General features: G+C 43.4%; 2 protein-coding genes across 4 annotated transcripts; one reads left to right on the plus strand and one right to left on the minus strand.

Moving 5' to 3' along the window:
* Window positions 1-45989: 45989 nt before the first annotated feature.
* On the plus strand, window positions 45990-148952 carry MKLN1 (muskelin 1). The gene is made up of 19 exons (XM_065743779.1): window positions 45990-46093; window positions 60692-60761; window positions 68599-68741; window positions 70124-70212; window positions 75875-75984; window positions 80049-80241; window positions 88069-88146; window positions 89313-89378; window positions 96642-96754; window positions 110606-110818; window positions 112526-112747; window positions 114835-114964; window positions 124377-124524; window positions 125278-125392; window positions 130136-130275; window positions 132358-132460; window positions 140167-140221; window positions 141975-142597; window positions 148498-148952. The coding sequence occupies exons 1-18, from the start codon at window positions 46002-46004 to the stop codon at window positions 142094-142096; spliced, it is 2202 nt and encodes a 733-aa protein (XP_065599851.1). The 5' UTR covers window positions 45990-46001; the 3' UTR covers window positions 142097-142597; window positions 148498-148952.
* Window positions 148953-150680: 1728 nt separating this feature from the next.
* On the minus strand, window positions 150681-191914 carry PODXL (podocalyxin like). Of its 3 annotated transcripts, none has more exons than XM_065743781.1 (9): window positions 191784-191914; window positions 164245-165123; window positions 162254-162408; window positions 161288-161353; window positions 157111-157261; window positions 156133-156194; window positions 155848-156015; window positions 154751-154807; window positions 150681-153509 (listed from the first exon to the last, which is right to left on the minus strand). In XM_065743781.1, the coding sequence occupies exons 1-9, from the start codon at window positions 191827-191829 to the stop codon at window positions 153315-153317; spliced, it is 1779 nt and encodes a 592-aa protein (XP_065599853.1). In that variant the 5' UTR covers window positions 191830-191914; the 3' UTR covers window positions 150681-153314. The 3 variants fall into 3 exon arrangements, with proteins under 3 accessions (XP_065599853.1, XP_065599852.1, XP_065599854.1); XM_065743780.1 differs by having other exon boundaries at window positions 162254-162414; XM_065743782.1 differs by lacking the exon at window positions 154751-154807.
* Window positions 191915-288358: the final 96444 nt, after the last annotated feature.

Raw genomic sequence — 288358 nt, forward strand, 5'->3', positions numbered from 1 at the left:
CAGCATCACGCTTCCTGTGGAAACACACAGAAGAAAAGGCTTTGGGGTGACTGCATTGTGGTCTTTCACTATTTTAAGGGAGCATATAAAAAAGTGAAGAGTGACTTTTTGCATGGGCAGACTATGATAGGATAAGGGGAACCGTTTCTAAAACTGAAACGGGATATTTAAATTAGATATTAGGAGGACATTTTTCATTCGGGGTGGTGAGACACAAGAAGAGGCTGCCCAGAGAAGTTGTGGATGGCCCATCCCCAGGGGCTTTCAAAGCCAGGTTAGATATGGCTGTTGTGTGCAGGGGGTTTGAAAGAGATGATCTACAGTTCCCTTGCAACCCAAGTCATTCCACGATTCCATGGTTCTACAGTGAGTGCAACCAGCCAATTCTCTGCCTGGTTTAACAGCATCAAAACAGACAGAGCTTTCTGCATGTCCCTCTCCAGGACTTGATCTCCACACACTGTGGTGGTTTTTTGTGTTCTTTTTACCCCTTTTCACAACTTTGTTTTACAAATGCAAGCTGGGCATTGTTCCCCACCAGGCACGAAGAGAAGGACATCTCCTTTTTGCCAGGTTAGCTTCGACTGTTTTAGCAAATATCACACTGGGAGATCATGTTGAGTTACTCCTCTATGATTTCATGGAATCATAGAAGAGCTTGAGTTCAAAGGGACCTTAAAGATGGTCTGGTTCCAGTCCTGTGCCATGGGCAAGGACACCTCCCACTATATCAGGTTGCTCAAACCTCCATCCAGCCTGGTTTTGAACACCTCCAGAGATGTGGCATCCACAGCTTCTCAGGGCAATGTGTTCCACTACCTCACTGCCTTCATAGTGAAGAATTTCTTCCCATTCTCTAATCTAAATCTAGCCTCTTTTATTTTAAGGACATTACTCCTTACCCTAGCACTGCAGATCCTTGTAAAAAATCTCTCTCCATCTTCTGTACAAATCCCCTTCAGATTCTGGAAGGCCTCTGTAACATCTCCCTGGAGCCTTGTCTTCCCTAGGTTGATCAATCCTAACTCTCTCAGCCTGTGTTCACAAGAGAGAGAGCGGTGCTCTATCTTCATGTTCCAGTTAATTTTTTTTATTTGTTTCCACAGTTTATAATCTCAGAGTATAATCCTTCAGCAGACAATGATTTGCCTTCCCCTATAGATGGAGAGTTTTCCACGGCCTGTTGTTGAACAAGCACAGCTTGCATGGGGAGCACAGATCAGACTATTTTCATCAGTCCAGCAGCGATTTTGTGTTTCCTGTCTGTCAGTTCTTCTGATCCCTGTGAAACTTCACCTTCACAATTACATTTGGTACTGAATTCCCAGCTGAGATGGACTCTGAGTTCTTTCAGATAGACAGTTTCTAATCCATTTTACAAACATTTCTTTGTTAATTTGGAGTGCCAGTTTTTTAATGAAAATGTACCACAAATGAGTGTGGAGCACGGGACATGATGACAAAAGTCTAAACATGGTGTAGAGTCATAATTCCCTGTACCATACAAATCTGTAATCTCACTCAGGATTGGTTAACCAGGCCTATTTGAAAATTCTGTTTTTCTATGAAATCCAGCTTGATTGACATTGATTGCATTCTTCTCATTTAATTCCATATGGAATGAATCATATGTAGACATTTCTACTCTTTTGCATGGGACTGATATTGTGTCTACAGTTATCTGTGCTGTCCTATTTGGCTTTTTATCAACATGCTATCCTTTTCCCGTCCTTCAGGAGCTCATCCATATACCAAAGCTTGCAATAAGTTCAACACAAGCAGTCCAAAGGCCTATGGGGGCAGCTCTTAAGGGCCCCTTGATGTAACTTTCTTAGATGACTGCTCTAAAAATACTGGTCTGTAGTAGACATCCAATATCATCCTTAGTTCTACCAGATGAGATCCATCTCACCTAATTTTAGCTGCCGAGCAGTCAGGTATTTAGCTTGAGCCAAGTGTCTAGCCTCTCCCTCTCCAGTCAGTGGGGGGAAGCACTTCTAGAAAGCAACTCATCCCATCCATCTCTGGAGTGACCAAATCAGAATCAGCCTCCAGAAGAGCTGTCTCTCTCCATTGACTCCTCAGAAAGGAAAACAGTGAGCTGTGTTGGGTACTGGAGCCTGACAGCTGGTTTGACAAACAAACCCTACCTTAGGAAAACAGCAGTTCTGTTAACCTCATGATACACACATTGCACTGCTTCCTTCTAGATGAAGGAAAAGAATGTGTACTAACACTCCTGCCCCTTCTTCCTGTAATACCTGCATTGCAGGGACTCTTTTTTGCTCATCAAACATCTAAAGTTGTTCTTCATATTTTCTGTACCTTCATCAGCCCAACAATAATTGTGTTGCCTCTCAACAGCTGCAGCTTCCCTGATCACTCTCTACACAACACATTTTCCACCTAGCACCTATATCCTCTTTCTCTCTTGCTTTTTCTTCATTAGATACACCTTTTTTATTACTTCTTACTGTTTCCATCTTGCTGTTCACCCAAGATGAATACCACACCAGCCCTAAGAACCTCTTCCTTGCAGCAGTCCCATCTCCATCCAGGGGGTTTGATCTCAAAATTTCATCCCATTCCCTTCCACAGCTTTGGGAAACGAGTTCCTGCTGTGCTGCCAGCTGCTGTTCTCTCCTAGCTCCCATCAGTGCCACCGTAGGCGACGTTCATGTGAACAGCCACCAGCTTTTATTTGTCACAGTGAGGTTTGAACCCATTGCCTCATGTTTGAGGCAAGACCGTTTGCGGCAGAAATAATCTCCTTTAGTTTTTAGAAAGCTTGATGTTGGTGCTGGCTGCCTGAAACTAGTTGCATGCCTGACTCACACCGACATTCCCCTTAACAACAGCTGTATTTTTTGGACCACATTATGAACATGGATTCACCAAAAGGCTCATTTTCCCCAGTTCTGTAACTCTGTGACCCATGTTGATTCGCAGATGCTACAAATATTCTCTCTTCAGCTTGATTACAGCCAGGTAGAGTGACTTGTTCTTAAAACTGAGAGGATATAAAGGGCATTTGGGCTAACATGTCTTAAGACCAAGGATGCAATCCCAATTTTGCCTAGCAAAACCTTGACCAAAACACTTTGTCTCCCTCTGTCTCCCTCTTCCCCACAAAAGAAAATCGCTAACACTGCTTTACAAAAAGTTCTGAATTTCTTGGATGCAAGGATCTGCACAAGCACGGACAGTTACTGCTGCAGACTCACACTCTTAAGAGCTGCTTTCAGCATGGAGAACATCCAGATCCACTTCTAAATAAACTGGCTCACATGATTATCTCTGCAATGAGCTGGGACTAACAGAAAACACACTGTAACTACCAGAGTTGAGAAGATATATTAGTACCAGAGCTCTCTCAGAAGAACTGTGGAGTCAGATTTACAAATAAAGATAAGAAGTGGCCTGAAAAAATCAGACATCGAGTCCAAATCTGAATTCTCCTAGGACTCATATGTATTCATTTCTCCTCCTACTCCACTTCTTATGCCAAAGTAGATGAGCTGGCTACCACTAATGGCACCGTCCGGAACATTTCCCATGCTGCAGCACTGAGACTCGTTAAAGGAAATCACCTGTGTGATGGCATTACTTTGCACTTTCATACAGCACCTTAAAAGGGAATTCCAACGCTGTCTATCGGCACAGACTGATGATGCTCTCCCCATACTGCAAACACAAAGCAGAGTGAGGAGGTGAAAGCAGTCTCTGGTTCCTTGCTGTGAGGACCATAGAATCACAGAATGGCTTCAGAACAGATCATCATTCAGTTCCAGCTCTCCTGCCACGGGCAGGGTTGCCCACCACTAGATCAAGGACAAGATCAGGCGGCCCACAGCCCCATCCAGCCTGGCCTTGAAGACCTCCAGAGATAAATCATCTAGCTTGGGAAAGACCTTAAGGATCGAGCCCAGCGATCAACCTAACCAACTGCATCCCATCACCAAGCCGTGTCCCTCAGTGCCTTTCCGCCTTCTTCCATGCCCCAATCTGCCCAGAAGTTCTCAGCAGAGAATCTGCACAGCTGAAGGGCACTCACTGGGGTTATAAAAGTGGGAGGAGCAGCATGATCCCTCCCTGCTATTCCACCTTCCCTCCTCGCCTCCAGGGTTCAGTGGGAGGGAGGTAGGCAGACCGCTCAGCAGCAGGGCAAGGGTTGAACAGCTCCATCTCTGCCACAGTACCTGCCTTCCCTCAGTTCTCACTGCACCTCACCAAGCACGTGGGGATAGAGCACAAGCAGACTCCCTGCTCCTGACCCTATTGGGGCCGGCAGGCTCCTTCCCTCCCACCCAGAATCAGAGGAAATGCTTGTGCCTTGTGCAGGAAATGGTGCAGCTGAGCCAATCCTCCCCTTCCCTCCCTTAAATTATTTAATGTCCTACAGGAGCAGATGACCCCTGCTAAGCAGGCTGTCAGGAGAGCAGCAGCCTTTGATGCAGTAATTGGAAATTTCCATTCTTTTCTCGCAGCCTTGAAAAACAGAAGAGTCTAATAGACTGGGAAATCTCCATGCTGAGCTAGGAAATTTCCACGGTGGAAATTTTTAATATATGCTCTGGCTTTAAACCATGCAGGTTGATGAGGCTTCGGGGTTTGCATCTCCTGTTGTGTTTGGGGGCTGTGGTTTGGTTTGTTTCTGTTTGTTTGTTTGCTTTGCAATTTACTTAAAAGAACCGATGAATAGCTGTGGGAAGGGCTGGAAAATCAGCCAGACCAGAAATAGTGCATTTGCAGGAGAAACACGTGCGAGAATCACGAGGCACCTGTAACATTCCTGGTCGAGTCAGAGCTAATGAGGATTTGTGTTTTAACGAGACGATTCCTGACAGTGATGTGGCAGAGGATGGCAAGGAGAAGCTCTGCAGCACAGTTTTGAAAGGTTGGAGCTCTCGATGTTCCTCCTCCCCCCCCAAAAAAAACCAACCCATGAACCCAGAGGGTGAATGTGCCTTTGCCCACTCAAACACTTTGCCCTCTGCACAAGAAGAAGGTAAATAGTGCAGAAAGAGCACTTAAGAGGAGTCTGTGTGAGCCTTTGGTCTGAGTGCCCATCAGTTCTCGCTGGCGCTTCACACAGAGAGTTCTCAGGGACAGAAAATATAGGAGGGAATTGTCAGCTGTGCTGTAAAAATTATGATCAGGAGCTGGTAGGAATGAGGGTGGGAGGACAGCAGAGGAAACACATTGGAAGCAGAGCTACCGCCTTTCCTGCCGGTGCCACCGAGACGCTGCACAGCCGCCCAATGGCTTCTGCAAACCTGTGCAGCCTCTAAAACACTGCCAGAATCCAACCCAGCTCCCTGCCTGTGCCTCAGGGAAGGCTGCTTCTGTCAGTGCCTAGCATCAAAAAGCAGTGTGGACTTTATGCTCCGAAGTAACAACCAGCAAAAAAAAAAAAAAACGCTGCCAAAATACAGACCCCTTGGCTTTGAAAACCAGCTTTCATCCAATGGAAATGACTGCAGAAGTGGTCTGCCTTCGGGCTTAGTTCCCATTGGACCAGGCTGCAGGTTGCAGGTGAATTAGAGTTAGACTCGATGAACCTTGTGGGTGCCTTCCAGCTCAAGATACGCTACAATTCTGTGATCACATAAGCAGAAATAAGGGACTTGTGGAGACGGAGCCATTGCGGCTTAGCTTTCTTTACCAGCCAGCTGCTCGTGAATAGCAGGGATGGGGAGGCTGGGATCCAGCCTGATCCGCATCAGAGACTCTGTCCTTGGTCCAGAGCTTGCTCCTGACCCAAAGAACTGGGAATTGCTCTGGAGAGACAATGTAACCCAAAGGCAATGAGCGTTTCTCAGCTGCCTAGTTTCTAATGCAACAGAAGAGCTCTTCTCCCTTTGACCATACATCCCCATGTGCCTTCAGGACATCCCAGCCTGTCCCCAGTGTGCCAGAGCTCGACAGAGGCACTGACCCATGATGAGCAGTCAGTGGCCCTGTTAGTTCCTCATGCCCAAGGACACAAAAACATAAAACACACTTGGGGCACAGCAAAGAGCTTTGCCTCTCTTCCAGATGGAGCAGCATGTTGTACTTCTGAGGGACCAAAATACCAAAGGGACCATTTGGCTGTGCTCCTAGGGGGACTGATAAAATAGGAGTAAGTCGTTGCCAGGTGGCACTGGGTGAGAAGAAATGGGACTGGTCCTTGCAAATGTGAGCCCTTTTGTCATGGGGTCAACTCATGAGGTTGTCCTGAAGACTCTTGCATGCCCACCCCTTAAGCTCTAACTACAATTGAACCACGACACCAACTCAAGTTCTCTCTCATGGGGAAAGAGCTAAACCATTGAGCATCTGCCTGGAACACGTTGACTACAGATGACAAGATCAGAGCTAAATCCTCTTCTGCATTTGCAGTTAATGCAGAGAAGCATCTAAAAATCCTCCTCTGCAGCTGTAGTTAATGCAGAGAAGCATTTACCTCTAGGGCACAATTTGTCTCCCCTGAAAGCAGACATCATACTTAACCGTAAGTAAAATCACTGAGCTTAGAGTCTGGCTCTACAACACAAGTGGGTGGATCCAAGCCTCGCAGACTACTGAAGTGGGTGACTTTGGCAAGACAGATGGCTTTGTCACTGAAATCTCATATTCATTTATCTGTCCTTAAATCTGAGTCCATCTGCTGTCTCCTGTGTTGCACACAGAAGATAGAAGAGGCCATTGAGGTAAGGTCAGTCCTTTTGCTTGGGATCTGTACAGCTCCTTGCACACCTGAGCCCTGGTTTGTTCCTTCAGCCCCAGAGGTGCAGGAAGAATATCAACAATGCACTGTTTCTTTCTGCATTCAACTGTTCACCCAAGATAGGGGCTTTAAAAGAAGTAAATAAATAAAATGGCACTAAGCTTTGCCCATGGTTTTTTTTTTTTCATTTTCAAGGATTTCTTTATTATTTCCTCTTTGCTACTGCTGCCAAAGAGTCATCGAATTTGATTTGTTTCCTCCATCCTGGAGGCGAGCCAAAGTCAGGAGGAGGTCTTCAAAATGAGAACTGTCTTTGAGCTGTCCAAAAATGCTGCCCTGGAGCCTGGCACGTGGCTCAGCTGCAATGCTGGGACAGAAGCAGGAGGATTGCCTGCTCTGCAGCTCAGCCCATGGGCAGCCAGCTGAACCCAAAAAGGTCTCCTGTGGGAAGAGACTCACACCCAACCTTCCCACACAGAAGTCCTGAAATCATAGAATTATTTAGTTTGGAAAAGGTCATCAAGTCCAGCAGTTAACCTAGCACCACCAAGCCTACCACTAAACCATGTCCCTAAGAACCACACCTCCACATCCTTTAAATACGTCCAAGGATGGGGTCTGTACTGATTCTCTGGGCAGAGTGTTCCAATCCTTCACAACCCTTTCAGTGAATACATTTTTCTTAATATCCAACCTAAATCTCCCCTGGCACAACTTGAGGCCACTTCCTCCTGTCCCATTGCTTGTTGCTTGGGAGAAGAGACCAACCCTCACTCAGTACAACCTCCTTTGAGGCGGACATAGAGAGCAATGAGGTCTCTCCTGATCCTCCTTTTCTCTAGGGTAAATAGCCCCAGTGCATTACTGCTTTGTGCACCCTACAGATGCAGAGGACGGACGGCTACATGTGATGGCATAGCAGTCAGGCTGACTTTATCTTCCTCCTGAGTGCTGTTATTCCCGAAAAGGATTTATTGGGATGGGTTGTTTGATTTAATATGCTGTGGAACTGCTCTACGGATCACAAAATCAAAAGGTGATGAAAGACCTTCAGCAAAATGTAGGCAAATGCTGCCAGCAGCATTTTGCCCATATTTCCTCACGCGTTCCAAGAGATTTGCTAGATTTGTGTTTGGGTGGGTGTGGTTTTTTTAGCTCATTAAGAGTTTTACTGGTCTAGGTCAAGTTTTACTGGCATTTAGAAACTGTATGCCAAATTTACAACCGAAATGTTCACAGCTGAGGGATTTGCATCGAAGCTGAAGCTGTTTAAATAATCAGTCCATCGCAGAGCAGCTGTATGCTCTGGTTGGGCAAAACACACCCATCCAAACATGATCTGCTCTGGTACAGTGCCCATGGCTGAAGTGTGCAGGACACCATCATCAACTGTAGCACTTCTCCCAACCTCTGGAAGAGTGCTCACATTATTCAGCCTATAGGATTTATTCCAGCCATTTTCCCAAGTGAATTTTCCCTGTTCCCTGTTGGTCTGGCTGCCCATGGACTCTGGGGTTTACACTTTCGAGCACTGTGCTTCAGGTTCATGTTTTATGTACGGGTCTCCTCATCTTCTCTCACAGCTTGTGAACCTGTTGGCCAACTTCAGCTGAATTCGATAGAGAGCTACTGAAATCTCTGGAAATTTAATGAAAAGAGGCAGGTGGGGGAAGGGGAGCAGCAGGGAAGGGCAAGGCTGCAGACTGATGGCAGTCCTATGGGAATCGATGCGGCCGTGAGATCTCGCAAGGGCATCACCTGCAAGCAAAGCTTCAGTCTCTTACCCTATGAGACTCCAGAGAACCCAGTCACAGATTTCATCCTTTCTGGAGACCTCATCCCTCTCTACAACAACTGCTGTTTTTTTAATCCAGAAGTTGTTGTTTTAAGAACGTGGTGCAGCATCAGGAGGAAAACGCAGCGAGGGGCACCATTACCAGGCAGAGCAGAGCAGAAAGCGCTGCCTCCTGTTGTGATGCTCTGCAGTGCTGAACATTGGAGGAAGAAAACACTAAACAGAAACAGGTTGTGACATTGGCTCGTGGCCTGAGCACAGGCCTGGGAGCTTGGAAATCCCAAGATCAAATCATGTCCCTGATAACAACTCCTTTTATTGCCTACAAGCACTTGGGCTTTTTGGCTACCTTCGCTAAAAGAAAAGGAAATAATAGATCCTGTCTCCTAGGATCATTCCTGTCCAGCACTATATAATCACTAGATGTGCACAGAGGATGAAATGTACCCCACAGTGAAATAAAAGGCACCAGCCATCACTCCTGAAGGCATTCAAAGCTTCTCCCTACCTTTGACAGCTGCCATGCTACAGCAGAGATTGTTCTGCTCAGCACCAGCCTCAGAATCCAAATTTAGATCTTGTCCTATGACAGGAATCATTTACATGACAAAATCTGCCTTTCTCCAGATCTCACTCATTAAGTCCTGCCTCCCACACAGTGTAGCAGCATCACGCTGGTGGAGTCTGGAGCGTGACAGGAAACCCACCATGGGGACAGCAGCAGGTCCATGAGCAGGATGGATGCTCTCACTGGGACACAGCTGGGTGCTCAGCACTTTGGAGACACCCCAGGCAGCCAGGTGAGAGCTCAGTCCAACCATGGACCTTCTGGTGGGTCTGGAGCTCAGGAGTGAGTGGGGAGGGCTGCCCTTGGAGCACTTCAGGTGGGATACTAGGAAAAATTGCTCCCCTGAAAGAGTGGTTAGGCATGGCAACAGGCTGCCCAGGGAGGAGATGGAGTCACTGTTCCTGGAGGTGTTCAAGAAGTATGTAGACTTGGTACCTAGGGACATGGTTTAGTGAGCAGTATGGAATGAGAGAACAGAATTTTTGGCAGCTGCTGAGGTCTCTGCTGAGCATCTGGACTGGAAAGACCCACTGTGCAGCCACTGCCTTTCTCCAGTGGATGATCAAAGGCCATGCCCATGGCAGATGTTGGAACTCAATGATCTCTGAGATCCCTTCCAACCCAAACCATTCTACAGTTCTATGATTCTATGTGATCACACAAATTAATATGAATGCAACCTTGGTGATTGTTTTAGGAAATTCCACATATCCTTCAAGTCATTCTAGAAAAAACACTTTCTTAAGTATTCCTCCTGGGGTCATTCAGGATATCTCTGCTAGTTGCAGAATGGTTTCAAAGCTTTTTTTCTTTAATAGCTGCCATCTTCCCTGCTGGGAAGGGATTACAGAGGAGCTCTTTCCTCCCATAGTAGGCTCTGTGGTACTCCCCACCTCAATAGCATTCAGAAAAGCCAGACCTCACTTCAGATCTTTCATGCTGCAATGATCCCTCTGCTGAGGCACTCAGCACCATCCTAAAGCCTAATTGCTGCCTGCTCTGTGTCTGCATGGCTCGGATGGCATGTTCTGCATGCTGACACTCAGCTCCTTGGCAGGGATCAGAGGGTTTGACTTGTCATCGAGAACAGGAATGTGAGGATAGGGTGGCTTCAGTAAAATGTAAGAGGAAGGAAAGACATCACTGGGATTTCCAAGTGCTACAGCTTGCCTGGCTCCAAAGAGTGTCAGTGAGATGAGCTGGTATCTGGTTAGCTGCTGGTGGCATCCCTGCTAGATCTGGACATGATTCCACATTGCCTATATTCTTCCGGACAAAGGCAACATAGTTAATTGCTGCAAGGAAGCAGCACCAGGAATCATTTGCCAGTGATGCAGTTGGAAGTGCTCTTGCTGGGAAGCTGCTCCTCCTGCAGCTTCCACGCCCCAGGACATATCATCTTTCAGATGAGTCACAAGCTCCATGCCCTCTAGCCCAGCACCAGCTTTGGGAATGATGCTCCTGTGCTTCACAAGGACACTGTTCATCCCCGTTGCCCAGTCAGGCTGTGAGCTGGGGCTGTGCCCACATCTTCACCCATCCTTCCATTCACTCCATATGCACCGTGCTGAGAACCATATGAAGCTGCACCATGGGGAGAGGGCACATGATGGCTAGCAGCAAAGTGGAACCATAGAATCATGGAATATTCTGAGTTGGAGGGGTCCCACAAGGATCGAGTCCATGTCCTGTCTCCACACAGGATCACCTAAAACCCAAATCCAGCATCTGAGAGCATCGTCCAAACGTCTCTTTAGCTCCAGCATCTCAGGGCCTTGACCAGTGCCATGAGGAGCCTGTTCCATGCCCACCAACCTCTGGTGAAGATACTTCTCATGGAACCATACCTGGAGCACTTTGGATGGAGGTGCTCTCTAGCATGCTTTCATCAGTGAGATCATATCTTCATTAAGGTTGGACAAGACCTCTAAGATTATCTAGTGCAACCACCAACCCATCACCACCATTCCCACTAAACCATGCCCCTCAGTGCCACATCTCCATATTTCTTGAACACCTCCATGGACAGTCACTCTCCACCTCCTTGGGCAGCCTGTGCCAATACCTTGCCATTCTTTCTAGGAAGAACTTCTTCCTAATATCAAACCTGAGCCTCCACTGACACAGCTTCAGACCTCTTGATCCATCAGTGGATCCATCCCTCCTCCAAAAGACTCTGCCATGATAACCATGGGTTTGCATGGACTTGTAGTGTATTTATACTATGGAGGATGCCCTTGAACTTCTCTCCTGTCAACGGGCACCTATTTCAGTGCCATCAGGTCTCCCCCACTGTCACACAGAGCAGCACTATGGGCAGCTGCCTGGGCTTCCATCAGCACAAAGCTCCTGCCAAAGGAAACCTATTGTCCTGGGCAGGGCACATTCATTTTTCTCTGCAGGAAAAGAGGTCCTTTCACTTAGCTTTTTCTTCTGATTTCTACTAAAGTGATCATAATTCAGAGTCCGTTTCTGTGTTGGATGCCAACCACATAACACTCTTAATCTCAGTAATTGTAGTTTATTGAGGTTCTTGGAAACTGGCAGAAATGCCTTTTGAAAGAATAATAATAATAAAAAAATCATCCCAAACTCCGAATCGGTGAGGAAATTCCCCCAGTGGATCACAGCTGAAAACAAACATGTTTTTGTGCTTCCAGAAAATCAGCAAGACTGACAGTGCCATTGTTTGTGAAAAGGGGATTTCCACATTTCAGGGAAAACCTTGGAAGCCATCACAGCAGCTGACCCCAGAAGAGTAGGAGATGTGAACAGGCAGGTTAAAAATCATGGCATTTTTTAAAATGACAATATCAATTTGGGTGATTTCTTTCCTTTTTTTTTTTTTTTCTTTTTTTTCTCTTCTCCTGTGCCTGCTTCCTGAACCTTTAGGGGCCACATTGCCTCACTTTCCCTCTCAGATGAGGACTGCCAATGCACTGTTCCATTTTTCCCCTAATATAAACGCTCCTTACCACGTAGCCATGAGATACAAGAAATTCTTGCATCAAAGATGGCATGAAACATCACATTTTATAATAAAATTGCGCGAGTCAGCAATGCTAACGCCTACAAAGAGGAACAAATATGCAATCTGGAAGAAAACAAACGTGATTTGTGAATCCTTGATATTGTCCTTGGAATGAGGCTGTGCATGAGGACAATTGCACTTTTCTTTGGTTCTCTATATTTGGAGGAAATTAGTTTATCTATGCTGTGTAGGATGTGACTATCCATGCCCACCTCTGCCAGTCTCCTAGTAAATGTCTCCCTGCTCTGCTCATGGGCTGCCAGGAGTTGGTTTCACTCCAAATGTAGTCCCACAAATGCAATCTCCAGTGAAGAGGTGGGGAGCAAGGGGAAATAGTTTAAAACTAAAAGATGGGAGAGTTGGATTAGATGCTAGAAATGGTTTATTCACAGAGTGGTGAGGCACTGAAACAGGCTGCTCAGAGAAGCTGTGTGTGCCCCATCCCTGGAAGTGTCCGAGCCCAGGTTGGATGGGACTTCGGGCAGTTTGATCCAGTGGGTGATGTTCCCTCCAATGGGGCTAGAAATAGATGGACTTTAAGGTTCTTCATCGCCCAAACCATTCTATGTATCTATATTTGCATGTGGGATGAGTTACTGCTTTTCCAGCATTCCCATGTAACCTCCATGGTGGTTACATAGGATTGTACTCCTCTTCCAGCTGGAAGACCTCACAGAGACCCTCTATGTGTTGACATAGAGGGGACACAGGATCATTGAGTCTAATCATCGGTTTAATACTACCAAGTCCATGACTAAGTCACATCCCCCTGTGCCACATCCACACAGATCTTAAATACTTCCAGGGATAGGGACTCCACCACTGCCCTGAGCATCCTATTCCAATGCCTGACCATCCTCCATGAAGAAATCCTTTCTGATATCCAATCTAAATCTACCCTGATGCAGCTTGAGGCTGTTTCCTACTTGAGGACATTTCAAGCTTGAGGCCAAAATCTGCCCAGAGATACATTTGCATTTCCTGAAGTCCTCGGAAGGCAGGGGAGCTCAGGAGGAGCTTAAGGGCTCAATGCTTTGCAGGGCTCTACCCAAGACTAAAAGCCATGCAGGGACAAAGCAAGTGGGGGAAAAGTCTATTGGCCAAAGACAGAGCCATGGACAGTCAAAGGAGAAGGAGAAATGGGAAGGAAGGAGCTGGAAATCCCTGCCTTGGCTTGCTGGCTTTCATCTGTGTGTAAGGATACACGCAATCACCCTGAATGCTACAGCGAGCTGTTCCAGTGCCAGTTGATTGCCCTGCCTGATACCATTTGGGAGATTACTATATCCCATGCCTGGGCTGCCTGCCAGGAAAGCATGACTGAGAGGGTAATAAGGAGTGACCATTACAGGGAATGCAACGGCATCACTGCTGATGGGAATGTTAGCTCATCCCCTCTGAGCAAGCACTGCGTGGTCACCTTGACATCACAGTGGTGACCTGGCATGGAGAGCAAAGGTAAGATCACACTATTCCTGCTGCTGTGACAAATATTTGGATGTGATAGGATAAGTGTTTGGCAGCTCACCGCAGGATGGAAGTAATGAGTGTGGTTGGTTTGAGACTGGAGGTATGAAACTTCTGCCCTACCCTGGTCTGTATGGTGTGTCTGAGGGCCCAACACTCCTCTGGGGTGTAAGGAAAGAGAAATCACTGTTATTGATACTCAGTAATGACAGACTATGTTCACCTTCCTTGATCCTTAAGTTTTAGTATTACTTTACAGAAATGATATAAATAACAGAGGAGCTCACATCCAGGTACATTTGAGATAGAACTCCCTCACTGGCCAAAGACGAGCAAGCACAAGGTGGGAAAACCCTGGCTTAGAAATAACCATGCAACTTGCAGTGATGCAGCTTGTGTGGGTGCATCCAGATAGCCTCTCACTACCCACTCCCATGCTATTATTTGCAGAGAGCAGCTGCCTCACTCAGTGCTCAGAACGTGCTCTGTTAATGAGCAGCTAATCAGCATTTCTCTCTGCTGAACCCTACAGAGCTGGACAATGGACCCAACATCCCACAGCAGCCCAAGGAGTAGAAAGAGTCCTGCTCTGACTCCAAGTGGAGGATGTTCAGCGTGTTTTGAGTCCTCCAGGGGTTTCACTCCCATCTTTTTGGGGCTTAGTCTTCTTCTGTTGTTTGAGAAATCACATCTGAGCCCAGGCCAATTGAAGTTTGGAAAATGATTTCACATGGGCACATCTTCACTGGAACCCAAAGGATAACGATGGTTGGACTACACGACCTTAGTGTTTCTTCACTGATCTTAATGGTTCTATGACAATCCTACTCCAAAGCTCAAATCTGTAGATATTTTCTGAAAAGAGAGGAAAAAACTCTCATATTTCCCCACTGTTGTTCTTAGAAATGGCTGAATGATTTTGGCTGAAAGTTATGCAGAAGTAGTACAAAACACTCAGTGTAGAATTTTTGCCTGATTTATTCAGAGTTTGCAACATTAAAAGAAGGAAATGCATCATCCAGTGAGAAGTCTTGGGTGATTTACTGACCCATCCTGAAGTGCTGCCTAGAAGTTAAAAGCCATACATCTCCATCCCTCAATAACATTAACTGCTCCAAAGGGGAGAGCAGCTTACCTCAGCTTACTGGCAAATAGAAGAGGGAACACTTCAAAAGATCTGATTTCCAGATTAGACCCAGGAATATTCCCTTGTTCTTCCCCAAAAGCTCCTTTAAACCAAAAACCTATCAAAGATGTCAGAAAACCAACATTCAGCTTCTTTAAAAGTCTCTGAAGAGTTCAAGAGATTAAAAAACTACAGAAATATCAATAAATCATGACCACGTGTCCCATCCCTGGAGACACTCAAGGTCAGACTGTATGGGGCTCTGAGCAACCTGATCGAGCTGTAGGTGTCCCTGTTCAGTGCAGAGGGGATGGACTAGATGATCTCTAAGGATCTCTTCCAGCTTGAATGATTCTATGATTCCATGAGATGAAGGACAATGAGGAAATAGCGAACTTAGAAATACCTCCTACTGACAGAAACATTTTGTGTCTTTCTGTGCTCCTTATGATCCTGCCAGTGCAGGGTCTCAGCTCAGAGAGTGAGGCTTTCATCAGTACTTTAGCTAAGAAAATAAAATCTGAACAAAAAGGGCAGCTGATGTTATTACAGCTTGCCTGAATGAAGCCATTGGATCCTGCCACGTCATCAGTGACTCTAGAACTTTGTAATACAGGCCATCATCGTGCAGGATCACTTCCTGGCACATCAGATGTGGTCCATGAGAGTCCTTCCGGACTCCTTTGTGCAACTCTTCCTCTGTGTGGTATGGAAATGGAGAGCAGACATTGCTGTGACACAGAAGACATCTGAACCAAATTGAAATATGCCAATAGAACATCTGCAAAAAAAAAAAAATCATTTTTGTGATCTTCCACTGCTCAGTGAAGGTTGGCCAATGTCATCCACATCATGCCAGAGGCAGAAACCAAAGTCCTGAAGGATATTCAAGATGGATGAGATGTATTTGTGGCAAAACATAACTGAAGCCATGAGCCTTGCTCTCTGGTGAGACAGGGTGGGAATGGCTCATGAGAATCTCTTTTTAATTTATGGTACCTCCTCAACAGATTTTTGAACATAATTACTTGTTCATAAGTTGCTCCAAAAGTAATGTCTTTTTTTTTCTTTTTATTTCTATGGAAACTACAATAGATACAAGGAGCAGAAAACACTCTTTGTCCCTGCCTATAGCAGAGGGGTTGAAACTAGATGATATTAAAGGTCTATTCCAACCCAAGCCATTCTATGACTCTATAATACAGCAAATTCTCAGCCACAAAACACTGTTTTTCAACAGTCAACACCATTATCTCTGCATTTTTGTCAACGATCAACAGGAGCCTACATGCTTGCACCACCCACCACCTCACTCACTGTGCTGCCATCCACTGTTTGGTCTCCATGAACACTCAACAAAGGTAAATGACTGATATTTTTTCTGCATGGAGGAATTCAATTCCACACCTTTGCTTCAAAACCACTTCCATGTTGGATGCCATTCTGTCAGATCGTCCCTCTGCTGCACACACAGCAACAAAATGTAATGGAATGTTGGCAGGAAGGTTCATCCTCTACTGTTGTAATACCAACATCCACCCCTGATGTTGTGGGCCAACATAATAAAACAGGAGGCACTATTTTCAGAGCATCCCTCATAATAATGTCTAAGTGGAGATACATCCATTTTCAGCAATGAAAAGTTGCTGTAGAGATTAACTTGGTGATATCCCCCAAACTCAGCAGATAATACATAGCCATATTACCCAGGGATTCTTTTTTGAATCTTTTGCCTCAAGTACATTTTCCCAATGCTTTTATTTCATTTTTAGAGTTGTATTTTATTTTTTCAGGGAGCTTATAAAGGGATTTTATTATGCCTTACATCCTTTTGTGTTGTTGGAAATGCATTTGAGTTAGAAAAACAGAACAACACTTCCAACAACAAAAGAAGTCACAATAAAACAAACAAAATGAAACGCCACACTTTAAGATGTGGGGACTGCTAAGGGATTTGATTTAGTAGTTGGGTAGGGATAGTGATAGGAGGATGGTTGGACTAGATGATCTTGTAGGTCCTTTCCAACCTAATGAACCTATGAACCTATGAACCTATATGTTATATCCCTCCAATGGCTGCCAAGCTTATGGCCCTTTGTTTTTAGCACAATTAGGATCATTTGTGCAAAGGACAGATCTCACAGGGTGGGCTGTGGAGTGTCTCATGGAAGTACCTTTATAATTCACAGGAAACATAGATCATAGCATTATAAATGCCAACCATGATAGTGGAGCTTGATTTAAATCACAGAATCATAGGATGGCTCAGGTTGGAAAGGATCTCAAAGACCGTCAAGCTCCAACCCCCATGCTGGGGACAGGGTTGCCAATCACCATATAACTCACTAGATGAGGTTATCCAGGACCTGATCCAACCTGGTCTTGAACACCTCCAGGGATGGGCTTTGCTTGATTTTTTGTTTGATACAAACATTAAAGTTTGTATCAAAAACAACAGGCCGATCTGTAGATGCAACTATATTTCTCCATTAGAGAGTCACTAAAGGGAGCAGATGGTGATGAGGATGACTGTAGACGTTTGCTGTTGACACCTAAAGCTGGAGCAGATGAATGTTGCTCCTTTGCTTTGGGTCTGGCCAAATCCCTCTGGGATGGAGGAAGGATATTGCTTTCTTATTGCGCAAAAGAAAAGGTCAACTGTCGGGCTGAGAGGATGCTGACCAACCGCGTCACCGCCTGGTGCTGCTCCAGGCTTTGCCCCTGCACTCTTTGCCAAAACTCATCCACCACTGACTTGCAATGACTGCCCAGAACGATTTTGTTTTGTTAACAGTCCGGATGCTGAACTTTGTCCCGGTCTAGCTGCAAAGACAGAACGGCAGTAACGTCCTTCCGTCAGTGCGGTTCCATTGCCTGGGGATCCCACCAAGATGTGCTTGGAAAGCTGGCACCCCCATGCCATAGTGCTGGGCTTCCAGTGCCTGGGCTCAAGAACCCCGATGCATTGCTCAGGATCTGTGGGGCGACCTTCAGCGACCTCGGCTCTGCGGATGTGGCTCCTGATGGTTAGTCAGCACTACACCTGGAACACGCGCTTGGATGCCTGGAGGCAAAAGCCGCCCAACTTGGTATCTGTTTCTCCTGGATGAAGACCAAGGCTCAAAATCTGGCAGCTGGACAACTCATGCAGAAAGTCAAAGTGAATAGCTGCTCTGTTGAGGGAGCTGAAGAATGTATTTATCTCAGCTCAGAGCAGAGCCCTCCAGGCAGGTGTTTGTTGGATGTGCCATAGACCAATGTCCTTGATGGGCTTGCTGAGGAGGGCATAGGTATAATACAAGCTGCAACTTGACATGAAATCTGGCTGTAATCATCCTGCATCCAACTGTGCTATTATATACTTCTAAGAGAAAGATGTTACTGAAGTGACTCACGGGTGCTCAAGGTATTTTGTGTAAGTTGTCAACACCATTTTTCTGCTGTTGTGGTTTAACCTGGCAGGCACCACACACACATTCATTGCTCCCCAGTGGGATGGGAGAGAGAATTGGAAAAAAGGTAAAAACTAATGGGTTGAGGTAATAGCAGTTTAATAGGGCAGAAAGTGAAGGAATAATAACAATAATAAAAGAATATACAAAACGAGCAATGTACAGTGCCATTGCTCACCACCTGCTGACTGATATCCATCCAGTCGACGAGCAATAGCAGCCCTCCCCACAGTTTTATTGCTCAGAATGATGCTATATCGTATGGGATGTCTCTTTGGTGAGTTTGGGTCAGCTGTCCTGGTTGTCTCCTCCCAGCTCCTTGTGCACCTCCAGCTCCTTGCTGGCCGGGCAGCCTGCGAACCTGAAAGACCTTGAGTTCATGTAAGCACTGCTCGGGATAACACTGGTGTGTTATCAATATTATTCTCATCCTAAATACAAAACACAGCACTTTGCCAGCTACAGGGGAGAAAACAAACTCCATCTCAGAAAAACTCAGGACATCTGCTGTGCAAGAATATGGCTGGCAAATTGTGTGAAGTCCAATATAATTCAGGATCTGGAGGAAGGCAGAGTCATGCAGGGGATGGAGCAATGATTCAGACTTTTTGTACACGTGGCATATTTGGGTGAACTCACACAGTGGACAGCACCTTAGAATTCACCACTGACATCCAACGGGGCAATACTCAGCCTAGTCCAGAAATTGTGGTCAACCCTGCATGAGATGAATTCCAAAACAGGCAGGTCACGGAAGCATCATCTCTCCCAGGCAAAGATCAGAGACAAGGCCGTGAGTAGAGGCTGCAAAGTCAAGCAGCTCCACAGCTGCTGGGCCTACAGCAGGTCCTCCAAGACTACTGATGTGCCTTGGCACCCTCTGTGAAAACAAATTGGCTCAGAAAGGACCAAGCAGATGTTGGTTTGAAGGAGGACTTCTCTGGGCTTAGTTCAACCCGTGTTTGCAGCCCCTATTCTCCTGCAGAGCTACGTGCCCTTGTGCTTTGTCTTCATGATGCACACTTGTTTTCTATTCAAAGCATGGCCAAGGATGTAACGCTCTCCTCTGGGTGTCCCTCCTTGCCACACAGTGTTCTAACACTTACCTCATGTTGTTTGCCCATCTCCCAGGGTGTGCACAGTTTTTGATCATCTCTCTGGAGAAGACACTGCATCCCATCCAAAGTCAATGCTATTCCATGGTGGTTACAGCTTCTAGTGCCAGGAGAGCTCAATTTTAGTCTGGATCAAGCACATTCCTGCATGAGGGAAGATCTGATATTTCCTAGAGTAGGAACAAACCAATTTCTTCCACCTGCTCCTGGTTGCTGAATTGTACCGATGCTCTGTGCCCATTTCTACCTGGCAAGCTGTGACTGATGCTATTAGTCTGTCTTTGCCTCAGTTTCCCATGTGCACAACAATTTTCTTGTCTCTGAAGGGCAGTGTCAAGATAATTACATTAAAAGTTCAGATGGCATTCAGGTTCTGGAGTACTAGGAGCGATAGAAGTGACTTAAATAGATGGTTTGAAGTCCATTAAAGAAAAATCTTTGTTTGGAGGGTAGAGACAGGAAAGATATAGCAGGTCACCCAGCCCTCTTCCCTGGCAATGCAGAGTTTTGTGCACTTTTTCTGGTGCTCCGTCTTGTCAGCGTGCTGCTGTGAGCAACTCCCAGCACTTCTACCAGGAGAAAATTCAGCACTTAAACTAAACATGCACTGTCTTTGTTTCACCCCTCTGTTCTCATTTATCCCCCTGGCTGTTCATTGCAAAGCTCACGTCTAAGCTAATAACCAAGGATTTCTCGCAAACAGATCATGTCATGCTAAAGGGATGACTGTGCTAATGCCTGTTTGGCCTGGAAGTATTTCCTGGGTAAATTTAATGGTCCCAGGTGCCTGTACTGACTCAGAATCAATTCATGGCACCTTTAACTCATGCAAGACCCCTATCTTTCATCACAGCACCTCTGCTGCTTGCACATGGTGTGCACCCAGCACCAGGCAGAAGCTCCCAACTCAGCCCGCTCAATCTCATTTGCCTTCTCCTTTTATTTTCTGTCTCCACGCACATAAACCCACCAGCTCTTCATGCTTTATAAAGTGTCGTTTTATTCAAAGCATTCAGAAGGTGGTTTTGTCGGTGTCCCTGGGGGTTTCTGGCTGAGGCAGCTGGGACGAGGCTCTGCACATCACCGGCTGCTGCCAACTGTGCTGCACTGCCTTTTGAGGAAGTTCCTTTGCTTTCGTTTTACCTACGTGCATTGGAGACCAGTGGATGAAAGCAAACTGGGTTATTTTTGTAGCTTTTCAATCTTCTAGAATTAATAAGCACCCCAGCACTGCCCTAGCAATGCATTCACTCAAGATGCAGTAAAACATGCACGCAGGCAAAACTTGTCGTTGCGAGGAAACCTTTCTCCAAGCCCCATCTACACACGTACTTCTGCCAGTTACTACTTTGTATAAGCTCTGGCTAGGATTGCCACCAAAACAGCCAAATCACTGTGGGCTACGCTGGGATATATGTGGTGATGGAGGCATGCGGATGTTAGGGATTAGCTGAGCTCTTCCTCCTCCTTCTTAAACCGGGTAAAAGAAGCATGCTGTCTTCGAAAGGTATGGCTGGCCCTAAAGACACTTTGCTTTCAGTTCTCCTCCATCCTGATCTTGGGAAGGGTGCTGCTGGCTGAATGCAGATAGATTTGACAGCAGTCACAGGTCACAGGAGCAGAGGTGCAGGGGATTTGAGTCCAGTATCACAGGGCGTGCTCCATGTCACAGGCTCAGTTCCCTTACTGGAGCCATGAATGTCTCCAGAGGGATTTTGGTGCAAGGAGTATCACTCTGTTCTTGAAGATCCCTTTTAGCCACGCTGCTGTTTTGCAAGCATCTAGCTGGCATGGGATCATTTTATTTCAATCAAAACCATCTCACAGCGGGCTGGACTTCAATGTGCAGTCCTAGAAATGCTGATGCTTTTATCACCAGAAAGCTTTATTTTGATTCACTCTCCTTCAGTAGTGCTTTTGAGAAAAATCCTTGGCACTCTTTGACCATTAAAATGGCAATAATTTTTAAAAACAATTTGTCTTATCACCATTTCCTTTGAACTCACTGATAATACAGTGCATTTACCTCCATTCAGCCCCTCCATTTCCTCTCCCCTTGCAAAGCACTCAGGACCACAGCTCCTGGCAATGACAGCATCTGGGGCTGGATAAAGCCATGGACTGCTTTGAGCTGGTTTTTTCTTGGTTTTTTTGTTTTTTTTTTCTGACACTACTAAGGTATCTTGGGAGGCCCAGTCAAGGTTTGCTCTCTTTCTTTATAGAAGTTAATCTGATTCTAGCAAACAGGCATCCACAAAGGAGCAAGAACACAATGATATGCACTAAACCAGGACAAGACCACGTCCCCCGTCATGTTGTTTGAGATTCTCTTGGTTCACATCCTATTCCCTGACTTTGGTCTGGGCTGCCCACTGCTCAGGATGAAGGATTTGCATGCACTTTCACAATTTATAGCCGGTACTGCAGGTCTTGGTTGATAGCTGGCTGGTAGAATTAACTTTAACTGGTGGGAAAGTGTCAGACAGAACTGATAATTGGTTAATTAACGCTTGCACGTTGAAGAGTTTAAAAGTACACAGATGCAGTCAAGTTAGTATTTGCACAATGCATCCCTTGGAATAATCCCATTGCAGTGTTGCAATAAAGCTTGAGTAATCTGCAAACTTACTGAAGGTACACTCAATTATGTTGGAAAAGACCTTCAAGATCACGAAGTCCAACCATCAGCCTGACTTACCAAGTCCCACCACCAAACCATGTCTCTTAGTGCCATGTCCACATGTCTCTTGAATACCTCCAAGGATGGGGACTCCACACTGCCCTGAGCAGTCTGTTCCAGTCCTCGAGCAACCTCTCTGTGAAGAAATTCTTCCTACTATCCAATCTAAGACTCCTTTGGTGCAGTTTGAGGCTATTTCCTTATGTCCTATCACTCATCACCCAAGAAGAGAATCTGACACCTTGCTGCACCCTCCTGTCAGGAGGACGTAGAGAGTGATGCCCCCTCTTTTCCAGATTAAACAGTCCCAGTTCCCTTCACCACCCTCCACCACCTAACTCTTCTTTTCTAGTCCCTCCACCAGTGTCACTGCTCTTCTCGGAACACACTTAAGCAACTCAATATCTTTCTTACAGTCTGGGGCCCCAAACTAAATACATTTTGAGGTGCAGTCTCACCAGTGCCATGTACGAGGGGATGACCATAGCCCATTCTTCACTCATCCCCGTGCCTGTGCTCTGCATGCTCATGGCACTGAGGAATGTTGTTTGTGGGCATGATGGGGATGGGTTGACGACTGGACTAGATGATCTTAGAGATCTTTTCCAAGCTTAATGATTCTATGACTTTCCCACCATCACCCATAATCATCCAGTCCTGTGGAGCACCTCCAACCCATACAGAATGAACTCTGTGGCTCAAGTGTGAGTTATGAGACATTACCTGCTCTCTTGCAGCATCCCCTAGAAGCGCACATGGCCACTCCATCCACACCCATCTCCCTTTCCCAGTATCTCAAGGAGGAAAGGGATGGCTTTTCAGTTTGGTTTAGCAAGAAACTTCCTGTCCAAGAGTCTTTAGGACTTGGTGTGGCTTGAAACAGCATGTGCTGCTCTGCCACATCCTGGGGAAGCCGGGAACTGAGTTTCAGAGTTGGCCCCAGCGTCAGCTTCCTGCCGGAGGTGAAGGAAATAAAAGCACATCCAAAACATGAAGGCCCAAGGTTGCCAGAAAAACTGTCCCCGTATTTGGACCACAATAATCAGGAGGGGAAAAAAAAGATCTTTCCCTGTGTTTTACCCAGCCCTGACCCAGGAATGCCCGAGGAGGGTTTTTTAGGTACTTCAAGACAACCAGCACTCCTGATGAACAGAGAGGAGCTGCTCTTCCAGCCCCTATTTTCAAGAAGGTTTGAAGCAGCGTGTGTTTTTACCACAATTTTTCTCTTCCCGAGGCACAGTGGTGATGATGTGTGTGTTTGAAGCAGGCTGATGTTTTATAGTGCTCAGTGAGCACATTCTGTGGGGCTGACCATCCTCAAAAGCTTGTCCCAGCAGCACTGGTCATCAATTCAGTGCATGGAGAAGGGGAAGAAGGCCAGGGCTGTATTGCCTCACTTCCAAGCAAACAGATAAATGTTTGATGCAGAAGAAGGGCTGCAGAAGTGCAGTGGGCACGGCTGCAGCATGCCCAAATGGCATGGAGATGGCCACACAGCCTCGTGGTGAAGGCCACTGAATTCCACCACGCAATCCTCAATACAAATCCTGGTGCAAATCCAGACCCAATCCGGGGTCACATTCAAACTCTCCGCCCCTACCAGCCCTCTGCGTCCCCTCCAGCCCTTGCAGAGTGCGTTTCTATTTTGCAGCCTAACCTTTGTCTGGCCGAGGCAGTGAGTCATCTCGCTCATTAGCTGAACTTTGAATATCTCTTTATCCGCTGGATCCCTTTCAAGCTTGTTCCCTGGCAGCGGAAGCACCGGCTTCTCCTTTGCTCTGCTCTGCTCTGGATTGCTGCGTTGCTTTTGCAGCAGCATCTCCTCCCCTCCCACCTAGGGGATGCTAATAAAATCAGAGGGGAGCAGGGATTATTTTCAGCCCACGCACGCCTTCCCGTGCAGTATGGCTTAATGCCCAGGGGGCACTCGGTGCATTTAGCAAGCCCCAGGCTTCTGGCCAGCATTCAGTCCTCTCTTCAGCTTCATTGCAGCCACAGGTTGTGTTCGCAAAGCTACGAGGATGCACTGCAGCCACTTGCAGACAAGGATCCTGATTGCCAGCAGATGCCCGTTGCCAACAGAGACTTGAGCTGTGGCTGCCTTGCTGTCCCCTGCAGAGAACCTAAATCCTTTGTTAGTTTCCTTTTCTGCTTTCTGTCCATGCACAGACCTCCCAGTGAAAATAGCACAGGCAGGGGTTTGCCACGTGGGAATTTTGGCTCCTCTTCGGCTACGCTGGGGAGAAACAATGTAGGATCAAAGCTCTTGTAAAAGGTTTTAATGGAGTGATGTAGAGGACCTCAAACCACTGCTCCTGACGTGCTTGGCTGCGTTGGAATGGGTGAAGACTTGAATAACCTCTTGTCTGCTCAAAAGGCAAATGGAAGTTGCTGCTTTGGCAGGAGAAGCCCCTTCTGCACCCTCGCAAGGGTGCACAGCAGATGACTTTTCCTGGGCAAGACATCACCTTCCTCCCAGTACCTGTTTCCTTTCTAGCCACTGCCACCAATGATTTTTTCCAGTCTCATAATTCGTTGATCATCTTCCCAAATCACGTGACATCTCCTTCAGCATCTCACCGCTGCTGCTCCTGCTTGCATGCACACCGGTAATTTGTGCCTGTGCGAGCGCTTCCCCGCAAGGAACTGATGATTCACGGCCCCAGCCAAGGGAATCAATACCGCATGACTAAGGGAGTGCTGCAGAGGGCTGCTGGAGAGCTGCTGCTTCCATGACTCTGTCCTGAGTGGAGATTTGCTGAGCACTTTTACGAATTCATCTTGCAGGGTCTTTGCCAGGCTTTCAGCAATCCTTTTGTTCATTTTTTTCGTTCATTTATTCCTTTAGTATTTTTTCCCACACTTCTTCATGCTATTTTGGGTTTTCTTCCAGATATCAGAAGTTCATAGAAACAGAATCATAAGATCTGGATGAGGTCATCCTGTCCAACCATCAACCCATCCCCATCGTGCCCACTAACCACATCCCTCAGGGCCACGTCTACCCTCTTCCTGAACACCTCCAGGGACGGTGACTCCACCACCTCCCTGGGCAGCCTGTTCCAACACCTCACCACTCTTTCTGAGAATAAATTGTTTTTCTAATATCCAACCTGAATCTCCCCTGGCACAGCTTAAAGCCATTACCAAGTTGTGCCGGCCTGTGAATTTTGAGGCAGTTCAGTGAGCACACGAATCCACGCTTGCCCGAACAAACAGAAAGATGGAGGTTATTAATCACTGCTACAGGGCCACATGGAGATTGCTTGTCCAGAGAAATACTGTGGGGCAGAAGACTTCTTGAGAGTTTGGCCATGAGACCTCCTGTAGCCCACCTCACGTAAGCACTCTGCAGGTTGGAGATGGGCACCCCTGTGATGTAACGCTGTTCCTCGCTGCTTCATGATGCCTGCAAAACCCTTTTAGGAACAACGTGTGAGTCTCAGGCTACTAAAGGATGTCCCTAGTGCCAACAGTGCCAAGCAGCTCCACTCTTCATGTCTTCAGGAGCAGTTCTCCATTGGCTGTGCTGGACCTCAGCTGCTCCCCATACATCTTGTCCTCCAGATCCTTCCTTGCCTTTGCAGTCCTCCTCTGGATGCTCTCTAATAGCTCTCTGTCCTTATGTTGTGGTGCCCAGAGCGCAAAGAGTGCTTGAGGTGAGGCTGCACCAGAGCAGACCAGAGCAGGGGGAAGAGGAAGACCAGAAAGGAAAAGGCACCTCCCTGCACCCATGCCAGGAGGATGCAGCACACAATTCCCGGCCCAGAAGTTGTGGTTTCCTCAGAAGCCCCAGAGGCTCCATCTGACAGCTGTAATGGCAAGGAGATAAAACATCTCTCATCTGTCTTGCAGTGATTGCGACCCTTGCGGTAGCAAGTGAGAAAAAGAGCTTCTGAGATGTATGAGTGAAGAAGGACCAAGAGAGCTTTAGCTTAGATGCTGAATTTTGACTCTGTCTCATCTTGTCTCTGCTCCAGATGGTCCAAGTTATCCCCCCCCCCCCAAAAAAAAAGCTACTTCAACAGCCTGAGTGCACAGCTTTTTCCTGCATCCCTTCAGAGGGCCTTAAACATCTCTGCTAATTTACCCTCAGCCTTACTACAAGTATCATTTTTCTTATCTCCATCAACGGTGCATGGGGCTGCCTCCAGGGGGCAAGCCAGGATGCCCAAATTAGCTACAGGGAGGATGTGCAGGGGACTATGCAAGTCTGGGAGCAACAAAACAACCCTGCAGAGACTGAATTCCTCTGCTCTGTTCAGCCTGATGGAGCCACGGTGCTAGGTGGGTGCATGGAATGAAGGCATCCCACTACCTGGGCATCTCCTGCTGTACTCCACCTTGGGTACTTAAGCAGGGATGAAGCATGAGGCTCGTATATACGTGGGTTTTGACAGCTTCCAGGGCCTCCCCATGGACTCCATTACACTGGGGATGGAGATGTCACTGGTGAGGGTCCTCCTTGGGGCTGCTCACCGCTGTGGGTCCCCAGCACAAAGTGCCTGTGAGGCTCCTCCTCCTGGTAGGTTCCCAAATCCCAGTCAGATGACAGGGTTATTTACTGAGGCTGGCAGGAAGGAAAGGCCATAAATTCCCTGGATATAATGGCTGAGTCAGAGAAGGAACCGGACGCGTCCAATTCTAGAGGCTTAAAGGGAGGGGACAGGATTAGCTGGGGCTCCTGCTTTCCTCCCATCTCAACAAGTCCCTTCGGTGGACGAGGAGGCACATAAGGCCTAGTGGCTCCTGGCCACTCCGTAGCTGCCTTCCCTGGGCTTTCCCTGCCCACCAGGGAGAGAGCAGTGTGCTTTGGTCTTCTGCCCTGTTTGGAGATCACAGCTCGGTTGTGAGGCCTTGCAGACAGTTTGTCCTTCCACCCTGGGAATCACTGCTTCTTTGGCAGGAAGGCAAATGGTTCAGCCTTTGGGGCCGAACGACACAGCATTATCCCCCCCCGGGGTGTTTGCAACCCCTTGGATTTTTAGAGATTGCACGTTCCTAAAATTAGCCCTGACATGCTGCAAAAGCAACATCGACACATTTCATTAAGGAAAAAAAAAAAAAAAGCAAAAAGCAAAAAAATGCCATAAGGAGACATTTGGATTCATTCACATGTATTTCTTTTTCCTCTGTTTGTTTGGTTCTTTGGGAGCAAATTCTCCAGCAGACTTCAAGCAACCACAAACCAAACCGGATAAATATTGTCTCTTTGGAAGGCTTCAGCCTGCTCCTGCCCCTTGCAGTGTACAGCCGCCATGGCTGACTCACACAGACCACGTCCTCAGTAATAGGATAGGTCACCCTGTCCTATGAAACACTCATGGGTGACAACTTCATTAACTGGCCTCGCCCAAGAGCTGAACTCACTTGGGAACATTGTCTTCTGTGGCCCTGCAAAGGACATCTCAGGGGTGAGTCCTTCTGAGAAGGACTTCCATTGTGTGACAACGGAGGTTCCTATGATTTCCAATCTCCCTAGATAATTTTAGTTATCTTTTCATCTCCAGGTCTTCCTTCACCCTTCATCCTCAGCAGAAGCTGAGATAGTTAACGGACAAAGTTCTCCCCCTCACACTGTGGCTCCTCCCTCTGTGTAGGGTAATGCTGTTCTCATCACCAGCCCGATTTCCTCACACCATCGAGCTTTATCTGTGAGAAAAGATCGGGAATTATCAAACCAGCCCCAGAAACACCTTGTGTCTTTCTAGAACCATAAAATCACCGCATATCCTGAGTTGGAAGGGTCCCATAAAGAACATCAAGTCCAACTCCCGGCTCCACACAGGACCACCCCAAATCCAAACCCTATGTCTGAGAGCGTTGTCCAAATGCTCCTTGAGCTCTGGCAGCTTTGAGCTGTGCCTACTGCCCTGAGGGGCCTGTTCCATGCCCACCACCTTCTGAAGGACGTTTTTCCTTAGTCTGACCATCCCAACACAGCTCCATGCTGTTCCCTCAGGCCAGCGTGATGGGAGAAGACACAGAGGCCCCCAAGCTCTGTCCTACCCTGCTTCCTTTCTCCTGATAGCGAGAAGAGCCCAGGTCAGTGCTCCAGGGACCTGACTTATACTACTCAGAAAACTCACGGATGTTACTCAAGACTTCACGGATGAAAGGTCTTGAGAAACAGCCACGAATCGCCCAAGTAGCATAAGGAGAAGGAGGTCAGGGAGCACTCCATGTGCCAGAGGAGCATGTCGGCAAGCACAGACCTGGGAGGTTTCTCATGAAACCATTTTCATCTGTATTAGCAGATAAGAGCACTGAAGGCCACGTGGAGGTGGGACACACGTTCAGATGCACACCACTCCATCACTCAAGTGAACTCAAGTGATTTTCTTTGCATATGGGGAAAGTGGGCACTAGAGTGCACGTGTTTGCTCCAGAAATGCATCTCTGAATATCACACAAGTTAACAATGAGGAGGGCTGGACCTGTGGAAAGACCTGTGAAAGGTACCCAGCGGTACATTCAGAGGGTTACAAAGAGACTGAGTGGGCTAGGTGGTGAGTAATGAAAATGTCACTCAGTGAGATGAGATTTTTCACTGCATGAAATGCCTCTTCATATCACATGGAAGTTTCCAGGTGTTTGGAATAGAAGTAGGTCTGAACCACAGGAAAGTCCTGATTACTTACTTATCTGCTTCTAATTCACTGTCCTCTGTGAATTCCAATTCATACTGGTGTTGTCCTCCCGGGTCATCAGCAAAGATGTTAATGAAACTTGATCCTGAATCCTGACTCTTGTCCTACCCCAGCAGACACGCCTCGCTCAACGCAGCATGCTCTTGTTTGGGATTAGTTACTGCATTACAATGTGTTTTCAGTTTGCACAAACTGTGTGTTCAGACCATCACATTTTTTTCTAATTTCTTATTTCCTAAGACAAAGAAGCAGAATACATTAATCAAAACAAAAACACATGTTCATAAATGTGTGCTCCCTTCATCCACTGGCTCTGTCATTCTCTGACATTATTCCTCTTCTCACCAAAAAAGCTGGAAAAGAAGAAAACCTGGCAGTTTTCTGTGCCCATCATTCTTCAAGTCTAACTCTTGTCTCCTGGTAATTTTACTCAGCATCTGGCTGCTGCAGTTTCTCCCTGTTGACACTATTGTGTGGACAGAACCAAGCTCTAAACATTTCATCATGCCTTTTTCTTAAATATTTGTTCCATGATATTTATAGGCTGGTGATTGCCAGAATTATATTCTACTTTTTTCTGCTCTAAATCACCACCATGTTTCCTTTCTTCTGCCTCTCAGGACCATGTTGTTTGAAACTTTATAAAATAGTCAATTAAGGATCAAAATGTTCATTAATTAATCGTGCCATTAACAACAGAGGATGAATACCAGAGGATGTCTGCAGCCTACACAGACTGATTTCTTTAATCTAACATTTCTAGGGGATGGGATTTTAAGGAGGGCTCTGAGTATAGGACCCTTTGGTTTTCTCATGGTTTCATTTCCCCCCCCTTGTATGCTTCCCTGATACAACTTTGGGTGTAAAAGCCCTTCTTATATTTCTCTATGAAACACAACTAGTTTTGCTGCACGGCTCGCCGACCTCCTCCCAGCAATCCTTAACTGTCTCAAACCACTCCTGCTTGGCTACCTTGGTTATTCTCCAGCCACAGGCAGATGTTCTTTCCACAGAGGGCTGTGTCAGCTGGAAATGTCACCGTGCCCCAGCTACCCATTACTGGCCTTAGCTCTGCACCACTCTGTCGATGGAGAGCTCACCCCAATGAGCGATGCTGCTTTGTGCTGCAGGGGATGGAGCAGCTGGAGGGTGGGGAGCAATGTCTGGAGGGGGAAGCATGTCCAGTGGCACAGCTGGATCCAGGAGTGCACATCTGTCCACAGCTCCCCATCCCTGAGGAACCTCTTGCAATTCAGCTTTGGACAACATTTATGGCCACTCTCCTGCTCTCCTGACCTGCAGCCAAGGGAAGAGACTTATTTGGGATTTTCCAGCCTCATTATCCCCTTTATATGCCCTTCTTGATGCTCCTTCAGGCACACATTTCAAAAATCCCTGTTTTGCTATCTAGCCTTTAGCAATCCTCTCCATGGTCCTGCTATGTGTCCAAGGTTTCCCATCCGTTTCCAATCTGCAAGGAGCAGTTTAGGAAGGTCTTCCAGAGTGTAACTCATCACATGGGTGCATGGAGTGCACTCATGCACTGGGACGGGGTGCTGAGCTGGAAAGAAGCAGAGAGGGAGTGGAAGATTGGCTGGAGAAATATAAAAATCTCAGTGCAGTGTTGAAACAGCAAGATAGCACGTGCCAGTAGTTTCTGGGAGGCTGGGGTGGTCCCTCAGCTCTACAGGCTAAGCCACCCAGTGTTGATGCTGTAACAAACGGTGCCAATTAGGTTCCATGATGTCCCATGGTGGGCTCCTTTTCAAAGCATCATGCCATCCACTGGCAGCTCAAGCTCATGCAGCTGTAACCAGCCGTGATGGCTTCATCACCATCCGTGCTTGCTGTGCTCCAGGACATGCATGAATCAATCCTTTCCAAAGGTTTGTCACCTCAAGCTGCCTCAATGTGAGATGCTGGCGAGGGCTGTCCCCAGTGTTAACAGGGAGGCTCCTGGCTGTGGTTCAGATGTCCCTGTGTTTGCCATTTTACGACATACTTTGCTTCAGTGTTTCTGCACTCACCATCCAGATGCACGTCTGTGGAAAGGAGTAGTTCAAGTGCTGATGTATTCTGGGGGTCCTGTCACATACATGCAGCCCACAGAAAGAGCAAACACCAGAAGGAACATCCCATTTTGCCTCGCTCACCTTTGTGATTAACAGCAGGACCTGTGATCACTTAGTATTAGGCTGCAGCTTTGCAAAGGGAAGCAATCATTATAATCACATGGGCACAAATGTCATTGCTGTTCAAAGCCAATAGGTGTGGCAGTGCCAACCCGTGTGCTGCCAACGTTGCCTTCTCATGGATTTTATCTTTTGGGCCCTTCCACTTCTCCACGGAATGGATTTCTTTGAAAGCATCTGAGAAATTGGGTCCGATTTTCTTAAAACAAAAATGTGATTTTGACAGCAAAGAGCCCAGTGGATAGTAGTGCAGGACATGACAAAACTCATGCAAAGCCCTTGAAGGTCTTACTGTTTTATCTGCTTATGATAGAGCTGGAGGAGACTAAGCAGGGAGAGAAGGGCAGGGACTTAGCTGATGCTGGGGTTGGCAGGGACAAGCTAATCGTGCCTCGGGTTGCATCTCTAGAGAAGAAGGTGGGGGAACCAACAGAAAATGACACAAAAATGATCTGAGGGATGGAACACCTCCCCTGTGAGGACAGGCTGAGAGAGCTGGGGCTGCTCAGCATGGACAAGAGAAGAATCCTGGGAGACCTGAGTGCAGCCTTTCAGTATCTAAAGGAGGGCTACAAGAAAGAAGGGGACAGACCCTTCAACAGAATCCGTTGTGAAAGGACAAGGGGAAATGGTTTCAAACTAAAAGAGGGGAGATTTAGGAAGTGTTTTACAAGTTTTACAAAAAAAGGTCACAATGGGACACATTGCCCAGAGATGTAGTTGATGCCCCATCCCTGGAAACTTTCAAGGCAAGGCTGGATCAGGCTCTGAGCAATTTATCCAGCTGCAGATATTCCTGTTCATTTCAGGGGAGTTGGACTAGATGACCTTTAACGGTCCCTTCCAACTCAAAGGAATCTATGGTTCTATGACCCGGCCAATGGGTGGGAAAAAGAAAACAGTTAGGCAGAACAATCCCCAGAAAAGTGCTGCATTTTCCTTCGATCTCCAAAGACTTTCCCCTGCCACCCTGGGCAAGCCACCAACTTAACTTGTGAGTCACAAATAAAGTCACCTCTTACCTTAGCAGTGTGAAGGCACAAGGCAGAAGACTGCCAAAACCACGTGGCATGCACCTGCTGATCCAAATTTCTAAGCCTGCTTCTTTTTAGCAGCATTCAGCAACGTGTTCACAGTTGATGTTTATTTGGGAAGAATTACTTCGCAGCAAAAGCTCTCTGAGTGGTGTTTTGACATCTGTCTCTCCTCCAAGAGGTTTGCATCTGAGATGCAGATGTGCCGGGTACAACAGCGTGAATTGTCGAAGTGGGTTCAGACCAAGCACGTTTGATGCAGAGAGAGCTTGATGTACAACACTAATATTCTCGTAGCTGTGACTACGCTGTAATTTGTACTGAAATTGCTGGTAAATTTTCATGGCACGGTACTGAATCAAGGCCCACAGATGGCACTGAGCAGGAAGATGATTGGTGATTTTGCAGGAGCAAACCAAAGGTGGGTGGAAATGCATCTTGGGGACTGCCTTGGTAGCACTTCAACGCCTTCTCAAGCTTTACCACGAGGTGAAAACATACCTGGCATTTTGCAGCTGTAAATATGGTCCTTCCAGCCACATACAACACTTCCAGCTGCACAGATGCTACTTATCTTTGTGTTCTCCTGGAACAAAACCTCTCTTTATTTTTCTCACTTCCAAAATAAACTTCCTTTTCTGTACTCCCACAGAGAATCACCACTGGGAAGAAAAGCTGTGCAGAGTTTTCCATCCAGCAGATTGCCTCTCCACTCCTTCCACCCTGAGAACCTGAAAGCAGAGCAGGGCTACTGTTTACAGAAAAGCGGAGAGCGTTTAGTAGCTGTCGTTTCTAAATACATCCATTTCTGATTGAAAGAAGCTGAGCTAGTCACACTGGAACAGCTAATTAAAATGTAAACAGCATCGCTTTTAATTGCTAGCGCTAAAAATTGTCATTATTTATTTTAAAAGTCGAGGTGCATTAGAATATGTGTTTAATTGCAAAAAGGAGGAAGAGATGAATCTTAAACGTGCTTTGGAGATGCTGCAGGCTGAGCTCTGGCTGGTTGTTTCCAGGAGAAAATGTAGTGCATTATTTTCCTCTGCAAGGCCTTTGCTGCTGTCACACAGTTTGGTTTTTCTCTCTTTTAAAGCATCTGTTTGTTTGTTTGGCCTTTCTTTTTCAAAAACTTATTTTGCATCTTCTGCAATTCTCACTCGTGGAGGAGTCTGGAAATCAGTCCAGAGCTTCATGATCAGTCATTACAGGATGTTTTTCTGTTCATGCTGGTAAATGGCTCGATTCTGCATAATTAGTTAAAGATGTGAAGTGCCGACGAAGTGCTAAGTAATGTTACATAAGTGTAATGTATGGCAGACACACTGTGCCACAAAAAGCGTAATGGTATTTTGCACTTAACTAGCACCTTTTAACCCAGGTTGGCAGAACTCTTCACTATCACTGCTGGAGGCTGTCAGCACCCTTACAAATGAGGTTATTGTTTTAATATGCATTTACAGCTGAGAAAACGGAGGCAGTGAGCAGTTGAGTGTCTCGTGGCTTGGCAAGCCAGCAGCTGAGCAGTGCAGAGAAGCCACGCATCCTGAGTGCCACCACCAGCTTGGTGATGGACAATCATATCATACAATCATAGAATCACAGAATCATACAGTCATAGAGCCATAGAGTGGCTTGGGTTGGAAGAGACCTCAAGGATAATCAAGCTCCAACTCCCCTGCCACAGGCAGGGTTGCCAGCTGTTGGATCACATATTAGATCAGATTGCCCAGGTCCCTATACAGCCTGGTCTTAAACATCTACAGGCACAGGGCATCCACAGCCTGTCTGGGCAGCACCTCACCATGCACTTAGTAGAAAAAACTTCCCCCGACATCTAATCTAAATCTCCCTTCCTTCAGTTTAAAACTTGTCCTATCACTACCTACTCATAAAAAGTTGACCTCCCTCATAGTAACAAACTGTTCTGGAAGGTTGTAATTTCCCTGCAGCCTTCTCTTTCGCAGACTGAACAAGCACACTTCCTTCAGCCTGTCTTCACAGGAAAAGTGCTCAAGTCCTTGGATCATCTTCATGGCCCTCCTCTGGACCCTCTCCACCACCTCCACATCTTTTCTGTGTTGGGGGACCCACATCTGGACACAGTACAGCAGCTGGGGCCTCACAAGGGCAGAGCAGAGGGGGACAATCACCTCACTGTCCCTACTGGCCAGGATACCATTGGTCTTCCAGGCTGCAGTCACACACTCCTGGCTCATGTTGAGTTTTTCATCTACCAGGACCCCTATGCCCTTCACAGCAGGGCTGCTCTCAAGGAGTTTTTGTTTTTTTTTTCCCCAGTTTGTATACGTACCTGGGATTACCTTGACCCAAGTGCAAAACATTGCACTATGCTTTGTTGAACCTGGAGGTCACAGCCTGAGGCCAATTTGGGGGCAATGGTAAAAGGGAGGATATTTTGGATGGCTCTGTAGACATTGCAGCTCAGCATTTGGAGGTAGGCTGAGATGAGTGGCCTGTGTTGCTCAAGGAAGACTTCCAGTAAGGATGTGGAAGTAGCAAGGGATGGAGAACCCAGCTTTTCCTTCTTCACAGTGAACTGTTTGTTAGAAAGAGAAATTTCCTCTGAATGTTGCAGGCTTCTGCTTCCAATCATGTATTTTTGTAGGGTTCTTACATGGATGAGGAGGCTGAAGGGAGACCTTGTGGTGGCCCCACAGCTCCTCACAGGGAGTGAAGGGTCAGTGCTGAGCTCTGCTCCCTGGTGACAGTGACAAAGCCCAAGGGAATAGCATGGATGGAGTTGTGTAAGGGGAGGGTCAAGGTGGGAGTTAGGAAAAGGTTCTTCACCAGAGGGCAGTGGGCATGGAACAGGTTCCCCAAGGTGGTGGTCATGGCACCAAGACGTTGGGGCTCAAGGAGCATATGGATGATGCTTTCAGACACAAGGTTTGAACTTTAGGTGGTCCTGTGTGGAGCCAGGAGTTGGATTCAGTGATCCTTGTGGGTCCATTCCAACTCAGAATATTCTCTGATTCCACGTTTGAAGAGCGAGAGGAAGAGCAGCTTCATGTCTCACTGCTGGCTTTGTCATTTCCAGTCCCGTGGATACACACAGATCCAAGCTGCCCATTAACTCAAGGACTTTCCACCTGTCAAACCCAAGTGGCCACAGAGCAAGCCAGCCTAGCTGGGACATGGCTCATACAATCATGGAATCACTAAAAGAGCTCCAAGATCATCTAGTCCAACCACTCACCCACCACCAATATTTCCCCATTACACCATTTCCCCTAGTACAATATCTAGAAGTTTCCTGAACACCTCTAGGGACTCAACCACCTCCCTAGGCAACCTGTTCCAGAGCTTGGCCCACTCTTTTGGTTAAGCCATGAGAGGCCATTGTTCATCAGCCTTTGTTCCTAAAATCACCATCCAGGTTATAGAGCTTGTTTATCTTGATGAGGTACTCATCCAGACCCTGGCACACCCTGGAAGGCCTTGGGCTTGATGAGGGTTATTCCTGCTGCACAGGCATCCCTGCTCTGTCCCTTCCCTTACTGGTGAATAAAGCTCTCACAGCCTCTCCCTCCCTCTCCAAGGTAATATCTCCTGCCCTTAAATTGTTTGATTTTCTTTTAGCTGTGCCTCCTTTGGATTTTTGACATCCCCTAAAAATTTTTATTTCATACCATATTTGTATGTTTAACAAGAATAATTCCAAACTCCAAAAACAAACTGTGCCCTGACTGGCGTTACATAGCATTTGTGATAATTGGATTCTCAGAAAGCCAAGCACTTTCTGAGATTTAATGAGATTCAAACTTTAATTACTGCATCCCTTTCTCAGGCATGCAGTGGAAGCAGGGAGGAAAATGACCATAATCAGGTCTTCAGCATGTTGCAAGAGGTGGCCTCGATGGATAGAGCTTTGATCCCTTAATGAGGGGGCATTCTTGCCATGCACAGTTGGAAAGCCAGTTTCTCTTGCATCATGGCCTACATTTACATCCTTAGGATTTCAGCCACAAACCACTGCACTCTCAGAAGACTTCACTGGTGGAAAGCCAGCAGAGATGGCTCCTGGCTACCACAGTGCAGAGCAACAGACAGAGACAAGAATGTACTGGGGGTGGGAGTGGACTTCAAGGTCCTGATGATGAGTGAAGATGCAGAGTGATCCTTGGACAGGGTCAAGGGGCCCTGCCACTGTGAGCTTGAAGACCCTTGCACGGCTCTTCTTTTGTACACCACAAATACCAGGCAGATTTTGCCCGTAAGGCTTGATGACTCACTTGCTGGCTTTCTCACTTCCCCGCCTCCATCCTGGAGGATGCGGTGTTTTGCTGAGTGTTATCTGCACTGAGGTTGGCGGAATGCAGCGGTTTTGTGTCTGCAGAAAGAAGGCTCCAATGGAGGGATGGGGTCATTAACACTTCAACTTTATCCAGGAGGTATAAAGATATAATACGGCCATCTGAGAGGACTTTTAAATTGTGATGTTCAGTCGGTGAGATGTTTAGACTCGAGCCAAATTAATTTTACAAGTGTTTTGTTGAGACAGTGCATCAAATTCTTCACAAATGAGACAAAATATTGCCTCCACTGTATTCTCACAACCACTCATTTTGTAGACGGATAAAAAATCTCTCCATCCACGTGTCTTTCATAGCCCTGTGGATAAACAACCATTATTCCCTCATCCTTTTGATAGTCAGAGATTTATGTCACGTTGTGCCTTTTCCTTTACTGTATTTGGGACCAAAGTCAGTGTTGCCAGGTAAAAATTTCCATTTCTCTGCCTTCCATTTCCTGACCTCTTTCCCAAGAACCCAGCTATCTCCCTGGTTTTCCATCCCTTATAAAAGGTCACCACTGTTGCTTCTTTTCCTCTTCCAGCAATCTGGAGGACATACTATTCCTGCTTAAAACATCTAATCGTTTTCTTGGAATTATCTTCATCTTTAGCTGTTTTTGCTTTGCCCACACAGGGAGACGTGACTGCTTCTTGCAGGCAGCATGGGAAGCCAAGGTCTAAGCGGGCAGGAGCTGTGGGTGGTTTGAATCAGTCTTGACACGACACCCATCACAGCAGTCTCTGTGAGCAGGCTTGGCACCTCCAGTCTACCCATGCCCCAAACCTCCATTGGTTCCTGATGTCATCCAGCCACTTTCTGAGTTGTGCATTTTGAGGCTACCCCCTTTGGCCTTGCCCAGATGACTTCAGGCAGAAGAGGAATACATCTCCTCACTCTTGTACTCCAGAGATAGACCTGTCTCTCTAGTACTTCCCAGGCTGGCATTTTTACCAAACTTTTTACCTCTCTGAAACTGCTCTGTAGTATCAATCAGTGTTTTGTTGTTATTCTTCACACAACCTTTCCTTTTCCCTTGCAAATCTGTCTTGACTCACACTTTCTGCTTGCTTTGTCCTTTTCCATTTCCACAAGAAGTTATTTATTTTTATCCTTGGAGCTGCATATTCCTGGGGAGGGGCAGGGGTGCAAGCCAGTTGTTGCTGAGAGCTTTAAAAGAATGCAGGAAAAGTGGGAACTTGGGAACCGTGAGCAAAGCCCTTAATGGGCTACACAAAGGGCCACATCCATAACCAGCATGCTCTTAGGCTCCTTCAGTTTTGAGGTTTGCAATGCTTCTTTTGACAAAAAGGGAATTTGCCTTCCCCCTGCACATGCTGAGCAGATACTATCAGGACTGGGTATTTTGAGGTGCCCATGCTGAAGGACATGGTGACTTGAGTCACGCTCCTATCCCTCTTCTCCTCATTCTCAGATATGTGGAGAGGTCCCTGAGCCCCTCAGTCAGCGTATGCATGTGGCAGCAGGTTGGCAAAGTAGCAGGGATGGCATTCAGGCAGCCCACAAACCTCTGAGCTCTGGCTGCCAAATCCACATGGATGACTGCTCATAAGCATGAATCTGTCCCAAGCCTTCAGCAGTCACAGGGCTTTTGTCTCCCTCCTCTTCCCAAGAAGCAGATTGCAAAATCACCAAGCCACAGAAACAAGCAGTATCTGAATGGGCTCAGGAACCAGACCATGCCCATATGCAGCTCCTGGGAAACAGCTTCCTATGGAGTGGGAGAAGCTGAGCGTGCTGAGAAGTGAAGCCACCTGCTGGGTATGTAGCTATCCTGTCTTCGCAGAGAACAGAAATGCTTCTCTATAACACGCTGAAAACTCTTGAATCTATGGAAAAAAAAAAAAAAAAAGAGCCACCTCTCAATATCAGCAGTTGCATTTTGCTTCTGGGTGACCATGGCTCCATCTCAACCCTCCTTACACCATTTCCCCCAGCCTGGCAGACCCCTGGCTTCAGAAGCATCTGTCCCTGCTCCCATAGTTGCAGACCCAGTGAAGAAGGCACAGGAACAGCTGTGATGGCCCCAACCTCTGCACCACCCTTCAGCAAATAGCTTCAATCTCCCACCTTCTCATGGTCGCCCTTAAGGTCAGGATCTGGACAGGACTGATGAGGCCCTTTGGGTGGATTACCTGCTGGAGCAACATCCAGAGAAGAAAAATGCAACTCAAGACCTCCTTGAATGCCCTGTCTTGAGAGATGATCCTTATTCTTTCATCAAATATTTTTTTGGTTTGGAAAATTCATCTCCATTCATGGAAGCAGTGAGTCCTGCTTATTTTCCACTTGAGGCTGAGCATTGAAGAGGGTCTTGAGTAGAACATCCAACCATGGCTGGGAGGGTGATCTCGATAAATACGCACATCCTTCCCCAAGCCCTACCCTTCCCAGAACTCCTGCCAGTGTTTCCACCTACTTAGTACAAATACAGGAACAGACACAACAGGAAGTGGTTCTCTGGGATAAAGCAGGCTTTTGAGGACTTCAGAAGAAGAGACTGGGCACAAACTCTCCCTCGGGAGCACTGGGATGGGGCAGTGTTGGGCATGTGAGTGTTTCATGGCAGGCGACTCATCACAGCAGCGTATCTGCCGATTTTCCAATCATCGGGGATGGCAAACAAAAGGATGCTCTGCTTTCCCAGGGGTCAAATATCACTCCCGACAGAGAGCTTGCAAAGATGGAGGAATGCAAATGGCAGAGAGGATCGCTTCTCCACCGTCTGTTTCTTCCCACTGTCCTCTTGCCTGCAGAGACACCTGCACAAGGTGCAGAGCTGCTGAGAGAGTCTGCGGCTGGCTTACTGATATTGGGAAGAAGAAAAGGGAGCTAGCATCTTCTCCATGTGTCCTTGGAGGCTTGGCCACTTGACAGGAAACAGGGAGAGCCCAGCAACCTCTCTGGAAAATGCCATCTTTTTTCCATAGATCAAAGCATAGGACTGTTTCCAGGATGAGAAAATAAATAGAAAGCATGAGAAATGTCAGCTCATTTAGAAAAGAGGCAGGAGAATGTGCTTCCCTGGCATGGCCAGGAAGCCAAGGAGTTGGGCTCACAGAGGTGGAAAGAAAGATCACAGCAACGTTTCCAGGACTGCCCAGAGACAGAGATGAGGGTTTAATTATTCTCAGATACAACAGAAAGAGGTTAAAAACATTTGTTTGTGAATCCAGAGAATAATTATGAGTGAGTCACGGAAAGTGTTGTTTCCAGCTATGGTAAAAACAAGCCAGTGCTGAAGGGTCTGCTGGTCATTTGAAAGCACTGGGAGCTTCAGCCCAAGATTCCTCCCTTAATTGCACCACTTTCGGGCACTCGCTCTAAATTAAGCAGACAGGAGCACAAGGGAGCTAATGCAGTGCTCTGAAAGGCAAACTATTAAGCAAAGTGTCTCTCAGATGTTTAACTTCAAGGAGGCACAATTGAAATCTCATCAATTATGATCAACAGACATGAGAAGGGTTTAAAGTTCATCCGTAACGTAATTTGCAGAATAATAGAAATTAAAGATGCAAAATCTCTTTTAGGTTGAGTCTACTTCAGTCCCCAGGGAGAGCTAGATGGCTTTCTGTATCACGCTTCCCAACAGTGCTGCATGCATGCAACAAATGCAACCCAAGGAAACTTTCCCTGATGCACTTTTATGACTCAGAGGATGTTGCTATAGAATAATTAAGCTTACAGACACGAGTCCTCTCTGAGCTGCCCCAGGCATGTTCCCTGCCTTTGTCATCATTTTCAGTTTTCTCTTTCCAAAGCACACCAAGCTATTCTCACAGCTCTTCTCCTGGACTGCAAACAGCTCTCTGCTGTCCTTGGCATCCTCCTCCTTGAAACTTTTTCGCCCAAGTCCCCTGCCCTCAGCAGTCGATGGGAACAATGCGCTTAAGGGAAGACCGTGACATTCCCGATTGAAAAACAAGACTGAGTCCTTCACTTCCCACTGTGCTGCTGACAGTAATGCTACTTAGCACTCTTACCCTATGACGCATTACCCAAACATTAGCTAATTATCCTGCCTGACTCCTTAGAAAGTAGGCAATTAAGCAGTTAGCTCCATTCTCCAGATAGGGAAACCTGGGCAGAAAACAGGGTTAACAGGGGAAAGGCCAGCCCTATGGTGTAGAGTGGTGAGTATCTCTGCTGACAAGGAGTGATGTTGATGTGGAACTTATGTTGCCTAAGAAACATAAGAAACAATACCTCAGTACAGGGATTCATCCACACCCAAACTGTGTCCCATTGTGGTAGGCTGTCATCTTCCGGTAGAAGCACCCAAGGAGTTCACTTTTTCCATACTGCTGAAGAGAAGAGGAGGATCTGGTTGGTACGGGTACCCTGAGCAGTTTGTGCAGGTCCTCTCCAAACCATAGACAGCAAAGTTGCTGAGATCAGTGCTCAAGAACTCCTGAATCCTGGAAACATTCAGCTGGTGTCACTGCAGCTGACAATGAGAAGCATTTTGGAGCACCCGATGCCAAAGCACCCCAACTCTCATGGTGCAAAAAGCAGGGTACAGTACAAACTCCACCCTTCCACCCAGCTGGAGACCTGTTCTCCACCAGCCATGAATTGTGGTTATGTTTGGAGGGCCACAAATACTGAAACAAACTATTTTTAATGCACAGTGTAGATGTTTAACAGAGAGGTCTTTAAAATAAAGCACCAGAAGGAGTCCAAGCCTAATAACAAGAGCTCTAGCCATTGTGACTAACTACTCCATAAAATGTGTAATTATGGCACTATAGCAACTATTGAATTCCAAGGCACATTTTGCATCTGAAACACAGGACGGAGCATCCTCTCTGGGTGATTCAGAGCAATAATCACAATGCCCAGGCACTTTGCTTGGAAGGAGGAGAGGCACCAAAGTGTGAGATGAGCAGAGTGCACTGGGTGCACAAGCATGTCACCGTGAGAGCACCTGCACAGGATGCACGCACATGCCAGGGGAAGAATAAGTATTTTTAGCTGGGATTATCTTGTCTGCCTCCTAAGAGCACTGGCTGCCTTTGTGGAGAGGAGCACAATGCAGCTGTATCACACCAGAGTCGAGAGCACAGCGGTGACATTTGAGAGGCGCCTTTTACTGAAGCTCACTGAGTGCAAGTGTTATTTGTGCCCACCTAAGCAGATTTTCCTGCCCTCGAGCACCCTGTTTCAGTTCGTGCAGGGCCAAGTGCACAAGGGCACCAAGATCCTCTTTCCCCAGCGCAGTTCAGTGCCACTCACATCCCCTTAAATAGCACTTTCTGGCTCAGATACACTCTTCTCCATTGTCTGGGGCATGTTTGCAGCTGGAGACTGATGAATGAAGCTGAGTTACTGACCTTGATATAAAAAAAACAAAACAAAAAAAAACCCATAAAAGTGTGTTTGTGCTTTGTAAAACAAGCCTTTTAAAGCTGGCATCTATGCAAAGAAAAATGCCAATATGCATATGGAAGCTCTGGTATTTAAGGTCCCTTTCAACAATCCAGACTGCCAGTGAGCTTTCACTGCTTTAAGCTTTTAACCAATGAACAGGTGCTCTAAGAGCTGGTGAAGAGGTCTCAGACAGGTATTTAACTGAATGGCCTAGGAGCAGATGCTTGGATCAGAGTCTACACAATTAGGCCTATTTCCTTATGCTGAAAGAAATACTGTTTCACTGTGTTATAAGGAGGTACAGATGATCCCCTTGCTCCAAATGGATGAGGGCAAAGGAAAAATTAAGTAACCTGTCTTTTGAGGCCTGCTCTCACCCCTCTTTTTATATGGAAATTCATTAAGGATCTGCAGCAAATGCATTGCAAACAGCTTCACCACTATTTTTCCCCATGCACATTATTGAAATGAGATAATAATTAGTGAGGCCACTTTGGGGAACTTTCTGGAATTGCTCTGGTACACAGGCTGACAGTATTTTTCTTTGAAGATCCTATGGGAGGTCTTGGAAGATACTCTCCAGCCTGAGAGGTGTGCAAGCAGGCAGGTTTATTTCCCTAGCACAGAGCACTGAGTTAAAGTCAGGGCTTCTTTTTGCACAGGGAGCTCACTTAGGTGAGCAAGTATTGCGAAAATCCAGCGTGACAATACCCAGTGAGGCCAGTGCTCTGATTCTGCTCAGAAAACAATAGGTGTTTACACAACTTCAACCCACTGGAGGTTTTTGCCTTGCTGAGCAACGAGACCCCAAATGTTACAGCTCTGCCTCATGTCCTTGGCTCTGTCCCGCTTTGGAAGGAAACATGCTGTGGCCTGCACTGCCAATGATATTTCCTCTCACTTGTCTTTAAAGGTCTTTTTTTCCAACAGCTGATCGGCTCTGCAGCTCCGCAGAGTACGTGAGATCCGGCTGGCCCACAGTCTAGCTGGTATGGCCGCGTGCCATGTTGTTGTTTGTATTGCTTTCATTCTTCTGGCGTTACTTGGCTCTTCCAGGCAACTTGTTTTCATCCTGAACTATGTGCTCATTACATATCCAAACACCCACGCAGGTTTTGCATGAGGAAACTCGAAACACACACGGAGCAGAGGAGCAAATCTGCAGAGGGGGGCAATGAGATATTTGTCTGATTCAGATAGAAACAATTGTCAGATCTCTGAGCTGTCTGTGGTTGGGTTTCATAGCCACTGATGACAACTGTGTTAATGCTGTATGCATCCTCCTGGGGAAGAGATGCAGGGGACATCTCCTGTGATCACCTTCAACAACCTCAGCTGCTGTTCCCGTATGAATCCTGGTTGTGTCCCAAATGCTGAAGGGACCCATTTTTACTACTCTGTTACCTCACTGCAGCCAATTGCTACCTGCAGGGATCTACCAGCCCCCAGCCAGCTTAGGTCCTGCAGATACCTAAATGGACTGGAGGATTTCAGCAAGGGCCCAAGCGATGGGATAGAAACATGCCTGCTTTGCATGTTGTGCCCCAAGTGTCCTCTTTTTGGGTTCTTCCACAGTGCAGAGGGTCTGAGTGACTACCAGAGGTGATACAAGGCAGCATCAGTGCCCCTGGACTGCCCAGTTGCATAGATCTGATGTTGTATTCATGCAGTAAACACAGGGCTTAGCAGAGCAGGGCTCAGATACTCAAGTTTTCTGAGTCTCTCCCATTTTTACAGCCCCACCGCTGCTGCAGTTGAGCTCTGGCAGATGCAGTGAGCTCAGCTGGAGGCTTGCAAGCTGTCCAAATCTGCAGCACGCCACGCTCCTCCCTGCCATGCCAGGCCTGCTCTAAGCGTGGAAAAACCCTCTCCCAGCTACTGCCAGGATCTGTGCAGCACCAGGCAGGCTGAGCCCAAGAAGCTGGGAGACTCAGTTTGTAGCTTGGGATTGGTTTGCTTTCTCGCATCCTTCCCTGCTTCCTGTGCTGCAGATGAATAAAGATTTTCCAGGGCTGTCAGTACTGCGTATTTCACTGGCATTTGTTTCTGTAGGTCCAAAATGTGCTAAAAATAAGCTGGCGTGGCGTTCACATCTTGATTCATGTGGTAACAGGACACCGGGCAGAGAAACTCCTGGGGCTATGTGCTCTGTGCAGCAGTGAGTAGCGAGCTGATGGCGTTCCCTCTGCCTCCTCCCTGCTGCCAGCATGGAGCTGGCAAACACTGCTCGTTGCAACCTCCAAAATTTTGTATTTAGAGGTTACAGTTTTATGTGGCACCACTCTTCTCTGGCTGCTTGTTAGTGAGGCTCCAAATGCCAAGGTAGAATATTTTCTCCTGGAGGAGCGAGTATATTATTAGCAAGATCCTCAGTAAACTATTTCCTTTAATACTCCTGTGGTAAATGGCAGAAAAAAAAACAAAACACAAAACCAACAAACAACCCAAATGAAATCTTAAGTGCCATATTAAGACCTCAAACTTCAAAAAAATCTTGTTAGTGCAGCAGCAAAGGTAAAGCTGTGGAGGTTGGTACCTCGCGTGCTGTGAGCTAGAAGCACCGTTCCCTCAGGTCCTGAAAAAGGGTCTCAAGACAAAGTGCTTGCTGCTCCTCCTCACTTTTGAGATCCCCAGCTGACTTTCAGCCTCCAAGGCTGCTGCAAAAATGTTTCACCCCCAGCCAGATTCTGTTGCAGCATTCTCCCTTGCTTTCCTAAAATCAATGGAGAGAAAAAAATCCTTGTGTTAATTTAATCTAGCCAGGCATTTTGCTGTCCTGCCTGGTAATATCTCTCCAATCTGTCATTTCCAACTGACAGCTGTTTATTTGTTGTCACTTTATTGGCATTTTTTTTTCTTGTTATTTTAGTTCTGTTTTTGTCCCTGGTCTTGAAATATCTCCTTTCTCAAGCATCTCAAAACTGCTCCAGGGATTCTTCAAGTCTTCACTTTTCTGAGGGTTCTGAGTGAAACAATCTCATTTCTACAAAATAAACAAACAAAAATGCATATGTCAACCTCAGTCAGAGAAACTCATAAATAAATCTCCATCTTACATGCCTGGAAATTGCATGGGTGTTTGAGATTTCTGATCCATTTACGTGGCAGGAAAGAGCACTGAAAAACATCATGGCATGAAACAGAGATCCCACTGTGAGCATCCCTCTAAACTAGAGACTGCAATGTAAACCTGAAGAGATCTTGGCACTGCTGGAGAACTGTTCAGCAGCGTTGAGAGCAACAGATTAAGTGATTAATACATGTTATTCAGTAGAATTCACAGGAAAAAAAATAACAAGAAAAAAAGAAGATATTAAATATGACAACTTGCAAGACATGGGAATCCACTTGGGTTCCTTCCCACAGTCTGGACCTCCAGGTAACCTTTTCATGAAGGACTCAGATGAGCTGTGGTACAGACCAGAAAATAACCCACCAGAAGAAGGCCAATAACCTCAGTAATTATAGAACCCTCCACTCAATTTCCAGTTGCTTTCAAATTGCTGGTCCAGCATTAAATCTGGGCACCGCTCAATTAGCTCATTTTCATTTCACTCATTACTTACTCTTGTTTATATATTTACCATTATTTATGGTGACTTCAATTGCTCTAAATCCTTTTTTGGAAAACGACAACAACAACAGCATGTTGAAATTGACAGAACTGTCAAAACAAGCTGCTTCTGATTCTTACAAAGTACAGAGCTAGATGGTGAAATATAAATAATAAAATGGAGTAAGAAAGAAGAACTGTGCTACTCACAACAGGGATCAGCGCAGGAGCTGGATGAGGTCACATCATGTTGGGGTTTTGCTACAGCCCCTTCCCTACGTGGCTCACAGAGCATCCCCTTGACCCTACAACCCACTGCAGCCCCTCAGGGCATCTCCCTATAGCCCCATGGGATGGATCCCACAGTCCTCACACAGCCTTGCAGACACAAGCCACATCCTACCCCAGATCCCACACTGTCCATTACCCACTGCAGCCCCACAGGGCTCCCCAGTGCCACAGCCCACCACAGCCCCATAGGCATAGCCCCACACCACTACAACCCCAAGTTACACCCCACTTCAGGTCCAACAGCCCCAGCGCTCCTCCTGCGGCTCACTACAGCCCTACAGGGCCCCCACAACACAGGCTCACACCTTTAAAACCCCAAATTACACCCACGCGGCCCTCAAAGCTCCACAAACCCACTGCAGCCCCCACACAGCCTCACCCTATAGCCCACACACACAAATTGCACGGCACCCCAAGCAGCCCTACACCTCCTAACAACCCCCTCCAATCACAAATAACCCTCTAAAATACACTAAGTTCCCGTCCTTACCCCTCAACATCCCACCACAGCACTACCCACCTCACACGCCCCACAGCCCCCTATCCCGCCACGCACGCGGCCCCTTTAAGAGCGCGGCCCCTTTAAGAACGCGGCCCCGCCCCTCCCGCGGTCGCTGCTGACAACAAGATGGCGGTGGCGGGGCCGGCAGGCCCTGAGAGTCGGGTACTGGGTTACACCCTGCACCGCTGGAGCAGCTTTTCCTCCACCTATCTCCCCGAGTGAGTCCGGTCTTGTGCTGGGCGCCCTGTGGGAGAAGGGGGAGGAGGCGGGAAGCGGCGCGGAGTGGGTGCCGGGCCTGGTTGGGAGAGTGAGGAGGGTTAGGCCTGGAGTAGGCCTCGTGTAGGCCTGAGGTGGGGGAGGGGGGGATGTGAGGGGGTGGAGGGGTTTTGAGGGTGAGGTATGTGGGGACGCGGTGCTCAAATGGGTTTTTCTTGGAGGGGGGGTTGTCTGTGGGAGCGTCACAGTGAGGCGGGTTTCGGGGGGGGGGTGTTAAGTTTGGGGATTTAAGAATAGAATGGTCGGAGTGGGAATGGGTCTGTGTGGGTAGGGGGAGTTATGGGCTTTTCTGGGATTTTTTTTCTCTGGAAGGGGGAAGATGGGCAGTTTTGGGGGGATGTGTGCTTGGAGGGGAGTGGTGTCTTGCGGGGGAATGTGCCCTTGGGAGGGCACAGCAATTTTGAGAGGCTCTGTGTGGAGGGGTGGTAGCCCAGAGGTTTGGGGGGAGCTGAGTGTGGAGGGGTGGCAGCCCTGAGGTTTTGGGGGTGGGGGGCTGTGTATGAAAGTACTTTGGTCCAAAGGTTTTGGTGGACTGTATGAAAGTGGTGGTCTTAAGGTCTTATGAGGGCTGCATTTGTTTGGGTGTCTCTGATCCACATATGTTTATATATAAGGAGCAGAAGGCAAAGGGATGGGGCCAGACTCTTCTCTGCAGTGTGTGGTGCTAGGATGAGGGGAAATGGGATCTTTCACATAGGAAGTTCTGCATAAATGTGTGTAGTAGAACTTCTTCACAGTGAGGGTGATGGAGCACTGGCACAGGCTGCCCAGAGAGGTTGATGAGTCTCCTTCTCTGGTGCCATTCAGGACCCACCTGGATGCCTGCCTTTGCAACCTGGGCTAGGGAGCTGCTTTGGCAGGGGGGTTGGACTAGGTGATCTCTAGAGGTTTCTTCTGACCTCTACAATGCTGTGATTCTGTGTGAGTGGTGGCCCAAAGGTGCTGGGGGCACAGGGACTGTGAGTGTGGGGAGAGGTGTTCAGCAGCATTCAGGAATATTGCATGTATGGAACTGAGGTGGTCAACACCCGGGGGGGACGACTGCGTGTGAGGGGGTACGGTGGGCCAAAGGCTGTGTGGTGATGGATTATCAGCAGTTTTGGGGGACTGGATGTATGAGAATGACAGTTTTGAGAGGAAATGTATGTGGGGAAGGGTTTCCATTAGCTTTTGTGAAGTTGTGTGCGTGTGGAAGCATTTGCCCATAGGTGCTGGGGGGCTGCATCTGTGGGGAAGGATGGTCGGGTTTTGCGTGTGTGAGGAGGGATATTCAGCAGGGTTTGGGGAAGGCTGTGTATATGAGAGGGGGTGTTTACTGTGCTTGAGGATGTCCAGTGTGGATGAAGTCTGCAGGAAAGTGGTGGTCAGAAGCTTTGGGAGACTGTGTATTTGGGGAGGGATAGTTAGTAGAGTTTGGGGTTGCTGTGTGTGGGAGTGGTACTCAGCTACTCAGCATGTCTTTGGGGGGTTGTCCTATGGGCTGGAGGGGTGGTCAGCCGTTTAGGAGTTGCAGGAGCAGGAGGTGGTCTACAGGTTTAGGGTGGCTTTGTGCATGGTGGGGGGGTCAGCCAGGTGGGAAAAGGGGTGAGCACCTGCCCTGGGGGGTATAGGAGGGGGAGGGGTTGATGTGCAGGTCTCGTGAGATGCTGAACCTGTTTGGAGATGCTTTCAACCTGTCTTTGATGCTGAACCTGATGCTGTTTGGAGCAGGTAGGGGGGATGCACTGAGCACCAGTCTTGGGGAAGGTTGAGAACAGTCATCTGCTTTGGATAAGGGAGATGGCCTGGGGAGGAGATGCAGCCTTTCCCCCCAATTTTGGGTTCAGCATCATGCAGTGGAGAGAGCGATGCGGGGAGAAGGATAAGTCAACTCCCCTTGCACAAACACTGTCCTGCAGGTTTGAGGCATGTCAGCTGCCTGTGGCAATGTATTTATTGGCAGCGTGGCTTCCTCTGCTGCCCCTGACCCCTGAAGCCTTGTTGGCTGGCAGTGTGGTAAATGCTGTGCAATGGTCACTCGTGATTTATGTGTGGTTTTGGGGGAAGGGGGTCAGCTGGTGCCAGCTTGTTTCAATTTTGTTTTGACTTTGAGCTCTGTGAGCAAGCAGTTGTGTTTTAGAGTAATCAGGATGTGCTGAAAGTGAAGTTTATAATGAATATAGTGTGGTGGTGTATGTGTTTTTTCACCATTCTGTCATGGTAGCTCCAGTGCTGGAGGGCAGTTAGGAGATACCTCAGTCATGCAGGCTTAGAGTTTTGTCTAATGATTGATGGCTATGAATTCAACAGTCACTGATTAAAGTAACTTTGTCAACCAGTCTGAACGAGTGACGATTGCTGTATTTGTTCATTATGGATCATCTCCACTTGCTAAAATGAGGTAGAACTTTAACAAAAGTTTTTCTGGCTAAAGTCACAGTGGTTGTATCTTTAAGTACGCTTGCTTGGTTAGGTATTAAGAAAAGCTGGATTTTTTTCTGATTATTTTTTGTGTTAATTAAATAATCCATTTACCCTTTTTTCCCCTTAAAAAGACTATAAGGCATTGTTTTCAGGTCTGTGATCGTTCTTGCTGTTGGAAATTGTGGCCTCTGAGTGGAAGGGTGATAGTCCATTATTGATTTCACTGACGCAATTTAAAAGGATGATACTCTTTCTACTTGGTATTGATATGCCTTTCCAGGGCTCCCATTAGTTTTGTTTTGTTTTTTGCTGCAGACTCTTGTCAGGAATTAATGTTCATGTGGCATCTTCAGTGCTGCCCGAAGTCCTTAATGTCATTGCAATTCATGACACAGTTCTGTTTCCTTTAACAGGGCTTCTTGTTGTAGAAACGCATGACCTTGCATTTGGCTGTTTTAAGACAGAGTTCAAGTGTCCCTATTGTTAAAAACAGCTGGAATGGCTTTTGAGCAGTGTTCAGCAATCCCTGAGATGAGGTTATGGACCCTGCTGTGAGGTGCACTGGTCCTTATGCATAGGTGCCTTCTTCTCATCAGCACTGATGATATCAGGCAAAGGGGTGTGGTGAAAGTGGCCCTTAAGAAAGCTTGGTTTTTGCTTGCTGTCTGCTCATGTTTGATTCTCAAGTTCAGGGGGAGAGCTTAAATGTGATCTGAAATGGAAAGGGAGGGCTCTGACCTGTGACTGAAGATAAGATTTTTAGAAGATGAAAACTTATGAAGAAAATCATGCAGGAGAGTGGATATTTGGAGATAGAGATGGCAGGCTTTAAAGTTGATGGTAAAAGAACATAATGTACTGTAGGAGAGTTGTGCAGATAAAGCTGAAAATGGTCGTCTTATTTAATGTGCAGATCAGAATTGTGCTGTTTGGGGAGGATCCTGGGAATTCTAGTTAGACCTTAGCTGAAATAAGTTTGTAAGCATAGCTAAGAAGAAACCACTTTAACCTTGAACTGTACGATTCTTCAGCCATGGTCTGTGTGGGAATATGATACTTCATTAAATAATGTTGCTTGTAATTGGGAGGATGCTTACTGCTACTGTGGCAAGTAAAGTGCTTGTGGCAGGGAAACAACGTAGCTTACCCATGTTCTGTGTCAGCTAAGTGTGATTTAAACATGCTTCTTAAGTAGTTGTGTGGTTTTAAATGTAGAAACTAAAGGTACAAGATGCAAAAATTTTCATCATCTCTTCCGTGGAAGAGCTCTGGTGTCTGGTGGCTTACCTTGCATCTGCTCATCTGAAGCTGAGCTGGTACTGAAACTCATCAGAACACTGAAATCACTTAACTGTTCTTCTTCATTAAAAAACAAAAAGGAAAAAGTGATTTTTTCAGAGGCTTTTCTATCCTACTTTAGGATCAGTAATATATTGGAAGATACCGCTTTTCTTTAAGGTGCAGAAAGTTCATTTCAGTAAATACTTCATTTGTACTGTTGGTGGTACTCAGGGACTGTTTGCCTGTGTTACCAGTGCTACATTCATCATGCATTTGCAAAGACCTTTCCAAAGGTCAAATGACAGTTGTCCTTCTCGAATCTGCAAAAGAATGGTTTTATTTATTTATTTCCAATCTGCTAGTGGCTGCACTGACCCAGAAATTTCTTCAGAACTCAGTGGGTAGCAGTGGAAAAGTTGGTCTGGTGTCTATTTCAGCTTGTGTCTTGCAGCAGGTTGTGCCTTTGGGAATGCTGGTTCAAGAGCAAATTTGTCCTTGATATAACTTATTTCCAGAGGTGCTGGTCTTCTGCTGAGAGGCTTCAGCCTGTTGAAAATGTTCATCCCAGCAAGTTGGGTGAGGCTTCCTCATCAGACCCTTCCTTGCCTGCTTGTACTTTGTCCTGGAAGGAGCAATGGGGGAGGAGTTCCTGGTGTCTCACCAGGGACTGGCCTAAGGGCTTCCCCACCGCTGACTACATGCAAACAACAGCAACGAGTCAGAAGGAGCCCTGGAGTATTTTTCCCTCTCCCTCCTCTGGTTTTTGCAGAAATTGATGGGCTCAATTGCTTTTATGTTTTTGTTTTTTTTGACAGGGAGGGTTTAAACAATGTCTAGATGGTAATATGAGCCCTGCTCAATCAAAAGCTGTTCCTTTGTTTTTTGAGAAAAGCACCTTATCCTTATCTTTTTAGTGTTTGCTCTGTTTTAAGCTCTCTGTTAAGGTGACTAAGAGGTAAATGTTACTGTGCTCTCCTCAATAGCAATTACATGCCCTTCTTTACTGAAAAGTGCCTTATTACTGTACCCTGGGACAGTGGTTGCATCAGATTCCTGACTCGTGATGTCTTGCAGTTGGCAAATGCGCTCAGGTCCTTCTGGCATGTTTAAACTGGGATTTCTGCATCATGGCATTGAGCAAGAAGCATTTTTTTAACATCTTTTACTGTGTTAGGCTAGTTGTGCACCTTGACCGGGCATCTTCATGCCATTTCTGTTGCTCAGGTCTTCCTGTATGATACCTCTTCAGAGGCATTGCATTCTTGTACTAGTAAGAATGTAAGATCATTTTCCTTTTTTGCTGGCTTTCTGTGTTTCCATCAGACTGGGCAAAGTGAAGTAAATGATACTTGCAGTGTAAAGTGTAGGTGACTGGTAGCCTTCCAAGGTAAGAATACTTTTTAACTAAGGGTATGACAGCGTTCCTGCTCAATTTAACCAACCATCCACTGCTTTCTTGTCTTTACTCTGGAACAAAGACATGCTGTGCAAATTCAAGATATTCCAGTGCTTTACTAAGAAGCACTGGGAATGTGTATAGCAAACTTTTTGGGTAAAGTCTATAAAGATTTGGAAACAAAACATCAAACCCTTCCTCTGTAAATATTCTGGATTTCAGCAACCCTGTTCTTTGACATTTCTGTAGCAAGAAATAAAAAACCCTGATGTATTTGTGGCTAGTGAAACAGGATTCTGAGTTTCTCCTGCCACATGAAACTGGTGATTCAGAATCTGTTTCTTTTAGGTTCATAAATCTTGTTATAGATGCATCTAAGTCCTGAAGGATCTCACCCTTGAATTAAGGTCAGTCATGACTAACATGAAGGTTTGCTTTCCCTGTTCTGTACGCTGGCTTGCTGAGCTCTGTTTCCATAACTAGGTGCAGACATCTTCTGTTGAGGTCTCACCAAGTTAAGAACTGTGTGGACTGCAGACAAGCAGAGCGTGCTTAGAGCTTTTCTGGCAGGGTGAACCAAGCTCATCATCCATACACTGGAAACTTCAATGATACTGCTTGTTTTCCTGGTTTCTTAAATAGCTTTGGCTGTGCAGAATGATAACTTCCACTTTAGCTGTAGGATCCCAGCTTTTTTTTTTTCCCCACAAGCCTGAGTCTTTTTCCTAACTTTAATCGTCAGCTCTTAGTTTTACTTGAACATTCTAATTTAGCCAATTCACTCTCTTGGTTCAGTCACTTCATCCATAGATATTGGAAGATGAACAGGTACACCTGCTGGCTGTCTGTAATTATGTGCTCACGTTGCATTTGCAGTACAGATCAATACTTGTATCTGCAAAGAGGAGGAGTGCACGCACTGACGAAGGAAGTGAGCTGGCTGATTCTGCTCTCCTCAGTGGTTTTGCTATAGGAACGTTCTCAGTTCTGCTTCTTTTCTGTGTCCTGTTAAAAGCAGGATTTTTTTTCCACTGGTTTCTGTGGATTTTCTGTCTGTTTCTAGACTTCTTCCCCTAATAGGCATTTCCTCACTTCTGTAGCCTAGAATTTTTCTCTGGATGCTGAAATAGAGTACTTTAAAGCCCAAATGTGTCTGGAGGAAATCACTGCCTACAGATTGAATTAAGCTTAACTTGGTAAAAAGATGGAGTAGTGAGAGAGAGGTCAGAGGAGGTGAGAGAGCGAGGATGATTGCAAAACATTGAATATTGTTCATGCCTTACATCAGAAACCCGTTACCTTGTTAAAGAAATTTCTTCCGGAGTGAAAGCACAAGTGCTGTGGAATGAGAAGGAAATTCTTTATGCTTTGATTAAAATAGAGCCATTATTTAGGAGGTTGGCTGGTGTCATTCACTGGTAGAACAGTGAACATAAACTGTTAATTGCTGGCGTTACCTGTAGTGCTTTGAAATTCAGCCTCTTCTGGGTTGGCATTTTTGGGGAACATTAAGAATGTAAAACGTTCTTAGGAGTTCTTAACATCAGATTATGGATCATTTGTTCTGTATATGGTTTTATATCCTGCAAGCTAAACGAAAGCTTTCTAGGTTGTGATTACTAATGACTCACTTAAGGAGTAAAATACTATTTCAAGCATGTTTTCCTTTAGTAACTGTTGTTATTGCTGAGACAGCATGTGCAGTCTGTTTTTCTTAATGGCAAAGAATATAGTTTCTCATTCTCCACGTTCATCTTCTTAACGAATCAGTGTTAAAATGCAGTGTTGCTTTTAGCACTACAATTGATTTTATGATGCAATCAAGACTTTTCTTTTGAGGTTCAGTGGTATATTCAGTCAGTAGTTAAGTGAAGGTCCCATCTAAACTTCCAAAACAAGCCAGTTCTTCATTTGTTGTAATTGCATGCAAATATAAACCTCTTAAAGAGAATGTATTATTATTATTTACTACAGCCTGCAGAATTTGGTATGAACAGTGGTTTGTAAGTTTAAATTGATCTGAATTGAATAATACAACAGCTACTTGGGGGGGGGGGAAGGTGGTGGTGAATGTTCTGTGGTTTGTTACCTTATGTAGTTACAGTTTTAGTTATTACTTAACACTCAGCATGCATAATCTTTGTGAAGTTGTTTCTTGCTTCAGTTTAAATCAAGAAGCACGACTGTTTGAGTTGAGGATAGCAGCCTGCGTGGCTGAATTTAAATTGCAAAAACAAGTGCTTTAATAAAGCTTGCTGCTATGTGGGTATGTGCTACAGTGCCTGAAAAATGGGGCAGTATTGACAATGAATAAAAATGGTGCGTCGTGTGTGATGGATTTTGGGTTTCCACTGCTGGGTTCTCAGTGCTGCTGCCGAGCTGCAAGAGGCAGCCTGTGGTGGAAGAAAATAAATTGGGATTTGTTGAATTGACCTCTGAGTAAGGAACTGCTGAATGAGCTCCCACCCTCCTCTTCCTGATGGGGTGCTCTTGCTTTCACTTTCTGTCTTGTAAAAAAACAAACCTGCCTTCTGCTACAGGCTGTGGAGCCTGCCAAATGTGGAAGTAATACTGCCTTGGGAACTTGTATGCTTTAGCATGAATTCATTTATATTGCTCCAAAATAAAGAATTATTCTGGAATGTAGCACTAGGGGCAAACGGTTCTGATTTGTAGCACGGTTCCCCTAATAGCCAGATCGTAACAGGCTGATATTTCTTCATCTTCCTGGGCCAGTATTTTATTTTCTCAATTCCCTGAGTTGCATTATATGTGAGATAACCTTGATTTTTGAAAGGGAAACTAATGCAGGGAGTGTGTTTCCACCTGGAATAAGGAGGAGCTGTTTTTGCACAATTTAGGTTCAGCAAGGAAATATCAAGTTCAATTCTTGGCAATAGTTTGGACACGAGGGGCTTCAGTCTCTTCTGCTGAACACAGTCTTCCTGAAATTCTTTCCCAGGCATCGTTTTTTGGGTGAGCTTTTTACGGAGTGTGAAGTTGCTGTGTTGATGAGTATTAAAGATGTGTTTATGGCGCTGTGGATTTATATCTTTACATGTAATCAGTCTGTTTTATTGCATTCCTCCTTGGAGTGGAAATACCAAGTGTTGTGGCACATAGGAGCACGGTTGCAACGCTGTGAAATCATGGAAGATCTAATCCTGCTGCTTGGCCTGCCCGACATTTTTCCATCTGTGCGTTAGTTAAATAAAATCACTACTGAGAAGTTTGTGGTCCTTCCAGAATCCAGCACAGGGGATTCACACAGAAGTGTGCTGGACGTAGCGGGGGGAATGTAGTGTTAGTGTGCTATGCTGCCAATACACAGGAAGATTTGGAAAGTGTACATTCTGTGTCTTTTCTGGTAAATGCTGGCAGTGGATATTTATGTTCAAAGTACCATCCAAACTCCTTTTTCTCAGGAAGAAGTGAGTGTGGTTTTTTATTAAATAAATTAAGAACAGAACTTTGTAGTAAATTGGCATTGCCTGTTGATGTTTTGATCTCCAGTGAATTTTAACTATGATATTTCATCTCTTGATTGCAGATCCAGTGAGCTGAAGAACCTAACCTCCTGATCTTTCTTTAATATCACTGGGGAGAGTTTATGCTTTTTTTGGTCTTTTTCTCAAGCCTGGGATTTATTTCTGTTCTGAGGATCTCCAGGAATATCACCTAGGTTGCATGCACTCAATTTTGTTTCCTGTAGAGGTTCACAGATCGGTTGAAAAGTTGGATTTCAAACATCCTTGAGTGTTAGGCGTGTAGAAATGAACTCCTGAGTCTGAGAGTAAATAGTCCAAATAGTCTTATGTGCTCTAATATCGGCTCGCTAGTTGATCAGTTGAAGCAGTCTCTTTGTGAATAATCAATCATATAATTGATTCAGACCTTATGATCATGAAGACCAACTGTCAGTCTGACCCATGTCAGTGCCATGTACACATATCTCCTAAATGCCTCCAGGGATGGGGGCTCGTCCAGTGCTGCAGGTAGCCTGCTCAAATGCCTGGCCACTATTCTTGATGTGAAGAATAGATTTTGTCCTGATATCCAATCTAAGCCTCTCTGATGCAATTTGGGATTGTTTTTGAAAGTCTGAAGTTTATTTTTTTAGTAGACATTACGTACATGGGGAAGTTCTGTTATTTCAGTGATACAACAGCATCTGTTGTCAGATTTAAAACCAAAGCTAGCTGGGACAGAGAACAAACCTTTAACTTTTAAGCTTCAAGGTCCTTCATCGCTTACGTTGATCAAGGGTATGATCTGTAAATGCTGGGCAGCATTAAGCAGATAGTCAGTGATGTCTGAAGTTGACATGATTACCATTATATGTGAATAAGCCCAACCTTTATTTTTCTCCCATTTGTTTTTCTGCTGTCCTGTGACTGACAGGACCAACCTGGAGCTGGGGATCCCTCCTGCTGCTAGGGATTTGGGTTGCTCATTTGCTGTGATGTATCTGTGATTTTGGGTTATTGAGTGTCACTGGGATAAAAGTTGTTCATCAACGCTCTGATAACTCATTGGGAATTCACTGCAATGCTGCAGCTGTAGTCACTATTGATAACATTTAATTCCTGGCATGTCAGGAGGAGGCACTGTGGAATCAGAAATGCTTTGTTTAAAGGAGGTTTGGTTGGACATGGGGTGAAGAGGAGTGCTTTCTAGATCTGTGACAGTCTCATTTTGTATTTGCGTTTCTTTTTTGCTGAGAGCCTTTGCCTGCTTTTGGGTTGGTAATATGTAGAGATGGCATAAAAAGAAAAAAAAAAGTAAACAGATCATTGAAATATATAATTGAGAGAAACTGATTTGAATGAGCTTATTTGTTGGCCAGAGCCAGGTGAGACCTGTTTTGTTGTCCAGCACAGTCAGCTGTGATCCGGTGAGCACGTTTCTGTGAGGTGATCTCTAAGTTAGCAGTTTCTATATGCTGTACTTAACTATTTCATTTGACAGAAGCAAATTTATAGGAAGTTGGATGTGTTTGTGAAACTGCTGCTGAGGAGGAAGAAGCAAATCTGAGCATTAAGTTGGCAGATCTCACAACAATACAGCGTTTCAAATGGAACATTTACGCAGTAATTACCCCCTGCATCTTTTGTCTTGCTGCACAAGAGGCCTTCCCTCTTGGTGTTGCAACCAAGACATCTTTGTGTTTTCATGCATTTATGTCATTTTAAGGAGTGAACTTTTACAACAGAAAGGAGAAAAACTTTAGGATAGATAGAAAGCTTTTGTTTATTCTGATCTGTTTTATGGGAGAGCTGTAGGTACATATTGCTTTGGGAACGCTGCAGCCAAGGTAGTTTGAAATCTGCATTAATTACAGTGAGTTTCTGGGACTTGGAGTGAGTCATATAGAGAAGATATTATTTAGGTCTTTATAGATACATGGGTTAGTGTTTTGGTGGATTGTTTGTTTTGGATGCATGTTTTTTGTGTGTGTGTGTGTGCCCTGCCCTCCCCCCAGTTGGTTAAGCATCTCCATCACAGCTTTGTGCTGGATGGTTTGGTGGTTCTCCATGTCTGAAATAGTTGGCCTACCACATCTTAGTCCTCTGTTGAAGTGGACTCTGAGGGAATGAGTCCATGTTTGTAGTTGCTTTATTCCTGCTACTTTATCTTAAGGTGGTTCTAGGAAAAAAATAATGATTAAAAAATTGCGACGTGGGCAACCCTGAAAGAGAGGAGCTGCTTTGGCAGGGGCTTGGACAGGATGATCTCTAGAGGTCCCTTCTAACCCCTACAATTCCGTGACTCTGTGAAGGTACTTCTTACCCAGCATTTACAGATCACACTCTTAATGAAAGTAAGTGATGATGGACGTTAAAGCCTAAAAGTTAAAGTTACTACTGTCTTCCTAGCACTGCACATTCCTTTTGATGTTCCGTGGTGTGCTGCCTCAGGGGTTTTCTAGCAGAGCTACGTCTGAGCTCCCAAGTCCTCTTGGAGATGTGTGCATGCTCTTTTCTGCACAGCTGCTCTCTGGAGAGCAATTCCGAATGTGCCAAGCAGGGCTAGTGTTTTGGTTTTGTTTATTCTTAAGGACTTGTTCCTAAAGTCATTGCTTTCTTTAATAGCAGCCTTTACGAAAACATTTAGGTTAAATGCAAATTGTATCAGCCTAAAAGCTAATCTGCAGTGTGTTTTGCTAAGTCATCTCACTCCTCCCTTTCTGCCCCCCCTTCTGCAAAAGCTAAGAAAAACTCTCCTGTGATTGTCACGTCAGAAGCCACAGAGCTTTTTGCACAGTGAAGTCCTCTGGAAATACCAAGCTTGGGGACAGCTCTGTAATCCCAGTGGAAATCAACCAGCAGTTCGTACAGCGGACACAGCAGCAGCTGGGTTGGTAAATGGAAAAGTTATCTACTTCCAGCAGTTGCAAGAGCAATGTCTGCATGGGTAATAAAAAGAAACTTCCATTTTGTTCTGCCAAGAGTGCTTTCTATGCGAAGCAGCCAGAACGATCCGCTTCTCTTACTTGGCAAAGGGATTGCCTACAGTAAAAGCTGAGGTGCAGACAGCAGTGCAGGAAGCTTGTTTGCACACTTGAGGCACACGCTAGGACTGCTTTTGGGCATGTTCTTTCTGGTGGTGCAAATAAGGCTTTTGGGTGCAGTGTATAAGAGTACCACAAAGCAGCTGAGGTACTCGAGCAGCTTGTAGGGGAATGATATTGGGAGCTTGCACCAGTGTGAACTGGTGAACTTCTGTCATCTTTTTTCCTTTTGTGCTGGCACTAATGGTAAGCTGGAGAGCTGTTGTGACTGAAGGAGTTATTTATGCTACTCTTTTTTTTTTTGTTGTAGTTGCTGGTGTAGGAAGGAGGAGGATCAAGCACAAGTGGGTGGAATAGTCACTCTTGGCAGTATTGTAGATTTATGCTAGGCTAGATCTTGTATCTACAGTTTGATTGCAAATTCTCAGACCACATTTAATGAGTTCCTTTTTTACTTTCCATAGGAAAAATGTCCCTAAAGTTACTTGCAATTGTATTTGCAATTCCTTGGGCTGCTACCATTAATTTCACATGAAAGCTGTGTAGAAAGTCGTCACGTTAGTGTAATTTCCATTTCTGAAGTTCCTCAGAGGTGTTAATTGAGGTGCTGTATCTGAGATGCCCACCTCTGGCTGCTGTGAGATTTCAACGGGGTCCACAAAAAAGGGCTTTGCATGGCAAGAGGAGATGGATTTGTCACTAGGAGATGTGTTTGTTTTCTGCTGCTTCAGGACTGCTGGAATGCTTGAATTCCTCCAAGTTTCTGAGCCTGTAATTTTTCCTAAACTATTATGGTAAATTAACTTTGCGGGTACTGAATTCTGTCCTCAGCATTTGTTTAATCTCATTAAACTTATTAAGCAGCCCGTGTACTTTTAAACTTCTTTATAACTCTCTTGGTGACGCTGTCTTTTCCCTTTTAAATTTCTTTTTAGCCTTAATTTTGTGTGAGCTGCCCATTCCTTTCTTCTTTGCACAGGGTTTTTTCTCTCATCTGGTTGTACTGAATGAGCTCCTCATTGGTTGTGGTGAACTGATCTTTGACCTGGAGAAGCAAACAAATCTACTTCTAAAAATACGATCTTTGGGATCTGTCCCAGTTATAAAATGCCTCCTTCCAGCAGGGCATTATCTGACCATGTAACAGTGCCAATCCCTGCAAGTGTTGCTCAATGTATGAAGGGCTTATGTCTGATGTTAAAACAAACATAATATAGTTATAAATAAATATATATTTTCTCTAGGGTGAACTGTTTCTTTGTGCAGGGTTAAAGCTTCCAAAGGAGAAAAGCAATACAGCGTTAACTTTTTTTTCTGCCTGCCTTTGTGTCCCTTATGTATTATAGAACAAGATTCTAATCTTCAAATGTAACTTCTCTTTCTCTAGTTATAGAAAGGTATTAAGATGTTGCTGAATGCCAGGAAAAATGACCCATGGCATGGCATAGGACACTGTGGGTATGAGTCTCAACAGCAAGCGCATTTAGGTCTTTAGTGGTGACATAACTTCACATCTGGCAACTTCTGTTAGAAATCTGTGTATCTTAACAGCATCCAAAATCTTTCTCTCTGTTCAGTTGGTTCGTTTTTGTCCCTGTTGTAATTAAAAAAGTCAGTAGCTGTGTTTTCTTCTGGAGTTGAGCCTCTTTATGCTGCAAACTTGGAGAGCTGACTGACTAATTGTGCAGACTGCTGCCTTGACCTTTTCTGTTTTGATGGGTTAGAGCAAGAGGGTAGTGTGTGGCTGTAAGCTGTTCAGATGCATTTTCTGCACTGGGCACATGTCCATAAATCAGCGGATGTTGCTGTGTTGCTAAATGACATGCTGTGATAGAAATGAGCTAAAGGGAGAGGGAGTTCAAGTTATGTTCCCATGCCATACAATATCTCCTGTAAAGCCCGTAGATGTCCAGCTGCTCTTCTGTGTTTGGAGGGGTCACCCTAGTTTAGCTCCTTGACATGTCCCTCATGGTGCAGGACTGCTTGGATACCATTGATTTTGGTACAGTGATTTTGGTTTGCTCTATGTGGAAAGAGTGAGTGAATCTGTTAATGCTCAACCTCTAATTTAACCTCATTCCCTTCTGAGCTTTCATACCAGTGTTCTTTTCCTCCTACACAGCAGATGGAGATAGCATGAGCTTTTTCATGACAGTGTCCTTTCTGCATAAGTTTTAGGAGCTGGCAAGATTGTTAGTTGGACTTGCCCTGTTCAGCAGGTGTCATTACCTTCCCATGGGGAATGGTACAACTATGTATTTTAGTGTGTGTATATGTATGTGTATATATATGTGCATTTTCTTTTGAGCTCATCTGGGTGGTGAATTGCCTTACTACACAGGAAAGAGGAAGAGAGGTCCTTCATGAGGATTATCATTATGAAATGGTTTCATTTTAGCCAACACACTATTCTGAATTTGTTAATGACCTAAATTCTGTACAATTTCAAGCTGTATGAAAGCAATTAAGATATTATTTTGTTGGTTGAAGTGTTGAACATCTGATTCTTGTGTGTTGCTCTAGGTTGTGGCTCATGTAAAAAATGTTTGAATTTGGTGAGAGTTAGATGGTCATCTTCTGTGCCCCATCAAAACTTAAGCAGTTTAGCAGCTTACTCTGTTCCAGCATAGGCCACCTAGAAAGGCAGAGATTATGAACAATGAAACAGTTAGCAAGTCAAAGTTTTTAACCTCATTGAAAAATACTTACCTTACTAATAGTGGTGAATGAGGCTTGTAGATTTATTTTAATGGGACCTGTAAAATAGCAAAGTAGAATTTTTGGACACTATATACATATTAAATTCTGCTCAGAGGACAACTTTAGTCTCTGCTGAGAATTTTTGTTAAGTTGTTTGAGTGTTATTCGTTTGTATGTTGCACAGCTCTTACTGGAGATGCAACTGCTGTGTTTTATTTTACTTATGACTTCTGTCTTTTCATTTTTTAGGAACATTTTGGTGGACAAGCCCAATGATCAGTCCTCAAGATGGTCTTCTGAAAGCAACTATCCTCCCCAGGTAAGCATCTGAATCTCTGCAGATTTGCAGCTGTGTTGTACTGTGTAATGTACAGTTATATTTTTATTTTAAGCATAGGCTGCTACTGTTTAGAATGGTGGACTTATGAATGAAATGAGCAGATAATTTATAATATAAATACCTAATGTACCAATAACACACATTTCCAGCAATGTCTTTCAAGGAATGCTTTTTGTAAGGGGAGGAGATTTGCATTTTGTCCTTGAAAATCACTGTCATACAGGAAATAATGTAACCTTATGGTTAGATTAAGCTGCTAATGAGGCATGTGGGTCCCCCTTTGTCAGCGCTATTGGAAACTGTTGTAGACTGCTGGCCATGAATCCTAGATCTAAGGAGCTTGTGTTTGTTTCCTTTAATAGCACATTTAGAATCTTTTTGAGGCATGAAAGTCACTTCGTCTGCTGGTTTACCACCTTATTAAAACAATTTGGATTGATTCTTAGCTTCTAATTTGCCTTTTTATTATTAAATTGTTTATCTGGAAAAATGTATGTATCCTCTAACTTACTATTTTTCCTTCAATGAAAGCATTTTTCCTTCAATAGATCTGGCATAAAGAGAATGATACCTTGTTACAGTGGTACTGTTTGCTCAGCTTCTCCTGTATCTGTTCCCCTGGGTTTTTGAAGTCCTTTTGTTGAAGTACTGATGCACAACAGAGTATCTTCCATGCAAAGTTATTCTACTTATCTGTGCATACAATAAGTACATGTAATTCAGATATCCCTCACATGAGTGGAGTCTCTGGACTTTTTCTGTAGGCAAATCTTGCTTCTGTGCTGTGAAGGTATGTTGAAGTCTGTACAATTGGCAGCTCTCTATCACAGTGGAGTGATCTCATCTAACTGAAAGGCTTTCAGCCTAATTTTCTTGATAGTATTAGATACTGTTGTCTGTGAGAGTGACTGTTTTCTAATAGAGGAGAGAGAGCTGTGTTGTCAATACTGTTAGTGTTTTGTAAATTTACTTGTGATGACTGGTAATTTTTCACACGCTTTTATCCCTTTGATGCCTCTGCATCTTCTGCTCATTTTTTTAAATATATGTACTTCTTGTTAAACAGCATCGGAGTTTCATCCATAGCTTGAAGTAGTTTTAATCTGTCTAGTATATATTGATTGCAGAGTAATGTTTTGACCATGTATTGCATCTCAAACTGCCATCCTTTACCTTGTTTTGTTCAGAAAGCACGTGTTTGTTTGTTTGCTTTTCCTTAGAGCTCTCTTAAGGGTTCACAAGACAAGGTTGGTTGTGAGTGTAGCTTTAGACTGGGTTTATCATGTGAGGTGCTCTTAATTTTCCCTTTTTATTTTTGGGGCAATCATGAATATTTTGTTCAGTTTTCAGACTGATTCTGAAGTGGGAATGTGTTTCTTGTGGTTGGATGCTTTACAGTATTCCCATCCAGTGGTTAAAGCTGACAAGCAGCTATACGAGTTCATAGAATCTTTTGAGGTGAAAGGGTCCTTTAAAGGTCATCTAATTTAACTTCCCTGTGATGAACAGGGACACCTACAGGTAGGTCAAGTTGCTCAGAGCCTAGTCTAGCCTGACCATAAATATGTTGAGAAATGGGATATCAACCACCTCGATGGGCAACAGTGCTTCCACTACTCTTATAAAAAGCTTTTTCCTTGTCTCAAATCTAAATCTCCTCTCTTTTAGTTTGAAACCATTTCCTATTACAACAGAGCCTGCTAAAGAGTCTGTTCTCTTCCTTCTCACAGCCCCATTTAGATACTGGAAAGCTGCTCTCAGATCTCCCTGGAACCTTCTCTTGTCCATGCTGAGCAGCCCCAGCTCTCTCAACCTGTTCTTATAGGGGAGATGTTCCATCCCACGGGTCATTTTTCTGGCCCTCTTCTGGATGCACTCCAGCAGGTCTGTGCCTCTCCTGTGCAGAGGACTCCACATCTGGATGCTGTACTCTAGGCGAAGCCTCACCAGCGTGGAGTAGAGGAGCACCATCACCTCCCTGGCCCTGCTGGCCACGCTGCTTTTGGTGCAGCCCAGGATATGAATGGATTTCTGGGCTGTGGGAGCACAGAGCTGGCTCATGTCCAGCTTCCCACCCACCAGCACCTCCAGGTCCTTTTTGCCAGGGCTGTGCTCAGTCCTCTTGTTCCCCCAGCTCGTATTAATAGTGCGGGTTGATGTGACCAAAGTTTTATCAAGAACATGGAATAATCACAGTCACTTCAACAAGTTCCTGTGGTTTTTATTTAAGAGTTTTTTCCATCTTTTTTTACGTGTATTGAACATGGAATGAATGAAGATGTTATTGTGCATCTTCTCCATCCAGCCCTGGAGAACTGGGCGTTGCCCTGCATGCCAAGCAAGTTAATTTAAACCAAACTTTTGACTGGAGGATTAAGTGTGTGTAGGAGGTATGCAGATAGTGGCAACTGAGATTAGTAAAACAGTGTCTCAGCTTTATTCGTTTTCTTTAAAGACAAAAATGCCAAGAAAAACTGTCTGTCCAACTGGAAAAGTCAGTCCCATGAGATTCCTCTTGCTTGAATCTCAGCATGAAACAACAAGAAAACAAAATGCTGAGTGGTTGCTCATTTGTTCAGTAAACCCAATCCTGAACACTGTGTAAGAGAGAAAAAGTCTTTGCGATGTTTCTAATCTTCTCATGCTTCTTATCTAAGAGTTTAATTACTTGTTTAAAGCATATTTGCTGACGTTAACTTAAGTGTTGTAAAAATAACTGGGAAGAAGGATCAGGGAATTAATGCTTGCAGAATAGGCCTCTACAGTGAAGGGTGTAGCTTTTACTATTGCTGTGAACATGAATCACAGAGATGTAGGGGTTGGAAGGGACCTTTGGAGATCATCTAGTCCATCCCTCCTGCCAAAGCAGCTCCCAGCCCAGGTTGCACAGGTAGGTATCCAGGTGGGTCTTGAACATCTCCAGAGAAGGAGACTCCACCACTTCTCCTGGCAGAGTAAACTGTTCCAAGTTACATTGTCTCATACTCAGTCAAAGAGCTTCAGATTTGGTTATGTTTTGCTCAAAACAGATTGTTCTCATGCTTCTGGCCATGAAATATTGCCACATTTGATGCAGGTAAAAGTTATATTCAAACTATATCTCCTCATTTTTATAGACTGATCAAGTTGTAAAGGTAGAATCTTAGCTTGGATAGCTTCAGTTGAAATAACAGTCAACTAAATAACAAGCATAGTATGGAGAGAGGCTGAGGGAAATCGGTTGCTTTCTGATTATTTCTTATTCCAGAAATAAAATGTATGCATCCACGTGATTTTTAATCCCCAAAACAAATGTTGAGTATCCTATGGAAAATGAAGCTGTTGAAGCATTTTATGGTTTTTGTGTTGGCATTATTTCGTTTAAAAATTGGTTGCTAGTACAGTGATGCTGTTGTTAAAATGTGTGGGTGGCCATAACAGTCCGGGACAGGAAATGCTGTGAAGCTTGGTAAAATAAAGCGTTCCTTGTTTCAAGCTTTATTAGCTCAAACAAGGGCTAAGGCACAGCACAAGGACTGATGCAATTCAGGCTCATTGGCACATGCTTGGGGGGTATTTTAATAAGATGCAACCCTAATTGCTGATTTGTCTCATCAGTGTGTCTCACCTTAGTGTAAGAATTTACTAATTTGCTAGTGGTGAAAATATGAGTGAGTCCCTAAGTATTGAGTTATTCCCTTTCCCAGCTGAGTGGAAAAAAAGTATCTGCTGACACCTTTCTTTCAGAGCATTCCTCTTGCTAGGATAAGCATGAGCCAAAAGATCATATGTGAACCTTGGGGTTCAGACAGCACCTCAGAGCAGATCTGTGCTCTGCAGCGAGTGTAGTGAAGTGCATACAGAAAGCCTTTAAAAAGGAAAGGAAATGAAAGTGGAAGTATAGATATTTCAAATGCTGTTCTCTGGCTTTATGTAATAGTCTTTCTAGCTGCGTGGGTATGGTAGAGTTAAATCATTCTTGTGGCCATGAAAGCCACGAGTTATGAATGAATGCCAGTGAAAGGAAATATATATGACAGCTGTTTTTCTGTTTATTAAACTAGCTATCTTTCTTAGGTCTTGAAATAGAATGACCCAGAAATTATATATTCAATAACAAACCTGTTATGTAGTAACCTATTCAGGCAGAAGAGGGCTGATAGTTCTATTTTTGAACTAGTCCTAGGTTCATATGGGAAGTGTGAAGCGGGAAGGCTGGTAGTGCTGAAGTCTGTGGCTGTGTTATAAATGTGCATCCTGATGGTTCCAGTGGTGGTCCGGCTCAGGAGGCTGTGTGCAGGACACTGCATTCCCCCCCCAGTGTGATTAATAACGTACAGAGCAAAAAAAAACCCAACATAAAATAAAAATTACAAAAGCAGTCGTGTTTGTGTAGTGGCCAGTGTCAGATCTTGTTGAGTATTTTGATTATTTTTTGCTTTTATTTTCAGATGCAAAATAAGTTTCATCACTCCCTAATAAGCATGTGCAGTGGTTGATGTGCAGAAACAAAGAGAAAAATAAGCCAGCATAATATAATCTGAGCCCGTGCACAGGCAACTTGTGTAGTGCAGTTTGGAATCAGTTTCATTTTCTTTAATACAGAGGTACAGATTCTGAGCTCTTAAAGAGCATGTGTGGAGTGTTAGTGGTGCTGATGCTCTCCAAACAACGGTTTTCAGTTTTGCATCTGAGAAGAGCAATTTTCCGCTCCTGATTTCTGTCCTGCTGTAGATCATACCAGCAACTAATATAAAACACATTAATAAAATTTATACTCAGTCGTGTGATGCAGGAGCATGCATATGGTTGTCATCAGATGGTAGCACAGACCAGAGCTTCAAAAAAGATTGGAACTGATTGCAGCTCCCAGTGTGACAGGACTGGATTTGTGTCCCTGGGTGCACGTAGGCAGCTGTCGAGGTGCTGTGCTCTGCTCTTCATGCATCTTCACTTACTGATGTGCTTAATCATAGAGCAGAAGTCTCGCTCTTCTAATGTGCTGTGTAGCATCCTGTTTTGTAAGTGTGTTAATTTGGAGCTCAACAATTAGGCTGAGCTTTTTGTGCAGCGACTCCAATCAGTGTCAGTATGCTATGCCTTTAATGCGGGAATATTTCAGCTCATAGCAGCATGACTGGAAAGTGTTATGTAACATACATAAACGTCTGTCTGAAACCTCATAGACCTGTTCTCTTCAGATGTCTTTTTAATGTGATAAAAATGTATGCAAGATCAAATCTCTGAAGGCTATAGAGAATAGTCTGACTGGTAACACTCCACTAACATCCCTGCTGCCACCAGTTTGAAGCAATAGGGGAGGTGTGTGTATATACATATATACACACATTCAAGTGTGTGAGAACTGTACCCACAGTGCCTTCTGTGTCTGTCTGTATGTATATATATGAAATCTGCATATATTAGAACCTACATCTGTATTTTGTGTGTATTTACATGCATGTATATTTTTATACGAGGGATGCTCTGGAAGTAATGCCTCCTGTTTTATTATTCCTGTGTGGCATGCAGGCTCTTGCTTGTTTCTGGCAGAAGTGCATAATGAATGGCAGTGACCGCTGAGAAAATAGCATTTTGTAGCTGAGAATGTGCTCAATTGAATAATGCTATTTTACCTTCTGTCTCTCCTGTGTTTTCCATGAAAATAAGCAGGAGGCATTACTTTCGGAGCAAGCAGCGTATATAAAAATAATCTACAAAAAGCATAGCTAGGTTCCATAGAAGGTTTCAGGCTTTGAGGAACACTTGTCATCTGGTTTCATACCAGTCTTCAGCTTTTGTGTTGGTGTCCTTTAATCTGTGTGTGACTCAGCAGGTGCTGGGATGTGTGGGAGCAGGAAGGAGGGCTGTCTGCAGCCTTCAAAAAGAAGCACTGGCCGTGTGGAGCAATTGCTGTGCCTTACACTGCTTCAGACATCCTTTTGGAAAGGATTTATCCACATTTCTGGATTCCTTAGTATTTTTTTTTTTTATAGAGTAAGGATGAAGTTTATGCCAAGCTTTTGTGTATCTTGCAGAGCACCTGGGAAAGTGTTCCTCCCTGCCCCAAGCAGGAGGTTTGTGATTCCAGCGAGATGAAGAATTGCAGTTGCTGATGCTAGCAGTGCTAGTGTCACTCGCTCAGCTGTGGGAGAAATCTGCAGGGAGGATCTGATGGTGTAGGAGGAGTTCTTAGATGTTGTTGTGTTCTCCTTGGGAATTTTGGCAGCTGGCTGTGCTGTGTATCAAGTACTGCCATGCTACAGGACTGTCCCCTTACTCATCCCTTCCTTCTTGATGTCTTACAAATTTTGTTTTCTGTATAAAACTGTTTTTTTTTCTTCCCAAATTTTAGGAATTACTTTGAGACAGAAGTATAGCTTTCTGCCAGTTAGCTGAGGTTATGTCCTGACATCTAAATGAGTGGCACAAAACTAAGAAGTTTTCATTGAAATACTTAAAAAAATTTTTTTTGGAAAAGGACCAAAGCATTCTTCTGTTGTATCTTAGCACTGCTGATACAGACTTATTTTCTTCATTGCTGGAAACATCCTTGGCTGTAATTCCTCTCTATCCTAAATAGGTCCCCATCTGCATTATTCAAGATAACCGCTGCTTGTGCAGTTGTTTTCCTAAGGTTAAGCTCTTGGTAAATCATGGAATCATCAAGGCTGGAAAACACCACTAAGATCATCTGGTCCAACCATCTCCAGGAGCTCCTCATGTCTGCAGCGCATGCTCTCCTACTTAGCCAAGCCAACTGTCCTGCCTCCTTTGCAGTAATAACCAATACTTGAGATCACCTGTTCATCCTGATGCTCTATAGAACAACATCACTACTGCTCTTGTGTTCCAAATTAATTGCTTTATAAAGCTATGGCAGGACAGAGATGGGATTCCCTAAAGAGATGGGAAGAGCTTGTTCTGTTCCTCACTCGAGACATGCTCTTCTTGGGTATGATTGTCCCTCTTGTGAGACTGTAGGAGCAGTCACATGAGTGCAAGTAAGGTGTGGCTAAGTGTTGTTGAAAATGTACTCTGTGAAGCAGGATGTCTCCTGAGTCTCTCTGCTGCTTACTTTGTAATGGAAAGTTAAATAAACTTGGTGCTCAGTGATCCCTAATGAATGATGGAAAAATTCTATGTATGCTATTCAAGCAGAGTAGATGTTTTGCTCCAGCGGTGTTGGGAAGCTGGTAGCTGTGGTCTGAAGACAAATAATCTTATGACTTGATCCCTCCACTGTTGAAGGATATCTGTTAGTAGGAGCAAACGTTTATAAGGTAGAATATTTTCATCATTTCATGTGCAAGGTCCCTTTACTGTCAGTTAAGTGATTAGGTTTTATTTGGGATGCTTAATAAGCAGTTGGTTCCTATGTTAGCCACAAAATCAAGCTTAGTCTGTGTTCAGTGGTTAAATAGTGTCAGCCTGGAGAGGAAAAGTGTTTGGTGTTCTCTTAGCATGTGGAACATACTGTATTTATCTAATTGTGCATTCAGTTTAGGTTTCATTTCAGGCTGTAGTGGGTGTCTGAATCATCAAACTTGTTAGCTCCATCTTTATTTGCTAGATTTTGGGAAATCTTGCATTGAACTTGAAGGAATGTCTGTAAGCCTTGAATAGTAATGCTAGGAATAGGCATTTCAACCCAGTCGTTTTTTCCTGGATAGACTTTAAAATAGTAATATTCCTAAAAAGCTTTTCCTTATTTCCAGGAACTCGGGAGAAAATATAATAATGGGGGGGGGGGGGGCTCACCTTAGTTCTCATTTTTCAGAGTATTTGAAGGTAGCTTTTGCTTTAATATTGAAATTCGCTATTATCTCTTCCACAGTATTTGATTCTGAAGCTTGAAAGACCTGCCATAGTCCAGAGTATCACATTTGGCAAATATGAAAAAACGCACGTCTGCAATTTAAAGAAGTTTAAAGTCTTCGGTGGGATGAATGAGGAAAACATGACGGATCTCTTATCCAGGTAAGATGTGATTTCATCAGCTATGGTAATCATAAAGGCTGGACCAAAATGCTCTTCCCATTCACTGCCAAACAGATAGGTGGTTAATAGTGTAAAAGAGCTGTGATCCTAAAGTTAGCTGCCCTTGTGTTTTATGGTCAGGTCAGAGAGCAACAAACCCAACTCTTGCTCCAGGAAACCTTTCTTATCTTGCTGTAACTGCAGAATTTGTGGAGAGTGAGCTCCTGGAGGCTTGAAAGACCTGAGAGCAAGGTGCAACATTAGATTTGTGATTTCTTTCTTCCTTGTGCCTGAGGCACAATATAAATGATTCCCCAGGTGTGGATAACTTAAAGAAGCTTTTAAAAGCACAAGTAGCCTACCTATGTCAAGAACCTCACTGCAGCTGTAAGGATCTGAACCAGTCAGCTGCTCTGTCTTGCTTCAAATAGAATAAATTAGATAAGCAAATAGAAAAGCTGTTTTTTTAATTTAGTTTGATTTCTAGTTCTACTGGTAAGGATTAATGAAAGAGCATTTGGGCTGTTCAAGCCTTACCTTGCGATTCTGAGAAACTGCTACTGTAAATTTGCAAGGGCCTTTTAAGGCCTCTTCTGTTTCAGAAAGGGGAATGATTTAAATATCTAGGAGGACAAGATGAGTAGCAAGAACAAATCTATTTTTGGAGGCCTACAGAAGGAAATTCCACCTCCAGGGAACGTATTGGTGTATGTCATCTTTAGTCAAGTAAAGTAGCTATGGAGAAACATGGGGCATTCTTCATTTGCCATGTGTCCTTCAAAATCATATGGAAACTAGCCACAGTCCTCCCTGTCCCCTCCCTCTCTTTAGGTAGGCCACTCTTGCAATTTAGCTTTGCTGCTGGAATTCTCTGGGTAAAAGGTTATAATACTGTAGTAATTATTGATATCTAGCATTGCTTCACTTGTAGCAAAGTTCAGTTAAAAATCTGTATTTTTGGGACCTGTAGCTCCATCTTCAGTACAGACTTTAGATTTTTGATAAGTTATACCAAATTTATAAAGTGTTGCTCATAAATGGATCACAAAACACTTTAGCAGAGTGATAATTCTGGGAGTTGGGTTGTCTCCATCTCAGCAGGAAAGCACAATTCAAATTGCTTGCTGAAGTCACAGGGATGTTAGTGCAGGCAAGCAGCGTTGCTTGGCTGTCCAAGTTCCACCCCAATATCACTAACCAGTACTGCCTCCCATGGAGTTAAGATGGTGGATAGCAGTCCAAGCATTGGTCCAGCATGCATACTTATGATTTATAGTAATATGAAACGAGCATCGCATTTCAGGCATGACCTAGATTGAATTTATTAGCTAGTTCTAACATACAAGGTAAGATTTAGTAACCTTATTTATTTTTTCCCACAGTGGCTTAAAGAATGATTATAACAAAGAAACATTCACCTTGAAGCATAAAATTGATGAACAGATGTTCCCCTGTCGATTCATTAAGATAGGTAAATGCATTTTTTCGGCATTCTGAGTAGAAAATAATCTCTTCTTGAGCTTGTGCCACTCTTGGCACTTGTGACTTCATTGTACCAGGAGAAGCATCCAAAGTAGCTGTTCCATTTCATGATCTTTTAGGCTGGTTAGTTTGGAACGCAGTGAAGTCCTATTACTAAGAAATAATAGCTACATAACATAAATCCTAGGGACTGAAGGCAAAATACTGTAATTTTCAGAAATGCAGTTGTTGAGCCAACTAATTACTGGAGAAGCTGCTTACTGTCCTACTATAAATCGCTGTGCAGAGATTTAAAAACAAAACAAAACAGAAAGCAAAAATTAAGCTGAATATAAGTAACAGCTCCTGTACTGACAACTGTAGAATTTGAAAAAGTTTCTTCTTTTTTCCCAAACTCTCATTCAACATAAAGCAACAGCAGAAGCCTTTGTTTTGTTTTTGTCATCTTGCTACTCTAATCTTGAAGTCTCATTTCTGGCTAAAGATGCTATCCAGGAGCAAGGAAGAGTTACGCTCTGTGATTTCTATTGTAGTTTCTCCAATGAAGCTTGCTTAAGGGGGGTGCAACTGGTGTCTGATTACTGTGGCTTTTGATGGGAGAGGGGCTGTTTCTTTTTTCTTGCTTGCTTCATACATGAAAGAAAGTGTCTTAGGGTCGCCATTATTGATACTGGTTGGATTTAGTGCATTAATTTAGAGCCTTTTACCTTTATGTAGCTAAACAGATTTATCCTCCCCCTTCCTACCTGCCAAGACAGTAAAAGCATTACTGTTTTTATGCTGTTTAAGGTGAAAGACCAAGGAGGTAGCTGCTGAAAAGTGGAATGAGATCCTTGTTGGCTAACTCAGGAAGTCAAGAGTGTTTTCAAGTACTGCGTAGTTCCTTTGCCAGGACTTCAGTGGTAGCAGCTCCCTTGGGGCCTTCACAGCATTCTGAATCACCTCTCACGTTGATCTGAGAAAGTGAAATGATCAGTTTAGGAACTGAGTGATCGTTGGTATGATGTAAATTACAGTGTTTCCCATTGGTAGGAAAGTGGAGAAATTAGTTGGCTTTTATTTTTTATTTTTTTGGCTACTTCTTTTGGAAGAATCAGGAAACCTGAAGTGCAGCAAGGAAGTAGTTACTAGGGAAGTGAAGTGCTAATGAATTCTACACAGGGCTCTTCTCTGACTTGATGTGAGTTGTGTTACTATTATAGGTAGCTTGCGTTGTTGGGATTGCGTCCTTACACAGTAGTAGGTATCCTGTGTTGGAAAAAGACATGTTTCATTGTCACTTGTTCACCAGTTATGGTTTGATGTTAATTTTTCTTTTTAGCTATATTCATATCCTTTTATTTCTTGAAGCATCTTCTATGAAGAAATTTGTGCTAGCTCAGAAATTAAAATGATCTTTGGACCAGCACCTATTAATTTCCAGTCGTTGCTAGTGTCATTTTGTTTATAAAGTATTTTTTTCTACTGTGAAACAACTGCAAAATAATGTTATGAAATTCTGTTATTTTTCAGGTTCACAGTGTGAATATGTTTTCAGTTTGGCTAGGAGCTTGGAAATTTTAACGTAGTAACTCAAAATTTGAAATACTGTGCTGTGTTCTTTGTAATGCTGCCAGTAAACAGGAGGCCAAATTCTGCCCTTTTGGACTTGCAGAGAATGACACTTGAGAAGTTACTGTTATCAGTGAAGCTTGCGTACTTGGAGAAGGCATTACTTGGTTCAGCAGCCACTTGCTTAAGGCATTTGCCTTTTGTAACTCTAAAGGCAGCTGGGTCTGTACTCAGCTGCTAACAGCACAACAGCAAGGGTCATTTATTTGTAGGGGGAAACAGGAGAAATATGGCAGGAATGTATCTGTGAGAGGCAGGGGTAAATCTTCCTAAAGCTCCAGTTTCCCATATTTCACACTAGTAGGAAGCAGAAATGAGTTCCTTCTCTCAACTTGTGTCAGGAAGAGACTTGTGTTTCTTTTAGTTTAATTAGTTTGGCTTCAGCTCCTTAGCACTGAGATGCCCAGTTGTGGGCTTCTGACCTACTTGACGAGTAATTTCTCTGTTTCATGTAGCACCTCATTAGAAGAGCTTAGGAAAGAGAAGACATTAATCTGGAAAAAATAGTGAGGAATAAGCTTTTTAATGTGTGTGAACTTTTTGACTCTTTTTCTTGTGGTTTCTCCAGGCTGAGATTTTTTTTTTGTGTGTGTGTGCTGTGTCCTTGAAAGCAGAAGGTGTTGTAAAGGATCTTTGCTGTGAAAGAGTTTGAGGACGTGCCGGGTGTAGTTCTCATGCCAGTTTGTTACTAGCATGGGAATTACTGACTGCATGGAGGTTTTTGTGTATTAGAAATGAGCAGTGCTTTCTTCACGGATGTTTTCTACATTAATTGCATAGACTGCATCTGTACCTGCACTTTTCTAAACATATGTTGTTTGTGTGACTACTGTGCGTAGATGAGACACAGAAATTAGCTTGAGACATCTTATAAATGATTGTACTGCTTAGCATCTAAGCTACTGTTTTCTGTAGTACACAGGATTGCAATCTTTGTCAAGATGTAGCTTATGATTATTGAAAAATATCCCCTAAAATTGTTCTTGTGCAGATAAAAACCTGCTTAAGTGACCTAAATACTAACCTTCTGTTTCTGTTAAAGAGATATTGATTTTTATTTTATTTTTTTTCCTCTCTGTGGGACACCTCTTGCTGTGTGGTGACAGTTCAGCTGGTCTGAACAGTTGTTTGTGTTTCAGGATAGATTGTTGTGAGACACACAGGCAAAAAAGCCAAGCTGAAATAGCTTTATGGTAAAAATTGAAGAAATACTGTAGTGTTAGGTTTCAGGTTTGTCAGCTTTGGTAGCATTTTTCTGTCTCAAAAGAGGAGCGTGTGTGTGTGTGGATAGGGGGAGGAAAAACACAATATGGAAAGCAGAATGAGGTGAGGTGTGGTTCCTGCAACTACGGTGTAGGATAAATCAGTAAGGTTGGAAAAGACCACTTCAATTATCTAGTCTAACCATTGGTCCATCACCACCATACCCACTAACCCATGAGTGACCTCTTTCCCAGGAGCAAAAGTCAGGTTAGTCTGAAGTTCTGCTTTTGTAGAATGATAGAATCACCAAGGTTGGAAAGTACCTCCAAGATCATCCAGTCTAACCTATCACCAGTAGTTCTCACTAAAAGCTTTCTTTCCTTTCCTAATAATGCAAAGTAAGTTAAAAAGATCAGGTTTCTATGCCTATCTTATGCTAGGGAAGCATTTACTTTGTGTTCCCTATGCATTTTCACTTCTGTGTATTTCTTAAAGTTTGAATGAAGCGTGGAAATCTTGATGTTAAAATCAGTTTTTCTGGGGATCAGAACAGTGAACAAGACTCTTGAAAGCTCTGAGTCAACTGAGGAGGGGTGTTAGTAAGCTGATAGTTCTGCATTTCTTGTGATTGATAGCTACGTAGCATCCTTACGTACGCTGCTATATTTATTTAGGACTGTAGTTGGCTACCAAGGTAAGAGGGTGGATTGTTGATTGTGCCAGGAGAAGTTGGTGCAGAGCTGTTTAAAGAAATATAGAGATGGACTCCTGATTTTTTTTTTTTCATATTTTCTATTTTTCCTGGAAGGGGGTGGTAAAGCTGTAATATTTAAGTTTGGTTTTTCACCTCATTAACTCAACCTTAAGAAACTGGCCATGATGGCTCACCATCAGGAAATTTATGGTCTCAATCCATTTGAGGTGGTCTGTGGCTTGGTTGAGCGTTTCAGTCGAAGAAGCTGATGAACAGATTGTGATTCTTTATAGCTGAATGAATGCCAAATTTAGCTTCAGCCTGAGTGTTCAGGTCTGAGGACATACAGGTTCATAGGTTCATTAGGTTGGAAAGGACCTATAAGATCACCTTATGAAAGGTGTTACCCATTCCTGAGGTATCTGTTGGTCTGTCATCTTAGTATGAGGAATGCCTGGGTTGCTCATGATCTCCAGCATTTGGAAGTTTGTTGTCCTCCCAGGGAATGTGAGAAAACAATCACGGAGCAACTATTGATACCTTCTTATGTTTCTGTGCAGAGAGTGCAATATCTTTTCATATAGAACATGCATCAGTTATTTCATCAGTCTCTCTGGTTACAACTTGAAACTTACGGATATGTTTGTACTTAAAAGTACTAAGGTTTTATGATATTAAGATAAAATTCCTGGATTAGCTTTTCTTCTACATAAAAGCAGTTTATTTGGCGGAGTGTTTGTAGTGTAGAGGACAGGTGGTTTTCCTTACTTGTCTCCCCATACACAAACTTACCAGGAATTGCTCTGAGAACATCTCTGACTGGGACAATCAAGTGGAAAGAAACTATCTGAAACTATTTTATAATCAGTAAATAATTATATATTCAGAATATCTTTGATTCTTTTCTAAAAATCAGTTCTCCTGATGTCTGTTCCCAGAAGCTGTTATAAATCCTTAGCAATGGGTTTGTAGAAACACCTTCTAAAATTTTAGAGTGCCACGCATTTAAACGTAGGCTCTGTGCCCAAACACATTGCACAAAGTAATGGATCTGACTTGAAGTACAGTTAAGCAAGTAAGAACCTTTAGCAGAGTGGCAACTTTAAACCAAATTTCAGGTTTCACTTCTTCAGAGAGTATGTTAGAAAAGCCTTAGTTCAAGCAGTTACTAATGTCATGGTACTTCCTAGTGGTTTGAAAGATGACTAGCAATTTCTCTGTGGGAAGAACAGTTTCTATGGAAGGGGGGAAGCAGAAGACTCTGTGCTGTTGCTGGTAACTAATCATTCATCTCTAATGCTATCTTTCCTGTTGATCAGATTTGGCCAAGCAGAAAGGATGCAGGAGAGGAAACCATTTGATTTTACTGAAAGTTTAAGTGTTGATGTAAAAAAAACTTTGTGGGGGTTGGAATTGTTCTGAAGCAAAACCAGCTCTTAATCTGAAGGCTGAGTTTGATAGATCACTGCAAGAAGGTAGATGTTACAACAAAGTGGTAGAGAAGCCCTAAGTGAGATGCTGGATGCTGCACTGTTTTTCACACGTCACTAAGTATGCTTGTCCCGATACACAAATAAAACAGTATCGGCTAAAAAAGCTGCGTATGTTTAAGCTTTTTTTTTTCTTCAAAGAGAAAAAAATTAGATACAGCTTTTAAATTGGAAGCTGACAGTTTTCCCTCCCTTCCTCCTCCACAACTTGCAGACGTTACTAATTTTATAAAATTCAGAATACACGAGCTTCTTGTCTTCACCGTCAGGGAAAATAATTCTTGCTGACAAAAGTGAAAATAAACGCACTGTGAGAAGCAAATACGAGCTCTAATGTGCTTGTGATTTCCATCTGTGTCAAGACTTTTTGCCTCCTAATTGTTTTAAATGATAGTATTTTTTGCTCTTAAGGCAAGCTTCTGCTTTGTAATGGTCTTCTGTGTTAGTGTTGTTTAGCACAGGTTGCTTTAAATGGCAGCTTTATGTGTGATAATTTTTCCTGAACTTTCATAAACTAAAACCTACATAAAATCATACTGAATTTTATTTAACTTTCAAGTGTTCTGTTGAAGTAGTACTATGTACAACCTGTTAAGACTTGTGTAATGTTTGGTATTTATGCATCCTCTTTCTCCTTTTCCTTTCTTCTCCAGTTCCGCTTTTATCCTGGGGACCTAGCTTCAATTTTAGTATCTGGTATGTTGAACTTAATGGCATTGATGATCCAGATGTGGTCCAACCGTGCCTCAACTGGTACAGCAAGGTAGGCCTGCTTTTTAGGTGCCTGTTTGCTTGAGCATTTGTCATCTCAGAGGCTTGTGAAGCTTCTCGTACTGGAATTATGTGACCTTTTCATTCCTTGAATATCAGCTATTGAAACAACAAACACGCGTAGTTAAAACACAAACCACATGGCTGACTTTGTCTCTGAGTCTTTTAGTATCTGCAGCTTCTATAAAAGAAAACAACCAAAACCTGCTAGGTGGCATCACAAGAAAAACTTGAAGGAACGTGAAGTCAAAAGAGGACAGTGTGATTAAAATAATGTTTGTATTGGCAAAGAAATAAGTCTTAAAAGATTCCACTTCTGCCTCGGCTTGCTTTTTGATTAGACTTTCTTTCACCATACAGTTCAGCTCTTCTGCAGAGCTATATGTGAGTCTGGAGGCATCTGGGTTAACTATGTAGCTTTTGTTACAGGGTATGGGTTTGTTTAAAGTGAATCCTCTTTAGTATCTTAACTTGCTGCAGATCTTTGCGCTTCTGATGTTTCCCTCCTAATATCATTTTGTTGAATGTTCTGAAATTGAGGGGAGCTGACACTGTCGGACTGTGAGAGGAAATGATTTATGCCATTTGTCACTTTGATGGACAGAAAGTTTAAGGGTTTCTAAACGTTATTTGTATAAGCTGTACATAATTGAGTACAGCAGATGCCTGTTCTGTGGGAGAATGAATTTAAAACCTGAATTTATTTTAATGCTATTTTTAATGCATATATCTTCTCTGTAATACCACGTGAATTTCATTAATTGCTCCATAAGAAATCCTTCCTGGTTGAATAAGACTGAGCAGTGGAGCATCATATCCCTGCTTCAAAAATGAAGAAGGCAAAAAGGCGAAGGCTGTAGATGGTAATACTGGGACTCCTGCAGTGTATGGTGCTGCCAGTTGAATGAGAGACCATCTAGCTCGTAAGTCCATAGAATGGCCTGTGTTGAAAAGCACCTCAGAGGTCGTTTACTTTCAACCCCTCTGCCGTGGGCAGGATTGCCAACCACTAGAGCAGGCTGCCTGGAGCTACATCTAGCCTTGTCTTGAATGCCTCCAGGGATGGGGGCATCCACAATCTCTGGGCAACCTGTTCCAGTGCATCACCACCCTCTGAGTGAAAACCTTCCTCCTAATATCTAACCTAAGTCTCCCCTGACTTAGTTAAAACAATTTCCCCTTGTCCTATCACTGTCAACCCATGTAAACAGTTGTTGCCCCTCCTGTTGATATGCTCTCTTCAAGTACTGGAAAGCCACAATGAGGTTTCCCTGGAGCCTTCTCCAAGGTGAATAAGCCCAGTTCCCTCAACCTTTCCTCATAGGACAGGTGCTCCAGCCCTCTGATCATCTTAGTGACCCTCCTCTGGACCCAGTCCAAGAGTTCCACATTTTTCTTGTGCCAGGGGCCTCAGGCTTTATATTTGCAGCAACATCACAGACTTTCCTGAGGATTTCAGAGCAGCACTAATAGTCACAGAAGTTGTCTGCAGCTGCTTTAATTGTGAAGTGTTATTTTGGTCATTAGGCTGCTAATTGCTGATGTCCAGTGAACAGAAACTGCTGATGGTTTTCTGTGCTTCTTTCTCCTAGCTCTGCATACAGTGGTGTCTGGCATTTTTCACTAGTTGCAGCTTGGAGGTTACAATTTTTATTTAAAGATTTTTTTGGTTTTTTTGGTCAAGAACAATCTGATGACGTTGATGTCTGTTTTGTTCTGTCTCATCCCACAGAATCCACACTTCTCGTGGTCTGCATGTATGTAGTGACAGCTTCTTCAAGGGGTGCCAGCATTGTTCTTCTAAAGCTTAGAGCCCTAAAGCAACAAGAGAGAGACTTAGTCATGGCTGCTTGGACCAATTGCTAAGTTTTTGGTGATCACTGTGTGTCAGTGTTCTCTTCTCCCACGGTCTGGAGAGGATGCTGTTACCAAAGCCATGTAGGAGGGTATATGCTGATCTTTTTTTGGGAAAGGCAGCAAAGTTATCTGTTTCTTCTGTTTGAGGTAGTTGTTGGTATTATCCTGCATCTTCTCAAAGGTCTGAAAGATTTGAAAGTCTAATGATGGTTCCCTACTGCCTGAGATGTCAGACAAGAAGGTTCTCCACGAAGTTGCCCATCCTTTTTGTTCTGTGTTTTTCAACCATCAATCTTTTTTTCCTGGGGGTATAGAATTAGATGTGACAGATAATGACAGGAAAAAAAACAGTTGTTGTCCTCAGTTGGCTCTTTGCTCCTTTTTCCTTACTGTTTAGCTCACCTGACAGCCTCCTGCAAGTGTTACCACTTCAGTTTTCTGCAGAGTAAGCATACTTTGGCATCTAAAAAGCAGCAGTTTATGAATGGCTATCACTATTGTTTTTCATAATGAGCAGTGTAAAGTATTTTTAATTCTAACTATATTTCACAATGTTAACATCTTAGTCTCACACTGTAGTTCAGATTTTAACCAAAGTAGCTATTTACAGATTCAGATCAAAGCCATTCTTTGATTTCTCATCTTTTTAAACTTATAGGTTCATAGGTTCATAAGGTTGGAAAGGACCTACAAGATCATCTAGTCCAACCATTCTCCTATCACTATCCCTACCCAACTACTAAATCAAATCCCTTAGCACCTCATCTAAACGCTTCTTGAACAGCGCTAGGGAAAACTTGCATGACAGCATGTAAAAAGGAGTCTTTCTATACTCTTTAAGATTCTTTTTAGCATAAAATATTTTTATACTTAGCTTCTGTAATACTACTGTGGTGTCAGTCAAGTACTGACTTCTCTGTTACATCGTGGCCAACCTGCCAATAGTCTTTACATGTTTTTGTAGACCAAGTTTATCGATCATGAGAGGCTCAGTGTAAGTACACAAAGTACACACTCAGTCTAATGGCCAGGTTACAGAAGATGAAGATGCAGAAGCTTGGTTTTAGAGACCTACATCTATCCTTTTGCTTGCTATCCTTTTCAGCAATGAAGAATCTAGGATGATGACTAATGCAAGCGAACATTTGCTTAAAGTCAGTGTCTTAAGTGTCTCTTTAAAAGAAAATAAAAATAATATATCCAGTTGTGCTCCAAAGCTGTTTTAGCTTTAATACTCATTTGTCAGTGTGTTGCATTCTTATTGGTACACGTCCTTGGCCTTTTTCATGTGGTCTGGGAACTGATTTTCTAAAAATGCATAGTTCTGGTTCTTTGCAGCTGTCTAATACTGATGGATTAAGAACTAAAAATACAGCACATGGCTGTGTTTCTTTTTAAGCTGTGTTTCAGTTTGAGATTCTTGCTGTAGAGCTGTTATTTCGGAAGCACTCATTTGTTCTGAATTGAGTTTTCAGGATTTCAGAAAGACTGTGTTCACTTAATTTCATACACTGAACTTTCAGCAGTGGCATCAAGTTAAGAATAAAATATTTCTATTCTGATCACTCTTAGAGATGCTTAAGTTGGATTTTTTTTACCACACTGAATTACTTGTTAGGGATATTCTGATGGTAAAATTTTGACGTGTGTAAATTCTTGCTGTCGTTGATTCAAAATCCTTGCAAACTTGCAGGATTAGTGGTTAGCTGTACGTTCTGCTTTCCCATTACAGGAGTGGCGGTCATTACAAGTATTTATATTCTAATGTTTTTTTTTCTTCTGCTTCTAGAAAAGCTGTGACCTACTTACTCTTCTAAATTATTTTGTTACATAAGAGTCATACAATCAAATTATATAATGCTGATAGCAACGGCTTTTTCCTGCCCTGTATACTGTGTAGGCCTCAAACAGCAGGACCAAGCAGATGGGGGGAAGTTATGGTCACTTTGGAGAGCTGGGACACTGCAGTCTCTTCTTGTATGCCTATTAGATTGCATTCATGATATCAAGCTATATAATTCCTATTCTGTTGAAAAGTAAATGTCTGCACGGCTTCTAAGGCCTTTGATAGTGTTCCTCTGTAAGCTCATAAGCAATTTATGCGCAGATCCCATTTCCAGATTGTTGGCATCTATTAATGAATCAGTGCTAGTAGAAGAAAAATCTGCATGTCTCATAGATTTTCTTGTGTTCCAGTAGTACCGTGAACAGGAAGCCATTCGCCTTTGCCTAAAGCATTTTCGTCAGCACAACTACACTGAAGCTTTTGAGTCTCTGCAGAAGAAAACCAGGATTGCTCTGGAGCACCCTATGTTGACAGACCTGCATGACAAGCTAGTGTTAAAGGGAGACTTTGATGCTTGTGAAGAACTGATAGAAAAAGCTGTGAATGGTAAGAATCAGATGCAGTTGGGGATGTTAAAAACAAAAAGACATTAAAGTGTTACTGCTTTCATTAATGTACATAACAGTGGAATTGTCTGCTCCATGTGCTATTTCATAGTGTGGTGTCCTGTCGAGTTCTGGATTTTTGTGTGATGAAAGCTAAAAATTAATTTATGAAATAACTTACCACAACTACACTTGGAGCCTCTCTTTCCCTTGAAAATGACAACGTGATTAGTTTAAAAATGGGTAAAGATAGGTTCTTTGTGCAAGTAGTTGGCAAACTTGGAGGTGAGCATAGCTATCACAAGTCACTGGAGTGATGAGCATAGAAAAGCAGCAAGCAAAACAAGCACAGAACTTGTGTGTTCTCAGTAGTGATCTTTATCATGATTTCTGGTTAGGACTTACCACTGGGTTGGTATTTCAGCAGAACTTCAGCTGTATTTGAGAATGCTGTCTTTGTTTGTGAAGAAAATACTCCCTGGAGGATGTCTTAAGAGAAATCATGATTGGAAGCAGAGGCCATCTTCACTTACCGGTTTCTTTCTAACTACTATTAATTTTTTACTTGGAAACTTTCAACTTAGAAGCACAGTGTGTAAACAGCTTTCGTTTCTTAAGATGGAGGAGATTTGCTTTCTGTTGGTTGAATGAGATACAAGAACTGAGCTTTTGCAGTCAAGTGCCTCCAAAGATCTGTGCAGTGGTTTTGGATTGCAGTTTGATTAACAGAGGTACTCTTACCTGTGGGTGTCGTGCTTTTTGACTATGTGCTATTGCTATTCATGGAAAATCTGTACTGGCATAAGAGATCCTTGTGTCTGTGGAGGTAGAGACTAAGTGGACCAATTTAATGTGTGTCTGGCACCAAAGGATTGTGTTGGTGGTTTTGTGTTTGTTTTAAATTCTGAGCTAATCAGCCATTTTGAAATATCTATTAGAATAAGTAGCAGCATATGTGATTGATCACCTCTTGCTTGGTAAAACCAGTGAAGTTGCAAGTGGTTCTTAGGATACGATAGGTTTAAAATCAACGTTTGTCTTCCATGGAAATCACAATGCTTTCATGAGGAAGTTGTTCAACAGAGCACAATTTTAGGGAGCTTATTGACACAGGCTGTCAAAAAAAACCCCGTGGTAAATGGCTTTCTGTGAGTTCTGACAAAAGACTTCTGAACTGTATAAGCAGAACAGCTTGACTCTGCCTTGTGCTGAGCTCCCTGAGCAGCTACAAGCATTGAGCCTGAGAAATGACTGTGTTCATCCTTGTCCTTCTGGGTGCTGCATGTCTTCCTGAGATGTAGTAGTGTTGTTGACTGGGAAGGGAGCATAAACAGCTTCCTGCATTGCAGAGGCATTCTTCAACTGGCAGCTTCGTGCTGAATCCAAGAGCACGTGAGGGCTGCAGGAGGAAAGAGCAGCGGGGAGCTGTGGCTGGCTCTTATTCTATCTTTTCAGTGTTACTCAAAGAAGAGAATGTCAGAGGGAGCTTATGAGCCCACCAAACTGAGGCAGGGGGATGCTGTATGCTGATGATTATGGTCTTGCCAAGGGACCAGTCTGCTGCCTTGGCTGTGGATTCATCTCATCAGTGCCTAGAGGCTTTCCTCTTTCCACCTCATTGCAGACTGTAGTAGAAGCTGTTTCTTGAATGTGATTTCACTAGAGATCTAGAATGTGCTGAACAAGGACCCTCAAAAACTGACCTTTTTTTCCACAGGCACCAATGAGTTGGATGTTTGTGGCTTTGTTTTGCCCTGTCACATATTAGCTCATTTCACCACTTAACCATGTAGCATACTGAATTTATTGCATCCAGCAGTTTTACCCTGGGACTTTAACTGAGGAGGTGCCTTCCCAATGTATTGAGAGCAGAACTGCTGTCTGCAGTGCTCAACTTCTCCAGGTGTTGAAGTACACACAGAAGACTTTCCTGGTAGAGAATTCCAAGTCTTGTATTGCACTGGCAGGTTGGCCATTGGATGTGAATAATCTTCCTTCCCTTGTTCCTGTAACCGTGTCCCTTTTTAGAGACTGGGGAACTTTGCATCACTTAAGCAACCCAGAAAAATAGTGTGGTTTGTTTTATCTGTCTTTGTTGTTGTTGTTGTTCCAGCAAGTACAGAAACAAATATTTATAGTAACGTGCTATGGGTAACTTAGCAGGAGAGTCTCCAAGCAGCAGAGTTAAGTTTCCTCACTGCTTCTGAGGGACAGAATAATATGCATGGGCTGTGTTTATATTACTTCCTTTTAATCTAGCACCTGGCTGGCTGAAGTTAAATGTCAGTGTATGCATCTCCCCTTGCTCTGTTGCTTATCCTTAATGATTTTGCTTGTGTTTGAATGCATTAACCTGCTTCTCCATCCTTTTTGCTGTCTTCAGCTTTTGTACCCATTTAAAGCTCTATCACCTCCCAGCACCCTTCAGTGAGAAGTGATATCTATCTCAAGACACTGCATCCCACATTTTCTGTAAGCTGGCAGAACTTTAACTGGGTCAATCCCTACTCAGGACAGTGTGTGCCCTGGCCCCTTGTTTGGTGCTTGTACTACCACATGGTAAACTAGGTCAGGGAGAGGGCAGGAACTGAAAGAGTTTGTCCACAATTATACCAGGTGACTGTCACAAGGCAAGTAGTTGTACACGTTTGGTATCTCACATCTGTATCCTTCCCTTTCTTGGTAGGATGGGAATAGATGTTTTCAGTCTTCAGTGCTTTCTCCTACAGTATTTTCTCCCTGTGGTCCTCCACAGTTACATGTCCTTGCTCTGTTCTGGGTGTCTATGAAGCTTTTCTGTTTGAAAAAGGCTTGTTTGCACCCAGCACCTTACTTTCTTAGTGTCTTGGTTGTGCAGTCTCCTTAGTTTGGTACTGAATTTTGAAAGTATGGGTTTTATAACTGAACTGTCCACTGCATTTTTCCTGTCAAATAGATGCTGGTTAACTTTAGTCCCATGTATGATGAGTTAGTGTAGTTGAAATGTAGAGTTAATCGAGATTCTTAAATTATCCCTGTTATGGAACAGTTTGCTCTTTGAACAGACTGGACACGAGTATGTGAACTGCTGACCTCTTGCTGATCTGAGACTTCATAGCCTTAAAGGAACCAACAGAGTGCTCGAGGTTGACAGTGGCACTGCTTGCTCCACGCAGTCTGAGATTTGATTTGTAGAGGCTCATATTTGCAGTGGTAGGTATTTAAAAAGTGAAATGTGATACATCTTTTGCAGGCTATTTCCATAGGCTTAGTCATGTAGAAAAAGTGTAGGTGGTCAAGAATTAGTGCTAGCAGAGCTAAACTCTTTTTCTTTTGCATTGCTAATGGTGAACGCTGTCTTCCACCTCACATCACCAGATGATTTCTTTTGAGAGCTTAGTGGCAGGCAGCCACACTTTTCCCGCAGATTCTTTTGACTTGTGCATTAGACTTAGAAAATGGGCAAATGGAAACTCTGGCAGCTGCCTGACTTCCTCTCAAAAATAAAAGGTTCCTTAAATCTCAGCTGGTTCACAGACTTGGTTCAAATGCTTCACATTTGGATTCATTCCTATAGCTTTCAACCAGCCTATATTATGGAAGAAAAAAATCTGCTTAGTATTCCTACAGAGAGCATGAGGGGTACAAATTACTTAGTGAACTGGTTGTAACTACTGGAGGCATAGAAGGCTGCTTGAAATGGATTGAAGATCTGCTAGGTTTGCTGCATATTAGTATTCCAGGGACCCATTTGTTCCTTCTGGCTAGTCTTCTATCTGTATGCAACGTGTAGTCTATCTGCTGGCACATAGTTTATCTGCTGACACATTGGCCCCATACAGTGACTTAGACGGTGATTTACAGCCTGAAGGCTCAAATGTAACACAAAACTTGGGGTATACAGGAACATCTGTATTCTCCTGGGAGCTACTGATTAACACAATTTAATTTTAACTTCAAATACTTTGGGGTTCATGTTTGAGAAAGTATGGACTGGTTTGCTGCTCTGTGTTATACTGGCATTCATGGAGGAAAGACACAGGCTTGCAGTCCAAAGCCTATGGTAGGTAGATAACAGAATTGTGAAATTGACCCTCCTGGACACCTGCCTGTGCAACCTGGCCTAGAGAGCTGCTTTGGCAGGGGGGTTGGACTGGATGATCTCTAGAGGACCCTTCCAACCCCTTCAATTCTGTGTTTCTGTAATCGTAGGGGTTGGAAAGAACCTCTGGAGACCATAGAGTCCAACCCCCTTGCTAGAGCAAGTTCATTACAGAAGGCTGCAAATGGTATGGTTTGATGGCAGGATGGTATGGTTTGTGTGGAAGCAGGTATCTCGTAGGAGAGCAAACATAACATCCGGATTTGCTTCTATTATTAAGAGGAAAGTTAAGAGGATGTCACAGTTGTGCAGCTTGAAAACTCATGTTTTCTTACTGCTTTCACATCTTAAGGAAATTACATGGTGGCTGGACTCTTGTTTGATGTCATCTTTTTCTGTTTCAGATTTTGCTTGGAAGCATTTTCTGACTATAAAAACTGTTTTTACTGTACAAATTATATACATATACCTAAAACCCCTAGAACCCTCAACAAAACAAAACCACAAACTCCAGAAGTCATGGACAAAATGTCGTTTTGAAGTTTTTCGTGCCGTTAATTGTGAAGTGAGTGTATTTCAGTACCTCTGCCTGGAGGTGTGTGTTGTATAAAATTAAACTTAATGCAGCTTTTACTTGTTTCTGATCAGCTTCACAAAGTTAAATGTTTTGGTCTGCAGTGTTTGTTCTAATGTCTTGGGTAATGTGTAATTGACAGACAAAATCAAACCTTCAGCTATTGGATGAAATTTACTGAGCTTTAACTGTTGTGAAGTTCATGTTGTTACATCCAAAACGCATCACAACTTGTTGTGAAATGTTTGTAAATAGATCAGAGTAAAAAATACCATCTTTGGCTGCAGTTCTACAGGGTAAACGTGGGCAATGAGATGAGAGACCTCAGGGCCTAAGGGAACTGCTTCCTTTAAAAGCTCGCACTTAATGCTTTTTCTACAGTGAGCTTGAAATTTATTTTAAACTACCGATTCATTGGAAACAGCTGACAAACATACGTAGGCCTGGATCTGATCTTCAGTGCCTTGCAGAAACTTCGGAGAGTTTTTGGTCAGCGGCTCCATCCTGGCAAGAGACACAAGGAGTATGCTAGAAGTCTGGCATCAGATGCAGAATCCACCTAGAAATCCCTTTTTTTTTTCTTTCCCTCTTTTCCCTGTGGTGTCAGGCAGGTGGTGATTCAGCTCCCAAAACAAGCTGCTTCTGGTTTGCGGTGCAAGTAGAATGAATGTGGAACTGCTCCCAGCAGAAAGAAACATTTCTGGGAAGCAAGCTGGAGTATTTCCAAACCAATGTCCCATGGAAGACAAGAAGCATTATTAAAAGAGGCTGAAAGCGCAGCAGGGGAGAAGTATCATATCTTGACAAGTGCAGCCTGTGGGTGTTGAGCATGGGAGAGAGGTTAAATCACCCTTTCAGATCATATGTGGTGTAATTCACCCTCTTGAGCTATTTATGTCCAATTATCTATTGGCTGCCATAGGAATAAATACAGTTTTGTGTTTGGTCTTGAAGACCAGAAAATGACCAAGAGGCTGAATTTCTATCTAGGCTTGTGGCTAGAAAAATCTGCCTCAGTATGCAACTGGTACAGTGCATACATTTGTTCTGTTGGAAGTTGGCTTTTCTAAATCAGAATTCATGAAATCTCAATCCTTTTGTGTTTTATTCCACCTCTATCAATTCTGATGTAATCTGAGGAAGAGCCCTAGTCTTAACCAAAACAAACCATTCTGCATATGGTGAACTGACTTTTGACTTTCCTCAGTTACCCAATGCTAGGAGGTATTTTTGATTTTAAGACAGGTGAGAGTGAAATCTGCCCTTGCTTTAACAGAACAATAAATCCGAAAAGCTTGCAGAGTTGATAAAAGCTGAAAGCAGTGTAGTATTTTAAGATTGAATTCAGTACCTTTCGTGAACTCCTGAGTGCTTTTAGTTTTCCTATTAGATGGTTTCTAAATCGTGTATTTATTTTCTCCCAGGAAGTCCTTGTTGGTTTGGGTTTTTATTAAAACCTGGATTTCAGTCATGACAAGATACAGGGTGCCAGGAAATGCTCTAAAATATCCTCTGAATGTTGTGTCATGCTTACCAAAGATTCTTATTTTATTGTATTGTAACTAAATAGGTGCATGTGTGGTAAAGAATGATCTTTTTTTTTCTTCTTTTTTGGTCTCTGTGCCCACCAAGGGATTTGTATAAATAAATTGAGGCGTTCACAGTCTGTTACGTTCTTACCTCAAAGCCACAATTACTGGGGTTGGAAGAACTGAAAAGTATTATGTAGAACTTAGTTATTTCATTTTTCCTTTCTCTGCTGAGGAACATGAAAGTGATTCCTGGGCTAGTTTGCTGGGTCTGATTCTAGTGAGGAGCAAAGCTATTAGGAACACGATGTAGGATTTCTGGATGTATCCTGCTCTTGACTGAGCAGCCTCTATGTGCAATGTTCTGTTTTATTGCAAAGCCATGTAAATCTGTCATTGGAATTCTCAGTCTGCTCGTGTTAGTTATTATAGCACTAGTGGCGTAAAACTGGCCATCTGAACTCGTATTTCTTTTTCAAGTACTGTATAAATGAAGCACAAACGCTTGTAACAAATATCTTATGTCTTGAGATGGTGGGATATAGACAGGTCAGTGCTAAGGGAAGCAGTGGTCATGAGACTGGCCTCCAGCAGTCAAGTAGTTTGCTATACACACAGGAAGTTCGGGAGTTTTTCTTAATGAAGTCATTTGAAGACTGGTAGAAACAAACTTCCCCCAGTGCTTGCTTGCTAAAGCTCTCCTCAGACAACTGAAGGAGAAGGGCTTCAAAAAATTAAATATTTGTCTGGTAAACTCATGACACGTGAAGAACACAATTAAGAACTGACATCTTGATGTTGAGCCAGCTACATCTGGTAGGTGTATGGAGGGAGAGAAGAATGCAAATGGAATGTGGCTAGAGTGCTGCAAGTTACTGCTTCTTGCAGAAGTGCTGCAGTTGGCATATCTGGCCAGTGACCTAATGTTCTTCTGTTTTTCTTCTTGCTAAAGTCTCTGAAGAGAATGTAATCTATTTTATTTTTTTTTTCATCCAGTGCTCAGTTGTCCCATGCTGTTGCTTTTAATCTGCTTTTCTTTCTTAGGTGAAGCTCCAGTGATACTACCTGACCTGGTTTTGAATTAACGTGTGTTAAAATGGTTGGATTTTGCGTGCACTGGAAACTTCTCTTTTGCTTAACTAAGGGGGTGGGAATCTATTCCTAGCTAAATGCAATTGGCATGACCTGAAAGGCAGACTTTGTAATTCCTTATTGATCTAGTAATGAGTACTCTTCTTATTGCAGTGCTACCACGTTCAGTTCATTAGCAAATTTAACAAATTAACTGATGTGTGTAGAGAATTTATTTAAAATGAAGACATCGTAGAGTCATCTAGTCTAACCATCAACTCATCACTGCCATGCCCACTAGCTCGTGTCCCTGAGTACCTGTAAAGGACCAACAAAAAGTACTTTCTGACTTCCTGGGGTGTGCTTGGTTTGTCTCAAACACTTGCAGTGCAAGGCCGTCACCATGACAACCTGTCAGAGGTTATCAGGGAGGTACTGTTCTCTCACAGGATAGTCCTGCTTTGCTGATAAATGGGCATCCAGTATACTAGATTGCTTTAGGAGGTTTTTTTTCTTCTTTTGCTATAATGGATGTATAAACCTTTTATACAGCAAGTATTTTTTGTTTTCCAGATGGCTTATTCAATCAGTATATCAGTCAACAAGAATACAAACCACGCTGGGGACAGATTATCCCTAAAAGTACCAAAGGTAAGGATTTTTCTTAAGCTATAGCCCTCATACTGCTCATTCTTCCATGCTCCTTTCTGGATATGGAACAGGACACTGATGCAAGAAGGCCTTCTGTAGGACAGCTGTTCTGGGGAATGGTATCTGTGGAAAAATTTGCTGTTTGTCTGCAAATCAATGAAATGTAACTTGGTCTCTGGCTGAGTAAGGAATCATCAAGGAGCACTAGCTGTCACTTCAAGGATAACTAATCATATCACAAGTAAAACTCAGACTGTAAGTTACCTGTAGGACTGGGTTTAATGCATGGAGTCATCTTAAAGGGAAATGTGCAGCTGATAGTGGCAAATAGATGCTTTATCTTAACATGGAGTATTTCAGATTTGATGTGTATCTTTTGAAATCTTCATCTCTTGCACAGTAAATCTTAACTTCTGGATCTATCCCCACATGATGAGGCTCATGTAACAGCAACACTGACTACAAAGGATAAAAGCTACTGTCATGCAGCAGCTGTAGTATTCAAAGTGCCAATCACCAAACATAGAGCCCCATCCCTAAACCTCTTGGGAAGGGTTACAGATGAATAAAAACAGATGTATCTTCCAGTAGAATGTGTTATCTTTCTAATATTGCTTCCCTGTCCTGAACATTTAAGAAATCTGAAGTGCTTGAAAAACTACTTTAATTGGACAGCTGGAATTCCCTTATGTGAGAACAAATAATTGGTGCAAAGCTAACTGTTATATCCATACCATTAGCCCTTTGCTTCCCTCCCTTGGGTACAGAGCTGTGTCGTGTGAGTGTCTGTTCTCACTTGTCTGCCTTCAGGCAGCATTGGGTGAGAGATGAAGGGAGAGAAGATGATTTTCTGTGTTCCCACTACTGGAAAGCTTCAAAGATAGCTCAGACCTCATTTGTGAGGACCTGCATGCTTTAGGAACTCTGAGGATCATTTGGAAGGCTCCTAGAATTGCAGTGGAGTACTGTAACTACTTCAGTTATTTATTGGATCAGTCAGCAGATAACTGTACAGTTTTACATTGAATTTTACAATGTATGGAAGAATACTAACTGAGGAAAGTGTTAAAGTTTAAAAATGAGTTAAGTTGCCCTGCTTTTGTATAGTACTTTAAGGTCTTATAACAGATGACATTCTCTCATTCCTCTTTTCATTTTTTTTAAAGGTGATGGGGAAGACAGCCGACCAGGGATGAGAGGAGGCCACCAGATGGTTATAGATGTTCAAACAGGTGAGTAGTTACAGGTTTTCTTAACTAATTCAAATACTTTTACTGAGATTTTTCATGTAAGTATTGTAAATACATCCTTTCGAGAATGCTGTCATTTTAATTTTTGGAGAAAAATTGTACTTTTTAATAATTGCATTAAATAATCTGCTTTGTTTGCCTGGGGCTATATTCCTATTGCTTTCACTACCCACTTTTTCCTTGCTAATACCCCTTCAGGCCTTTAATTTCTTGCTACTTTGCTAATAAACCAAGAACAATTGGTTTAAATAATTTGTCTTTCTTCCCCCTTTTGAGCAGATGCTTATACAAGAGAAGAGAAATTAAGAGATGATTATTTCCCTTCCCGCCTGTGTATCATCTGCTTTGGGATAGCACTAGAGCAGTAAATCAGACATGCTGGAATATTCCTTGTATTTTGGTTAGAGTGGCTTCTAACTTCTGCTATTTTTGTGCAGGAAGTTCCATTTAAATATAATTTACTTGATGCTTTTTATGAAAATACTTTCAATAGCAGTTTAAAAAATGGTTTGACCTCTATTTTGAAGAGAAGAAAGGAAGGTATAGGTAACAATTTTTATTAACTCTGTACTCTGTAATTTACTGTAGCCTTGTCTTGCTTGTGTTTAATCAAATTTCAGTGGTGCGTCATTCCTGATTAAAGTGACTATTCACTTAAGCTTCCCTGCCTGCATCTTTGCTAAACAAATAATTTGTATGAGTAACGGAGCTTTTCTTAGGAAAGGAGAAACAAGATCGGGGTTGTCAGTAGCAAAGAGGAACACAGGGTGGCAATGAGGGAGTTGGCAAAAAACTGCCATAGCTGTCTCTGTTGTGGTCATATGGAGAGGGTTTGAAGCATGTGACAGGATAGTACCTTCAAGAACAATTTGCTAAGTCATAGTGAGCAAGCAAAAATGAAGCAATTGCTGCAGTCTTTGGCTTTTACTCAGAATGTACTTTTTTCTCTAGAGGAAGCACTCGAGTTATTTTGTATATGAAAGCAAACTTTTTTTGGTTCAAGAGATTCATTAGAATAAAATGCTGCTGGAGGGTTGCTGGTGTCTGCCTACAAAAGAAGCTGTGAACGCTCCCTAGTGGTCTTAGTGAGTAAGTAGCAGTTTCTGTTTCACAAACACGCTGAAGAAATGCCAAGCACGTCAGTCTGGCAGTGATAGTCTTTTAGAGACGGTAACATGAGTCTTCGCTTCCACTTCTGTTGGTTTTCTTAAGTCTTATTAAGCATATCATCTCTGCATTTCATTTGGGTTATCACTCTGCTTCAATGAAGCAGTATAAAGCACTGGTTTTCTTTTTTTTTTTTCACCCTCCCTCTCTTAATTGCTTAAAACTGGTTGGAAAGCATCTACAGAGAAAGAGTCTGAAGGTGCAAGAAGTGGGTTCCTGTGTCATGTTAATCCCCTTTAGCTGCAGCTCTCCAGTGGTGGCAGGATATGTTCCTTCAGAAAGTTTTTCTGTGGAGTATTTAGGAAGTTTGGGAAGTTGCCCTTACTTTTGCTTCCAGACCCATTGAAGCTTGTAAAAGCTTGTATGTTTTTCAGATTAAAAGCTTTGCCATGTAATTTAGCTTACGAACAGGCCAGGGGAAGTTCTTGGTGCTGTTTGTATTCTTAAAACCAGCTGCTGCTGACTGCTTGAGTTTTCTTTTGAACATAGGTAGCATTTAATGAGTCTGTGGGAGTTTGGCCAGTTAGGTCAGGATGTGTTTTACAGACTGGAATTGGTCTCCCTGGCCAGCCATGAGCAAGTTGAGTATTAACAGAGAAAGGAGCAGCAGCACGCTCGCAGACATCATCCATTCCTTACCCACACACTTGTTGACCTGTTTTCCCAACGAGTTTTGGAGGCTAAAGAATAAACTTTTTTGCATCCTTCCTTAGATGAGTAAAGTGCTTATCAACAATTAATATTTTCCTCAACTCTAATGTTTTGGAAGCAAACTTGAGTACCAAAGTCAGTCTTACTTGAATAATCAGAACTTTCGTACTACATACAAATAGTAAATTTTGGAAGCAAACTGTGATCTCTGATGCCCAGATCTGCTGTAGCTGTGGATGTATTTGCAGCTGGTTCTGCTTTTTGCTTCACCTCAAGGAAATGTTAACCAATTGCTGCTGATTATAATACTAAATGTTTGTTTATACTAAGTTTTGTGTAACACAGATGCATGTGTTAATGTCAGGATAGAAGATATGGGCTGGTAAGCAGTTGAGCTGGATCTGGAGTTCCTGATAGTGATTCAGACTGCTGAGTCTCTTGTTTATGCTCTCAGTTTTAGGTAGATTTTAGTTTAACTTGTTCCAAACTGTCATTTAGCATGTTTTATCTTCCAATTAGAATAGGCTGAAGGTAACTAAAAGAGCAATTATGGCATCTCTATTGGCATTCAGTAACTCGTAGTGGTGTAGTTCACTTCTGTCTGATGCTCATGCATTTAATGCTCGCTGCAGATGTCTTGGCAGTGTTCTCTGTGCTTTGAAAAACTTTATAGCATATTGAAATGAAGGCACGGGCATTTTGGGGTGTAGAGCTTATCTTCCACGTTAAAAATTTGGTAATCATAGATTCTCACAGTTTTTTCCAGACTTCTATTTGTATTAGTGCTCTGACTGGAGTGATTCTGGGTGGCAGAATTAGGAAGCTGTTGTGGGAATGCATATAAAGAAACATTTACTATGAGGCGTTCCTCGTTAGAGTTGGAAACTGCTGCAACCCCAAAGGTACACAGGTATTCTTTGTTAAGTGAGCTGAACATCACTCGTGAAAACCTTCTACAATTTATATAGATCCTGATGAAATATTCAAGCACTGAGTGGGGGCTTGTATGTAATATTGTCTCCCAGTTGCATTAAGTGCTGATAGAATGATTGTCCCAGTGCAGTTTTGGAAGAGAGCATGTAGGCATCTGTTTAGCACTGGTTCCTCGATTAACATAGCTTTGATTATGACCCCTCAGGACTTTCTGTAGTTCAGTTACGACACGTTTTGAAACAACAGTGCTGGAAGAAAGTGAGAGCAGCTAAGCACAGTGCCACATTCATGTTTGAAGTTTTTAATCTACATTTTGAGAGGTGTCCTGTGTCTGGCTTCTGATTCCTTGTCTTTGCTCTTACAGAGCAGGTACAGTTTGATGCGAATTATAGCGTAATCATTAAAGCTGTATAACTTACTTTGGTAACAGAAAGATGTTTTTTAGGATTTGAAAAGAAAATGAACCACTGTTATTTTATTTAAAAGACTGCTTGGTAATATATCCTAATTTTTTTCAGGGTTCATGGTTATTCCATTTAGATAACGCTTCCTTATGTTTTCTGTCTGGCCTGTGTTAGCTTTGTTTCTCCTAACTGTGGCAACTGGACTGTATTATAAAGGAAAATATTAGTGCAACGATCTTTATCAATGTTTGTGCTACCTCTGTTCAGTCTCTGAAGTGAAATTAATTTGTTATTTTGGGTGTTTGTTATTTTGCATTTCCTTTTGTGGGAAGGAATTATTTCATTCTGTTAGATAAGTGGAAAGAGATCTGTAGGTTTGGAACAGTGGGTGATTCAAAACAATGGGCACAATGCACCATAGTATACATAGATATGATGAAGCATCTCAAAGGAAACGTGAAGCTATGAAAAAGATGAGGTGAGAGCAGCAGACATGGGGAAGGATGCTGTTTTGCCTGGGGAAAACATTGCTATCTGTAAGATATTTTATTTAAGGACAGGACTTGTGTACAAGATGAAGAGATCTCTGAAACAAAACACATATGGCTTCTGAGCTCTGAAATACAAACAGCTGCTGCATCCTGGAGGTTACTCAACTTCATGGCGCTTTCACATTTGAGAAGACAACTTTGTGTGCATTGTATGCCTACCCAGACTAGCTAGAGCCTGAAAAAATTGTAGCCAGCTGCCATCTGCACTGAATAGTCATTCAGAAACTGAGTGGTGTTCAGGAAAATTCAACATCTGGCTGTATACTTGTGCTTAGCGTGCTTCTTTACAAGAACCCGATGCAGCTTGCAGACAACTGAAGAAAAATATGGTTTCTGCAAGAGGTGTGGAGAAAATAGACATTCATTTTGGGGGATAGGACGAGGAGAGATGGGCATGAATTGCAGTAAGGGCAGTTGCAGTTAGCTACACAGAGGAAAAAAAAAGCACAAAAACAGTAAGAGAAGGTCCAGATATTATGAAGAATCCATCCTTACAGTTATTCAAAGCACATCTGTGCATAACCTGCTTTGTTGCTGAAATATGCTCTACTGTGAGGGTTAGAAAGAGGACAGTGGCAGATTCTAGAAGTCTTGCATCCAAAATTATTTCATTTATTAGATAAATAAATCACCAGAGTTGGAGTGTGTTCATTGCCCTGATAAAACAGAGATTATACAGTAGGCCAGACTTTCTTCATCAGCCTGCCCGTAGCAATTTGCCATGTTTACATCCTGTTAGGAAAACTTGTGTCCAAATCCCATCCAAGATTTTACCATGCAGTGAAGAGACAGAGTTGAGATAAGTTAGAAAAGCTGACTTTGTGAGCACGTCTAAGCCTAGATTGAAGCTCCCACAGGGTTTTGGGGATGTAACAGGGTCTGGAGAAGGCTGCTGTATGTACTCTTCTGAGAAATGGGGCTTGCAGAGGGGTTGTCAGGACATATGTTAGCTTTTTCAGTGTATGTTTTCTGATAGCTCGTTGATGAGTGTGCTGTCACCTTTGAGTCTTTTGGAGAGCAAATAAGAGAAGAATTGAGATGTTACAAGATCACTTTTGAATGAACAAGCAGTTTAGAAATCTTTGTAGAACATATTTAATTAAAAAGTATTGAATTTTTGTTCAACAGTAAATGTGAAGGAGATAAGGATAAGATGCTAGAGGAGGAATTTGATGTCCAGAACGTAGCTGGTAGGGTAGACGTAACTGCTTTTATGTTTTCCTCGTTGCCTTGCAGGTAGATTTGAAAAATTCTTCCAGTCTGTCCCCAATGCAGAACAGAATTCTGCTCTAATAAAGCAATATTGATATTCCTGTGTGACATACAGCTATGATGCGAAGAAAGAAGAATCCTTCCTCTGCCAGAGAACCATGTCCTGCTTGCATGTTGACTTCCCTAGCACTATTAAAGTAGAAATAATTATACCAATGTGAGACTGCTGTTTTCCCCTCAAGCTTCACACTCCAGCTGCCTGAAAGCTTTTAGTCTGTTCCCTGTGCCTGACCTCCTCTTAGGGCATCTTAGGGCATATACTGATGCGTTGTTTAGATGCTGTGGCAATACCAGGGAATGCTGAAACTGTACTCTGAGTCTATCTTAGCGGATGCTTTCCTTGAAAAAGTATCCCTTCTTGTGAAATCTGAATTGAAAAATAGGTTGGAAGGTGTGATTTCCAGTTGTGAAAGAATGAAGTTCAACTTACGTTTTGAAAAAAAAAAAAAAAAACACCAAAAGAAGCAAACAAAACCCCAACCACAAATGCTTCCCCCCTCAACTGATTTTTCCTTCTAATTTGGGAGAACAGCTGTGAGCTTCGGAACTGTTAAAAATGATTTTCCTGAGATTACCAGTAGAAGATGAATTTAATGCTGTTGTTACTTCTGTAATAAGATTAAAAATGAGAGTCATTCTGGGTCTAGGTAGTGATGGAGTCTTTCTTTCATCTGGACTACAGTTTTCTATCAAGATAAAGAAGAAATTCGGTATACAGTCTGTGTATGCTCACATTATTGCAGTTGCTTATGGAATCTGGGGATGCTCACAGTTCACACTGTGAACCCCTTCTTGATACTTATACACCACTTAGTTCTGTGAGCTTGATTTGAGTAATTTTTAAAATCTGAGTTTTCATCGAATTCATTCAGATTTGCTATTAAATTTCATCTGAGACAACAAAGCCTTTACAGGCAGGCATGACGTTTTGGCAAGCCCCCAGTAGGATATTTAGCCAGTGCCAAATCTTTTATTTTTCTCAGCTATCAATGAAGCTGTTGTGGTAATGTGGGTTTTGTGAGCTGTGAGAATTTATGCGCACAAAGGGACCTGCTCTTAGCAGGGAACACTGGGAGCCCTGAGTCCAGGAGGAAGGGTAATTAAAGTTAATGAACCAGGGTAACCTTTCCATGGTGATGACCACTATCCTGATGGTAGGTAAGGGTCAGGGACTATTCTTGTTTTATAATCACACTTCTTGCTCTGCTCTTTAATTGGTGTTGGATTAAAAATTGGCCGTTACCTTCATAATAGAACTGGCTCGTGGGTTTTAAAGAAATTTTTAAAACTCTGTGATTCTTCAGTGGCTTGTTCTTCTTGGAGTTGGTTTTCTGATGTGTTAATGCAGTCTGAAAATGAAGTATTTTTAGAATTCAAGACCAGATAGTGATGTTACTATAATGGAAGAGGCTTCATCATCTTTCAGTGTCATAACAGAGACTTCTTCCTTCTATTCTTCCCATGTTGGCGGCTTTATTTGTTTCATCAGCAGGTCTGATAAGTTTTTGAACTTCTTGTGCTTGAAGTGGTAGCAAACTTAAGGTAACATGCTTTAAGGATGAGCCTGGAATGCTGACTTAAGCTGTTACTGCTCTACTGACATGCTTTTGTGACATCAGATAAATTAGATTATGCAAGCCATTTCCCTTGAAGAGGATTTCATAACTGAAGCAAGTTTTCCTTTATAAGGGATCAACTGAATAGAAGAGGTTTTTGGCTTTTGTCTCAGAAATCTTTGTAGACTATAGGATTTGCATTGAGCAGGGAACAACAAACTGAGATTTCACTGATGAAGATTTATAATGACTAATGGCACTGGTGGACAAAGGAAGGACAACAGATGATGTCTGCCTGAACTTGTGCAAGGCCTTTGACATAGTCCTGCATCCATCTCTAAACTGAAGAGAGAGGGACTTGAAGGCTGGACTGTTCAGAGGATCAAGAATAGATTGGATGGTTGTAGTGCCAGGTGGAGGCTGGTCACGGGTGGTATCTAATGGGGGTCAGTCTTGGGACTAGTGTTCTTTAACATCTCCATCAGTGACCCAGACTAGGTGCACCCTCAGCAAGTTTTAAGATGACACCAAGCTGAGCAGTACAGCTAATGCAACAGAAGGAAGGGATGCCATCCAGAGGGACCTGCGTAGGCTTGACTTATGGTCTGATTATCCCAAGTGTTTCATAGGCATTTATCTGTTTAAAGGCATTCTTTTGTTTATTTTTTTTAAAAAGATATTTAATGTGTTCTACTTTTTTTTTTTTATTAGAAACTGTTTATTTGTTTGGTGGCTGGGATGGAACTCAAGACCTGGCTGACTTTTGGGCATACAGCGTGAAGGAGAACCAGTGGACTTGTATATCCAGAGATACCGAGAAAGAGGCAAGTTGTCCATTCATACTGTTAATATATGAACTACTGTACAGAAAAATGCCATACTTCTAAAGTGCTTGTATATACGTGTAGTGTGCCAAAATTGCAAACAAACAAACAAAAAAAATCAAACTTTCAAATTCAGAGGACTTCTGAAATAAGACAGGGAAAATGTGAAATAGATACAAAGTTGAAGTGTTAATAGTTACTGGGGGGAGGGTTTATTTCCCGAGAGTTGACTGATCAGCCAAAAATCAGTTCAGTTGAGTAGAACATAAGTTAAATAATGTGATAGATTGAACCAGGCTGACAAATAAACATTTCAGACCTTATGCTGGTGTTGAGGTTCAGAAATTTTTTTTTAGCTTCTGTCAAAAATGTGAGTAGAAATGGATAACTAGGAGGTGGAAATATTGAGAACAGAGAGTAACTGCCAGAGGCTGTGTAATCCCAGGGGTTTTCATGGCGTTCTAGCCATTTTCCTTGGCCTGTTTTACTTGCTATTTGATGTATGAAACCTCTGAAACAAATGTAGATTGGGTTATAGGAAGTAACAAAAAAGAGTTCCAGTCTTTGACTCATGTAATTCACATGACATTTCACAGTATACAGTAAAAATTTCTTGTGGTTATTGTGTTCAGAGTCCACTACTTGTTTGTCAGAGCATAAATTAAACAAATGAATGCAGTGCTGGCTGAAAGGATTGAATAGAATGAGATTCTTCCACTTTTTGATACCTAACTTTAGGAATTGGTTTTCCCAAGCATTTGCAAAAGGCATAAACATATTTTTTTCTCATATGATTTTTTCCAGATTCTTGTCACTAGCTTAATTTATGAACTTAAGAACACTTGAATATTGCCATTTTTTTTCCTGGCCAAGGTGTTAAGAGGTTGTAATCAAGTGCAGCAGATAACCTTGGCTGAAGATCTCATAGTAAGGCTCTGTCCCTAGCCCTCATATCTGTGTGTCATGTACAGGGCTTTTAATGCTCTTCGAAAAATGTGCAATAACGAAACTGATTGTGGTATTAAAGTATCTATCTTAATAATGCTGCATGAAGGCTAAAAGTTGCCCTCATGTTTTGTATGTTTGTGAGATTTTTTTTATTTTTTATTTTTTACCCTTAATCCTTTCATTGCTGCACAGAGCTCTGTACTTCTCATGCATTCTCCACATGTTCAGCAATATTATATTGTAACTAGGTTTGGTCTTTCAGGCCTGTAGAGTCAAGGGAAAAAAAAAGTTCTCACTGTTCACCCAAAATTAAATGGGATCTGTGTGACATAAATTATGAGGAAATTGGGACTTAACTCTTATCAACTTACATGCTGAAGATGAAGCTAGATCATCTTCCTTTGAATCAGAAAATAAAGAACCAGAAATATTGAAAACAGTGATGTTAACTGCTGCTTCTTCCACTTTTTTCTCGTCTTGTAGCTACCTAGTGTTTGTGTTTTTGTCTAGCTTGGGATGCATTGTAATAGTGCCTTCCTGACAGAGTGACTATTTCTTCCTGTACAAATCAGTATGGGTAATTCTGGTGTTTCTGTAAGGGGTTCATTTTCTGTTTTTTTTTTTTCTTTTTTTCTTGGATTATTTCTTATCCAGTTGAGCTTCTGTAGAGCTTGGGAGGCCTGGCTGGGATGCAAGGTGTGAAACAGTGCCAGAAACAGTGTATGTTTTCTCTGAGTTCCTCGTGCCTGACGCTAGCAGGGTAATTCTGGGGTGGGAATAAAGGGATATAGAAAAAGAACAGCTGTGGAGGAGAGATTTTGGAGGAAAGATAATTAGATTCCAATGGCAGGTCAAGAAATTCAAGTGCAAGTTGGAGGGGTTGTAGGCTGAAAAGAAGCAAGATCGGGGAATTAAGAGAAAATGAAGGTTGAGTTGAATGCATGGGGGACTTTGAAAAAGATACGTACTTAATAAAGTGGAGAAATATTTAGAAATGGAGTTCCAGAAGGGTTTTATGTTTGGATAGATCTCAAGTGGATGTCAGAAGACAACCTACTTGAGGCATAGTCCAGGATTTTGGTGACTTGGGGAAGTACACTGAACTTGCTGGTAGCACTTGCCAGCAGTGTAGTGTTTTTTTGGTTTTTTTTCTATGTGAGTTCTGGATAAAACCTGATTTAGAAATGGAAAGGTCAGTCTCAAATGGAGAAGTAAATTAAAAAACAAAGACTCCAGATGTTTCTCTAATAGGAGCATCAACTATTCACAAACAACTTGCTGAAAGGAAACGTCTGTTGACATGGAATTTTTGGAAATAGTCAAAGTAGAGTCCAATAGAACTTTGTCTTGTTTTTGTGTTACATTGTGCTTGTTCCACTTCTGGCTGTTTTATCCCACTTAATTAGTGATGCTGGTTAAATTTGCCGCTGAATATTTAAGCTTGGATACAAGAAGATGGTAAAAGTTGCATATCTTAAGGGTATAACAGAGCAACTCTTTGAGTAAAGGTACTGATAACTTCTGATGCAATGCCAGATTATCTTCATCTGTTTGGCACTGTGATACAAAGAATTTGTGGTGACCTTTAAAGTAAATCGCGTTGCTTCTGTTTTTCTCAGTTTGCCAGCAAGTTGGAGAAAGGTCTCTTTGTCACCTTAAGTTGCATTTGTATTCTTAACAGTTCAACTTCCAATGCTAATTTTCCATAGCCTTCTTATCTCAGGAAGAAATGCTTGCAGTATTGAAGTAGCTGATTGTGTTGAGTCTCTTTGGAATATGTAACTCAGCAGTTGATAGTCAGACCTAAACTGGAACTTCCCAACCATTCTTTCATTGTATGGAGGCAGGAAGGTTCCTTCAGTCCTCGCAAAATCATCCTCATCCACAATTGTGTCCTTCCAAAGAAACTGACTGCACTGTGACCTCTCAAACAGACCCACAACTTCTGTCTCCCCTGTGCAATGCCTGAGTGTGCAACAGCTCTCCAAATCAGTTGGTGCCAGGCATGGCCGAAGCATGTGAAGCCTAAGAGTTTAGGAATTTGTACCCTGAACCAAGTGGAATGTTATAACAAATGCTGTCGTCTCTAGGGTGTATTAGCAGTAGTAGTTTAGTGGACTTTTTCAGGATTTGAGAATAGTTTTAAAATGTCAAACCACGTTACTTCTTGAGCGTTTTGATATTAGGCCAGCATCAATTAATCGATTAACTTAATGTGAACGTTTTGCTGTCTAATACTTGTAGTTTCCAAGCAGTAATGTTCTCATAGGACAATATAGTGAAATGGAAGTACAGAAGGATAGATTAGGTGAATAGGCAGCTGTAGGAAAGACTTCACTTGCAATATATTGATAGTTCTGTGGACTTACAGAGTCAAAATGCTGAGAGATGTTGATGGCTTTGAAGATTCAATAATTGAGAAGTGGGAAGCATGATATTTTGTATGTCCCTACTATTCCTTTGCCCTGTACCTCCTATAGACATTAGAAGAGATGCAAGATCTTCTTGGAAACAGTATCTTACTATGCAAAGTGTTAACTTATCTTGTGTATTTGTGTTGATTCATCCTCACTGTGGCTATATGCTCACACATCAGCTCTGTAAAGGACATGGAAGTTGTGTAAGTGGGTTAGGTTTAGGTGACACTATTTCTCAAACTTTTAAGTGTTTCTTGTCAGAGATTCTTCAGCAGCAGACAAGGTCTTTTCATGGGTTAATCAGTTAAGAGAATAAATTCTTTCTGACGATAAAGGAAAGTGTAGGTCAGCAAGTGTCTACCGTTAGTAGGTTCAAAATGATCTAGAAATTTGGCATATGGTGAGGTGACAATTTGCTGCTAACATTAAATACTTTTCCAGGCTACATAAAGTAGAGGCTGACAAATGTGGAAAGATCTCGTGGTACTGACAGCCAACCTGAATTTCACCTGATACTGTATTTCCAGTTAATTTTTTTTTACATTGTATGGTTAGATGGCTTTACATTTTTTGATGTGGCTGTGTTTACCCAAAACTTCCACTGTCATTGCAACAGAAGCATTGTATATATTTGTTTGTGACACTTTCATGATTGTTTCTGAAAGGTGGCGTGATGCTCAAATATACAACCGTATCTGTGTAAAGCTTTTACTCTGTGCTGTTTTTAAGAGTAAGAACTGAAAATGTCCCAAATATTGCCTCCTTCCTGCAGGTGGTGATGTAATTTGGAAGATGCTTTGAGTAATCTGAGGAGTTTATTTTGTTTTGTTTTGAATACAGTAATGTGTTATGGAATTGAGATCTAATATACTGAGTCTGCCGTGTCTGAATAGTTTTAGTTGTTAAAAGATGCTCAAGTCGTAAGAGAATCCTGGTACCACAAAAGCTCATAGGGAGAAAGCAGCTGTCCCCAAAAGCCTGCAGCAGAAACTTGGATCCTGCAGGTGTACCACTGTGCCAACTTCTTAAGTACTGTAAATGCCTACAGGAGAAGGGACAAAGGTGGCATGTACTGAAGTGAACACAATGTAAGGCATTCTGGGCAGGTCCTGAATGCTGCATGCTACTTGTTTTGTTTCCCCTCTTGCATACTACTATAATGGTTTAAAACTGTTCTAGCCAGTATTTATTCTCAAAATGTTAGAGAATTTCAGTTATGTTTGACTAGGGTCTTCAGTGATACATAGGTATCTTAAGACAAAAATATCCTGGTGCAGAGTATCTTCCTGGTACCACCTGATGCAGGGAACCTGCTTTGGCAGGGGGGGTTGGACTCGATGATCTCTTGAGGTCCCTTCCAACCCCTATGATTCTATGATCTTATTAAAAAAAAATTAGAAAATGTTTTCCACTCTTAATGTTAACTTTTTGTTTTTACTAGCTTGTGTGCTTAAGGGCTCTGTCCTCCTACTCTTGTTTATTTGTCCTTTAACTGAAATTTTAAAGGAGAAAATCTTTATAGTATATAGCTCTGAGTCTTAAGTTATTCAGTTCCATTGCTAAGTGCCCATAGTTCTTGCTTCCACCGTGCAAAAAGTGCAGGAAAACCAGCCAAACTTCAGTTATTCCTAACACCAGATGTTTCAGTGTGCGGAGATCCCTTTTGGATATTGAAGCCAGTCTCATAGAGAAAGGAGTACTTAAATGAATGCGTTATGCACGGTATTCTGAAGGCTGCAAAACTTTGGCAGCCCTGGAGCTTGCACGTGCCAGTCTTCAGATTATACATGGACTTCCAAAGCATCGTAAAGCCTTCAGTTGCAAAGGCTGCAGCCTGTGGAGCTAAGAACTGCTTTTATACCTTGAAGCATCATGAATCGTTGATTTGAGGCATTTGTGTTCTCTTGAAAATCACTGCATCTAGCTTGCAAGGGGCATACTGGCCTAAGATAAGGGAATCCCCTTATCTGGAGTACAGCTCCATTTTATTTGGACTTCATTAGGAATGTGTTGCACCATTAACTCCCTTGTGAGTTACCTTTAAGGCTGTATCCAGAGGCATTTGTGGGTCACCGTGCCCGTGTCTTGGGGGAGATAACACCTTTTTGTACTACTGTGTTACAGTACTTTTTAAATGTGAGGAATGTTGGTATTAAAATGCTGATTTATGTACTTCCAGGTTTTATTGACAAAAAAAAGTCACCTGGAACACAACAGCAAGCTAGAATCCTTAGTACCTTGCAATCCCCCTGATTGTGTGGGGAGAATGGCAGAAACAGAGGAAGGTAGGGCTAGAAGGTGGGAGGAAAGTTTATTCTCTTGTCAGCAAGGTCAAAGTAGTTTCACACATGAATCAACATTGCCTTGGGAGTAGTCTCCTGTTTCAGCTAGTCTGTGAAAGGCTTCCATTACATTAACACTCCTCAAGCTGTGCAAATAGAGGAATCCCTAAAGAAATATCAGTTACCCAGTGTGGTAACACAGGGGAAGCACTTTCATTAGTATCGTAGACACATCCTTAGTTAATCTGTCTGGGTAATTACATGTTTGAAAATCCTGGTAAGTTTTTGTGGGTCTTGCTGCTATGAATGAGTACATTTCTGCCACCAGGATCTGAAGACAGTTAAACTTACGGGACAAACACTGACTGGATGGATATAGCATGTGGATACATTGAGCTTTCAGACCTGAAAGAACTCAGTATGTTTAGTGGGACTTAGTCCAATTTTCCAGGACTTGTAAGTGCTGAGAGACCAAGGGATTTCACTCATACCAGGATTAAGAAATTGCGTTGACTTTGTATTCTTGTTTTTCACTTCTGTCTTTTCCTCTGACATCCCATGCAGATTACTGCAAAATTGAAGATGACTTGCTCCTGAAAGTGTCATACAGCACCGACTATCTGTGTGCTGCACTTTGTGGTAATTGATGCAATTTGTGCAGCTGGGTAATCAAATTATGTTCTGAGAATAGCTGACAAGTGATATAAATACAAATTTCACAAGCTACATCTTTCCTAATATGTCATTTAGTTTCAAAGATGTGGCCATTTCCACAGTGCTAATAATATTTCTGTTACACACACACTCATATACACACACAGACACATATATGAGATATATTTTCCTTCACTTTCCTGGAAACATCTGAGAGCTTGTGGCGTTCCTGAACTGCTTAGATCAATTTGAAATTTGAAGTTTATCACCATCTTTTCAAAAACAATAATAAAAAGCCCACTTATTTGTAGCCCTGCTATGCCCTCATGAGGGCTTCAAAACTGGGACGTGTTTCACATCTTCAGTTAACTCATAAATTACAAGTTTAAGTGTCTTCAGCCTGTTGGTCTGTTTTAAGCCAAATAATTTGCATCCACTGAAGAATCTTTGCTTTAGCTGGATTTCTTTACTGGCCATTGTTAATGCTAATCAGAGGACAGCATGAACTTAACAATGCATTTGAAAATGACCTTATTCAACATCCTGCAATTGTTCATGGGGTTAGTTGAATTCGGCCCACCAAGGACGTTGTCCTGAGGGTGGGTATCTCAGAACTGGTGACAGATTGTCTGTTATATTTCATCAGTGTTACTGAAAGCAAAGCTGAGCAGATGATGTGTAACAAACCAACAATTTCCTCGTTAAAACTTAAGCTGCAGTTTTTACCATTCACATTTCATCACTATGAGTAGCACTGGCTTTGTGAGTAAATTGTTCATTTTGTTAGAAGTGGCACAGTATTAATGCCCTTTTGTTGCTAGGTTGTTTTGTTTGAGGGTATAGCTCCTGGACTTTACCTATTTGCATTTGTAAGCTGAACCAAGTAGACTGGATGATCTGTTTTTGACTGTAAACAGATGCCTAAACAAGACCTTCATGTGTTTTCTTGCAACCCTGTTTGTATAAATGAAAGAGCTATTACTTGTGTTTTGTGTGTTTAAAGTTCTGTGGGTTTTTTTTTTCCTTCTTTTTGTCATTCTGCTGCTCGCATAGAATCCTTGCTTGGTCATTGAGTGACTTGGCTTATTGTAACATGATGTTCCACCGTGCTGAAAGGCCTTGATTATACCCAAGTGTGAGAGCAAGCCAGCTGAGAACACGCTGCTCAGGCCAGGCATGCATAGTGATGCATGTACTCTTGCATGGATAGTGATGCTGATATCAGTATCTAAAGCTGTTTTGCACAGAAGGTAAGCTCACGCACACAGCTCTCAGAACAAGGACATTGGTACTTTGGAAAGTTCTTGAGTCAATTTAAAGGATATTTCCTTGAGTTGCATTAATTGCAGTTCAGCAGGAGCCAGTAGGTCACGAGCTGGTTCATTTGTGTTACGAAAATACCCTGACATTAGTTGTTTCTGCAAGCAGGCCTGCTGGGAGACTAATTTTTAACAGATAATTTGATGGGAGGAGAATGTAAGCATCTGTTCATTTTCATAGCAGGATTTGTGTATTGCACTGCTTCTCTGCTTATCTGTGTGGTAATGAACCTGTGCTGCTCTCTGAAGGATGGAGAGTAAATTCTGATGTGGGACTGGAAGGGATGACCTGCCCATGGGTCGTCAGATCCTGGCTACTGTATCTCTAAGCTTAATCATTTGATTTTTAAGTTCATTGAACCATCTTTCAGAAGTAGAACATGGGACCATTTAATTTTACTTCTAAGCAAAAAAAAATAAGTCTCTTTAGGGAATGTTAAGCTTGAGGGTGTGTAGCATCAACACTGACTATCCCAAATGTGTACACGCTTCAGGAGAAAAAGCTTAATCCTATTTAATTTTTTTCCCTCCTAAAGTGAGCAACATAGATGAATCAAAACTGTGTACTGAAAGCTGCCTCTGACTTTAATCTGCTCCATCGTGTCTGAGTCAGATTCCCAGAAAGGACTTTGCAGCTAAATCTATTTAGTTGCATTGCTATAGGAGGTTACTCATAAGCAGATTAGGCACAGCTCAAATACTGTGTCAACTGCCTGACCAAAGGATAGCTTGTTTGTCTTAGCTGAAACTAGGTATGTTAATAGCCAGGTATTTGCAAATACCTGTCAGCAACTTTCTGCTATCCAAGCCTAATATTTATCACAAGACATTCTACTTTGCATGAAAAATAGTGTAGGTGCATATCTTTCCAACACTGGCCTCGGGGAGTTTTAAAGGTTGTGCTTCTTAGCCAGGTTCTGATCTGCTTAATAGATGTCTTAAAATATTTATTGGCAGAATATATTTAACTCATACATTCTCAAAGTATCTTCTTTATAGCTGGCACAGCAACTGTAAAAGTAAGTTATAGTAGCCGTTATATCTCATAAATAGAAGCAAGAGTATCTTAAGACTAAATGAAAACACAAGGCTGCCGACCTACTATAGCTTCATATGCTGCTTTAAGCTTTTACCTAGGGCAAACTTGCAGAGTAATTGCATCAACAGAATGCATGTTGAACATGCAGTGTGTGTGTGTAGCTACTCTTGTGTTCTTTAAAACAGTTGAAATCTTAGTTCAATCCTTTGCCACACACACCCTTTGCTAAGCTCAGAGGTTATTTTTGCATCCAGTGATAGAGCTGTCAAGCCCTAGACATCAAATGACACACACAGCACTGATTTTTGCCATCGTATTAAGTCAGGTAGCTGGGATGTGAGAGGCTCTTGCACCCTTTAAAAGCCTTTGCAGATGGCTCACATCCATGGCACGTGTACATTGCGTGATTCAGCACTTGTGCTTAGTTGGTAATTGTACGGGGATTAAAAGCAATGTAGCAACAACCTCCACTCACTTTATTTTGTGTTGGGGGCTGATGGGCAATATTGATGCCATGTGTTACCATAAAAAGCACTAGGTATATGCTTTTAATTGATTTCTGACATCCTCAGTTAGAAAGCATCTCATGTTTTTCCTGTGAGCAATTAATATGCGGTGAAGATTTTTTTTGTATTGCTGTAGCTTCTGCTGAATTTAGAAATAATCTAAAGCAAGTCACATCCTTATGAGCTGCTACTTAGATGCTTTTGGAGTACGTATTACCTGAATGCTGCCACTGATAGAGCATTGACAATCTTAAAGGGCATATAGATTTGATTGTAATGCTGTGGGTGCCAAGATTCATATGCATTTCCTTTTATTTTCAAGATTGTGGAGAACTTCGTCCAGGAGGGACTGTTTGTTGCAGGACAGCCTGCTCTCAGAATGGGAAACCAAGTAGGCTGTTTGTGTCTTCTTAAGTCTTGGTCCCAGTTTGCTTTAGGACAACAGCATTTACCTCATGACGCTTATTTTTGAACTTTATACTGGAGACAATGTTCACATTCCATTCAGTGTTTTAAAGCACGGAGAAGGGAGAATTAGTCAGCTGTTCTTTGTTTTTATTCCCCTGACTCTTGAACAGGGTCCAGGCTTGCTCCTGAGGTTTTTCATCTGGATCAGTCTGAATAAAAACAGAACTTCTTGTGACTGAAAACCCTTTATTTGCAAAAGGTTATGATAACCAAAAGGAGCCAAGCCCCCCAAATTCTTGCTTTGAGGGTGGGAAGTTGAACCAGCTTCCTGGAGTTCTGTTTGCATTAAAGCAGGTTTGTAGGACATTTATTTAGAAGCCAAATATAAAAGAAAGCTGTCATGTTAATGCCTTAGCAGAGCATGCCAGGGTGCTGTTGGTAAGATGATGCATGGCGATTCTGGCATGAATAGTTATTAGAACAGACTCTACCTGAAGGAGTCCCAATCCTTTCCCTCCTGTGTAGGAACAAATCAATTATTTCAAGGAGGCAGTGTTGTCTCTCGATGCTGTTGTGCTGCTTTTTGAAAACGTTTTGTAAGTTAGTCCTTAAGTGGGATAATTGCTTTCAGCATTTGCAAGTTAAATGAAGAAAGCTCTAATTAGATTTTATAAAGTGGCTTAGCATGTTGAGAAGGTCTTTCATAAGGTATACTGTGTATTCACTTGGCGTTGCACAACTGAATTTTGTGAGGTGCTGACAAAACCAAAAGATCCTGGTTGGCTTTATTTGCTTCTAGGAACTTAAAAACTTTGAAACCTTGTCTAGGGACTCCTAGCTATGTGCACTTCGTTATTTTCCATACATCCTCTGAGTCATTTGTATCTATTCTAGAGTGGAGCAATTGCAGTGAAGACTAACCTGCTTTGAGTACTGTATTGTTAGAGTAGGGAACAGAAGCTTGGTATTCTGTACCACTTGAAAATGGTGCCATAGCACACAGTGCTTGATCTGTCGTGATTGTTATGCTATCCTAATTGTGCGGTGGTGCTGGGTGGTAGAGAGCTACTTTATTCAGGTTAGTCTTAGCTCTGAGGGGGCTCTGAGTTGTACAGAAGCCAAAGTGCCCAAGCTTAGTAATCTTTAGTATTGCTTGGTCCTGTAAATCTGAAATGCGATACGCTAATACTTTATTATTGCCACCACAGCGTTGGCATAATCGGAGGGACTGGCTGGGCTAGCTTAACACATTGTTAGCCATCTGAATAAGAATTTAGCCTGGTCAAAAGCTTCTTTCACGTGTGGTTTCTGCCTTGTGCGTGCCAGAAGCTTCATGGTGAGAACTGGAAAGTGTTCCCAAAGCCAGTGCTTATTTGGATCATTTGGGCACTGTTGCTTGATATGACTTACTAGAGCGTATTTTAACTGGCTGTGCTCTGTTTGGAGAGTAATGCCTCTACTAAATCAGTTGATTGGTTCTTAGAGTTGTAGAATCATTATGGTTGGAACGTACTTCTAAGACCATCTAGTCCAACCATTGACCCATTGCCACCGTGTCCCTAAGTGCAACATTTGCTCATGAAACTTCAGTTGCAGAAATGTCTATCATGTGTGCTAGGAACCTTGGTGATAACAGTTCAGTGAAACCAGACCTAAAGAAAGTTTTACTTACTGAAAAGTCTTGCATTGATCTGCAGTCACTTGTGATAACCACAAGACCAGGTGAATGCAGGCTGGCTGTAATTGTTCTTTGCCTTCTCTCAATAATACTTGAGTTTGCTTTGTCTTATCTTACGTCTATCAGTGTGCAGGTGAAACTCTTTATTATCCCCAAATTTTTGGGAATAGTAGGTAGTATGTTATGTGGACTGGCAGGTACCAGAATTACTACTTTGTACACTATCAGGTTTTTTTTTTATGGTAAAGTCCAGATTTTAACAAGACTATTGAGATTTCTAGTGCAGCGTGCTCATCTTACAACATTAATGGATTGTGGGCCAGTCTACATCCTGGCAGGAGGGGGGAAAAAAAAGGGTTGTTCTGCTCTCTCTGATCTCTTCTGCTGTAGGTTAAAGAGAATCAATGGCTATTACAGTCAGTGTTTTTCATGTATTACTTAATAAAGAGGCAAATTCTTTGATCCTTCTGGAATCAATCCTTATCTGTTTGAAATTGGTGGGTCGCTTTCTCTGTGACGAGTTGTAGTAGCGTGCTTTGTCTGAGCAAAAGGTTCATTATTGTAGCTGTGTGAAGGAGACTTTGGATCAACATTTCTAACTGCCCACAGACTCCTGATTCATGTAACCACGCGTGCCTTGAAACTTTAGTCATTTTTCAGTATCTGCCCATATCTGTCTCTATAAATGGACTTTGTGCCTCCCACTGAAGTACGTTCATACTACAAGGGCTTTTTTTAAGCAAATTGGGTAGCCTTCATATAAACTGTTGTTTAATGGACCTGTTTACTCCTATTGGTAATTACACAGCAGACACATGTGGTTCCACGTGACCTTCTCAGTATCTACTGTAGCCCAGAGATACCATCTAGTGTTGTGGGAGTGAGATATTTAAATCAGTGGGTTCATTTAAAAAGAAAATTGCAATGATGTGACAAGTGAGATGGGGTCATAAAGGACCGATTTCAGACGTGTGGGTCTTAGGATTTCATCTAGGTAGTGGCTATGCCAAGGCATTAACACGCTCTTTGGCAGAGGAACAATGGAATATCCTCCAGTGTCCTAGTTGCATAACGAGAGATGGACTTTGTCTGTAGGTGGTTGCTTTCTTGTGACTCAAGGGCAACCTTTGTGAATATGCAAGTGGAGACTTCTCATGCGAAGAAACTATCTCATGTGTTCTGAATAGGGTTCTTTCAAAGATAGGAATTTGTTTTTTTCCAGTAACAAGATCAAGTATGTTGCTACCTTCTCTTTCACTTTCTTCCATGTGGTCAAAGGCAGTGAGTGAACTTTTGCTGTATTTCAGGATTTCCTGCTGATGTTTCACTTCTATTAGTATTTTCTCCTGAAAAGAAAATTATCTCAATCACTATGAAATAACTTAATTATCAACTTTGCAATTATTGCTGTCATGCTTCGTATTTTCCAAATATGAACAATTCATTCACATAATCTTCATATTGTTTAGTTAACTCAAACAACAGTATGCAGCAACTATTTTGTAATGAGGAATTCTTTTTATCAAACCTAGTGAAGAGTAGTCCATCGGGATATTTTAATTTCAATTTGTTTTGAAATGAAATGGTACAATTAGGATCTTTAAGGCAGTATTTAGTAGCATGTGGAGAAAATTCTGTTGTTACTTGGTATGGCATGACTAGTTTTCCTTAACTGTAAGACTTATAATAAATGCTGATTTGTCATGCATCTTTGAGTCTTTGGTTAGTCTTCATTTTTCTACACATTTCAGTAACTTTATCATTAATGCTTCAGTAAGATGCACACAAACACGACCATTTTTACTTGACATTGGAAATTTTCCCACTTTTCCTGTTGCTTTTCAGGGTCCTTTTTCAGGTTCCCAATACCAAACTTTGAAACTCTGGACATTTTTCCGTGTGATTTCTATTTCTCATCTTCCAGACTCTTCAGAAGATTCTCAAAACTAGCTGCATAGCCAGCGTCTTCTCTCTGACGATCATAACGCAGGGCAGTTTTGGTTACTGTAAGAAACTTCCCTGTAGTTGAAGCTAGAGTAACAATATCTGTTTTGTGAAGAATGGAGTGCTTTTGTTGCCTTCAAAGACCCATTACAGGATATGATTGCTTGTGGGAGTGTCTGGTTATGATCTGTTAGAAAACAGTCTATTAATAAAACAGAGCCTCATGTAATAGAGCACGTCTTAATCTTCTTCCTAAGTAGTTATTTATAGGCTGTGACATCTTAATTTGCTCTCATGTACTTCAGCTTCTGTTATTTTACAAGATCAAGTAGCTTTCACATGCCTCTGAGCATCAGTTCTGGAGGGGATGGTCTGTTTGTAAGGAATCTTACAAAAGGCTTTATGTTAGAAGTTTAGTATAAAAATTGTTTTGTTTTACTATTGTCTTTCTAAAGCACAAAGGAGCTACAGAGTGTCCTGTTATACTGATATTTGTATATTAATCCTGTATTTGGCTGACACATTTTCTTGAAAGTTTGGAGGTTTTCCGCTTGCTGATGAGATTATTTCTTTTTGTTCTGAGTAGGTAGTGTTCTATCTTAGAGCGATGTTTAATGTATTACACTCTTCATTTTTGTGGTTGTTTTCCTTATTAGAGTGGTCCCAGTGCCAGATCTTGTCACAAGATGTGCATTGACATTCAACGGAGACAGATCTACACGCTGGGTCGCTACCTGGATTCCTCTGTGAGGAACAGCAAATCTCTGAAAAGTGACTTCTATCGCTATGACATTGATACAAACACGTGGATGCTACTGAGTGAAGACACTGCAGCTGATGGAGGTCCAAAGCTGGTGTTTGATCATCAGGTCAGCTGCACTGATATTTTAACACAAATTCCTATGTATTTACACCTTTTTCTCAACGTTTGTGAATCACAATTCTGATTATAGCCTTTTCCAATTTAGAATTGCTGTACCAGACAGGATTGCAACAATGGGGGAAGCTGTGATCTGCACTGAGTTAATTTCTAATAGCATTGTTGTCTAATGCTGTTGATTACTGGTATTCCAATGAAATAGAGTTGGATCATAAAAACATCTGTAAACTGATTCATTTTATGTATTAAGACACGTTTTATTAAAGTTCAAAGCACAGTTCATCTGTTTTTAATCAGACTTGCTGAGCTGGGTTTGCAGATCAGCCTACTGAGTAGGCATTGGGGAACAACTAGCAAAGCTGTGTGTGCTACCTCCAGAAGAATACTGTAAGCAAGACACTGAAATGAGGCCAACAGGATCAGGATTCTTTAAGAATCAGTTATCTTTAATTTTGTGAAATGCTTTGTAGAGGTTGAAATAATATAGAAGTAGCTACTAAAAGAGCTGCACCTCTCCATATATTCAAATTACTCTATTTTTAATCATGTTGTATTTTCAGTGGCTTTTGTGTCCTTGAAAAAGGTATTTGGTTCTTAGTTGTTTTTATAAAACATGGCCAAGAGATAATGCATCAGTATTTGTTTTTAAAGGGTCCCAAGAACTTACTGGTGCTGTTTTGTAACCATAGCTGTCGTCTGCCAGCATGATATGCATTTTTGCTGACACCATAAATTAGATGTGTTGTCTGCAGAACAAAAGCCAATCAGTCTTTCTGTTCTATTAATAACAAATATCAGTCTTCCAGGTGTTGAGCAAAAGCAAATGATCAGCTGGCAAGACTACTTTGGGTACCTTGTTTGCCTCCTTCTGAAATCTGCATTTCTCCCTGATATCTCTGAGGAAAGAATGTCCTCCCTGAATTCTTTCTCAATCTACAGCTTTCTCTTCTCTCCCTCGCTGCGTACTGTGATACCAGTTTTTGTTTTAACCTTCACAAAAATGTGCTGCCTGGGAAAAGTCGTGTGTAGGCTTTTCTGAGTAGCATCTGTCTTGTTGTGTTTTTCCATTTTTCTTTTCCCATGATGTTTTGTAGACATCTCCGTTGCACTGTGTCTGAAAACATCACCTGGAATCAGGGAGTTCTGTTTGATTTGTACTGTGATGCATCCTGTGTGTGCCATAACTTGAATTCTGGCTTTGGGGTTGAACCTTTTTCTGCTGCAGTCTCTTCAAGGTTTCTTGGCCAGCTTACAGCCCTATTTTATGTTGAAGTAGTGAAGATAACAATAAATGTGTGATTGAGATGGAAGCTGAGGAACAGGTCACAGATTGTTTTGAGATCAGTTGTGTTATGTTCAGGAAACTAGCAGTGACTTTGTTTACTTTTTGGCAGTTATCTATGGATCCTGGATAAAAATTCTAAAGAAGCAGATGATTGTGCACATAGCCCTTTTTGAATCATTAAACTGTCAAGCTGAAATTAGATTCAAGTTCTAAACTAAGGAGCTTTTTTCTGGGTTTAATACCTGGCAACCATGAAGGCATTTGTGCTCTTATCTGTTCACTAGAGGTTCAGATGTGCAGAGTACTATCTAACTTACTTGATATCACTTGCAAGGGAGGGATGTGTAATCATAAATCTGAGCATGTTCAGATCTTAATGTGCATTCTTAAAAACTTCTCTTGTTCTTACAGATGTGTATGGATTCCGAAAAGCACATGATATATACGTTTGGAGGCAGAATTTTGACTTGCAATGGCAGTGTTGATGACAGCAGAGCCAGCGAACCACAGTTCAGTGGGCTGTTTGCTTTTGACTGCCAGTGTCAGACATGGAAACTTCTGAGAGAGGATTCCTGTAATGCTGGACCCGAGGATATCCAGTCCCGAATAGGACACTGTATGTTGTTCCATTCTGTAAGTATCCACACCGTACCTTGATTCATGGAGTCTGACCTTAGAGAACATCTGGTTTTGATTTTCTTGTAGGCTCTTTAATCTTCTAAATGATGTGTTGCCTCACTTGATTTTATGTTCAGTGACATTCTAATGTTTTTTTTTTGGTAGGTGCAGGTGTATTAATTCAAGTCTCGGGCAAAGTTTTCATGACTTAAACTGAACATAAATTTAAAGTAAAAGCAAGGTGAATTCTAAATTGGTTCTAATTAAATAGGAGCATGGAACTACAGTCCACTGGTTGATTTTAATCGTGTGTTTCTTTTAAAGTTAGTAAAGCATCTTGAAGTCTTCTGTAATTACATAGGTTACTTACTAGACCAGGAATGGTAAACTTTACTGTTGTAGGGCTTATCTGGTGTGCATTCAGGAGCACAGGCTGCCTGTTGTTATGATCAGCTGTTAAGCTTGATTCAGGTGCCACTGTGGGCTCTCAGTCCAGAACCTAATGGGGAAATGCAGAGTCGTTGATGATAGAGGTTGTGTGGCACTTTATTACTGAGTAGATAAAAAGAAAACTAAAACATTCAGTTGCTTTTCCCCTTGTGTTCATCAGCTGATCAAGTGCAGGAAAGAGGATTTGTGGGATGAAGGTGGTAAGGCATCATACATGCATTGCTCTGTCTTTCTGTACAGATACATTCAGTAGAATAACAGTACAGAGGGAATTTGTCAACTCTGAAGCTTCCACAGGGAAATGTATCATGGCAGTTCTACACTGAATTTACATGACAGTTCCTTAGTGGTATCAAACAGAGTTTTCAAAGTTTTGCTGATTTTGAACTTTGGTTTGAGGATAGGGGGGAGGAAGGGAACTGAAATGAATGTTGTGGCATTCGCATATATACTGATAGTACAGTTGAAAGTTGACCAGAGTGAAGTGTTCTTCCCTTTCAAATGAAAGATCTGAAGTTTTATAGTGATTTCTATGCTTTTATAGCTTTTTGTTCCATTATTGCTTCTAATGATTCTGTAAAATTTGGTTTTATAAGAAAGAAAAGAAAATACTGCCACATGATTCTGCTTAGGTACCAGAAGGTTTTAAGTATATGCCCATGGTAAATGTAAGATAGATTTCTGTGAGTGCAGTTCATGACAGTTTAAGTAGTTTGCTGTTTTATCAATCTTTTGAAAAAAAGAAAAAATAAAATCTGTTTCTTGTGGTCTTCCTACTTGATGAGCTTGAAAGAAGTGATAAACCTGGCTTTCTGCTTATTTGCCTGTCCTTATCTTACTGTGTTGGTACCTGGATAGTAGCTCTTAACTTCGCAGTTTAAACCAGGAACAAAGAAATTATTATCTATTGGGTTTTTTTGACACTATATCGTTAAGATTGGAAAAGATCCTTACGATCTTGATGAACTCCAGTCATCACATAATGCTGCCATGTCTGCCACTAAGCAGTGTCTCTAAGTATCACATCCATGTGTCTCTTAAATACCTCTTGATTGAAGAGGTCCACCATTGCCCCGAGTAGCCTGTTCTAATGCCTGATTACCCTTCCTATGGAGAATTTCTTCCAGACATCCAAACTAAATTTCTCCTGGTGCAACTTGAGGCTGTTTCCTTGTGTTCCTTGAGACTGTTCATTCTTCTGCTGTTTTAAAGTTCTCTTCTTACAGCTTAATTGGGCAGAGCTATAGCCATTACTGTGTAAAATGTGCCTGGTTGCTCTGGAGTTGATACTCTTTTAGATCCAGATTTATAGTCTTAGACTGAGAAAATAACGTCTTCTAAAATTGCATTTGTTTGGAACGGAGGGGTGAGAAGTCTTCAATGGCATAGCTTTTGAAACTGAAAAACTATGACTTCAGGAATCAGATTATGAATGGAATCAAGAATTATATGGTTATTACTAAATCTGAAAAGAGTAAACTGTTCTGCATTATTCTGTGAATTGTTGTGGATGTGAAAGGAATAGATGTTTACCAAATGGAAGGTGTGATTTTAAATTTAGAAGAAAAATCTATTGCTGTTCCATTCATTAACGTTTCTGTGAAACAGAAATAAAGCACTTGGTAAAGGAATACCTTTCTCTTCCTTTCTAGAAAAACCGCTGCCTGTATGTATTTGGTGGCCAGAGATCAAAAACTTACTTGAATGATTTCTTCAGCTACGATGTAGACAGCGACCATGTGGATATCATATCAGATGGTACTAAGAAAGATTCAGGGATGGGTAAGAATACGACTTCACATTGATACAAATGAGAAATACATTGCTAACTAGGTGAATGGCCAACTCCTGAGTCCTCTGGTATCAGATTAGCATCCTTAACCAGCCCTGTGTAGCCAAGTGAGCTCTGCAGTATATAGGTTAAAGTTATGGCAGCTCTTTTGTCCTTCTTGTCATTCGATATCTCCATCTTTTAGCACAACACAAATAATTGATGCGTGAAACCGTATGCCCATCAAAAAAAAAAAAAACACAACCCAACGAACCAAAAAACAAAACAAATAAACAAAAAAACAGCAAAGGTAAAACCAGAAAAAACTTCTTTGCAGTTTCAACAAAAATGAGAGAAAAAAATTATCGTGGAAACAGGGGAGGAGAGGGCAGCTTTTTAATTTTTACGAAGTGAAAGGTGCTGTGAAACAGTAGTCGTTAGCTTGGTTTGAGTTGCAGAAAGACAGGTAAGGTGGCCAGAGAAATGGAGCAGAGGGGCAGAGGTTATTTTGCCTGATCAGAGCTGATGAGAAAAATGAGATTTCTGCTGCATGTTGTGCTGATATAATTTCTCTGAATTGAGGAAGGGGAGCTACAAGCTGGAAGGAGTATAGAGCAGAGCTTCAGTCCTATTCATGCTACTGGAACTATATACAGAAGTCTTGTTTACCAGAATCCTCTAAAAACACCCAGAAGGCATTGTTACACAGCCATAAAGAATTGATTTTAAGCGTTTTCTTGTCAAGTGTGACACAAAGCGAGAAGAATGGTCTTTTTGGAAAAAGGATTTCTGCTTGTATAAAGCACATCGTTTTCCTCTCTTGTAGATATCCTTATTTTTGAGCCTATGGCTTGGAAGTTGAAATTTATGTTGCACTGTTTACTATGATGAGAGAATTTATTAATGCATCTGGTGTTATGTGTAATGTAATAGCAAGCTTGATCTTGTTTACTGTTCTTCCAGCGACCAAAATACCAAGAAGCTGATTTTTTTACTTTAAATCTAGGCTTCCTCCCTTATTTTGATAAGGCTTAATTCTGACAAGTAATTTTACTGAACTTCTGAAGAGAATTATTGGTGGTTATGAGTTATTGTTTGCTCATTTAATTTAGGTATGTCAGTGAGGGAGGAAAGTACCCAAACATTTATTCTCTGGAGTGATGTATTTACTTCATTGCTTCCAAGAAAGAAACAGCTTGTACTGTTGACAATCTTATTTAATAAGGTGCCTGCGTGTTGCCTGATGCTGCTCTGTGCACACCCACACTCTGTGGTCCTTAGAGCTTTTAAGGTTTTGTTTTGTTCTATTTTTTTCTTACCATTTTACTAGCATTCTTCAATTTTGCTTTTTATAAAAACTATTTCTTAATAGCCAGAAGCTTTAAAATATGTGGCTTTGAACTGTCACCTATGTTAACTTCATATTTAAAGTTACTGAGCTTCTCTTAAAGCTAGTGAAGACATCAAGCTCCACTTCTCAGTGAATATATTACCTGCAAGGCTCAGTTAAGCAAATGGGAATAAAGTATTTAACCTTCCCATTCCCACAGGCCCCTGAGTGGTGAATGGTAGACATGGTAAGAAGTGAGTCACTGAAAATAATTCACAAGTAGATTTTTAGTTCACTGTTCTTGTGTGTATGAAAAGTAAACAAAAAGATTCCAGTGTTTCCTTTGCTTTTTAAGGGAAATGCTGAAATTGTGTGTCTTGACAGGAGTAGGGCAAAATGCCTGTTATGTACAGGCAGTAAATATTGACAGCATTATTTTTGCCCCAAAAAAGCAAGTCTCTGTTGTGTTCTTGTTAGGTGATGATATGTTGGTTTGATCTGTGTGAACTAAGTGATTCAGTGATTGGTTGCTGTGGAGTTTTATGCTGCTCAGTGTGATGAGTCAAGTTGAAGACGCCTGACCTAAATGTTCCTATAAAGTCCCATGATTACATTTTGTTCCTGGCTCACATATGGCATTCAGTTCTATTCTTAGTTGAGCTATTTTGATATTTTTACTTTATCTAAAAACTTAATTGTTCATTTGGCTACAATTTCCAGTGCAGCAGTGAGAAGATTAGAAAGAAATAGATGTAGTGAAACCTTAAAACATATTGTTAATATGAAACGGGCACTGTACTGGAAAATTATGTTGATAGGTTTTGCTGCTATCTGATCTTGTGGATGAGACGTTGGTGCTGTTTCCTGTGTCTTTATTCTTAGTTGTATTTTAGGTGTTGGTCATGGAAAATCAATTCCTTCTGTAGGTAAGGTGCTTTGGATAAAGGACTGCAAACTATAGCAAGTTGAGACAAACTTTATTTCTGTGGAAAATATTCAAATGTGACTCAGGTACAGCTTCTGAAAGATTGGTTTGCAAATAGAACTCTTCAGGATTTGCTTACTGAAAATCTCTTGTTACTGAGTCTGCTTTGATCATAGGTAAGTCTCATGCCTCTTCTTGTCTTCCAGTTGCATTTGTCTCCTCCATGGAGTGAGCAATGTTGCTTTCCTTAGTGCAGTGCATCCAGAAAAAGTGTTTTCTCCCTCTTCTCAGAGGAGGGCACCAAAATAGAGTTGTTTGTGTTGGTTATCTTTCTCTTGTGTGGTAAGTATCATGAGTTAGAAATTCATTAGGTCAGCTTAGAGAAATGGCCAAAATTGGACTGAGGAAAGGAGATTTCAATTGTGATAATGAGTCTGGTAAGAACAAAGGCAGTGGTGATGAACTTGGAGAAGAGTAGAGCCTGTAGTTGAAGAAGATAGGCAGGAGTGTGCATGTTGGTGGATGAACCTTTTTAAAGCAGTTATATACTTAGAATTATTCGTAGGGGAAGGAAATGAAAACAACCAACACCAAAAAAACTGAAACAAATAAAACCTCCAACAAAAACAACCTTCCCCCCACAAAAAAAAAAATCTCTCAAGCCATGTGTTCATCTGATACATGCAATATGCATATGGAATAGAGATGTCACTGATATCAGATGTCTTCGTAAGTTTGTATTGACAGCTTGCCTGACTTGCTCAGCACACAGTCTATGACTAATTGTGGGCGGTCATTTCAGGTCAGATGTAGCTGATGGGAACACTTGTGGTCAAGGTTCCTGTGATAATCCTGTCTGGCCCTGACTCAGGTGGTATGTCAGAGGGAGAATTTCCTGCTGCAGGAGAACAGAGATCGTCCTGTATCCAACGAGTAACTTCCGAAATCAAACATGAGCAAGCCCTGTGTATTCTTACAGTTCCTTTTAATTGTAAGCTGTTCTTAGAGACAAACTGTCAATATATATATTTTTAATTCCCTGACAAGTCTTCCCAGCTCTGCTTGGGCAGATGCCCATTGGATGTGGGAAGTCACACATGTTCCAGAGCTGAGCTCTCATGGATAAGGACCACGGACAGAGACGACAGTGCCCTATCTGGGAAATCCTGATGTACAGCTAAACAGTGTTGGAAAAATGTTAATCAAAATTAAAAGAATAGTTCAAAACCAGCTTGGTCAGTTGATCTGCATATCTCATTTTGATTGTCTGTTCCACCTGACATATTTTGCCCTGTGTTCATTTTAAGATCTATCTTGCCAGAGGCTAGCATATCTTTTAACATGGAAGTATTTATTTGGTTATCTACCTTATTTTTTTCATCTTGTGAGGTACTCATCTGAACCAGTGTAAAAACACTGATTTTGAAGGTGAGGAGACTTGGCAGTCACCAAATCCTAAGAGCACTCTACAGGGAAGACATAGTAAATTCAAATGGATTTCTGCTAAATGACCTGCCTTCTCAGAAAACTCACGTTGCTTTGGAGAGAACTTATTCATTGAACATCATTTGTTGTTTTTTAATGAATATAACAAACAAACAGTTAGTATAGTCTCCTTGCTGTTTCTTGGCTGGCTTCCAAACACAGCCTCATCATGAAAAATCCAAGAGGATAATTATTATCTTGCTGTGTCAACAGCTGGCCTGAATACTACTTCTGTCACTCTGTAAAAGTTCAGGAGGGGTGCTACTTCAGCTTTATGAATTACAAGGAATATGTGGCAACTTGCTGACATACCACCTATTTTATCTTTTTCCTCCCAATTTTTTTCCATCAGGAAGCTTGCTAGATTCTGGTGAACAGCAGTAATGTGATGTAGCTTCCTCCTGCTCTTTTTAATCGTGGGCTACCATGAGGAGGAGGGTGCTTGCATCTCACTTGTAGCAAGATTAGCAGTAGTGTGTTCTGAGGGAAATGTAGTTTAGGTGGCAGTAAAGTGCTGTATCAATGAACTAGCTTCCCTTAGTGAATCCTTCAGAAGCGACTGACAAACTAGAGGTTCATTTTGCATTTGCCATTTGTGTGTTCAGACCATGTTTAAAAACTCGTTATAATTTCTTGTACAGTAAGAGATGAGATTTAATTTCCAAGCCTCTGTCTAGTATTATGAAATCCACCTCTGTGTGAACTCCAGTTTATTGCTTTGCAAACTCTGCCTCTGTGTGAGAGCTCTGTTTTTCCTCTTGCTTAGATACTGGCAGCAGTCAGTGTTGTGCTTGAAACAACTGTAGCTGTTTGTACACGCAAGCCAAAAAATATTCAGCTTGCTGAAATAACCACTGTGATAAAAAAAATGCCTGTAAGCAGGGATTGTAGTAGTGGGAACATACCTGTTGCATGGTTAGGTGTCACTTCTATAGAAGGCTGAATTTATGCTGTTCCTGGTTACTCAGCATTTTATCAGAGCGTTCTCAGGCATTACGTAGGTTGCTCTGAAAGTAACACTTCCTACTTATTTCCATGGACACTACAGTAGATACAAAGAGCACAATAATACTGTCTGGTAGGGCACATTCTTGACTACAAAGCACTGTTTCAACATAGTCACCACCATTAGCTATCCACATTCATGAAAATCTTCACCATTGAAAGTGACCCAGTGTTCCACAGTGTCATCGCTGAAGCACACCACCCATTGCCTCACTGATCATATTCATTGTTTGGTCACCAGAAACATTGAGCAAGCATCAGTGAATGTTAATGGGTGCAATTTTTTTTTTCATATGGAGGAATTCAGTGTCACACCTTTGTTTCATATGCATTTCCACGTCAAGTGCTGTTCTGTCAGACTGCCCTTCTGCTGCCACCTGTCACATAGCAATGAAACATAACAGCATTTGAAGGAAGGTTTAGCCTCTGCAGATATACCTCCCACATTGTGGGCTGACGTAATGAAGCAACACGCATTACTTTCAGAGCAGGCCTCATATTGTTTGTTTTGAACACAGCCAGTTACATAAACTCAAGGCCTGGTTAGCTGTTTATTGTTTCAAATACGAGAGCTGTAAGCTTTTTGGGTCTACTAGATAAAATAGAAATGCCAAGTTTTGGAGAGAGGATTCAGATCCCTTGCTTTCAGTTAATTATTATCCATCTGTACTGGGCAAGTTAATGAGATTATGGGAAAAAGGTGCAGTAGCACATGAAAAATATTCACTTTCTTCTGAACACGCTTTTGGTTTTATCAGTTTCTTTGTACAGCTTTTCCTCTTCAATCTGTGATGTGCTGTCATAGAAGCCATGCTGATATCACTATGCAACAAGCCAGTGTCGTGCTCAAAACGACCAGCCCTACATCCTCAGTTGCTATTTTGTCCTTTGAGCTGTCTGCCCACATCTGATATGAGTGATAGTGGGGCCTGAGAGGAGCTCCAAGACTGCATAAAATCAGTGGATGTTTGCTCTGGAGCTGATTTATGTCTACCTTTTTGCAGAAAAGCAAAAGAGTGAGGGAACTTTTGTGCAGCACTTCTTACTGCTTTACGTATTTCTGAGATCCTGTACATTGCAAATATTAGCTCTCCACTGGCATTACTGTCTGATTCTCATCTCATGTTTATGACTTTTTACTGACTCTTAAAAGTATATAATTACCAAATAATAAACAAGAAAAATTGCACTAAGGCCAAAAACAACAGACAAGATCCTAAGCAATCTGTCATAAATTCAATTTAACGTCTTGCATGCGAAATTTAATTTCTGTCCCAATGTATGTTTTATTTGGTAAATATCACAAGGGTTTACAGCCCTTGTCCCTCTCTAATTCAAATGATTGAGGTCAGCATATTATGTCCAGTGCTGACTGCAAGTCGGCTGCACTTGGAAATGAAGCTCTCTTACCCCCTAGTGGCAGTGTTTGTCAGTCATGGTGCTTTTATGTAGCCCTTTGCTGTCTTAAGGGCTGGAGTTTATTGGCAAACATCTTTGATGTTTCTGTTGTAAAATATCAGAGCATCTCCCTCGTACTGTGTGGTAGCTTGCCTTGTTTCCTTTTTGTTTTATTTTCAGGTACTCATTCACCAAATCTGTTGTGCTTTTTTTTTTTTTCCTCAAGTTATATTGCATTTATCCCTCTGTTGTCTTCTGCAAAAGGCTAGCTGTCTTCTTCCTCTGTCTTATGTGTTTTGTCAGCTTCAGTATGATTTCTGCCTAAATACTTAGGTCAGAGTTGATGCAAGTTGTTCCTCATCTTAAGCCCCAACTAAATATAATACATATATATGTATGCATATAATTTTTTTCTTTATCTTCTGCATTTAGTCTCAAGAGTAGACTAGCACAACACTGTGGGGAGCATGGAATTACTTGAATTTTGTTCTGATTGCATTTACTGTGTGTGAATCCTACTTTATTTCCAAGAGTTTTTTTTTTTTAAAGCCACTGAACGTATCACTCTCATGATATAAACAATAATTTCAGCTTCAGGAAATCAAGCATGAGCTAGGTACAAAACACATGTAACATTTCAGGAGGGGATGAGGCTTCCCTAGACAAGTTACATATACTTTCTGTATCAGTGATAATACACTCACTGTATTCCTCGTGATTATAATAATTTTCATTTCAGTGAGCCTGGGGTATTAATGCTTTGAAGGTTTGCATGCTTTTTTTTTCCTTTTGTCTAATAACCTGGCACGGTCTCGAATGTTAAAATCAGCAGATACGGTTGCAAAGACATTGTGAGGCCTCACCTGGAGTATTGTGTCAATTTCTGGGCTCCCCAGTACAAAAAAGAAAGGGATCTCCTTGAATGAGTTCAGCAAAGGGCTACAAAGGTGATAAACGGTGTGGAACACCTCCCTTAGGAGGAAAGGCTGAGAGACCTGGCGCTGTTCAGCCTTGAGAAAAGAAAACTCAGAGGGGATCTGATCCGCGTCTATAAATACCTAAGGAGCGGGAGGCAAAGGGACAAGGCTGAACTCTTCTCAGCAGTGTGTGGTGACAGGACGAGGGAAGATGGCCACAAACTGAAGCATAGGAAGTTCTGCACAAATGTGAGTGGGAACTTCTGCACAGTACATTGATGGAGCACTGGCACAGCTGCTCAGAAAGGTGGTGGAGTCTCCTCTGGAGACGTTCAAGACCCACCTGGACACCTACCTGTGCAACCTGGGCTAGGGAGCTGCTTTGGCAGGAGGTTTGGACTTAAAGATCTCTAGAGGTCCCTTCTAACCCCTACAATTAATTCTGTGATTCTGTGAGTAGCATTGCTGACAAATTTAGATGCTTTTTGCCAGAAATATCTCACATATGCCTTGAAATCTGTCCTTTTCCATCAATGATGCAGTCCCTGACAATGAAAAAAGTTGTGCTATATGATATTTTTCAAAAAGTAGTGATATTTAGTCTTTAATTGTCTTTGCTCTCAATTTCCTCATTGGTTGACTTTCACGGTACTCTTCAGACTGGTGTAAAAACTTGCTCATGGCTTACCACTAAAACAAAGCATAAAGTTGTTCTAGATCTGGCCTTGTTCCCTGCTCTTCTTTTCTCTGTTGCTTTGTACCCATTTGCTTACAGACTGGATGCCTTTTCCTTTGAAACTTCATGGCAGAAACAGAGGTCAAAATAAGCAGGTTTATGCTGGCAAGAGCTTGAAAGGCTTTGCCTCTTGCTCTTCAGTAAAAGCAATAGGTGTGGATTTGGTTGACAGGCCTCTAAAAATGACTTAACAGCGTATATTTCAGTTCCTACTTAAGTTTACGTAAAAAGTAAGAGCTTTTAAGAAGTGTTTGCTTTTCAGTTTTGCTAAACATTTTGGTAACCTTTTTTTGCCTAGAATTTTTCAATTGACATTTATTACTTTCCTAGCGTACTAAATGCAAACAGTAGAGTATGAGATGAAAACCTGTTAGCTAGGTTTACAAAACACTGTTTTGTGTGTTCTTGAAAAGCAATATTAAATGGCTTATTAGCACAGGTCTTGTTTTCTAGGCTGTGCGTGTAGTTAATTGCAGGAAGGAATTTGCAAAATATAAGAGTTCTGAAAATTTTTCATGCCAAAATCTTGATTGAAGTCCAGGAACCTTTACCAGCCTTTGTAAACTGACCCAGAAAGAGAAATGAGACAAACAGGATCTGTAAACAAAGATCACATGTTTTTCACAAATACATTTTGGAAGGATGGTTGCCTAGGGAAACAGGAAATGGGAATTATACAACAAACAAAAAGGACTGCCAAGCAAATTTGCTGACCTTTTTCCGGGGAATTATGATGAAAACGGTTGGAATGCTCAGTATTTAAATGTATTCCTAAATCTGAAGGTAGAACAGAAGAGTAGCTTAGCAATTATACCACGACCATTCGAGAGATACAGAAAATGGTGCGAGCCCATGAGCTGTGTGATCGTAAGTTTATCTTGAATTTCTTTTTTTAGCTTTCTAGCTCAAATATTTGGGAATCAGTGCTTCCTTTTACAGATGAGATAATGACAAAATCGTTCAATTTTTATCTTGCAAAGATCACCTAGCTCTCTTGCAATGCAGTTTTATTCTCATTTTTGAGGGCAGTAGTTTTTCCAACTCTGTCTATACCATTCTCTGGGAAACAGAAGCTCTCAGAATGTTGTTTAACATGCTTCCAGGAATCACAAATGAGAAGGGGATAAGAGAATTTGCACAGCACTTGTTCTTAGCAGAAAAGTAATCAACCTTTGGGTGATATTTCTTCCTCTCATCTCTCTCATGAGACTTTGGAGGGCATGTGCAAGGAGCAAGTGGTTTACTTAGCAACTTCTGCATAGCTCCTGTTTAGAGATGCTTCAGTTTTAGGTAGTGGTAAATAACAAGAACACTGTGGAAAAGAGCTCATAGAAAATACCGGGTTCACCCAGTCCACTGATACTGATTTTATATGAAAGGGAGTACTTTAAAAATAATAAAATAAAAAAAAATAAAAACAGAAAATAGAGATAATAAATAGCAGGGTTGAACTTAAGATGATATTTATCCAAAACACAGAGAAGGTAGTTGAAAGAGATCTTGTGCCTGTGCCATAGATACTGTAATATCCCTTTTTCCTCTAATATTGGAAGTTCATGGGTAGGGTAGTGCGTTTATCTGATGCTCTATTTTTACTGTGCAATTTTTTTTCCTTCCCCTTTGTCAGTTCCAATGACAGGTTTCACTCAAAGGGCTACCATTGATCCAGAACTGAATGAAATCCATGTCTTGTCCGGGCTCAGTAAAGATAAGGAGAAGCGGGAAGAGAATGTAAGGAATTCTTTCTGGATTTATGACATTGTGAGGAACAGCTGGTAAGTCAATAAAAGGGTAAAACTTCCAATTTCTACAGTGGTTTCTTTAGAAAGCAGTCCTTAACACAATCTTACTTCCCAAGTAACTGTAATAATTTATAATTATGCACTGGTAATCTTGAAGACTGATTTCCTTTCAGGCTCTCTTTCACAGAGTATTTAGAACTCTGTAGAAGCAAACTACTTGAAGGAAGGAAACTGTATTCTTCCTTCACTGGAGACAGGTGGGAAGTGGGTGGGGAAAAAAGTAAGCTCTTATATAAATTTCCTGTTTAAAAAAAAAAAATGTTTAAGGCAAAGAACACTTTTCTAATCTCTCACTGGACCCTTCCTTCCCTCTCCTGGCTGGTGGTGCTGGGCCTCATGCACCTGAGGATATAGTTTCCAGGGCACTTTACTGATCCAGATTCAACTTTCCATCAACTAGAATCTCTAGATCCCTTTCCATGGGACTGTTCTCCTAGGCTCTCATTTTCAGTCTGTATGAATATCCAGAGTTGCTTCATCCTAGGTTCAGAATCCAGCAGTTGCTGTTGTTAAGCTTCATGCACTTGGCAATTCCCCTGTCCAGTTTGTCAGGATCTCTCTGCAAGGCCTTCAGTTAGAAACAAAACAAAAAACGTAAGCCCATGTGGAGAGGAGATAAGTGATTTAAGTCATACATTTGTTAAAGTTTGTGAACTAGTTTTCTTTCTTCTCTACTGCATCAAAAATGCTATTTTATTTATTGTTATTTACTGTTACACATTTTAGGTCTTGTGTCTATAAAAATGACCAAGCAGCCAAAGAGAATCCAGGTAAAAGTCTTCAGGAAGAGGAGCCCTGCCCAAGATTTGCCCATCAACTGGTTTATGATGAGCTGCATAAGGTAGGAGAGTCTAAATACATAGACAGTGATTTTATTTTTGTCACTTATCCAGTGTAGTTGCTTCTTCAAAGATAGTAGAGTGAAAATACCTGTTCATTTGCTGTTACTGTTTGGATTAATCTGGTGGATAAATTTCAGCTAAGATATTAATGTGTACTTTTCCCTCTTATGGCTAGCTCCTCCAAGCAGTACAGATTGATCAAGTTACTGGCTACTGGCTTCTCTAGTACTTGAGGTCACATAAAGCTTTGTGCATTGTCTTCAGGGGCTGGAGCTCAAAACGTCTTGGAGTTGTTTCTTTAGTTTACCTGTTGCATTCATCTCTTGAAGTGCTCATAATTACCAATGTTTCTGTAAGGAAGGTTGGGAATATCATTGTGCTCTCTTGTTGGGAATGTTTTTCTCTTTAGGGAACTTGGCAGGGTGACATGGGATGAAGCCCTGTAGGGAAGGGGTGACCAATGGGCTGCTCATTGCTCAAGGATCGATTACTCCGAGCCCAGAAGCATTGCATTCCGAGAAAAAGAAAGGCTGGCAAGAATGCCAGCAGGCCATCACGGATCAACAAGTTGCTCCTTGACTTACATAAGCTCAGAAAGTAAGTCTATAGGGAGTGGAAGCAGGAATGGGTTACCTGGGAGGACTACAGAGAAGTTGTTAGAGCAGGCAAGGATCAGGATAGGAAAGCTAGAACCCAGATAGAATTAAATCTAGCCAGGGACATAACAGGGAACAAGAAGAAATTCTTCAGATGTATCATTGATAAGAGGAAGGCCAGGAAAGATGTGGGCCCTCTCTGGAAGGAGCCTGGAGACCTGGTTATGAGGGATATGGAGAAAGCTGAGATACTCAGTGACTTCTTTGCCTCAGTCTTCACTAGCAAGGGCTCTAGCCACACCACCCAAGATGTAGAAAGTAAAGGCAGAACTTGGAAGATCTGCCTGCTGTAAATGAAGGTCAAAGCCACCTAAAGGACCTGATGGGATCCCGTGGATTTGCATACCGTAAGAATCAATCTACAGGTTTTGAGGGAACTAGAGGATGAAGTTGCCAAGCCACTGTCCATCATATTTGAAATGTCATAGCATTATGCTGAAGTTCCCACTGATTGGAAAAGGGAAAGCATAATGCCTATTTTCAAGAAGGGAAAAAATGATCAGGGGAACTACAAGCCAGTCAGTCTCACCTCTGTGCCTGACAAGGTCATAGAGCAGATCCTCCTGAAGGCCCTTCTAAGGCACATGGAAAATAAAGATGAGGTGATTGGTGGCAACCAATGTGGCTTCACCAAGGGCAAGTGATGGATGCCTGACGAGCTTGGGGGCCTTTTATGATGGAGTTGCAACGTCAGTGGATAAAGGAGGAACAACTGATGTCATCTAACTGGACTTATGCAAAGTGTTTGACACTGTCCCACATGACATCCTGGCTGCCAAATTGGAGAAAAATTGATTAAGTGGATTTGATGTATTGGCTACTTGCTGGATAAGGAATTGGCCGGATGATCACACTCAGAACTGTGGTCAGTGGTTCAGTGTTCAAGTGGAGGCCAGTGACAAGAGGTGATCTTCAGGGATCAGTGCTGAGACCAGTTATTTAGCTTCTCTGTAGGCACTATGGGCAGTGGGATTGAGTGCACCCCTAGCAAATTTGCAGACAACACTAAGCTGAGTGGTGCAGCTGACATGCTAGAGGGTAGGGATGCTATCCAGAGGGACCTGGACAGGTTTGGGAGGTGGGTCCGTGCCAACTTCATGAAGTTCTACAAGGCCAAGTGCAAGATCCTGCACTTGGGTTGGGGCAATCTCAATTACAGATATGGGTTGGGTGGAGAATGACTTCAGAGCAGCTCTGAGAAGGATTTAAGAGTGTTGGTTGATGAAACACTAAACATGAGCCGGCAGTGTGCGCTTGCAGCCCAGAAGGCCAACTGTATCGTGGATTGCATCAGGAGAAGTGTGACCAGCAGAGCAAGGGAGGTGATTCGTCCCCTCTACTCTGCTCTTGTGAGGCCCCCACCTGGAGTACTGTGTCCAGTTCTGGAGACCACAAGACAAGAAGGAGACCCGAGTGATTGGAGCAGGTCTGGAGGAGGGCCGTGAAGATGATCAGAGGGCTGGAGCACCTCCCCTGTGAGGACAGGCTGAGAGAGCTGGGGTACTTCAGCCTGGGGAACAGAAGGCTCCAAAGGGATCTTTATAGTGGCTTTTCAGTACCTAAAGGGAGCCTACAGGAAATCTGTGGAGGGACTTTTTGTAAGGGCATTTAGCAGCAGGACAAGGGAAAATGATTTTAAGCTGTAAGAAGGTAGATTTAGACTATATATTAGGAGGAAATTCTATCCTGTGAATGTGGTGAGACTCTGGAGCAGGTTGCTGGGAGAGGCTGTGGATACTTCCTCTCTGGAAGCATTCAAGGCCAGGCTGGATGGGGCTTTGAGCAACCTGGTCTAGTGGGAGGTGTTCCTGCCTATAGCAGGGGGGTTGGAACTAGATGGTCTGAAAGATCCCTTCCAACCCAAACCATTCTGTGAAAGTATTTGAACTCAACTCTGTTTATGAACCTGCTGTAACAGGTGCCTTTATTTCCTCTGCATTTCAGAAGCAAAAATCATCCTTTAGCATTATCTGACTTCAGTGGACAAATATTGAGTTGTACTTAAAACTGTTTATATATATTTATATATACATACAAGAGCGATGAGCAGATTTAGGGCTTTGTGCATGTTAATGCAAATCCAAGGATTGTGTTACCATAACTTCATTAACCTATGAATTTAAATTATGGTGACAAATTCACATCAACTTTCGGAGATGTGAATAAACTGTTTCTGAAATGTGTTTACTTTGTGTGGAACAGCCTAAACTGGAAAATATAATTTGTTTATCATTCCACTGTATGATAATTACATTTGGAAAAGTTTGCGGATGAAAGGGGAAGTTTAAGGAAGAATAGTTGCAACTTCTGTATGGCAGTGTTATTGTTTATCTTCATTGAGCATGTTACTGATAGATTATAAATACTGGTCTACCCTTATTTATTTCTAGTGTGTGAGGGATGAGGTTGAGAGTAAAATATTCAAATTTATTGTGAAGATTGCTAATTTGTGGCAGTTGCTCAGCGTTATCTGAAGAGCTGTTTGATGTGCTTGTTTTGAAGAGTCTTATTTTTAGAAACCTCTTTGAATGACCTTTCTAAGCTCCTCTCAGTATAAATAAGGAGAGCCTATATCAGTGGGATGTAGAATACATTGTTTTGAGTGATTATTTTTAAAGCTGTGGAGATAAGTAGCCTGTTAAACTTCTTGAACCTCAGTATTTGAAGACCCTTTGTCATAGCTAGTATCAACAGTTCAGAGCCTGAAATGTGAAATGATGTGAAGGGAAAGAAAAAAAGTGAAGAAATACAGTCCTTTTTTCCCTCTTTCCCCTCTCTCAGTCTAGCCTTGCATTTCAAAGTTGTCTTATCCTGAAATTATCAGAAGGGCTACTTCATTTGAGCTACCTTCAACAAAAAATGAATTTTGTATGCTGTATTCACTATTTCCAGGGTTGGTCTCTACGGATTGCTAGAATTCACTTGGATATCATGATCTACAGCAATGAATGTGACATGTGATTCCAAATAAGATTTGTGTTTTCTTTTTCAGCTATTCCACTATTCTTAGCGTTACAATTTTTCTCTTAATGTTGCAGTTTTACTTTTTTGTTTTAATCCCTCCTTTGTGCTCAGGTAGCAATCATTGCAGCTAGAGTGCTGGTATTCAGTTGAAATAATTCTATCCTTCCAGAGACAATGGAAATCAATTTGTCTTGCTGAGAAAAATAAGATACTTGGAGCTTCCAGGATATATAGGAACACAGTTCTGTTGTGTCATCTCCCAAGATTCATCCCTGAATGTGTTTAGAAACAGTCTGGAAGTGGTGCTCAGGGATGTGATTTAGTGGTGGGTTATTAGAGTTAGGGTTGTATGGTTAGGTTGAACTTGGACTCAGTGATCTCTAAGGTCTTTTCAACTTGAGCAATTCTGTGATTCTATGATTGTGCTGGACTAGGCTAGTTGTCACTTATTTTTGAGCATCTTTAGGACTTCTCAATCCCTTTTCCAGGGGCCATTGTGTTTGGAGGATGTTGTGCCATTCTCTGACTCAAGATAAAAACTACTTACCTGATCTGTAATGCCTTCAGTAGCGCATCTTCATCAATGGTACTTTGACTGGAGTTAAGAATATTAGTCCAGAAAGTTCATTTTTCTGAGCTTTATTTACAAGCATAGGTATTTCTTCCTTAAAGAGCCTGATGGCTGGAGTCAATCCCAATTATATATACAGTCTGTTTGACCCAAATAGAGAGAGGCCTTAATTGAGGTCCCTTAATTTTGCTTGTCTTGTGACGGTGATAATTTAGTGTCTTTGAGGACAAGATTGGAAGAGGCCTGTACTCCACAAGTTTGATTATTGTTTGCACTAAGTAATTTGAACAGGGCTACAAGGGTTGAATGAGATCCTTTTCTGCTCATGTTGTGTACTTGAAGATCTGTCATGCTTATAAGGTTTTTTCTAAAGAAAGAGATTGCCTGGTTTGCGGATGTCTTATTATCTTTAAATGCTTTAAGATAACCTTATTTTCTAAGGGATAAAGTAAGGATAATAAAGCTCGTGAGTTGGAGCAGCTTGTCCAAAAGAGAGAGTTGTTGTCTAATGAATATATATAAACAGTTAACTTCTTGGTCTTCCTCTATAGGTTCATTACTTATTTGGAGGAAATCCTGGCAAGTCCTGCTCTCCAAAAATGAGATTAGATGATTTCTGGTCTCTTAAGCTCTGTCGACCTTCAAAAGAATACCTGCTAAGACACTGCAAATACCTCATAAGAAAGCACAGGTATTAAAAACAAAAGATGTTCTGCAATTTTCAAAAGTGTTTTTAAGTTTTAGCATCTTTAAAAAATCTTTGTGTGTGTGTCCTGTAAATAGTTGTTTCACTTCACTGATTATATGTCGATCTGCAAGTTTCCTGATTATTTATAGTTAAGAAAAATATAATTAAATGTTAAGAGCCATTGGGCAAATCTAAGTGACAAAATTGCAATCATTTACTTCACCTTGGTTTTATGATGTTATTCTGAAGCTAAAATAAATCTTGACTATCGTGTGGGGATTTGAGGAGAATTTTTAGGTGATTTATTTACTGTGCTGCTCATCAACATGTGTACTGTCACCTCCCAAGGAAATAGAGTATGTTTTTAAAGCAGTGTGTTAGGAGATAGTGACAGCTCACAGGGACGTTAATGAAGTCTGGGGGCTGAGTTCCTTTGCACATCTGAGACTTATCTCTGGTGAGGTCATCAGAGTTTCTCTTTCAGAATCGCTTGAAAGATCTCAATTATGAGGAATTCAGCTGCCCTGTGATACTTGCACTCTGGATGTTTCGGAGCTCCCTTATATTTGCTGCTTAAGGAAGCAGCTTTTCAAAATCAAGTTCAGAGTGTTGCCATAAGCAATAAATTGCAACAGTTAAAGTCTTTCAAGGTTCAGCAAATGATTTGAAGCGAATAGATATATGTTCTTTCTGCATTCTTGTTGAGAATACTTTATCTGGTTCTGCCAAGAGTTGGAGGTCAGTGGTCAGCGTTTACTTTTCTTATTTTTATTTTTGACTACTAAGGTAGCAAGCAAATGGCTGAAATAGATTTGCTGGGTGAGGCCTTTTGCAGGTTAGCAGTGCAATATTTGTGAGTACCTACAAGAGCAAATCAAGATCTTGCCAGTAATGTGGGAGGTTTACTAACCCATGTGGTTGTATGCAAATACAGCTGTACTGCCTCCAGAAACAACTCTGGGTTGCATGTTTTCACTTGATTAAATTGCACTCAAAGAAAACATTGCTACATATTGTCTGGCAGAAGTTTGGATTTTATGCACTGTGTTCCTGTTTCTTGGCATACATCAGAGAACCAAAAGTACCAGCTAGGAACTGGTATGATGGCTGCTTTGCTGGAGCTCTCTAGACTGTGGCAATATCATCTAAGAGTATCTGTGTGAATGGCTGGAAGAAATAGTGTTTAATTACCAAATTATGTAAATCAGGTAACAGTCATAGTCTTTGCTTTCTGGGACTTAATTGGCTTGCATCTTGAGATGAACTGGAAATTTGAGATACAGGTGTCCATTGCTACCAGTCAGGCAGCTTGAGGCTATTCAATGTGACTTACAAATAAAAGACCTTGTGTTCTTCTATGACATTTGATATATGGCTGTTACATAACTGAGAACATAGTTTTTAAGGTTCTCATCATTGGTATCAAGAACTATCTGAGCTATTTTCATGGGAAGGACTTGATAACTGTGTATTAGTGATTTAGAGGGTAACTATAATACTGCACTCAGCAGGATAAATGGTGGGAGGAAAGGTAGAGAATTTTAGACCTCATCATTTTTAGGCTTATTTACCCAATTCGGTTCTCTAGGGAAGTACTCTCCATTAGGAGAGCCCATAATCTTGTTGTGGCTGTATATGTTTCTTCAGGAATTTGCAGCAGTTGGTGTTTCCTCTTATTAAAAGAAAGTGAGAAAAAAAATGGTGGTGATGCATAGCCAAATTTTACATTCATACACTCTTTCCAAAGGTGGGATGTCAAGGTGCAGTAGTCATTTAATCTGAGGATTTTTGTTCCCATCACTCCTTCTTTTGTTGTCTGGCAGAAGCAGGGAGCATTCTTCATCTTTCATTTCAGTCAGGCTTCTGTTTGGTCAGGAATGTAAATATCCCTTACACCCCTCCAAAAAACCATTTATTCTGTGTTTCAGTCTGCCTTGGCAGCTCAGCGTATGTGCTGTTATTAATATACTGTATTGTTTGAAAGTATTTGTCTAAAAATTTTGTAGGTTTTGCTATATGTAGAAATAGTTGCATTAAGTCCTGAATTGTGTAGTTGTGCTTAAGTTTTCTGTCTCTTCTTTGCAGGTTTGAAGAAAAAGCTCAGACTGATCCTCTTAGTGCACTGAAGTACCTGCAGAATGATTTATACTTAACTGTGGATCACTCAGACCCTGAGGAGACAAAAGAGGTAATGAACAATCCTTGTCTTAGTTTATAAAGAAATAGGAACTGTGTTTTCACGTTCTAGCACTGATCTTAAGTTTCTTACATTTTGTTTGTACTCAGTTCGAAAAGCTCAGCTGGAACATGATACTTCCCAGTATCATATTGTCTCCACTCAAAAGATCATACTACTTTAGAAACAACCATTTTACAACTATGTGTCCAGATAAAATAGGATTTGCACTTGTAGTAGTGAAGACTAAGCTTTTGTTCGAATTCCAGCATACTTGTATGTATTTTGGGAACTTTAATTGAAATGTAAACTCTCTGAAATGTCATGAGTCTCTGGTTGGTTGTGTGGTAGAGGGAGAATAAAAAAACTATTCACTCTGCATTTTGGCTTGTCAGTATCAAGTAACGTGGGGTAGGAAGAGCTTTCTTCTACATATATGCATTTTTGGAAGCAGATTGCATGTATATGTTGCTTGCTCACCTTATAACTCTTATTTCCTATGCATTTTGAGATCAAAGAACAAGTCTACTAGATAATACTGTTCCAGGAATTTACTCCCATTTCCTGTTTTGATTCCATTACTGCAGTACATGCCACTTTACAAAATGAATTAAAGAAATAGCATGAAAAATTTGGTTGACTTGACTCTCCCATTAATGTCCATGTGGAACTTGATGCAGCCAGCTTAGATGTACAAGTATTCAAGCACTCTTGATGGTTAGATGAGGAAGAGGTTCTTACCCTCGTTTTATACTACCCGCCTTGGAAGTAATTTAACAGCTCCTTTCATAAAATTGAAATAGGAGAGTGGATACTGTTATTCATTGCTGATCCTATTTAAAAAGCCACTTAATCTGCTGATTTCAACTCATTATCTACAGTAGTAATCTTTGTACAGGCACTGCAAGTTAGATTTGGTGTGAAATAACTTTGCATATGCAAAATATAAAAGCATTGAGCTAATAAAGTTAAAATATTTACTACCATCAGAAGCTTGGAACTGATCAAATTTAATTTTTACAAATTCTGTTTAGGCTTCATGAACTTCTGGTCCGATAAAACCTAGCTGTTGTGCCTGTAAGTTCTCTGTTAGATGATTTCTTACTGAAACTGTCCCATATCAAGTACTTTCACACATCTTTAAATCTGTTTCTAGCATAGGAAACACAAATTCTCAACAAGTCCTTGTTTTCCTTTCCTAGAAAAAGAGATTTCCCATATTTCATGGGGGCTTGGCCAATTATGCCTATTTTAAACGTGATAGCACTTTAACCTTCTTATTTGAATCTGTAATAACCAGTAACACAAAATAACAATTCCTGTGCTCGCTTATCAAGTTCTCTCCCACCTCACCCCACAGGACTTGGAATTATCCTGTGTTCTCCACTTTCTCTTTCTGTCTGTGGCATATCTGTGTTCTAGAAGCCTCATTGTGTTTTTGAAAGCCATGTGAGTGTTTGGCCAACTTCTCCTAAGGAGATCTTGCATCTGTTGGCTGGGTGTGCCTTTTTATTTCCTGAAGAGAATATGCTTGTGGTACAGTCAGTGAGTCTTTCCTTTTAGTTCATGCAGCTGTCTGTCACCAGCAGGCTGTATGTTGCATACATGGAAAAATAGGCATTCCTTTAATATTCTGTTCTGTATTCTCAGTTCATTGTGTAGTAATGAATTTGTCCACTCTGTAAGAATGCAGAATTTACCTAAATGCAGAGTATAATTAAAATAAAAAGTTTAAATAATAGAAGTTTGACAGAATATGGTAGTATTCTATACATTAATGGTCATAAAATATCCATAATGTGTCATAAAATGGCTTGGGTTGGAAGGGAATTTAGGGATCATCCAGTTCCAGCTCCCTTGCTGCAGGCAGAGTTGCCAACTGGTAAATCAAGTACTAGATTGCACAGAACCCCATCCAACCTGGCCTTAAACCCATCCAGGGATGGGGAATCCATAACCTCTCTGGGCAAGCTGTTCCAGCACTTCCCCTCTCTCTTATTGAAAAACTTCTCCCTGACATCTCATCTAAATCTTCCCTCCTTTAGTTTAAAACCATCCTCCCTTGTCCTGTCGCTATTTACTCATGTAAAAAGTTGATTTCCTTTCTTTTTTAATCTTCCTTTAAATACTGGAAGGCCATCATGACATCTCCCAGCAGTCTTCTAGCATATAAGCTCAAGTAGAACAGGCCAAGCAAGTGAATATATGGTGAAGCCTTCCCTTTCTCTGCAGGCCTGGTGCCTGATCCAAGCAAAATTCAATAGCTGTCGCGTAGGTCTGCCAAATCAACACATAGCATTCAGCAGAATTAAAGCCTCAGTTCCTGCCGTATCTGAAAATCATCTAACAGATTCCAGGAGGCTTTTCTTTTGTTTGTTTGTTTTGTAAATTTTGCTGGTCACAAAGCTTTAGTTTGGAAAACTTTTTACACTGGAACGGATCTGTTGGGTCAGAGGCATAGAGCCAACCACTGCACTGGTAGTAACTGGGTGTATTTCCAGTTGACGTCAATTTACCTTCCAGTTATCACATTGAGTTGGCTTTTTGCTCTGGCATGACATCTTCAAATAGCTCTTGTGCTTTCCAGAGGACTGACGCAGGCTTTTTGGATTCCATATCAAATTTCAAGCAGCAATTTGATTGTTTATCTCAGCACAGACACCTACATACTCTGTCTTCATTTGTAGTTGAGATGGGCTTAATATCAAGAGCTATGTATCTAATCAGTTTGTTCTGTGTGGACTACAACTGGTGAATGCTGTAAGACTTCTAAATATGGTAGATTTTAAGGGAATTAGTTTTCCTTTTCTGTGTTGTTCTTCCTCTCTATAGGACTGCTGCTAATTTTGGAAAGGACCAAAATGAGTTGATCCTTCACTTTGTTACAGTTCTTTTAGAGACTGGTATGATATTACAAGCAGAATTTCACTTCAGGTTAAGGCTTACTTGTTTCATAATAGAAGTAATTTTTACAAACTTTGTTAGGCAAGTCTCTTCAGCTGTTTTGAGTTGAATGCCAAAGAAAATAAATAGGCTGTTCTCAAAACTTACTTTGGCGTTAGTAACCAATTTTGTTTAAAGTAGCATGAATGATTGGCAGAAGGAACATACCTCAGATTTTCCTTCCTTTGTTGTGAATTTTAGCAGTATTCATGGGATGGTAGTTTTACTTCCTCATTTTATTGTTATAAGATGAAGTTGTAGATGCCTGCCAGGAGTGGATATCTCATAGGTGCTTGTTGTAATAGCCACAGGCTGTATGTCAGCTGTATTTCTGCTGCCTACAATTGCAGATCTAGTTCTCTTTAACTGTGTTGCAGCTTGAAATCGCTCAGACCTCTTCAGTTCAGCATTTTCAGATCAGTGAATCTTTTTCATTTCCTCGCTGTGACACTGTGTGCAGGGAGAGTAGGTCCCCAGAGCACACAGAAGTCTACCTGTGCATCCTAGTTCATTATGAGATGAAAGTTATATTAAAGACTTGTATAATTTTATTTTCCTAAATTGAAGCTTGTTTTTTTTCCTAATTTAAGCTTTTAAAGACATAAGGACGATCAAAACAGAAGTTTAAAATGAATTCCAAGTCTTCTACTTATATATCAAGAAAAACTGGATGCTAATGAAGCATAAAAACTTTAGGGAACGCAGTTATCCTTGGATGTGATCAACTCAATACTGGAGTGATAAAACCCAAAACATTGCTGCTACTTTACTTAGCAGTCTGTAGAAGAAATGAAGAGGGTACAAAAAGATGACCAGTACTACCCAAGCAAGACACTTTTCTACAGTAAGACTGAGATTTGCCTAGTGTGATCCTATACTTGCCAAAACATAGGTACCAAGTGCAAGTAAAAGCTGAGATCTGTTTTTCTTGGACTGTGGTAGGAGAAAAGTAACAAGGACCTGGAAGCCAATTTGAGGCCTGACTGATTTGTAGCCTGGGGCTGGAGGCCCCTGTTCAAGGCTGCTTTATACTTTTCATTCTTGAGACTTTTTCTTTAAAAAATTTGCCAGATAAAAGCCAGCAGAGCCCAGAAGTATTGTTTAGGTCTGTGTTTGACTGAAATTTCTGGGAAAATATAAGCCCAAATAGGAAAAATAGTTCTAGGAAGGAGCTAAGAAAAGCACACTTGTGTCCTGCTGTGATTCTTTGTAAAGCCTCAGGCTCTGAGTGCTGCAGGAGCAGAGGTTTTGGAGCCAAGGAGCCTTTGAAATAAGTGTTCAACCCTCCCAGACTTCAGCTTGTGACAGCTCCATCCTCAAACAGTGTAGACCTCTTGTTTCTTCTTTGTGCCTATACTATGAGGCACCATCCCAACAGAATCAGTCAAAGCTGAGAAACTGCTTTGTGCTGTGATCTGAGCACTCAGCATGCAGACCTTAGGGAGGAGGAGTTATATCTAACTTGTACAATCCCTCAGGTATCCCAAACAGAATTACTGATCTCCCCTTTGCACACACAGTAGAGGTGTGCAGCAAATACACTAAAACCTGTGTGGGGTGTCACACAGTGGAATACCCTTGTGCTTTAGGTAGAAACCTAGGTGAAGTATGTACAACTGATTAAAGAGTGATAATACTGGCAACACAAAGAAGTTGGAAAATACTGGAATTAATATTAGTTATGTCATCTCAATTAGGCTTTTCTCTGAAAGTAGTTGTGGAGCCACTTGTATTAGTTATCTTATATCCCTATCTCCTTATATCCCTATATTTAAGGAACCCTTGCATTAGTTCAGGAGGATGGTATCTCTGAGGGAGAACTTAATTGTGTAATGAAGTAAACTGTTTTCTTATGCATGCAGGCTTAATTTGTAGTAGATGAAGCCAGCATGGCAAAGGGATTGTCAGAAGAAAATGGGTGGTGGCATGATTAAAGCAGCTGGATGCTTCTGTTGGGTAATTGAATTCTGGTCCTGCCTCTGTAACGGAGTTGCTATGTGATGTTAAGCAAATCTCTTTTCCTAGATGGTCATTAATTGGCTCTTTCACTTTGGTACCGGATGGGAGAGATCTGATATGCGGTCTGCTGAGGGCTTTGCTATTCCAGCTATAAATGAATTCAGTAGAAGCTGTTTAGGGCAAAATGTTTTGGGGAAAAAAAAAACAAATAAAAGATGATAGTTTCAAATAGGAGACTCGGAACAAAGCAAAATATGAAATCCTGCCTGATAGGATATCAATTAATAGAAAAACTCATGCAGAAATTAATTTTTTTAGAGTGCAGTCAGAAGTATATGAAAAAGAAGTTGCATTGGATATATGCTATGAATGGTAAGAGGCATGGTCTTCACTTAGCAGTACCAATCTTATGCACTGGGGTAAAGAAACAGGGGTCCCCTTGGGAGAGCATCATGTGGTTAGCTGGCATTTTAATGCAAATGCAGTGTGCCAACATAAAGCATCAGTGCTGTCCTTAATTGATGCTGATAACATACCTGCTTGTCTTTTCTCTCATAAAGTGCTTTTTAAATGTGAAATGATGCATGAAATGTTATTTCAAAGCAAAAGTAAACACAACTCTCAAGGTTAACTCCACTGCAATGGCATCAGTGAAGGAGAAAAGATGCTCCTTTCCCCAAAGGCTGGAAAGGAACTCATAGCAGCAGAAAATCATCACTCAAAGTGCGTGAAGAGCAGAATACTTGATGTAGGGTCTTCTCAACTGATTTTTTGTCTCAGTTCAGCAAGTCACTACCTGGACTGTGCTATTAGGCCTCTGAGAGCTGAGCATCTGAGGCCCAGCCCCAGTTGGGGTTTAATGATATGTTGCGTGCGAGAGGAAGATAGATAGCTGTCAAGAAGCAGCAAAGATTTGGCCACTGGTTTTATTGGAACTTTTGGGGTTATTTAGACTGGGTATCTGTTTAAGGATGTAACTGGTGCAGGGCCGAGCAAGTCTTAGAAGTTTTGCTTGCAGTGAAATACACATGTAGCAATGCAGTCCCTTTTGATTTTGTGTAATCAGACCTCTGAGGGTATCGTCCCCCTATTCTGCAATCTCTCAATTCTGTATCTTCCCAACTTGTTCTTAGATACCTCTCCAGATCGCTTCCTGTGATAGCCCCAGCAAAAATCAGCAAGTTTATTCTGACACGCTGCAGTCCTTACTTCAAACTGCTTTTATTATTCTTGGTGGCAGATTGAAATTTGCTGAAGGTTTTTTTGTTCTTGCACTTAGTTGTAGGTTTACCTTTTTGTAGATAACTTTTCCATTTGCGACTTGTTGCTCTTTCATCCTTGGGCATTCTTCTGTGGAAGCCGTGCAACCCTGACTCTTTAAACTGTATTGATAGAGCTTGATTTTTAAACCACTTGATTTTTATAGTGCTTTCCCCATACGCTGCTTGTTGATACAGGGCATTCAAAGTTTGTAGCCGTATTGTAGATGAGAATTTACAAGCCTTGATAACAGCAGGAGTACTTGATTTACTTTAAGACCTGACTCCTTTTTATTCGTTTTCTGCTGTATTTGTTATTTTTGCAATAGGCTGACAGTGATCTATTACAACTTGCAAATGTATTTTTGCAGTTCTGTTTTGTATGACTGATTATTCCTAGGTTTGTTGTTTTGCACTTGACCCGAGTGCATTGCATCTTGACCCATCGTTATAGCCTAGATGAAATGGAAGAACAGTCTGAAGCCTTTCTGCTGCCATGCTGGCAGTCCGAGCGTGGCGTGAGGTCTGTGGGCTGAACGAGCATGTCCTCTTCTTCCAAGCCAGGCCCCGTTCCTTTTCTGTGATTCATGGTTCTGTTTTGATGTCAAACCACTCATGACTACCTCCAGTAAAGTCACTTGACCTATTTGTTATTCCCTGCTAACTTAATCTCGGTGATTCCTCACTAATTTATCGTAAGTATCACATAAAAGCATACAAAGTCCTATGAAAGTTGAAATAAATGAGTCTCATCCCTATGGCCTGCTGCCCTACTTAGAAAAAATCAGATCGATGCAATACAACTTATTGCTAAATCAGCATTCTCTGCTACTTGTCACCTTCTTCATTGTTCCTTTTTTCTTCATGAAATTGAAATTAAAGCCATCTATATCTAATTTCTCCCCACTCCTTCCCTTTACATATTTGCTTTTTCTGTTTTTACCCTTCCTTCTTTGGTTTGTGTGGTGTAAAGACATATGCAGAGGAGACAGAACATTGCAAGTCTTTAAGGGATTGGCTCATTTTTTGGAGAAATGTGGCAAAGCACTAAGCTTTGCTTCAACATGTGGAACTGAAAACAGCAGCTGGGTGGAGGAAGCTAGTATTCACTGCCTACCATTAAGGGAGAATAAAACTGTGAATGTGTTACTTAATCTACTTTTACTCTTGATTCTGATATTCCCAAACAGGGAACATTTTTCAAACTTAAAAAGACCTTGTCTCAAACGAGCTTGTGATACGAGCTGTACTGGCAGTTCAGAAAGGTTATCAAAATCTAAAGCTTTGTGTGTATTAAAACAGTTCATGCTGCACTGTACCAGTTACCCTTTCAGTGCTGCTCTAACTCAGACCTCTAGGAGAAAACATTGAACTTGTGCTGCCAGGCTGCGTTGTTCACATGAAAGCACTGTCTGCTGTTACTCATGTGCATGCCACAGTAGTTCTAAGGATTATGCAAAGAAAACCCAGCAACTCTTAATGCTACTGTTCATTGGTTGTGGTTGTTTTTTGCCAATGCAGTTCACAACTTTTTTCTCTTTCCACCTCCTCCTGCAGTTTCAGCTTCTTGCCTCAGCATTATTTAAGTCTGGCTCGGATTTCACCACTCTTGGTGAGTATTGTGCATCTGAAGAATTGCATGGTTTGTTAGTTTGTTCCCTCTTCTAAAGATGATTATTCTTAGTTTCTTCTGTGTGTTTTTTTTAAATATAATTTCATTATGAGTATTGCAAGCCTTTTTCAGTTTGAAAATACATATTGTGTGCATTGTATATTGAGTGTAATGACCAGTGCCTAATGCCTTGAGCCCATATTTAAAACATCTGTCACCAGTGGTTTTAAATCCATGCCTCTGGGGATCATTTTGTGTCTCTTATTACATCTGATGTGTTACTGTTGCCCAGATAAACAGAAGCTTTGGTCAGGATCTTGTCATGTCACTTTGGAATCTCACAGCATGGCTACAGCTCTGTTTGCTGGGGTAACTACAATTCCTGGAGTAGTTTGGTTCACTCTGTTCTTTGCAAAATGAGTATTTTGGGCAGAATGTCAAGAGTGAAGACAGCAGTGGCATGTAGGTCTGAAAACAGGAGGTCTGAGCCAAAGCAGTAATTTGTTCTACTATTCTATCCAGTTAACTGCTTTTAAACAGCTCAGATATTAATCCTGGTCAAGCCCTATAGGAAGATTATTGGTATAATTTGCATTCTTGTAATTGTGTTGTCAGCAAGCTGCTGGGCTCTGGCTAGGAGCAGGAATTACTTTGCTTTTGACAAGCCGTGTAATTCCCAATGGAAGGAATTGAGGGAAGGAAAAGGCCTGTGCTGTCTGCCCTACTGGATGAGGAAGCGTTGCTGACTTTGGGGGATGGATTTTTAAGGGAAGTAAATGCTAGTTTCAGGAAAGTGTTTTGATTTTTTTTGCTTTCCCCCTCTCTTAGTGCTCTGAAAGATGAGTTAGTTTGTCCTACAGTAACACCACTGCATTCTACAGTACAGTGCTGCATACAGAGATGGGCTTTACAGATAGGACACATCCATCAAGTAGTACTGCTAAAATGAAACAATCAAGCCTCCCTTGGTTTGATTAACTTGGTTGACTTTGATTAACTGAAAAGTGAATTAGAAAACATTCCTTGGAGATACTAGTGATTCGAGTAGTACAAAGCAGAGGAAATTGTTGTATGCCCGCACTATTGTTCTTACTGTTGGTGGTTTAAGTATGAGGATTTGGATAAACAATGCTGCTGTGGTAGACTAAACCCTCCCGTCAGGAGAAGGCACTTCATAAAATGATTTTGCAGAGACCCTGTGCCAAGATGCAGGCTGAGCTCAAAGTGCAGCCCAACAATTACACAACAGCTCTTAACTCAGGACTCCTACCATCAGTAGAGCTTGTCTCAAGAAAAACTATGAGCAGTGTGAGTACCAGTTCTGGCCAGGGCAGTCATGAGATAATGAGGAGAGCCTGAGGACAGAAGAAATGAGGCACCAAATAAAAATAGCTACATGAATCTTATTTTCTGGGACATCAGAGCAGTCCCCTGAGGACTTATGCTTCCCTGGTTGCTTCAGGACTATCCACAAACTTGACAGCTGTTTGCCTACTACTTCTTATGGCATTTTGATTTCAGTGTTGGCTTGGGTGATGTGAACTCTATGTGCTTACATACATACAGTAATAGCATGAGAAGCTGGCAGCCTTGTTAGCACAGTGCTATAGATGTTAGCTGGGCTTTAGTCAAGGACAAAAATGTGGCAGATAGTTAGCTTCCATTTGGAATGGGAAGCTGGTGTATTTCACAGCCGAACTGAGCATTTAAAGTAGTAAGCTCTGACCTGCTTTCCCTTTTCTTCCTCCCCCAGGATTTTCAGATGTTGATCACACTTATGCGCAGAGAACTCAGCTGTTTGACACATTAGTCAACTTCTTTCCAGACAACATGACCCCTCCTAAAGGCAACCTGGTAGACCTCATCACGCTGTAACGGAGCAATCACTGGACATGTGGAAGAGGGGAAAAGCATCCATTTTCAGTATTTTAATTTTTTTACTGCATTGATTGACTGCTGGGATGGAGTAATATAGCAACCCCTAGGTGTTTGAAAGGGGTTTTATACTTGTATGGTGAATCCCTGAAGCTTTTCCCTTGGAGTAGGTTAATAAAAATGTAACTGACATACTTCTGACTAAATATATATATATTTTTTCTGACTTTGAATTTTGAGTTAGCAAATTTAAGGAGAAAAGAGAGGGGAGGAGAAGAAAATAAAACCTCATCGTGCAGTAATCACTTTTCCCTCTAGAGGAAAACTGAGATTCGTGGGCTGTCTGGAATTAAAGATGATGGGTTTTATTTTGGGTTTTGTGGGAAAAAGGGGGTGGTGGTTCTTTGCTCATTTGTAGCTCGTCATGATATATTGCTTTGTCCTACAAGTCCATCCTCAGCAGCTGAATAACTTGGCAGCAAGACACCGGCGTGTGTTGAGGTAATAGTAATATGTGTGTCTTGAGTCTTGTAATAGCAGGGTGTTATGTGAAGGGAGCATGTGTTACAAATTGTCTTCTCTTCCAAGAACCTGGCTGGCAGCAGTGTCTGATTGCATTTGCTATCTAGTCTAAACCTAAATACCTAAATGCCTGACTTCCATTCTCTGGAGCCTTCCACTTAGACCTGACAGTCATGTGGGAGCCTCGGAGAAACCATCAGAAAATGGGAGTGCAGAGGTTGTCTGCACGGGCTCCTTTTCAGGGATCGCTCTGTTTCCAGTGCCATGCTCTCCTGATGAAAAACTCTGCAGGTCCTCACAGCTCTCTGCAGAACTGGGTCTTCCACTCACACACCCAACCTCTGCAACCTGACTCCGGGTTGGGTGTAGGATTTCCGAAGCAGATTGTCTTCGTTTACATACACCTATGCTTTTTGTGTGCATTTGTCAACGTGTAAATGTAAAGAGGTTTGCTTGAAACAGCTTGTCTCCTTTCTGTGCAGTGCAGTTTCTTTTAAATGCATTTTAGACCTTGCTCTGAATGTGAAGGAGGCCTTTTTAGCATAAACTCCTTTAAAAAGCAAGCTGCTACAAATGTATAGAAAATATATTCTTTGCTGAAAGCCTTCTTTATAAATAAGGTAAGGGCTTGGTGCTGCACTATAAAGTGGAATGAAGGATACTTAAACTGAGCATTGGCAGCTTTTTGCGTTCAGTGTCATTCAGTACAAAACTGGCTGATGTAAATACGTATATGCAACTGCAAAGCTTTATGTCCAGAAATGTTCATGCCAGCAGGGTACCATTGCTGCACTCACTATGGCTACACAGCTCCTGTTGAACTCGATGGAAGTCCTGTGTGTGTGCAAAGACAATTTGAACTCTTGAAATAAAGAGTTACTGAAGTGTCTTTTCCAGAGCTTGAGTGTCTGCTTGCTTTGATTGCATTGTATTGCCTCTTTATCACGTTCTTTGTGCAACCTCTGTAGTTCTGGTACATTAGAAATGAATTTTAAACCTCCACGCTGGTGATTAATCACCCAGAAAGGCTGGGCTTTGCTTTGTCTTCAGGGAGGACTGCATAGATGCAATGTTTTAAGTAACCTGTAACTTGAGACTGCTGAGAAATTGTATACTTCAGTGGCCAGCAAATCAGATGTCTGTGGAAGAATCCAGTCCATACGTAGTGCAGTAAATGAAATGTGATGGAATTGTTTCTTTGAAACGTGGTATTTTTCTTTTTCCAGTGACATGGAAAGTTTTTAGGTGACTGCCAGGTTTTATGATGTGCTATGTTTGCAGTCACTTTAACTAGTTAAAGTAGAGCTTATGCCATAGGAATGGAGATAACTGGAGGTGCTAACCTGGGGGAGTTTTCCTAACTGTGGCACTGCTTCCATTGAGGTTGAGCTGGGCACATCTCACACAACCAGCTAAAATACTGCAGCCCTGCAGTACTTCTCAGCCTCAGTGTAATTGTGAACCCAAAACTTGATTGAGGAGCCATGGTGAGTAGGTTGGGGAAGTTTAGACACGCTAAAGGCTGTGTGAATAGTGTTGCTGCTGAGCTGGTTTGCATAGCTCTCTTTCTGTAGCACAGAATAAATGATTTCTGTTGTGTCTGAATTAGGCAAGCATTGCTTCTATAGGGTGGACGATCCCAGCTAATGAGAGAACTTCAGGATGATCAAATATTGACCTACCTTTACCCTGAGCTGATCGATTTCACCTCATACTAACACAGTATGTGGATTCCAGCTGGTGATTAACCAGCAGAAACTTATTTGCTCAGCTTCTGGGTATTTGTTGAGCAGCAGAGGCACCCTGTGGCCAGAGATGTTAATCCACACTGAAGGCTTCTCGTGGCTTTGCCTAGGGTATTTCCTGGCTCTGTGTCCTCCTGCTAAATGATTTATTTGCATTGGTATGTACTGCACTACCTGATTTAAAAAACTAATTAAAAAATCTGAGTACATTAAAAAAAATAAAAATAAAAAGGTAATTAAGGAGCACGGAGGGTTTGAACATAATTACATGCAGATCTTTAAAGATGATGTTCCAGGAAAGTGATAGATGTGATCATTGCAGAAATGCAGAAGTAAAACCAGAAAAGAAAGGAAAAGAGACACCTGAAAACGTCTCGCAGCACAGTGCATGCAACATTTCAAACATAGAAGAGATATGGGAGAGTTTTTCAAGCCTCCTTGCAGACTGTAGCAGAAGCCACTAGGCAAGCGTGCTATATTTGGCTACAACATAATGTGACTTTATGCTGAATTTTTCTTGATGTGAAGTTGCTCCTATGAAGTGATATGATTTCCTTGAGAAGAACAAAGCCCTTCAGGTTTGATTTTGGCTGCTCGGATTAGGCAAAATTAATTTTGTTAATGTTTGAGTTATATAGCCCCTCATGGTGGTCACAAGGCAGAATTCCTTTTCAGAGGTACTGGGCTAGTGGCAAGAGGTCACAACAGCTTCATCTGTGGTTTTATTTTCTCATAAGCAGGCACGAGTGTCATTGTCTCCATTAGCTGTTTCTTCTTCCAGAACAGACCCCTTCAAGGCAGATTAATTACCCTGGAAGAGTGTTTTTCCGCGGGGTTTTGTGGAGCAGCTGTTTTCTGAATCATTTTCCTGACGCATGCACATTTTTAGAGGGGAGTTTCCTGTGTCACAGTGCTACAGACCAATCCTGCCCTGCAATAAAAGTCTGATAGAACTGGTTTCAAACGTAGAAAGCTGGCAGGGAGCAGTAAAGCTAACACTGTTCATTCTGTTGTTGCCTCCTGTTTTTCACGATTGAGAAAGACTTGCTGTAGAGCTGTTGGATGAAGCTTGTCACGTTGTGCAGCCTTGGACTTCTGCGTTCCTTCATCTCCACACCTGCAGTCATTCTGTTGGTGTAGTGCTGTGCTGCTATTGAGGGAAAATGACAATAAGTATTACATGCATTTCTGTCCAGAAGCTTTGTGTTTAGAAGTGGGAAAATGTCTTGTGAAACATTGATCCCTGGTGTGTGTGCTTTGGATTTTAGCTTATTAGTTATGGTTGGCTCAGAGTTAAAGAATATTTGGCTGTTGTCAAGAGAAGTCCTGACAGCAAAACTAATTTGTGCTTCTCTGGAAGTTCTTGTGCTGTTTTATAGCCATCGTTGTCACAGAAACAGAGGTGGGCCCAACTTTAAAACAAATAATTACCTCTGTTCTGATCAGGAGAAATTCTAAGAAGCAGAACCAATACAAAACCAAACAAGGTTGGCCAATTCTTCTAAGTATGTGGTAATTTGGGATGTGTCTTCTTTTGTGAAGGGAGGATTTCAGAACAGCAGTATGTCTTGGTTCAGATGGGTAGCAATACATGAGCTATAAATATTGTACTGTTAGTGTATGTAAATGCCATTTACATGATAGGTATCATTTTTTTTTATGTATGATAGACATGATCATGATATCCCATCATGGGAGCGGATATGCTAGAAGTGTTCAAGTTGTGGCAGCAGTTTCTAGGTAAAATCACTGTTCTACTTAAAGGTTTTATTGTAAGGAGAACGTGGAGTGGAAGGATTAGGTTTTCTGTACTGAAACCAATATAATGGTACGTGGCCTGGTGCTCAGTTTAATTGCTTCCACATGTTTTATTTGTAGGTAATGCACCTAAAGCCAGCTTTAGCATGACTGTGGAGCCAGCTAGCTACCTGCTTGTTGCCATTTGAAGGTGCTGCATGAGAAATCATCACGGTCCATCCCAGCAGGTATGCCATTGGCATTCTGGCAGTGGTTGAAGAAGTGGATGGATTTCTGGGTTATCCATAAATGCCTTGGTTTTATACATAAAGAAGTCAATAGTGGTTGTAGGTTTGTGTATGTTGCCAGCTGTATGTCTTGAGGTCTGCAAGGCAGCATCTACTGCAGGCGTGGATCCTAAAGGTAACACATTGCTGCTGTTCCCTTTGCTTTCATGTATTTGAACTCCATTTGTCAGCGTGATGAACTCCAAATTCTTGCTGTGACCCAAATTGTGCCCTGCTTCTGAACATTAATAGCCACAGACCCACAGCATCTGTCAGTATATCACGTTAGTACCTTGAAATCTTAATTTATACTTGGTAGAGACAAGGGTATGTTGTCTCAGCCTCCAGCTGTTCACTGTTAGGCAGCACAGTCTTTACTGATGACCTGGAAAGTGTAAGTATTCGAGTGCTGTCAGAAATCAATGAGTACAGCTCTAGCATAGCATTGCAGTTTGTTCCTAAAAAAAAAACCAGTGGTGAGTGAAGAGCTGAAGATAAGCTCTACTTTGGTTTTGCAACTGTTTTGAAAGGAAAAGAGCTGAATCACAGTGTCTTCTCCTAGAACTGCTAAATCCTTCCCTCCTGTCTGAGCCTTGTTTCTTTTGCATAGCAGCTGGAGTGTGATAGCTGATTGCCATAAGGGAAAGATGATAGTAGCAAGTTCATCTCAATAATAATTCTAGGTTTTCTAGCACTCACTTTTGTAATCCCAAAGCCCAAACAGCAAGTAGTTGGTGTGTCTGATTTATTTCCACAGTGTCGGACAGAGGGGCATGAGAAGTGGATTTGGGATGATGCTGGTGTGTGTGTTTAGGATGTGATGTGTCTTTCGTGGAAAGATTTGACTCTTAAGCAGCTCAGCTAATCAGAGCAGCTTTTCTTCACTCAGTCTGGATTCTCTGGTTCTTTGTCAAAAGGAGGTGATGCAAGACCAGGTCCTTACAGTTCTGGAGCTTCACTCCAGGCTTTCTCCCTCTCTGTCACAGTCATCAGTAAGATAAATACGTGGGACAAATCTTAAGGAAGGCTTCCACCCCCCATCTCCATTCTCTCCAGCAATTGCAGAGAGGCAATATGCAGTAGCCAACTTGGATGGCTTGGTTCAAGCAATGCAGAGGTCTCCCATGTTCATAAGAGCTCCTGTACTGATAAGACTATCACATTTTTCTAACCACGGAGGACGATGGTTGTGCTGTTGCCTTATTTTCCCCTTTTGTCTGTCATGGCAATTGGAAAGGCATTCTTACAGTGGAAGCTGAATGTTTCCTTCCTTCCTCCTCATTCCTAACCTCCCTCTCCTTCCAGTTGATGTATTGATGTGCAAAACACTTCTCACTTCAGGAGCTGCGGTGCTGGGTTGCGGAAAACAAAACAAGCCCTAGTTGTTAGGAGCTGCTGCTGTCCAACAAAGCCATGTTTTCTGTGCCATCCTCCACAGCAGGGAATGAAGGGATGCTGGGATGCTTCAGCCAGAGGAAAGAGCTTAATTGCACAAACATACATATTCTAGGGAGACTTGAGTCTTGAAGGTCCCGAACCTTGCATGCTGCCTAGGGGCAGAAAACTGAAGGACCTTTGGCTGATTCTCAGTGAATGGGAGACCACGTTCCCATCTTGGTTATATGCATCTTGTATGTTCAGATGCTGAGGTCAACGTGCTGCATTTTTAGAAGTATAAAGGGGTCTTGGTAAACGTGCTCCTGTTGAATTTTGTACTTGGAAAGCACTAAAACAAACTACCTCTCTTGAATGCAATGACAGCATAGGAGCGTGGGGTTGGGCGCAGCTAAGCTGGCTGAGCTCACGTGTCACCTGGTCTGGGTGTGTTTTCAAGCTGTTCTGTTTGCTGGAGAAGAGCTGCTGCCCCTCCTTAGCACTGTACAGTGTGGTGGTCTGTCTGTCTGAACCTTTGATGTTTGTTTTCTTGTCCTCTGCACTGTGTGGTCCCCCCAGAGTGAATATCCTTATTGTAGTGCTTGGCTTTGTGAGTGTCCACTCCCTATCCAGAATCTGACCTTAGTTTCTGTTTTGACATCTGACCCGAAGCATTTGTGTTCCTGCAGCAGCCCCCCGGGCCCTGGTCTCCCTCTGAACTCCTTTTTTGTTGTAGCTGTGGTCTTGGACACCTGACCCCAGGGGAGCTGAACTGGGACATGCAGCCCTGGGTTTGCAAGAAGCATCCATGGGGGAGAACACTGAACTGCACGTGTTTTCCAATAAGCAACTGTGATATGACTGGTCCTGCACTGAGCCCACGAGATACGCATTTACCATGGTGGTCACACGCATCATTCCTGGGCTGTGGTCATTCCCCATCCCTGCCTTTTCTTCACAGCTGAATGGATTATCTGTGTTCAGCCTGGAGTGTGAATTTACTTCCTTGGCCATAAGTCATCTTGAATTATTTCTGGGTTGATCTGTGAGCCCTGTGCTGTACATAAGTGGATGAGTGATATGAGGAATACCCAACAAATGTAGTTATGTATGTAATGTACATAAGGAGAGAATGTATTTTGGTTTTGGTTTTGGTTTTTTTTTTCTTAATAAAAATGTATATGCCAGCAAGAGTGTATATTTCAGATCTGTTTAACATCACTCCTTTCTGAGGATGGAGGAGTCGGTGAGCACATTTGGACGTGTGGTGCAGATACTGTCAAATTGATGGCTGGATGAGCCTGCCCTGTCCTCTGCACTGCAGAAAAGCTGAGAAAACATCCTGTTCTGTGAAAGTGATGATGAGCTGGATCTGTGCTCCATAAATCCTCTGTGTGCTAGCACTTGCAAGAACTTTTACTGAGGAGGAACACGATGTCAGAACACGGACTGATGCAAATTGCTGACTTGCAGTACTTAAACCAAATTCCTTTTGGTTTGTCATTTTTTTTCCCCTTTTCATCCTTGCGTAAGTGCAAGCTTTACTCCATCCAGCCTGGAGCAGAATGTTTTATTTGGGTTATATGGAGGCAAATGGGAATGCTGCACTGTCCACGTTGCTGCTGCTCCGCTGCCTTGGCTGCCCATGCACCTCTTTACCTTGGAGTGGGTTGCACACCGTATGTACACCTGCACTGTGGTGGTTAGTACTGACTGCTAATACTGAAAAGCCAGAAGAAGTAGAAAAGGAGAGAAACCTTGTCTTCTTTTTTTCTTTTTTCTGTAGCTGGGAATACCCAGTGCTTTGCTTCACTTGGAGCAGCCAATTTCTGCCTGATCCTCAGTACAGACAGCTGGTTCCTTAAGCAAGGTGAACAATGGATGCTCAGCTTGCCTAGCCCACAGCTGCAGCAGGGACAGTGGCATAGACATGGCTGACTACAGCCTTATGGAGTCCTTTAGAGATGCTTAGGAGCTTACCCTCACCCAGATGAGCTTAGCATCCAACCCCTCTGGGTGTCCACTTGTTTCATTAAGTGAAGTTTCTCATCACTATCATGCTTCCTTTAGCATGGCAGAAATAGAAGCTCTTACAGGGCTGGGTACCTGAAGGTCTGGCTTGGCTTTTCTGCCTCCCCCCAGAGTTTTTTACGTGCTCTTGCAAACAGGACCACGCAGAGCCTAATGCTGGGTTTCCACCCAAGCTCAAAGCATGCACGTAACCACGTAAAGGTTATGGCTCTTGAGCACGAGCTCTGCTTCCCCCTGTACATTTTCCACTCAGCCAAGAAACTGATCTTTTACATACGAATGTTTATTGACAGAAATACATGATGCTTTCAAAATATATTTGTAGGAAAATGCAAGAATAATCTCTACAATCCAGTTCCTCATTAAATTCCAGTGTAAATCAGACTCCTGTCCCCAAGAGAGATGCTGTCATACAGTACGTGAGAGCTCTACGATATCTGCAAGGTTCAATGGGCAGCTGCCTCGGGAAAGAGGTTCTCCATCTGCAGCCCACTGTGGTTTCTATCTTCAGCTGTAGGCAAATCACAGCATCAACCTGCTCAGTTGGGTCATGGCACTGTGAGTGGGAGATAAATGGTCCTAAAGTATTTACATGCTCCTTCTGAATCTGCAAATAGAAAAAGTCTCTTGCAAGAACATCAGAACTGCTTACAAAAGTCTTACCAGAAGGTAAGAGTAGTAGTCCTTGTACAACGTGTTGGACGTTAAAGCTATTTTGGGGAAGAGGAGCGAGGGGAAGGAGAGGGAGGAAACACATGGGTAGATCTTCCTTTTTGGTCTAACAGTTATGGCTACAGTCTATGAAGGGACATATTAAGGCCAAAGATGCTGCATTTCCTACCTGATTTATTATCTTTTTTTTGGAAAGAAAAAAAAAAAGTATTACCAACATAAAAACTTTCCCAAGGAAATAGTTCTTTAAATAGGGGAAGGAAAATCTACTATAAAATATTAGTGGTTTAAAAATACGGTGTCTGGAAAAATAAATAAATGTACAATTCCTATTCAAATATAAATCACTGTAAGCACTTGCTGAGCAGTTAATATCTCCACTGGTCTCTGCTCTGAAAGATTTGAGGTTGCTTGATCTCAAGACTTCGTAGGGTTCTCTGGGAAAGTCTTTGGACCTGATTCATTAAAGCACTTTGGCATCTCTTCACTGGAAGGGGATCGTAGGCACGTACTGCTTTTATCTCATGCTTAGGACAGAAACGTGAGTCCAAAGACCCATACTGGGCAGCTGGGAAGCAACATGCTTCCAAAAGCATTACAGACAACCAGAGTGGTTCCTTAAGGCTGGTTTGGATTGGTTAAGAGCTGAACGTGCTTCTGCCCACCCCAAGACCAAACTGCCACATTAACATGATGCTGACGAGCAGCAGTGTGGGGTTATCCAAGCATCTTCAGCAGGGAGATGTTCTCCTGCTGTGTGATGAGTTGTGATCCCCTACCAGACCGGCCTTTAGCTTTTTTAATCTTTTTTTTTTCTTTTTTATACCTTTTTTTTATTTTATTTTCCCCCTCCATAACTGCTTCCCCGTAGTGCAGTGCACAGATAAGTGAAGTGTGCGGAGTACATTGCTAATGAATAGCAGTAATATTTACATACAAAAATAGATAGGCTTGAACGCTTCCAACAATATCCTTCAGTGTGGGAGAGAAGGAAAACAGCTGGCCCATGCAAGAAGATGCATCTTCTGTCAGCTTCTGTCCTGGGGCCATTCTAATTGTGAGCAACTGATGGACTAGAGCAGAGTTTTGCCAACGTTTCCATTTCTCCTCACCTCTTTATCTTCGCCCATCTTCTGGGACAGCCCTGGGAATGGCTCCTCCGTTGCATTGACCTGGAGCTCCTTTGCCTCACCAGGATCACTGCACAACACCTCAATGTAAGCATTTCTGCCTCCTCGGAGATCTTCAAACCCACCTGGACACGATCCTGGGCAGAGCTCTGGAGGTCCCTGCTGGAGCAGGGATTAGACCAGATGCACCCACAGGTCTGTTCCAACCTTAGCGTGGTGAGATGCAGGAGATGCCCTCATCCAAGGGACTTCAGGTCCTTTCCATGCCAGACTACCTGCTGTGAAACTCTCCCCATCCTTCTAGAGCCACTGAGGAGCTGTTGTAGGAAAGGGAAAACCAGAAACGACCTTATTCCAGCCATTTTCTGCTCCCTTTTTTTTTCCCTTTAAAGATTTGCTGCAAAGGGAGATCTTGACAGTAGACAGAGGCTCAGTGTGAGCCTTGCTGAAGGCTTCTTCACAGACTCTGCTATTTTAAGTACTTCTGAAGAAGAAAACCTCGAGGACGAGGATGGAGATCACCAACCTCATGGGGAGGTAACACCAAGGGCTGAATGGATGGAAAACTGAGTGCAGCCAAGCTGCCTGGCTCACACCTCTGCTGCTCATTTATCATTTCTGTAGCTAGAACAAGAGAACATGAGCACAGAAATCCCTGCGAGAACAAACCATCACTGTACGCATCACCATCGGCCTCAGGAGAAAATGGGTGTGCTGTATTACTACAGGAAGGTGATCAGATGCCTCTGTAGGTAAAAGCAGCCACAGAGCTGTCTGTGCTAGAGCTGGGCTCCTTTACAGTCAAAACCACCAACAGTGTTGGATTGGTCTTCATCTCATTAAACTCTTCCTTGGAGATATAACATCGAGGAGCAACACCTTGTCCTCTCCCTCTCATTGGACGGTGCTGCACTCTCCCCTTCACCTCTCCCCATCTGTAACCAGAAGCTGCCCCAGCCCTTTGTGGGGCTGCCAAAGGCAGTGTGGCCTCAACACCCCCTGACCACCCACACCTGGATGCACACATTTGCTTACATCACAAAGTGCAGCCAACGTGCATTTTTAGCTGGCAGTTGGGTGAGGATGGAAAGTGGCTAAGAAAGGAGCAAACAGACTGCTCCAGCTCTTTCTGCTCAGTGCTTGGGTGTTTCACAAGGGAGCTGTATGGGAGGACGATGATTAAACAGCACGGGCCAGAGGATTTCTCTAGTTCTGTGTGCCAGGTGCCAGCTCACTATCAGGAGCTGTGCTCCCTCTCCCATCCTGATTACATTTCTTTCTACTTTTTAAGTCACTTGGAAGCTGCAGGATGCACTAGGATGGAGAACAAGAAGGGATACAGCATCCCTGCTGCTAGAAAGCCTCAAGCATCCCTGTTTAGAGACAGCAGAGCAGCACAGCCATCCCTGCTAAGATTGGCCAATCTGCTGGACAGCTCCCCAGGAGCACCCATAGGTGACAGAGCTGCTGGACTGGATGTGGCCACTGTGTTGTGTTGGTGATGTGCCATGGAGGTGTCTTCTCGTGTCCTTCTCTTCCATCCTTCACCCTGTGTGGTGGCTGGGATCAGCTCACAAGGGGTTTTTCTGGGGTTTGTTGGGAATTCTGCCTTCTTTTGGAATTGTGTACGTGTATGGGGGGGGTTACATTTGTTCTGTGTTTTAGGGAAAGGGATTAGGTGTTTCAGGGGGTTGTTTTTTCCTTGCTCAAATCCTGCACCCTATAAATGTGTGTCCTCCTCTTCCTCTAGGTCTTCCTTCATGATGGTGTCCAGAGGAACGATCCAGCTGTCCCCCAACTCCCCATTAAGGTTCACCTTCTTCTCCTGCATTTCAGAACCGGTTTCCATCACCTCCAGTGTGGGATTATCATGGTAGCCATTCTCCATTGTCTGTAGCTCCTCTGTCAGGCGCTGCTGTGAGGAAAGAAAACCCAAAAACCCCAGTGAGGAAGGGCCTGGCTGTGCTATATGCCCAGCATTCGTCACCTCCCAGCCTGATGAGGCTGCAACATGTATAGATGTACAGATTTAGAATTGCAAAGACTCCATGCTGAGTTTGAGGCTGCAGTCAGCAAGGTGGGAGCATGGAGCTGGATGGATACAGAGACTGCTGATGGTAGGAGGAGGAAGGAGCAGCCAGAGATGAGCAGAGAATCTCTCATACAGTTGTCTGGTCATGGGGTTGTGTCCCCACGTTACCCCCTGGGAGGAGTCCAGCACCAGAGGCAAAGCATCCTTGACTTGCCTCAACTCTGTGTCCCTACTCCTGCCTCCCCAGCCCCACCTCTGCACCCTTGTTTCTCTTTAACTGCTTGATTTCTATTCTTTTCACCCCTTGGCAGTTCCCAGCTTGCAGATTCTGTTGGCCCATGTATTCCAAATCCACACCCCATCCTGGAGCTCCTGTTGGAAACCAGTTTCCATCCTTCCTTCCATCTATCCCCCATCCCCCTGAGCATGAACACTTGTGGCTAGGCCCATCCCCTCGTTCCTCAGGAGTGGTGAACCAGGCACTGAATCACCCGGTGCTCAGAGCCATGCTATTCCAAGCTGCACCTCAGCCCCACAGAGGCTCTCTTTTCACCTCCAGTGTCAGCAGCATCCCTATCTCATCCCAACGCTGCATTCACTGCAGCGACTCATTCAGCCCCATCCCATCCCACAGTGATTTACAGAGGAGCTGCACTCCTACATTATCCCTTTTTCTAGGGCTCTCTGTTTGCATTCCTGGGAAAATCCTCCCGGCTTTACAGTTGATTTATTTAACTGCTCCTAACAAATGCTGGGAGCTGGGTGTGGGAGGAAATCCTTGGAAGGGGGAGAAGGAAAAGGATGGAGCAGCGGAACCGCGGGGCTGGGAGCTAGCAGGCACTGCAGGAGGGGACGGCGGAGCCAGAGGGATGCTCAGAAGCAGGAGGGGTCACCGGAGCCCTCGAGGTGTGGGAGGATGCTGTACAGCCCCCCTGGTAGAGGGATGCTGGGGCAGCGCTTTCTTCCCCCTGCAGCAAAGGGGTGCTCCCAAGCTTTAGTAGGCTTTAGTCCTGTTATAAAAGCTGCTGACCACTGCGGAGGGGGGAGAGCTGAGTTTGGGGGGAAGGAGGGGAGGAACAGATGCGGCGCCCGCCCGTCCGCTCCCTGCGTTTCATTGAACTCACATTAAAGATCAGGATGGCACGTCCATCATCAAACCCGGGGAGATCAGGGTGGATGTGCTGGTTATTTCCCAGGTGAAACAACAGCGGGGGTTGGGGAGGAGGGGTGGGGGGATTTAAAAAGGGGAAGGGAGAAAAAAAAATGGGGGGAAAAAAAAAAAAGACAAAACAGAACAAAACTTTCAAGTCATTTTTGAAAAGAAGCAGGAGGAAAACAAACAGAAAAGAGGAAAAAGACATCCAAAATCAAACGCAAAATGGAGAAATGCTTTTGACTTGCTAAAATACTTCAGCAACTGCTCAGAAAAAGATCTTTTCCCATGCTCTGAGCAAGAGGCCATCAACGTGCCAAGGAAACTGTTCTATCTCTATGGCCACTGGGTGCTCTTACCTTTCTGCTCTGTGTTACTTAAAGACACGCATCCCAGTCACTAAAAATACCCAATTTCTTTCAGCTCTGTGAACACTACAGGCCAAGAGCATCACGTTGCTGCCTGCTCCTCCAGGACAGCAGCACGTGGTGTCGATGCCCTTCTGCTGTCCTCCCTAACTCCCAAAGGCATTTTTCAAAGAAACTTCTAGGCTGGAAAAGACCTTCATGATCATCAGCCTGACCTACCAAGTCCCATTGCTAAACCTTAGTGCTGCATTTATTTTTCTGATAAATATTTTGGGTATTTTGGGGGATGAAGGGGAAGAACGGGTGGCTTTGAAGGCAAGATTTGGGTTGAGAAAAGCTTTTTCATCAGCATTACACTGTGACCCAAGGAAGTCGCTCAGCTGGCCTGGGTGGCAGCAGGGATGAGTGCTGCTCGTTGCTATAACCATGAACCACCAGCCCCCCATTCTCCTGATTTTCACCATGCTCTGTCTTTGGGGTGCTCTGCCAACACTCTGAAAGGGCAACTACTGCCCCTTTAAAGCACCTGCAGCACTCAGGCATCATTGCACTGTGATGCTGCCCTGCAACCCCTTGAGTGATACTCAAAGGTGACGCCAGCACAGCAAGCCAGGACATCTCCACCAGCAGAGGTGAAGACTTCATCTTCTGTGGGGTAAGGAGGTTTGGGGATGCTCCTCCCACCCAACTCTGACCATACCTGGCTCTTCTTTTGGGAGAAACGTTGGTGACAGCAGCCATAGATGGCTGCGACGAGCAGCAGGGAGCCAGCCAGGGTGACGATGGTGATAATGAGGGGCGTGCTGAACTGATCCTTGATCTCCTCCTCCATCTCCTGGTTGAGGTAGGTGACGTTGGTGATGCCAAGCTGTCAAGGGAGGAGTGGGCCACGCTTCAAGAAGGGTTCCTTGGATGGGAAGGATAGCCACCCCATGCCACCCTCCTGTAAGGACATCCCTCATCTTGACCCTGGGGATCTTCTTACCTTCTCTAACTCATTCGTTTTTTCTTTCAGCTCTTCAAAGACTGTTTCAGGGTCCAGAAGGCCTGGGAGGAGACACAAGTGCAGAGGGAAAAGGTTAAGGCACCAGCTCCTGCTCAGTGTTAGAGGCAGACAGAGCTGTGTGGTCATGGAGCCCAGCCTTCATGGCTCTCTAAAGCCATCCAAGGAACTGGAACCTATTTGTCCAGGGGACAGCCCTGCAAACCAAAGTTGTTCCTGTCTCTCCAAAGGAGCCATTGGAGAAATATCCAAGCTTGATCCTACACCCAAGAAAGGAGTGATACTGCCATAGTAGAGGAAGTGGGACACTATTTCTCAGCTGCAGCCTGATAGCTCATGCGACCTTTTCCTTAAAGCTGACCCTTTCCATCCCTTGCAGGTTGTTTTTGGGATAGAAGCTGCAGCTGATGAAATCCCACATAGGCAAGCAGCTGGCTTTCCCTTGGTCTCCTAGCTCTGGGCTGTGTAAACACCTCTAGGGAACTTCATGTTGGTTGGCAGTTCTCAAATGGGACCAGTAAGAGGCTGTAACCAGCTGTTCAAGGCTGTGGCGCCTCAATTCCCTAATGATCCCATGCTCAAGCAACATTTGGAGCTGGTTTTACCTAAAGGGCTCAGATATGGACAAGAAACCCCATTCCATGTTCCTCTGGTGAGGAATTTTACCCAGAAATTGGCTTTTCATAATTCAGGAGGTGTTTTTGCTCCTGAAGACTGGTCCCTGCTTTGATTTATCACAAACAGAAGGATCTGGTGGGGTCAGGCTTGCACTGAGGAGCAAAACTCCTTTTGGTGCTCCCTGGGTCTCTTCCAAACCAGTGAGACAGGGCAACCTGAAGAAAGGAGACCCTCACCCAAGCTCTGGTAGACATCACTGGACCTCCAGTTGGTATCACAACCGTGAACCCCCAACCCTCATCCCACCCTATCCCACTGGGCAGGACATGGGCCCATACTCACGATGGACAACGGCGTGCACGGCCCAGCGATGGGGGTTGGAGGAGGCCAGTGTCACCGTGCACCTGTCCCTCTTGCTGTCGAACGCGTGCCTCCTGCCCGAGCAGAAGAACTCAAAGAAGGACTCGTTGGCACTGGCATTCTTCCAGTCATCCTGTGGTGACAACATGGGGTTGGCACCGCTGCCCGCACCCAGCACCCCAAAGCATCACATCCCTTGCCCAGGGCAGCTGGGGATCAGAGCATCATTTAGGAAGGAAAAGACCTCAAGACCATCAAGTCCAACCGCCAACTTGACTAACGGAGTCCCATCAGAGTATTGTGTCCCTCAGTGCCACATCCACATGTCTTAAATGCCTCCAAGAATGGGGACAACTCCACTTCCCTGGCCAAACACATCCCAGTGCTTGAGCACTCTGTGTGAGGAAAAATTCTTCCTTATGTCCAATCTAAATCAGCCCCTGTGGCACTACTTGAGATCCCAACATAGGATGCTGTGGCCATCCCCCTCCCTATCCGCCTGCTGCCGGCCTTCCCAGGGAACAGGAAAAGTTCAGAAGTTGTTTCTTTACAAAAAAGCCGAGCTCTTGGCTGCTGTTCCTCACTGGGGCCCTTATCTGAGAGCCACAGCTTTTGGTGTTCCAGGAATAGCAGGTCCCCAGGGGAAGTGGGGTGTGGAGGCTGCAGCGGGAATGGGATGGGGTTGTGACGCCCTAAAGACATCTGCAGCCTTCCCACCTCCTGCACTCCTGCCCTTCAGGGATACCCCATGGTTCTGTTTTGCCTGTGGAGACAAGAGAAAGGATTTTGCTTCTGTACGAATGGGACCACCTCTGGAGAGGTGAGCCTGAAGGAGCACTGGTGGGATGAAGGTGGAGGGATGGATGACATCCATAGCCCCACTGGGATGCTCCTGAGGCTCTTAGCACGTGTCCAATGTCCTCCAACAGCTAGGAGCTCAATAAAGAAGGTGTAAATGCTCAGCTGCCTGCATGCACGGATCCTGCTCAGGAGATGTACAATAGCATGCATAGCTTCTGCGTGCACTGCTCCTTGCATGCACAAGTCATGCATGTGTAGCTCCTGTAGGCACTGTTGCTGCATGCACAGCTCCACACACACACAAATCCCATGTGCACAAGTCTGACAAGCAAATATCCTCCACGTGCATCCCCTGTGTGCAGGAAGAAAGCTGTCTTCTCCAGGGCTTTTCTCTGCACTTGAGCATCCCACCACTCCTCCCACCACCCTACACATAAGTCATTGGCAATGCTTTTTTTTTTTACTTCTTGAGCTCAAACTCCTGCCTTCAAAGGGTGATGAGCACCACACTGCTGGATGTTAAACCTGTCTATAGGCTGACTGGGAGGGATTTGCCCTTTCTCAGTTCAGAGCACGGCAGGGGGCCATGGCACAGTCATAGGGATGCCCCAGCCCTGTGCTCTCTAAGTCCTGGAGCCGCTCACATTCCTTGGCTGGAGTTGAGAGGCGCTGCCGAGCAGTGCAGATCCGGTTCCCACACTGGCAGGGAACTAAAACCAACATCCCTGAGTGAGGTAATGGCACTTGAGTCAACAAACCTGTCCTGCCAGCTGGGGCATGACCTCTCCTGGAGCCTCAGTGGCTTGGGGACTGTCCTGTTGTCTCCAGCCTGGAGGTAGGAAAGTAGATTTTGGGAAGTCTCATAATGGCTTTTGTGTCCCCAGCATGCTCCAAAGCCACTCGCTGGGTGCATCCCACCTTGGGAATGCATTGGAGGAGACCATGACCTCCCTGTGGGGTTGCTGTAGGGTTGTGTGGCTCAGCTGGAACTGACCACCATCTCCAGGTCACTTCCAACATTCTTACCTCCTACTCCCTCCAGTGCATTTTATTAGGGTTGAGATGAGGAACCAAGCAGTGAAGGAAAACCCAGCTGCACATGTTTTTTACAGGTTGCCCATAGAGATGGTGGATGCCCCATCCCTGGAGACATCCAAGATCAGGCTGAACAGGGCTCTGAGCAACCTGATGAAGCTGTACATATCCCTGTTCATTGCAGAGGATTTGGACTAGATGACCTTTAAAGGTCCCTTCCAACTCAAATGATTCTATGATTCTGTGATACACATGAGCTGAACCTTGGGAACATCACCTATGTAACACAAGGCATGGAGCTAATAAGCCTCATTAGGAAACTCATTAAGATCCCGCTGTCATCAAAGGAAGGAAAAAGGGGAATAGGGAGTGTGGAGGAACCTGGACCAAAATGTTCAGCACTGGTTGAAAGCATCACCTGAAGAGGAAGGATTCTGGGAAGCAACAAACCTGTAAAGACCTTCTGTTCCACCAGCAGTGTATCTGCTCCCCAGGAGAGTGGGCACAGCTCCGAGCTGCTGGAGCTCAAGGAGCATTAGGACAGCGCTTTCCAACACAGGGTTTGGATTTTGGGCGCTGCTGTGTGGAGCCAGGAGTTGGACTCCGTGGTTGGTGTGGGTCTCTTCCAACGTTCTGTGATTATTTTGAATTATTTCTGAATTTACTGCAGTGCTGTGATTCCCAGGTTCAGTCCCAACCTTTTGACATGGTCCTGCCCCAGTGCTGATGCCCCAGGGGCACAGGGGAGGTCTGCAGTGCCCCCTCCTCTGCCAGGTGTGGCATGGGCACATCCCCTACCCCTGCACTGCCCTCACCATGCTCTGCCCAGCTCCTCATGGAGCTGAGTTCTCAGCACAGTGCACTCCCCATCCTGGCTTGATCTTACAGACCAGGATTTGAGCCATTTCTGGAACAGTTCTCCGTATAGTGCACATTTTCCTGTTTTCCCACGGGCTGCAAAATGCAAAAGATTCTTTCACTTTGCTGTCAGGCTTTGGCTACAGACTTGTTTACTGGGCCTACAAAGCAGGGAAGCCAGATAGTGCCATTTCTGATATCTGCTCAGCTTGGGCAGAGGCACAAAATGTAGCAGAGCTTTCAGGGATTTGCTGAATGGGAAGCGGACGGGTGGGAGGTGTTTTGACAGCAGAGGAGAAGGATGCCACGGGAGGATGCACTCTTGCAGTCCTTCTGCAGCTGTTTCAAGATGCAACTATTATTTAGCACTAACACTGCCTCTGATGGTTTATCACATCCAGAGGAATGAAAGGAAAGCAGTGCAGCAGACTTGCTGGCTCACCAACAAGCACAGAGAATGCCAAGCTGTGGTGTCCACTAACCCCACAGCTTACTGGTGCATCACCATAGAATCATTATGGTTGGAAAAGATCACAAAGGTCATCCAGTCCAACCATCAGCCCATCCCCACCATGCCCACCAACCATGTCCCTCAGTGCCACATCTCCACATTCATCTCTTGAATGCCTCCAGGGACAGTGACTCCACCACCTCCCTGAGCAGCCTTTGCCAATGCATCACTACTCTTTCTGAGAAGTCAAGATCTGCCATTTGCTCTTGCTCTTTATCATAAAGCTAAAACGTCAGCCTACTCAAAAAATGCCATCTAATCACTCTATATAATCCCACTGATTACAGGAAATCTGTTGTTCCCACAAGAATATTTTTGCAGATGGGTATCCAGCAGATACCAGCCAGCACTGTGTGTGGATAGCCTCCAGGATAAGGGTCTTGGTGTATGTTCTTGACTTGGGTTCACCTTTCCCTCACCTTGGAACTACAGTTAACCACTTGCTGTTCCCACTGAGGGTTTGAAACAATCAAGAAGGAGCTTTCTGATGACTTTAGGGTTTTCTGAGAGCTGATTTAGTATCAAGACCCAGAATCCAGGCTGCTGTGCTTCCTGGTTGCTCTGCAGCTCAAGCCACCCTCAAATGTTTTGGGGTTTGGGGATGACCTTCTGTCCTCTCTGAAGTCAAAGGCAGAGCTTCCCCATTAGCTTTTGAAGAGGGATGGTTTCACTTTCTAGAACTTCTCATTGCTCTTTTCTGAAACCTGACAGATTGAATCCCTCCCCTTGAGCAAGAAGACATGGACATGTGCTTTGGCCACATCTCCCACGGGAGAAACTGCGGGATGTGGGTTTACATTTACCATTTTACATCCCCAAAGTGCTTGCAAATTTTGAGGAAATTAGTGTGATCCCCATAGGCTCACATCTTAGAGTGCCGCAGGTTATAAGCTGATCTGTCAGCAGCCCCAGCTGCTTGTCCTACAGAAAAAGCCAAAAGGAACCCATACTTACACAAGTTTTAGCTTCTTTCAGATTTATGATGGGCCACATCTCTCGTATCTGGTCTTTACAAATGACCTGGAAGGAAAGAAGAGAAGCAACTGTCAGTCACTGCTGTAGGTTGAAGGACAGTCCACCACTCACACGAGACAACCCAACCAAAGCTCTGATCTGTTTTATTGAAATAAGTCAGGCCCTGCAGCCCCCCACTCAACAACTTCTGTGTGTAAGGGTTCTCCTGGGCAACTCAAAGGGCTGCCTGCAGTATATTTGTTAATATGCTTCCCAAAGCAGGTTTAGGATTTGCAGTACAAAGTGGGCAGGAGAAAGATCCATGCAAGCGAGCCACGATACAGTTCCACCCTGCAAATAATGAACATTTAGAAACAGGATCCCTTTCCCTCCTCCCCAGCATTGGGGTTCTTCATTATCCTGACTTCTATTTTTAGATTCCCCTGCCCTTGCCAAGACATTTTCTGCTTTTATCATCCATGTACGGTTTATGCTCAATTGCAGTCTTTGCCCTCTTGTCGTGTCCAAGTCCATCCCAAGGCAAATCCTGCTCTCAATTACACTTGCCCTTCTCTTCCAAATTTCAGTTCTTCCCAGAGCTCCTTTCTCCTCCATTCTCCATATCTCTGGAAAGCTGTGTGAAAGAGGGCTTTATCCACTCCTATCTTGCTACCTTCTCTTTTCCTTAGACAGATCTCTCTCTGAAATAAGCACATACTGTGAGATGAGCTGCAGTTCTACATCTACTTACGATACCAGCTAAAAATTAGTGTGATTAAGGGATAAAATGCAGCTCTCTGCTATAACATCCCACCCAAAAAATAATATTTGCACAGACACCCTTCACCACTGCCCTCCAAGGAACAGCCTGACCGTGCTCCCAACTCAACAGAGGCCACTCAAAGAAGACTCAGTGTCCTTTATAGCTATGTTTTGGACACTACAAAGCGCCCACCTTTCCTTTACCTCATTTTGGAGAGAAACATTCATGTGTGGCTGGTCAGGCCTCTTGCTCTCTGTCTGGTCTCCCAGGGTCGGTGCTGGTGGTGGGGCACTGGTGGGGCTCCGAGTAGTAACTTCAGGTTTGTGTGTCACAGATCTGTCTCCTTGGCTTGTGTATGCTGAGTCTCAAATATACAGCAAAATAAATAAATAAATAAAAAGCAGACAGTCAACGAGACAGTAGGAAGGATTCAGCTGACACAGCTCTATTTGTGAGAGGCTGAACCCAGACAACAGAGTTCAGTCTGTAATGCTCTTTTCATTGCTAGAGCATCTTGTGATTTCTTGTGCAATGGGAATAGTGCAAGGAAAACAGCAGCCTCCGACCTTCCCAGATCCCTTTAAGGATTTGCATCCTTCTGTTCCTAACTGACCTTTGAATGTTGACAAGGGGAATTAAAATGCTACATCCTATTTCCAACCTCTTTGTTTTTGGGAGTCCTGCCTTTACTACAGCAAAGATGAGGAACGCTTTTCTCCCCTCAGACCTTCTGGAGGCTCCAGGAGTGGATTAATTTCAAAAATGTGCATTTGGGATGCACTATCCCAAATACATTCTCATGGAATGCAAAGATTTCTTAACCTTTTCGTGCTCATTGTTTGAGGCCAAATTTGAATCAGTATCATCAATATCATTTCATAGTTCACCCTTTAATGCAGAACCATTCTGTGGAGCACGGGAGGAGAGAATGAAAGAATCAAAGAATCGGTGATCAATGAATCACAGAATCATTAAGGTTGGAAAGACCACTTAAGGTCATGAAGACCAACCATCAGCCCATCCCCACCATGCTCATTAATCCATGTCCCTCAGTACTGCATCTCCGTGTTTCCTTAGTGCCTTCAGGGTACAACCTCCCTGGGCAGCCTGTTCCAATGCCTCTCCACTCTTTCTGAGAAGAAATTTATCTTCATACCCAATCCAAGACATTCTGTATGAAGACAGTCATTTCACCTATCCTTGCCTGCTAAAACACTTCCAACATAGCTTGGATAAAATCAAAGAGGAAGGTGTTGCTTTAAGACCATGATTGATTTAGTGACGCTAGCAACAAGGAGGAGCTGGAAGGCTGAAGGAGATGGGGTTTTTTTTGAGTGGCTTCTGTTTTGCAGGTAACAGGAAACTGGGTGGACTATATGTTCTCCACAGGAGGATAATGAAAGGTTTCAATGCCATCACAAGCTTCTGCGTGCAGCCAGATGAGCTGAACTCACAATCCCACCTAAGTCAAAAGCTTCCTGAAGCCTTCACATTCCCACAGTGGGAATGCCTCTCTGTAAATGCTACAAGACAAAATACCGAAGGGATGTTTGAAGTGTGTCTTGCCAGGACACTTGTGGACTAACCTAACTCCAGAATACTCCAGAGGCACAGAAGAACCATATTAGTGTTCAGCTGGATCCAGAGCACCACACGGGCACTATTAATAATGCTTAGACAGCAGTCAGCAGCCCAAACCCCTCCAGCAGTGACAGATCTCCTACCAACTGCTCAGAGTTCTTAGGGGTTGTAGACTCTGAGTTTAACCACAAAATCTCCTTAGTCATCTAAAGCTCATTTTCTGTGCATGTCCTCTAAGCTGTCAGCTCCATTAGCGATCTTCTGCATTCAGCATTTGGGGAGCTGTCAACTCTACAGTGTCACACTCTACTTCTGTACGCATCAGTCCCTTTGGCAGTCACTGGAGATCGAGTCACTGCAGTCAGCTGTGGCTGAGGCACAGCTCACTCGATCAGAATATGTTTCATCAGATGATCCACGGCTTGAATTTCATTGACTCGGTCTCTACGGATGACAATAGGAAATGTTTCCATGGAAACAGCTATGCTGGACAGTCCTAAAATTGAATGAGGTGTTAGTAACCCGTAATGACTCAGAGGTGCCTGGGGTACCCAAAGGAAAAGACTGCCAAAGGGCTCCCCACCAAGAAATTAAGGTTTTAATTTTCTGATACCTGCTTTAGGAGTTGTCACGGTGGTCGCAGCTGAGGCCCTCTTTGTGCTGCTAGATGGTGTAGGCACAGATGTTTTTCTGCTGGTAGAGGACAAGGATCCACTATGAGGAGTAATACATTCAAGTCTCTGGTCTGAAGAAGTGGGAGAGGGATGAGGGTGGTTGGTGACAGGCGTGGAAGAAGACACACTGTGGTCCTTAACCACAGCTTGAAGGTCACTCACTGGGACTCCAGAGCTTGCAACAGTGCTGTTCAACTGGTCTGAATTAGGGCTTACATTATCTGCTACACGTGGAGATGTGGAGACAGCGGGCACTAAGCCTCCTCCTGAAGTGGCTGAGGGAGTGGTCACTTGAGTGGAAACAGGACTTGCAGTAGGACTGGTGATTAAGCTTCCTGAGCTGTCTGGAGAGCTGGTCCTCTGCTGTGTGGCACTGGAGGTGGCAGCAGAGGTGGCTGCTGGGACTGTGGAGCTGGCTGAAGTGCTGACCTGGTGCTGAGCTGCCATCTCTGAGACACGTGATGGGTCTTCTGATCTGAATGTGATTTTGTTGATTTGAGTTGAGGTGTGTGTCAATGTAGGAGCGGTTGATGGGCTTCCCTGTGGGCTTGCAGTGCCAACCCCATGGGTGGTAGTCTTTGATGATAGTGGGGTGGATGGTGCTGAAGTGCTACCTAGTTTGGTTGAAGTGCCTGCCCCTTGAGCTGTGGTGGGGGATGTCACAGTGGTGGAAAGTGTACTTTCTGGTTTGCTTGCAGGCGTGGTCTCTTGCATCTTGCTGCTGATGGCTGTAACAGTGGTGACCTGCTTACTGTTTCCTGGGCTCACTGTGGACAGACTTCCAGGTGTGGTAAGACCATTATTCTCAGAGCTGACACCTAGGGAGAAGCAGAAAGGCCAAGGTAAACTTTGAATTAGGGACACTTCCCTTTGGTTTCCACACAAAAGAGGTATTTTACCAGAAACCACAAGTCATTAACTCGGGGCTTGTCTCATGCCTTCTAAATTCTCACTGCCACATTATGATATCAGTGCATCCAGTGGAAAACAGAGCAGAGGACGAGAAGGAAGAGCTAGGTGAACTATGGAAAGCATATTTATTATACTGGCTCTGAAAGGGTAGGTCAACACTAGATAGATCTTGCAGTTAAATACAAAATGCATTTACTTGGAGAACTGCATAATTTTAATTTCAAGGATGTTCACATCCAGCTGCCCATGGCAAATATATCACTGAATTACAACTATTTGTTTGCTTAGCTTATTTATTTATTTTTTTTACTGCTCCAAAATGTCTCAGTAATTCACATACAAATATTTACATTGTCACAGGGAAAAATTAAAAAACAAAATCAAAGGATTCATTTAGGCAGGAAAAGGAGAAGCGAACTAGCAAAAAAGGGCTCCACCTACATGTACATGCAAATCCCTGACACTACAACATAAGCACAAAACTGAACTGTGAAATTTCCTTACCCCACATTAGTACATCCCGAAACATCACATAGAAACACGACTTTTTTCATTACTTCATACTCTTTGAGGGAAGCTATGAAGAGCTTTAGTGAAAGCTGACATTACCTTGCTGGGTACAAAACTTGTTTTCCATGCAAAGAGGGCTGTCCATGATGCAGAATGAGACCTGCAGTTAATTTCTGAAGAAGAATTTAAATACTAAAGTTATTTAGTAGTTGGATAGGGATAGTGATAGGAGGATGGTTGGACTAGGTGATCATGTAGGTCCTTTCCAACCTTATGAACCTATGAACCTATGAACCTATGAAGGTGTTTCTGAGTGAGGGGCACACTCTGAAGGACAGCTTGCCTAACAAAACGCAACTCTCCAACAGCAGCAACATCCTGCAATGCTGAAACATGGCATATTCACTATGAAACTGGATATATTTTGGGGGTGTTTTTCTGTTAGTAATCACAGCAGGAGCTCCTTCAATTGCCACAGAGATAATCTTCCCCCATTGCACATGGAACTGCCATTTCTGGGCACCCGTTCAATTTCACCCCAGGAAAGTCTCGACCAATTTTCCACCTTTCAGGAAATGCAGATTCCACTGAGTCACTTCATCAGTGCATCTGTCTGCAGTAAAGAAATCAACTGATTCTGGGGTGTTTCTTCCATTTTACAATAGCACAAAAGAGGGCTATTTTTTCCCCCATGCTCCTCCTTGTGTATTGTTTCCAATTGCCCAAAGCAGGAAACTTCCAAGGCTGGATGCTGCTCTCCAGAGACCAGCTTCGTTTCTCTGTGTTGGCATGCTGATAAGGCATCTTCTCTTCCATGGCCTGTTTATTGGCACTGGTTATGCTTCCAAGATCACACGGAAGCTTTCATACTACTGGGAAAATCTAATCTGAACTGACCGTGCCAAGTCAAGCCACCAGGAGCAGCCATCCTAAAAACACCATTATAATGTGAGCTGAGCAAACCAACAGTGTCAATTATTTTATGAAAACCTGGGCTTGTGAGGAAACATTCCCACCACATCTGCAGGTAAAGACCGTTTACGGAAAGAGGTCATATTCCCCATTAGGCTGATCACTGTCTTTAGGAGAAAAAGAGGAAGCAAAACACCAGAACTGGTTGGGTATTTGGAAAAATTTATCCTCAGAAAGATTGGTGAAGCATTGGAACAGGCTGCCCAGGGAAGTCATGGAGTCACCATTCCTGGAGGTGTTCAAGAGGTGTGGAGATGTGGCATTGAGGGACATGGTTAGTGTGATGGGTTGATGGTTGGATCAGATGATCTTAGAGGTCTTTTCTAACCGGATTCTAAGCTAGAGACCAGGCATCCAGTTAGACACAAAATGAATCTATCCCATAAATAAAAGCCTGACAGGGGCTTTGATGACAAAGGGAAAAAACACCCATACCCTAAAGATAAAACATAAAAGAGATGTAAATAAAGAAAGGGTTGGAAGGAAGGTGGAGGAAATCTCCTACTAATGCTACTTCCTGTTCATAACCTGCTCCTGTCCCAGAGGCAAGAAGCAAATGCACATCGAAGGAAAGTTAGAAAAGGCAATTCAATTCAACTCTGTCCAAAAGAGAAAGGGGCAAATCTGGGCATTGGCTCTGGGTCAACCCCAGTGGCTGGATGGGACCCCATGAACCACAAGATCTGCCCCAGCATTTCTCCATCCCCACCCAGGATGCTGTAACTGTGCTTAGACCACTTCTAGCAGAGAACGAGGGAAAATCACTCTCCTTTGGTGGGTAACGACCTGCATCCTTTTGGCAAATGACAATGCGTGTGATGTCAGAAAATAATTCATCACACTGCTCTCTTCCTACAAACAAGCTGAATGAGATCACTGGAAATCCCTTTGTGAAAGATCTCCCATCCCAAACTTGACCTGAAAATGCCATTTCCTTACTAACTTCCACACTAGCTCGGCTGGGCTGCTGTCACATCTTCCACAGCTACAGACGAGTGAGACCCTCCTACATATTATTGTAGAATCACAGAATCATTAAGGTTGGAAAAGATTTCTAAGATCATCAGTCCAACCAATATTGCCCACTAATCATGTCCCTCAGTGCCACACCTCCGTGTCTCCTGAATACCTCCAGGGATGAGGATTCCATCACCTCCCTGGGCAGCCTGTGCCAGTGCCCAACCACTCTTTCAGAGAAGACAATATCCAGCCTGAACCTCCCCTGAAATATCCCCTCATCTGTCCTATAGATTTTTGGGCCTTCATCTTTCTGTGAAATTTACCTTCGCTCTCCTGTTGCATTAAATTGTTTTCTCACTGCTGTTACACACAGTGCCAGATGCTGCTGTGGTTCTTGGGCCACAGAGGTTTCTGCAGTTTTATTGCTCTAGGCTTAATACCTGCTGTTTGCCCAGGGACTCTGTCTCATTGCAGCACAGGGGAAAAAAAATGTACTTTATTCAGACTGGGGAGAAACAAATCACATTTTGGTGTCTTATAGGTCCACGGTTAGCAGAAGGCCTGGCTCATGCAAACTTCTGGCTGTTGTTTTTCAGAAGCTTAGCAAATAATAATCCCCAGGTAGAAATAAATACACAGCAAGCAGCAAGAGCATGCAAGCCCATGAGGCACTGTTTACCTTCCACACGCCTTGTATCTCTTTCAGACTTCCGAGCACTATTTTTTATCTCTTCCTCCTCGCTCTTTCCAAATCTCTGTGTTGGACTCGGGGGTAATAATTGGTAATAAACTCCTCTTTGCCTGGGCTAGTGGCCAGTGCTGCCTGATGACTGTCCTTGACAGAAGAAGTGAATAGGATTTGATTGAAACGAGAGGAAAAGAAAACCCCTGCAACCATGGGCTGACAGCAACAAAAGGCAGACAGGACAGGATTATGCTCAGTGCCCCTTGAGCATGAAGATTGCTCACAAAAGATACAGTATGTCCTTCTGCGGGAAAAGAATGATCCTTTCATGCTGTGAGCCCCGGAGATAAAAGGATTTAATGCATACTAAGAGAGAGAAAGAGGATGGAGAAGTTCTCTGAGCTAGCACACCCCTTAACAGCATGGGGTCCCACCCAAAAGCCTGAAGGAAAGTTCACTTGAGTTTCAGCCAGGGTCCCTCACCTTTGTTGTTAAGAAGGCAGAAGTAATCCTACCTGCCCCTGACCTTCCTGGCTGCATTTTGACAGGGAAAGGATGATTATTTGATTTCACTTTTTTGGACCATCATCAATTCTTCATTTTAAGCAAAGCATAGCAGGTATTTGCTATGAGGCTGCACCTCTCCCCTTTTGACGTGCCACTGGAAACAAAAACCAACCAGCCAAACAAACAAACAAACAAAAAAACACCCACAAAACATTTCACTTATGTGCTGGGCAACAGAAATCTACCTGATGTTTCCCCACAGGAGGAAAGTGCAGGCTTTCCACGCATGCATCCATGTGCTTGGCAGCCAAATGGGTAGAGGAAATGAGTACACTATGAAAACATGATTTCATTTCCGGATATGTATCCCATGACTGTGTTGGTGATATGGTGTCTCCATGATGGGGGCAGGCCTGAAGGGATGAGAACTTTCTGTTGTTGCTAGCTCTGAAGATCAGCTTGATCATCCGCAAGGGAAGCTGGGGGTACCAAACCCCTGAGTGCTTCTGGATGGGGTTGCTCCTGAAATGCTCAGTTAGGATGTGAAAAATCGCTTAAAATATGAAGGGGAAAGTGTGGTGGCTTGTGTCGATGCAACTCATTGCATGATCTATCAAGGGTGACAATTTTCAGCTGCTGGAAACCACCGCCAACCATGCCACAAAGTGATGCACCAATCACAACCACGTCACAGAAGGTGGTGTTTGTATTTTGCAAGCTGAGGAAGATCAGAGAATCATAGAATCATCAAGGCTATAAAAGACCTCCAAGATCATCAAGTCCAACCCATGACCCCCATGCCCACTAACCATGTCCCTCAGTACCTCATCAGCCCTTTTCTTGAACACCTCCATGGACAGTGACTCCACCACCTCGTTGGGCAGCATGTTCCAATGCCTGACTACTCTTTCTGAGAAGTTTTTCCTCGTTTCCAACCTGAAGAAGCTTGGAGGAAAGCAGCCTGGTCGGAAAGGCCACAACTTGGAGCACAAAACAAAAAAGGAAACACATCCGTGCAAAACGCAAAGTGAAAGGACACGTCCCGTCCATCCAAAGCCACCACCTCTCCACGCAGCTCCTCTGGTTCAATTAATTCCCTTCCCAACAGCTTCCCGCTTCCTATTTCAGGAACACCTCCCCCGCCTTGACCACCTTTTTGAAATGGTTCAGATTGGCTAAAAATCTATTAATAGTGAGAAAAGGAAGCTCAAAAGAATAACTTAGGAAATGGTGGGTGACACACCCCATGCTGGTGGGCTGAGCCCAGCTCAAAGCCTCGCTCCAGCCAGCTCCTGCTCCTCCCAAGGCGGGATGAGAAAGCTGCAGAGACACAGCGACAGGGGAAAGGGGAGGGGATATGAGCCAGGCTTTAGGAAGTTCCTATTTCCCTCCCCTTTTGCAGCTTTTTCTGATAAAGTAGGGGCAACAGGTTGTGTTTGTCAAAGAGAGAGCTAGGGCTGAGGCTTCAGGGCTGGTCACTGCCAGGGGACATCATGGACTGAAGCCAGTGAGGATGCTCCTGGTCAAAAGGAGGGTTTTATCCCTGAAATGCAGCCCTGTCTGAGCAGGAACAGTGCACAGTCACTGTAGGGGACAGGAAATTTGTCACCTCCTTTTAAAACTGTGAGGGAGATCAGATTGGCAGAGTATCACAGCGTAGAGCTATTTATCCTGGAATTCAGCTGGGCAACCAGAGTGAGTGGTCACTTTGCTGGGATTTTTAATTTTGCTGGCAAAGAGGCTCTTGGGCTCTTTAATTCTTCGTAGAGGGCAAGATGGGATCCAAATAGCATCATTCTCCCTAACTCTCAGCTGGGATTTTGGTGAGGGATATAGTGAGGTTACACTGTTAAGTGTTCACATCACTCTTTCCCCAGCAAAGATGCATCTTCAACATCATGAGATATCATGCAGATATCCAAGACCCACCTGGACACTTTCCTGTGTGACCTATTGTAGGCAACCTGCTTTAGCAGGGGGACTGGACTTGATGATCCTCACAGGTCCCTCACAACCCTTATAATTCTGTGATTCTATGATCAAAACAATACACTTCCTTCAAGCTGGCACTGCCTGCCCACTTTGCTGCCAATCTCACCATCAACATTACAAAATGTTTGCAGCCAGGCCAAAGAGCAACTTGGCTTCCCAGGCGAGAAGATGAGGAAAGGTCCGACAACTGATGCCAGAGCACTTTCAGACACTCATCTGTCAGTCCAATTTGCTGATACATGGCTCTCTATCCTCTCCAAAAGTCCTGCCACAAGAAAAACGGCCGCATAATGTTCTTGACAGCACGGCATTTCAAAATATTAAAGATGAGACCTGATGGTTGGTTCTACAGCATTGCTCAGGAAAGAAATGAGCATAGTTGGACTCTGGCTTAAAAACACCGGGCTTGTTTTCAGCAGGGAACCTCCCTGACTCTGCTGTGGTGAGGTTTTATTGATAATACTCTTCAGTTTGGTGCAGATTAGCTCTTGCATGTGAGTGACCATGAAATCAAAGCAATAACACTGACAAACCTTGTGGTTTTGACCAAGAAATCCACCTGTCTCCTGAGGCATCCTTCGTGCCAGGATTGTGACACAGGCCCCTGAAATTCAGGTTCTGATGAACTGGCATTTTCTGATGAGAAATATGCCTCATTAACAAATTCCCCATCAGCTCTTTCTGTAAGTATTTCAGCCAGCTCAGCTTGTCTGCTGTTTCATTTGGAAGCATGACAAATATTAAAGATCATCACCCGAAGGCATGTCTCCCTGTTGGACACACCGCTCTTCCCCTGCAACCCCAAACTCTCTCCTCTTTCTTCCCTTGGCCTCTCTAAACACTGCATTTTGGGAGGTAGAAGTGCGTTCATTTGCCATGTTGATTAATGACTGGCCAACAGATTGGTGGAGCAGAAGGATCTCAGCACTCCTCACTCCCATTCTCAAAAACACTCTCATTACGTTGTCCTTCATGCCACACTTGGACATCTCCTGAATTTCCCTTTGAGGACTGGATATTGTTGTGAAATTGGGATCAGACAGTGGCAACTTCCACCCAAAGGAATCCAACTGGTCCACTCCAGGTAGTGCCATCTGCATGGCCACCTCCAGACACATGCAACGTGGTGGACCAAGCTCCAGTTCAGCCTATCGTGAATACACATGGCACATGCTATTTAGGAACATATCCAACATCCTATTTAGGCATGTGTCTCCACGACTTCTCACGAACAGACTGTAGCTATCTAAGAAGTGAAGGGAAAGAGGAAAAAAACAATCAAAAGCAGCCAGGAAGACCAATGTGGAAAATGAAAATACTACACACAAAGTTGTCAAGGAGGCAAACAGACACACAGACACGCAGGCACACTCTACTCCCTAATGTGTTTTTTTTTGTCACTGAGCATGGAAACATCCTCTTTCCACTGGGGCTGATGGGATTTGGAGGAGGCCCCGCTCCATCTCCACACCTCTCCCAAGCTGCAAAATGAAGTGGGGGCTCTTCGCAGCCCACACAGAAACTCAATGCTCAGGAAGCTGGAGTGGAGCTGTTGGAGAGGAAATGCTGGGAGCAGAAGCCAAAAAAGCTGTGAGTCTCAGTCCAAGCAGATGCCCTGAAGCTCAGAGCCGGGTTCCTGCCTTTCTCATACCTCCTCTGTGCCATCAGAGTGGAGTTATCCTGTGGTGACCTTGTTTCTTTGAAGCAAGATTTGTGTCAGTGCAAGATTTGTGTCAGTGCAATGACCTCCTCTATCAAAGAAGCATCAATCTCCTTCATGCAAAGCTCAACAGAGGAGTTTTCTACCTGCAGTCAGTGGCTGAAGGACACAAAGCCTGGTACATTTAACCCTCTATTTCTGCAGAAGTCACCCAGAGACTTTGGAAGAAACTCAAGGTTTATGCTGAGTAATGGGCTACAACAGTTGCTCTGCATCAGGGTATAGCTACCTCTAGCCCTAAACAGTGGCCATGAATCAAAATGACACTGAAAATCACAAAGATGCCATAAGATCACATAAACATGTTATATAGAAAACATTCAGGATTCTTCTTGTGTAGTTTCTGAGCTGTAAGTCTCTATGCAGCCCTTCCAGCTCTGATCCAGTGGGTGGCATCCCTACCCATGACAAGTTTGTAACCAGATGATTTTTTAGATGCCTTGCAACCCAAACTCTTCTACAATTCTATGAGTAATAAGAAGTCTGGTTTTTGAAGAAAAACAAAACAAAACAAAACAAGTAAACAGATCAAAAGCCTAAATTGATCTCAATTTGGATAGGTATTTGAGGTCTGCAGGAAGGACCAAGAGCCTGACTAAGACTACGAGGTTGGCAATGCCAACTTGACTCCTCTAGAAGAACACCCAACATCACTAACTCTTTGCAGTGAGGGTTGAAGGCTGTGTGAGGATGGCCAGTGGACATTTTTATTCTTTGAGATACAGAAGTTCCTCCTTGTCCTTTCAATCCCAGAAAAGTTAATCATCCCTGACATGTTTTTCATGGAGAACTACCACAGATAACTTGTGAGGGTGCCAGGACTTGAGCCAGTGAGACAGGAACTGATTTTCATTCAGCCTGATGGCTTGTCTATACCAAAGTACTCAGGAAAATTAATCTAAAATTAAAGGAAGGCATGATTTCAGAGTGGATTAGTCAAAGTGCACACAACCCACCAGGTGGCCGCTCTTGTTCAGCTTTAAATCAACCCTCATTCAATTTAGCCAAAATGAAGTGGGTTAAATCAAATTAAAGTCTTCTTATCTCTGACAGCCAAAATGCAGTTGGGGGTAGGGAAGATGCAGTTTAAGAACACTAATTTAGGAGAAATCTGGTGATGGTCCCCACACAAGCAAGCCCTCAAACGTAACATTTGGCACTAATACCAACCAAATATGAAGGATTGGGTGCACCTTCTCTCCAGCTCCCGTGTCAGCAGAAGTGGGCTCTCCTACCCAATGCATCACCTTGCCTTCCTCTCCAGCTGGATGGGCTCCTATTTGGGTTCATACTGAGCAAGATGAGGAAGCACTTGGCCCTACTATCCTACTGTCTGAAACTGTGCCAGGTGGCCACCACTGGGAAGAGTTTTGTCACCTAATGTCATTCAGGTGCCGTGCGTCTGGATTTGCTCAATGAGAGATGGAGGAGGCCATGATGGTCTTACAAAGTTATGAATGCTGTAAAAGTAAGGGTGTCAGCCTCCAGGAAAGGCTGGAGGCCCAGCACAGAGGAGGTCTGATCTGCAACCTTAAGGATGAGAATAGTGAAATTAGATGAACAAGGAAATCTCAGCCTCACCACAGGCAACCAAAGCATAAAGGAAATATAGTGCGGATGGGTGACGGAGAGGTCAGTTTGTGCTGGCACATGGCACTGTTGCAGCATCACAAAGTGCTGTCTGCACTTCTGTGCACCTCCCTTTCCTCCCCTCCTCCCCTAAGATTTACAGCAGGAATAACCCTCCCAGGACAGCTTCTACTCCCTCCTAGAGGCTTTGCCTCCAGCCTTGCTTTGGGCAGGACTTGGAGGATGCTCACTTGACCTGAGGGTGAAAAGGGCCAGCGGAAAAGTGATGGGAGGCTGTGATAAGACCCACAGCCTCACCCTCCTTTGTGTGCCCGGTGTTTCTGATGAGTCATGCCATCAGGCCAAATTTACGCCCTCAGCTCTGCTGCACTCCAACCAGCAGCTTTTAGGGGGTCAACATGTGACACCCACCACCAATCCATGAGCTGGATCCATTTTTGGTCCATCAGGGCTTGAAGTTGGAGAAGGGTGAAGTAGCAGAAGACAAAGATGATGCCAGCTGACATTGGCGGCAACCTCCAGGAGGCACCAGTGATGTCCTCATGGATCCCAGCTTCCCTTGGTGAAAATTTGGGTGACACCTGTTTTAGCACGAACTTGCCTTCTGCTTTTGCTGCATTTTTTGACTGTGCTGGGGATGGGTTCCTCCACAAACACTTCTTGGGGCATCTTCAAAACTTCACTCACATTAAAGCTGCCACCACACAGAATTGTAGAATGACTTGGGTTGGAAGGGACCTCAGTGATCATCTAGTTCCAACCTGTGCTGCAGATAAGGTTGCAGACTGCTAGACCACACACTAGATCAGGTTGCCCAAGGCTCCATCCAGCCTGGCCACGAGTCTCTCCCAGTGTCTTCTGTAGAAGAGCTGAGCTGGACACCAGAATCAGTGCCTCTGCAGTGATCAGATCCCTCCATGACCTTGGCAGGCCAGGGTTACAGAGCCAGCAGCCTGGAGATTTCCTGTTAACGTCAGAAGGAGGGTCCACATTTCCTTGTGATCCTTTGTGTGTCAGTGCTATTTCAGGTCCCACCTTTTTTTCTTCAGCTCCCACCCACAGCTCTCTCTGGGTGGGGTCTTCCCGGACCATTTGGAGCTCTATGTATAGACACACATATACATATGCGTGTCCATACTTTTGTATAGCTGTGCATGCAAGTGGAGCCCTTGGGCAATGGCTGGGCACAACTCTCTTGGCAGGAGGCTTGGGACTATTCTTCAAGTGGGGAGAGCCTAGGAAGGGAAGGATACATCTCACCCTCCCTCCTATTCAAAGCTATTTAAAGACTGACTGGCACAGAGTTGCTTTCCCACCGAATGGCTCCAGTGATGATCTGGCTTTAAAGCTGTGTAATCAGATCAACTTCTATTGTTGGCAAATTCATAATTGCCTCATTATTTAACTATCCAGAAGCAATCGGTTTTATAAGGAAAGAGGAACATCCATTTCAGCTTTCTCTTTTTCTTCTTTTTTTTACTTTCATTAAGAGCATTGGGACTCAGTTTCCATTTGCAGAACTTTTGTTCTTCAAACTCAACAGCTCCTGCTTTCCCCATCCTTAACATAAAACACAGCATCACAGGAATCACTGATGAAAGATGCAAACAGTGAGAGATGACCTTTTTCAGTACTCTGATGAAGTATTCTTCTGCACAGCATATTTGTTATGCGATGTTCGCTTTGCTGCTGTGGGCAGCAAAGAAGATAAGCTTTAACTATTTCCCCTTTCTGAGAGAAAGGATGCTCTTCTAAGAATGATGCATTGCTCTGCCACAGCTCTCCAAAATAACCATGGTGATGCATTTAATCTATCTCTTCCTCACTTTCCCTATCCCTATACACAAAACCAGATGGATTTCATATGGAGGAGCTGTCTTCATTTACGGGCCAGTATAGCTCCTTGCTTACCGGGGCCCCAATCTCAGTTGGGTGCCACAGCAATACAAATAATTACTAAATCCCATGAGAGTCTATTACATTATAGTTCAACTTCCTCCAAAACAATTGCTCCTCTTCCTTGCTTTGTATGTTCTTCAAAAGAAGCGGCTGCTGTGCTTTAGGGCTGGGACACCAGATGAGGTAAACACACACCCAACGTTCCTGCTCAGCAGGGCCTGGGCAGCAAAAAAAGGATAAATCTGATTTCAGACAAATGCACTGTGGACAGGAAAAAAAAATTGAGGGGTTTAATGGAAATGGCAACCTTGCAGCACTGAACAGTGCTTATTCTAAGAAGTCTCTTAGGGCATGTTTATTCAGTACCTACAGGATGACCTTATTCAGAATGGCAGTAAGAGTAAGAAATGTTATGAGTAGAAGTGCCCACTGGAGGTTTGAACCCTTTTTGAACCCTTGGAGGTTCAAAACCTCTTCATTTATGAAGCAGTGAAGCCTGCAGCCCCTGGTCCCAGCACTGCAGTCGAGGGACATAGAGATTTATGGTGGATATGCAGATCGCTAGCACACTGCTTGGACATTTTTCTGCTTATGGGTGGGTACTGTGCCTTTACCACCCAAAAAGTGCATAAGATGAAAAGATGACTCATAAGCGAGCAGAAATACATCCCGTGTCTGCAGCCAGTCCTGGGTTGAAGTTGGTCTATCCACTGGGTGCATGGGTCAGGCAAATTGTCCTGCACAGGGCATGGAAGTACCCCAATGCCATGGGTTTAGATGCAATATCAAACTCAAGAGCAGGGACACCAAAATATTGACTTTCCAAGAAAAGCTGGGATGGTAATATAGACTGGCCATCTTAAAAAGGTTTGAGGGGGCTCATGTTAGAGCATAATGGGCTCTGGATGGAATGCCTCGACAGCCTCAGGTCCTCCTTTTAACAAGTATCTTGCTCTGAAACATACGGTGGCATGTCTCTGAGGTGGTTTGTCCATTGCCAGGGAAAGGAATATAGGCTTATGCAGCAAGTAGTGAAGGTGGAGAAACAAGGCTCTTGCTAATAAGTTGACCAACTGTCCTGACTTGATTTTTATGAAAAACAATGCACATTTTGGTCAAGACAGAGCCTGAAACAGTTTTAATTAGTCAAATCAAATGTGGCTTTGTCACAGGAGACGAGACACAACCAGGACCAGCCAGCTGGGTTCTTGGCTGCTGAGTGACATTGTCTTTCCAGCCCAGTGACCTCATTGTTATGAGTCAATAGGGGAACAATGTTGTTCTCCCAACAAGGAGTGGGATTCCTGTGTGGTTAGAGCCAAGCAGAAGAGCATGGGAAGTTGTAGGATGTCACTAGGTCGGGGATCCAGCATTTTGCACACAGTTCAAAAAGGCTGTGGCATTGTTGTGTGCTGGGGAATACAAGTATGGCATGTGACAGGGGTCACATTCATCTCCTCAATAACTCAACATCTGTCTTTGGACCAGGAGGTCTAGGTGGTGGGTTTGTTTGTACATGAATAGACTCACTGGTTAGGGGAAGAAACACTATGTGATATCTTGCAGAAAGGAGAGCTTGCAGTACCCATACTCCTGGGGCTCTATGTGGAAAAGATCTGCATCTGTGTCAGCTTTGGAACTCAGTACTTCACTGACATCTCCCTGCCACCAAAATCCTTCTCCCTCCTGGCTGCAAGTGGCATGGCCATGTCTGGCAGTTGTGCAGCAGGCAGGCCATGACAGGGCAAGGGAAGGGAGCAAAGGAAGCAGGAAGGAAGGAGCTGCACCCCCTCCCTGCTGTTAATCATCCTCCCCTTTTGCTTTAGAGAAGCTGTCAGGGCTGCAAACACCACTCTGGTTCCCTGCCTTGGTAAGGGCACAGCAGTGGGCATGGAAGGAGGGCACAGTGCTACGCTTGATGATGATATCCAAATTGCTCTGCTCCTGGAACTGCAGAGACCGGATTCTGGTTATGGCACAGCAGTGAAGCTCTGACACATAAGCTTAGGTGTTTTCTTTAGAAAACTGACCTGAAGTCACGATAGAGTTAGAGCTGGGAGAAGAAGGCAAGGACTGCAGGTTGGGTCTGTGATGGGACCTGCAGAAAGCCACCAGCAGAGCGAAGGATAGGGCACTGAGCTGGGATTCAGTGGGTGCTACTGGTGGTAAACCTGGAGAGGAGGAGCAGGAATGGGAAGAAAGAGGGACAGGAAATGCAGCCCATGCTGGGCACCTGGTGCAGTAGAAAAGGCTGCTGCTATTTGAACAACCCTGCCTGCAAGTGATCACTGCCAATTCAAAGTATAGTTTTGTTGTAAAAACTAGGAGATACGAGAAAACTAGCACATTCTATTAAAGAAAGGCAGAATAGACAACTGAAAATCCCCACACAGACTTCAAGGAAAGCACCATCAGCTCCTCCAGACGTATCTGGTTATTATTATCAGGGCAAAATAGCCTTTGACATCAGTCAGGGCAACTCTCAGAAATCAGGCACTGGGCATGCTGATCATGGAGGCAAGGGAGAGCTGAGGCTTCAAAAGCAGACAGTGACTTTTAGCAATGCTTGGTATTGATTGCTGTTATTATACAATTAATAATGAGCAAGCCTGCCATCTGTTCACTCAAACAGGAGAAGAATCATGAAGAATCACGGAAACATCAAGACCAGAAGATCATCAGGTTCAACTGTCAACCCATCATAACCACGCCCACTAAACCATGACCCAACAAGAATCATAGAAACTCTAAGGTAAGAAAAGACAGAAAAGAAACTGGCTCACATTCAGACCATCTCCAGCTGGACACAAAAAAAGTGATATTTATTGGTATGAAACCAATGCATTAGTCTTCCCTCCCAGGAAGCTTTCATGGCCAGGCTGAATGGGGCTCTGAGCAACCTGGTCTAGAGGGAGATGTCCTTGCCTGTAGCAGGAGGGCTGGAGACAGATGATCTTAAAAGTCCCCTCCGACCCAAACCAGTCTATGATTCTATGAATTTATGTCATAAAGGAGAGCAAACCTCCTTTTCACAGTCTCATAGGCTTCATGGTATAGCCACGTGTTGAACAGGGCCAGAACAACCTGGAGACCTCGAACTTAGGGATATGTAACGAGGTCCAAGTGGCAACGAGTTGCTCTAATAAGCCATTCCCTGCCTTTTGGGGGGGAAAATAAGGGAAAAAGATGTGAAATCTGCCTATGGGCATCTCATAATCATCTGTCCATCACAGAAAAGGGTAGTCATGTTGCATGAAACTGTGGCAATCTGTAAGTACATTCTTCTGCCAGACCTGAGCAGAGGTAAGATCTTATTATCCTTGTTTTCTGCTGTGCTCTCACTGAAACAAAATTCCTACAGAAACTACTCAAGGGCTGCACCTTCCTCACCCCCCTCTAACCCAGCAGAGATGGAAACAAAGCCTTGCCCTCTGAGTTGGATTAACAGGAAACCTCCTGAAAAAGCCAGCTGGGCTGGAGGCAGCACGGAAAGCAGCTTACATCACTACAGATTGGAGCAGCCCCACAAAACACACTCATGGGAAGACAAAGCATAGAGCTGCCACCTAATTCCTCCAGATCAAAGACAAACACCAAATTGCCAGCATTCCTTTGGCAGGGCTCTCCTAGGAGTACTTGTCATAAAATTCACAAGCTATACTTGAATTTGGAAGTATCTGTATTTAGTATATATATATATTTTAGCTGAGGGTTTTTAGCAGGATTTTTTTAATGGTGATATTTAATGTTTATTTTATTTTATTTTTTTATTGCCTGGAAGTTTTGCTGAGATACTTAGAGCCAGAGCAGCCCTGTTCCTGGGGCAGGATCCTGTGGGTGTTTGGAGGTTAGGGCTGGAAGCAACTCTGTGGTCGCAATGCCAAAAAATCCTACAGGCAATTAGAAAAGGAAGCTGAAAAAGCAGAGTGCAATCACCCAGCATCAAAATTTTCCTTCCTCTTCTCATCAAAAATGCAGCAAGGGTCTCAACAATCACCAAACACCTCTGTGCTTGGCATCTTTGAGTCACGTTGAAATTGCAGCTCCCTGCATTCCTCCCTATTTTCTCCTTGAGCACCATGATGCAGCTGTGCACACAGCCTGATGCCTAATCGAGCTGCTCACTCTGTGCTCTGAGATGGAGTTTCTGTGTTCCTATCAGCAATGTGGATGAGCCACCATAACCTCAATTTCTAATGTGATCAGAGGAAGGAGAGCCTTGCACCCCAAGGGGCTGGCTGTGGCACCAAAAACCCTTTAAACCTGCCAAAACTTCACCCTGTGCAGAAGTCAGCTACCCATGACCAGACTTTACAGAGCAAAAAAGGGCGGGATTTCATTATTATTATTATTATTATTTTTAACAGAGAAATAGCTCTTTCCTTTTTCAGCATAGATTTCTGCTCCCCTGCTCTTCATAAAGAACATTACTGGACCATACAAATTACATTTCCCCCATGAGGCAGCACACCCTTCTGCAACACAGTCTTAGGTGCCAACTCTTCATTGACCACCAGTCCACCCTTCCTCTTGTGTCACTTCCTTGGCTGAAAGAGCAGCTTTATTGTCCCCAGGTTAGCTGCCCTAAATTACTCTCACTGGTTGAAGCCGTGACTGGAAGGAACATCACAATGCAAATGTGGATATTGATGGATGATAAGCTTTGTCTTTGGTCACACAGCACACAGTGGTGGAAGTATTGGCCATCCTTGCCCTCATTAAACATTAACACCACTCGATCTGCTATCAGCCCTCTCCTTGTTGGAAAGCCTCACAGAAAAAGCAGTTTAGGGTGAGATGGTAAATTACAGGCTAGATTTTGACACCTCTTCTGCACGGCAGAGCTTCACTGGAGTATGGCCTTCCTGAGACACTGATACCCCCAACAGCCTGGAGAAACATAAAATGAGGGCTGCAAGATCCAGCCCAGGGCCTGAATGATTTTAGGGCATCCTCTGCCTTGAGTTGCCTCCAGTTGTGACACTTGGGGCATTTTTAGCAACCTTAACTGATGTATCTTGGCAGAGATGCCTCCATGCTATGGAGGTGATACTCCATTAACTGCAACGGGTAGATGCAGAGCAGGGATGACAGGAGCAACAACCACAATCATCTTGGCAGCAATGATCACACTCAACAGCTGCTTAATAAAAACATCTTTTGAGAGTACCCTCCTATGGTGAGGAGCTCAAGACACTGCACTAAGAATGTATATCATCAGATTGTTTTCTTTTTGTGTATTTCTTGCCTTGAACAGTGATGTTTAATCATCAAGCCTATTGGAGAAAGTGTTGTCATGTAGGATCATCGGAGAGATGCATCTAAATGGGTCAGCTGAGAGGATCCAGGCACCTCTGGGTTTCACACAATTGCCTATTAATAGGTTTTTACTTCAGAAAGAAGAGGGATTGAGCTTACTGCTCCCCGTGCTCCAAAAATCCCTATGATAGACACGCAATGTGTGTGGGATCACCAGGATCTGCCAGGCTATACTGCTCTCCTGGACGCAAGGACAGGTCCAAGCTGGTGTTCTCCCATGGGGAAGGAAGAGCTGCACTGCCATAGGCCACTGTCCTGGCAAGGTGAGGCTACCTCCTATTGATTTGAAAGGACAAATGTGTCATCTAGTATCAAATAGGAGACATCCACAGTACTTGGGAATTCTGGATTTTTCAGCACTAAATGAGATGGGATTTGGATGCAGAACAAGAACTGGTGAACCAATTAAAGAAAATAAACCCTAATTCCTAACCCTTATTTTTCTTTTTTCAGAGCCCCAGCCTTTCAGCATATAATAGAATGACATTCAGCGATTCCACAAATGGTTAATTCTAAGCTGTGGAACCAACTGGGAACTGGCAGCTGAAAAACAGAATAGCTTTCTCTCCTGTTTTAAACAGTAAAAGTGAGATTTAAGAGAATGAGTCCTGTTTATTCAAAACCCCACAGGGACAGGAAACAATTCATTTCAGTCACTAACTCCATCTAAGATTGACGCTTGAGATTTGCTCAATGCATTTCTTAGTTTTAATCTCAAAAGTGTGTTGAAAAGTTTATGTGTTAGGTATCCAAGCCCTTGGTTGCTTGATGTATCTTAAAAGAATGTTAAATGCTCTTTCACATGTCAGTTTAACAGAAATTTCACTCACGAGTAAAGATTGATTGCCTGCAACGAGCCCAAAATTAGCGCTGTTCATCACTTCCTAGGGAGACTTGAAAGATGTACACATTAAAAATCAAAACAGAGTGGTGGCAGGCTCTATAGCTGTTTAAACAAATATGTTCATAGTGTGTCTACCCAGTTAGAAAATACAGCTGAAAGGTAATAGCAGGCTGTAAATCTCCACATTTTACAGTAAGCAACCAAGGGGAATCAACCTTGCCTAAGGGATATAGCTGTGAATTGGAAATGAAACACATGATTAAAATGAAATCATTCAAATGAAGACTTTTTGCTTCCTTATTTTAAACCCCAACTGAAATTTCTAATTTGAGCCACATCAATTTAAATCAAAGCTCTTTGCAATAAAGGGAAGTTCTGAACCCTCTGTGAGGTTGTGATGAGGAAAAGCACATTCCTGTATTGAATGTGGATAATGGGAATTCATTGGTACCTCAAGAAACTGTCTTAGAAGACTACAAAATAACACGGTGAGAATTTGGGGATCTTTTTTCAACTGTTTGGGAAAAAATAATAATTAAGGAAACAAAATGATGTTCTACACTAGTGTGCTGTAATAAGCTCAGAATACACCTTTTGCTGATATGACTATTCAAGATGGGAAAGTTTATCACCTGTACCAAAAAGGTCAGCATCCACATGTGAATTACACGAGGCTCAGGCAAGTGCAGCAGTGATGATCTTGAGAGCCACAGGGGAGCACTGAGATCCTACACGCTTGAAAACTGAGCTCAAGAAGGTGATTTCTGCTTGCTGGCCCCACAGCCAATCGGATATCATGTCTTGTTTTGCTCATGGTTTGCCTTGGTTGCCTCTTGGTCAACTCAAGCATTGCCAGGAGCCCTGTGGCAGGTGCAGGCTCATTCCCTTTGTAGCACATTGCACTGTTGAAACTCAACCTTTTATTGCCAAGGATGATTTTGGTGTGATCGTGGCATTGCTTTAACTTGGCATCAATCCATGTGCACTTTGAAAGAGGCACTTCCCTGCAAGAACATGAACACTGTCACACTGTGTAGAGCCAGATCAGAGAACAGATCCATCTGAAAACAAACACAGTATTATTAAAAAAGAGCAGGGTGGGAGCTTTTTTATGCATTTAATGTGAGCTATTATGGGCTCCATCTTGCCAAGAGAAACCTGTGGGAACAAACAGATGCAGGCTCTGAAACCAAATCAGGTCCCCATCAGCTAGAGCAGAAGATGGCTAAAAGAATTTATAAAAATTCGTGAAATAAAATGCTGGGTTGGAAGTGGTGAGATAGCAGTCTCATTTGAAGAGGTTTAATATTAGCTCACCTAGAACCTGCTAGAATATGTTCTTCCCTCAACTGTGCTTCAGGCATCTCTTCTGTTGGTTGATAAATTAGACAAGGACAAAGACAACTGTATCTTGCAGAACCATACAATCACTTGAATTGGAAGGGACCCTTAAAGGTCAACTAGCCCAACTCCCCTGCAATGAAAAGAGACATTTTTAGCTCCATCAGGAGCTTAAAGTCCTGTCCAGCATAAACCTGAATGTCTCCAGGCATGGGGCATCCACCACCTCTCTGGGCAATAAGTGCCAGTGCCTCACCACCCTTACTGGAACAGGTTGACTAGAGACATGGGTATAATCATTTATTTATCATATGTATACATTTAGTAACACTCCTCAGAGGTTCTAAACATCCTTGCATGCTCCCAGTGATAATGTTAAGCCTCAGACGGAATGAAGTGAGCAGAAAAAATACATTTTTCATGCCCATCAGACCTTTAACTTCATGCCAACCCCCCTTTACAAAACTAAGAACCTCCTGCAGTCCAGCTGGGAGGGTGACTTTTTAAATACAACCCATTCAATTATTTTTAAAACAACTAACTGAACGTTTTCAATCACCCCTCCCATCAAGTCTGTACGGTTCCTCAAAGAGAAAGCTACAGAAGAGCTGAGGAACACAGCACATCTCTTGCTCATGGATCCACCTCAGCTGCTGGTACTGCTGCAGCCCTGCTGCAATTACCCAGGGAAAAGTTTTATCAACATAGCTGATGCTAATTGGGTATGTGCCGGGGAACACAGTGCACTGCTTTACCCACTCTGCCCTTTCTCACAGTCGAGGAACACAGTGCTGTGATAAGCCAGGTGTAATAGTCACCCTGAAAGCTATCCAGGCACTATCATTTAAACTTTTGACTTTTTTTTTTCCTCACTGTGTTTGTGGTGGAATGTCTTATCTCACCCTTCTGCCTTTGGACTCTGGGGGGAAGAAAAAAACATTTTTGCTATCAAGCTTCAAAGAAGGGCTTTTTCAAACACAGTTTCTCCAAAACCTGCAGATCCTTTCAAATCCCCTTTGTCAGAGTTAGAAATCTGGCATTCTCTCTTGGACTGTTTAGCAGAAACCACTTAGAATAAATGCCTGATAAGCATGTCTCCTCCTTTCTTACAATAGCCAGCACGTAGATTTAATGTATCGTTAAGTACTACAGCTTAATAACTCCAAGCCAATTTCTATCCCCTCCAGTTAGAATTACTAAAATCAATTAAGGCTGGGAGAGAAAAATTCAGCCTTTGTCATTAATAACTACGGCCTTATGCTACCACTGCAAAACAACCTTCTCCTCTCTTTCACCATTCTCATGTGCTGTAAGACCAAAGCTTCCTGGACACTGAGTTTGCAAAGAGAATTAAACCTGCTGGATTAATCCAGCTTTTATTTTGGGTGCTGAGAATATGAAGCCAACCTCAAGGCAACATCTGCAATAGGAGTAACTCAGAAATAAAAAATTAACTTTTCCATTGTGGAGATTTCCTTGCAAATCCCATCTGCCTGTTTTTAACGAACGTGTCCCTCACTCAGCTTCAAACACAGACGATTTAAGCCCAAAGTCTGCTCTTCCTATCTGCCTTCTGCATTGCCACCTTTAGCATGTACTTATGACCCAGCACCAAGAAGTTATTACAATTCTCCAAACCCATATTTTTGAACATTTCTACACAGATAATGTCAAGCATTGTAAGTATTTCTAGGGGCAGATTCTGGACACTTTTGGTGTAACATCAATCTCCGCAGGGCACTATCCATGGACACATGAATCTGTAGTGTCTAAATCATAGAATCATTAAGGTTGGAAAAAACCACTAAGGTCATCCAGTCCAACCATCAGCCCATCCTCACCATGCCCACTAACCACGTCCCTCAGTGCCACATCTGTCCTTTCAGGGACAGCGACTCCACCACCTCCCCAGGCAGCCTGTGCCAATCCCTCACCACTTCTTTTTCCTCACATCCAACCTTGAACCCCCCCTTGCACAACTTAAGGCCAGACCCTCTCGTCCTATTGCTGTTACCCAGGAGAAGAGGCTGACCCACACTTCACCACTGCCTCCTTTCATGTCGCTATTGAGAAGGATAAGGTCTCCCCTGAGCCTCTTCTTTTCCAAACTAAACAATCTCAATTTTGTCAGCCAATTCTGGAATGTTCCAGAACATTTACAGCATTGTTACCCTTCTTTGGACACACTCATCCCATTATACAACAAAATTCTCTTCAGAATAAGGGGATGGTGGCCCCATCACCGTGTTGAGCAGTGGTGCCTTGGGCATGAGCTACACACAAGATGAGCTGTGCTGAAAGCCACATCACAACCTGGGGGGCACAGTGCATTCAGACACTGCCTTTTTACAGCTGGTTTATTACGGATGCACATCTAAAACCAGGTGCTGTACCATAGCTGAAGGCTCCTTCCCATTCATTTGCCCTTCTGCTCTATGCTGGATGTTGAGGCATGGAGCGGAGTTAACTTTAACAAGTCTCTTGCCTCCTTGCAATACTTTGTCACCAAACTGTCACCATCAGCACACACAATGCTAAGCGCTCCTGGCCTGTGGCCCCACAAATTGTACATTATTTATGGGAAACTGCATCTAGAGATGAGAAAACTTCAGCACGGTGCCTGATGATAAGAAATGATCAGTGGAGAATATCGGTGCCTTAAGGGTTTGGAACAACTTCACTTGGATCTCTTGAAGGACAGAAGGTTTTTTCACAGTAGCACTGAGGATGCATCCTGGCATTTGCTGGTTGCCAATGGCTCTCAGAAATTTTCAAAGACTCAAGACTGATCTTGAGACACTCTATGGCTCAAGTATACACACAACCCCCTTGTTGCAAAACCTAGGTTGTGCCAAGTATCCCACCTCAAAACTTAGCACTCCCAGGCAAAAAAACCTACTGGCTTTTTCCAGGATTCCGCAAAGCACTCATTATTTCTAGCACTGTATGCAATTCAAAACAGGCAACTAACTTGAGGTGGGTTTAAACTCCAAAGTAACATGGTTTTGGACTGCTTAGGCATCTCAAAACTGGAGCTGTGGCATGAATAGGGGGCACTTCTGCCTCCTCCCATCTTCCTCAGAGACCTCCAGAGCAAAGCACTGCAAAGCCTCTGCCAGGCACCAGAGCAGAAATATGTGCAATTAGAGCCATTAAAACTTGACAAAGCTGAGATGAACTGCCTGCAACCTCCCAAATAATGAAGAACGCAGCATGACAAAGCACCTCAGGGTGTGGGACACCATCACACCACACAGTTTAGGGGGAAGAGAGCAATTCTCAAGCAACAATAGCACATGGAAAAGATTCTGCAGGAGACCAGAACTGCATCTCCAAACACCACCATGTGGTGGGACCTCCAAGACCACAAAGCAGAAGAGGGCACCATGGTTGGTTGTCTCACAAGCTGCAATGCTGTCTTCCATTGAAGCATCACAAGACAAGTGCCTCTAGCATGCAGCTCTGATGTGGCTGTGCAACACCTGTGCAGAAAACCACAAACCACACCTGGAATGCCTCCTGGTTTCAACCCCAACAGCTCCATCTTATGGGTGCTTAGCACATTTTATGGCACGTGACCACAGCTAAGCTCAATCAGCAGCAAGATGCACCCTGCCTGGGATCTCATACATCATATCTCACCCTGCTGGATGGGAGTTTCTTATCAATTACACAGGGCTATGTGGTGAAGACCTGGAAGATACAGAGGAATGAGTGGAGAGGTCTTAGCAAATTGGAGGGCTGAGCAATTGTCGACCACATGAATTTTAACAAGAACATTCTGCACCTGGAATGGGGCAGTTCTGGATGTACATGCAGACTGGGGGACAAGAGAGTGAAGAGCAGACTCAAGGAAAAGGGCCTGAGGGTTGGGGTTGACAGCAAGTTGAGACTGAGCTAGCACCATGCCCTGGAGACAAAAGGACTGACAGCACCTGGGAGGGCACCAGGCTCAACACTGCCATTGGAAGAGAGGAGGGACTGTCCTGCTCTGCTCTGCACTGTGAGGTACTGGAACTGGTTGCCCAGAGAAGATGTGAATGCCCCATGTGTTGGGATAAGGTTCTTCACCAGACAGTGACGGGCATGGAACAGGCTGCCCAGCTCACACCCTTGAGCTGACAGAGCTCAAAGGGCACTTGGACAACATTCTCAGACATAAGGTTTGGATTTTGGTTGGTTCTGTGTGGAGCCAGGGGTTGGACTTAATGATCCTTATGAGTCCCTTCCAACTCAGGATATTTAATGTTTCTATGACTGACTCTATGAGCACAAGTGGCAGGTGAACAGCAGCTGCGACTTTAAACATCTGGATTTAGTGGGAGCTATCCCTTCTCATGGCAGGGGGCTGGAACTAGGTGATCTTTAAGGTCCCTTCACAACAAATCAGGAACAATTACACAGAGATTGGCTGGTTGTGGAAAAAGCTACACGGGCCAACCGTGCATGCAGACAGATTTTCAAGGAGGAAGTCAGTAAAGGCATGAGAAAAAGCTCTGGAGAGCTTGTGAGATTACACATGCCTGCACACAGGGAATGGACCAAACAAAGCCACCTGGATTCCTGTAGAGTTCAAGCCCTTCTGCTGTGATGCTTAGGACTGAAGGTGAGGCGAATGCTTGGCTTGGTGTTCAGGAAGAAGGAAGTTCTGTGCCCCCATGGGTGGGTCTGTACCAGGCTTGGTCCTAACTGGTCTTGGACCGTATGTGGAAGGAGCTACTAAAGGCACTGGGGCTCTGGGTGCCATGATGGGTCCCTAGGGATAGGGCAAAGGACCATAGTGAAGGACTTGCAGTTGAGCAAGAAGGGGGCAAAACACAACACAGATGTGAGGAAGTGGGATGGATGCATTCTGCATCTAAATCCTCAAAGCAAACCTCTGCTCTAGCATAGCAGTGTAACACCCAGAATAACACAGGCACTATTGCACAGCCTGAGGGATCCTCACTGACTGGAATTTAGTCTCCAAATCCCATTGTCCCAAAACACTCCAGAGCTTGCTTGCAGTTTGCTGGCTTCCTTACATCTTCTGGAGGGTGCAAGTGGAGGTGGAAGATGCAGGATTTACAGGGAAATAATAACTGAAATGCAACCCAATCATCTCTGCAAATGCTGAGCACAGATATTTGCAGCTGCTCCCCCATCACCAACAACATGAGTGCTCACCATCCTCCTCATCACAAGCCTTGAAAGCAACTCTCTGGAATTAAATCAGTGTATTGCATGGCTCCAGCTCCTTTCATCCAGGGACCTTCAAGCGCTTTACAAACAAGTCTTTAATTAAGCCTCCTAAAACAGACCCATGGGGTATCATTACTGAATCTGTTTTGCCACCGGGGAATCAAAGGTACAGCACTGCTAAGATGGTAAGAGTTGGAAATGAGTTGCAAAAATCCCGTCAAAGTTCCTCCAGCAGTGAGTGGCTAAGAATACATGTTCTGCTTCAGTGCTTGAAACAGTTCAGTTAACGACTTTTTTCCTCCTGCTGGCACCCATCAATTTCCTCCTTCTGCCCATCTCAGCATTAGCATTCAATGAATCAGATAAGATTTAAAAATGCACGTCTCTGACAGCTTGTCTTGGACAAACACAAGCTCGGAGCACCAGGGAACCAGCACAGCTTTTGGGAACGAAGAAGGGTGTTCTGGCAACAATCTGGAGTTGCATTTGTTTAGAGCCAGACAAAGGGTAAGGGCTGCTCCTGCCCTTAGGGCAGGTTTGAGCTTGTGGCTCTTTTTAATCCTCTGAGGATAAAACATATCGTTTTACTCTTCCTGATGCAATTCTGCTATCGTGCCCTCAGTGGAACAGAAGATCTAATATGCAGCAAGAAAAAATAAAATATCCTGGGAGCACGCAATAACCCTGTAGGGTCCCTCACAAGCTGTCTGAATTTCACAATGTTATTTGCCCCACATTTTATGTGCAGCATCCCTTGTGTGGAGTGGCATATGCCTTGTCCATGTGTGATTTTATTCTGATTTATGGCAAAAGAGAAATAGAAGGCATCTCTCCAGAGTCAGCTACAAACCTGGAAGCAACGTGTGTAGTAAAATAGCTGTACTTCAAATAGCTGCTCCTAAAAACTAAGGTCCGATTCTGCTCTGCCCTGAGCACAACATTATCACCTTCTTGGCCTGCCTGGACGCCTACCTGTGCAACCTAGTCTAGGGATCTGCTTTGGCAAGGGGGTTGGACTTGATGATCTCTGGAGGTCCCTTCCAACCCCTACAATTCTCTGATTGCTCCTCGCAACAACAGAAACCATCCCAAAACCCAACTCCCTGCTCACTCACATTCAAATTAAACAGAAAACGCATGCAAGTGATGATGAGCTCCACCCCAGTTACTCCTTTAAGCCGCCAAAAAACTTATGGTTTCATTTACAAACCCAACTTCTACCCAATTTAGGGGAAAAAGCGGTGTGCTTCAGGCTTTGAGGAATTCAGATGGTTATGGTGGATAAACACTGCAGCAAAACCTGGCCAAGCCTTCGTGCCCAAGCCCAAACACCCAGCCGCAAAGGAAGCCTATTTCAACCCCTAAGGAAGAAAATCCCAGTGCCAGCACCCAAGGAACAACATAAAAGCACCTCTAAGGAGCTTATTTCACAACTTAGGAGCAGCAACTAATGGCAGGAAACACTGTTTTTTGAAGGATTTAATCAAATAATTTCTGAGAAATATGTAATAGGATCACTTGAGAGTGCTACAGAAACAGGTCCCTCTACCTTCCCAGGGCACTGTCTTGGATCAGCTCCTTGTTTTTGTCCCACCCTGAGCAGTTAGCACTCTGTTCTTACAAAAAAAGAAAAAAAAAACTACACAAAACCTTCCAAGAAGCCAAATTCAGCCAAATTCAGTGCCAGAAAAACTGCATTAACAGCTCCCACTTTATGCCAATATTAATGAGGCTGAGCCTTTTTAACAGCAAGAGAGTTCTCTTGCAAAGCCCACGTCGGTGCCAGGAGGAGATGAGAGCTTCCCACCTGTGTGCCCACAATGACCAGATGATGTGAGACAACACGCATTTCCCCCTTTGCTATCGCTGTAGGTAACACCAGGACAATAAAATAGGGGCAGGAGGAGATTGCAGCCTGACCTCGGCCAACAATCCCCCCCCTGCAATTCAGACCCCAGGGCCCTCCCTCCACTCTGCTTTTACCTCTGGAGAGATCCTGAGCTTTTGTTACCTTGAATTAAAGCTTGTGCAGCTCTGCAGAGGCTCTGCTGTTCGACATGACCCAGAGCAAGATTTCACCTTCTCCTTCACTACTTTCCCCCATTTCACTCTCAACGAAGAGATTCCCCAACTCTTCCCTGCCTTTATTCACCTTAAAAGCAATCGGTGCATTTCGCTTCCCCGCTACTTTTCTGTGCAGTTTAAGACCTTCGCTCCAACCAAACCATCCCTCCTGCAGCTGTTCTCACAGTACCCGAGACAGCGTCCCCACCTCCGCTCCCGGACCACCCCAATCCCCCCCAGCAAAGGGTCTCCACCCCTCCACCTCCTTTATTCACCTCCACCACTGACTGCCATCTCCCTTCATCTTCCCCCCCCCCTTCCCCTCCACAAACCAAAGGCACGGGCTCAATCCGGACAGCCCCACGCACTCCGGATCGTTGCCACGATCCCTCCAACCCAAAGTTCAACCAAGACCATGACCCCAAAGTTCAACCACGTCGCCGACCCAACATCCAAAGCCGCGACACCGACCCAAACTCCAACCGCACTTAGGGCTCCTAAAGAGCTGCGTGCGGCTCAAATGCTCCGTGCTCCCTTTTCCAAAACCGCCGCTCGAGTGCCCCATTGAAGGGCTTTGTGAAGAAGCAGCGTGTTCAGCTCGCAGCACTGCATAAAGGAACAAGCACTGCGGTGCGCTGTCCTACGGACTGGAGCCCGAAGTTGAGCTGCCGGTTGGCTCTTCGGATGGTTTGCTGCGCTTAGTTTCTAAACGAGAGGGAGAATAAAGCCAGATCCACGTAATATCCCCCCCTCCACCACGCACACACACACCGCCCCGACTGCTTTTTTCTTTTTTTCCTCCTTTCTACCCCAGCTGCTTCCAACTGAGTAAAGAAGAAAGCGGGGAGGGAGGATGCTGGATGCGCGCGGCCCCGAAACGCATGCGAGAAAAATAATACTACTAATAAAATAACATAAATAGCAAAGCGAAGGCAAAAATAAAATAAAATAAAAAGGCGAGGAGGCTCCGAGTGCCACTTACCCTGCAGCAACAGCGGGAGCAGCGGCAGCAGCAGCGGTGCCCGCATGATGCTCGGTGCGGCCGTCCCCGCTCCGGCTCCCGGCGCTCTCCCCGGCGGGCGACCGCTGCCCTCCCCCGGCCCCGCACCCGGTGCCCCCTCCGCAACCGGGGGAGGTACGCAGCGTCCCCGTCCCGCCCTCGCCTCCGCCCCCTAAGAACCGGGGCTGAGGTTGGAGGAGGGGGGGGGGGAATGTTGTAAGTCGGAGGGATGCTTTATAGGGGCGGTGGAAGGGATTTGGGGATGGAATGTGGGTTTTGCGGGGAGTTGGGATGCGTGGAGGGGATTTGGGGTGTTCATCGCAAGGAGGGATTGGAAGGATTTTGGTGTTTTTAGTTGGGGGGGGGCGGAGTCTGGGGGAATGTTGAGTTCCTGCTTGAGATAAGAGGTGATTTGAGGGTTAATAGGGATAAAATCTGGAGGAATCTGGGGTTCCTACTTGCATTTGGGACATTTGTTAAGATCAGGGGCATTCTGGGCTTTTATTGGGGTGGAGGTCTGGGAGGATGTCTGGATTTCCTAGCTGCTATGAAAGGTGATTTGGGGGTTCTTTGGAAGAGAGTTAGGGTGAATTGGACTTTCTACATGAGAACAGATTTTGGGGATTTCATCTAATGGGTGCATAGGAAGATCTGGAGTTTTTACTGAGATGTCTCTTTGGAATGGGATTTGGGGTTCCTACCTGCCATAAGGGGAGATTTGGAGGTTTCTTAGGATAGAGTTTGGAGGGAATTGGGCTTTCCATCTTCATGTGATTTGGGGTATTCGTCAGGATGGAAGTTTAGGGGGTAGGGGATTTGAGATTCCCACCTACTACAGGGAGTGATTTGTGGGGTTTGTACAATTTGAGGGTAGCGTTTAGGTTTTCATTAGATCAGGGGTTTGCAGGGTATGGGATTCTTAGGATGTGGTATTGGGAACATTCATCAGGGTGAGAGCTTTTTTTTTTTTAATATATTTTATATAAAAATATATATATTTTTAATTGAGATGAAGCTCTGGGAGGATGTCTGCATTCCCCGCCTGCTATAAGAGGTGATCGGTGGTTCTTCAGGATAAAGTTCGGAGGGAATTGGGCTTTCCATCTGGATTTGAGGGAATCTGGGATTTTTATTGGGATAGGGGAGTGGAATTCGGGTCTTCCTATAGATGGCTGGTTGGAGGGTTCATTAAGTCTGGGGTTGGAGTTTGTGCTTTCATCAGAATGGAAGGTTGTGGGTATTGAGATTCTTACTTTCATGTGGAGGGATTTGGAGTATTCATCAGGACAGGAGGATTTAGAGTTTCCTGTGGATAGGGCTCTAGGATGGATTTGGGGTCACCATCTACATGACAATGCAGAAGGTTGTGGGGGGGATTTAGGGTTATTCATTCACGTGGAGAGGAATATGCAATTTCCTTGTTGGGTATATTCCTTACAGGTATAGAATTCCTACCTGCATGGGAGCATTTGCCATTTTTACCAGGATGTGATTGGATTTGGGATTTTCACCTGCAGGAGGTGAAAGTGTTGATTTGAGGTTCTCATCTAGATGAGGATTTTAGGAAGCAATTTGAGATTCCCAGCCATGTGATGGAGATCTGGGGTTTCATCGTGAAGGTTTAAGGTTTTCATATGGATGGGGATTTACTTGGGATTTTCATAGGAATTAGGGTTTTGAGATTTACAGTTGGAGGAGGGAGTTAGAATGGATTTAAATTTTTCAACAGAATGGGAGTTTGGAGATTTTCACCTAGGTAGTTTGAGTTGGGATTCTCACCAACACCAGAGACTGATTTGGGATTCTTACCCAGGAGGAGTTGGATTTGTTCTTTTCAGCTTTACTGACTCCACTGTCCATATTCCTATGGTGCAAAATTCCCCTGTCCCCACCTCTTCCTCTCTAGTAAGATGTGAAAACCCTGCAGCAGGAGATGGTGAAGGGAAGAGCCACCACTACAGTTTAACAAGGACTAAACTTTTGTCAAATCTTGGCATTTTTTGTGGTAAGAGGGAAGAGTGATGACTTTTTTTTTTAAACCTGCATTCAGGCAAGGAGCTAAAAATAAGCTCAGAATTTTGCACCAAATCCTTCTCCTTGTGCTGGATCCACCATCTGAACCATGAACCTTCCTAACCTGGACCCAGAGATGATGAAAATAGCTCTCATGCCAAAATGGGCTCTCCAAATTCAGTTCTCTTGATGTCTACAGTTAAAAATGGACTTCCTTCTTGTTGCAAGGTCACCTTGAGAATGCTCCAGGAGAGGCTTGGGTTTGCTCATTCAGCACTGCTTAGTACCTGGAAGAGGCTCCTAGTTCTGATTTTGTCTTCTGGGTCAGTCCATGGGTGAGACTTTCCCTACCCTTCACCTCCTCTCACTATGACTGTGAAAAGCTGTGAAACTGGAGTTGCAATAAACAAAACGTTGATGCACATTATCAATCTCACCAATATGGGAGAGGTGGATCTTTCTCTCCCTGCAAAATATTTCTCTTTTTTAATAGCAGATCACATTCCCCCTACACACTCTTTAATCAGCATATTTCCACATTAACTGCCAAGATGAGGCAGTCTGGGGAAAATACTGAGCCACATCAGGTTAAAGTCGTCCCTAGGATAGAGATGAGGAAAGCGATGCTGAAGCTCAGAGATGCAGTGAATGCACTGTTTTTGAAGACATTCAAGGTCAGGCTGGATAAGGCTCAGAGCAACCCGTTCCTGCTGTAGTTGTTCCTGTTCATTGCAGAGGAGTTGGACTAGATGATATTTAAAGGTCCGATCCAACTCAGTTCTATGATTCTGTGATTCTCTCTTGTTTACTGCATGAGCAACAGTAATACACTGAAAATGCACCCTGTGGGACATGTTGTTCTGGGGTAACTGAGAGACTGGGAATTACACAGAGTCTGGTGGATCTCCATTTTGGATGAGTATAGTGGCAAGAACATCCAGGAGCAAAGCTACCTTGGCAGCAACTTAAAAGGACTTCAGGAGCTGTAGGAATGCAGAATGTTCTGAAAGCTTCTGGCTGCAGCAAGAGCTGGCACATTAACATCTGCTTAAATATCAGGCTGCCTTCAACAGCCATTGTACTTAAGCTTATGGTCATTTTGAGAGTTAAAGGAAAATAAATGGAACAGGTTGCCCAGAGGGGTTGTGGATGACCTATCCCTGGGGTGTTCAGGGCCAGGTTGGGTGTGGCTCTGGGCAACCTGCTCTAGTGATTGACCTAGTGGTTGGCAACCCTGCCCATGGCAGGGGTTCAACTTGATGATCTCTGAAGCCCCTTCCAACCCACGCCATTCTATAAGTCCATCTGGTTGGTCTCATCAGTAGATCTGGTCTTTTCCTATACAAAGCCTAAGGACTTGAAGAGGGGAACTTTACTCCCTGAGCATTTATAGTCTAGATTGCTGATCTGGACTGTAGAATTCCCCTTAAATTATCAGAAAAAAAAAAAGTGCCCTGCAACTTATGCTGCAATAATAGTATGAACCTTGCCTCCTTGCCTCTTGGGAACTCCCTTCATGCAGAAACTCTGGGTTCAACCTCTTTTGCAAAAAGGGTAATGGGAGGACCAGCAGCATCTCAGGATTTCCTCTTGTCTCTGCTGCAAGGGATAATTATCAGGAGGGTATCAGATCAAGGTTATGAATCATGAGCTGCTAAAGGAAGAATGGGATATTTAGCACAACTGCTTCCAAAGCTAGATGTATATTAAAAGGTGTCTAGGAATCAGCTGGGAGAAAACATCAGAAAAAGACCAAACCTGTGGAACTGAACACTTCACAGGCTGTCAGAAAATCATCAGTGCTTCACAGAAACACAAAAATCAGTCTTCTACACTCAAACACATACAGCATTGCTTGGAGTGAGCTTTATTGCAAGCCAACCTGTTCCAGTGGTTATCCGGAATACCAACATCCTAGAGTCAGGAAGTTGCATCAGAACTTTTAGTTTCAGTTCTGAATACAAAAGGGCAAGCCTCTGAGCTACAGAGAAACCTTTAGGAAAATGATCTGTATATTGGCCTGAGAAACAGCAACTGAAAAGATTTTTTTCCTAATTCTTATTACTAAAAATTCCCATGGACCTAACCCAGGTTTCTAATCTTGATGTGATAATGCATATCTAATTACATAACTTGTTCCTAACAACCTTGTCTGCTCAATTCCACTGTTAAAGCCACTGATGAAAACACTAACGAGCATCTGCCCCAGTGCTGACACCACTCATGACTGATTTCCATCTGGACACTGAGCCATCATTGGTTAATTCATGAGGTGCATTCATGGTCCTCCAGAATCTGGGGAAGCCCCACTGACCTATCATTTATGAATAAACTGGACAAAGGAGCAGAAAATGCAACACAGGAAATACTCTTGTGCTTCACAGCACTGGGATAAATGCCCAGAGAGAGCTCACTATTCTCTCGACCATGTAATTCGTTCTCAGCTGTTTTCAGATTTGTCATAACATTTGACTGGCATCTCCAGGCACCCTTGCAATATTTACTTCTCACAGAAAATAACCAAAGAAAGCCTATGCAGTATGAAAATCCTTGGGCTGAGATCCAGCTTAGGAACATTTAAGTTGCCACTAATCCAATTTTATTGGATGTCATCACCTACCTTCCTTGTGCAACAAGGCACAAAGTAATAATGTTTGGAATTCAAATTTGGGATTAAGATGAAATGAACAGCAGCACACAGGGCTGATACTTCTGATGTGAGGAAAAAAACCCAAGAAGATATGAATAACAACACTGGGATCCTGGGGACCAGATCACCAGTAGCTTTTTCAGAAAGGGAAGAAAAAAAATACTGATTGCCCTACCTCCAGCTAGAGAGGGTTTGATGTTTTCCTAACAGATACCCTCCAGGGAATGGGACCATTCATAGGCTGAAGTTTGTACTTATATCCAAATTAAGGGAAAGAGGATGTTCATGAAGAAAAAAAAAAAAGGAAAAAGTTTGTGGTGCACACCACACACTTTCAGAAACATTAAAAGAGGGGGGTGGGGGGGTTGCTTCCTTAGCCTGGACCTGATTTAGCAGGAGGAGCCAAAATACACCTTACCTTGTGTAAAAGCAGAGATCAGCACAAACAATGAGGTGTTACAAAAAGGAGGAAAATAAATGCTCACCTTTCTGTGAAGATCTAGATTTCCAGGGAAGAAACTCCAAAAAGGAGGGATTTCCAACAAGAGTTCCTTCCTCAGTGGCAGTCAGCCCTTCAATGAGATCTGAGAGGAGTGGAGCCTGGCATTCTGGTCACACGGGTGAATTGCCTTCACCTGTGCTTCCAGGACTGACCAGGTCTTTCTTTCAGGCACTCATTTGGTGGTTCAGACTGCGACTCAGCAGTTCCCATGCACCTTGGCAGCAAGAATCACCTAGAGAAGGTTAAGAACAGTCCTGAAAACACTCACAGTGCCATCCATGGCTTCCCAACCTGTGTGTGAGAAGCAGTAAAAATACTCCCGTAATTAACATTTTAGACAAAGGCTTGCACAATTTGTCTCATGCTCTCTGATCTGAAATAATTTCCTGATCACAGCTCTGATCCTGTATTGAAGGATCAGTAACACTTCTGCTCCTCCAGTGGATTTGGCCATTCAGACAAGTATAATTTCTAAATCGTTTTATTCTATTTCTTAATGAGAAATAAGTGATTAATAACATTTTCAGGGAGTTCTGACCCTCCAGATGCACATTCCAGAAGCTTGGGAGCAGCATCAACCATACATGGGTTCATATAGGCAAATTTGGATTCAGAGCAAGGAGCCCATGTTTGCGTGTCTGTAGCGCAGCTACAGACCAGTTGATGTTACACTACAGGGTATAACATTGCACCCCACAGACTCTATTTAGTCAAATGAATCCTATCCCTTCTCCAAAGAGCCAGAAGAGCCATTCTTATCAGCCTGAAGACACCAGGTCTGTTGAATCACCCTCTAAACCCTACTCGCTGTAATTGAACTTGAGGTTCAATTCGACATACATGACCACCCAAAAATAAAACCCCATGTCTGAAAGCGGTCTCCAAATGCTCCTTGAACTCAGCAGCTTAGGGCTGTGCCCACTGTCTTGGGGAGTCTGTTCCATGCCCTTCATCCTCTGGTGCAGAGCTTTTTGCTAATCCCCAACCTGATCTCCCCTAATGCAGCTCCATGCCATTCTCTCGGTTAGCTTAGAGATGTGGAGCTGCAACATAGAATGTTAATGGCAATTGTATGGTAGTTTCATGGAGGGGCAATGTGGAGAAGCAAAACTCTTCCCATCAGGGCTAAGAAAATTTCATATATATATATGTATGTTTCATAAGCATCTGCCTTGCATCAATTTTCATACAAACCTTTCATAATAGTTTTAATTATAAGAGAAGGCAGAGGGATGCAGAAAAGCCACTGAAAAATAAACAGCCCACTAGGAGGGACAGGAAATCAGCTAGACACATTTTCCACTGCTAGAAATAGCTGCTGGTGAAAACCTGTCACTTTGCATGTCTCTAGCTAAATAGGCACCTCTTTTCTCAAGCCCGGAGAGGAGAATTGTATTTCTGCTGCCCCAAAGCCACCCATTCAGCCTTCCCACACATCCTACGGGGGTCTGTGGGATAGTAGAGACCTCCAAAATAGATTTGTGCTGGATTTCTCTCTCTTACTGACAGATGGACCAGCATTACTTCCTTCCAATTGGTGTGGGGGAATTCTTAGGAGCCCAAACCTGTTGGTGAGATTTTCTCAGGATGGTCCTTCAGGCCATGGCATTGTATGCAGCATATACCTCCAACCCAAATATCTTCCAGGCTTCCCACTTGGCTCTGCATATCTCTTCCCATAGGTTTTGCCACATTCTGTTCCCTCTTTGAGAAAGATTTGCCCCAACAGCCTGGGAGTTACTAGGGCAACGTGTGAAGGCCCCGCAGGCCAGATCATTGTTCAGGGCTGCAGCCGCCTCGAGGAATTCACTATTTGCTTTATAGATAAAAGCTGCAACTTCCACACATTCTTCTTCAATTTCACTCTCCATTAACTGCATTGCACTGTCAAAACAAAGCTCATTGAATTATTAGAGATGAGGCAAATAATTTGGAGCCTGGAATGAGGAAAGGGATGGGGAAGAGGTTGTTCTACGTGAGTTTTCTTTATAAGCCTTCTCCATGAAACATCCATTGATTACATTTAGGACTTGGTTAGGGCTCTGTAGAGGTTACTGAGTATTGCAGTGAGTTAGGAGTCAGAGTGAGTGGGATAGTGGCCAGGTTGGGTCAGGTAGCCTTGGGAAAGTCCCATGTGTTGTCTTCTGGTCTCATCTTGGATTGTGAGTTATTCAGGGCATGTTCTACTTCCTCTTGTACTATTTTGAGTGTGACTGAAAAATAAAGTTGGGGGGTTAAATGGAAATTTAATGTCTCACGATTGTTGTTGACCCCTCTACCTCCTTCAAGGCCATAAAAAATCTCATGCTTCCTTACTCCAGTATCAAACAACGGGGTGATGCTCCCAGCTCAGGATGTGAGCCATTCCTCTTATTCCTAATCTAACCTCTTTTCAACCAAGATAAAACACCAGCCCTCCTCTCAAAAAGACACCCATGACCCAGCATCAGCCATGCTCTGCTCCCATTCAGACAAACGGTGTCCCTGGCCATTGTGGAAAATCCTGCTGCTCAACATTGTCAAGAGGGATTCATGGGAATATGAATATGGGATACCCTACAGGTTTGAGAGCACGGGGTCAGATTTTATTGAGTACAATGTCTGTTAGAAGGGGAAAGTGTCCTATTTATAAGGGAAGAATTAGCATTTGCTTCTGGTAGACTAACAGGAGAAAAATGCTTTTTATAGGGGGAATTCCACTCTTTGGAACCCCAGCTAGATCATATGAATCACCTACACAACCCAGATGAGGGGAATCTCACTCCTCTAATTTCCAGTACTGGTGATAATGCAGTTTTTAACCAGTAGTTTTCTCATCCAGTGCCTAAGTTTCCCAGTGTAAACCTCATCCCATATCTCAACAAGACAGTAATCAACTATGAACTATAAGGACTGTGTCTATGAACAGTCTTAGCATCTACAGAGAGAACCTATTGTAGATATAATAAATGTTATTTCTAAGAACTGAAAGTTTTTACAGATAAACTCATTTGGTCTCCCCCTTTTGCTTTTATTTTGTTTTATATTTTACATGTAAACTGTCTTCTGTATTTAAAAACAAGAATAAAACCAATCTGGAAGCTAATTGAAACACTCTTTTGTTTCCCCTACTCCCATGTTTTAGTGATGATTAATTTAAGGAGCATTCACCCATTTAGTGGAAATGAGTCATTCTCATCAGCTGTAATGGGAATTACAGAAAAGCATTGGTTGCACAAAGAACCTGCTTAAACCTAAGAAAGGTAAGTACACATTGTAGCACATTTTGGTTTTGTTTAGCATCTTTAATGCAACACCACCAAACAGCTTTTGTAAGGTAGCCTGGGTTACCCCTTGGCATGGGTCTTAACAGTAGCTGGTGACTAATGGCTGGGACAAAGTCTGTCAGAGGCAGAAGAAATTAAATCTGTTTTATATTAATACAAAATTGTCAGAAGATTGTTAACCATGGAGATACCAGCCCCATTTACCTGCTGTACAAGTGCAGATGACATAGGAAAACTCATGCCTGCATCACATGTGTCCAAAATACTTGAAGTTAGAAGAGCTGAAGCTCTGTTTCATGGGTGTCACTTGCAACAGAATCCACCACAACGTGCAGCTGGGAGTTCTCTATGTTTAACTTGCTTATGCAAATAGAAAATAGGGACTGTTTGTACCTCGATTTTAGTGTAGGCAGGAGTCCTTCTGCTGAGACCAGTCTCTGTGAAATGCACAGAACTGAGCATCTATATACTTTGCCAAGGGCATCTGCAAGGTGTGTGGTGGGGAAAAATGGAAATGAGGTGGGAATAACAGGGAAATTCTCAGTCCAGTATGTCCATCACCATCGTTCATGCTCTTCTCCAAGGCAAAATGTACTAGCAACATCAGCACAATCCCAGATTGACAATTTTCTCTGGTGTTTACAAGACAAGATATACCTCAGAGCCATGTGGGAGATGGGAAGGGAAAAGTCTTGAAGGGGTGAGGCCCCTGAGAAAACAAAAACACCCTGACTTTTAGGTTAACACAAGGCTGGACTTGCTCAGTCCCACCAAGAGTGTCCATCCCCTCTGGGATTCCAGCCCACTGGCACCAGAAAAACCTGTTTCCTTGAGATCTATCACACATTAAAAGCCCTCCTCAAAGTCTTCCAGTGACTTAACCCCACATTGGTGGAGTCACTGTTGGTTCAGCTTGAGCCACTTCCAAATCTAGCTCTCAGATGCTGGGAAATGGTTGCCAGGAGACCACCTTGTGTGAAAACTTCAACCATTTGAGACCAAACCAGCACGAAGAGAGTCTGCCTACATCCTCATAGAAGCAAAAAGAAAGGACCAAAGACTTCTTTTAGCCAGAGATATTGGCAATGAAATGGGACATACTAGAGGTAAGGAGCATTATTATTTGCTCTTGTGTTTTGCTTTGCTCTTGGAAAGCTCAAATGAATTCAAAGCCCTGTTTTGCTAAATGCCATGCAAACAAGTGTTGGAGCTCACCTCTGTTCCAGCATAGGATAAAGGCAAGTCCTCTTGGCTGAGCTAAGGATGCTAATTAGGTACCTGGGGAGCTGGCATTTTGTGACTGTTCTCAGGCTCTGAAAGGGAGAATTAGCAGCATTCACAGCACTTCACCTTGTCATTTTTGCATCAGACACTACCCTGCGTTTTACAGCATACACCTCTAAGATCTCTGCTTCTGTAAGAGAAGGAATTCAGTTTGCAGATTGAGGCTGCGCTTTCAGGGGAGCTGCTTTGTCCTAAAAATGTCAGTTTTGCATCTGTGGTTGAGAAGCCTGAAGGAGGGCATTCTGCAGATGCAACCCCATTATTTGCACTCACTAAGTGTGCACACACCCATTCCCAACTATGCAGTGTAACAGTTTAACTATGGCAGTTATGAGGGGAGAGTTAATGGTCAGGGTGGACAGAAAAAGAAGAGAATGAACAAATAAGGTTACAAATTCCCAATAATGTGATCTCTATTCTCCTGGATAGTACATGTACTGTCCAACTGCAACAGAGTCTTTGCAGTTATATCAGGGTTACAACTTGGATCTAGCAACCTGGGAGGATGCACATCACATCCAACAAAGCCCTTTGTCCTCTGTTGAAAGGCAACTGCTTCTGAAGGAGAACTCAGGGGTGGAATGCAGTTCAAGTCACCAATTTTTGGATATTCATTTAGACTGGCAGATGTCTCCCATCATCCAGAAGAGACACGTGCCCTTTTAGAGCAATAGTGGGAATCCATGGGGGATTCTCTGGGCTATCTTCTCAAGTGGGCTCTATATTTCTTGGAAGGACCAGAAAGCCACCCCCTACTCCTGAAGGTGAATGATGTTGTTGCTTTATGTATGTTTTTACATATGAGAGAGTTATTTTTATGGAGCAACTCATGCAATCCTGCATGCACACAACAGATCTGAAGGCACTGCAGAGGGTTTTGCAGGATTCAGATCCGTGCCAAGCACAAGGTAGGGCACAGCAAAGCAGAGCTTCTTTTCCTGCATTGGTTAAAAATAGAAGTTTACCAAGGAGGCAGCTTCAATCTCTCCATATATTGAAAGGTATAGACATCACGAAAAATGTGTTGCTGGTGTGAAAACTGAAAGTCAAGGGAAAAACTCAACTGAGGTCTATGTTGCATGCTGTTGATGTTAACAATAAAAGGAAATTCCAGGAAGAGCAGGGGGCTGGGCTGGACTTGGTCCAACAACGTTGCTAGCTCTATAATAAAAATGGTGGGAATGCCCACTTTATGGGGAGCATTTTGCTGAAATTTCTGGGACCAGAGGAAGTTCACATAATGTCACTGCATCCTGTATATGAGTGAAAAGTGGTCCACTTACAAGAACATCTGCAAAAGATGCAAAAGGACACGCAAAAAATTGGCCACTCTGCAGCTGGTCAAGTGTGATCTATTCACCTGATGACAAAAGAAAAGTCCTCTCAGAAAAAAAAACCTGCAAGTGCTTTCCCACAGGCTAAATAGGCTTGCAAACATCCTAAACTAAGCTCTCCACCACCAGTGACCGTGCTGGAGAGATCCCATGGCTCTGATGAGTGATTGGGCACATGGATTTGGCAGCTGGGAAGAAAGAAGGTATGCTGGCTATGCCTTGGCTGATTAACCCATCATCTGAAGGAGGTCCCACACTTGCCAAGAGAAATCTATGGATCTCAGTCAAAGTGAAGACTTTAGTCAACCCCAAATTAGTAAGTGCTGTGTGTCCCACTGTAAAGCCCCAGAATGTGGTTGCATACTGAATTCCATATATATTTGGAGATATTTAGGATCCTGCATCAACAAAAAAAATTATGTTTGCACTGTTTCTATATTTCTAAGCCCTAGGAACAGGCTTTGAACGTTGAGAAGACCACTGAATAGCTTTGGTGAAGGCAGAGCTGCCCATCCCCAGTGTGGCAGCCACACTGATACTTCGGTTTGCAAGGGCAAGAAGGGCACTGCAGCATTGGGAAGAATCAGATAATGTTGCAAAAGTTTCCAACCATTTGGGCTCAAAGATTTTGACAATGAACTAAACTCCTACTTGGACTCCAGGAAACCCTTTTGTTAATGCAAAGGACTCTATGGATCAACACAAACTGCCTACAACATAATGGGGCAAAAAACTCTCTGAAACAAGAAATGCAAAAACAACTGCTGTTCTGGGAGAATCTTCCCTACAGGAAAAGCATTATCTTATTCAAAATAAATGAAGTCACAAGGTATATGCCAGTCCTTGATAAAACATCTTTAGTGATGCTTTTCAAGATGACGGATGAAGAGCTTGATACTATAACTTTACAATCCAAATAGAGAAAAAGAAAACTATTTTCTCTTTTAAGGTGGAAAACTGTTTGCTTCGAAGTCTGCTTACTTTGTTTCTCTGATGTGTCTTGTGATGGTATTAGAGAATAACATTTAGTCCTTCAAGGTGACAGCCTACTTGCTGTCCTAGAAGACGAGGATGAAAGAGAGCCAAAGAAACAGTATTAACCTGTTTCTCCAGATAGCAACACAAAATATAGGAGACCTGGACTCACCCTCAAGCTTAGGTGAGCGTGTTCCCAACTTAATTGCCATTGTTGAATGCTTAACCTTGAATAAGTCAGAAACAGAGAACCAATTCTCAGTGATGATTAGCACAAGCTTCTCTCTCGCATATACTTTGATGGAAAGTGTCGTTTGCTTCCCTATAGTACCAGGTAAAGTAGAACCAGCCATTCATGCTTGGATGACATGGTGAATAATCACTAGTAATAATGAGAAAACAAATGGAAGCCTGAAACTCCCTTTTGTTTCTGCAGATTTTCCCCTTTTCAGTGAGCACTGCTTTTGGCAAGAGACTTTTGTCAACAAGAGATGTTCTCTGTGGATCTCAATTCACAGTGCTTGTGCATCTTCTGAGCACAGTCAGAGAGGCCAGCTAATCCTTCCAACCCAGCCAAAAAGAATAAGAGAAGTAGGGAGTAAGAGGTGCAGGAGAGGTGGTGAGGAGCTCTCTTGCTCCTCGAGATTACTCTTGACAGGAGGAAAAAGTACAAGCCAGCATGTATTTGTAGACAAATGAACTTCTTCCTGCTTCAGTTTCTTGTCTGTTGCTGACCTTTTTTCACTAGCCAAAAGCTGTGCTATTGACACACACATTGTTCACTCCATCTTCCCGAGCTTAAGAGCACCATATTTAGCACTCAACATTTTGCATTGTGCTGCAACAAACACACATCCTGCCAGGCGCTCCACGGGTGCTCCAAGGTGGGGCTCAATGATTTTAGGTGGACACTCCCTATTTTTAGCTCTCGGATGGCGTGCGGATGTGTTGGTTCATTGTAATTCTTTCCATGTGACAGATCTGGATGTAGTTTCTATCTCTCCATGATGCAAAGCCCCATGCATTTTCCCTCCAGGCATCAGGTGGATGGAGGAGGGGAGAAGGGCTGAGAGCTGTGATCTGCATGAGTGCTGGGTTAGGAAGAGACAAAATGAATCCCCTAGGAAGTGTCATTTTAGAGTTTAGGGGAATAACTCAGTGCTTGAGTCTTATGCTGCTAGGCCATTCATTTTCTTATGTGATCATCTGGATTATTAGGAAGTATCTTGTGGGATGGCTGTTTCATGGTTAATAATAAGATATACTTTGAACATCAAGAGTGAAGCCTTGTCCTTGTGGTCATTCTTGTCTCTTGTACTGGGGTCTATTAAAAACAAAAAAAACAACAACAAAAAACAGAGATGGCAAGTGGGTCAGATCCAATCTGACTGGACTGATCCAATGATTAACCCACGATTATTACTCATTTACTGCCATGGATTATGCAGAAGTTCAAAGCTAGGGAACAAAGAACTGGAATGGATGGGTGATTTTCCCAGTAGGGATGTGATGTGTTAGGTTCCAGCCTCTTTTGGGCTTGTTCAGTTTGATCTTTTCTGGCAACAGGGTGAATAATGAAGCCAGTAGAAATTTATGCAGCTCAGCATGAAAAACCGCAGAAGGATGTTCTCGTTTGGAGAAAGTGAGTGGAAATAGGACAGTTCACATTAGAGACTGAAAAGCGTGAGTGTAACTGCACACAAAAAAGCAGCTTAGCAATATGTGGGCCCCCAATTAGCCATTCCTGGGGTCACACCTTTGTATCTGTGGAAGAAGCAGAATGAAACGTCATTACTGCACTCAACCAGAGTCAAAGAAAACAAATGTAAGTTTATAAGTTTATTATTATTATTATTTTAAATACAGTTTTAAATAAAGCCTAACAACAACCACGGGACTGAGTAAAACTCTGGGGTGTTGACCTCTTGCATGACGTACACAATGCTGATACCCTCACCTCGACAGGATACAATGGGAATGGAAAAGGTAAAAGCACCAGGAACAATCACGGGCCCCAAACAACCTCTGCATAAGAGCTGCCTAGGGAATAGACTGGGACTCCATTGTCTGCAAAAAAGAAAGCAGAGCAGGAGAACAGCCCCTGGGCCACACCATCCGGAGTGGTATGGGTGGGAGGAGGCAGGAGCATTCTCTCCTTCCTGTAATTGGGGAGCTGGGCGGCATCTCTCACCAAACAAAAGCTGGGCAGAGTGCAGGTGTGGCTCTCGCTGCCTCAGGATGCTTTGGAAACCAAAAGAGTGAATAAGGAATTTTAAAAAGGATTAGAAAAATTAGAAAAGCATGGTGCTTGGGATAGCACCCTTGCGCCGGAGCTCCTGGCATGTTCTTTTATCGCTGCAATTCTCATGGTCTTTCCTAGGAATATTCCTGTCTGCCTACTCTCCCTCTTTAGCCACCTCTAGTTAATTCTAGGGCACAGCAGTGTCTTTCACCAAGCTTTGCTCTTACCCACTCATTTGAGTTGGAAGGGACCCGTAAGAGTCATCTAGTCCAATTCCCCTGCAATAAACAGGGACACCTACAGCTAGATAAGGTGCTCAGAACCTTGTCCGTTGTGACCTTGAATGTTTCCAGGGACAGGACATCCATCTCTGGGCAATCTGTTCCAGTGTCTCACCACCCTTACTGTAGAAAACATCGTCCTCATATTCATTCTAAACCTCCCCTCTTTTAGTTTGAAACCATTTCCTCTTGTCCTATCACAACAGACTCTGCTGAAGAGTCTGTCCCCTTCTTTCTTATGCCCCCCCTTTAGATCCTGAAGGTTGCTATGCCTTGGGGAACGTGACAGTAGCTGGGATCTGACAGTGAAATGAAGCAGTGTAGCATCGTGTCAAAAAAGGAGCCAGGGAGCCCCGACAGACAGCTATTTTAAAGTGAAACCAGACAAAAACCTGAAGGGACGCTGTCCCCAGGGCTGTAGGGAGAAGATCTGGACAGGCTTTTCCCATGGGGATCAAAAGAAGTTGGTGTTATCAAGGAAGATGGCAGGCAGACCTGGCGGCTGGGGAAAAAAAAAGAAACAAGGTGTAGAGGGTTTTTTTGGGGGGGAAGGGGGAGGGGGGAAGCAACAAGCAAAGGGAGTAAATAGGCTTTCAGTTCTCCTAGTACGATTCTTTCTCTGCTGGAGGGTGCAGGAGTCTTTCTGCCCTTGCCCTCCCTGGCAACTCTGCATCGCTCAAGCCCTTTCAGCTCAACCCCCAGACACAAAGGCAGAAAAATGCCAGGAATTTCCCAGCACCCTCCCCAAAGCCACTTCCATCTCACTTTCTTCCCTTCACCACCTCCTCCGGCTGGGAAAGAGGAATACTAATAAGAAAGTAGAGATCTTCAATAGGCCCCTCGCCTGGTCACTTGGAGGATGAAAGCTGAAAGGGCTGAACGTGACTAACCATAAGGAATGAGGCTTCTTCACGTCCTTGCATGTCTTCTTGTTGCTGCTTTGTTGTGTTTTTCCTCCCCCAGTTTCTCCCCCATGCTGCTTAGCACTGAAAAATTCCTCTCAGCCCCTTGCTCTGTTTCTTTTCCTTAGTATCAGGCTGCTGCACTAACCGCTGCTGGTTGATTAGCATGTGAAGAGAGAGGGGAAAACAAAATCTTTATTGGCTACTGGTGGAGCAGGAGCAGCTGTCTGGATGGATACTGGCTTGTGTGTCATCCTCTACACCGTTGATCTCTTCCATTGTGAATATTCCCCTCTGAAAATAGGCCAAACGTCGAGAAAAGACGAAAAGCAAAGTGGGGATGAAATGGAGAGCAGGTGGACTGCTCTTCATGAGGGAATAAAAAATAGATCCTTATAAATATATTTTTTTTTTTATGTGAAGCTTGGAGTGGGTGGAGGGTTGGACAGGGACTTCTGTGCTGTGTTGAGCATGGACAGCGGGAATAAAAGGATAATTTGTAGAGCTGACCTCAGCGGGAGCAAGAGGCATAACACAGAGCCCTTTGATGCAATGAGTCTGGGGATGAAAGAGGTGGTTTGGACTGAGAGGGGATCATCATAGAATCATTTAGGTTGGAAAAGGCGACTAGGATTCATCTAGTCCAACCATCAGAACAAGCAGCCGCCGTGGGTTGGGTTATGTGCAAACTTTGTGCCTCGAGGTACTGCAGGGACAGTGGGGGAGGGAACCATCTTTCATATACCATCACTGTCCCCTGGGAGAGGAATCCAGACTGGAAGGTGGACTGTGTCTTTTTTTGCTCAGTCCCTCTGTAAAAGATGGCTTCTGCAGAGCCCAGTGAGACGAGCAGCAGAAGGATGCCTGGTGCTGGTGGGACAGGCAGATTCTTACTACAATAAATACAGCCTGAGGCTGGACAGTGACTCCAAAGGGACGTGCCACTGGAATGGAAAACATTATCTATTTGTTATTTGTTATGAGGCTGTGATGGGAACGCCAGTGCCTCTGGGGTGGGTATTCCCTGCAAGCACCAGAGCTCTGCCCCTCCTCCCCTCGCTCCAGGTGTTTCCTTTACAGAGCTTGATAATGAAATCTGTGAGCATGAGCCAGTTTATATTTAGTTTCCATCCCTGCTGGCAGGGGTCTGCTGGTGCCTAACAGACAGCAGCAAAACACTACTAGTGAGTGTTCAGATCCTAGGGTTTAGGTGCTGCCTATGGGGTGGGAAGGGGTGGGGTGAGCAGAATGGGATAAGGAAGGACGAAGACATATTCTCAGCAAACATCTCATCATGCTATTAACCTCTCCTTTGAATCAATCCCCTATCAAGCCATGAGATCCAGACTCATGTTTTGGAAATTGTCTCTGGTTATGCAGACTAATCCCATATAATGTCTGGTATTTGTGACCTGTCTCTGCTCCCTCTGTGAAGAAGTTCTTAGCTGGCGCAGGTAATCCTCCACTTTCCACTCCTCTTGGTCCCAAGCTGATCTCTATGTTGGACTACATCTCCAGTCACCCACAGTAGGTAAGATTCAACTTCCTAATTGTAAATTTGTTGGTCCATCTGGGTAGTCTCTGTGAGGCATCCTGATGCACTTGTAAGCCATCTATATTCCAAATATCTTAGAGTATCTCAGTTGATACTACAGCTCCATGTTTCCACAATTGAGTTGAGCCCTAGGTCTCTGTTAACTACCACAGAAGCTCACAAAAATGCATGCAAATGCATGACCATGCCATTTTGTTATGAAAGGTGCCCATGGCCAAGAGATCCACCTCGTGATGTGCATGACTCAAATGGGTTGCTCATATATGACAGGACTCAGAGAAGAACCGTTCCCAGTTTTGGACAAGGTAAGAAATACCAACTGTAATACACAAAATGGCACTGAGTGCTTCCTTTGTGATGCCTGGAAATTCCCCCCAAATTCTACTCTAGTGCATAATTATGCTTATTTTTGCTACTTTATTAAAGACAATATTTTTGTGCCACAATAACCTGTTTTGAATAAGGTCAGAATATAACCTATGCAGGCAGGTAGCATACTCTATACCAGCCACTGATGATGGTCTTGTTCCTGATGATAGTCTGCACATGCCCAGAGGTAATGTGGGAAGAGGATGATGCACACCCTTTAGATTCTGGTAATTCATTCTCACTTGCAGTCTTCTTATTCTGGGAAGATGTGTAGGGTTGAAAACCATTTAATTTGTTTGAGAATACATAGCAAGAAATTTTTCTTCTCCATCACTGGATAGGATAAATCTGCATTGAGCACCATTTGAAATCAAATCTCATAAAATCCCAGCTCTTGCCTGCTCCACAGGCAAGTCTGAGAAACTGAATTCCCAATACACGTAAAAGCTCAGAACTTCCCAAGACTTAGGCCCAATGGCACTGAATTGTTTTTGGAAAACTGTTTCTAGGACATGCTGTGTTTCCAACTTCAGTCTACTAGCATCTTGTAGGATATTTTGAGCCTAAAAGCCAAGCAGGACAGGGAATGGAAGAAACTTCTAAGTGGGTCCTTGCATTTACTCTTCAGTTATCTGCTTTCTCTTAGATAACTCTCTATCTTTTAGGGCTCTACCTATGGGTTTAGTTAGAAACCTCATTGAAATTAATGGACATCAGACAAGAAGCTCTTGGTATTTCTAGAATATTTGTGACACTGAAAGTCATCTTGAGTGACAAAGATGAATTACTGCAAATAAAGTGATGTTTCAAACCTTTCTAGAGGCAAGCTAATTCCTCACAGTTACAGTGACTTCTGTCATAGTGAGTCTTAAAATAAAAGACTGATGGATCAGGAAGTTTGACACTACTGGCTAGGTCAGAATGGCAATGTACTTCAAAACTTATTCAGCACATGTCTGGTGCAATGGTGACGTGATGCCTGCATGCCTTGTCATTCACCAAAAGAAGTACTATATGTTGCCATATTTGTGTACCTGTGTAACTGCAATAAGTTCATTTTAAAGGTTATGGTACTCCACTTGAATGATTAAATGACAGCATGTGGCTTTCATGACCAAACAAAATCTTTGTGGGATCAAATTTTGAATACTGATGTGTTTGCAAGCAAAACAACTACTCTATAAACTCCTATATACTCTTCCAACAGCACTGGGGGTATAATAAACTGAGGAGCTTGAGCACCAGATCTCCTATCTCTGCCTGGAAGTAGTTGCCCAACTTAGAGTTGATGCTTCACAAGTTGCACAGTGGAACTACCAGCATCATCTAATCCTCTGGAGATATCTTACAGATGATTTCTCTTCCAAAGCCTCACTGTGTGCATGTAAATATAATACAGCAAGCAATCTAGTGAGCCTAAAATGGTATGTTCATACGTAACTGCAGTAAACCATTGGATCTGAGATATTTTATTTTATAGTAAGCTCCAGTGTATCCTTTATTGTTGTGAGCTCTCAGAGCCTTTGATTTTCCCCTTTATTCACAGCTAACTGCTCCTGTGTTACCATCTGTCCTGTAGCCTCAGAGCTGCATTGTTTGCCTGTGGGCTTGAGGGCATCGTATAATGCTGGCTGAGATATATTTTTGGCAAGAGCAGTGATGTTTAAAGAAACATCGTTCATTATGACTTCTGTAGATACTTCCATTAAAAATAAACTTTTGTTTAACCAAGGCATTCACTATAGTCTCACATCCTCTTGAGAACTGGAAAACATAATGAAATGCTTTGTTAAATGAAGCCTTTGTTTTAGTGGATATTAGTGGGTACAAGCTTCTTGAAAGAAACTTCAAACTGAAACATAATCACTGGAGTTTTCTTCTTGGATAAATTAAAAAGATGTTCTTTCTAATATGTGTGTACATGAAAAAAAATACTGAGAATGTCTACACTTCTACAAATTTTTATTAATGAAATCAAATAAAAAAGTTTGGGGAGAAAAAATAGTTTATATCCATTTATACATCCCATTTTTGAAAGGAGAATCTCTTTAGAAACTCATGCAGAGGCACAAAGTAAGAATGAATTTTAGATAGCTGAAATGGCTGAAAAGTGAACTGAGGGGAGAGGTTTGGGGAAGGTTGCTGAAATAACTACAACAACATGGTAAATGAAGGCAAGTGAGTTCAAAGTTCAGAGGAATCAAGACATAACCTTTTTCACACTCCTGTAATATCCTCATGATCTGACACTCTGCCTTGAAGAAAACATTAAGAGGGAAGTATGAAGACATTTTCCTGCTGCCAAGGGGGTGAGTGAGGTGAGATCTTCCTGCATGTGTTCTCTTTTCTTGTTTTAGCACACAAACAAGAAGGATGATGAAAGGGTGATGGGTGGAGGTAGGCTGCTATGATTCTCTGGGACAAGGCATGTAAACTGATGGGTTAATAGCATATAAATGTCTTGGGAGTTAAAAATCATATGGTCAAACTGTGCCCAAAACATAGACATGTATTTGGAATATCTAACAGTGAGGGTGGGAGGTCTTGCAAGGAAAACCTGTAATTTGCCATGGAGACAAGGAACTAAATGAGCAGAGCTTTCATTCTGGGTTTGCTGTGTTGTGAGATCCAGGTGAGCACATGCTCTCCTTGGCCTTCTCTAACTTGTAAATTGAGAACAGAGATGTTCAGTCTTATGAGTAGTTTCCTATCCCAGTTGCTGCCCTGGAGTTACAGAAGCACAGCAGACCTACTAAGACCTATTCTCATTCATCAGATGGCCCATAAGGCTTCATGGAAGCAGTACTGAAAGTGGACAAATCTTCAAAATTGTCCTTCTAAGAGACATAGGAACTGATAGACCCCATGAGATCTGTCAGGTGGAGAGGTTCTGGGGAAGAAACTGGGCTCCATGGGATGGATAACTTCTGAAGAGTGGGACAAAATCCAGCTGACAAGAAGAGTGAAGTAGTAGCCAATGGAGTGGACATTGTTTATCAAACTCAACCAGTCTAAACATCTCTCTTGCCACCTCCCATGAGAATGGAAGAACAACACTTCCATACTGGGGGCAAGAAGTAAACCCTGCTACTACTTCACACCAAAGATCCTTTGCAGGAGTGGGTGAAATGGAGCATTTGGGAAAAAATCTTAAAGCCTGGCTAGAGGAGCTGCTGCACTGCCCTGATACAGGGGAGCTAGCTTTGTGCCAGTGCAGGAAGCTGAGAGGGTGTAATTCAGCATAGTGTTTCTCTGCCAAGCATTGTCACCAAGTGCTGTAGTGACCTGTTCCTTTGCTGGAAAAGGCTGTGAGCAACTAGATGGGGAAAGCTGAGCCCAGGGGTCTTGGTATTTCTTTGTGCCTACTCATAAAGAATGTAATTACTGATTATCTCCTTACTAATGCATGAGAGGGAGATTTGGTCTACAGTGAGTGCAAGGTAGATGCTAAAAGCAACCAGAATTCAGGTTCAGAGCAAGCATTTTCACTTTGTTTGTACAAAGGCAAAGCAAATAGCCACTGATGTTATGCTTCTTCTGGCAAATAGCACACAACCACTGTGTCTCTCTCAGAGAGCCCTGCATCAGTCTAGGTAGTGGGGGAAAGTGCTTATAGACTTTTATTTTTCTTAAATGATTGACCATATCTTCTCCAGCAGTGCTGCAGACTAAGTTTTTCCTTCACAAGGGGTTCATATTTTAAAACTGCTCAGATACCGTGTATGAGTTCAGACTATTCTGTCTTCAAAAGACACTGAAGAAGACGATGTGGAATCTGGAGAACCAGGATATCTGTGATTAGATTGGACCTCCCAGGATCTTCCAGCATTCAGGTCAACCTACAACGAGACCACATTTTTGTCCTTTCTCTCCATAACTTAGCCAACTGACAGAAGGGAACCTGTGGGTATTCAAAGTCCAGACTTATGGAGTCATGCCAGTGAGCTGCCATTATCATTTCAAAAAAGAAAGAAGATAAAGAGATTGTTTTAGACCTTGTGGTAGCAGACTGAAAATGGATAAGGCTGTAGTTGTTACAGATCTCATCACTTTTAGGTGAAAACCTGAGGATTCTCTTGTAAAATAAAATAAAATAAAATAACATTAGCCCATCTTATGTTCCTTTGGAATGAGGATGAGTCCTGCTGAGAAATGATGACCTCACAGTTGGTACAAGAGCAAAGGGAGGGAAGATGGGTAGAAAGTTGGCTTCATGGGGCAGAACTGTTCTGCTGTGTGGCAGAAACAAACCTGGGATGGAGGGATGGAGGGATGGAGGGATGGAGGGATGGAGGGATGGAGGGATGGAGGGATGGAGGGATGGAGGGATGGAGGGATGGAGGGATGGAGATCATGCCTCAGAGGTGTGACCTGGCTCAGAGAAGGTTTCAAAGAGATATGAAGGCCCTGCTCAGCTGATAAGGCTCGGACATGTTTGATGAGCAGATAATAGAAGGTTACATATCTGAACAGAGGATTAACTGTTCTTATTTCCTTCCATACTACCAGCCCACCTAGCTGTGAGGTATGCAGTCCTCCTAGTTTTTTTTTTTAATCAGCATTTTATTTCCTCGTAGATTTATGACAGTCTTGGATTTGCCTTCGTAATCCTGACGCAAAGCCATCAGACCTGTGGGGTGAATTATTACCTTAATTGGGACACTCTGCTTGGCTCTGCTTCCATGAGCTGATTCCAGCTATGGCAATAAGAGAAATACATGTTTGGAGAAAAAAAAATAAAAGCTGGAACAAATGGATTTGAAAACCAGGCTGGTTCTCTCTATTGGGATGTCAATTTCCTTTCGACACTGTCCTATGTGATGCTTTTCCAGCCCACTTCAACTGTTTATTTGAAGGCTGAGACAGCTCAAAAAACAGTCACAGAGAAAATTTCATAATCCATCACCAGAGCACTGAGCCTCTTTAGTTCAGGGAAGAGAAGTCTGCTTTGACTTCTGTCTTTCTCTGGGTTGTATGGGATACCAAGCAGATATCAACAGAGAGAAGAATGTTTATTTTAAATTGCATCAATGCAGAACAGAATAAGAGGGGGCTGTGGTTTTGGTACACGTGTACATCATTTGTCCCAGTCAACCTCTAATGAGTCTCTGAGGTTCTTGAACTCTCCTTCCAGTTTCTGAGTTTCAGTGGAAACTTCCTGCTTTGTGTTCTCAAGTTTTTGGCTATATAATTGGCTGTGACTTCTGGACCTAGGACATCTGTACTTGGGGTTTGTAGAGCTCCTGTCCATGTTTTCCATGATTAAAACAGGACAATTTGTTATCTCTTACATTTTCATCAATTAATAATCCACAACAATTTCATTCTCTGAATCCTTTTGAAATACTGTCAAGAACTCTCCCATTTCCATTACATTGTCTGGATTCAAATACAAGACACACTTGTCACCACTGGAGTAGGTTTAATTCTGGATTGTCCCCACCTGCTAGGTAGTACTTGAATATCACTGAAAAATAAATTAGGATTTTGGCCTGTAACATTTAAAGAAGGAAATCCAAGATTTTAATGACAAACCTGCCACGAGACTTTTATTAAATCTACACATTATGCCTTTGTAGGTTAAGTGCAATGCAAAACAAAAAAGCAATCCAGCTATCTAGGACACGTGTAGGATATCTAATTGCTCCAGTGGGAATACTTCAGATGCAGGCACTGTGGAGGAATGCCATGGAAGGGAGCTGGAGAAATTACCTTCATGCCAAGGAGCTGAGTCAGTCTGGGGATGAGATTCCCTTACAGGGGGAACTGGTACACAGTGGAACTGTTTAAATGTAAAATCCCATCTGTGTCAATGAAGCAGGAGAACATAAATTTTAGGGTGTATAAGGAGGGGAGGGAAACTGACACGTGGCATGGCAGAGCACTGAAAAGTAGATTCCACTCTGAATGCAGACCAGAGCCTCAGATGGGCTGAGCTCTTGGGTGCTGTGATAGGCAGCAGCCTCAGGGCCAGGGGAAAGGAGGGAGCTTAGCACAGTGCAAAGAGAACAGATCAGAAATGCATCCTTGTTCTTGTTCAGACTGATCCATATTAGTGGCAGTACACGGGAGCTCCAGACGTGGTACTCTGAGAGAGCATGAGTAAGTCCTGCCCTTCCTTCCTCCCCAACCCTGTGCAGATGCAGAGCCGGATCCTGTTTGGCTACATGACAAATCAGGTGCAAAGGCTGAGTTACACCAAAGACAGAATCTGATCCTATGCAAAATGACAAGCAGCATGAACAGCAACAACATTCCTTCCTCCATTCTTTCAGCTCAGCTTTCCAGCCAGTGAATGCTTATTAGCTGTTAGGTTTGGGGACTGAATCTGGGCTAAATGGCAACCTGTGGATGAGATGGCTGGACTAGGTGATCTTAGAGGTCTTTTCCAACCTTAATGTTTCTGTGACTCTATAAGAACTCATGCCTGTCACAGCGTGACCTCCACTCAGCAGTATCAATGCTGGGTGGATGGTTGGTAAAGCTCTCTATAAAGGCAGCTCAGCTAACAACCTGATGTCTGGGGGAAAAGTTAATATTAACCAAGCATGGAACTCTGCAAAATGGAGAAGAACAGCTTTAGCTCCAAAGCAAGTGGCTGATATTGTCATTAGGTATTCCTTAACCGTGTTCTATGGTACTGCACAGAAAAGCTACCCTTAAAAGTGAGCATGTCTGATTGAAAGCACTGCAATAAAAGGTAATAGATGCAGCCTCTTTTTCGACCACCACTGAACTGTGTAGGTCTATTTATATGGAAATCAGTACCCTGTGCTTTCTTTGCCTTAGTATTTACTTGTAAGTTCTTTTCTTAAACCTCCTGGAGCTACCTGACTTATACCAGGGAGAGAGAGCTGCAACCAAGAGCAGAAGAGAATTAAGTCAGGCAGCATGAAGGTAGGCTTATGTAAAAGTCCTTGAGACCAGAGAGAACATTTCCATGGGAATGAAAGATGGCCAATGTCATTGTGAAGTTTATGAATAACTGTGGCTATGCTGGAAGTTTCATGATGGAAAAAGGCACCTCATAGAATCAGAATATCCCAAATTGGATGGGATCCACAAGGCTCACCCAGTGCAACTTCTGGGCCCTTGAACTTGGTTTCTAAATAAATAACATTTATGGAAATAAAATGGTCCAGGTAACTTTGTGAACATGTGGTTTAGAATGATCCATCTGATGTAGGGGAAGTGGGGGAGTTCTTGGTAAATTCTTTCAACAGAGGATACAGAGAATGAAATTGTTGAGGGATAGATCACTAATCGATTAAGAGGTAAGAAGCAACAAATTACTCTGTTTTAATAGTGGAAAGACTTGACAGGAGAGACCTGCAGCAGTTTCCAGTGAGGACTGTGTTCCTGAACACGCTCATAAATCATTTGGAAAAGACTGACAATAAAGAAGCAGTAAAGTTCACTGATGATGCAGAATTATTGATGGTAATTGCAACTAATATTCCATCAGAAGCTGCAGGAGTATCTCAAGCTTTTGAGACAATGTGCAACAAAGAGACAGGTGAAACTGTGTGTTTAGTAAATGCAAAGTAAGACATCCCTAAAGGTTTATACACAAGCTCTGGAGTAGTTATTTCTTCTCAGAAAAGAGATCTCAGCATCAGAGTGGATAATATCAGCTGAAGGCTCAAGAGAATTGAATATTAGGAATTACTGGAAGGGAACAGTGAGCAGAATAGAAAGCAACAGCATGGAGCTACTTATATCTGTGGCCTATCCATGCGTTTTGTATGTCATCACTAGTTTCTCTTCTAAAACCACGATGGGACTTTGAACATTAGAGAAGGAATGGAGAAGGTGTACTTGCTATTTATAACACAGGAGCTAGGAAGCATTGAGAAAAATGACTATGAGTCAGATGTGAAAACAAGAGAAAGGAAATATTTCATCACAAATGCATGTATTAATGCAATTCCTTATCTCTGAGTCACCAGGGTGGGATTCATCTGGCTTAGCTGTAAGAGTGGATTCATACACTCGTACTGGGCACCTTTCATGCTCAGGGCCATTTTGCAGCTGGGGACCAAGGCTCCAGTTATGGTCAATGGGAAGATAGTAAAGGGTAGGAAGAGTGTGATTCATCTCATCCACTATAGACATTCTTGTTAGCAGAGGATGCATCATGCCTTGTCATCCACTGACTGTATTGGCCAGCTCTTTAGTTTGTGCAAAAGTTGAAGTAGCATTGCTAGTTCAACTGTAGACCTGTGGATGTCAACTTTAAGACAGCTGAACCCCTTCAAATGCTGTACTAGTTTGGCAGCAGAATGGGTTTATCTCCAAACAGAGCTCAAATTGTGGCTTGGGATAGTCACTCTGTGAGAAGGATAAAAGGCAGTCTGAGTTCTCATTCCCCTGTGATTTCTTCTTCCCTTCCCTTCCCTTCCTTCCCTTCCCTTCCCTTCCCTTCCCTTCCCTTCCCTTCCCTTCCCTTCCCTTCCCTTCCCTTCCCTTCCCTTCCCTTCCCTTCCCTTCCCTTCCCTTCCCTTCCCTTCCCTTCCCTTCCCTTCCCTTCCCTTCCCTTCCCTTCCCTTCCCTTCCCTTCCCTTCCCTTCCCTTCCCTTCCCTTCCCTTCCCTTCCCTTCCCTTCCCTTCCCTTCCCTTCCCTTCCCTTCCCTTCCCTCCCCTCCCCTCCCCTCCCCTCCCCTCCCCTCCCCTCCCCTCCCCTCCCCTCCCCTCCCCTCCCCTCCCCTCCCCTCCCCTCCCCTCCCCTCCCCTCCCCTCCCCTCCCCTCCCCTCCCCTTCCCCTTCCCCTTCCTCTCCCCTCCCCTCCCCTCCCCTCCCCTCCCCTCCCCTCCCCTCCCCTCCCCTCCCCTCCCCTCCCCTCCCCTCCCCTCCCCTCCCCTCCCCTCCCCTCCTCTCCCCTCCCCTCCCCTCCCCTCCCCTCCCTTCCCCTTCCCCTTCCCCTTCCCCTTCCCCTTCCCCTTCCCCTGTTGATTTTGCCTTTTTTTTCCTTTTTTCCTTTTTTCTTTTCTTCAGGATGATCTTAAAGCACAATACACTCCGTTCTGTCTGCTTTACGGGCAGATAAGAGCCACATCCTGACTCTGGGTGGTTGAAGGGGAAGATAACTTGCTTCCATGGATGTGTCTGAGAAAAGGATAAATTATCTCCTCTGTGGGCTCTCTATTGCTCATTACCCAATTCAGAGCTGTATCTTTGGCACAGCAAACATGTACTTCTAACAGAATGAAATACTGGATATCACAGCAGGACATTGCCTTTCTGACTGGATGGTACGCTCGGTACTCACAGCAAATGTCAAGAGAAAATGGATGGAGATATGAAACATGGAAAAAGAAGGCCAGTGTTTTTCTACTGCTTTTGATATTGGTTGTAGAAGGGGAGGTGAACAATTATGCTAAAAGAACAGAAGCATCAATGAGATAAGGAAACCTGGTAGCAATGCAAACAGGTGTCCTTCCTAAAAATCTGGTCCCATCTCCTCCCTCCATCAATGACCTGCCATCTGTGCCTGGTTGTGTCATTGCTTTTTTTAAATCCTTCTGTATTCTCAGAAATGAACTATATCTTCTTTATTTATCTGAAACCTTTGGGGAGAAATCTTTGCTTTTATTATGCTTTCACATACAATGAAAATGTACTCTTTTTTTGGACTCTTGCACACTAAAGTCATATGAATAATACTAGTTAGATGAGAAATATGATGATAAAGCAGCGAAGTCCAGTTCAATTGGAGTCTTCTCAAAGACTTGCTTAGCTTGCAGCCTAAGTCTTTTCTCAGAAGCTCTCTTTCACCTCTCATGTATCTGAGTTGCAAAAAGGATGATTATGAATGATACATATAAATTCACAATGAGCTTTTTTGCTGAAGGGAATTCTTCAGGAGTGTTAGGTTGAACAGGTACACACAGACTCTAAAGTAAATGAGTAAATGTGGCTCAACAAACTATAACCCATCTGATGAGCCCCCAGTAAGTGCCTACATGATTACCCTGTGCCAGCTCTGCCAAATACTAAAGGCTAAAAGTAAAGGCTCAGTAAGACTACACATTCAATTAGTTAATTCCTACAGATGGTTGATGGGTTGATGAGAGGAGTTTTACTCATTTATAACATCATAGCTTGCTATAGTGACCACACCCTTCTTTTTTAATTTCTTTTAATAACTTCCTCAAAAATAAAGCATTTCTGAACACAGGTTGTCCCAGTAGCCCTGGGAAGAAAATAATCTGCTATTAAAGCAGATTACTCACCCTAGTGAAAGCTCTTTGTCATCTACCTACATCTTTGTTAGTTTCCAGCATTCTTTTAGCCAGCTCCTGACAAGAAGTTAGACAAGCACGAGGGTCAGCTTATGATATGGGCTTGTGACTTGGCTTCCCCATCATCTTTGCCAAACAAATGAATTTGCATTTACAAGAGCAGTCAATTTTTAAATTTATTTTTAAATGGAAATTATTTCAAACTGAAAAAATGTTGCCATGTTCTACCTTGCAAGTTCTCCTATAGAGGAAAATAAGCTTTCAGTCTTAGTATGACAGTCAGAAGTGGACCTTGTGGAGTGTCCCAGCCTATTCCTTGTGGCATGATTAACTCTAAAGGCCTCTTAGAAAACAGAACTTCTGTCAATGGGTTGAGCTCAAAGAATGGATAACTTGAACTAGTGTATTAAATACAAATACAGCAAAAACTGGAATACAAATTAAAATAATCTTCTTCAGAAGATGATACTAATGTTTACCAATGGCCAGCAGGAGCAACACTCATATCATGAGAAGCTCATGATTTTAGAAGAAGAATCAACACAGTGTGATCTACTAACAGTACAAATCGGAGGTCCAGCGGCATGTTTTATTCATCATCTTACTTGAGCCAATGGGAACTAAGAGGTGGATGCTGTCCCTGGGAAGAATCTGGGCAATTTCTATGAGTTTTCTCTATGGATTTCCCCAGGAACTATGTGATAGCTAGTGTGGCACAGATGCTTTTCAAGAATAGACACTGACAGCTTTGCCTACACTGGCAAGAATAGACTTTGCCTACACAGACAGAGAAATAAGCTTAAACAACTGGACACCCATGTTCTCTCTGTTTTCTATCAGCAAAACCTACTGTTGTCCTCGTGGCAGCTCAGATTTCAAATGAGAAATCTGTTGTTTTAAGAATCTGTTGTTGTAAGAATCTCTCTGTTTCTTAAGAACAGAGTGGAGGAGTGGAGGTCACTCAGCTACGACCACGTATGTTCTACTAAGAATACTCACACGCCCTGAGCAGAAAGCAAGTAATAATTTCCCTGCTGAGCTCTTCTGCATTGCTAAGAGCCACAAGGAGATATTTCAGATGGTATAATTCCAACCCTGAACTCATTTTCTCTGCCAGCTAAGCTGTTCAGCAGGGGTACCATCCTTCAGGAAGACAAAAATGTGGCATCCTGACAATGACAGCTGGGTCAGCATTGTGAAGGAGGATGGAAGAAGCTGAGACATTCAGGTTCTGTCTGGGTTGTCTGGAACCAGACAGTTGTCTTCCTGCTCCAGGAAAAGATTCCAAGACAGGTTTAAATATCTTTGCATTTGCATGCATGGCTTCAGATTGCATGGGTATGAGTGAGCATGTAGACCACTGTAAATGACCTTAAGTTTTTTTACATCTTGGGAACTGCTGAGCTAAGCCCTTTGAGTGGCCCCAGTCCCTGGAATATCCACGTAACTGCCAAGGGAAATCAATAAAAATAGCCAAGTTGTGGAGCCAGACTTCTGTTCAAAATGTTATTTGCCACTGGGACTTGAGGATGAAAGAGGCTCTAAGTATTGAATAAGTCATGCCCATGATAAAAGAGCTGTCTTCAGAAGGGGCCACTTTATCAGAGCCCGATTCCATTTCCTCTGGGCATATGTGCTTTTACCAGTCCCCTTGATCAGCAAATCTCTGCCTTGGACTCTCAGATACCTTCTGATCTGCATCGTCCCACCGGAAGAGGAGTTGTGATCCATAAAATGGAATTTGGTCTTTATGTAGCAGGGATGGAAATAATCATTTCCTTTTAAAATGATGACTCTGCCTTTCAATCAGCACTGGAAATGGACTGTCCCTGACTTAAAAAAGACTTAGAGGATCTCTTATCAAATATCTTCAAAAGCTGTGAAAGGAAGACTGGGAAATGCCAGCCAATTTCCTCTGTTTTTGTAGTAACTTGTTTGTATTTTTCAAGTTGTACTCTACAGTTGGCTTGAATTAATATGTAGCAAGGCTGCTTTTTGCTGTTTTTGTGTAAGTGTACTTTATTTGATTCCCGGAGGTTGCCTCAGACTTGTTTTCTCAGAAAGGATTGAATTGTTTATTGATCTTTGCTATTGTTCTGCATTAGTGTGCTTGTCTGATGCAAGTTCTCATTTCTTGCTTTGCTGCTACTGAGTGTTCAATTAAAAAAAAGAAAAAAGGCAAACCCACCATTTATGAAGGAAACAGAAGCACTGACAGAGTTGAACAAAAAATGAAAATGGTTCTGATACTACAGGGTAGAGCTGGTGATGAAAGAAGAAGGTATGGAACTGCACTCATCCCTATGTTGCATTGCAAAGAAGGGGTTGCAGGAATATTGCCCCCTCGTTGCATTTCAGCAGCCTTCAACTCAAACTATTTGGTTTACTGCAACTCTGTGCAACACTTTTCTTAAATCTACACTTAAGAGTGACGATGAAGATGTCTCAAACTGAGTGTCTACAATCTCATTCCTGAAACTAAATCTCCTCGTTGGAGGGTATAAACCAGACTGGGCAGGATCAGGTTGCCCAGTGGAAGGAAGAAAGGAGTGTGTATTCACAACTCTTCTGTCCTCTGTTAAGATCACACACTTTTTGGTAAGTCTGGGAGAAGAGGTTGTGTTGCTACAATGGCCCTTCTGACTCAATGACCATCTGAATCCAGGGGGAAGCTGAGTAGTGAGAGATCACATGTTCTTGTTGGAATGATTAACACGGTGTTTTCATAGGAAATGTTGAGAGTAGTAGGTACATGACTCTGTAGAGAGGAGAATCAATTCCTGAAGAGTGCATATTCTGAGCATTCAGGGATGTGGATGAGAAGGAGCCTATGATTCTCCCCTAGGAGTCATTGATGGGACACTGGTATAGGTCCATACAGCAAAACCTGCCAACCAGATTGAACTGTCTAGACACTGAAAGAGCAGAATAATAAATGAAACAACAAACCAGACAAGTGAGAGCGATGAAGGAGTGAAAAGAAAGGAGGGAGTAGAGGTTTAAGAGAGAAATTCTATAAGTATCACGTGAAACAATTGATTTTTATCATGTATAAGTGCTTGAGGTCTTCCACTTTCTGATGGTGATGTAGAAGGGTTCACTCTCATCACTGCTCTTACCCTGCAAGGGATAACTTTCTATTTTTTTAACAACTTATTCTAATTTAGTTTTCTATTCATGAAGACTTGCTCAGTCACAACTGACCCATGAGGGTTACTCCCTTTTTGGCTCTTCCTTTGCTTTTTGGGCCAACACCACCTATAATTACAGTGTGAATGGCTTTGTAGTGATATCAGATATTTAGAGAGATCCATCAAAATGAGGAAGAAAGGAGTGCTTCCAGCTCCTTATCACTAGGCTCACCCCTCAGTCTTTTACAACAGTTTTTTCGTCCATGATAACCTCTTCCTTTGATGCTTTTATAGTAGGATGCCCTTTTTCCTTGGACTGTGTGCTGCCTTCCATTTGAGGGATGAAAGAGAAGACCTGGCCACAAAATTGAGGCTCAGAAACCCCAGTTGTACATCCTTGGTCCAGTTTGATGAACCAAACAGGCTGAGGTGGTATAGAAAGGAATCTTACAAGATTGTATCTTTTGAGTTTTATTGTCCAGCAAGTGGGATGTCCTTGTCCCCACAAACAGAAACAAAAACATCTCTGAGAAGCCATAAACCTGAAGACAGCTCTGCTTCTCCTGGCTCAGGACCGTGCACACATTCAGAGCAATTCTTTCCTCCTAGCAACTCAGGAGAACTGCTTGTATAAATTATTTGCTATATAAATGACAGCCTCTTTTATTGGAAAGCCAAGAAATGAAATAAGTAAGCAAGTAAATAAATAAATAAATACTCTTCCAAATTAAGAGATGGTGTCAAAGGGCAGTGCTGGATTTTTGGTCACCTGCCGCATGCAATGAGAAACAAAAGCTCAAATGGTGGGAAAGACTACAGCGCTGCTGTTTGTAACAAACTAAATTATCACCAAATTTCCCACTGGCTGTTGAGATACTTAGACCCATGAGGATGCATATGGTCACCTAATTCACTGGTAGGTTACAGGCTCAGCATGGGGACTTAAAAATGTGGGTCTTTCCATCTTGTCTGCTGTCCACCAAAACGCTTTGGGAAATGTTTTGTTTACCAGTACAGCTGTAGCTGTGGAGTATTGTTGACTGCTCACTCATGTACACACATGCATATTCATATGCACAAACTCACATACATGCATGCATTTGCACATAGTCTTCACTAGAACCAAAGCTTTTCAGATTTTCTTTGTGGAAATCAGAAACTGTCGCCCAAAAACTTTCAGTTAGAGAATTCAGCTTTTCTGGTGAAAAACACTGACCCCTCTTCCTACACAGGATCTGTGAAACAAACAAACAAACAAAAATGTTGTAAAAAACACTGCAACAAAGCCTCTTTCACCAATAAAAACACCACAGAAAAAAAAATCATTCATTAAAAACCATCCATACATTTTCAAGGAAAATGTTGCTTCACATGTTGATTTATTTTTGAGAGAATTCTAGGAAAGAGAAAAAATCAACTCCTTGATCAGCACTGTCCAAAGCTCAGAGCATAAGAGTTTGAAAGCCCACAGGAAACCTTCAGAGATAAAGGTCACCCAGACCTCCCATGCAGGGAATCAAGTTTCAAGTAAGTATAGGATTTATGGTGCTCTGCACTTTTGTAAGGATTAGGTAAATATCTTTCACTCCACAGCTTGCACTACTCTCTGCAGGCTACTGGTGTTTATGTTCTGGTGTGATTTGCAAAATCCAAACCTAAATTGTATTCCTTGTGATTGGTATTGAAGGAACCATTTAAATTTCTAGGGGTAAACAAAACAAAGCAGAACAAAACACAAACAAAAAAAAACCAACACCTGTAAAGGATGAGCACAAGATCTGCTTATAGATATCTCTGTACCTGTCAACCATTACCAATTCGTACCTGTGTGGTGGCTGATTTATTTGCTTTCCTTGCAGTTGTTTCAAGGACAGCTCTCTGATCTCCAACAGTGTATCAGTAGTCTTCTCGTACCTCAGACTGTGCAATGATGGTTCAACATATCTGCTTTAACACAGCAACCTTCTGGTGTGGTGAAGCATGGCAGAAGGACAGGTTTAGTAAGGGGCTGCATGAGAAAAAACATAGAATCATTAAGGTTGGAAAAGACCACTAAGATCATCTAGTCCAATGGTCAACTCATCCCCACCATGCTCACTAAACCATGTCCCTCAGTGCCATATCTCCACATTTCTTGAACACCTCCAGGGGTGAAGATCCCATCACCTCCCTGGGCAGCCTGTTCCAATGCCTCACCATTCTAACAAGAAATTTTTCCTAATATCCAACGTGAACCTCTCCTGGCACCAGTTAAAGCCATTTCCTCTCACTGCAGTATGGGGTGGATTCTGGGGCCCTGATGAGGTGTGGAGCTTATGAAAATACTCAGTATAGGGGATGGGAGCAAGCAACTACTGGCAAAATAGGGAATAGTTCTCTACCTTACTAAAACACTTGAGTGTTACCTAACTCACAGGCCAGGAGGTTTTAGCTATATGTGAGCTGTGTAAGTGAACTCAAGCACACTGGAAGGTTCTTGTGTTGGGAAAAAGCTCCAGCAAGCATGGGATATGGGCATTTTCACAACAGCCTCACACATCCTCTACCCTGTGTCTGTTCCATGATATGTCAGACGAGCCAGGCAGCTTTTCCCCAAAAGCTATTTGTTGAGATCCTGGTTGAGCTTTCCCTTCAGTTTTTTATTTATACTTTCCTTTTCCAAGGCCCCTGCAAATCACAGATTTTCCTTGTTAGCCTTGACAACCAAGACAACTGGGGTGAAAGATCCCAATGATGACAGGGATGATTTCTGTTCCCTTGTCCTTCTAGGACTCCACTCCCAACACTTTCTTCTCAGTCACATCCAGAAGCAGCAGAACTTCAACCATTCTTTATTCTTTTTCTTCAGATTGTTCCCCTCTTCCTCTAGCTTCTCCCCTTCCTAGGAAGGGCTGTTTGGCTTTGGTGGAGCAGCCTGACTCTGTAGGAGGAAAGATGACAGAAGAATGACTGTAACAGATCTCAAGGGAGGGGCCTGAGCAGGGCAAACATACAATAATAAACACCTGCATCCAGATATTCTCCAGCTTCCAGTTATTTTCTATGGTCTGTCTATCTAGGAGCCCCTAAGGGATCTCTCTTCTCAGTACTAGTCACCTAAAGTGTGAGACTAGTCATTCCAAGTGGAGGTGCAATCTCTTTAGCATTCATAATTAATAACATTTATTTTTTCACTTCATTATAGGATACTGGAAGGTAGATTCTCTCCATCAAATGAAGGGAAGAGATTTAATTAGGGCAAACAACAGGAGAATGTCCGGGTGATCGTTTCTCAGAGATTTAAGCTGTGCTGACATGCGGTTCTTACAATTTTGTCTTTAACCTCTGTCCTCATGGAGACAGCTGGGAGATGAGGGTGGAATTAACCTTTCCCTGATGTAGGACACCCACAGCTATGTGCTTATCCTGCTTATCTCTTTACAGGGAAGTTTTCTTTACTTTTTTTTTTTTTTTTTTTTTTTTTAATTATAGTGATTTCATGCAGCTGTTGTTATCTTCCTGCTCCTCCTGTTAACACAAGATCTATAAGGAGGCTCTCTCTTCAAGAAGACAGCTGTTTTTTCTCATTCTTTCAATTAATTAGGGTATGAGCTTCCAATACATAAGCTGGCAGAAGTCACACTAGGTTCCTGGTTGAGCAGCCATCTGAATTAGAAGTCTGTAAGGAGAATGAGCTTAACAGTAAGAGTTTTCTTGGTGGTACCTTGTTGGATGTTTCAAAATACTAACAGTAGTTTGTTACACCCAAAGATATGGAAAACCCACCTACCAGTTTGTGCACATTGACTGTGGCTGTGACATTGGCATTTACAGTCCCTGGAAGTAAGCATCTGAAACACGAGCTGGATCTAACCATGCTCGTAGAACTCTGGTCAGTACCTGAGCATGAATCTAGTGTAATGGGCAGTAAAAACAGATAAATAATGCTACATTTTCAGTACCTGAGCTTCTTTTTCCATTTTAAAATAAACTTTTCCTACTTTCATCTGCAGTAGTGTTTGCAACAGTGCAGCCCTTCAGACCATGTAGGGCCACTTAGGACTTCATTTGAGGGAGAACAGAGCAGCAAGAAATAAACCAAACCCTTCAAGGCTGTATATCCTTCTACAACCTCTCAAAAGTACAGGGCAGGTACCGAGGCAATATCTGGCCTATATTTTTAAACTCAAAATACACTCTTTTCTCAAGGGCAAATTCACCTCAGGTAGCCTACTAGGGTGAGTGGGTGCAGAATATGACCCACATGCCCAGACAACGTCAAACATTTTAGTCAGTGCTCCATGAAAGTTCAGAATTGGAAAAGTGAGTTAGAAATCCCATTGATGATGTTTCCAGCAAATTCTGATGCAAAATGTTCGTGTTTGCTGCTCACTTTCAGCCACGACTCTTTTGTACATGGTTGTTGGTTTTTATTTGTGAAGAAATGAGAATTTCTTGGGGAAAAAAAATTGATGCAAATGCATCACTGAACATCCCAGTGAAGTCAAAATTTCAAAATCTGATTTTTGTGGACTGAGATAAACTATGTATGAGAAAAAAGAAAAGAAAAGAAAAGAAAAGAAAAGAAAAGAAAAGAAAAGAAAAGAAAAGAAAAGAAAAGAAAAGAAAGAAAAGAAAAGAAAAGAAAAAAGAAAAGAAAACCTTGTCTTTATCTTCTATTATGGTCCACATCCCAGTTCTCTTTTGAGCATACTTGCATGCCAGTGCTCTTGTTTGGGGCTTCAGGGTATTCACTGCTGGGGCACCCATCCATGCCTCAGTGGGTTCACACAGGACAGAGCTTCTGTGATCCTTTTTGGGGGAAGATCTCCTTGAGAGCAAACCTGTGAAGGACTTGGGGGTCCTGGTGGACAAGAATCTGGACAGCCAGCATCATGTACTTGCAGCCTGGAAGGCCAACTATATCCTGGGCTGCATTAAAAGGTGGCCAGCAGGGAGAGGGTGGTGATTGTCCCCCTCTACTCAGCTCTTGTGATGCCCCATTCAGAGTACTGTGTCCAGGCCTGGGGCAGCCAGAATAAGAAAGACACAGAGCTCTTGGAATGGGTCCAGAGGAGGGGCACTGAAATGATCAGAGAGCTGGAGTACCTCTCCTACGAGGAAAGGTTGAGGGAACTGGTCTTGTTTAGCTTGGAGAAGAGAAGGCTCCAGGGAGTCCTCATTGTGGCCTTCCAGTAGTTGAAGGGAGTTTATCAACAGGAGGGGTCATGACAGTTTACATGGGTTGATAGTGATAGGACAAGAGGGAATGGGTTTAAACTAAGTCAGGGGAGATTAAAGTTGGATGTTAGTAGGAAGTTTTTCACTCAGAGAGTGGTGGTGCACTGGAACAGGTTTTCAGAGAGGTTGCGGATGCCCCATCCCTGGAGGCATTCAAGACAAGTCTGGATGTGGCTCTGGGCAGCCTGCTCTAGTGGCTGGCAACTCTGCCCATGGCAGGGGGTTGAAGCTGGATAATCTTTGTGATCCTTTTTAACCCAGGCCATTCTATGATTCTATGGTGTTTTCCCTGGAGTCCCTGGGATCGTGTTCCTCTATCAGCGATCGCTTCAGGAGCTAGAACCCTGATTCTGTGATGTTGTAATGGAATCCACTGATATTTCTGTGCCCTTTTTCCTTCTGTGCATGTGGCTTTTGAGAGCAGTCTATTTGGAAGACTTTAGATGAGTGACTGCTTCTGAAAATTGCTCCCCTCATGGAAAAAAACAGGTGAGTTTTAGAAACATACATGTTATTAATGTCATTGTGTGCAGAAGCACTTGACTACATTAGAAAAGGGAGCTCCACTTTGAAGCTGAAAAGAGATTGTGAAGGTTTGGTTTTCTGCACAAGAATACAGAATGTTACAGTGAGAATATTTTCTCCATGAACACTCAGGCAGGAAGGTGAGAGCTCTTTGAAGCTGGTTCTGCACCTCCCAATCCTCTGCAAAGGCAATGCTCCATCTCTGTCAGCAAAAAATCTTTGCTGGTAATGGAAACACATTTACTTAGGGAGCAAGCTCATGGAGTGATTCTGTAGTGTTTATGGGTGGGTAGGCAACCTCAGAGCCTAGAGAATCATAGAATCAATTGAATCATAGAATTATTCAAGAGCCTTGAAGATCTTCTAGTCCAACTCCCCTGTGATGAACAGGGGCACCTACAACTATATCAGTTGCTCAGAGACTGGTTCAGCCTCACCTTGGATGTCCCCAGTGATGGAGCATCCACCACATCTCCAGGCAGATGTAGCCTCCTCTTTGCTCATTAGAAATATGTGGCCTTGTTCCTCTCTAAATCTTCCAAAATCAAGTAACACATGCATGTGTTTACCTCTTCAAGAGAAGTTGTGGGAGTGATTCTCATTACCTAATAAATAAATTTAAAATCTCTTATATTGTGCAATAGGAATAACACCCAGTGCTTCTGAAACCTTCATTTTCTTTGAGGCTGGTACAAATATGATTACCTTTCTGCAGAGTGGTTTGAAAGATGAGACCTTCACTTAAACACAGGACTTGCTCAATAGGAGATAACTTGACTGCAGACTCCTCCAGGTCTCCCTTTTTAATGCAATTGGGTTTCAAAAGCTCTCCTCTTCCTCACACGCCCTGATGGGGTTAAACACCTCTGAGGAGGCTGAAGGGAGGAATGTTTTTAATCTCTTTGATTTATTAAAATTGTCTAAAGATAGCCAGCTGTAACAGATAAAACTGCTGCCCTCTGCACTTTAGAAAGATCCTCCCTAAAGCTGTTCTGCACAGAAAGTATTGGCAATGGTTTAGTGACCTCTGGGATATGGTGGTACCTGCCTACCTATCATTGGCCAAATCCAGCCCTGGTCAACTTCCCATCAGGACTGCCTTCTGCCTCTCACATTCCCCCATCACTTTGCTCGTGGAGATGTCATGGTCTCAGTGGGGTTAGGCACTAAGCTTGCTGGGAAAACTTCTCCCAGAAGGGTTTCAAGCCTTGGGTGATAACATGAAGAGGAAGGAAGGGAGAAGGTTCTGGCAAAGTGAGACAAGGCAGAGGAAGAATTTTCCCTGAAGGGACTGTGTGCTTTTGGTTTCACATGCATCAAAATCCTGCGGAGGGTTGGGGAGGAAAGGATGTCTCAGAACAGGGCTAAGGCCAGGACTAAAGCTCTGGAAATTTCTGTCTTCTGCCTTTTTCTACTGCTTCTTTATACACACACTCGAATTATTGTATTTGCTTGTGTGCACTCTTCTGGGGTCTCTACCTGAGATGTGAAAGACAGAAAAAGATGTTCATGAAGATTTTTCTGTCCTTCAGTTCTCTGATACCATTAACTATTAATCACCAAAAAAATCATGGAATCCTGCTTTCCTCTTCCCCTCCCATCTGCACTCTCAAGACCATCAGATATGCTCTGGCCAACATACTGCTGCAGAACCCATTCCTTCAAGATTTCTGTGGGATAAGCCAAAAGCAGCACCTGGATTCCTACCCCACACCTCCCCTGTAGGTAACAAATAGCTGTGTCAGGGCAGAGTGGAGACCTCTGCCCTCCAGGCCAAGCCAGGGCTCTGCAGGACGTGACAGCTTCGATTTGTGTCTGTGCAGGACTCACTGGAGACAAAAGACAGTTTCAAGAATAATGGAATGGACGTGGCAGGCAGAACCAGCAGCACTGTTATCAGCTGGGGGAGGCAGAGCAGATCTGAGGAGTGGAACAGACCAGGTACCAGGAACCAGAACTTAAGGTTGCATTCCTTACATACATGGAATTTCCTGCAGTCTCTACCAAGTACTTTTTGTAAGCTGAAAGTCTAAAATCTGTAAGAGAATAAAAAAAAGAAAAAAAAAAAGAGCCTTACTGAAGAAAAAGAAAGTAATTAATTTCCTGTGCTTTATTAATCTATAAAGTAATATAATAAAAAGAAACCCTTATCCTGAGCTAGAGGGAGCGTATGGTTTAAACCCCAAGAGAAGCAATGTTTAATTTAATTTCACAGGTAGCTGTTCTGCTGTGTCTCAGGGAGGAAAATCTTTCACTACCACCACTCCAAGAATTTGACACAGTATAATCTATAGTGCCACTGTCCTGAGGGGCCTCCAGTGTATTGCACACATATGGGCACCCACACACACTCACAGGGAAACCCTCCTGTGAACTTCTGATGTGAACTTCTAATGTAATGACACAAATGGCAGTGAACAACATGGAGAACAGGAGAGGGAGAGGTGGCCAAGACTTCAGAGTGGATCTGCAATGAGCCAAGAACAGGATTCCTGGTGTCCCATTGCCCTATCCTAGCTCTTCTCTCAGTATCAGTGTCCTGCCATCTGATTTTATTATTTTTTTACAAGAGTTTACAGAGAAACAGTCTCTAGAGGAATGCTGTTTTTTTCCCTCTCTTTTTACTGAGATTGAGCCTACACTAAAGGCATATGCTTTCTCTCGAAGGCCTAACTTAATGGCACAACCATTTGTTAAGCACTGGAATAGGCTCCCCAGGGAGGTGGTTGAGTCACCATCCCTGAATGTGTTTAAAATCTGTTTGGATGTGGTGCTCGGAGACATGATCTAGTGGTGGGTTGATAGAGTTAGGGTAATATGGTTTGGTTGTGGTTGGACTTGATGATCTTGAATGTAGTGAGCAACCAGACCAATTCTATAATTCCATGATTCTAACCATGCTGACATTGCACAGCCTCTTTCCCTTCCTGACACCACCAAAAGTCCTTGCTGTACCATAATGGGGCACCACTGGGTACCATTCACCTTGCTTTCAGCTTCTCAATCTTGACAGAGGTTGCAGTGAATGCTAAGAAGGTTCAATTTGCATGGACAGAGAATACTGATAACTTCACAGGCAGCCCAAACCTATTGTCAGAGCCAAAAGGTCTGTAGTGGTTCAGTCCTTTCTGGCAGCAATTTAGCTTAATTAACTTCTCTGGGGTCCATTCTCACCTTATTGATGAAGATATTTAAGAACATCAGTTCAAGGGGTCAGTACTAGAACTGATGTTCTTTAATATCTTCATCAATGTCACTGACAGTGGGATTGAGTGCACCCACAGCAAGTTTGAGTATGACACCAAGCTGAGTGATGCAGTTGATATGCCCAAGGGGGTGGGATAACATCCAGAGAGACCTCAGCGTACTGGAGCATTTGGTCCAGGTGAACTGAGCTCGTGAGGTTCAACAAAGCCAAGTGCAAGGTCTTGCATCTGGGTCGTGGCAACCTTCACTATCAGTACAAGTGGGGGATGGAGCATCTCCAGGAATGGAGCACAGCGCTGCTGAAAAGGACTTGGGTGTACTGGTGGATGGCTTGCTCGATGTGAGCCAGCAATGTGCCCTTGCAGCCCAGGAAGCCAAGCAGAGAGGTGGTGGGTGCTCCATCCCTGGAGACATTCAAGGTCAGGATGGATGAGGCTCTGAGCAACCTGATCTAGCTATAGGTATCCTTTTTCATTGCAGGTGAGTTGGACTAGGTGACTATTAAAGGTCCCTTTGGACTCAAATGGTTCTATGATTCTATAACTCTTAAGTGAGCAGAAGAGTCTTTTTCCTGTGGTATTCCCCCCTCCAGTCACCAGTCACACTTTCTATACATCACATGGAGAGAGACAGACTTGCAGAACAGGTTTCCAACCTCCTCTCTTGCTGTCATTGCACTTCTTTCCCTCAGACACCTCACCTGCTAGCTCCAGGAGGCTGGGATGAGCCATGATTTTCATCTCCTTTCCATATTAATGAAGATAGATGATAAAGGAAGAGACTACAGTACTCCGGTGTGCCATTTATCTAAATCTAAATCTCACGTAGCTCCATGGAAAGGCTTGTTTCTCAGGGGCAAGCTGGAGACCAGACAGTGCCCTGCCCTGTTTCACAGCCCTGTCATGTGCTCTCAGAGCAGCCTTCACAGGAGCTATGATACTGTTTGTTAATTTGGATCAGAAGAGATAGCCAAGCTCACATCAGTCACTCCTCTGGAGAAGAGTGCACCAAGGGACTGGGGCTTTATGCCTCAAGGGCATCCACTTAGCTCTGCTAATCCTTTTCCAGTTCAACAGCTGTCCTGTGGCACTTTGCCACTTATGAGACTGTTGAGTGTGAAAGTTCCTTGCTTTGCAGCTAGCTTTGCAAAATCTGCGTTATTAGTATTTGAAAAAGTTATTCCTGGTCCAAGATAAACAAAGAAACACAAGCACCCTGTGAGACCAGTCTCCTGAAGGCAGAGACTTGAGAGGGCAGATTAGAAAATAAAAGGAGAAATAAATATATACATCGTGGCCAAACTATGACTAAGACAAAGATAGGATAACGGCTTTCAGTTCTTTGAAGAACATAAACACCACAATGTGAGAGCAGATACAGTTCAGTGAGGTGGATGAAGCTGAGCAGAGAAAAACATTTGCTGTGGGTAAGAAGATTTGAGGCCTCTGTGGAGGTTGTGTGTTATCCAGAGAGAGGAGCAGGAGTCCTATAGCTGACATTCATTTAACATGGGCAGGAAAACCAATGGGGAACATGTCTGGATGGCATGGTGATGGCAAGCTGACCTAAAACCAGGTGGGAGTAGACAGCAAAAGGCAGAGGTTATCCTTCTCATTTTCATGTGGCATTGGAGAGCAAGGTTTTGGTTAACCCACTACACCCATGTTGTGTCTCATCTATCTTCCAGATCCTCAGCATGCAGGAGAACCATGGTGGGTGACTGTCATCCTTGTCTCTCACTTACTGTTTTCTTGTTTCACAGTGATTTTGGCTCTTGCCTTGGGAGGATTACGTGACCTTTTCAGGTCTTTTCCCACCCTTTGGTGGGCAAAGTGGGAGTAGAATAAATCCTATCTGTGCATTTCTCTAACCTTCAATTGTATGAAACGATATGGAGTTGTATGTGCATATGGCTGTTCTTTATCCCCTAAGGGTTTCTAAAGCACTGAAAATTGGGTATGTACTCTGCTTGGCCTTCATGGAGACAAAGACACCATGGCCACCTTTCCCCAGTCCACCACCTCTGTGACACGTTGGTGCCTGCTACAAGATGGCTCTCATTCTCCTTGGTGATCTAGGGAAATCACTGGTGCTGGTACAGCCTTTTCAGACATCCTTTTGAGGTCTTGTGTCCCTTTCTTACTTTTCTTATGGTATAATATTGAACAGCAACCTGTACTATGCTCGTGTCCCACAGACCTACTAGTCCATGCTCCAACCAAACTCCAAGAGGCATTGAATGTACTGTGACATATATTTTTTCTGACCAAGACAGATTGTTTTTTATTCAACAGAATTACAGGGCTGAGAGACCAAGAAAGGTTACAAAGCTCCAGATAAAGCACATCCACATTTAAAAGAACCTGGTTTCATACACTTGAGGTATCTGAATGCCCAGGGTAGAACTGGTGCAGCCAGCCCTGGCAGAGGATCAGGCTTTGTAAAATAGTGTTTACATTAAAAAAACAATACCAAAACTTCAGTGAGTCTTTAATTAAAAAGTGCAGTGCATCAAAACTAATGGAGTACATTATATTTAAATCCTTTGGTGCTTTATCCTCTTATACGCAATATCTGAATGCCTACTCTTTCCAAGGGGGCATATGTATACTTATCAAGTGATATTGAGGCCAATGTGGCAACACATTTAAATAATGTGGTTAAAATAGGGCCACTGAGAAATCTTGGTTTTGCTTTTCAGCCTTCTCAAATCAAATGAAGTGAACCTGACACAGGAAAAAAATCCATAAAACAAACCTCCAGGATTTTTGTTCTTTAAAGAAAGTCACCTGGGAACATCTGTAAAAGCTGGCATTGCTGCCAAATTTGGGATCAGACACCTGGGAGCAGTTTCACAGGTATAATATTGCAGTGAAAATTGTTTCATCAAGAAATCTGTTGTAATATTATGGAAGACAGAAGAATAGATACTGCTACATCTTCCAAACAGATCATGAGTCCGGGGGTTTCATTTTTTTTTCATTATGTTTCAGCTGTTGCTCTAATTATGTGTTGTGGTACTGCCAGAATTACCTTGCTGTTGAGGCCCATCTGACTATGGAAAAAAGACATAAAAAATGTGACATCTTCATAGTCAGAAGGTAGATAAATGTCCTGGTCATGGTCTTTGCAGTCTCTTTAAAATAAGCAGTGGTGAAATTTAAATTAGGTGTAGAGAAGATGCTGTTCTTTTTCTGAGGAATATTGCAGATGCTGCATCTTCCAGGAGTATGATAACAAAACCCAACCAAAGGATTTTCCAAAGGCCATCAGTCTGGGCATAAATATTTGCTTCTTAGCTGCCAACCTCCTTAATCCTCAAGGAGACCAATAGTAAATTGTCCATAGGGAAGAAGAAAGGTTGGAAAACTCCAATGTGTTTAAGAATTTGGACTCCACACTGTTATCCTCTGGTAAGGTCCCTTCCAACCAAAGTCATACTATTATTTTATATGGAGAGACCTCACTGGAGCAAATGTCCTGGAGACATCCAAGGCTAGGCTGGACCAGGCTCTGAGCAACATGACCTAGCTGTAGATGTCCAAGCTTATTGTGGGGGAGTAAACTAGATGATTTTTAAAGGCCACTTCTAACTCAAATGATTCTACGATCCTATAATTCTATGAAACTGTGCTAACGAAGGAGCACTCCAGCACTCAGCCTGGGGCAGGGAAATACTGGAGTCAAGGAAACATCCTCATTTTTTCTTGTATTGCAGGAACAGGGTTCTGCACATTGGGAGAGCAAAAGCTGGGTCCATCACAAATCCTAAAGGAGTCATATCCTCTCCTAGTTGCTGACAGGTTTGTCAATTAGGGGCTGTCTGTTGACATGAAGGAAAGGCAGCCTAGAATAGATCTTCTGTCACTAGAATAATATTAGAATTTTTTTTTCAACTTCTTCAGTCTTGGAAGAGAGCTGCAGCAACTGCCTTCCCTGAGAGCAGCTCTGTAGCTTGGGATAATACAGTATAATTTGGACAGCGTGGGAAAATCCTCTGAGCTACCCCAGAGAGACAAGGAGAAGATATCTGGGGGGAGGACGTGGACCTCCCTTTACAGGAGGTCCTTGAGGGCAGGTTACACAAACATCTGTCAGCAGGGCCATGGCAGAGCTGATCCTGCCCTGGGGGGACATAATGGAATACGTGACCTTTTCAGGTCCCTTCCCACCCTCTGAGGTTATGAGTGGGGCCGGGTTGGGGGGAGGGGGTATGTGGAATAAATCCTTTCCGTGCACTCCTCTGACCTGCAGCTATATGGAGCTATGCGGAGCTCTGTGTGTGCAAATGGCTGCATTTGTTGGGTACAGACAGTGCCAGACTGAATGCTAACGTAGGCTGGGACCAGAAACACACACAGTTCTTCGGGATTCTTCAGTGTTTGTATCCATCCTGTGTGCCTGCCCATCTTTTCTTTGTGGCTTTAACCATGGATATAGATCTGGAGGGGCTGGGATGACCATTTTACAGAGGGAGAAGTGAGGCAGGGAGATCCTAATCTGAAGAGACCTCTGCACTCCTTTATCCATGTTGAATACCGTCAGCTCTCTCGGACTGTCCTCATAGAGGAAAAGTTCCACACCTTGCATCATTTTTGTGGCCCTCTGTTCTGTAGCCCCCAAATGCTATGGAAGCATTGACTAAAAATACCCAAAGGTCTTACAGACTCTTGTGCTGTGAGGCTGGGCTGCACCAGGAACACCTGTAGTGGCCGTATGAGAAACTTGTGCTGGTTTCATGAAATGGACATTTCCTTTTATTGCAGATAGCGCTGATGGCAGTGAGCAGCATCAACTCCTTTTTGTGGGCAGCTCCCACACCAGCCTCAAGAAGGAGTTAGCTGAGGACATTCCCTTGAATGGACAGCATCTGGGCTGTGCCTGTATCCTCACGGGGAAGGAATTCAGGGTGGAGCCTGGAGAAACAATTCCAGCTTCGTAGTGGTGATTAAAATGGCCGTTAGATTACAGCACCGGATCAGGTCAGATTAAACAATGAGGTCAGATGACGGAAAGGAGCCATCTGTGCATTGCAGCAGGCTGGGATTGCTCTGGGGACAGAGTGTGACCTGATGTCCCACAGCCTGCTGCTGTCACCGCAGCCACTGCTTCCTCCTTATGGCATCAGGTACCACTGCTGCCTCCAGCGACCCTCATTCCCACTGGAAGGAAAAGAAAGCACTGAAATGCTCTGAAAAAGAAGCACTCTGCCCAAATCTAATCAGCTTCAGATAGAGAAATACCCCCTGTTGTACAATGGGAGGTCCTGTTCCCAGTTCCCTGTGTCTGTTTCCCCTTACCCTTTTGTGAACTGGGGATGTCAGGAATGGTGAGATGAAGGTCTGGTGTCACCGGGCTGGAATCTTGTTGTGCCTGAGGCATCTGAGGATAGATGGGATGGCCTTTGGGAAGGCTCTGTATGCCAAGTTTTTGTATATTATACTGTATTATTCCAAGCAGGGTTGAGAAGCATGCAGAATTGAAGAATTGCAGAGGTGGGGCAAGCGTCTTCTCCAGAAACTTAAATATATTACTTATGTTTATCCATCTTCCCCATTCCTTGTCTTTTGCTACCATTGGGTTCTGCAGCTTCTGTGCCATAGGAAGAGCTGCAGAGTGTGTGATGGCACTGCAGATGCCCCTGTGTCCCTGTGATGTCTGCACAGGCTGCCAGTTGTGACAGAAGACCCATGGGGCAGAAGCTGGGAGCCTGGAAGGATACCTAGTTAACCCCACTGACACTAGGCACACCTTTGTAAAAAACTTACTTATTTTCTCTCTAAGTTTATCTTGGTATAAAAATGATTATTAATATTACATTATTTCTTTTTCATTTCTTTCTGGAATAGATTTAGGCCAACCCAACAAGGAACTGTGGAGAGACTCAGAGGCTGCAGATGCCAATTTAACCCAACCGTCCGCTTCCTCCCCCATCCCCACTATGGTCTAACGTTGATTTCTAAATGTTAGTGACAGCTTAATTCTTTGAGTGTACAATTGGCAGTTTTCTTCTGTCATTAATCATAATGACTCTGGGTTGCTGGCAAGAGCTGATAGAGTGAAGCTGGATTTTCCCAAGAAGCATCACAGGGGTCCCAAATGCTTTGAATTAGCAAAGTCAGTAAAAATGTTTTTCTAGAGGACAGCCCTGCTTGCAGGGTGCTGGAGGGGTCCCCGATCAGGATTTTCCCTTAATGATGACCACAGTGCACATTGCAAAGACTTTCTCTTGAGAAGAAAGAGCCAGCAAGTAACCACAGCTAAACAGGAACCATCCCCTGCCCCATTGGGCTTTCCCATTTTCTACAAGGGGAACATGTGCTGCTTTTTGCAGCCCAGAGCTCAGTTGCTGTGGGGATTATCGACTGAGAGGTGGACTGGAAAAAGCCCTAATCTCTTTCCTGCCAAACTTTGTGCTTATCTACAAACCAAAAAGGCCATGTTGGGTTGTATATTTCATTTTTTTTTCCTTTTTCAAGACTTTGGTGATTTATGAGTTCCCAGAGTTACTGTTTTTTTTTCTTTCTTCATTTGCCATCTCTGCTGGCATGGAGAATAAGCAAGCTTCTCCTAATAGGAGAACATCTCTCATGAGGTCTGTGTAGCTTCAAGAAATCTCTGGGTTTATCAAAATGACACAGAGGTGCTGTAGGCATTTCCTAAAGCAGTACAGCTCCATGGGGCCTTCTCCTTCCAGCACACAGTTGACCAGGGTGTCTGTGTTGGGGAGAGAAAAATAGTGTCTATAAAAGAAGAAAAAAGAGCATCCCCACCTCCTTTTGCAGTGGGAGACCAGGTAGAAGGGAAACTTTGTCTTGCTTGAAGTAGAAACATGAAAATGTTTGAATGTCTGTAGAATCATAGAATGGCTTGAGTTGGAAGGGACCTCAAAGGTAGTTGCAATCCCCTTCTTGTGCACTGGTTGTCCCCCACCAGATCAGATTGCCCAGGGCCCCATCCAACCTGGCCTTGAACACCTACAAAAGTGGGGCATCCATGTGGCCCATCCTTCATATTGTGCAGGAATAAGAAAGCAGAGTTGAGAATATCCCACATCCCATGCCTTCCTGGTGAAACTACCTCTTAGCACGTATTTCACTACTTCCTTAGTGCAGGTATCATGATGGAATTTGGCTGGGGGTTAAGCAAGCCCTGATGGAACTTCCACATACATCAGAGGTATGGAGAAGATGAAGAAAGGCTGTGCATGCCCCTGATGCTAACCCCTCTGCCTTGATTCTTTGCAGAACTCTTATTTTTGTCCATCTCTCAGCTTTTGACACATGTCCCATAAAGAAGACCTGACATACAGTTAAAGATTCCTTCTTGCTCCAGTGCTTAAAAACATGCATGTTTATTTAGTTTTTCTTCACTTGGGAGTGAAGCAGCATTTTGCCCTGGTGAGCGTGATGCCCTGGTGAGCATGATACCATTGTGGTAGGCAGAAACATGAATGGAGTTTATCTTGGCTGCTAGAAAATACTCACTGGAAGAGTAAGTGTATCTCATATTGCAACAGGCTGCTCAGGGAGGTGGTGGAGTCATTGTCCTTGGAGGTGTTCAAGATAAGGGCAGATGTGGTACTGAGAGACATAGCCAGTGGGCAATATTGGTGGTAGATCAGTGGTTGGACTACATGGTCAGAGAGGTTTTCCCAACCTTAATGATTCTATGATCCCTTAATTCATAGGATGTGCCTTAGCTGTGCCTATCATCACAAAATAAAAAAGTACTCCAAGGAGATGTCCTTCATTCTGATGTGAGATTTCCCCCTCTGCATGGAGAACAGCCTCTGAAGGGCACCAGCCAATGTCACCCTCTTGTGCTTAAGGTTCTTGTGAGAACACCTTCAAGGTACTGCATATATATGTAGCATACATAGCAACCCCAAAGCTTTCAATTGCACTGTTATGTCAGACAAAGCATGAAGAAAAGGAAATTAGATGAAGAAAACTGGACTGAATTTATTGGAGGTTGTTGTTTGGAGATGGAAAAGGAAAGCAGCTGGTTACCAGTACTCTCTGATCAGCCTCTCTGCTTTCCAACATATCCCTCCTCAGCATTTGCTCCATATCCTGTTGTCCTTGCCTCCCCCTTATAAACATCTTACAAGCACTGAATGCAGGAGAAAATTGCTAGTGAAGCATCAACAGCTCATGTTTTAAGAGGAAGGTGTAATCTGTATGACAGATTGTTTTGAACTTTCTGACTCAACAATGTTCTCTCAGATCATGTGATATTGAAGGGGCTTTGGGACACCTTCCATGAGCTTCATGCTGCTTTTTTGAGAGGCTTGAGGTTCTGTTGTCCCCACATCAAAAGAGCAGCACAGAGAGCTGCTTGCAGAAGACTCCTGTGTCCTCTGTGTGAAGGGACACTTCTCAGAGCACAGAAAGAAATTCTCATTGTGACACCGTAGGCTGAAAGCATTCCACAGTAGTGCATCAAACACGAAGAAACAGCATAAGAACAGGAAGAATATTAAAGAAGATATCTAGAAGCTGCTGTGTGGGGAAGGTTGATGAATTCCCATCCGTGTCCTTCATGCTGGCAATACCAATGACTTTGCAGTTCTTCCCTATGAATCTAACTTTATCTCCTCCCTGAGGAGGTAGACCTATCCCAACTCATGCAACCTAATCAATGTGACGTCGTTTCTGTGAGTGCAGCAAGGCCTCAAGCAAGCTTCATAAAAGAGAAACAACAAAGATTTTTTGGAATACTGGCTGTGTCCAAAAACCCTCAAGGTATTCTCACTGCCATAACTCTTATTCATTTTTTTATATTTCACAGTGCTTTTTTCTCCTAAAGGAAAACTCATTACAGTCATATTATCAGACTGATTTTCTTGAATATCAATAGCTGTGCTCCTGCACAAAAGCTAACGTGCAACTGCTGCTTTCTTGCAGGAGGGCTCATATTGGCTCGGGGGAGACCTCATTGCAGCCTTCCAGTACTTGAAAGGATCTTAAAAGCAGGAGGATGACCAACTTTTTATACGGTCTGACAATGATAGGATAAGGAGGAGTGGCTTTAAACTAAAAGAGGGGAAATACAGGATAGATATTCAGAAGAAATTCTTTACTCAGACGGTGGTGAGGCACTGGTATAGGCTGCCCAGAAAAGCTGTGAATGCCCCATCTCTGAAGGCTTTCAAGGCCAGGTTGGATAAGGCCTTGGGCAGCCTGATCTGGTGGGGGGCAACCAGCCCATGAGAGGGTGATTGTAACTAGATGACCTTGGAGGTCTCTTCCATCCTAAGCCATTCTATTATTCCGTGTGATATAACAGGGCATTTTCCAGCCTTGAAGGAGGCAGAAAGAAGTTTACTGTCATAGAGAGAACAGAGAGAAGTTTAGAAGTTTAGAAGTTTAGAGACAGAGAGAAGTTTACTGTCATAACACTGAAAAAAACCTCCTTATTTACCTCTGTGCCTGATAAATATCTTTCCACTTAGATGACGGGTAGGCAAATCCCAAGGTGTGATCATTTGAGGATCAAATGAAATGGAAGTACCAATATCCAGCTCTCCATCATTCAGCCTTCGCTCCTGCCTAGGAAATAGAATCATAAAATGGCTTTGGTTGGAGGGAGCTGTAAAGATCATCCAGTTCCAATCTCCCTGCCACGGGCTGGGTTGCCACTCACCAGATCAGGCTGCCCAGGGCCCCATCCAACCTGGCCTTGAACACCTCCAGGGATGGGCCATGCACAACAAGGCACGAAGGAAGAGAAACAAATGGAGAAATGGGACATTGCTCCACGTTCTTCTCAGGCTTTAACCTAGTTGAGCCTTGAGAAAGCAGGTAGGAGAGACTTTGACTGCAGTTCCTTCAGTCTGCATGATCTATTCCTAGAGTGGCCTGACAATTAACTTCATTTAAACCATGCATCATTTTCCCACAGCATGGTGCTGGGAGGTGATGAATATCAGTACAATAAACTGCCAGTTCTCCTTTTGTGTGTTTATCTGCCTATGGCAGTTGCCTGATGATTCGTTTCTTATTTGGATGGATCAGCACCACAATAAACCACACGACAGTTATCTCTGGGTTTGCAGCAACTGGATGCACCCCCATCTCCCCCCTCCTTCGTGCCAGTGAAGGAAAAAACACACAGTCCCCTGATCTACAAATTGCTCTGTCAGATACAATGATTTTTTATCCCAGCTCTTAATTTGCTTAACGTGTTAAGTCTGGTGCCAGATTCACTTCTGCTCTGATACTCAGCCAATTGCTCCTCCTCTAGCAAAATGGGTGTAAACTGATAATTTTCTTGATTAACTTGCAGGGACAGTCTGTAGGTTTGAGACACTGGGAAATCAAGCTTAAGGCTTGATTTTCTGCACAAATTCATCTCTTACTCAGTGTCAAGAGATACAGCTGAGACGATGATATAGCACAGCAAGCTGGGCTCTGGTCTTCTTAGAAAACGTTCTGTGTGTGGGTTATGGCAAACATGGGAGGATGCTGGATGTTTTGGTAAATGAAGGCTTGGTTCATGGGAAAAAAAGCTTCTCTCAAGAAGTGAAGAAAGATTTCTTCCAGAGGCCAATCACACACTAGGTCCATTCCTTTTCATCACGATTTTTTAAAGGCACCCCAGGCAGAAAATTGGGATCAGTCTTTAATGATCATTCAGAGAAATAAGTTTACTTAATGATGTTCATTGCTATTCCTCCTCTCCCTAGAGATGGTGTCAGTAAGGCATGCATCTTTGCTCAGGGCTGCCAGCTCAGACACATCAGGGTATATCACTACTATGACCACTGAAAGGAACCATTCTGGCTCTTTTTAATGTTCCATAAATGAGATTTTTTACCTCCACAGGAGTGGGAGTGTACAAATGAGGGAAAAGCACAGAAGAACGCTAACCAGAGCAAATATTTAACCCACAGATGTGATTCATCCCCTCCAGCAAGAAGTTCTCTCCCCATCCAGTGGTGTCTGCACCAAACAGCATCTGATAAATCTGCTGCAGCCTCTGGCTAACAAAATCAGCTTTTATTTATCTGCTGTAGGTAGAATCATAGAACCATTAAAGTTGGAAAAGACCTCTAAGATCATCTAGTTCAACTGTCCATCTACTACCAATATTGCCCACTAAGCATGTCCCTCAGTGCCACATTTGCCCTTTGCTTGGACACCTGTGGGGTTGTTGACACCACCATCTCCCTGGGCAGCCTATTCCAATGTATTACCACTCATTCAGAGAAGAAGTTTTTCCTAACATCCAACATGAACCTCCCCTGCTGCTACCTGAGGCCATCCTCTCTTGTCCTAGGCAGTGGTTATGAGATACTGAGTACTGTTTTGCTCCACCTGTTGGAGGTGACATATTCAGGAACACAGCATTGCACACTCCTCAGGAGCCATCACATAAATTGTCTGCATTATCCGGTCACTTTCCCAACTGATTTGGGGATACTGTAAACACCTTCCTTAAGCAATATTCCCATAGGTACAGCCATCTCTTTTGGGAGATATATATAACTTTTTTTAAATTATTATTTTTTTTATATATATGAGGCATATTCATGCATCTCGTTTTGAAAAAAACAAAACCAAACAACCAATATTACCAGCAAAGGACTTCAAACAAACTGACGAGCCTTTTATCCTGGATTTGGGAGACTGAAAGTTTTCTAACGATGGAAAGTGGAAGAGGCTGCCCTCGCGTGGTCTTTAAACAAAACATCTCTTTCTAACAGCTGGCTTTCCCAAGATTAAGGGATTCCCAGGGAGAGAAACTCTGGAGATGGTTCCCTGGGTCACATTTGTATTCAGACCAGAAGCACTGGGGATTGAAGAGATGAGTGTGAGGATATCCTTTTCCCAGATTTAACACAACTGCTCTAGGAAAGGAACACATTTCCAAGCTGCTATCTGTCAAGAAAAGGGAATGAGAGGGAAGGGAATGGAAAAAAAGAAGGGAGGAGGGGAATTTCACAAAGCAAATCTGATATTGTCGTAGCAAGTCTTTCTGATGACCTTGTTCAAGTCACAGGTACCACCACTGCTTCAAAAGATATTGATTATTCTGTGCAAACTCTGACTTCACTCTTTCCCTGTTATGCCTCTACTGTCCTGGAGTACCAGGTTCCCAGCCTGACTTGGGATTTTCAGCTGGATCTCACAGGAACTGTCAGAAGTGTATAATCATAGAGTGGCTTGGGCTGGAATGGACCTCAATGACCATCATGTTCTAAGCCCCTGCCACAAGCAGAATTGTAAGCTGCTAGATCAGGTACTAGATCAGATTGCACATTGCTCCATCCAAACTGGCCTTAAACACTTTCTGGGACTGGGCATCCCCAACCTCTCCAAGCAACCTGTTCCAGCACCTCACCACTCTCTCAGTTAAAACCTTCCCCAGACATCTATTCTAAATCTCCTTTCCTTTAGTTTAAAATTATTCCCCCTTGTCCTGTCTGACACTATCTTAGTAGTCTTTTCCAAAGTTAATGATTCTATGTCCCTGGTATAGTCTCTGTCCCTCAAAAGACTCTCCAGCTGTAGGTCTTGCTTTCAGAAATTATTCTTCTTTCCTGCATCCTCTAAGATATGTTAAAATTAATTACTACCCATTTGAATAACAGGTGACATATGAAGCAGGGATGTATGAAGGCAATGTCCCTCATTGTAATGAGGGAGGACTCCTCATGGTGCTGAAGGATTTTTCTTCTCCCCAGTTGCATTGCTGACTGTTATCTTGAAAACAGGTGTGGGAACCTGCAAAAACTTTTGGGGAAAGTTCAGCCATTATGCCAACTCTGGATCAGAAAGTAACCTGAGACTTGGTTGATCCCAAGTGACCATCCATGTAGCTGCAATGCTAGCTCTTAAGCATGCTTTCTTGCCTTCACATCTGTTATTACCTCCAACCTTCATGCAGGTTGGATGGCAGAAAAAATGGGGCTCATATTGGACTCAGGCCTGCTTAGAGGAAGGTGGCTAAGAAGCTGTGCTGCTCCACCAAAGAGCAGACATCATCTTTGTTATCATTCCCCCAATGAGGGTCCCCAGTGACCCACTCCCCACCTAATTCCATAAGTTCATAAGTTCATAAGTTCATAAGTTCATAAGGTTGGAAAGGACCTATAAGATCATCTAGTCCAACCATCCTCCTATCACTATCTCTACCCAACTACTAAATTAAGTCCTTTAGCACCTCATCTAAACGCTTCTTGAACAGCACTAGGGATGGTGCCTCAACCACCTCCCTAGGCAGGCCATTCCAGTGCCTGACCACTCTTTCAGAAAAGAAATGCTTCCTCAGGTCTAATCTAAATCTTCCCCGGCGCAACTTGTGGCCATTCCCTCTCGTCCTGTCATTACTTATCAGGGAGAAGAGACCTACCCCCTCCTCACCACAACCCCCCTTCAGGAAGTGGTAGAGTGCAATAAGGTCTCCTCTGAGCCTCCTCTTCTCCAGACTGAACAATCCCAGCTCCCTCAGCCGCTCCTCATAAGACTTGTGCTCCAGACCCCTCACCAGTTTTGTTGCCCTTCTCTGAACACGCTCCAGGGCCTCAATGTCCTTCTTGTAGTGAGGGGCCCAAAACTGAACACAGTACTCGAGGTGCGGCCGTACCAGAGCTGAGTACAGGGGGATGATCACCTCCCTGCTCCTGCTGGCTACACTATTTCTAATACAGGCCAGGATGCTGTTGGCCTTCTTGGCCACCTGGGCACACTGCCGGCTCATGTTGAGCCGAGCATCAACCAACACCCCCAGGTCCTTTTCCTCTTTACATTCTTCAAGCCATTCTGCCCCAAGCCTATAGCATTGCATGGGGTTATTGTGGCCAAAGTGCAGGACCCGGCACTTGGTCTTATTGAACCTCATCCCATTGAGCTCAGCCCAGCTGTTCAGCCTATCCAAATCCCTCTGAAGGGCCTCCCTACCCTCAGGCAGTTTGACACATCCTCCCAGCTTTGTGTCATCTGCAAACTTACTGAGCATACACTCAATTCCCTCGTCTAGGTCATCAATAAAGATATTAAACAAGATGGGCCCCAAAACTGACCCTTGGGGGACACCACTCGTTACAGGACGCCAGCTGGACTTAACTCCATTAACCACTACCCTCTGGGCACGGCCCTCCAGCCAGTTCTCCACCCAGAGAAGAGTGAACCTGTCCACACCATGGGCTGCCAGTTTCCTTAGGAGAATACTGTGGGAGACCGTGTCAAAGGCCTTGCTGAAGTCCAGGTAGACTACATCAACAGCCTTTCCCTCATCTACCTGTCTGGTCACCCAGTCATAGAAGGAGATGAGGTTGGACGAGCACGACCTGCCCCTGGTGAACCCGTGCTGGCTGGGTCTGATCCCTTTATTGCCATGCACGTGTCGTGTGATCTCCCTCAATATCATCTGTTCCATAACTTTCCCTGATACCGAGGTCAGGCTGACAGGCCTGTAGTTCCCCGGGTCTTCCTTACGGCCTTTCTTGAAGATGGGAGTCACATCGGCAAGCCTCCAATCTTGTGGGACCTCTCCAGATAACCAGGAATGCTGATAGATGGCAGAAAGTGGCTCGGCAATCACCTCTGCTAGCTCCCTCAGCACCCTTGGGTGGATCCCATCTGGCCCCATGGACTTGTGGCAGTTCAGATGGAGAATTCCAGTAAAAGACACCCAACCAGTCAGGTTCTGCTGATAGTATGACTGGAAAACTTTCTTTTCCTGCCACGAAGATGCTCACGGAATCCTCAAGTAGTGCCTTGGCAATATGCTTATCAAGATGGAGCAGCTTTTGTTAACCTCCTTAGCAGACAAGGTGGAAAAAAAATAAAAATTGATCAGCTAAGGTCATGTTCTGAGTGACCCCCCCCCCTCACCTACCTGGTTGTAGCAACTGGTTTGCTACTATCAGTCAGTTCAAGGGTCTCCTCCATAGCTGAACTAGCTGAGGTCTACAAAGTCAGAGGAAAAAACTGATAGCAGACACCTGGTTCAACACCTGAGGGCCATCTGAGCATGCACCAAAGCTATGCCTGAGTCAGTCATCCCATTAATGGTGAGCAGACTAAAAGATTATTTTGTGTGGGAATTGGTTTCATGTCAGGATCTTCTGTTGAGTAGGGATACCTACTCATAGTCACATCATAGTGACATTAAAAATGAGGAAGGCTGCAAATGTAGTCGTGCCTCAGCAATATTACAAACTCAAAGTAATTCACCTCATTAAATATAGTATTTTGTGGGAGGTCTTTTCCCCTTCTACTTATTCGGTTCTGAAGAATTGACCCCACAGTCTTCTGCCCCACATGCTGGGACCCCGACCACTGTCATTGTTACATCTGTCCACCTCTATTTACTCTGAAAGATTTACACATCCATCCTCTACCTTGCAGCTCTTCACATTTCAGATATTTTCTCTACTAACTGTAAAACCTTAACTTACAGTTATCACTGGGAATGCCCCTTGCTTAGCACTGGCTCAATCTGTCTCTAGTCCCATGCTCCCAGCATTCTATTTATTGAGGTTGATCAAAGGGACTGTATCAAATTGTTCCTGAGCATCAGTGAGGAGAATAATCCTCTTCCTTGCAAACAGAGCTGATTTTGAGCGTAGTTCTGTCAGCCAGGCACTTTGCATTGCAGCATGCAGCCAGGTGAGGGCAGGAGAAGCCCATGCATTTGATGAATAATGTGTGCATGTACTTGATGCTGCGAAATAGGAGGGGGAGACAGGGGAAAGAAGAAAGCAGCACCGCCTTGAGCTGCACCTTGCAACAATTATTCCTCTTTTAAAACTTCAGAGCCACGGTGGATCCCAAAGAAGGTATAAATGGGAGGATAGGATAGGAGATGGTGGTGTTGAACACCCCAAGGCTGAGATGATAGAAGTAAAGAACGGCTGGTATTTTGTACAATAGTAATTCCAGGTCATGGAGGGGAGTCCTCATGAGCTTCAAGAGTCACTCTCCAAAGGCCCTGGAATGGGGTAGCCTTACTGATAGACTCGGACTGATTGAGGAACCACTGCACCCCAACATCTGTTGGAGAGGGAGCTCCCTTCAGGCACATGGCTAGGGATGGTAACACAGAATTCTGTTTCTGATACAGTGATGCTCCCCCTGTGAGGAAGCTATAGGCCACTATGAGGCCTCCCTTCATCCTCCCCTTCTATGAACTGAACAAACCATGTGACTTGATGCAGGCTCCTCACTCACCACTGATTACTGATCCTGAATCATCCCAACTTCGAACACTTTGAAATTAGCCTCTGTTGCACCGTAAATGTCTCTATCTGAACCCCTTCCCTCAGTAGTACCTGCAGCATCTCACAGTCCTGTCAGTCATACCAGTTAGATTCCTATTTTCATTGCAATCTTCTTCCTGCTCACTTCTCCACTTTTATTTTATTACTATTGTGCTTCATATGAAAGTTATGCAGGGGACTTCATGGCTCTCATTTTCTGTTTTATGTGCCCCTAAGCACAGACATAGTGTTCTCAGGGATACAGCTACTGTGCTTTCCCTCAGGACTACTTAATATTGCTTAGTTCCTGTTGGTTTTCTTGCTGTAAAATAAACATTACTACTTGTGTATGAAAATCTAAATACCCTCGAATAGCTGGAATGTCTTTTCTATCTCCAGGCCATTCACGTGGTTCATATAAATTTTGCAAGCATTTTGATGGCCTCTTCAGGTTGGATTGATGGACACAGTTAATTCACAAGACAGGAACAAATCAGAGGAGTGATGTGGCTTCCATATTCCCTTCTCTTTCCAACATGATGTACAACAAATGTGCTTATGATTTACTTGTGTATATCACTTTAAGACAGCATGTTCAAGGCTTCTATTTTTTTATGAATCTCTCCATCACAGACTAATTTTTGACCTTCAAAGTTGGTTTCTTAAGCCTCCCTTTTTTTCCACCCTGAACTATGTTAGATCATGTTTGCAGGAGTTTCAAAGTCCTCTTCTGTGAATCTTTTCATCTTAGCAGGAAGGAACAGCACTCTGAATTTCTGACCGAAATGCTTTCTCCTGGTTCCTATGGTGGGATTTGTGTTAATTAATCAACTCAAATGTAAGAGGTCTAAAGAGTTTGACCCCAAAGCCCTTTTTGCAACAACTGTTTGCCATTCATGTTATGTCCTCTTGTTATATCATGTATTGGAAATATATTTTATGGGCCTCAGCCAGTATTCATCTTTCCTAATTTTACCAACCTAAACGCTCAGCAAGTGAGTATTTACATACTACAAGTGTGCTTCAGAGGAATGAGTTGATTTTGTCGTGTAGATCAGGTATATATCAGCTCTCCTATTACCTAAAAGGGACAAAATGATATTTCATATTGTCTAGAGAAAACAATTGGGATGTCTTTGTTAGAATACTTGGTTACATGTGAAGAATTGGATCTGGATTTGAAACAAAAACGAAGGTAAATGGCAACAGTGAAATAACCATCGCAATGGTTATTTCAATTCACAATATTACATGGTGGAAATGATCTGCATGGACCAAAAGAGAAGAATATATGAATGTTTAACCCAGAAGAGCCAAGAAATGACTATGATAAAATAAGACACTTGACCTAGCAGTTGGCAGCCCGGGTCATGATACATGGTTGGAACAAGATGATCTTTAAGATCCCTTCCAATTCAAGCCATTCTGTGATTCTATGATTAAGGGCTTGGTTATATGTAAACGCATAGACTGGCTTTTAGCTGTTGGACAGGGGAATGTGTTTGGTGCTGCTTTGATGATCGGTTATCAGGGCACAGTACCACTGGGCTGGTGTGAGTATAGGATCCTGAGTGCTGATGCATGGCTTGGGAAAGAATAAAGACTTGGGGCCCTGACTGATGTGAGAACAATTCTGGAGTAGCCAGTGTTGATTTCGAGTGGTGGTGTTCTTCTGGGACAGCAGAGGATCACATTTTTGGAGTGCTTTTGATCTCTGTCTTTTCCAAACCAAGCCATTGTACGACTTGTTCTATGAAGCATGTTTAAAAATAGATGGCTGTTGGGAGACTTCTGGGATGATGTTTCTGGATGTCCTGATGATGAAACTCAGTGGAAAAAAAATCTGTGTCCAAATCCTTGACATCAGAAGAGACAGTCCCATACTTTTCTGTAGGAAATATAGTACGACTGATTCAAGACACGGCTAGAACAAGGTGTGCTCACAGTGTGCTTCACTGTGTCTGATTGACATTCCAGCCAACAACCATGTGGCTGAACATGGGGGTACTTTTGAGCTTTCATCACCCATCACATTTCAAAATTTCAACACAGTGGAGATTTTTGTTCAGGACATTCTATTGTTGCACTAGCCAGTGTTTCAGGGGATGTCTCACCAGGCCGCTGGCAGATCAAGTCTATGTTCTTGGTGGTCTACTGGCACAGGCAGGGAGAAGAACATCTGCATAATCTGAATGTCCTCAATTAGTTCAATCATCTCTAGCCAATAGTTTGCTTTCTATGTCTGGCAGACATGACTAACTCTCCCTACTTTGCCCATGGGAATCAGCTGGCAGTGTCTGTTAAATATACATGACTAGTCCCTAGTCCTAGAAATCTCGTGTTTCAGTAGGACTTAATCCAATCACTGCATAATGGGTTAAACCCCAAGTACACTCCTCTGAAAGGATACTAGGACAAAATTTCTTAGTAGAGGAAACCTTAAGAAATTTCTAAGAAACTCGGCAAGCAAAAATGTCATCAGATCCCCGCATCTGGCACCTACAGAAAAAGGAGAAACATGTGTGAATGTTTTACACTGGGGCAATTGCTCTCTCAAGGAATTTACCAATGGAGGACAGAGGAGAAAGGCAAGGATAGGGATCGTGAGGATTCTGCTCTCAGGAATGAGAGCCTGGATATCTTTGTTAAAGAGATCCTCTTGTCCTAGCCTTGGACAATCCCAGATCTGGATTTAACAAAATGGTGCTGAAAGTGAAGTGATCGGGATGTGCAATGAGGGAGGTCACAGAACAAGGACTGAATATGGGTAGGGTTTGAGAGCTGAGCCAGAAGGAGAAGGGCAGTCTGCTCAGATTAGAAACAAAGAAGGAATGAATTTATTAATTTTGAAATTCACTTTAAAAAATGACTTAGAAAGGAAAAAATAGAAGAACAAAAGAACTCGGAAAGAATGACTTAAATACAACACACAAGTCTGCCTCCATTTAGGGCCTGGCTGGAGATGAAACCCAAATGTTTCTGAATTAGAATAAAAACAACAAACTGAAGGACATTGTGTTTTGATGGGTTTCATTTTATCCTTTGATAATTTTTCATTTGTATCCCACAATGACATTTCATTCGGGTCTCTGCCTGACTGCACATTTTATTCTGGAGCTTGATTTCATGCTATTACTGCATACACCAGTGGCTCCTGAGATTCAGCAACCTGGTCCTGCTCCTTAGCAAATAGATATGTCTGTGGTGTGCTTTGCTGTAGATACTTTTACAAGCCATTGCCCCATTGTTCAAGCTCATAAGTATTCTTCCAGCATAGCATTTTTTTTTCTATAAAAACAACAGCAATGAAACTGAGAGTCAGTAACAAGTAACTAATTTGTCTGTGGCATCTTTGGACAATTAAAAATCCCTATGTCTCTGCCTGCTTCTTCTATTTTGAGGCATAAAGGAGAAAACCAAAGATGAGAGGAAATGTACTTGCTGCTCATTGAACTTAATTAAAATCTAGGAGCAGGGAAAGGGAATTCAGACAGATTGAAGGCTTTTAGCACTGGAGCTTTTTAAAAATAAACAACGGATATTGATGCTAGCTGAGAACAGCAGGGATAGAGAGGGTTTACATGATTTTGCAAAGTCTCTTTAAGCTCTGTTATGTGCTGAACCCATTTGTTGCTGAGAATGGGATAGAGGGTGAAGCTGCTGGTTGAAGTGAGGTGGGTTGCTACCGGTTCAGACGATGAGCCAAGTGCTCTGTGCCTCAGTTTACCCCCTGGTAAAGTGGAATGCTCCTTCTTTGTGACAGTAAGAATTAGGGTCCAAAATAGCTCAGCTCATTAATTGTATCATCCTGAGGCTCTTTGTACTGCCTCAGCCCTGGAAACACCATTTCAGAGGGACCTAGAGGTTTTGTCAAATACAACTAGTGGATCTTTCTCTGTGCAGTTGGGCGTCTGCCATGCTTTGGCATACAAACCTAGAAAGGGAGAAAATGTTAGTGGGAGAGGAGCAAAGCAGATAAATAACACATGGGAAAGACCTGGCCCTCTCCGCTGATGCTAATGTTCCCTTCAACATGTCCCCATAGTTGAAAATATCTCCAGGAACAGCTGCTTCCAGCATTTCCCTTTGAAAACAGTCATGAATCCAGCAGACTGTTCAAGCAGCTTTTCCCAGCCACTGAATATTTTTTCCTCCACTCTGTTGTTCATTAACCTGTTAACCCCTTTCATGTTTTCCCAAGTAGTTCTTCCTCCTTCCAGCTCACACCCATCCCATCCTCAGATGCCATTATGAAGTTCCCGTGGTCATCACCATTTTGCCAGAGCACATGTTTTTGGCTTATCAACCCTCCCTTGGTTCTGCAGGGATGGTAATCTGGTTTGAACTCAAGATTTGCAGCATCAAAATCTCTCCTACTGAACTGAAATTGGGTCTTTGCTTGAGCACTGTTTCCAACCTAAGGAACAGATTATGCACACTACAAGCATGTTCCTCCCTTAGGTACCACACATTCAAATAATCATTAAGTTTAGAAACGACTTTTTGGACCATCTAGACCAACCCTCAACCCATCACCACTGTGCCCACTAAACTCTGTTCCTCTTTGCTATCCATGATTATGCTCTTCCTACAAATACTTCACCCATCCCAAGTGTAAACAACATGATCCCAGTCACAAATGGACAATGCACCAAAGTGAAATCTCTTCTGGCTGCAATCATGCAGGATTGTGGTTGTGGCCAGCAAGTGGTCTGCCATAGTCTTGCAGTTCAAGGTTTGCCATTTGTTGAAGCTGTGATTTACAGCCTATTGATGTGTGTAGCATGGGTACCTGGCAATCTTCTCTCCAGAGAAAGGCAGTATCTTCCCAAATAAATGATTGTCTAAATAGATCCAACAATCATGAAAGAAGTGAATTATTTACACATTTGTGTCGAAATGAATCTCCTGGAGTTCTGTAATTAATAGACACAAACTACTCTGTGTTTTGATAGCTGAGCAAGGATCTGAACTCAGGTCCCAGTCCAGCATGTAATCATAAAGCTTTCCTTCCTCTATTTGCAGTGCATTAGGAAAAGGTCTTTGTGACCTAAAATGATCTTCCAGTGACTCATTTTCAATCTTTCTGTGTCCTCTTTGTGGGGAGCAGGGGTGGGGAGAAAGGCAGGTTATTGTTGTTTTCCATCTTTTTTAATTTGTGACTACATTGCTTGTTAGTCTAAAAACAAATTGAGACAAGGCTGAAGTAACCATCTCAGCAATAAAACCTCTCTGCTGAGACAGACCAAACACTCTGTGAAAGTGCAAGCAAGAGTGAAAAATTGGCTGTTTGAGCCAAACAATTGCTCAGCTTGACTTTCAAAGGCAATCGAGACTCATAACCTGACACTAAAGAGAGTGCACAAAGAGACATATCCCCTAGCTCCACCATCCCACCTACATTTGCAGACTCTTCCCTCTGCTCCATGGGTTCTGTAACCTTATGTTGAGTATGGCTGGAAGACCAGATCCTTGTTGTACTACTAACGATATTTTGCTAAGGGTAGGAGAAGGCTGCTGAGCTTCCTTTTTGTCAAAGAAGACCTAGTGCTCCTAAGAAAGTTCTTTCCTTATCATGTGGCCTGATGGAGCTGTTTGTGAATTTCCTGAGCAGTCCACCCAGGAACTCCTCTGTGGAGTTCTGGTCTCATATGGTGGAGAAGAAACTGTTAGGTCCTGTGATCTTAGTGAGAGTGGCCACTCTGCAAGATATATGGCTAAAGAAGGGATGTTCAGCATCCTTCCCTCCAAAAAACCCCATGAACCATCAGCAGATAATAACTAATCCTCAATATCCACATTTCCAGGCTATAATCTTGAAAATAAAGAAAGAAAATTATAAGTCTGATGAAATTCACGACTCTAGAAGCACAGTCTCTCAGAAAACCACAAAGGAACCATCATACAGTAGAGCCTGTAGCATAGCCTATAAGCCTGGGAAATGTCACGCCACAGATGATGCTCTAATGGGAAGCAGAGTGAGATTTTTCTTTCCTGTTTCTCAAAGGGAAATAGTGAATATTCAGGTAGAAAGATGAAGCAAAGGCTCCAAAAAGAGATGCAGAGGGTGCCAGACTCACTCTGCACTGGTGTTGGGATCTGCTCTTTGGTTTGAAGCTTTTGTTTAATCTTTACCTCCAGAACACAGACTGCAAGTCATTAATGCATTTGAGCTTTCAGACTTATCTGCATTGAACCTCCCAAGCCTCCCTCGCTAAAACCCTTCTGTCTAATGAAGTAATTGGATTAATAGTTGAGCAGAAAATAAGAATGCTTAATTGATATTTCCAGGTAAATCAGCACAGGTAGTCCTTGTATTTAAGGACTGTTTCTGAAGGAAAAGCAGAACTAAATAAAATCTCTTCTGCAGCTTTTTTGACGATGTCTGAGTCAGGTATGAAAGGTTATGATTTGCTCCCCATTTGCCTTTTGTATTAGAAATAATTTTGATTTCTCATGTCCTGTTTGTATGTTCCTCATACGCTTGGGGGATACCATGAGTGACTGAAAAACTGATGTGATTTTGATCACTGAGAAGTTTGAGGGGACTAATATTGAGGGATGGAGAATTTTTCTTAGCCTTGGTTTAATTGCACTCTTCATTAACCTGGATGTAATTGGAATGCCTCTTGTATGACTTGGGGGGGAAAGATCTTGTGCTAGAAACCCAGCAGTCTGACTCCTTGGCTTAAGGACTGTGTAGTAATGATGATCTGCATTTCACCTTCCAGGACAATGTTTCCCCAAACAGGAAAGAGTTGGACACCATCCTGTTCTTCCTCAGGATTAAAAAGACAAGAAATACGGCAAGACACACAGATATCTCTCCCAGAGAGGTGATAAATGCCCTGCCCTTGAAGACATTCAAGGTCAGTCTGACAGGGCTCTGAGCAATATGATCTAGCTGTAGGTGTCCCTGTTCACTGCAGGAAAGTTGGACTAGATGACTTTTTAATGGTCCCTTCCAACTCAAACAATTCTAAGATTCTATATGAAAGCAATACTTAAAAAAGGAGAAAAAATTACTTGAGGCTGTTTTGAATTTCCTTTCATCTCACCCTTCCAGATAATGCACTGCTGCTATTTTGGTCTGGACCAAGGTCTTTAAAATCAGGGGAATTGGTGATGCACTGCTCTTCATAGACTCTAGGTTCTGCCCTACACAACTTTTAGCTGAACCATCGTGCTCCACCTCTCCCTCAAACTGAGGAGTAACTGCCTAGACATTTCCAGTGGACAATAAAGCAGCCTCTACTACTCCCTGGGGCATTTTAAGCAAATCAAAGTGGCTCAGAGTCTGTTTTAGTGAAGACACTGGAAAAGGTGATTTGCAGATCCTCTTTCTGCTCCCTTGGACTTAGGGCAAGGGATTTAGTCCTTCCAGCCCTCTACTTCTCACTTACTTTTGCAAAGTCCCATGAATTAAATGAAGTGCTGACCCCCTCACACTCCAGGGAGTCATTTAGCTCCTTTATCTGTGTGTCTTCGTGCCTCTCTTCAGTCTCTCCCTCTGAACTCACGATGGCAGCAACGTGCTGTGATAGTGTGCAAGAAAACACAAGGTTATGGCTTCCCTCGTAGAGAAATTCTGCTTCTTCCTGAAAGATCCTAACCTTTCCTTGAGGCACACTGCCTGGCACTGCTTGAGAGGCAGCTGAGCCATATCCCACTACAAAGCTGAGATGAAGACAAGAACTGACCGGGAGGTTGGACCTTGCTTTCTTGCTTAAAGCAAATGCTCTACCATGCATATTTTCACAGAAAGACTTCCCACCTCTTTTTCAGGATGTACCCCAGAGGTTCCAATCTCTTGGTCCTTGTGTTTTGTGAGCTGCTGCTAAGCATAAGTCATTGGGTGCTTTTCTGCATACAGAAATGTGATTTTTTGGTGCACCAGGGAGGAAACACCAGACTCCACTCCACTTACACCTTTGCTTTGGTAAGGAGAAAAATGGTTTCTTGTCTGAAGCAGAAGAGGGCAGCAACGCCCTATCTCTCCGTTCTTAATTCAGCATGTGCTCAGCTGAACACAGATCCCTGAGGGTTTGCATTTTCTGTAGTCTGGATAGTAGCACTCTTTCTGGAAGCAGCTTTGGTCTAGACTGCATAGAGTTTCTTCTATCTCTATCCTACTGTTGGCCTCCCGTTGTCTATCTCAGTCTGAAGAGCAGAAAGTCCTGAACTTGCCTTTATTTGAGGACATGATGTACACATCTGTCCAGATGGGAGCCTGTGTTAACCTGCGCTGGGAGGAGGAAGAGGATGCTGAGGACTCTGGAGACTTGGTTTCTGTTCTCACCTTTGCCATTAACTTCATATGTGGCCATGAGCAAACTATAAAACCTTTTCCAGTGTTATCTCCCTTGGAGATGGCATAGTCTGAAATTTGGGAAGGACGAAAGGAAAGTTAGCACAAGATAGGAGGGGCTGCTCAAGGAATAGAACTATGTTAAATGCTCGAGGAGGTATGTGTACAGATTTACTTCACTCTAATCTGATGTGAATCTTTGGACCTGTGCTGTACCAGTTTAAGATATTAATCTGGTAGAAAGCCTGATGGCTTTCTGGTAGTTGGGTTTATCATCTTCCTCTCTAGGTGTATGAACTGGCATGCTGATGTGTTGTGGAAAAGTCTGAAGGACTGGAAGTACATGCTATCAGGGAAAGGTCAAAAGGCTTTGAGATCAGTTCTGCTGGGGCGGATTTCACAGGGGTAGGATCCTGTTCTGCAAACCCACGCTCTGACTGCAGGGCTGCTCCTGCTCCAAAGGTTATCTTGGCCTTGGATGCTCAAATGCAAAGACAAGCCCACCACTGCATTGCATGTAGGCTGAGCTGTTACTGAATTGACAGCTCTTCCCTTCCTAATAGAGGTGACACAAACCATCTGTGACCTCCCACACATTGGGCCCCTCTTCCAAAAGACATACAGAGGTTTTCTGTCTCATCCTTCTCAAGAATTCTTAAATCACAGCCAGCACTCATCACAAACTGACCATTGATTCCTCGCAGCATTGATACTGTAGATTCATAATTAATGCTTTGTGATCCCAGATGTGAAAGCTTTTTTGCAAGCAAAAGGACTGCTAAACTGCCCCTGAAGATGTGGGATAGAGCTGTGGAAGGGATTAGCAGCCAAGCCAGTAATGAGCTCAGAAAAAAAATGAATATGGAAGATGAAAAAAAGTAATCCAAGCTGGGAGTGGAAAACATTTATCTATGAAATGCTTTTAGTTTTTATTTTTGTAGTAGTAGTAGTAGTAGTAGATGGTTAGGTCTGAAGCCACCTGAAGAGCTTATCACTTGCCTGTAAAAGCCTGAGACAGACAGACAGGGATCCTAGACATCCCAAAGTAGGGTTTGGCCAGATCACAGTGAAAGATGTGCACTGATACTCTGTCTGGATGACAGAACAGTTACACTAGTCTCTGTTATCTGGTGGATCTATCACTGGAATTCTCTTGCCGAAAATTCCCATTGAATTTTCTTGTTTTCTTAAAGAGCTATACAAGCATGAAAGCCCATGGCCAACCCCTTCTTCCTGATAACTCCATGCCCAGTGCATAGTAGCATAAAGGTTCACCTGGTGGGAAAGTCTGTCTAGAAGAGCTGTTTTTTGACATCTCAATTTTCATAAGTTCATAAGTTCATAAGTTCATAAGGTTGGAAAGGACCTATAAGATCATCTAGTCCAACCATCCTCCTATCACTATCTCTACCCAACTACTAAATTAAGTCCTTAAGCACCTCATCTAAACGCTTCTTGAACAGCGCTAGGGATGGTGCCTCAACCACCTCCCTAGGCAGGCCATTCCAGTGCCTGACCACTCTTTCAGAAAAGAGAAAATTTTGTCCAGTTCTTTTCTAAAACACTGCACTGTGAATCCACCACCCTGCTATCAGCTCTCATAGTGCTGTCAGATTCGTCATTTTTTTTTTGGCTTTGATAAGGAGTAACCTTGGTAGTGTGAGGGCTCTGGGTTTAAGAGGTGATTGGATATTCACTGGAATTTGAGCAGAATATGAAATATATATATTTGATCATGTACAATCATAGAATCATTAAGATTGGAAAGCCCTCGAAGATCATCTGGTCCAACTGTCACCAGTATTTCTCAATAAATTATGTTCTTGAGAACCACAAACTTCTTGAACACTCCAGGAAACAGAAAACAGAGTCCACATTTTTGTATACAAAGGGGAGAAAACTCTCAGTGAGAGCTGACAGAGAGAGCTTCAGGAGAGATGTTGGCTGGCTCCTGCTTAGGGACTGTCTGTCTTTACATCTTGAAAAAAAGAGAGATTTAAATTACCTGGAACATATAGGTAGATAAGGAACCTACTTCAATAGGAAAAGAAGCCATTATCCATAGCAGAGTTAGCTTATGAGAATGAAAAAAGGGCATTTGGAGAAAATATCTGCCCATTAAATATGAAGTTAAGAGCTTGGCTTAGGTTCAGAAGGGAAAAAAAAGAGGCTTTTGATTAACCTATAAAGTCGATGGTGATGTTGAGATTATTCAGAGCTTATGGCTTTTATGAAAAAAAAAAAGATAGGAAAGAAAAAAAAAGTGAAAACAGAAGAAGAAAAAGAGAAGAAAGTAAAGATAGTCTGTTTTACATTTGTTGGGACTGCAGTGGATTGTTCTTGCCAGTGTAATAAATGGTAGTTTGGATGCATCATGCAAGGCTGATTTTGAAGATGAAAATGTGCATCTCTTTGTGTTTTAAAATGGTTAGAGGCATTTTAGATGACAGCAAAGCCTCTCAGTGCCTTCAGGAAGGAAAGATACACTACAACAGCCTTGCTTGCAGTTACTTATCTCATTGCTGTTTCTACTCATAGGATAAATGGGAGGTGATTCAGCTTAAATACAATGCCCAGATGGACCCATTAGGAAGAATGTGAACAAGAGTGATAGTAGGGTTCCCTCACTTCGAGCAAAGGTGGTTGGAGTGGTTTTCACACTGAGGAGGAAACTGAAGGAGGCGTGACACTACTTTTCAGTCTATGCAAGGTTAGCATACAGGGATATACTTATCTGCATGAGGTGGGGTGTGAAGCTCTATGTTAAAACAAAGGGAGATTCAGATTAAGAACTGGGAGACATTTCCTAATATGACACTGGGCTAGATGGTCTGATAGGGGATGGAGGAATCTCACAGGAAACGTAGATGTACATCAGTTTGGAAGTGCTCAAGTGGGGCTGTAGGTGAGCACTATGTGGCAACACTCCTTGGGATCTCTCCAAACCTTAATTTTCATCATAAAAACTGCTGCAGTGTGTGCCCCTCCTCTACCTTGTCACTGAAGATAGTTGCTTCTTTCTGGAAAGTGGAAGTAGACAGAAACTAGAAATAAAGGCAAACAGTTTCAAGTCTGAAATAACCAGTTGGAATAACCTGCAATAGGAGGTACTGTATTCTTTACCCCAAAGGGACAGTAACAGTCCCCTCATAAAAAATGGATGAAGAAGAAAGTTCTGGAGAGATCTTGAATTGCTTTTCCCCTGATTTCTTCATGTCTTGTGGCTGAGTTTGTCTCTTCCAGGATTTGTCTTCATTTTTTAAACCTCCAGCCCACAGAACTGGACTCTGACTGTGCACACTTTGCTGAAGGGACTCTAAGACTCCAGCAAGGCCATAGTTAAAACTTTAAGAACCAGAGCAGATCAAATGAGAAACTCACCAATTCTCAGTGAGAAGACCGTGAGTGCCCAGCCTTTTGTCTTGCCTGTGCTGCCTTGACTGAAGAGGAATTATCTGGGGTGGCATAGAATACATAAAATACATAATATAGTTACTGTATATAGGTAGTAACACATTATATTTTAAATATTTTTAATTAGAACATAAAAAAGAGAGCAACAAAAACACGAAACCGGCAGTTTGGACAGTTATGAGTAGTTCAAGGAAAAGATCCTCCTGTTTCCAGTACGACCATTCACTCCCAGCCATCTGCTCAACACTGCTGAGGGTTTTCAGGCTTCACCTGGTGGGCTGGATGCTGCATCCTGTTCTCAGTGCCCATAGTCTCTCTCTAATCTCTGTCTGCCTTCCCAGCGGTTCCCTCCAGTCATCAGCAAAAGCAGGGGCTGCGTGTGCTGCTAGGATAATTAGAGTGCTGCAGGGTGCTTAGTATGCAGGCGGTGGCTGTGCTGTTGCTCAGGGAAAAAAAAAAAAGAGGAAAAAAAAAAGCAACTGCAAAAAGCCCAGTTGCCCAAGCAAGGAAAAACATTTCTTACAGAATGATTCTCTGCTTTTCCAGGAAAATTAAAGCTCTATAAAGAGTACCTTCTCCTGGCTGTCGCGGGGAGACACATCTATAGAGGGCTAGCAAGCACTGTTTGACCCCACAATATGACAGTTGCATCTTCTGCTGCACAGAAAATGTTTTCTGCAGTCTACCCCTTTAGTTCTTCAGTAGGAGTGACTATGAAACCATGGTGGAGGAGCAGGAGGTTGAAAGATCCGTGCTTCTTTCAAAAGTAAGGACTGTGCTGAAGTCTGATAGAACTGAGAACTTCTAGACTTGATGTTTAGGGCCAGTTTTGTGATGAAGACTTGATGCCCTCTTGTGTCTTCCATCCTGCACGTGACATGAACTGGCTCTGACATCCCTGGCATGGATAGAGGAAAGGCTCATGCTGCATCCAGACACAGTACCTGGAGAATAAAGGGAGAAATTGTTCCCTGCGGTCTCTTTACTCTTCAGGAAATATCAAGGGAAATAGCATCTGATTCATTCTGCTCCATAACAAGAAAAGAAGAACAGGGCAAAGAAGTTACTACCCAGGAACCATTTCCAAACAGATGTGAAGCAGGAAGCTGGAAGCTCTTTGGATACACATTTAGGCAAGGTATAGAAACTCAATTCCTGACCAATGTGAGAAAAATACCACTTTCCTACTAACAGGTTGTCCAAAAATATTGTAGATGCCCTGTCCCTGGAGAAACTCAAGGTCAGGCAGGACAGGGCTCTGAGCAACCTGATCGAGATGTAGGTGTCCCTATTCATTGCAGAGGAGTAGGACTACGTGACTTTTCAAGATCCTTTCCAACTCAAACAATTCTATGATTCTATTTACCTACACACTTCTCGATTTCAATGGTCATGGTGTTTCTCCATTCCCACCAGACACTCCAACACAAAACCTTCAGCTTTACACTAAAGGTGGTAGCTTTTCTGGAAGAAGTTAAAGCATTTTCTTCACCTAAAGTTTAGGTGTTCAGTAGAGACTTTTGATGAAATTGCACTCTGCCCGTGCTTCATCCTTGAGAACAGTTGATCAGAAATATATGTATTACTAAAAAGTGATGATATGAATAAGGTGTGACTGTGAAGTGAGGGATGTCTTTCTCTAATAAAACTCTGGCAAAGAGACATGACCAGATTTTTTAGTTGAATATCTGATAGCAGCTCGATACATTCCCTTTGAAAAATGTTATTTATGTCGATCAAAGTCGCAAATATACCAAAAAAATTATGAAACCCTTTCTCAAATTCCTTTATCACAACAGAATGCAGAGCTGCATATTTTTCACTGTTCACAAGAAGTTGTTTAGCCAGCTATCATCATGCCTGAGATTATTTGCCATCACTGGAGCTGGCACCACACTGCACCCTGTGTCCTGGTTGCAGCCCAGAGGGGGCTCATCACACATTATTTTTCAGCAGGTGCTGAGGGGCTAGGCTGGGCCGCTCAGCAGGAAGAGCCATGATGGCACAAGATGTGTGGGTACGTAGGCAGCATACAGCCCACAGGTTGGACATGCCTGACCTAAACAATGTGGCTGATGAGGAGACTGGGACAGAGCAGGACTCATACCAGGGCCAGGTAAACACCTTAACCATGGGGCCATTTTCTGAAGTGCTCTGCTGCTGTTGTACTCTTTCTATCAGTATCAATGTACACGGTGTGAAACATGCTTGACTGCAATCAGGGGAAGCCACTGCAAGATTTAGTGCTGTTTCATTGTCTCAGCACATCCTGGGGAACCTCAGGGTCTCTGAGAATCCTCAGGGAGTACTCAGGGAGGGAAAGTGGAGTCACCATCCTGGGAGGTGTTCAAGAAAAGAGGAGATGTGACATTGAAGGACATGGTTAGTGGGTATGGTGGGGATGGGCTGATAGTTGGACTGGATGATCTTAGTGGTCTTTTCCAACCTTAAGCATTCTATGATTCAAAAGACCTTACACCATTGACTGGTATGATGTACCCAATGCAGTGCTTCTCATATTACCTACCAGCTCTGTTACACTGCCCTTTTGGGTAGCCTTTCTGGTCATTCACCTTTTTCTGGCCATTCACCAGTGCAGATGTCACAATGATTCCATATGATTCCCTGTGCATGTGAGATAGAGTCCACTGAGGGAATACTGATGGCTGTGAAGGTATTAGCAGATATGCCAACTTGTCCCTATACAAAAGATACTGTTATTTTCCCCAAAGCTTCCTCCAGTATTTCACAGCCTGGCAGTGAGGACAATTTCCCTAATGTCAGCAACCCTTTCTGCAAATTAAATGAACTAAGCAAGTTAACTTCCCTGGACAGCCTCAGGGACAAGTGAAACAAATTGTCCTCCTTCAAACTGCACAAAGTACTGAGAAATACTGAGATGTTCTTATTCGTACCTTGGAAAATTTTTTGCTTTCATGTTATTGAATTTCAACCCCTAGGTGCCCTACATTCATGCTCCAAATTCTCTCTTTAGAATTTCTGGCTATTGTGTCATGACTGTTTGGAGGAGTGTAAGCAGAGCACAGAAAAGAGTGTGGATCTAAACAGAGAAAATGCACATAAGGAGCCTGGGCAGACCCGCCTTCCTGTGAAAGGCTGGAGAAAGCTTGGAGATAACAACATAGTGCTGTATTGGATTTCCTGGGTTTTTCCACTTCAGGTAAGGATATTTGAAGTGCATTAAGGTGGCAAAGGAGATGTTAGTCTGGAGCAACCAGACCTCAGCTTTGGAGAAAGTTCTCTATGAAATCTGTGCAGGCAGAAAGGGCAGAGGCTTTATCAGGAAGACGAGTTGTTGAGTGGTGAATTGAAATACTTCTTTTGGCATGCAGTGAAGGCTCTCCTTTACTTTGTAAGACGTGACCGCGTTGCCAGGAGGCAGTGGCTGAAACTCAAATGAGAAGCTCAATGTCCCTAGGCTGGTGATGCTGTAATTGCAGCCCAGGAGAGCCTGGATCCCATGCACAGTGAATCTAAGCAAGCTGGCAGGGTGCTATGCACAGCAGTGTGATTTTGGGTATTTATTGGTGTTTGGCATCATTTTCTGCCTTCGCTCCTGCCCTGCTTTTGGAGTTTGTGGTTTCTAGTTGGGTAACACAGTATGAGTCTCTCGGCCTTGCAATGATGCCGCTGAGTAAAATTCTTCTTCCAAGGTAATTTGATCTGATCTTATTCCCTCACTGCTGTTTTTATTTCATTTATTTATTTATTTATTTATTTGTGCCTCTTGACTCCAGCCACTGAAGCAATCAGTAATTATCTCTCCAGGCAGAATTCAAAGCAAGTGGAAGGAGTGAGGGAGGGAAAAGTCTTTTCCTGAATAAACTCTATTTTCCTGAACAAAACATCCTTAAGTGTCTGGAAATGTTGACTCTGAGTGCAGCCAGATTTGGCATGCTTTCAAGGGAGTGCCTAACTGGGGACAGAGCAGCAGGCTGTGTGTGCTTCAGCATTACAGATGGATGATGAAAACTGCTAGCACTTCTGCAGACTTATCAATATTTAATATCTTGAAACAGAAAGTTCCTTTGGTGAATCCTTTGTGAAAACGAAGTCTCTTGGCTTGAGCTAAGCCCATGGTCTGACTGTTTCACTAGGAACCTTCTAACTCCAGCATGGTGGGGTCTGATTTTATTCCAGTTCACCGTGCCAGACAAGTCCTTAGAAACTCTCAGATATTTATTTCCTCCAACCCTGGAGGAAAGTACAGAGCCCTATACTGTGCAACTGGACTCGGTTAACTCTATAGACGTTCCTTTTTGGGTTTGCTGCTCATTTCTAACTAAATTCCAGCAGTTTGGTCACTCGTTCTTTAAAACCAGGTAACACTTAAGGCTGTAGTCTTTCTGAACATCCAAGTCCTTATTCTTGGGAAAGCAGAAGCCTTTCCAATCTAATAACTCCTCCAAACATCCTTATAAATGCTCCCTTAATAGCAGCCAGCATCCCCCATGGTTTACTGCTGAAATCAACTTAATTCATAGCAGCTGTAAAGAGATGGATTTGGGGTGTCTGGTTCTCATCTTGGGGAATAACTTTTTAACCCCTTCTCTGCAGCCATACAGAAATCTCAGAGCACCTTGCAACAGATACTCCTGATGTCCATATGGCATTAGTATAAAATGTGTTGTGTGGACTCTGGCACAAGACTCCAGTGGAGGGGAAGAAATGGGGCTCCGTAGATTCATAATTTTGTGCAAAGCGAGATCCAAGTGTAATCCCCACAGAAGATGGATGTCCCTAGAGGTGACTCCAAAGAGATTCCCATGGCCAAGCATTGTGGATGGCTGGAGAGCTTATCCCTGTGTCTGGCACAGTGCTGCTGCAGAGCCTCAGTCCATCAGATGGACAGCTAACATGACATGTTGGCATAGTACTGTGGGCCTTGCTGGAACATAAAGGAGAGGAGATCTAAAAGAAGCTATTAATAAACAGTGCATCCACTAATAAATACAGTTTTAGGATTCAAAGACTGCTGTGCCAACAGCTCCTGTCCTGAAGCAGAGTTGATGATACCCATACACAAAGGAAACATAGGCAGACTAATCCCATCCCTGCAACTTGACTGTGTCTTTTCAATCAAGTTTTCCTCATCTCCTTCTTTCCACCCAGTACGGAGTCATAATGAGTCATTCAGTAGTGGTATTTCAGCCAATCAACATGTTTTCAAAGGGGTTACCTCAGGGTGAGTGCTTCATGGGACATGTGGAATAGTAGATAAGGCTGAGACTGGGGAATTAGGAGACTTTGGGTTCTTTTTTCTTGTGCCTTTCTTTGTCCCCTAGCTCAAGATGATTTAGTACCTGTGGCACCTCAATTATGATAATAGCTGTGATGAGGGCTTGGGCTCTGGTCCTGCTTCATTCCTATATCAAAATTTGGATGTGTGAGCGCCTGTATTCCTACTGACATGTTCAGGAAGTGAGTACATCTAGGTGGAACCTGCTATTAAGCAGTCTGTGACAGGGTGGGTTCTGATGGGCAAGGAGTGACTGATTTTTCTGGTAAAAGCAAGATTTCTGAGTGCAGGACTTGGGCAGCTCTTAACAGGAGACACTCTCCTTGACTGTTAAAAAGCAAAATTTTTAGATTGAGCAAGTTGTCTAGGCTCTCTGGAGAAGGTAGTGGAGAGACAAGTGTATTTTCAGGGGAGATTTTGTCCTACCTGTCTCAGATACCTCTCTCTAGATGAGCTAATAACTGTCTGGAAGTGTCTGCCTCTATATACCCAGCATCAAGAGATCTCATGCTGGAGTTCAGCCTGGAAAACTCCCTTTCTAAATGTTAGTAATAGGTGGCTTTTCTGAGAGAATAGACCTTCCTCCAATGAGGACAAGAGTTGCTGCAGTGCTGGAGACTGCAAGACAATGGCTAACTACACAGGTTGTTAACTCTGGAACCTAATGAAAGAGAAGGCAGTCATCCAGTCAGAAGATGAGATTCAGAGGAAATTTCTTTTCCCTTTCCTATCTGATTCATATCTGTTGTTGTTCTGGTTTCAACAGGTACTGAAGAATGCAAGGTGATCGCCCTTCCTGAGAATGGCTGATGTGGCTGAAACCAGAACATGCTCAGCTATAGAGCTTCATATTCCCCCTTTTCTCTGCTTCCTTCAGTCCCTCTTATAGCAGAGTGGTTTGAAATCTGGGCTGAAAAACTCCTTTCTCTTCCACCACCCTAACCCCCCCCCCAGCAACTCTAGCAAGTACACATATACCCACGCATGTGATCTTTGTTGCAGTTGTTTTGATACTGAACAAAAGACCTGGCTCCCACCCCCATCCTTGCTTTATCACCTTCAGGATTCTGTGTCAGGGATCAATGCTACAGATGTTGACTTAGCCATGATTCTAGCAGGAGACTTTTAAGACGTTTCAGGTACAACAACAAAGAACAGATGTCAATTCATACGGAGGAAACAGAGATGTTTTGATCTGGGTTTTTGGAAATGAATTTTCATGCAACCTTTATTTCCAATTTTATAGTTTTTCTTTTCCCTGGAATGCATATTAAATGCTGATAGCCTGTTATCCTTGACCTTTAGAGCTTGTGAATTTGAAAATCCAATTCCCTGTGAAAAGCAATGCATACAATATGGACTTTGAAGAAAATGCCAGTGAGTGTGTTATTTTCTTTTTGGCCCTGTAAGGCATTATTACCAGCAGAAAAAAAGTCATGAGCACTACTTGGGTGGAATACAGTCAACGTGAAGAGGTTTCTTTGACTCCTTGTAAGCTATGATTTTGTTCCCTCAGTGGGGAGGAGGAAACATAAAGATGGTGAGAGAGATAATTCACTTCCTCCTTTCTCAGCACTCCGGTTATTGTGCTCCTTAACTCCTCCAGTGCTACCAGAAGGGTTCAGAGCATGTTGGTACAACATGTCTCCAGATATGCCATGGTGTCCTGGTGAGAATTTCATTAAATGCTGCCATATGATGCTGGGAGTATCATGATCATCTTTTCCTTCTGAGGAGTTAAAGGCATTCTGACAGCATCCTCTGGTTGTGCTGGGGACATCCCTTGGATTCTGCCTTCCAGATGTCCTGCAGATAGAATAATATTGCTCCAGATGCACTGGTGAGCATTTACAATCCAGCCAAACAATGGCAGTGCCCAGTCTGTCAGTTATACTCCATCCCTTGTCCTTAGCCATAGAACAAGAGGTATTGGCCTTAAGTTGTGCCAGAGGAGGTTCAGGTTGGATATTAGGAAGAATTTATTTTTAGAAAGAGTAGTGAAGCATTGAAACAGGCTGCTCAGTGAGGTGGTGGAGTCACCATCCCTGGAGGTATTCAAGAAAAGGGCAAATGTGTCACTGAGAGACACAATTTAGTGGGCATGGTGGGGATTGGGTTGATGGTTGGATTAGATGATTTTAGTGATCTTTCCCAACTTTGATGATTGAATGACAAACTCCTTGGAGTTGGAATCTCTTTTATTTTTATAAGGGAGCCAACATTTATATGAAATGCAAAGGCTGGAAAGTCACATGGCCTTAAAATCCCTAAGTCCCTTCATGCACCTCAACCCTGCTGCCGTGCCCAGGTTCAGGAAGGGAGCCTATAGTAAATCAGGAAGAAAATCAGACCTGTCAAAGCAGGATGGGGCTGTGAACACAGGACATCTCACCCCTGGCTGAGCTGCCTGTGAGTGACATGAAACAAATCTTCAAAGGGCTCCATGGATCCTTCGCCTTCTCTCATTCCCATGGTGGCAAACCACTCAATGCTCTCAGACAATGAGCAGCATCACGGTGGTTGGTGTGCACAGATATGCTGTACCGTACATGGATTTTCTAATACTTTTCTTCCCCTTCATATTTTTTTCTCTATTCCTTTCCTTCTAATGTAGAACTCAAGATTAAATTCAACTTTATTAGAAGGATTATACATCTTATAATTTTAATATATAATATGCAAGCATAGGCTTTTATTAAAGACGTCCTAGGAGGAATAATAATGAGTTATTGCACGATAAATAGTTGGATAGGAATGATTGTGATAAAGGACTGGAACTTCCGGAGCAAAGGAGAGGTAAAGGGAATGTAGATGCTCAGGAAGCATCTCTAGTGACTGCTCAAAGAGCTGCTGACATCTCTTTGTCACTAGCAGGGCGATCAACCCAAAATCAAGGGGAATTTTCCTCCAATATTTGCTGGAGAAATATTTGATGAAGGCTGCTGTGGAGGGGAGGACATGAGGAAGGACAAGAAGATTCTTGCAAACAGAGGAAACTGATGTAGAGTTTCTGTCTGAAAGCCATGCACAGGAGTTGAGAACAGCTCGCTTACTGGCTCCTAAATGCTGGTATGGATGTCTTGGATGTTGTTGGGGTTTTTTTATTACATTAACAATCCATGCCTCCTTCTGTCCTTGGGAGCAAGAGACAGGACTCAGCAGTGATGTGCAATGTGTCAAGAAGACACTGCTTTTTGTGCTGCGACTTTGGATTGAGAGTTAGGGTGCAATTCATCTCTTTAAGGGTCTACAATGTGGGTGTCTCGTGAGCTGGCGTCTATGCTCCCACTGTAGACAACAGAGGTCTAATTAATATCATCAGCAGGATTTAAGGTATGAGTCACTGGGCCATGCGTAGGTGTTTGTTTTAGGATGAGACAACTTGCACTGTAAATCCTGCATGTTGTGCAGACAAGGTCTCCATGGACCACAGGAGATCAAAGGCCATGTTTGTCCTGGTGAACAAAATGAGACCAGAGATTGCCCTTTAGCCTTGAGGACAAATGGACCAGTCTGATTCATGCTTGATAATTTCTGTTAGAGTGCTAGCAACTCCATCCCTCTGTGTCAGAGTGCTTAGCAATTAAACTGTGTGGACAGTGTGAACTCATGCTTGCTAGCATACCGAGTCCCAGATCATTTCCTAGGAGGGATGAGCCTCTGCCCTAACATCAGTGTCTGCACTGAAGGCGCTCAGATGAATCTTACTTCTCTTCTTGGAAACTGATCTGTTGCAGAAGGGGATCATTTTGCCATCCTGTTGCAGAACAACATCCCTATCTGTTAGAGCTGCATGACTTGGACAGCCACTGTCTCCATAGCAGATCCTGATGGCCTGTGGTTATTACCAGTTAGCTGATGGGTGACAACTATCTCTTCAGTTAACAAACACATAGCACTGCTAGGAGTTGTGCAACATACCTGAACGCCAAAACAGAGCTAAATCAAGGTATGAGTGGGTAAATAGTGCTGGTGAGATGCAGTAATAGTTTTAGAACAGAGTATCAAGGTGGGATTAAAAAAAACATGCAATTCATAGAATCATAGATTCATTTGAATTGGAAGGGACACTCAAAAAACTCCCCTGCAATGAACAGGGGCACCTGCAGTTAGTTCAAGATGCTCAGAGCAACCTGATCTAACTGTCTGATCAACCTGATCGGGCTGATGCAAAGAAATGCCCCAGTGAGTCTGCCTTTGACAAGAAGGGAATTAAGATGCTATATAAACATGCAATTTTGGACCCCCTGGATTTATGAAATGGAGTTGGCAAATAGCTGGAGCTATCTCTGCTTGTTCTGGTCAGCAAACAGTGCAGCTTGGCCACAGATGGCCCCCCATGCTTGATATTTATAATTACAAGCAGAGATTATGCAGAAAGTAGATGGAATCAGCTATGAACACCTAGCAGATAGCAGGAGAGCTTAGGCACTGGCTGGTTCTTCACTGCTGGAGGCAGTGATAACACCAAGATATGTGATCAGGCCTGGAGTGCATGTGGCAAACCTACAGGAATCCTGATAGTGGTTTTAAGACTGAGGGGAAGGAAAAGGTGAGAAACATATGATTAACATTTTTGATGCAAGCCTGGGGCTAACACAGGGTGCTAATGAATACTGGTGTAGCAGAATATCTTTCTCAGTGACCTCTGTCCTGGACAGCCTCACAGTAAGGCAAGATTTAACTCTTAAATACAGCTAGAATGGAGCCTTTAGAGGGCCAGGGATGTTGCAGAAAGATAGGGCGAGGGAGAACTCCAATTTTGGGATCTTTTTTCCACATATTGTGGTGATAAATAAGGAGATCATGTAGCAGCCTGAGTTGGGTGCTTGGTGCCAGTAGCTCTGCCAGCCACCAGCTTCTGTCTTTGTGACAAGCAGTATTTCCCTCATCCCCTTGAGGAGCATAATGAGGTATTTGTTCTTCCTCACTCCACACAGCATGGCCAAATCCCTAGGATAGCTGTACTGCAACAGGCTGCCCAGGGAGGTGATGAAATCACCATCCCTGGAGGGCTTCAAGAAGAGAGTAGATGTGGCACTGAGGAATGTGATTTAATGAGCATGGTGGGGATGGGTTGATGGTTGGACTAGATTATATTAGTGGTCTTTTTTTAACCTCAGTGGTTCCATGGTTTTATCTAAGCTGATCCTGCAAATATTCAGTAGTCTTTAAACAACTGAAGTTAACAAAATTGGTAGGAAAAGTGACAGCCAGAGCTTTCCACAGCCTGTCTGCTATGGTTGCTGAGATTTCTGTGGTTACATGAAAGAACAAGTCTGTGTGGTTCAGGTACTCAACAAACACAAAGCAGAAGGATGCACTCATGTCTCACTGCAATTGGGACATGAGGGTATCACAGAGGATTACAAAAGCAATGCCTCTGTTGGTCTCCAATGTATGAGGGCTGCACCAAAAATAGTGCCTCCAATTTTACCATGTTAATCCATAAAATCGGAGGCAGATGTTGGTGGTATAGCAGTAGAGGTTGAACTTTCTCATGAACATTCTATGACGTTTTGTTGCTGTGTGACAGATGACAGCAGAGAGGCACTCTGACCTAATAGTGTCTGACATGGAAGTGTGTATGAAGCAAAGGTGTGTCATTGCATTCCTCCACCTGAAAAATACTGCATCCATTGATATTCAGTGACACGTTTATGGAGACTGGATGTGAGCACAGTGAGGTGGTGAGTGGTGCATTTCAGCAATGATGTTGTCGTAGTAGCTGTGAAACCATGGGTCACCTCCACTGGTGCTGATTTTTACAAGCGCAGCATGCATGCTCTTGTTCATTGCTGGTGAAAATGAAAAGTTAATGGTAGTGACTGTTGAAAAGTAGTGCTTTGTAGCTGAGAATTTGCTTTATCAGACAGTGTTATTGTGCTCTGTTGTAATTTCCACGGAAACAAATAGGAGGCATTGCTTTTGGAGCAACTTATGTACCTCAAGGTCTACTTCATCTTGCAGACAGCAGAAAATTCCCCTTTTCCCTTCATGTCTCTATTTTCTTTGCAGTGAATTAGAAACCAGTGAAATAAAATGAGGAGAAAGGGGGGAAGACATTGTTTGGGTCCAAAATCAGCTTTCTGCATTTTCTCTTTTTATGAATGCATCCAAACAAGACAACAGAAGCTGATGATTCAATAATGTGCAGGGCTGGGAGACAATGGGGAAAGAAAAACAACAAAGCAAAGAGGGTTTTAATAACCACTAATTGAGGCTGTAATTAAATCTTGGTTTCTGTTTGGAAAACAAGCATCTCATTTTGTGTGCGTGGCCCTGCTTCCCACCACATCTGCACCCATGTTTTCTTGTGGGCAATCACGGAGCATGCTGTGAGCTGATTAGCAAATACAGGTGTGACAGGCACTGTCTCCTGCAAAGTAAAAAGTAGGAGGAGAAGAGGGTCTGAAGAGCTTATTGCCAAAGGTGGAGCCAGCTCTGGGCTAAAGGAAAGCAGGAACCTGCAGACAAGTGTGGGGCCAGCCTGATCCTTCTTTGGTACTTGATAGGGATGAGGGAAGGCTGCAGAAAGGAAAGGACTGTGGGGCTACATACTTGATGTCAGTGATTTCAGGCAGTATATAGTTTTGGAGGAGGGATTCAACCTCAGTGGAAAGGCTGAACATCAGCACAGGAGTTGTTCTTGTATGTCCATATATGTCACTGTCCTCTTGCCCATCCCACCAACGGGTTCTGGTCTTACACTGTATGCCTAGATCTTCAGCATTGCCTGTGAGGGTGCTGCTGGCCCTGGTCAAAGCTCTGCCAGGGACTCTGCTAGCAGAGTGTCCTTGGCCCTGGTTCATCTGCTTAACCTCAGTGGTGGATACCTCTATAATGGAATGAGGAGTTCACGAGAAGCTGAACCTCCAGATCACATGGAGAACCACGTCAACAGCAGGCTAACACATATATGTGGCCAGACACTGGCACACAGTAGCAGGCATGTGGTCTCCCACTAACAGAATCCCACTCAGAATCTGCCTGTGGGGATCATTTCTTCTTGTTTATTAAGAGGTATGGCAGTAATATTACTGTGGCCACTGCCTCGGTTCCTGTCACCTTCTTGCTTTAGTTCTACCCATAATGGATAGGAGCTAAGTGTAGGTGCAGCTCCTGGTCTCTGTTAGACCATGACCAGGCAGGAGGGCTGCATTTGACCTTCATTTAAATTCTAGAAGCACCACTCAGTTAGCAGTATCTCCTGCCATCAATAAACCAATGCAAACAGAGATAAGCCAGATAAAGCTAAAGTAGGTCACTTCTGCAGCACAATGACATCCAGATCAGTTATTCCTTACACAGCCCTAGAAGTTAACTCTCTCTTCTCTCACAGCATTTATTTTCTCTTCTTTTTTTGTTTAAAGCTGCCAGGGATCAAGGCAGAACGATCAGGCTGGTTCCTCACTACAAGAAATACATTGAGGCCCTGGAGCATCGCCATAGAAAGGCAACGAAGGGTCTGGAGAATAAGTCTTATGGGGAGCAGCTGAAGGATCTGGGGTGATTCAGTCTGTAGAGGAGGAAGCTCTGGAGAGACCTCACTGTTATCTATAACTTCCTGAAAGGAGGTTGTGGCGAGGTGGAGGTCAGCCTCTTCTCCTAGGTAACAGCGATAGGATGAGAGGTGATGGCCTTAAGTTGCTCCAGAGGAGGTTCAAGATGGATATTAGGAACAATTTCTCCAAAAGAGCAGTGATGCACTGGAACAGTCTGCTTAGAGAGGTGGTAGAGGTGTTCAAGAATTGTGGAGGTATGGCACTGAGGGATATGGTTTAGTTGGCATGGTGGGGATGGGTTGGTGATTGGACTGGATGATCTTAGAGATCTTTTCCAGCCTTAATGATTCTATGATACAAAGCTCTCCTCACAGCTCTATCATGCATCAGACTGAGTGCATCACGTGATTGTTCTGTAGGTGTACGTTGGATGAGTTCATGGAGGGTTCGAATATGTTAGTAGATTCTGCTTTTCTACCAGTTAGAAAACCTCATGCAGATGGTGGAAGAAAGCTTACCTGGCTCCTCTCAAGGACCCATATTCTTTATATATAGGATTCATTCCGTGATGTATCTCTGGAAAGAACACAACTGCAAATAATTGCCTTAACATTGGATCACCTTCAAGCCTTGATGTTGACTTAGAGCCATAAACTACCCTTGGTTATGAGAGAACTTTTCAGTCCCAGTTGCCTGATTTTTCACTGGCTTCTTGACTGAGAACCCTAAAGACTGTTAAGTGTCCCATAAAATGTCATCCTTAGACCATGAGATGGCAACTGATCCTTTCTGGTGCCCCCAAGGCCAAACTGCAGCTGGTGGCATGTAAGTGAAAAGCTTAGTGATCTACACAGCATCACCTAAGCTACCCAGGCATCTAGGTTTTTTATGATTTTATCACTAAAAATATCAGTAATGTTTATTAGCTAATACAGATTCCAAGTGCATTTGTGAAAGCAGAAAAACCTCTGAAGATTCTTCTAAGGATTCCTATAGAAGTGAAGAAATGTAAGCATTAGCTCAATATTGGAAGAACTCTAGAAACCAGAGCAAGTAATTTCTGTAAAAGCTGTCTTCTTTAGAATAAACATTTGTGGGAAATATATTTTAAAACTTATTTGAAAGCCCATTCTTGAAGAACGAGGACCTGAAACTGATCCTCATCTATCCAAGAAAACAGAAATGACACCACGGAAGTTATGTGCTTAACATATCACCGGCTTGAACTGCAAATAATCACTTCTTTGTGCTACCTTTGGAATGGGAAAGAAATTATTTGCAAAACAAAATGATAAAATCTCACAAAACAGCCTCTTGCTTGATATTCCACAAGATGGAAATATGGTACCATCCAATAAATTAACTATTGGAGTGAACAACTTATCCAGCTCCAAGTGATGCTGGTAAATGAGATGAGAATCACTGGACTGCACACCCAGATCAAAGCCCCAGACATGTGGTTGTCAGGGATAGGCAGGTCTACTGTGGATAAAAATTGTGTTAACCCAGACATTTCTCTTATCCCCTGAAACTAGATGAAGATCTTAACTTCTCCTAAAAGCCTTTCTCCCGCCTCTCCCATACAGTTGTTCCTTTGACACCTGAAGAAGGAGGAACAGAGATGGCTAGAGTACCTATATGTTGAGACATCTGGAAGTCCTTATTAAGAATGAAACACTTGAGCAAATTATTTTCTCAGCATTTATTCAAAGAAGAGATGCTGTCTGCAATGCTTTACAACTTGGTGCCCTATATTCTCTCCTTATAATCATCTTCATTTTATATTTCAGATGCTGCCACCAACCTTCATGTATCTTTTCTGGGGACGGGTTGGTGCTGGTGTCTGATGCCTACAGAACCTAGGGAGACAGCTGCCCTTGCACCATCCACAAGAAACAGTGTGAGAAGACATTAGCAAATTTTATTTTATATGTTTGCTAATAGTAGGCGTCATGGTCCCTGTCCAAGGTAGAGGGGCTGTATTTAAGGTCCTAAAGATTCATATTTCCTCTGCTCTTCCTGTGCTTCTGAGCAACCAGATCTAGCTGTAGCTGTTCACTGCAGGGGAGTTAGACTGGATGGCCTTTAAGAGTCTCTTCCAACTCAAAAGATTATATGACTCTGTGATCCCAAGAAGCAATGGCAACTAGGTGAGGCTGTGAGGGATAGGGGATGGATAAGACTTTGATTTCTCTGAGCTACACCCCACTCCTCATGTTCTCTTGCTGCTGCCATGGTTGGGGTTAGGGGCTGATTGGAAGCAGCCAGAAAAAGAGATGAGTGCTGTGCTGGAATGAGTAGGGGCATTGCAAGCTGACAGCCATACACACCTCTAAGACACCTGCAGACCTTATTTGTAGTGAGTTTTTTTTAGAGAAAGACTTCCATTTTGCTGTGCTAGTCACTGAGTCAATTGTCATTGACTGTTTATCCAGGGTTGTGCTCCTAGTGAACTTGCAGGCTTTTAGGTCTGGTTGACAGCAAGCTAGAATAAAATAATTTCTGCCAAAACATTCTGAAAATACATATGTGTATATAATAGATACTTTAAATATTTGTAGGAAGTTCCAAAGGTAAGAAAGAATTGGGAAGAAAGCTGACTAATTTGTCCATTTACACAGCCTACCTTACCTGCATGAACTGAATTAGCCACATTATTCACTACAAGGTAAGGGGAAGAGGCCAGCATGCTTCTCTGGTTTGAGCAAAGTATGAAAAGCCTTGGAACTGCTGCGTGAGAAGTTGCACTGTTCATTGAGGTGCTGACCCTGAAGAAAAAGGGATGAACAGGGAAACTTCAGCTATTGTTTTCTTAAGCCTTCCCCTGCATGACACTGGTGTTGTACACAACACATGCCCTGGTAGATCAGACGTGGGTGAGAAGGAAGGGCTGTTATGGATCAATCATCTGAGTTTCAAAGGCAGGGGAAGAGCAGGAAGGCTCTGGTCCTTATCTCTGAGAGGTAGTGTGGGGCTTTCTTCCCCATTTTGAAGCAGAGGTGAGTTCTGTCACTCCCAGAAGATGGGTGCCTTCAGAACAGGATTGATCTCAGCACAGATTCACTTTGCATTGGCTTTTTTCCCTTAATAGGAGCCATCCTTATTTCTGTATCATTCACTTCTCTTTTTTTCCTAAAACTGCTTATCTTCCCATTGCATTTTGCCCTCTTGGCTATCCTAGCATCCAGGAGAACTTGTGAAACTCAGGATGTCTTTATTTTTTTTGTGTGCAGTCTCTACTCCTCTTAGATGGACTTCTGGGCTAGCAGAAATGCTACAGCCAGAGACACATAAGAGAGAGGATGTGGCTGGCACTGCATCTCACTCCCTCTGCTTCCTTGGCTTGGTGACTAGGCAACCAGCTGCACAGGAATTAGTCATCTGACCAGATGTCTGAAGCCTCTGTTGAAGCTCCAGATCTGTTTGCTAGTGGAGGTCAAGTGACTTGTGTAGGGAGCTGGGACATGAATCCTCCCATGGTATTACATGCCAAGTCCTGACCATCAAATCTCAATCTCACGGCTCAAATCTCTGCCACTGGATCTTCATCCAGACCTGCTGCTCTCACCACATTTTCCATTTTGAAACACCCCAGGAGGCAGCAGGAAGCCTTGTCCTGCCACATCCTATATTTGGTGCTATTTCATCTCTTTCTTTTCTCTCCAATGTCGTTTGGGAATCAGGCTTTCCTGGCAGCCCTCAGCAAGGCACGTGCCCAGTCTGGCAATAAAGCCTCCTCCGGAAGCACTCCCATTTTCCTTGTATGTTAATACGACCCTAATGGCCTCATTAGTTTTAATTTGTTTGGCCACCAGATTTAGATGAGACATATTCCAGTGATAACGCCAGACCTGAAGAGAGTAAACAGTGACTAATTAATGCAGTTAAAGTTATTACTGAGGGTGGTTTTTGAGGAGGCTGGTGCTGGAAGGCATGATTTCATGCACCTGGCCACAGCCATTGCTTCACAGCTTTTGTCCTTCAGAAACCCAGAGCTGGTGAACAGCATCTGTAACCTACCCTTGAGGGAGGTCAAAGAAACGTGTCTGGCACAGGGACAGCACATCAGTTAGCACGGTAAGTATAGAAATGTAAGGATAGATCCAAGGGAGGGCAATATCTCACTGCCCAGTTTCACAAGGTTTCAGAGCAGTCAGTTAAATTGGCTCTGAGGGCAGTAAACTGCACAAGCTTGTGCCATATGGCATCATCTGTGTCAGCATGAACAGAGGGAATTTGCACCTTCAGGTGCAAAATAGGTAAGGATGAAGGAGTCCCAAAGGGGATGAAGTGCTGCATAAGCCAATGCGTGTTTTTAACTTTAAACATTATTTGCAGTGGAAAAAATAGACTCAGATTACTCTTTATATCTCTGCTCTGATACAGTCAGAGATCTTTCTTTGGGTAAAAGACTGAAAAACAGCTAGGATAAATGATGAAAGTGGGGAAAACGGAGCACAGAGTGGATGTACTGAGGTCCCAGAAGGGTCAAAAAAGAGGGAAAATTCTCCCCAAAACATTGACAAGCTACCCTGGCTTGTGTTCTTGCAACAGAGAAAAGAAACATCCTTCCCTTTGTACCATGATGTCCTGCCCATCAATACTTAAAATATGGGTACATGTGAAACCTCCTTTCCTCATGGTATCTGTTCCCAAAACACCACAAATATTGAACACCTTAGCTGTATCAGAGAACATCATCTCACCCTTCGTTCCACTTCTGAGCTCCTATTCACTGATTTCATCTGATGTTAAATATTGCTTTGCTTTCGCAAGTGGAGAACAAGCCTCTGTGAGGCACTCCAGGGAAATTCCTTTCCTCTCCAGGAAGCAATGGTCGTCAGTGCCAGGAGAGAATCAGGGCATTCCTCTGTGCCTGTGTGCATGCATTTCAACTGTGTGTTCTGCATTGCTTTAGTTATGGCTGGCTGCAATAAACAATGTATATTTAGCATAAAGGATGCTTATCTGGCAAGGGCATCTCTGAGTCAAGGGAGGAAAGGGTTGAGTACCACCGAGTAGAGCTTTTCTTCCACATTTCCTCTGAAGATGGGGAAAAGATAGATTTCATGACAATGTGTACTCCAATGAGGATAAGTTTTCTCTATCAGTCAAGTACAGATCAGAGATTTTTTTTCAAGTTCAGACTCTGTACTGCTCTGGACAACTATACACTTTGGCATAGATGCATCTTGAGCTCATGAAACAAATAAAGAGGTGAGTGTACATATGAGCAAGCATTTGTATGGATCCAAACTCTTCTTCTTTTGTCTTGGCTGTATTAAGGGTGGGAAGTGTGAGCAGATATCAGTCCAAACATCAGCACATATGCTGATTGTGGATCTTCAGCTACAGTCCAGAAAGCCTCATAGATGTGTGCTATGGTGTCCTGTTCTCTACTCTGTTCAGACAGAGGATCTGACCACAGCTCATGGCAGTTTCCTTCCAACCTTTGCGTCCTCTTGCACACTACCCACAACACCTGAGCATAGCTGCCTAACCAGATATCGTTATAGTCTTTATCCCAACTACTTTCAAGGACAGAAATAAGAATGCTTGCAGAGACAACAGCAGTTCTTGCTCTCATTAGGTTGTAGTTACCTTTGTTAGCTCTCTGAAACACAGCACGGAGTAGATCAACCCTTGCTGTGTACAGATCAGCTAACACAGGCCTGGTGGATTCATTACAGCCCATAGTCCTGGGGAGATGAGCACCTAAAAAGACAATGAAGCTGAATTCATCATAGGTGGCTGTCTAGACTCCTGCTTTATTCAGAGAAAAACAGGTGCCTTCAGAGCACGATTAATCTCATTCTGAAGTAGACATCTCAAATAGGTCAGATGACTCATGCCCTGGCAGGGCTTATTTCTCTCTGCAGACTATAAAGGCAGGTGAAGGTGACTAGCTTAGCAGCAGACGGTCAGTGTGGTAGACATCTAACATTAGGAAAGATGAATCCCTTCCCATGAGGCAAATCAAAGCACTGGACTTTGCACTCTACAAGAAGGGGACTAAAATCGTCTGGACAGTCCAATCTACTCAAAAGGGTTGTGGAGGGTGGTGTATCAGGCCAAAGAAGAAAATCTTTTTGAGTACACGTTACCTGGCAATTATAGTACCAGGAACTGTAGTTTCAGTACAGAAGTGGGAAAAACTGAGGAAGAGGGTGAAGCAGAGTAGACCATGATGGAGGCTGCATAGAGCTTTAAAAAAAGTCAGGCATTTTCCATCTCCACCATGACTATCCAAGATGAGCAAAGGGAAGGACAGAACTGCAGCCATATAGGGAGCAGGATGGAAATATCCAGAGGTTGCAAATCCAGCTTTTTCTTCCGTGTTCAGTGCTTCTGCTGTACTTCAATACCAGTCTGCGTGGTGTAATAAAGGGCTATACCAGGACACCAGAACAATGACATTCCAGCTTGGTCCTGTTTAACAACTGGACCATGCTTTCTGGGGACAAAAACTCAGGTCTGGGACACCAAAATGTGCTGACTACATTGGTTGTCTCTGAAAAAACACAGGCGAGGGTACACTTGGCAAATGAGTTGTGTCTTCTTCTTACTGCTTTGCTGGAGAATGGGTGGGTCACCATTAAGGTCTTGAAATACCCATGCTTTCCTTGAGAGTCTTTTCCATGCAAGAAGCTTTCCTGTCTGTTGGGAACTGACCTGTTTGCAGACAAACCACTCCGTGGTTCAACTCTGGTTAAACTCCAGGGCTTTTCCATGGTCCCCAGCTCAGAAGCACACAGCCACTCCTGTTGGACTCAGCTCAGCTCAGCTGTGCTCAGCATGCAGGGTTGCAGTGAGATATTTTTGGGCCAGGTCTGTTTCAACAGTGAACCATGGATGCTGCCAGGAAATCAGCTCTAGCAGCATACTGGACCATATGGGAACCTTCTGGGATGTCTCTGAGGGATATCCTCAGACTTTTGGCTTCAGAGGATTACAGTTCCTTCCATCCTCTGGACTTCAGTGAGAATTCATAGGAAGGAGGCTGGGGGTTGGACCTCTGTGTGTATTCAAAGCTAGAGAACCAGCGTGAACCACCAAAGTCAGGGTTTTAAAGTAGCATTTTAATAGATACACTTTTTACTCTAAATTCCTTCCATCTCATATTAGATTTAAATTCTGGTTCTCTCAGTGTGGAGAAAAGATATGGGGGAGATCTTCCCTGTTAGCTTGTGGGATTATTGAGTGGGATGGCTCTGCTCCAAGAATACTCCTATTTCTCTTGGTGCTTGGCAGAGGAACAAGTAAGAATATCCTCTCTTTTCAACACCTGAGCATCTTTCCCCACAGAAGCCCAGCCCTGCTGTTGTCTGGGCACACGTCCCTTTTGGAAGAAAAGCTATTTGCTTCCCCGGAGCTTCCTTCTCCCAGGAGGAAGACCATCCCTTTGAGCAGATTTAGTTAAAAATACCTTATATTTTTTAACATGCTTTTTAATGTTTAAATGCATTGTACTTGAACAGTAATTGCAATTCATACTGAGCAGTCATCATGTCATCTGTCACAATAACAAACTGCTTAATAGATGTACACGGATGGGCTGTTGCCAGAGCTCCAGAGAGACAAAAGCTTTGGCTCCAAGGGACATGTCGTTCTTTGCTTGACAAGATCTAAGCAGTCAGAGGGGCTGGCTGCTCCTGATGTACAAGTATGCCCAGAACTTCCCCTGGGCCTTTTTCTGCTCCTTCCTGACGTGTGACCCAAGTTATAACTTTGCTGGATACGTGCTTCACAAATGAAGCTCTCTATTTTCTTGCTCCTTTCCACTCCATCTCCCTCATGTCTTGTTGCTCCTTTTTATTTTCTTACAACTGAAGGTGAAGCTGAGTTCAAGATGTTGTGTGTGTGTGTGCTGAGATGGAGGCACTTACTGTTCCCAAGGTGATGTGACCAGCTCATGGTACCTCCTTAGACAATGGCAATATGGCACTGTGGAGCTAATGTTCCCTGTCTACCCTCCCATGTTTGAGGGTTGCTGGGAACAACTCTTCCTCTGGGAAAGGCTGTTGTGGAAAAAGGAAGGAATTAAAGATTAGAGAGTGCTCAAGTCATGTTAGAGATGTCATTCAAACTAATTACCTGAACTAACCAGCCCTGCAGGTGAGATTTTGGCTGAGGAAGTTGTAAGGATTAATATACAGAAAATTAGCTGACAGTGGAAATGTTAAAATTGGAAGTGAATCTTGCTTGCTGAGACTGAGGATGTGCCCACTCTGTGATCTGATGTGGGTTGTGGACTTCCCTCATCCAAAGTGGCTCTGAATCAAATATGGAGTATATTTGATGCAATCATGGAATCATTTAGGTTGGAAAAGACCTCTAAGATCATCTAGACCAATTGTCGTCCCATCCCCACCATGACCACTAACCATATCCCTTAGTGCCACATCTCCACAGTTCTTGAACACCACCAGGGACAGTGACACCACCTCCTCCCTGGACAGCCTGTGCCAACACCTCACCTCTCTTTCAGAGTAGATTTCATTCCTAATATCCAATATATGAATTCCACTCCCCAGCGTCAAGACCAGTGCTAATGACCAAAGTCTCTCCCAGCAGGGTGCTTTGAATCTCATTGCTATCCCGCACTGCACCACATGGAACGACAGTGCAGAAGGCCTTAACTGAAAGCCTGTGGTATGTAACTTATAAAAATGAGGACCCACACTTCAAGGGCTGGTGTAGCTCCCCACATTGTATATTTGGACCATCACGGTGAGTGTAGAAGGCCTTGGAGGTTTTACATGAAATGATTACAGAACAGTGCTCAGTGGAGATGAGAGACTGAAATGATGGGTTTGTGGCAGGGGGAGAGGGATCTGCCAAACTAGGACATCAACAACACCAGATCTATAAAGCAACATGCAGACAGGACCTAAGGACCTGCTCCCTCCAGGGCTTGTGAGCACCCTGGCCAGGTGTACAGTCCATTTCCTGTACAGACACTGTCTGGCCTTTTATTGAGTCCTTATTCTTTCCCTTTGGAAGGAATTCTGAGCACATCTGAGATCCTTTAGTAGAGCCAAGGACAAAGGCCTTTGTGATGCCTGTTGGCTACTGAAAAATACATGTCCCATATCCCTGGTGTTACTGGGACTGGCTACACTGGGAAAAGAATTGGATCAAGTTAGATGAATTAGAAAAAAAAAGAGAAGGAAATGGGAGGAAAAGAGATATTTTATGCCTTTCTAGAATATGTGCTGCTCTCAAGCAAGCTATCTGAATTCTGCTGTCCCTCCTCAGTCTTAGCTATTGCAGCCATGGACCTGTGCATGGGAGAGTTGCAAATCCTTTATTAAGATGTGGTTCTAGGGCTTGAATGCCTTTGACAGGTCTTCATGCAAGGAGCACACAGCAGCTGCCTGGTTTTGCCTGGCTGCACAATGGAGGCAGCTGGAGGAGGAGAGATGTTCCCTGTCACACCTGAAGGGACATGCTGGGCACTGCATGCTTGTTCTGACAGCTGCTTTCCTGCCTCCCTTCTTTCTTCCTTTTCATGGAGAAAAAATTTGCAAAGTATGGCGTGCTGTGGAAAATGGCATTTGCTGACCTGGAGCTGGTTATTGTGTCGTCAGGGCATGGAAGAAAGGAGCTTGCGCCTTCAAAGCAGGGCTGCAAAGGTCAACAGTGAAACAGAAAATGAAAGTGCTTGTTGGAACTACACGACGTGAAATGGTTGCTTTCCTCAAATACTTCAACTAATGAGCAGGAATATTGTTGTTTTGTTTGAAAATTGGCCCTGGAGAGGTGTTTTCTGCAGCATCATCAGCCAGTGCATTGCAGGTGTGCCTATGAACATCCACAAGTCTATGGATCCCAATAAGATGCATCTCAGAATCCTAAGGGAATTGGCTACTCTCTATGATATTTTAGAAGTCATAGCTATCAGGTGAAGTCCCTGGTGACTGGAAAAAAGAAACGTCATATCAAGTTTTTAAAAGGGTGAAAAAGATGACCCCAGGAACTACTGACCAGTCCATCTCACCTCTGTGCCAGGGAAGATCATGGAACAGATCCTCCTGGAAGCGATGTTAGGGCGCATCGAAGGCAGGGAGGTGATATGGGAGAACATAAAGTATGGGAGCATGACTTCACCAAGGGCAAATCCTGCTTAACCAGCCTAGTAGCCTTCTATGATGGTGTTACTTTATCAATGGACAAGGGAAGAGCCACTGATGTCATCTATCTGCACTTCACTAAGACCTTTGACACAGTAGCCCACAACATTCTTCTCTCCAAACTGGAAAGATATGGATTTGATGGGTGGACTATTCAATGGATAATGATAATCCTGGCTGCAGGATTTGGCCCAGAGAGTGGTGGTCAATGTATCAATATCTGGATGGAAATTGGTGAAGAGTAGTGTCCTCTAGGGGTTGGTTATGGGGCCAATACTCTTTAATATCTTCATCAGTGACAATGACAGTGGGGTCAAGTGCACCCTCCTAAAGGTCTGCTGCAGGAGAGATGGGGACAGACTCTTTAGCAGGGTATGTGGTGACAGAACAAGGAGAAATGGTTTCAAGCTCAAAGAAGATAGATTTAAGTTAGATATACGGAAAAAATATTTTACAGTGAAGGTGGTGAGGCACTGAAACAGGTTGCCCAGTGATGTAGTTGATGTCCCATCCCTGTAGACTTTCAAGGAGAGGCTGGATAAGGCCCTGGACAACCTTACATAGCTGTGGAGTCCCTGTTCATTGCAGGGGAGTTGGACTAGATGGCCTTAAGATGTCTCTTCCAACTCCAAGGATACTATGATTCTGTGATTCTACGATTCTATGAGCTTGCCTCCCTTCCAAGGGTTGCTGAAGGCTGGGGAAGCTCAAGCAAGTGCCTCAGTTTAAGACTGCTATTGAAGTTTCAGCGAGGAGCAGATGCTGCCCTCCCTCTGCAGCTGGGAAGCGGAGACATACAAGTTAAGTGACTTTACCCAAGTTTCAGAGTGGAGTCAGGAATAGAAGCAGTGTCCCTTGGCCCTTTCAGGGATGAATCATCCTTGTAAATCCTCTTGCCTTGACTGATCTGGTAAATATAGGGTGTGAGAAAGGGTGATTAAGTGACTTATCTGAAGTCACATGTGGCATTTATGGGATTTGGACACAATCCTAAACCGGCTCCACTTCTTTAACCACTACGCTTTCCCTTCTGTAGCTGTGACCCTGCAAGCGTACAAACACCATCATGTATTACAGCAGCAGAAAATAAATTCACAGCCAGCCTGGAAAATCAACTCCCCAAGGAAATACAAGATTAATCCCATATGGGAGAAGATGCAATCTAAAGCAGACTGTTAATTAATTATTATTATCTTAACCAACCCAAGTATGGAGACAGAGACACAAGTTAGGTTACAATTTTTGACAGATGCAGATTGATTTCTTAGAGGATCCACACCAGACAGAGCAGCTAATCCCTTTCACAAAGGTAAAATTGTTAATCTGATTTGCATGCCTGGCTGGCTGCTTTTGTCCTGCCGATTAGTTTAGAAGTCACTAGCCGGTGACGAATAAATGAGAAGTTCTGACTGGGCTTCATCCTGAAATGAATTTTTGATTGACTTCAGAAACCATCTCCCTGGAGACATTCTCTGCCTCCTGAAACAACCCAAACTGAAAGGAGAGGAAGGAGATGGGTGGGGCTGTGGGTGAGGAAATAGATGAGACAAAGGGTAGCTATTAATTAAGGTCCAGGAGCACATCTGAAGGAACTGACAGGTGGCAGCCAGCTTTAGTATCTTGTAAGTCAACTCATTAAACACCAGCCTTTGCTTGCATTTGTAATATTTGCAAAGAGAGTGGTTGAGTTTTTTCTCCAGGGAGAGCTGACCTGCTCTGCATTATGTTTAAAACATACAATGATGCTCAAATTGGGACTGCAATCCACGCCTGTTAAGCTGAAAGATGAAGTTTGGCCTGCTAAAGTATGCAGTCTGTTATAACCAAGTGCAGTCTTTTGTTTTAGGATCTTTCCTTTTGCTGGTGGAAAATGGTGTTCCTTATTTTGTCTTTTAGTCCTGGGCAAATTATTGTATGTAAGGAGTTACTGAGTCTCAGGTTATCTGAAAATTGCTGAATTCACAGTAGAGGATAATCTACCCAAACAATCTTTGGTTAGTGATTCAGTGATAGAGAGATCTTTTCTTGAGAACTGGTGTTGGTGTTTCTACTTCACTGCTGGTATAAACCTGATCTCCAGCCCAAGAACTCAGACAGGCTGCTCACAAGGAGACATCTACACAGAGACACCTAAATGTGTCATTGTAGAATCATAAATGTTGGAAAAGACCACTAAGATCATCTATTCCAAATGTCAACTCACACTCACCATGCCCACTAACCATGTCCCTCAGTGCCACATCTGGCCTTTTCTTGAACACCTCCAGGGACAGTGACTCCACCACCTTCCTGGGCAGCCTGTGTCAATGCATCAACACTCTTTCTGAGAAGACATTTTTTATAATATCCTATCTGACCTTCCCCTGGTGCAGCTTAAGGCCATTCCCTCTCATCACTGTTGCCCAGGAGAAGAGGCCAACCCCACCTCACCACAACCTCCTTCCAGTCAGTTGTAGAGAATGTGCTTTTCTTCTTGCTTTTAGTTCCTGAGAAGGTTTTGCAGGACTGTATCTAATATCTCTGCTTTTTTTGGGGTTTTTTTGGTTGTTGTTATTTCACTGTTTTCTCATCTGCCTCTCCTAGCTGTTTTAGTGCTGCTGTTTCTGCTAAATCTGAACATCTTTCCAAGTGTATTTTCAGTTCATCTTTCCAATAAGTTAAAGTTACTGATCGTATGCCTAGGGTGGATATCTGAGACACAGTACCTCTATTCTAGTGAAATGAAATCTCTGAGACACGTGTTTAAGTAGTAGGAAATTTGAAATGCTGGCATGGGCCCAACACCATTTGTGACAGTGGGTTTGGATGAGGACACTCTGTTTTGGAAGCTAGAAGAGTGGCAGTATTAACATGCTCAGCTAACAGGACACTATGGATTTGTCCCTATGGTAGGCAGAGGCAAAGGAGATGATAGGTTAGAGCTAACTGCACTACTGTTAGGAAGGTGGTCAGCAGCAATGTGGCTGCAGTCTGTCCCTGAGAAGCTGTACACATGTACCTTCAGACCAAACCTCCCCATCGACTTAGACACTAGTGAAGAGTTTGCACCCAGCTGGATTTGGTCATAGTCAATGATAAAACAAAGAAATTCTGGGAGAATAAAGATAGGCGGATCCTTTGGAAGCCAAAGCTCAATGAAGAGGAGGCACATTTGTGTCTACACCACTTTTCAACATAGGGGAAACCTTGCAGATGAAACTGAAATGAAACAAGCTCTTTGTAGCTTTTAAATAAGGCCAAATCATGTAACACTTGGAGATTAAATCTGCCCCATTCCTAATGCTGCTAAAGTTCTGTCAGCTTGGAAAGGTTCAAATGTCTTAATTGCTGTGTCCGAAGCTCTGCTGGAGGTTGATTGCAGAGCTGAGAACAGAGCCAAGTTAAAATCTCAAGCCATGGACCTTCCTTCCTCTCCTATGCAGATGCAAAGGTGATGCCTTGTGTGATACAGCAATTAATCCTGGCTACTGCAGCAAGTTTGATGGCTGCAGTTGGTGACACCTAGTTGCCCAGAAATGCTATCAGCTCTGTAACACAATTTACAATAAGTCATCATTAATTAATGCTAAGTTATGAAGCGCTTCTAGAGAAAGTGACACACCAAATTGACATGAATGCAAGAAGAGTTCATTACGGGTAATGTTACAACAATATAAGACGGTGGAATTAATGATGAATTTCAGTGTTAAGTATCACTTTTGCCATGCTTTAGTGCTTTGTCTCAGAGAAGGGGGCTGCTTAGAGAGGAACTGGAAAAGGGTAGCATCATTATAGCTTGCATTAAAAAAAACCAACATATTCTTTGTTTGTATGTCCATGTACACACTGTCCGAGCTGTCCCTTCCTTACACAGACTCACTCACACTCTCTTGAACCCTCAGTCAGTGAAGGAGAGGACCACAGCTTAAGAAAAAGGGTAAAATGAAGTGAAATGAAAAAACAGGGAAGTATTGTTTCCATTACAGATCCAGGGAGGAGAATTTCTATATCTATTCCCCCAAAACTCAATACTGCATGCAGATAGTCTCTAGAAGGTCTTCCGCAATGGGCTACAAAGCCAAGCCAGAGCAATTCCCTCTGCTAATCAATATACAAAGTGCTGCTGTGGTTCTGATCTCAGTCAAAGTAACACACGCTCTCCTCGTCACACAGGCTTGTGAGATCAAAACCAGAAATTCAATTAAAAAAAAAACCAACTCCACACCAGAAATTCAATTAAAAAAAAAAACAACTCCACTGCTGTGTAGCTGCACTTCCAAAACAAAGCAACATTGATACTGAAGTGCTTGATGCTGACGGTCCCAATGAGCAACAAATATGCTTGCATCCTGGGAGAAGGCCCTAAAAATAATAATAATAATAAAAATTCAATATGAGGGTTACTGAAAAAAAAACAGATAGGAAAGAATGAGTTAGGTTGTAGTGGATGAGTGCTTAGATGCCTCACTTGAGTGGACTTTTTCTCAGCAGTGAAAAACATGACCTATTCCTTCCTCTTCACCCAAGGACACAAAAGACTCAGCTGCCATGATCACAGGTCTAACTAAGACTAAAATCTCTGAAAGAATTACTCTAGTGACCCATCTCTAAGGAGGAGAACTTGAAAAATATTTTCCTCTGAGTTGTTCTAAATCTGATTAGGTATGGAGAAAGCTCTTCTCGCAAATTTTCCAAAAGAATAAGAGGGAACAAAAGATCTCCAGATAAAAGAGAGAAAGAAGGAAAGAGCATTTATTACAGAGGTGTTTGTGGTAGAAATTGATGAGTTCAAGACCGGAAGTTCCATCAGTGAATGAGTGGGAATAATAAGACTGGATGGGTAACTAGTTCCACTGTTTGATTATATGACTTGGAGCAAATTTTCTTCAGCAGCTCAGAAGGCCAACCCTATCCAGGGTTGCATCAAGAGAAGTGTGACCAGCAGGTCAAGGGAGGTGATTCTGCCCCTCTGCTCTGTTCTTGTAAGACCCCACATGGAGTTCTGCATCCAGTTCTGGGGTCCTCAACCTAAGAATGACATTTTATTGTTGGAGCAGGTCTAGAGGAGGACCATGAAGATGTTCAGAGGTCTAGAACACCTCCCTTACCAGGACAGGCTGGGAAAGCAGGGGCTCTTCAGTCTGGAGAAGAGAAGGCTCCAGGGGGACCATATAGTGGCCTTCCAGTACCTGAAGGGGGCCTACAGGAAATCTGGGGAGGGAGTTTTTTGTAAGGGCATTTAGCGACAGGACAAGTGAAATGGTTTTATACTGGAAGAGGGTAGATTTAGACTAAATATCAGAAATTATTTCCTGTATGAGTGGTGAGACACTGGCACAGGTTGCCCAACAAAGTTGTGGATGACCCCTCCTTGGAAGCATTCAAGGCCAGGCTGGATGGGGCTTTGAGCAACCTGCTCTGATGGGAAGTGTTCCTGCCTACAGCAGAGGGGTTGGAATTAGATGATCTGGGAGGTCCTTTCCAACCCAAACTATTCTATGATACTGTGATTCTTTTCTGGCCATCAGAGGGATCAAATTGTGTTATCTCTTTCCTAGTTAGGTAGTCTGGGCATCACACAAATGGCTCTAACCACCAATATCCCATTAGCAAATTCAGAGGTGTCCTCTGACTCACTCAGATTCCGGCATCCTCCCATTCTTGTAGGATACCTTCATAATTCATAAGCAAGACCAATCTTGTGATAATAACAGTCTCAAAGTGCTGAACACTGCAGAAGATGATTTTTGTACTGGTCCCTGATACTTAGAGGTTTCCTCAAGTCTGAGGCCTTATACTCCTATTACAATATTTTTAAATTCTAATATCATTTCAGCAGGTTGTGGGAAGTGGTTCTGCCTTTGCTGTGTGAGCATGTATGTGTACATGTTTGAATGTACTTGTGTGCTACTTCAACTTGCCTACACCAAACTGAAATATATTAAGACTGGAAGCTCAGTGATATGTCAGGAAACAAAATTTCCAGGTATATTTGCAAAAGTGGAATAAAAACATTTATTTCTCTGGCTCTGATCTCCCCTCCTCCCTTTT

The sequence above is a fragment of the Cyrtonyx montezumae genome, unplaced genomic scaffold, assembly GCF_038088225.1.
Source record: "Cyrtonyx montezumae isolate F1298 unplaced genomic scaffold, pur_monq_1.0 scaffold_3, whole genome shotgun sequence".
NCBI classification, from domain to species: domain Eukaryota; kingdom Metazoa; phylum Chordata; class Aves; order Galliformes; family Odontophoridae; genus Cyrtonyx; species Cyrtonyx montezumae.

Excerpts from the sequence above, each read along its gene's own strand:
- PODXL (XM_065743780.1), bottom strand. The coding sequence starts at position 191,829 with ATGCGGGCACCGCTGCTGCTGCCGCTGCTCCCGCTGTTGCTGCAGG. Across the intron at positions 165,124-191,783 it reads GCTCCCGCTGTTGCTGCAGG|GTGTCAGCTCTGAGAATAAT; the intron begins GTAAGTGGCACT and ends GCTTCTCCCTAG. Across the intron at positions 153,510-154,750 it reads GTGCCATCCTGATCTTTAAT|CAGCGCCTGACAGAGGAGCT; the intron begins GTGAGTTCAATG and ends CTTTCCTCACAG.
- MKLN1 (XM_065743779.1), top strand. The coding sequence starts at position 46,002 with ATGGCGGTGGCGGGGCCGGCAGGCCCTGAGAGTCGGGTACTGGGTTAC. Across the intron at positions 46,094-60,691 it reads TCCTCCACCTATCTCCCCGA|GAACATTTTGGTGGACAAGC; the intron begins GTGAGTCCGGTC and ends TTCATTTTTTAG. Across the intron at positions 70,213-75,874 it reads CTGTCGATTCATTAAGATAG|TTCCGCTTTTATCCTGGGGA; the intron begins GTAAATGCATTT and ends TTTCTTCTCCAG.